Source organism: Manis pentadactyla, chromosome 9 (assembly GCF_030020395.1).
Source record: "Manis pentadactyla isolate mManPen7 chromosome 9, mManPen7.hap1, whole genome shotgun sequence".
NCBI classification, from domain to species: Eukaryota; Metazoa; Chordata; class Mammalia; order Pholidota; family Manidae; genus Manis; species Manis pentadactyla.
In genome coordinates this window covers 56,899,734-57,169,304 of record NC_080027.1, presented here as the reverse complement: position 1 = coordinate 57,169,304, position 269,571 = coordinate 56,899,734, and the positions used below count along the sequence as shown (strand labels likewise).

The following is a 269,571-nucleotide window of genomic DNA, read 5'->3' as shown; positions in this document are numbered from 1 at the left end:
GGGTTTATTTCTGAGCTTTCAATTCTGTTCCATTGATCGATATGTTATTTTATGTCAGTACCATGCTGCAAATTTGAGTGTATTCATCAAACCCACCTATAGATTGACAGGCAGAGTGTGGAGCCTGTGGATTTTGAGGTGTTTAAGCTTAACCTCTGTCCAGTTTATTGGCTGGCCATGAGCTAAGCTACCTTAAGTACCTCATTTAAGTGGAATCATATAATATTTTCCTTTGTGACTGGCTTATTTCACTTAGCATAATATCTTCAAGGTTCATCCATATGGTAGCATGTATTAGCATTTTCTTCCTTTTTAAGGTTGAATAATGGCTCACTGTGTGTATAAACATTTTTTATACATTCATTGTCAACGGACACTTGAGTTGCTTTTGCATTTTAGTTATTGTGAATAATGGTACTATAAACATGTGTGTACAAATAAATACCTGTGTGTGTTCATGATTTTGTCTTTGGAGTATATACCCAGGAGTGGAATTTCTGGATTCTGTGGTAATTCCATTTTTAATTTTTTAAGAAACTCTGATACCATAGTGGCTATACCATTTTACATGCCCACTAGCAGTGCACAAGGTTCAGGTTTCTCTGCATCCTCACCAACATTGGTTATTTTCATTGTTTGTTTGTTTTTTAATAACAGCCATCCTAATGAGTGTGAAGTGCTGTCTCATTTTGCTTTTGGTTTTAATTTCCCTAGTGATTAGTGATGTTGAGCATCTTTTCTTGTACTTATTGACCATTTGTATACCTTCTTTGGAGAAAAGTCTGTTTAGGTCCTTTGCCCTTTTAAAAATTGTATTGTTACTTTGTCATTGAGTTATAGGAGTTCTCTGTATATTCTGGACTCAGCCATTATTTCTTCAGAAACTTTTTTCTTTCCCTTCTATTTTTTTGGACCTTAAACTACATGGATTTTTTATCTCTTCATATTATTTTATAAGTCACTGAGGCTCTATTTGCTTTTTCAACCTTTTTTTCATGCTATGATTCATTTTGTATAGTTTCTTTTATACCTTCAAGTTCACTGATCTCCTCTTCTCAAGTCTTTAATCTGTTGTTAATCCTTTTTCATTTAAAGTTTGTGTTTTCATCTCCAGAACTTCCATGGTTTTATATCTTCCATTTCTTTCCTCACTATGTTCATATTTTTCTCTACATTCTTAAGCATATTTATAACTATTTTAAGAACTTTGTCTGCTAATATCAGCATTTTATCATTTCTATGTCTGTTTCTATTGACTGATTTTTTTTCCCTTGGTATGAGTCACATTTCCAGTTTCTTTGCTTCCCTAGTAAATTTTATTGTGCTCTGGACATTATTATTATTACATTGTTGAGTTCTGGATTTTTTTTCTTCTAAAGAATATTTAGACTTTGTTATGTCTTATAGTTAAGTTACTTGTGTATCAACATGGTCAATATGAGGCTTGTTTCAAAGCTTAATTAGGGCAAGTTTAGGGTAAGATTTACTCTAGGGCTAGTTTAGTCCTATTTTTAAGGTGTGACCCTTTCCCTGGGCTCAACTAAGTGCCCTGGATGTTCAGTGATGTCTCTCTACTCTGGCTGGTAAGAGTTTGAATGTCTCCCAGCCCTATATAAGCTCTTGGAGCTGTTCAGTTTACAATTACCCAATAGTTCTTTGCCCAGCCTTATGGATTTCTACCCTACACATGTGCACCTTAATCTATGCAAATTTGTGGGGCTTTTTTTCTCCATAGCTCCCTCTGCTGTAGTACTCTGCCACACAAATTCCAGTTGCCTTAGACTTTATGAATTTGATCTCTGTCTCTTCAACTCTCTGAGGCCACCGTGCTCTGCTGGGGCTTCCCCTTCTCTGTGCCTTGTCCCAGAAAATGCCCCTAGGCAGAAAATTGGAGGTTTCTAGTATAGCTCATTTCATTTGTTTCTCTTCTTGGAGAATCTCAGCCCTGTACTCCCTATTGTCCAATGTCTGGAAATGTATTTCATGTACTTTGTCCAGTTTTCTAGAAGTTTGTAATTGCAGGGTAGGTCTGCAATTGCAACGTACTCTGCTGTGAAGTCATCTATGTTTTTCATTTCTAAAAATTCTTTGTTTTCTGATCATGCTTTTATATATAAGCCTCCTATTTTATGCAAACTTAAATATCCTCATGAATCATCCTGGAATGTTACTTAGAATATTAGAATACTGTTCATGTCCTTTCTATTTCCTGAATTAATGGTATTTCATTGAAGGAAATTTCCCCTGCCATCTCAGCTTGGACACCATTTTGAGGTTTTTCCATTATTTTCAAATAGCTAGTGAGTTTCAGCTGACTGATAATATTTATAATAAAAGTCTAGATTAATTGGGGGGGGTTAATCTGTGGGGTTCCTGAGCCACTATGCAGGTGGGTGGCTGATGGAGACATGTCAGAACCATTCACGCATTGGTGATACTGGTTCCTTTGATGGTGGGATCACAAGGATGTTTCCGACACATGGTCTTATCAAATCTTCACATAATTCTTACAACTATCATAATAGGGTTCAGAATCATTCAGTAACTTGCCAAGGTCACAGAATTAGTGAGGGACACAACCAGGATTAGAACCCAGATGGTCTAACCAACCTATACACAATGCTGCCTCCCATTTGCTTTACAGCTTCCAGAAATGCATATCCAGCCAATTAATAGAGCTGTTTCATGTTTTTCATTACAAGTACAGATATTTTCTGGCTTTCAATTTTCCTTTGTCATTTCTTATGGCTTTTTTGAGTATTTTGAGACTATTCACGACATTAGTTTTTTTAAATCTTGAAGCTAGCTCACAACATTTTCCCATATTCTAAATTATTTAAGTTAAAGTCTTCTTTAAGTTAAAGACCTCAGTTGGAACTACTGAGACAAAGAAATAGACATTTTGGAGGGACTTCATAAAATAAAATTTTCACAGATTTTACCAAGACACTGCCATCAAGCAGTGCTTATGAATGCCAGCTACTCTGTGGAATGGGTTTTAATGGATGTCTTTGGAAGACCTACCATTTCTAAGATGTGTAATGGTGGACTCTGAGGCACAGTGACAAATGGGTGGAGGAGATATTTTTGGGATTAGTCCCTTCTTTGTACCTCCCCAATCCCTCACAGATCCCCTTTCTCCTCCAGTGGCCCCTCCGGCACATGTTGAGGGCAGGGCCTGGGCTGGGGGCACCTCTGCCAGGATCCTGCTGATCTATGTTCTTGCATGACACTCAGCAGCTGTCATGGAGGCGTGGGCTGCAGGCGCTGTTCCCCATGGGCCGTGTGCAGGCTGCAGGCCGGGGATCCTTTCCCGCCTAATCCCAGCGGCACTGGCAGTGGGGAGGGAGACAGCTGGGTGTAACCGATCTGCAAAGGAATGGAATGGTGCAGGCCTCCCAGTGCTGGGTTGGGCCTTCTGCAAGCTGCCCCTCCAGCTGCCGAGCCTTTAACCCTTAACTTTCTACTTCCCTCTCCCCTCCATTCTGGCCAACTCAGCCAAGTCCTAAACACTTTCCCAGCTAGGTCTGAACCCCTTGCAGAGGACCCAGCCTTGTAACAGTTACTTTTGGGGAAGCTAGGGCAGGGGCAAGGGGCTCAAGAAGGAGACAGAGCTCTTGGAAGCTCAGCTCTTGAAGATTCAGACAGTGGAGGTTGTGAGGTTAGAGCAGAGCAGTCCAGCCAGGGTTAAGGCTCATGGAAGACTACCTGGAGGAGGTGGTGGAGGGAGTACTGGGTTTGGAGTCTGGTACTGCCATTGCTCACTTTGCAGTAAGCCCTTGGGTAAGTCACTGTCTCTCTTGGATCAGTTCCCTGCTCCTGAAAATATGGAATTTGAAGAAGATCTTTAAGGTTCTGTCCATAGTGGTAACAATAGCCCCATTCATTAAAGGCCAGGGGCTTTACCTGTAAGCATTCTCACCATCACTTTGCCAGGTTCTCATTCCCATTTTAGCAATGAAGAAACTGAGCTTTGGAGAGGATAAATGACACAGCTGCTCAAATAGAGAGCCTGACCCCATAACCCAGGCTCTTCCACTGCATGTTGCACCCTCATCAGCTCCAACAATCTATAAATGGTGATTTAGTTCAGGTAGAACAGAGGGAGGATGCACAGCTGGCTGGGGCACAGCAGAGGCAAAGGTTTAGCAGTGAGCCCCAGAGCTTCTGGGTGAAGGGTGCATTGGGGTTGGTTGGGCGCTTTGCTCCTGCTTTTATCCTGCCCTGCACTTGGCCGGGTTGGGATCCCCTGGCCCAGCCAGGCAGCTTCACACATGGCCACAGCCTCTGCAATTGTCCAGCCTGTTCCCATCCATGATCTCACCTGACACTCATGCCAACCCGCAGATGCAGAACCTGTTGCCCCTCCTCACAGCGGGGGACTGAGGCTTGACATTTGCCAACTCTCCTGTTAACTGGCCAAAGAGACTAGAACCATCTTCCCACTGCCCCTTCTGGCTTCCCAGAGGAAGGGTCCTGGAATACTAGCCAGCACGCACCTGCAGTCCTCTACATGACCTTCCTTGGTTAAGAAGTAAAGTGTGAGCGTGGGCTCTGGAGTTAAACAAGTGTGGGGTAAGTGCTAACTCCCCCACTCTCCAGCTGTGCAGTCACTTAACCTCTCTGAGTTTGGGCATCCTTATCTGCTGTGAACAAAGTATGGATGAATAATGACTGAATGCTGGAGCTGGGCCTGCATCCCCCTTCCCTGAGCACAGCATAGATACAGGCTGGCAAGTGGCACCCCAGACAAGCAGAACCTAGGACTGTGGGGGGCTAGTGGCCAAATGGAAGGATTCTGCAGGCTGGGGTCTTGCCGTGAGGAGGGACACAGATGGGTCTGAAGGCTGGGCAGGAGCTGCCTGGGGTGAGGCAGGACAAGGGTGTTCCAGGTGAGGCAAAGGCCACAGGCAAGGGCACAGAGGCAGGAATAGACACGGTTGGGGGGTGCGGGGACAGACTTTGGATTTAGCTGGCTTGGGAAGACAATGGCCCTGAGGGGGGGGGGTCTTGATGGCAGGTGGGGGCTGCATAACAAGCCTAGAGAATGGCTCAGTTCTGGAGAAGGAGCTCTCCAAGGGTGCAGAGGCTGCACCCATTACCCACTGTGCTGCTCACCTATCTCCCCCGGAATCTCTGGGCTGCCAGGACCTCTGGGCAAAGGGCTGGGTGGTGGTGCAGTCCCAACTTGGGAGAGACAGCTGTGCGGGCCTCCTGCCTGCCGCAGGGGATTAACTGGCACTGCCACAGTATTGGGGGGGCACCTGGCTCCTCAGCTCTGCCCACTCCTATATCCTTTAACTTCTTGCTGCCTGGGTTCCTCACTTTCACATCACCAGGTACATTCGTACTCATTTCTCTGTGCCCTGTGTTAGACACTGGCACACAGGGATGAATAAAAGTCTGGGGTCTACTCAGCCAGTGGTGCCTCTTTCCACCACTGTCCCTCTTCATGCCTGCTACAGGCCCTCAGAGACCCTTGATCTCTCTCACAGCACAACCCTTCTCTGTCCACTGGCTCCTTCTAGGATACATGGTCAAGTCACTGCCTTCTTCAAACCATTAAACAACCTTCCCTTGACCTCACAGCCTATCTCTCTTTTGTCCTTCTTAGCCGTACTGCTCAGAGTTGTCTGCACTATCTCCACCTCCTCACAGAGGGGATGCTGTTCAGCAGACGGGTCTCTTCCTCTTGGGCACCTAGATGGACTACATTTCCCAGCCTGCCTTGCAGTTAGGTGTGTCCACATACTCCAGTTCTGGCCAGGGGTATGTGAGTCCAAGAGAGCAAGCCACTTTCAGTGCTCCCCCAAGCCTCCAGCACATGCTCCCTGTATGCCTCCTGGGGCCGGCTTGAAGCAGATGAGACTTAAGAAGGCACAGGCTGAGATGGTAAGACCTTCCAGACAGAAGGGTCAGGGTCTCTGAATCATTTTAGATGCAAGGTTCCAGCTACTCAGAACCCCAGTTTAATTGTTTTGTTGGATTTTTTTGTATAGGTGGAGAAAATAAACCTCTATCATGTTTGAGCCACAAAAAAGATCTGACTTGCTGTGTATATTTTAAAAATTAGGAATTTGGTTCCCCTTCTCATCTCCTCATGTGAAAGCAGGGAAGGGGAAGAGGGGGTCTGGAACTCTGACAGGAGGGGTGGAAAGGAGAAATGCTGAGCTTGGGGGAGATTTCCTGGGTCAGGATATGGCCGATGAACTTATGCAAGTAGCATTTGACCTTCAACTTGAAGTTGTTGGTGTTTGGTTTGGTGCTGTGATTGCCATCTGCCTTCTCCAAACCACCATGACAAGTGTGTGAGGCTCTGAGGCCTGTGTGGTCAGACCTTAGGGAGATGTAAAAGGCAGGGTGACCACGTGGGTGAAAAGGCCCTGGGGACCTAGCCCAGGGAGTGGCAGCTAAGGCAGGGCAGGTGCTGGCGCAGCTGGTGGGAGAGGCCAGGAAAGGGTTAAGGGGTCTGTGAGCAGGACTGGCTCTCCTCTCAGTGAGGGCAGTAAAATCAGCATGTCGCCTTCAATTTGCTCTGGCCTGACCTTGAACGTGAATCATTCTATCACAATGTCCTTATTGATTTCCACAGGAAGAGGATTAAGCCCAGAAAATCGGGGCGGGAACTTGAGCCTGAAGCACGGAAAATGGGATGGTTCTGGGGCTCAAAACCCCTCGTGTTTGCAAATACGTCACTGGGGGCTGCAGGCTGGGCAGCCACCCAGCTCTGCTGCCAGCTCTCTGAGTGGCTGGGGCCTGTGCCTCTGTTTCCTTTCCTGTTTTGTGTGTGGCCTCTGGGGTTCCTTCAGGTTCAAGTCACATGAGGAAATAAGGAATGGGGGAGATGCTATAGACACCCCTTGAGCCTTGAGTCTATCCTGGCATGATGGCGTCAATCTCTGGCACACAGTGACAGCTCTTGGGACTTTCAGAACCAAACAGGCTCCTCCTAGACCAACACCACCACTGAACCAGCCAGCTCAAACAGCCAGGAGGGACCCTCCCCAGTCCTGAAAACTCCCCAGTGGAATGAGATGGATGTGTGTGTGTGTGTGTGTGTGTGTGTGTGTGTCCCCACATGGGTGCATAAAGGAGGTGGGTCATTCTGTGGTAGCTGACACACAATTTCCTTTTTTCATTTAACATATCCTGGAAAGCCCACCATATCAGTGTACAAAAGGCTATATAATATTCTATGGTGTGGCTGTACCAGATTATCTATCATCAGTCCCTTTCGATAGACACTTAAAATTGTTACCATTTTTTTAAACCCAAGAAGATACAGCAATAGCCTAAGACAAATAGCCTAAGACAATAGCTTGAGACAATCTTGGCCTACACCTCTTTGTATGAATTATTTCCTTAGATGCTGTATTAGTTTCCATTGTTGCTGTAACAAATTGCACAAGCTCAATGGCTTAAAACCACACAAATGTATTCTCTTCTAGTTCTGGAGGTCATAAATCTTAAATCAGTTTCACTGGGGTAAAATCAAGCTGCAGCAGGCCTGTGCTCTGTCTGGAGGCTCAGGGGAGAATCCATTCTTTGCCTTTTCCAGCTTCCAGAGGCTACCTTTGTTCCTTGGCCAGTGGCCCCTTCCTCCAGCTTCAAAGTGCATCATTCTAACCTCAGCATCTGTCATAACATCTCCTCTCCCTGACTGATCTCCCCACCTCCCTCTTATAAGGACTCTTGTGATTCACTGGGGCCACCTGGATAACTCAGGACTATCTTCCACCTCAAGATCCTTAACTTAATCACATCTGCAAAGTCCCTTTCATCATGTAAGGTAACATATTCAGAGGTTCCTGGCACAGTACAGGGACATGTTATTCAGCCCACCATAACTGCCTAGGAATAGGATGGCTTAGTCAAAGGGTACATGTATTTTTAATGTAAATCAACCTATCCAGATTGTGTCAGTGAACACCCATATCAGCACTACCTGGTATTGAGTTTTTTAGGGCAATTGAACAACCTTGATTGAGGCTTAAGATCCCCACCCCCTCCTGTCTTCTCCACAGTGCAGAGCAAGGTATCCTGCTGGTTAGTGATTTGCTTCTTGTTAATCTTTCACTAAAGGGCCTTAACCTGAAAGAGTTGGTTTCCTAGGAGGGAGCTGGGGGAAAAGGACTGGAATTTTGGTCAAAGGACTGGGGTGGGAGGTTGGCTTCCAGCAGGAGCAAGTTGGAGGGTGTCCCTGGATCAGGTGAAGGTGAGGTCGGGGATGAAAAGCCAGGAGCACTGTGATGCCAGTGATGGGGTGTGAGCAGAAGCTATGGCCATCTGGGAGTATATGGTGGGGATGAGGCTGCTGCCAACTGGAGGCAAAGAGGGCCAAGTTAGCAACACTGTGGCACCAGCAACAGCATATGAGGAACAGGCATCTGAAAGCCCGAGGCCACCCTTCCAAACCGAGGCTGCAGAAAGGTGGTTAGGCCAGGGCTGGCTGGCTTGACCTTGTGCCTTCTGCCTGTTTACACAACAGCTGATTATGAGTGGCCCTGTTCAAAAGCTGCCTGCTGGTACATGGACTTAAACAGAAGAGTGGCAGTGAGGTGAGGGATGAGCAGCCAGGAGCACTGAAATTCCGACAATGACTAAAGAACCACCCTATGTCTTAATCTAAACATCTTGCTGTTTAATAGAATCTGTATTTTAAATCAGTTCTCTTTAAAGGTATGTTTAAAGTCAATTTCTGTTGAGCTCAGAGTTTGAAACACTCTCTGAAAGCTATTGATATGTAATCTAGGGAGTGTGTTATACTGAGAAAATGACTGATTGCAAGTCTTTGATCATCAATGATGGAGAAGTGTGGAAGCCCTGTCCTGTTTACTTCTGGCTATAATGATAGGAAATTTAAAAGTATGAAACATTTAAGACTATAAATGTCCTTCTTAGTACTGATTTAGTTGCATCTCACAAGCTTAATGTGCCATAATTTCATGATCATGCAGATCATAATGTTGCCTAATTTCTACTCTGATTTCTTTTGTGATCCATTGCTTATTTATAGTGCTTCTTAAGGGTTGTTAAGCTCTCTTTATTAGGAAAAGTTAGCAGGTCAGCAGATAGATAAAGCATGGATACACTTATTAAATTTTTAAAAAAGCCTTCCAAGTGTTAACTTCAAAGGAGATGCTCCACCCCTGCAAGTGGAGTGGAGCTCTTATACCCTAGGCAATGACTCATACCCTAGCAGTTTCTCCCCCTTGCAGGCAGGTGCTTCCTCAGGCCTCATGTGGGACAACACAGCAAAGCATTCTCCCACTTGCCCCTTAGATGTGCCATTGGTCCTTTAAAGTTGAAGGGTCACCAAAAACCTGTTCCCCAGATTCTTCTTAACTCTAGTGCAGTCAACAATGGCTGCAAAAACTTAATTTGATGCAAGAACAACAGGGAAATAAATATAGAAATGTTGAGAGGTCCAACATGAAACCTACTCTCGGCCTGCTCTGCCCACATCTTCTGTGAGATGCCTCTGTCCCCAGCCCCATAGAACTGGGGCTGCTCTTCGGGCTCCCCACCTGGGTGCCAGCCCCCCAGCCCCCAATATCCTCTTCCTTCTTCCCACTCCTTCCCCTAGGATCCAGTGTCTATCAGTTCAGTTCCAACCAGCAGATGCTCTGCTGCTCTGAGTGGGGCACACCGCTGGACACAGGTAAGGCATAAGTCAGGGCGACCTCCAGGGCCATAAAATAGGGTTTTCTCCTCACAGCTGAAACTCCTTCAGATTCAAAGCAAACCTGACATCCTCAGAGATGATCAGAGGCTTGATGTCTTTAATGGTTTATTGGATATATACACAAAATACAGATATAGGAACAAAGAAGCTGTAGGGACAGCTGGGGACCACCCTGGAACTTAGCCCTAACACCAACCCTAGGGGCACTAGAGCAGCTACACATATCTGGGCATACAGGGCAGTACCAGGGCCTGAGCAACCTCAGGTTCGTGTCCTTTGGACCTTGTAGCGCAAAGTGGCACCAGGGAGAAGGCACCTGCTGAGTGAGGTATGGAGGGACGCCTAGCCCTGGCTTTAAGAAGGACATTGGTTCAGAGACAGGTTGCCTGCATTTTTTATGGAAAGCTGCTGTCCTGCTAAATAGTCCCATGAAGCAGAGAGCTGGGAATTAGCTGAGCCACAGAATTCACACTCAGGCCCCTCCGGAGACCAGCTGTTATATCCTGGAGAAAAGTCATATGGCAAAGCCAGGAGCTGCCCTCATAGGCTGAAGGTCCTGTTAAACAACCTTGCACCCTAGGAGGGTGGGCTGGCCACCAACACTGAGATGAGTTGTGCTGTACCTTCAAGGAAGAAGTCACTCCCTCCCACCGTCGCCTCACAAGAACCAGCTCACTGGCCAGGAAGGCTGGCTTTGGGGCTGGGGATTTGAGGGTGGGTATGGAGCAGGCATAGGCCTGCTCATCTAAGTCCTTTCATGAATTACAACATCAGAAACAGAATACCAGAGGACCTGGGCCTGAGAACCCATCCCTTTCCTTCTGGGAAGTCCTCTTGGGAGTTAGATGCAGGCCTGCATGTTGCAGTTAAGCCCACTTTCCTTAAACTGTGTCTGTGGTTCTCCTGTGGTCAAAAAGGCCAAGAAAGAAAGTGAGCCACCCTATCCTGGCCTGGTCCAACTCTGGTCCCGGCCTCTCAGGAAGGCTCTCACCCCCTTCACCAAAGCCCTGCAGCCAGCGTCCGATGCATGGAGGCTGTGGCCCTGATTTAGGGCCTGTTCCAGACTAGAGCCAGGGACAGAGCTACATCCCTGAGCCCTCAGCTGTGGCACTTCCCCATGGGTTGAGTAGCGAAGCTCAGAGAGGGAGTCAGGACAGACAGGGGTCCCGTTCTGGTCACTCTCTGTGCCTCTGCCTGCCATTCCATGCTCAGCATGAACCAGCTCTCCACACTTATAGTACCTCCCCTGGACCCCCCACAACACACACATGCACACTGGGCCACCTGGATGCAGAAAGTGGGGGCAGCAGAGGTGGTCCAGCCCTGGCCCCAGGCCTCAGGACCACTGGCAGGCACAGTCGGTGGGCTCCTGCACCGTGTAAGGCACCCAGGTGGCATTGCTGGCACAGAAGAGCTGCACGGAGCGCCGCTGCAGGCCCACCTCACGGCAGCACTTGCAGAAGCGAGCATAGGTGTTGATGTTGTAGTTGTAGATGCTGGCGGATGGACATCTCCCATCACAGGACACTAGGTTCACCTGGAGATGGGCCAGCCGGTGAGGTAGCCTGTGTAGCTCCCGCCCCACAGCCCCTGCAGCCCCGCCTCCGGCTGTCCCCTCCCACCCCCGCAGCGCACGCACAGGGGTGTTGCTCCTGCATTCGTTCTTGCGGATGGTCATGCGGATGGTCACCTTCTTGCAGGAGCGCCCATCCTCTTTACCTGGGGGGACAGGGAGGGCAAGGCGGCCGTGGCTGGGAAGCGTTGCTGGGGCAGCAGGACACGCAAACTGGGGCAGTGTCATGTGGAGCGTCCCTCTTCCAGGGTTAGTGCCTGTGCATTAGAGCCACTTCCCCAAAGAAGAAAGTCTTTTAACTCAGTGCCCTGAAAGGAGGTGGAGGCAGGGAAGATGGGGAAGCAGAGGAGGATGGCTGGATGACCTCAGGGGCTCTGAGCTAGGAAAGAGCAGGATTTGTGGACAAGGCAGGCCCCCCCAGCCCCACCCTCGATGCCTGCCTTTAACCCCTGCTGGTGACCTTGGACGTGTCCTCACCCCTCTTTGAGCTTCAGCTTTCCTATTCTGAAAGGGCTTTGTGCATTAAGATGCTGCAATTTCCAGATGATTGGAAACCCCAGGTCCTAGCACATGCTTACACACAGCAACTTCACTCTGTTTCCACATCTATCACACAGGGCCAGGGAGTTTGCCTCACCTCAGCTGTTGCAGGGATGGACATTGATAAACTCCGTGTTTCCTCTGCTTGCACCACGCCTCCCACAGACAACCAGCCCCAAGGCTAGTTCACACCCTCACCTGCTCAACTATGTCCTCATCCAGGACTCTCCCGATCTCACTTGAAACTGCAACTCCCTCCCTCCACCCAGTCCTCCCTCACTGACTGCTCCCATGCCTTCTTTCTCTCCAGGGCACTTCACCATTCTATCAGAGACATATTTCTAATTATATTGTTAAAACAAACTTTAGGGCCTCCTTTTGCCTAATTTGTTGTGAGTTCTTTTCTCACTCTAAATAAATACTCACTTTCACATCTCAGTATGGATTGATACATCTGTGTTCTTTCTCTTAACAAGGCCCCCCAAACTGCACAACTTTCAGTCCCCAGAAAACCAGAGGCATCCATCTTGTTATATATTTTGCTTGTTATTCTGTTTTTCCCACAAAAATGTCAGCTTCATGAGTAAGGCCTTGCTTATGCTGTGTCTACGGTGCCTAGAACACAGCCTGGTGTACTGGTGCTCAATAAATATTTACTGGGTGCACGGACTCCCTCTGTGACCCCAGGGTACCTGCCAAAAATTGGGTGAAACCCTTTCTTCTGGCCTCTGGGCCTCCCCACAGCAGGTTTTCTACCACACTGGCTGGAGGACTCCTGGCCAGACCTAAGCTCCCTTCCCCCCTCTCTCCCTGCCATGGGGCAGGGGAACTGAGGGCTGTCCTGGCCATGGCCCTCAGGGTCCTGGACCAAGAGTGACCAGCAGTAGCAAAGCAGCGGTGGCATGTGGCATGTGTGAGCGCCAGGAGAGTGGGCACTGCTGAAGCATCCCATGCAAGCCCAGGGGATGCAGCTCACTACCCAGCATGCACTGTTGGCTGAATGCCTCTGCCAGAGGCAGGGAGCAGGGGCACCATCCTCCCCTCCCCCAACCCAGAGCTCATGGCCACCTAGCGGAAGGGACATTGTTGGATATAGCAACACAGCTGCATGCCTCCAGTCCCGTGGGCTTCCAAGAGAAGTACCTGGGTGACAGTGGACACTAACCCGTGGAGGAGAGGCAGGGCTAACGGGGACCACTGGAAGCAGGGTCCCCGGGGAACCTGGGGAGAGGGACATGGGTCACGGTTCACATGGAAGCACATGGGATATGCAGGGAACATGAGTTGTGGGTTAGAGATCAGCCACTGAGGTACTGAGCTCAGCTTCCTTGTAGCATGTGAGGTGGACATAGAAAGGTCCCAGATTCTACATCCCTGCAAGGAAGGGTTTGACGTCCCAGGGGGAGGGGAGACAAGGGGGGCAAAGGCCCTAAGGCTGATTGGAATGTACATGCATTCGTGGTTGGGAGGCTCAGGTTCCTGGTGCTGTGCCTGAGGACAGGTGCACAGAGCTCCCATTCAAACTCAGTCAGGGACCCCCTGGGCCTGAATCCCATCCAGCAGGTACCTGCAAGACAGGGCTTCTAACCTCAGGGACAATTCATGTGGGGGGCATCGGGCTGGTGGTCTTGGCAGGAGCAGGGGGAAATAGAGTGGCTCGTGAGTTTCTGACCTCCTGGACCCAATATCCCAATGTCCCTTATCTCCAGAGGCCTTTATTTGGGACAGGGACATGAGCACAGCCTCTGCCCACCTGCACAGCTGTGCTAGTGCCATGAGCCTCACCTACTCACCCCTGAGGAGCCTCCACTGGAGGTGCCAGGAGCATGGCCCTCTGAGCCCCGACATGACACCCTGTCCCCCCACCCGCGCCCCTCATCCCTGGGCCTCCACCACGCTCACTCACATGTCCTGCAGCATCCTTCCAAGGAAGGTACCACTGAGCCCCCAACCTAGAGGGAGAGGAGGGGAGGCGGGTAGGAGACCCTGTCCCAGGCCAAGAGCCAGGATCCTGGCAGAGGGCAAAAAGAGCACAGGAGTTGAGGCACCTTTCCTCCCATGATGCCCAGGGCAGCAGCTCCAGGCCCTGCTGTAATTCAGGCCACGGCCAGAGGAACAAGGGGACCCCAGGATGGCCACAGGAGAGCCGCCGGGGCTACCCTGACAGGGCGGGACACTGGCACAATGGCTGCCATGGCTGCCAGGGTGGCTGCAGGCCAGAATAAGATGGTGCAGAGCCTCCTGTCTTCCTGGTGGGCTGTTCTCCTCATGCCCTGCCCCCCCATTAGTGCATCCCGTACACAAGGTCAGGGAAGGGAGAGGCTCGGGGCTGACCCAGCTGGGTCCCCAGACTGGGCGCTAACTCAGCCCTGAGTAAGTCACCTCTGCTCTGGGCTTGGTTTTCCCATCTCCAAAATGGCAATTGTCCCTTAGAGCCCTCCTCCTCTATTGTGAAATAGATAAAACAGTGAATGTAACAAGTCTTTACTAGTAAGTGTAAGGATGGGTCTCAGTATGTGTGTGATTTTGTGAGCATATATGTGTGTGATTTGGCATGTGTGAGTGTGTGCATGAAGAGATGTATATGTATTTTGTTTTCTAGGTAAGAGCAGAAGTCTTTAATGTCCACTATTAATCACAGGAATTTTAATAATTGAACGATAATCACACACCCTCCAGGAACCCTCCTCCTTGAGGCGTGCCCATAGTGACAGCCGTCCGTGCTAGTGCTGGACACCCACTCACCCGCCACAGGACTGAACTGGGTGTCCATGTGGTGTGTGTGCTGAGGCGTCCATGTCTCTGTGGAGTGTGTGGTGTGTGTAAGGGGCCAAGTGCCCGTGCTGGTATATATGTGAAGGTGCCTGGAACAGGCGATGGGGTGATCTGCCCACATCTGTGTGAGGCCATGCCCCGTGTGAGGATGTGGGGTGTCATGTGGTCAGAGCAAACGTGCACAGAGAGGTGGTGTAAAGCTCGGGTGGCAGGGCACACACAGGCTCCCGGGAGCCCCTCCTCCCCCACCCCACCACCAGGGAGACAGCGATGCCCCTGGCCTCAGGCCACGCTGCGGGGGGAGGAGGCTGGTACTGACCTTGGCACACTCGGTCTCATTGAGGGGCGGGCAGCTGATGGGCGAGCGCACAAGCACAGCACCCAGGGGGGTGGTGCTGCAGTGATGGCGGGTGCAGTCTGCAATCCAGGATGCCCCAGGCTGGAGGACACGGACGTTGGGTGATGGGGACGTGTGGCCAGATGACTGAGTGAACCCATAGGGCACGGCTCTGAACAGGGCAGCCCAGGACCCCATCTGTACCCACCCTTGGGCCCTGGTCCTAGGCGGCGCCTCCTCGGACACCTTCCCAGGTGGGCAGTTAAGAGGCTGCATACCAAGAACAGAGAGGTGGTGCCATTGGGGAAAGTGAAGAGACAGGACACATTCCTGCAGGACCCGCAGCAGGCAGCCAGGTCCCTCGGATGCTCGTACTCTTGGTTCTGCAGGGCAGGGTGGGACGCGAGCCTCAGCCACCCACCCCCTCCATCCTCCTGCCTCTCCCACTGCCTGCTTGTCTCTGAGCCCAGAGCCTGGAGAAGGGCCACCTGTAGGGGCTCAGTGGGGGAGCCCCCAGCCTCCTCCTACCTCAGACTTGAAGGACACTTCCTATGTCTACTGCAAGCCTCCTTTATAGTGCTTCCCAGACGTAGCCCAGTGGACAAAGGGCTTTTCCACCCTTTCAGGGATAGTCTGGCTAGTGAGTAAGGGTGCCACTTGTGATTCCAGGGAGACCTCAATTTGAGTCCCTTCCCTGCAGGAATTTTTACAAATGACAGGCCTCCCTGAAACCGTTTTGTCATCTGAAAAATTGGAATAATTCCAAACTTTATTCAAGTAATATTTATTTAGCCTTTACTAGAAGTCACTGTACTAGTACCCGGCATATAGTCAGGCTCAACAGATGGGAGCAACACAAACAACCCAAAAGGGCGGAGAATGTGCTAGGCATAGGTAGGTGCTTAATAACCGTGTGTTCTCTCTGGCAAATACCCACCCTTGCCAGGCCTTCGCTCTTGCTGTTCCTGGCCTCTCCCAGCCTAGCCCCATTCTCAGCACTGTTCACAAGGGTCCCTGAGGGACCCCTGATGCCTAGTCTCTCGACTAGAGCACCTAGGATCTGCCAGGCCAGCCCTCCTGGCCACGAGCTGCACCCTACCGCCTCGCAGTGGACGTCGCACAGCACAGAGGTGGTGTTGATCTGGTAGAAGCTGGTGAGGGGGTCGAGTGCATCAGTGCAGTGGGAGGTGTGGCACACGCCGTCTGCAGAGAGCTCCACCACCATCTGCCCGGGCTGCATCACACCCAGCTCACGGCTCAGACACACGGGGGCCTTCACTGGACGGGCGTGCAGGGTGGCAGCAGTCACCAGGAGCCCAGCACACATGCACGCCCCAGGCTTGCTGGCCCACCAGTGGCTCCCCCACCCTCGCTCTGCCCTATAGGCTTTACTCCCTGCACTCACCGCACTCGTATTTGGCACAGCCACACACGTTCTCCGCACTGTGCATGAACTCCTCATCCAGCTGGGACTTCTCCCACTAGGTGGGGCAGAAGCGGTCAGCACTACCACCCTCAGGGACCGTCTGCCACCTGGGCCCCTCTCGCTTTTGCTCACCTCCTTACAGCAGGTGGGGAGGAGGCTAGCAAGCCTGGGGCCCTTGGCACCCTGGCAGCTCAGTACCCCTCCCACCCAGAGAGAAACTCCCAGTGTGGCTCCCCACTGAGGAGCACTGCTCAGTGTCCTGCCCCGGGCCCTCAGGCCTCTGCTGTCGTCCTGAGTACCCCCTGGCCACGTCAACTAGGGGCCCTTGCGTGGCGGCCCGCCAAGAGCACCACTTGGCTCATACCGTTTGCCTTCCTCCATCGCTAGTTGAAGGGAGAAGAGGAGGGTTGGGACTAGGGACAAAATGAGAGGAAATGTGTGCTGGGGGTTGGGGGTTAGGGGAATACATATAATTCAGAAAATGGTGGGGAAACATAGCTTTTAATATAATAAATATAATATATATTATAAATAAATATGTATATTATAAATAAATATAACTTTAAATATAACATAAATACTTTATGTTTCTTAAAGTAGTTTCATTTATCCCATTGTTTGTGCAGCCTGGTGGTTAAGCGCATGGTTTCTGGAACTCAGATTTCCTGGGTTCCAATCCTGACTCTGATTTACTAGCTTCATGATCTTAAGCTTAGTTTCCTTGTTTGTTTAACTGAGATAATCACAGAATCGACCTCACTGGGTTTTCATGAGAACTAATTATATGATGTACATAAAGGCCTAGGAAAGCTCCTGGCATATAGTGAGCTCTCATGCACATTAGCTACCATCATGAGCATCCTCTCCACCGTCTCCACCATTCTCGCCGTCTTTACACTAACCCACCCTCCTTCCCCATTCCGCCACCACCACCACCACCACCACTGTCACTGTGATTGTGCCTAAGCCTCCCCACAGCTCTGAAGCATGATCACGCCCACTTTGCAAATGTGCTCAGGAGGCAGAGCTTGGGGCAAGAATGCTGACTTGCAGTCCAAGGCTCCTGGCACTAGGTTAAAAGAATGGGGTTTCCAGGGGAAGGGATAAGAGGAAAGGAGAAGGGGAGGCCGACCAGGGAGAGCGGGCAGGAGCCGGGTTTCCATACCAGATGGCACCGGGGCACTGGGATTGTGTCGCAGTCACACTCTGAAAAACAGGAGGGGCCAGGACCACCTCACCAGAGGTGTCCAGGTGGGGGTGGAAGTTCCCTGGGCTCCCACACCTGGGTGGGAGCTGGGGGGAAGGAACAGAAATCTCAGCCTCCCTCCATCCCTGCATGGGGGCTGCAGCTGCCCCAGCAGGAGCCGGGGCCCAAAGCTGATGGGTCCTAAGGCGGAGCTTCACACCAGTTATGGGGTGACGATAAGCAGGCAGACGGGCCCATCACAGGTTCCCTTGAGTTGTCCGGGCTTCATCCCTCCCCGGCCTCTGGAGAGCCTGTTCTAGAGTAAATGTGGGGCTTCTCCAGGAACGGACACAGCAAGGGTGGAACTTCTGACCATCTGTATTGCCCAAATATATGTTCCAGCAAGCTCAGTCCTACTGCTCCAGGCCTTTGCTTGAAGGAGGGCCGGCTTGGAGCTGCAAAGGGCCAAGTGCTGAGGCACCACTAGCAAACTTGAGGGCTACACCGTCTCTAGGTTCAGAGTGAGGACAACTCAAGGTCAGGGTGTCTGGGAAACACCCTTCTGGGTCACTCACTCATGCAGCAAAAGTTTTAAGCACTTGCTATATGCTGAGCTTTCCCTGTGCTCTGGGGACAAAGAGCAACAAATATAACAGACTAAAATCTCTGCCCTTATGACATTTACATTCTAGGCCTGGAAGAAGAGAAGCGAAAAATCCAGATGCAAAATAGAGTTTTCTTAACTCTTTTTAAATAACATTTTTATATAAAGCTCATTGGTGTTCATTATTGCTTACTGAACCCCCACCTATTTTTATAAGGGTTTAAGGTGAATTTTAACAAAAATCAGTTTACTATCAGATAGTTGCTAAAAGACTTTTAAAGATGAAAACCTCTTTGGAACAGAGAACTTGCTTTTTTCTCTTCTTTTATCTTGGGGAGAAAAAGATGTAGCAATGCTGGGCAGTCAGAGAGCAGATGCAGGGGGAAGGAATTTTGCTGGCTTCCCTCTGGTGACCCTGGAGGGATAGAATCTGAGCAGGAGGACAGTGGTGGACCCCGTTCCTCCCCTCCCCTCCCTCTTCACAGGGGCCCTGGACCTCTGCCTTTGGGAGGGGTGTCCCTGTCCGGGGACTCACCACAGGACTTGTAGGGGCAGCAGCGGTCCGGGCCCCACACCTCCACCAGGGCTGTCCCCAGGCTGCACTGCACTTGAGGACAGCGGAAGCTCTCACACACTGCGAGGGAGGGGAGTTAGGGGCCACATCAGCCATAGACCCCTGTGGCACAACTGCCCAGAGAGGCAACATCAGCTGAGGAGGAGTTACCTCCTGGCTCCTCCTTAGGTCCCCCACAGCACCTTCTGTGGCTGGAGTCCAGGGAAGAAGTCTCCCTGTAGAACTACTTGAGGAGGCCCTACTTCTGAAGCAATGAGGCATTAGCAATGTGGCAATGTGAGAACCTTTAAGTCACTCAACTGGGCCTTCCCTCCCCTGGATTCTATGTCACCCTGAGAGTGGCAGTCAGATGGGGACAGTGACAGGGGTGAGCCCCACTGACAGGAATGGTTCTCTCTATGGGAGAACACAACTCTCCCGTCCACCTGCAGCCCCGCTGAGCCTGCTCTGCTCCCACCTGCGCTATTCCCTGCGGCTCAGGCTTGCCTTCTCCCTACTCTTCAGGCAGTCCCCTCTTAGTTCCGGGTTCCTGGGCCATCCTCACGTACTGAGGGACAAGGCAAGGACGGAGGGAATCCCTGGGCACACGTTTTTGGTGAGGAGGAGAGGTACAAGGGTCAGTGCTAAAGGGGTTAAGACTTATTTGTTAACTGTTAAGACTTATTTGATTGACTGAAAGATTATTGGCACAGCTAAGGATTATCAATTGATGTTCCATAAAATTATGAGGTGGAAGGGGAGAAGGACATTTGTACAGGGTCAAAGTAGTGGGTGACTTTGTGGCTGAAAATCGTAAATGTAAGATGGAGGGATCTGACCGTCACCACCCTGATCCAGGGCCAAGGTTAGCCTCAGTTACAGTGGCTCAGCCAGAGAGCATGTGTCTCCTCATGGGATGGACTATGAAGCTCATTAACCATCTAGCCCAAAATTTGTAACTTAAATCCACCGAGTCTTAGACCTAACTTCCAGCATCCAGGAAGCACAGAGGATAGGGGAGCAAGGTGAACAGTTCCTAGAGGAAGCAACTGAATAAATACAGAAGTTGGATTCTGAAGGACCACAGCCCCAAATCCATAATTTAGTATCATGCAGAAAAAGGCACCTGTGCTAGATTAAAGGATATTTAAGAGACACACTGTTAATGTGTGGTCCTGGATTGGACAAACCGGGAGAATCATAGACTGAGAATGATATACCTTGAAAATGTATCAACATGGAAAGGTAAAGATCATTAACTGAAAATAGCTGGTTAAAAACATGTACAACATGACCTCATCTTGACAGAAGCACATTTATATAGAGGCACAGAGAATATCTGGGAGGATTGTGCTAAAGTGCCGATGGGAAAATATCTAGGTAATAAGAAGACAGTATTTTAATTTTCTTGTATTCACTTGGATTCTAGGCTTTGTGCAAGGCATACATGGCGCTTTTGTGATAAGAGTATAATGAAGACTGGGAGAAGGGACTGCATCAATAGTCTCCCTTTATTGAGCTCCTACTGGAGGCTAAGGCCCATTAGTTACTTTATCTGTGTTATCTCTAATTTTCTCAACAGCTCATCAAGACACATAATCTTATCACCATTTTACAAATGAGAAACCTTGGCTCAAAGAGTTAGTAACTAGCCACAGGCCACACAGCTAGTAAATGGCAAGACCGGGCCTCTAAGCCATGACTGACTGACTGTGCGTGTGCTCATCCCACCTTACCAGACCGCCTCCTGAGAAAGCCTGGGCACAGAGAAGGAGGCTACAGAGGCCAGAGGAAAAGACAAATAGAAGGAGGAGAGAGAAGGGGGGAACAGGGAGGATGCTGACCCACTGCTCAGTGACCTCTGAGGCCCCAGGTGGAGCCTGTTGGTCAGGTGTCACCCGGTCATGTGGGATCTCTCCATGGAAGCCTACATTTTTTCAAAAGTTGGTTCTTGACATTGAAACAATCAGGGCTGCCTTTGGGGTGCCCTGGCGGAGGGTCCTCACCTACACTGCTCTGTGCAAGTGAACTTCACTCACATTTTTCCTACAGTCAGTGTGCATTTAAGTCATATTTAACTTTAACCATTTTTAAAATCTTCGCCCGTTAAGTTGGCTTCAAGTTCACCATACTAGGCTGTACTTAATAGATGCTATTGCTTAATAGGTACTATTAAGGTACTATGTGTAGACCATAGTAAGGTACCATGTTCTGTGAAAATATTAGTAAGGGCCCGTTCTATTTGCCATTGTGAAATAAAAGAGATTCAGAGGCTTCAAGCCACAGGGCTATGGCTTGGTACAGAAAGGCTGTAGGGGCTCATTGGGCACCAGGCCTAGGTCAGACCCCAGGCAGGGTGAAGAGGGAGCTCAGAGCATCATCAGTGCTTCAGCACAGAGGGCCAAGGGGCTGGGTGTCTTTGCCTCCTTCCTCTAGGTCAGAGTCAGCAAGGCGCAGCCCACAGCCCAAATCTGGCCTGCTGCCTGATTTTGCAAACAGTCTTACCAGAACACAGCCACGCCCATCATTTACCTATTGCATCTGGCTGCTTTGGTGTTACAGAACTGCAGCCTCCCTGTGCTGGCACTATGGTAACACAGCAGCGAAAGGGGCCCCAAAGCAGGGCCCTTAGTCAGAAAGAGAATGAGGACTGAGAATCAGTGCTCGGGAGATAGGGGTGGCCCAAGTGTCTGTCCCTTAACCCAGGCCTCCGCGTTACCCTTGGGGCCTCCATGGGCCTCTCATTATGCCTCAGAGCCAACTGTGTAACAGTCTGGGCTCCCATGGTCTGGCCCAGCTTCCTGAGGGCAGGCAGGGGGTGGAGTGGAGTGTGGAGAGGGTAGGGGTGGGTTGGGGAGGTCCTTCATCCTGGCTTAGGCTGCTCCACACTTTGGCGCTCATGACCTGGGGGCTCCCTGTTGAACTCGCCCTGCTTCTGAGGTGAGGACTTTGTGAAGGGGTCCCCTGGCACGTAAAGGTCCCCAATCCCCTTCCGGCCATGGCCCCCATGTCCAGCTGGGACTCACCGCACTGGTAGAGAGGGCAGCACAGCCCTGTGGTGTTCCTGTCCACAGTGAGCGCCTCCCCTTCCTGGCACTCCGGGATCAGATCTGGACAGTCGCCACAGGCTGAGGGGGAGAGGGGCCGTGGCTATCACAGCAGTCCCCCTCACTGGGGCTTGGTACAGAGCAGGTTGCTTAGTGGCAGTGGAGGGGGGGCACCTAAAACTGAAGTGCGGTGGGAGCTGGCCTAACAGCAGTATTCACGGTCCCATGTGACCTGTCCTGGGGTCAGAATGTTAAGTTCTTCCTCATGTCCACCTGAAGTCTTACATGAACAAGCACCAATTTCCTCGTGCCCAGTAATCTATGGGATGAAGCCAGGCCAGTTTCCTCTTCCTCCTATACTTCTTTCTGGACAGAGAGCTCACCCTTCTCTGTGTGCCCACCCCACTTGAAGACCCCCACCCTTTCCTCCAGCACCCCAAGGGGGCAGGGGTGGGGCAGGGGGTGGCTGCAGCCCAGGTGTGCATGCTGACATCTGACGGCATGTCCACCTACCGCAGAAGTAGGAGGTGCAGCACGAATCCCCCAGGCGGCCTGCGATCAGGATCTGGTCCTGGCGGCAGCTGGGGACCAGCTGTGCCTCACACAGGTCTGGGTCGCACTCTGGGGAAGAGACAGAATTGGGTGCTGGTGGCAGGCCCCGTCTGGCCACACCCGAGCCCCCACCCTGGCTCTGCCCTAATCTCCAGCCAGAAGCCAGTCCCTAGAGCTGTCCTTGCTCCCCTGGCCCAGCTGCAGGGCTCCCCCAGCCCCGGGGGTAGCTATCCCACTCTCCCTGCCCTGGGCCTCTCACCACAGCTGTAGCTGGGGCAGCAGGAGTCCTCCTGGAAGTGGGTGAGGAGTCGGTGGCCTGGACGGCAGGTGGGGGCGAGGCCTTCACACAGAGTCTGGTTACACACTGGCCCGGGGGCACAGGGCCTGTAACCTGGAGCCTGGGGCCCCAAGCCTCCAGCCCTGCCCAGCCCTTGGACAGCTTGTCCCCATTACTCCCCTCAGCCTCCAGGTTCCTGGAAGGGACCTCTGAGGGTCACAAAGAAGGTCCAGGACTCAGAAAGAAGAGCATTAAAAGTTAATGTTCATTGAAATGGGCCATGTGCCAGCTACTCTTCTAGATTAGCATTAACTTGTATAATTCTTGCAACAACCCAGAAGGTGGGTGCTATTGTCAGCCTCATGTTACAGGAGAATCATTGAAGGTACAGAGGGTGCTCAGTGACCTTCCAAGGTCACAAAGCTGCAGGGCGGTGGAGGACGCCCACCAGGCTGCCTGACCCCGCAGCCTGAGCCTCTCAGCCCAACCCCATACTGACTTACAGGGTGCGGTTCCTGCCCCCAGGCCAGGTGCTCCACTCCCCCAAGTGCACCCCCGCAAGACTCTTTCACTCTCCTGGGCCTTGTCCTTTCCATCGAAGTCAGTAGGCAGAGCTGGAGCCTTTTGGCCATCGTACAGTTGAGGTCCAGGGAAGTGAAGGGTGGGACTCACCACAAACAGTCCCCAGGCAGCAGGGATCCTCGGTGGGCAGGAGCAGGGCCACCTCTCCAAAACGGGGGCAGCTCTCAGGACGGGGGCCTGGGCAGTCCGGGTCCAGGGGGACAATGGTGTCCAGAGCTTGGCACTGCTGCTGGCAGCAGCCGCTGAGGGAGCTGTTCCAGGTCTCCCCCAGGGCCCGAGGCACCCCTGTGCTGTCGGTGCAGGCTGTAACAGGGTGCATGGTGGGGCACAGGGGACTGAGGAGGCTGGGGAACCCCAGGCTGTACTGACTACACCCTCCCTGGGACAGTGAGCAGCCCCCCCAAAGCAAACCTGGAGAGATGAGGTGGGCCTCCTAAAGGGCAGCAGAAGCACAAAGGAGACCAGGGTAAGGCCAGCTTTGGAGGGCGCCAGCTGGGGAGGGGAGGAACCTACCACACTTTTCCTCAGGGACACAGAGTGCTGAGTGGCGCCGGTGCAAGATGGTGCCCTCAGAGCAGACACAGCCCTCGCCCAGCACCTGGCACTGCTCTGGGTCCAGTGGACCCAGCATCCCATCCTGGCAAGTCTCAGGGGGCTCACAGGCCGCTACACACGCCTGGTATACGGAGTCACTGGAGCACAGGAAGGCTGTAGGAACAGAACAGGCACCAGGCCTAGGTCAGACCCCAGGCAGGGTGAGGAGGGGCCTCAGAGCATCATCTGTGCCTCTGCCAAGAGGGCAAAGGGGCTGGGTGTCATCGCCTCCTTCGTCTAGATCAGAGTCAGCAAGGCGCAGCCCACAGCCCAAATCCGGCCTGCTTCCTGATTTTGCAAATAAAGTTTCATTGAAACCCAGCTACACCCATTCATTTACCTATTGTATCTGGCTGTTTCTGTATTATAAAGGTAAAAATTTTGAGTAACTGTGACAGAGATCATATGGCCCCAAAAGCCACAAATATTTACCTTGCGGTCCTTTACAGAATACCTTTGCCAACCCCTTCCTCTAGATCAGTGTTTTCAAACTTTCTTGACTTTAAAGAGTAGATTTTACATTGTGGTCCCATACACACATGCATGTAGAACAGTGATCTTCAAACCCAACTGCAGAAGATTCACTTGGGAGCTTTTGAAATACCATCGCCAGGATCCTACCTCAGACTAACTGAACCGTAATCTGATTGTAGAATCCAAACATTAATAATTTTTTAAATTTCCTGGGGGATTTCAAAAGGTAGTGGGATTGAGAGTTACTGTTATGTAATGAAATAATACTTAATCTTTCTAGGTAGAGTATGCACACTGTGTATTACTATTCTATTGCATTTTTCTAATGCTGGTTCTGATGGCTAAAGTTGATTTCATACCCACTGAGTTGGGATCCACAGTTTGAAAAACTATTCTCGATTTTGCCTTTTCATCTACTATTTGTCAGAGTATAGGTGTGGTCTTCTTGTGGGCTCTTTCCAGCCTTCTGGATGTGTTCACATTTGTCAGACTACTCCAGGCCAGTCTACCCCTGCCTGCCTCACTAATGCAAACCTGATCAGGGTAGGGACAAGGCGAAGCTCACTTCCATCCTCAAGGAAGGAGGGGAGAGACCAAAAAAGAGAAAGATACGCAAACATTAAGAGGGTGGAGCTACTGTTGACTGGATGGTAATCTGCACACATTATCTCATGCATTCTTCAACACAACCTTAGAGGGAGCTTAATTTTAATAGTGTCCCCATTTCACAGATGAGGTAAGGAGACTCAAAGAAATTAAATAATGAACAAATAATATTCATTTGACTTATAATTGTAATAAAAGTTTTGTTAACTTACTAATATATTTATAGATTAATCTATAAAATATTTATGAATTTATTGATTAAAATGAATGAATAAATGAATGAATGAACGACTATTTAGACCTGGGGACGCCAAGACATGGACTCAGGTCTGTGAGCCCTTTGCGCACTCAGACAGTGGGTGGGGGCAACAGAAGCAACATTCCGCCATCCGGCTGCCCCTGCCCTGCAACTCACGACAGTAGTCAGAGCGCCGCCACTCGATGCACACGTGGAACTTGTGGCACATAGCCACGTACACAGTCAGTGCCACGCAGGGCTGCTGCACATACTTGGTGTCTCGGATCCACAGCTCACAGAACGATGCTGGGGAAACCTGGGAACGTGCATGAGACAGTGCTGCCTACCCGATTCCCCATGTCGCAGGGCATGCCGCCTCCCAGCCCTGCCCAGGGGCTTCTGTGGAGTCCCAGTGCCATCCCAAGCGCAACACCTCCTCTGGGGTGCGGGTGGTAGACGTTGCCACTCCCAGCCCGGGAGGTCCCCCCCATGCTGGGCTGGGTGACACATACAAAGCGGTGGCAGGCGCTGAAGGTGCGGTTAGACACCATACGAAGGCAGGGCGAGCAGTCGGCCGTGGCACAGCTCTCTGGGCGGAAGCGGGTCTGGCCCACTGAGGTCAGGGAGCTGGGCACCTGCCAGCTGTCCAGGAAGGGAGCAGGGTCCTCATCCCCACCCACCACAGAACCATCCTCCAGGGTGAGGTCATTGGCTGCATCTCCATCACAGATGCCTAAAAGGGGTGGAAGTATCCCAGTAAACACCATCATCACCACTCCCAGGTTCCCAGCGGTCACTTGGCATATTCCTCACTATTTTTTGAGGCCAGTATTACTATTATCTTCATTTTATAGATGAGAGAAACAAGGCACAAAGAAACAAAGAAACCTGCTGTATAAGAAAACATCTTTGTTTAGAGGAAATACATACCTAAGTATTTAGGGATAAAGGGTTACAATGTCTCAAACATACTTTCAGATGATTAAGAAAGATGCACATATAAATTGCAAATACATAGAAAAGTGCATATATGTAAGGGCCAGGCTGGAGTTTATCTGTCACAGATTCTCACATGACCTTAACTTCCAACTTCATCTCTCATTCTAGGCTCCACACACACACGTCCCTGCCCTTGACTTTGCTTATGCTGTTCCCTCCACTTAAAGCACTTTCTCAGACAGGCCCACCTGTGGCCATCCCTGGTCTGTAGACAGGTCTGCTTTGCCCCCGCCTTGCTCCCTGAGTGCAAGACTCGTTTTCCTCTACAGAGTCTCACTCTCTTGATATTCCTCCATGTTGCCTAGCAGGGTGCCCAGGATCCCAAATAGAGATAAATTTGCTGACTTTTGCTCTGACACCTCCAGACACCAGTGTTGTGAATATAAAGCATGATTAAACAACCCCCTCAGATTGTATCAATGGTCCCAGTGGTCATAGTTTTGGTTTTGGATTTGAGTTACCAAAGGGTCTCCCAAATGTGTCCTAGGGAGAAGCTGACCCTCCAGACAACTGCTGGCCATAGCGCTCCTTGCCAGGCATGAATACTAGGAGGAAGAAATGGTAAGAAAGGGTGGCGGAGGTGGGAGTGGTGAGGTGTGTGTAAGGAGAGCCGTCAGCGAGAGCGGGAGCTTCACAAGACAGGGATTTTGTCTGTTTTGCCTAGTGTTCCATCCCCAGGGATTGGAACATGGTAAATATGTGTGACACAAATGAAAGAATGAGCGTGGAGCAGACCTACCTGTGTCAGCTCATGCATAGAGAGCATTTTGAATACAGGAACATGAGTGTGAACGAACAAAGTGGGTGAAGATTCATGACTGGAGGGAACACAAATATGTGCGTTTCTGTAAGTATTCCTATGTCGTCCATCATCATAACCAGTGCGGTCTGTCATGGAGTGCCTTACAAGGACCCATGTCCTTCTGCCCCTGCAAAGGGCAGCAGTCTACACACGAATTCCTCCTGTACCCCTTTTTTTAATCAAAGTACACTGGTCCTTTAGAGCATGCTCTCTGCAATGATGTTGTGGTCTGCAGAGCACTAGTTCAATGTGCTCTGGCAGCTCAGCTGTGTGACCTTCAGCAAGCCACTTAACCTCTCTGAGCCCCCTTTCTTCTTTAGCTCAATGGCCGTCTCTCAGAGCTATTGTGTGGATGACTTGGTATAAGTGAGATCAGAGTGTGGAAGTGCTTTGTAAAGTGCCCAGGCATATGCAGACAGGAAGGATTATCTGGTATTAGGAAACTATCAAGGAAGCTGACAGACTACCCTGGCTGAAGTGACAACTGGCTGAGGCCAGATCCCTGAGCCATCTCCCTGCTGGCAGCTTCAGCCCCAGAACACCAGACATTGGGCCTGCCTACCCTGGCAGATCTGCTGCTCCCATCTCTGGCCTGGCACTCTGTCCCACCTTTCACTGGTCCAGGGGAACTCGTGTGTGGGGACAGAGGTGGGCCCAGGAAGCATGGCTCTCCCCCCAGCTGGGGCCCTCCTCACCGCACAGGCCATGGCCCTGGGTCTCGCTGGTTTTGCTGGCCTCCAGGGTCATGAGTCCTGAGCTGTGGAGCCACTGGATCTGGATGTGTGATGGCGTCCGGATCACGTACATGTGGCCTGTGTCCTCAATTCTGAACCCATGCCTGCTCACAGGGGGGCCCACAAACTGTGAGTCCACAGTCACCTTGGTGGGGGAGAGCATTCAATGTGAGCACAGCTTGTCCATCTGTCATTCCATCCACCCACCCATTTATCCAACACACAGTTATTAAGAACCTGCTATATGAAAGGCTCTGTTTTAGGCACATGTGGATAAAACATAGTCCAAGGTAGCATAGAAGGATTCTGAAAACATTTTTGTGAGCACAAAACAGTAAAACAAGAAATGCACCAGCTGGGGGCAGGCTGCCTCTCTATGCACAAATAAACACAAATCCTCAGCCCTTCTAATCACTCTCTTCTTTCTTGAGTCTATTCAGACCTTTTCTTCTAGGAGATTTTCCCTAATCCCAGCCTCTAGGTTGAGCACCCCTTCTGTGCGGTCTCCTCACCTGTGTACTGACCACTAGAACAGAATCAAGGCCCTCAACAGACCATGAGTTTCTTAAGGACAGAAGCTATGTGTGATTCACATTTGAATCCTCAGCACCTCCTGCCTTTGAGCCTGACATAAATTGGGGCTCAATTCATGTTTGTTAAATATGCAACACACCCTAATTCTTTCAAACACTTTAAATGCAAAGCAACCTCTGCTACATATTGGCAAGGTTAAATTGTATGTATTATGGATTACTAGTTTTACTCTATAGAAAAGGGAGATGAAAAGATTCGGATTTTAAAATATTTATGGTGACTTCAGACCTCCTCCCACACCAGGAATTACTGTTTTATTAATCACTTTGCAAATTATCCAGTACATGAACTACTGTGTTGAGTAGAGGGCCGCCAAGCCCAACAGTCAAAAAAACACTTTGACCTTGGGAAAGGCCCCCACAGCCTGAGCCTTCCTAGCTGCACAGACAGCAGCTTGGGCTCCATGATCCTGGACTGTTGTCCCCGTTCAGGGTGTGACACTCATTTCTGAAGCCTAGGCATTCTCATCTGTGTTCACAAGACTCCAAGTCCAAGTAAGGACAAAAGACAAAAGTTTCAAAACGAAGGACTTGGGCTTCTGCTTCTGAGCAAGATGGAGTAATAAGGAATGGATATACCCTCTTGTCTTAAACAACCAAAAAGCCTGACAAAATATATAAAACAATAGTCTCCAGGCTTTGAACAGTTGTGATGCCTGAGAAAGGTGAAATAAACGAGGTGAGCCTTATGACTGCCCAAGGTTATTGCTTCCAGGCCACAGCTGAGGAAGGCGGAGGCCAGGCCCAGCCTGGTGGGCTCCCCGAATTTATGAGACAAGAGTTGGGAGTTCACAGAGGCCAAGATAACCAGAGTTTGCAGAGCACAATACCGAAGAGAAGAGGGCCGGGGAGAGGTGAGAGCGGGAAACAGAGACAGAGAGAAGGAGAGAATGAGCTCAGAAGCTCTACAGCGCCCCCCTCTGACCCTGTCCTTAACCCACACCTCATACCATTTATAAATACCAACTTAAAATGCAACATACATCTAAAAGTAATACCTAAAACTATAAAACTTCTAGAAGAAAATGTAAGAGCAAATCTTTGTGACCTTGGGCTAGGCAAAGGTTTATCAGATAAAACACCAAAATCATGATCCATTACAAAAATTGATAAATTGGACTCCATCAAAATTAAAAACTCCTGCCTTTTGAAAGACACTTACAGGTGAATGCAAAAAACATGCTACCAACTGGGAGATAATATTTATACCTAAGAAAGGACCTATACCCAAAATATATAAAGAATTCTTAAAACCCAATAAAACAGACAACCTCATCTTTAAAACGTGCTAAAGATTGGAACAGACACTTCACCAAAGAGGATACACCATGGAAGATAAACCCATCAAAAGACACTCAACATTATCAGCAACTAGGGAAATGCAAATTAAAATCACAATGAGATCTTCCTTCATATCTGTGAGAATGACTTAAAAAACAAAACAACTCATGCTCCCAAGTACCAGCAAGGCTGTGAAGCACCTGGAGCTCTCAGACACTGTTGGTAGGAATGTTAAATGCTCACCTTAGAAAGAAATCTAGCTAGTAATTGTGAAGTTAAACATGCCCTTACAAAACAACCCAGCAATCCACTCCAGGGGACTTTATCTGTACAAAACCTTTATGTGAATATTTACAGCAGCTTTATTTGTTATCATGCCAAACTGGAAACAGCCCAGGTGTCTTTCAGCTGGCAAATGGACACTGTGGTACATCCATACAGTGGAATAGTACTCAACAACCAAAAGCAACAAACTAAGGATACATGCAACAATAGGGATGAATCTCACTCTAGACTCTGGTTTCACTTACATGACCTTCTGGAAAAGGCAAAACCACAGGGACAGAAGGCAGTGGTTGTCAGGAGGTGGGAGAAGAGTTGATAACAAAGTGGCATGGGTCAGAGTTTGGGGTGGTGAACTATTCTACACTGTGATTGTGGTCATGGGTGTTTGTTAAAACATAGAATTATACACTGACAGGGGTGAATTCTACTGTTCATAAGTTACAGCTCATTTTCTCTAATGGAAAAAATTTAAAACTTAAGGGATGAAAACAGGGAAATTTTGCTTAAGCTTCCATCTCACAGAGCCCCATTTCTGAGAACCCCCAGGGTGTGATGGCCCCCATGGCTGGTGTTCAAAGGAAGTTTCCAACAGGAGGGCTTCAGGTCTTGACCCAGAAATGGGTGGGAGAGTCAGGACTTGGGGACCTGAGGAGATGAATCAGCCCCTCTCACCCACCTTTTGGGAGGAGTAAATGCAGGCCCTTGGGGAAGGAACCACACAAGTATGGGCTGCAGCTGGCCACTGGCCTCCTTGACAGAGGTGGGCTTAGGGTGAAGCTAATGAAGCTTAAATTCAAGGCCCCTCACTTTTACATTTCCTTTCTGGAAGGGAGCCTAGTAATGTGCTTACATGGCCAAATATTTTTTAAAACATTGCAGAATCACAATGACCACAATCACATAAGGCTACACTTTTGCTTGCCATTCTAACTTTCTCTCCGTACAATATTCCTCCTGGTACACTCTCCCCTGACATTAATGTGGCCACAAATATTCTAATGAAAATCACTTCCACATATACCGAGTTTTGCATTGTTTTTCTTTAGGAAGGTCCCTCCCCACCCTTGCCCCCAGTCATGAATAAGCCTCAAGGCCTCTCCACCTTGGACACACTGCCCCTCAGCTGACTACCGCCCTGCCCTAGGAGGACAGCTCTTTGAGGCACTCACCTTCCTGTTGAAGCGGTCAATGGTGACCTGATGGGGCTGATGAGTCAGATTCAGCATCACCACACAGAAGGGGGGCCAGTTCAGGTGGCCCTGCAGAAAAAGCCCAGCCCTCACCAACCTGGGGCCCGGCCCTCGCACCTCCTCCTGGTGAGCCCCTGGGAGCACATTCTCCACACTGTCTGCTCGCAGGGGAACTTATCGGAACTGTGCAGTGGTGCACAGAATCCTAGCTCTTCTGTTCCACTTTGACTTTACTCACGACCGATCCCCCACAGAATAATAGCTGCCTTCTTCCTGGTTCATGGAGGGACCCTAGGAGATGATTCCTTGCAGCCGGCACCCTTCACCACAGGTCACATCCTTGGAGGGGCATCTTAGCCCCTCCGCACTTCAGGGCCTCCCACGGGACGGGGCCCAGGCAGCTGGGTCAAGCTGGGAAGGGTGCAGGCTCCAGGAAGGGCCAGGAGGTGGCGCTCTCTGCTCACCCTTTCCCCAAGACCCATTCTGGGAGACCCCTGCAGAGGGAGCGGCTGTTAGGGCCTCCACATCCTTGCTTCTGACACCCCTCAAAACCCAACTCACTGCTCAGTCTCCCCTCCAGAAAGGGAAGTAGGGGACAGTCACCAGGTTGGCGCTTTTGCAGTCGAGGACATGGACAGCGACCATTTCTCCGGGGCTCTGGGTGAGGATATAGATGGCCTCTTTGAACAGGGCTGCGTGGCTCCCATCAAACGTCACAAAGCTCAGATCAGGGAAGATTGAGCATCGGCCTGGGGTAGGGATGAGAATAATACACAGATGCCCCCGGGCCAAGGCCACCCAGAAATACTGGGCAGGCACCTGGGCGTTTTCCTGGGTGAGTCAGATGCCCTGGGGGCTGGAGGTCTCTCAGAGCAGGCAGCACAGAGGTCAGAGGCCACAGGGTAGGAAATCTGCCAGGTCAGGGGTCATGCTGAGGTGAGAGGTCCCCAGGGAGGTCACTTTCAGGTCAGGGTTACCCTGAGGCCAGGGACACATGCCCGGGGTGGAGGTCACACTGGGGTAGGGGTACGAGGAGGCCTGGGGAGGCCCTGGTGGACCCCAGGACTCACAGGCACACTCCCAGAGCGGGCAGCAGCGGTCCCCGCCCACCCTCACAGGGAGGCCCAGGACCCCACACCGAGGGTGGGCCGTGCCCTGGGGACAGTGTTGCGACTGGTTCACACGAATCAGCTGGCCCTCCAGGCAGATGTGGCGGATGCAGTCCTGCTCAGCAATCGGCTGGGGAACAAGGTGGAGGGACAGTGGGTGCCGACCTTAGGGGTCACAGTTACACACGCTCCCGTCCCACCCATCCCCCAAGCCTTGAGGGCTCAAATCCTTTCCAAGGTAGGTTACAGCAAGGCAGGGGACCCAGAGCTAAAATTACTAGGGAATGGTGTCCTTACCCTCCACCCACTCAACACCCGGCGGGGGGCCTGGAGCCGGGCTGTGTGAGGTTGGAAGCCAGGGGACTGACTGAGCCCTGTCCTGACCAAACACCTCTGTCTATCTACCTATCCATGCAGAGAGCTCCAAGTATACAGGCATGCAGACATGCCAGCTGAGTCATAGAAACCCAGCACACTCATGGGTGGGTGAGTGTGCACACACACACTCATACACACTATCTTGATCTCTATTTCTTACAAATGCACAGATACACTGTCTTGCAACACCATGTATGACACACACACAAGCATACATACAGATATATGAGAGTGCTCACACTGAGTTTCACACCTGCAAGCACAAACGTGCACACACTGTCCTGTGTGGATACACAGACAGGAACATGCTCACACTGGCACAATCGTGTTGTCACATTCTGGGTGTCACACTAAGCTGTCCAATCATCCCGGGGCCCAGATGGGGCATGGTGGGACTCTGCTGTGACATCAGGGGCCCAGAGGAGCCTGAGAATTTTCAGGCTCCTGGAACTTGGGGCAGGAGTGAGGATGGTAAGTACACTCCCATCGTGCAGCCTGGCAGCTGGTTAAGGAGAAGCTGCCACAGGTCTTGAGGAATGTGAGAGCATCATGGTGTCCGAGTGGCACAGGAGGAGGAGAGGCACGGAGGCTGCCTGTACAGGCAGCAGAACCCTGACAAGTCACTCACAGCACAGGAGGCCGACATATTGGCCTCAGTGGCGGCTGCTGAGGCCTTGGTCAAACCCTCTGAGATGCTCTGGGCTGGGGCCGAGTGCCCAGACTGCTTGGTGGTGGCCTCTCTCGCTGGCCCTGCTGCCGGCTGAGGTCCTGCCGAGGTTCCATGGGCCTCAGCCAGCTGAGGGAGCAGAACCAGTGAGCTTTCCTGGGAGGCAGTCCTGGCAGAGACAGGGCTCAGGGGGTAGGATGTGGGCACCAGGGGCACTGAGCTGGCCCAGGGTGCCTCGGCCTCAGACACCAAGGGAGTAAGAGTGTGGACCACAGCAGGCGTGAATGCTGTGGGCCCGCCCTGGGTGGAGCCATATATCCCGGTGGGCAGTGACACTTGCTTGGAAGAGATGGCCATCTTCTCCATGGTGCTCTTTTGTGGGGCAACAGATACCGTGGAGGCCGTCCCCTGGGCCATGGCCATCACTCCAGAGGTTGGCAGTGTGGCTCCCAGAAGCGGGCCTGGAGCTGTGCCTGTTGCCTGAGACACTGTGTGACTGGGTGGGTGTGCCTGGGCCACAACAGCTGGGGTGAGAGGCGGTTCTGGGCTGAGTATCCAAGTGGGTGGAGTTGTGGCAATGGCAGGAGATGTGGCCTGTTGCTGGAGTGGAGAGGTGATGACAGAGCCCTTGGGGCCAGGCGTGGCCACTGGGACAGACGTGCCCACCTTGGCCAGGGGCAGGCTGGTGTCAGGAGGCAGGCTAGAGAGGAGCTGGGGTGGCCCAGTTGACTTCAGAGACACAAAGGGTGTGGCCCCCAGCCCATGAGCAACTGGCTGGCTGGCAGCAGCTGGAGTTCCTGGGGGAACAGCTGGTGGCCTGGTGGCTGGGGTGGTGTGCTGGGCAGTGGGGAATGGGCTTGGAAGTAGGGATGCTGGTAGGCCCATGGGCTGGCCAGGCTCAGCTTGGAGCTGCTCTGTGGATGGTACCATCTCTACTCTCCTGGTCACTGGGAGACTGACAGAAACCTGTTCTGCTGCTGTTCTAGCCTCAGCTGGGAGGCTGCTGGGACTGGAAATGCTCTGGGGGACCCCTGTCCTGTTCACGACCTTCGTTATTGCAGGTGTCAGCAAAGCTTGATAGGATCCTGAGGAAGTAGGGGGCCTGGAGGTCACTGCCTGGGAAGCCTCAGGCCTGGAGGAGGGGCTTGCAGGCAACCCCAGGCTCGGGAAGGACTGGAGGGGTGTCATCTTAACAGGCAAGGAGCCAGGGCCTGGGACTGTCACGGCTTTGGTCATGACAGGGAAGCGAGGTACAGGGGGAGACCGGGAGGAGACTATGATGTTGGGGCTCCCTGCAAAGGTCATAGTAACCCTGGCTGTCTCCATGGCACCTGGCCCCATGCCAGGTGTGGGTGTCTGCTGAGAAAGAGGGAGGGATGCAGACTCTGGGACATGGGGTGTGGCCAAGTGGCCAGCCAGGGCCTGTGTGGGGTGGGCAGGGAGGTCAGATGCAGTGCCCCCCAGTGGCTGCTGCAGAGTGGCCTGGGTGGGGCCTAGGGACAGCGCAGGTCCCTCAGTGGGTCCCGTGGGGGGGTTCAGGGCCGTGGTGACTCGGGCAGCTGGGGTGAGTGCTGGCCTGGGGAAGGCAGCCCCCAGAGCCTCCTGTGGAAACTGCAGCTCCTTGTCACTCGGGGTGGGCAGCTCTTGAGTGGGAGGCAGGGTCTCATTGCCAAGGGCCTCTGTGGGACCCAAAACTGCAGGCTCCACACCTGGGCAGATGAGAGAAGCAGCTCAGACAGTGGCTGTCCAGGGGGCCATCACTGAGAAGGGCTATGATGTGGGGCTCTCTAGGTGAGCGGGGGAAGCTTCCAATGGCTGGTCAGTCTGCATGAACAACCTGGAGCCTCTGTCAAGTGGTGCAGATGACTCAGAGGAGTCAGTAGGTCTGGATTCTGCCCCGTACCTCAACTCTGAGCCCAGAGCCTGAAGACCTTAGCTCTAAGTCTGGCTGCACCATGTTCTCACCACATGACCCCAAGCCAGCCCCTTCCCATCCTGTGCCTCATTTTTTCTCTGTGAACTGAGGAGAATGTATCCAATGAGATCCTTGCCTGCTCTACAGCACTCTCTTTCTGGAGGCCCCTCTGCTGACCCTGCTGACCCTGCATCTCCAGGGACCTGGCAGGTCAGGGTATGACTGGGCAATGAGACCCTGGGGATTTACAGGAAATCCTAGGTGGGAAAGAAGGCCTTGCCACTCACAGTCCTCCAAGTAGACGCATCTCTGTGTGACTTCATCCAGGACCTTGGGGGTGGGGCACACAGGCACACAGCCTTCTACCCTGAGGACAGAGCAGGGAGCCAGTTAGCAGTCTTGAATACAGGGACAGTCACCTCTTTTCACCTGGACTAAGCACAGGCCTTATCCTTTCTTATGACACACACACACATGTGTGTGTGTGTGCTTATCATGTGCACACTCACGTGAACTTCCATGGAGACACTGTACATGTACAGGACATATACAGGAGCACCCCCCCCCCCCCGCACATGCATGGCCTCTCAGATGGAGAGGGAAACATGAACCAGCTCTGGTTCTGCACACACTGTGTACCTGTTCACACATGCTCATGTATGTCTCTACTTAGGCACATTCTCACATACCTTCTCCACACTTGCAAGATTCAAAAATCTTCACAAGTACATAAACGTTCACACAGATGGCCAAAACATCAGTGTAGACACTCTCATGTGCACACACAGTTGTACCAACTCCCAAATACCTGCAGCTCATACACATGTAAAAGTGCACAGCTGTGTATAGACCACACACACTTGTAAACCCCTGCAAACACACACAGAGCTCAGCTATATGCACACCATGCACAAATCAATATTCACATATGCCTGGATGAGGCAGTTCACTCTGGTACACACATTTCCGTACACCCAGCACACAGAACATGCACAGGTATATGGGAGTGCACACACACATCCCTCAGCACATGCTCAGGCCTATGCCCACAGCCCATTCAGACACATGTACACTCAAACACACTGATATACACACCTCGACTCCATGCCACCTCACCTGGGCACGTCCCTGCAGCTGGCTGCCTGCGGGTCCCGGCAGGTTTGGAAGCAGGGGCTGGCACAGGCATCATAGCGCCACTCACAGATGGGGTACCCAGCCCCTGAGGGCTTGGCATCTGGAAAAGTGACCCACCCAGAGTCCTGAGACTGAGAGAGACTGGGTGCCAGCTCCAGAGCACAGAGGTAATCCCAGGTCAGCCCGTCACCCCTCTGCCCCATGGAAGAAACAAATGTCCTCATGCAGGAAAAGTGAATAAAATAAAATAAAAGTCAACCTAAGGGGAAACTGTATTCCTGAGAGTTGGGGTTGGTGCCTAGGGGACCCTCGGGAGAGGGCCCTGGGAACATGGTATGGGGGGAAGTACAGAACAGTCAGGTGGCAGTGGGCTTTGCAGTGTGGCCAGAGAGGAGGCTGGGGCTTCTGTTTCCCCATAAGATGGTGGCCTCATCACCCGCCACTCTGGGACCTTGGTGGCTAATATTAACAACAATAGCCAACGCTTAAATAGCACCAAGCACACATTCACAATTTCACAAGTAATTCATTCATTAATCCTCGCCATAATCCTATAAAGAACATTTATCATCTCCATTTTGTAAATGAGGAAACTGAGACATACAAGCAGCTGTGAAAATTAAACTTTCCCAGGGGATATTTCCTGAAAAAAGTCCCTGTGGCCAGTGCCTGGATGGATGAGGGGTCCTCAGGGATGCCTGCAGCCTATGGTGAGCTTCAAAGCAGACCAACCCCAGCCCACCTGGGCACAAACAACTGGTCTCTGACCGAGGCCAGAGCAGGGGTGTGTGGGCAGGCTCTGCTGCAGGCATCCCCACTGCACAAGGTGAAGAAACAGAGTCAGGAGGAAGGCTCTCCTCTAAGTGCCAAGGACCGCAGTCGGGATTCAAACTCAAGCTGTCTGGTTTCAAAGCCTTGGGCTCATTCCATTCTTGTCTTCCAGAAAGGGACACAAATTCTGCTATCATAGTCAGGATGGATCTGTCCTGAGGTGGGGTTCACTGACAGACTTCCTAGATGACCACTGAATGTACAAATGAGCTGGCCCAGCCCTGGTTTTGGAGAGATGGAAATGAAGAGGCTGGCTGGAGATAATGATTTCATGTAAGTGGGTCCATTCGTGCAGCACAAGGCACCCTTACAGGCACAAACATACATGTGCATATGCATCCCAGAGGGCCGGCCTGGAGTGGTAAAGAAATTGTGATCACTTCCTCCAGGGGTTAAGCAGAGAGCAAACACTTGGGGGCAGACCACCCTGGCAGGGGGATGGCAAAGCTCTGGAACCCGTTGGCCTCAGCTGCAAAAAGAGTGGAGCTGCCCCATCACTGCCCAGGGTCCTGAGCCTCCCGTGGGGGACAGGGGAGGCTGCTGGCTCCTCAGCCTGGTGGCCCAGTGGGTGGTCTTTGAACTCACGGGGCAGGCATGTGGTCCCATCAGCAAGAAACCTGAACCAGTGAGGCCAGGCAAGCTGCAGCCATAAGCACTTCTCAATTCGCTTCTGCAAAGGCCGCCCTATTTTTAGACTGTGTAATTGGCCTGTGGGAGTAAGCAGGACCCAGGAAGCTGGCTCAGCCCCAAACCACACTGCCTGCAGCTCCCTAGGCCACCAACGTGGAGGCTGGGCAACCTCGCATCTCAGGAGGGACACCAGTGGGGCCTCCCTGGGCCAGGAAACTGAGGATGCTCTCTGAGGGGCAATTGGAATGCTGGAAGGAAGAGGGCAAAAAGGCAGCTGAGTGAAGGGCTGAGGGCAAGGGCAAGGGCAAGGGCAAGGGCGGACACCTACCCACAAGGCGGAAGAGTGTGCCCCGGCGGAACGCCTCCACATGCTCATGTGGCCGCAGGGCCACGGCAGAGCCTGATACATAAAGAAAGGACCCGGGCTCTGCCAGGGACTCCAGGGCCACCAGGCCTGCCCGCCATGTCCCCTGGTGCAGCAAGAAAGAGGCACGGAGGTGGAAGGCATCACTGCCCTGCCACTTAGCTAGCTCCAGAGACCCATTGGCTGTGACGTGGAGGAAGAAGTTGGGTCTGTCTGCTGCCTCCAGGGACACCGCATCAGGGTCTGCAAAGAGCCACGTGGGGAAGGTCAGCACAGAGAACAATCCAGATGAAGGCGTAGAACAACCTGGGCATGTGTCTGTGCTCTGAGTGGCTAGCTGGGCCTGCCCCTGCCTGCCTGCCCTGTCTCCCCTCAGCCCACCTCCTGCTGCTGCTGGTTGCCCCCTGCACCCACCACCACCAAGGGAAATGGCCGCTCAGGGAAGCTGCCACTTGCCAAGCCTTGGGGAGGTGACCTTTCTTCCCTCCCTCCTTCCCTCCTTCCCCTTGTTTGCTTCCTTCCTCTGTCCCTTTTCCCCTCCTTCCTTCCTTTCTTCCTCCTGCAAACATTTTTGAGTACCTCTGCATGCCAGGTGAAATTCTAGATGCCAGGGATATAGCAGCGAACAGCACAGACAGAAACGGCTGCCCTGGCAGAGTTCTGCTCCAGTGGGCAGACTGGACAAGCTGAGGTTTGGTGATTCTGTCTTTCAGTGACCCCAGCATGGTGCTACTCCACAGAATCCCAGAGGGTCAGACCTGGCAGACCTAGGGGATGCTGAGTCCAACCCACAGATGGGAAAACAGTGTCCCAGAGAGGGCAGGGTGCTTGCCCAGAGCCCTAGAGCTGGCGCCCACTCTCTTCTGTCTCTACAAAGGCCCATTTCTAGAAAGTGGTGCTCACTGCTGGGTGGATAACTCCCAGCACAGGGCCCTGTAGGTCTCTTCAGTCCCCAGATCCACAAGCTGGCATACAGGAGTCCTGGCCCACCACAGCTGGCTGTGGGCAAGTGAATTAATGCCTCTAAGCCATTGTGAGGGACAAACAATATGACATATGTGAAAGGCCTAACATGGAGCTTGGTGTGTCTGCCTTTCCCACCTATGCGGTCTGGGTCTCATGGGCAGCTGGGGGCGAGGCCAAGTGAGGACCCAGGCTCCCACCCTCACCCCATACTGTGCTTCTTCCCTTGTGCCCAGAGTCCTGGACAGCAGCAGGAAAAAATAGTGCATTCCAGGAGCAACCTGGGCAGCTATGTGGAGGAGGCGTCCCCTGCATTGGGCCTTGATAGGAAGAAATGCAGAACAGAAAAGGTCACAGAGGGAAGGGTTCAGTAGTCATTAGGCCTGAGACTCTCACCAGGCACTACTGCCCCCCTCAGGCACTACTGAACTCTGAAAGAGGACCGTGCCCACCAACCTAAGCCCTTTGGGTCTACAGGCAGTGTGACCCAGGAGGCTGTGGCTGGTTCCAGGTATGCCCCAGTCTCTGTAACCCACCAGCCCCGAATGAATTCAGGATCATAACCTGAACAGATGAGAGCCGGCTCCTCCATTCACGGGAGAAGGGCCTGCCCAGTCAGAGCACAGCCAGCTCCCCTCTGGGGGTTACAAATGGAGGGACAAGGAGAAGGAAGTGCAGGTGGGGAAGGAGGAGAGAGTAAGAAAGAGAGAGTGATGGGGAGAGGCAGCAGCAGCTGGTGTAAAGCAAAGTACAAAGGTACATGTGGATCTTCGTCTCCCTCGTTTGTGTGTTTGTTTCAGAGAGAAGATGGGAGTCATTTCTTCAGAGAGGCTAAGAGGCTGACCTCGAGCCCAGGGGGAAAAGGGCGCCTGTTGGAGTCCACACTTCTCCAGCGCCTGCAGACAGCATAGGGCCTCAGCACCCTCCCCTCCTCCAGAAGCTGCCTCCCTCCACCAAGGGCAGAAGTGGGGCTGGAGGTGGGCCTTACCGTGGGCCTTGGCCTTGAACAGTGCAGCCGTCATTAGGAAGTTCACAATGTCCCCTGGTGCCACATTCTTTGCGCTCACGAGGACTGTGGCACTGCCTGCCTCCTCCATGGCCACCAGGGCTCTGCCGGCCGCCCAGCTGACCAGCTGGTAGGGGCCCTTACCTAAACCTGGAGAGAAGGGGCCCAGTCATAAGCCCTGCCTCCCGGGGCCTTTGCCCACCTACCATCCCTCCCTGCTCATCCTGCCGGACGTGGGGAAGAGACGGGACCAAAGGGCTCCTCTTGGTCTCTTCCCTCACCCAGGCCTCAGGGACCTTGATTTCCATGAGAAGGAAGACTGGAACCCCAGGCTCTCAGCCCCTGATGGGAACTGATCCACTGCCCAGTGCCTGACTCATTTCATGGAACTGGGAACAAGGCACCCATGGGGGCCTCTGGGGCCCCCAGATGTCTCTCCATGGACCTGTCCCACTGCCTGAGGCTACCATTCCAGCCGCTGATTTATTCAGGGTTGCCTCTGGGAGAAGACATCAGCCCTGGTCTCTGCCTACCCGAGGCCTGAGAGATAAAGGCTGGGAAGGTTCGGACTCAGCCTTGCTGTTCGTCTTCTCATTTCGAACATGTGTCATTTTTGTGTCTCTTGGGTTCCTGCAGTTGTCAGCATAGGTTGGAGAGAGGCATAGGTCGCCTAGACAATTGCAACAGCCTTATAACTAACCTCCCTGCCTCTGGGGTGTCCTCCACCCGCTATGCCTCCTCCTCACAGGTGCCTGAGCCACCTTTCTAGCTACACTCTTCAATCGCTCCCCATTGCGCTCAGAATAGAATCCAAGAGCCCACCTTGAATTCAGGGACCCTTCCTGCCCCAGCCCTGCCTGTCTCTTCACCACCCCACACCTTTGCCCCTGCCTCACCAAACTTCTCTTGCTCTTCCTTAAAAGAGCTGGACTGCGCCCCACTGTGTTTCCACTCACGCTGTCCCACCCACTCAGAGGAGTGCTCCCTGTTTTGTGCCTGGCAAACGCTTATGGAATCTCCGGGGCCTAGCTCAAATGTCACCTCCCTGTGAAGCTGTCCCTGCACCCTCTCCTGTCACACACAAATGTCATCCCTTCTCTCTGTTCCACCAGTTCTTGGATCATGGCACCCACGGGTCACAGCTCGTATGATAAGGATCTTGACTGGGGGTTCCACATCTGTCTCCTTCACTGGCTGGGAGAGAAGCAGTGCTGTGCTGGTGAGCAGGTAACAATCAGCTCTCAAAAAAATAACAAAACCTCAGTTTGTCGTGTTTGCTGATTTCCATAGTGTAAATACTCCCACCAGTGGTCAGTTTCAAACTACCAACTGAATGTGGAGTTAGAAACATAGCTGATCCAAGACAGCCAGGGTGGGCGGGCTCCAGTGCCCCACTGTGGCAGGTCCCACTGTCCACTGATTCCCCAGCACCAAGCAAGGGCCTGGACAAGAAAATGCTGGTAGAAGAGCAGAGCAAGGAAAGGACGGGTAGGTGGGTGGGTGGGTGGGTAGGTGGAGATGCTAGAAACAGCTCATCCTTTGCCAGTTACTGCCACCCAAAATGCCACTGAAGGGAGAAAACTGCTCAGAGCTGTCTTGCTGAAATGTCACGCCTGATGGCAGACAGACCTTGCCTGTCCCAGCAACTGCAATTCTTCCATTACAGATTCATTCCTTTAGGAGTTAAAGGTTTTTGGCCATCAGGAGCCCCTAGGGGTTCTAACATTTTGGCAGGACAGCAGCCACTGAATTATCATGCTACACCCTGGTCCAGCTCTCACCCTGAAGCCCTCCTAATGGTATCCTTGTCTCCAGTATGTGTCTCTCCGGTTCACCCACTGTTCTCAAACCAAAACCTAATAATGCAGGTAACTGCAGACAAGGCCTTGGATAGGCCTGCTTCTGGAAGGACTAGAAGTGGTAAGGAAGGCTTGGAAGTCAAAGGTGAATGGCACCAGGGACCTGATGAGCATCTAACTCTGCCAAAGTCCACATTTGGCCCAAATGGACAGAGATCATTGCCGAAAACTATCCCTGGGCAGCCCTGCCTCACCCCTGCCCCTGACCCCAGTGATTCAATGGAATAATTAGCTCTAATGCTAGACATTAACCCTCCTTGAGTCTTTAGTCATGACCTGTGCTTTCACTCTAGTTAATGCAGAAGTTGGAGCCTATCCTGGTACCCTGCAGTGCTGGCCAAATTTGAAGATGAATCCGACAGGCTGAGCCAGGCTATATAGGTTTTGCCCCATCCATCAAAGGAATGAGCAGTTTGCATTTGCCTTTGCCAACTCGAAACTTCCAAGAAACCCAAGATGATGCTCCATGGGCCTGGTGAGCTACATTGCTGCTGGGTGGTACCAATGGGGTGGTGCAAATGGGGTTTCTACTTCCTGATAAAGCTGCCCTGGATGGTACCAACCCCAGAAGATGGCCTGGTCTTGGCTGTGGACAGGGGCTGCAGGAGCTTTTGGGGAGGGAATTCTGGGGCATCTGCCAGGATTTTCTCTGCATAATGAGGTCCCTCCCTGCCTTGTGTTGCAGCTCTTCCCTTTCAAGCCAGCAGGGCCTCAGTGTGGCTGATTCTGTTGTGGTAAACAGGGCAGGTCTGGCCTGGCCCCCAATGCTCCACTTGGGGAGGATGGACTTACCTTTGTTAAAGAAGTCACAGTCATACGCTGAAAAAGAGAAAACAGAGACTGCCTGAGAAGCCTGGAATAGATGGATGGAGCCAAGCAAGGTCCCTAAAATCCCAGCTGTCCTTCCTTCCCCAAGGGCCTGACCTGGCCTGCCTCCCAGACCCCAAGATTTAGGGATGGTCATTGGATTCAAATGTCTTAAGGTGTAGAAAGTAAAATGGCTCCTCTCTGTGTCCCCAGCACAAAGCTCAAAGTCTGGCTCAGAGTAAGCACGCAGATGTATTTAATTAATTAATGCTTTAATGTTAGACAGTAAGGGTGTGTTTTGTGTGGCCCCAAAGGGCAAGATTAGATTCAAGGAGTGGAAGCTTTAACCAGAAATGTTTCAGGAGGTCCTGGAGGAATGCAAGCATAAGACAGAAGTGTCTTCCAAGGGCCTTGGGTGGTTAGGGGCCAGGGGCCTCCAGGACCCACAGCCTTTTCAGGCCCCTAGGTGCAGTTTCCAGCAGCAGGGGTTGACAAGCTCCTCCAAGCGTGTGTTTGGTGCGCCCTCTAGTGGCCCAGTTAAGAAGAACCACAGCCTGTTCCCCTGCCTTTTCAGACACTGATTCCTCAGTCCATTGGGGTAAACTCGGAACCTTGCAGGGGGCACCCAAAGCCAGGAACAAGGCCACCAGGAGCCAGTTGCGTAGACCTTGGATAAAACCTGAGGAGGAGCCTCCCTCACTCATGGGCATGGTCTGAAGAGAGCCACTAACTCCACCCCAACCCAAACCCTATGATCAACACTACTCTTTTCCATTTTGGCATCGCCCTCTGGGAAGAACACTAGGAGTCAGGAGATTGACCCACCATGTGGTTATGGACAGGTACCTGTTTTTACTCACTTGTGAGCTCAGAAGATTGACCTAGAAAGTTAGAAGATCTCTGAATCTCTGGTTTCAAGTGTGAACCAGGTCAATGGGAGGTAGCCTGCAAGAGCGGCCAAGAGCTAACTATCTAGAGTCAGCCCTGGGTTCAAATCCCATGTTTCTTACTCATCAGCTGTGCATCCTGGGACAAGTTACTCAATCTCTCTGAAATTCAGTGTCCTCCTATATAAGATGGGACCACCTCTAGTATCTGCCCCATACATTCATGAGGACTGAACTAGGGTAAAGCAAGTGTTCACCTTGGGTGCAAAACTTAAGGAGCAATCAAGATACAGAATATTTTCATACAATATTTTTTAATTTTAAAATTAATGCAAAATAACCATCATGAACAAAATATCAGAAATTTAAAAATAAAGACAGAATGGGTGATAGAGCCTCACCAAGCCACATGAGAGTCTGAGGCAAAAGGAAAAATCAATAATATTCATCCTGTTGTTACTTAAAACTGACAATTTGTTCATCAAAGATATTTTTGCATTAATTTTTATGTTTAAGAAATCTTATCTTAAAATATGATTTATCTTGATTACTGAGTTTTGTGTCTCCTTAATGTTGTGCTCAAGAAGCACTTTCCTTGCCTCACCCTAGTCTGGAGTATTTATCGAGCTAATACGCAGAAGGCACAGGCCTGACATGCCGTGGATCCTCAGCAAAGTGTTCCTTTCTCTGTCCTGAAGGATTTTTATCAGAGAAGTAGAGGAAGAAGCCAATTGCATGAAGACCACAGAGCATCTGTGGTGAAAAATGGGCAGAGAAAAGAGGCCAAAGGCAGATTCTACTCCTCTTCCTTCCTGAGGTCATATTGTCTGGGACCCTCAGCACTCAGGACATGTCAGCACCCACGTCCCCATGAAAAATGACAGCCATCTCACCAATAGCATAGAGCACTGAGCCAAGCGCTTTACATGTGCTATCTCATTTAATTCTCACAGCACCCTGAAGGGAGGCACAGTTCTCTTAACCCTCGATGACACCTCAGAGTGTAAGGAATGTGCCCCAGGTCAGCCTGCCTAGAACTTGGCCCTGAACCTAGACAGTGTAGCCATAGAGCCTGTGTAATAGGCATTGTACCCCAAAGTGGGGTGCACTTGCACCAGGAAGGACCATGGTGTGCAAGAGGAAATAACAAATAATCAATTGATTAGTAATTTAAATTTCTATGTTTTATTTCATCTTCTAAATATTTACTTTTGTATCTGTTTTATGATATGCATTTACACTACCAATAGTATATATATGTACATGTATCTATGCAGGCATATGTATGTGAGCTCGAAATAGTTTTACCTGATAGGAATGTACAAACAAAAACATTTGCAGATCACCAGAGCTTGTGCTGCCTCTGATGAAGCCCACATGTCTCAGCTGACAAGGGCTTTTACGTTCACTATCCCATTTGATCTTCATTATAAACTTGGTGGGACAGGTCTATTCCTATTTTTCAGATGAGAAAATTAAGCCCCAGAGAGGATGGGTAACTTGTTTGAGGTCACACAGTACAAATGGCAGCTCTGGGTCTGGAACTCAGGGCTCCTGACTCCTCAAACAAAGTGGTTAAGAGCTCAGGTTTATAGCCAGGCTGTCTGGAGGTAAGCCCTGGCTCCACCCCTAACCTGTGTGACCTCCACGCCTGTTGCTTTCTCCCTCTCTAACCTGTTTCTCCAGCTGTAAAATAGGAACCAACTGTCCTGCTTCATGGAGGTAGTTGTAAGAATTCAATCAGTGATACACACAAACCAGCTGGTACCTGGCACATAGTAGGTACTCAATAAATACTAGCCAGAGAAATGATGGGACCCCACAAGATGTTCACAGAGGGGGCCCACTTTCTCCCTCAGATGACTGGTCTGAACACTCACGGCAGAGGCGCGGTGTCCTCCAGTCAATGGCCACACCGTGCTGGCAGCACTGGTGGGCATAGGCAGCCACGCTGGCACAGAAACACTCACAGTCACCACCCCGGCTGCATCCGCATGTGTCTGTCAGGCAGTTTGAGTAAAACCAAGTGACATCAACCTGGAGAAGGTCAGACAGAGGTCAGAGGACAGCTCCTGAATGTTAGTCCTACAGCCTCTCCCCTGATGCTGCCCAGCCTCAGGGAGCAGCATGAACAGGAAGGGACCGCAGGATGGGGTGAGCTGCCTGGGTGGGGTGGGGGCAGAAAGGTGGCCAGCTCAGAGGCAAACAGTAGCTCCATGGCCCAGGCAGACCCCACTTTTAAGAACTAATCTCACTCCTTCCCCAGGCCCAGGCTGTTGGATGCAGGGGCTAAGGTGTGGCTGAGAAACGAGGATGTGGGGTATGAACTCCCAGCCAAGGCCAGTCTGACAGCAGCCCTCAAGGCCATGGAGGCTGCCAGGAGGGGCTTAGTGTGGCTCTCCTGTCTCCACTAAGGGCAGAAACATCAGAAGGCTGAAGCCACGGCCTAAGAGGTTTGTGTTCACTATTCAGGTCCCCCTGACTGGGAGGGTCAGCCAGATTGAGATAGGCCTGCAAAGGGCACAGGTGTTGTTTGTCTGGCTGTCTGTCCCAAGTTGTCTGGGGAAACAGTACAGACTCATCTGAGCAGGCGAGAGGCCGGGGAATGGCAGGGGTGGGTGTCCCCTCTAGGCCTGAGGTGTGAGGGGGTCTGAGAGCAGAAGCAGTCCCAGGAGGTGGCAAGGGAGTTCAGGAGTGGCTGAGGCAGGGGTTCACTCACCACAGGGTGGCACGTCTCAAACACCTCGCTGAGCAGGATGCCACACTCCTTTTTGGCAAATGGTTCTCGGAGAGGATTCAGGATGCATGTGTCCCAAGGGTCAAGGGTGTCTGGGCACTGAGGGGTAAAGGCAGGGTATTGATCTCCCTACCTCACAGACACCTGATGCCTGATGTGGTGGATAGGCTCTTATAGTCGCCCCCCTGATCCTACCTCCAGGTGTTCATGTCCTTGTATAATCTCCTCCCCTTGAGTGTGGTAGAGACCTATGACTTGTTTCAAGACAGCAAAGATGATGAGTGGACATGGTGATGTGTGTGTGATTGCATCACTGTGTTATATGACTATAGAGCCCATCTTGCTGGAGTCTCTCCCTTCCAGGTTATTGGGAACCTGGCAGGAATGATGGATGGTCTCTAGGAACTGAGGGTCACTTCTGGCAAAAAATCTGAAGCTCTCAGTTGCACGATTGCAAGGAACTGAATGCAGCCAACAACCATGCCAGCAGGCAGGGATGCAGATCCCTCCCCAGTCAAACCTCCAGATGAGAGCCCAGCCCTGGCTGACACCTTGATTGTAGCCTGTGATACCCTAAGCCAAGAACTGAGTCAAGCCATGCCCTGACTCCTGACTACAGAAACTAGGAAATAGTACATGTGCGTGATTGAATGCTGCTTAGTCTGTAGTAATGTGTTGCACAGCTATATATAACTGATAAAGGTTCCCCCAATGTCTGCTGAACCTCCTCCCTCTGGCCTACATTTTCACTGGTCTCCCAGGGTATGCCAAGAGGATTATCAGGAGAGAAATAACAGCAGGGGATGAGAGAAGAGGAGCAATGAAGGCTAGTTACCCACTCAGCTTCTCTAAGGTGGGGATGGACTAGAACACACTTTTCTGAGGCTGTGAGAATAGTTTTGTCCCACCTGAGGATTACACTGAACTCCAGGCCATGACTAATTATTCTCCCCTGATCCCATTATACTTAGGCTCATCTCTTTCTAGTCCCCAAAAGACTTAAGATCACTCAGTTCAGGAAAGACAATTATGTAACCCTTATATCACCATTCTCCACTGCTACACCCATGGCAGACATGACTAATCAATCACAGCTCTCCTTCCACTGAGCCAGATACAAGCCTTATGTATTTCTCAGCACAGCTTCCTAGGCAGCCTCTTATGACTGATAAGAATTGTCACATGAGGTGAAATCTATTCAATATCTTTTTCCTAGCATAGCCCCTTCACTTCACAGATGACCGCAGAGGAGATAAGATCTAATGGTCACCCATAAAGTTACTGGATGATCCAAGACAAGAACCCAGACCTCCTGTTCTCAGTTCAGTTCTGTTCCCTACCCCCGATCCCACCCCACCATAGCTCACAGCTTGGCAGCCTCAGTCAGAGACACCCTCAGAGACAACCCCTCATTTCTGCCTCTGTTAATGTTCTCCCTCTCAGAGGCCTTCTCTTTGAAAGATTTATCCTTCTAAGTATGGCCTATCCTTTAATACCACACCAGCTTCACCTCCTCCAGGAAGCTTTCTCTGATTGCCTCAACCCACAGGGGTCTCTCTTGGTATCTCTCCTCTGTGTCAGATCTAGTGGCGGGCCTGGGGCATAGAGGTGGGTAAAATGGTCATGCTTCACCAAGCTCCATCTCCCCTATGAGGTGAGGCAGTCCTCTCTCCTGGGACAGAGGCTTTGCCTCCTTTGCTGCCCACACCCACCAAGGCTTGGTCCAGGGCAGATGTGAGGCCCGATTTATGAGACAGGATAGTGCATGTCCTCAAGCCATAGGACAGGGTCTAGGGCTGGGGATGCCGGGCCAGAGGCCAAGAGCAGTGGTAGGGCAGCCTTACACCAATGTCCTTCTTCCCTGACCCAGGGCCAGTTTCCTTCAGTGCTGGCCAGGTCTCATCTGTGAAAGAATGAGCCAGCTTGGGGAGTCTTTACCTCAACTGCAGTCCAGCTGCTGCCAAACTCCTGGGGATTAGTTAACTCTAAGTTTTCAGGGGTCCTCATCTCATTGACAGTTTTTAAATCAAAATTTCCACAGAGTCCCGCCAGCTGACCCTGAAAGAAGAAAGGACACCACAGTTAGGTGCAGGGACACCAGGGGTGAGCTATGGGTGGAGGGATTGCTATGAGCTCAGGAGCCATGCACCCAGAAGCAACTACCAGGGTCACAGTGTGAAAAGGGATTGGAGAGGTCAGAGGAGAAGAGGCACTGGGTGGGGTGGGGGCAGATGGGAGAGAGGAGAAGGCATGATGCTCAGACACCCCAGTGCGGGTGCAGCTCATGCAAGGATGCCCAGTGACTTGGCTCAGCCCCAGGGCCCATGAGGATCACTGATCACACAACTACCTGCCACTGTGGCCCAGCCTGGATGTGCACTGTAGTTCTTTGGTCCCATAAGAGGGTGATGTGCTCCCGTGGGAAATGCACCAGTGTGAAAAACCCTGCTTGCCACGTATGGACCTCCTGTTTCTCATCCAGAAAGCTCTCAGGACTCTATGGGGACAGAGATGGTCATTCATGAGGTCTAAATGCCCCCCAACACATGGGTCAGTTAGGCCTGGCTACAAGTCACTGCCCAGGCCAAGAAGCTCACCAATTAACTCTGCCTCCCTTGTGTCCTAACATTGACCTCTGTGTTCCTGACCCTGGCCCAGGAATTCAGTCTGGGCTGCTGAATCCATGGTTCTAAGAGAAACTGCTGTGGTAAGGAAACCAGTCCTTAGCCCTCTTCTGCCCCAGACCTGCAAACTGTCTATACGACCTTCACCTGCACCAGGCCTTACGGGATTTCCTGAGTCGTCACCAAAGATGATGAGTGAGTTCCCAACGTTGATGGAAATAAATTTCCTGCAGATGATGCCAGAGCTGTAGCAGTTTACATTTTCTACAATCACAGAGAAGCTGAAATCTGATGTACTCTGAGAAGAAAAGAAGCTAGTTCAATAACCCCAGGAAAAGAAGAGATCCTTCTGAGATGCACAGAGATAGAGAGACATGGACTCTGAGGTAGTTTTCCATCCACTTCTACTTCGCATTAGCTGTGTGACTCTGGGCAACTTATTTCAATTCTCCGAGCTCGGTTTTGGTTTTGGGTGCCTAGCACACTGCTTGGCATGTAGCGGCTCTCCAAAAAGTGTCTGATGAACAAGTGAACGAGTGAACATATAATAGAGATGATTGGTGCTAGCAGGGGTATGGAGGAAGGGGTGCTGTCTTACATACACTGATGATGGTGGCGTAAGGCTTTTTGGAGGGCAATTTGAGGGCACCGAACGACATTTTACAGGAACATAATTTTTTATAGCAATTCTAAGAGTCAAGCAATACATCCACAAAAGTATTCACTGAGCGTTCAAGTATTGGCACAACCTAAATGGTCATTCATGGAGGAATAATATACTAGAGCATATACTTTCAGTAGAATTCTACAGAAAGGAGAAAGAAAAAAGTATGTATTAACTACATGAGATAATGCCAAGGTATATTATTAAGTGAGAAAAGCAAATTTCAGAATTCTATCCATAGTAAACTAGTGTGTGTGTGTATGTGTGTTGTGTGTCTCCCTGTATGTCTCATGCAAAATGATCTTGCAGGATTCACACCTGACTATTATGAGCAGTGAATGGGAATAGAGGAGATGTACAGAAGAATATTTTTTAATACATGCTTCCATATTGCTTTAAATGCTAGTGAAGAGCATGCATTACCTTTGAAATTTAAAATATAAAATAAAATGCAGTCAATTATCTCTGTCTTGTGGAGATACTGAAATTATATGAAAGACCCCAGTACAGTGCCTGCCCCATAGATAGGACTCATACCATAAAAGGTTTGTCATTATTATTATTATTATTTTGACTATTGTATAATGAGATAGAAAGGCCCTTGGCAAAACCCACGTACCCTGGGTGTGTCTCTGGCACTCTCTCACCCACCCTGTTGGTTCCCTAGGCCCAAGCTGCTATCCCCAAATATGGAGTCAATAAGCTCTACCTCATAGGGCTCCTCTGAGAGTAAGCAAAGTAATCTACCAGAATGGCTCAGTAGACCACCAGGCAGGTAATAAAAGCTCAAAAAGCAACAGCTCTAATCACAGATTTTAAAAAAATCATTGAGACCCAATGTGGCAAGGTTATTCTAACAAGTGGAGAGGCAGTGGGGTATTTTATGCCTCCTGAGCTGGGCCCAGCCCTGAGCTCACTCCCCAGCATCTTCTTCAGTCTACAGATAGCTACACCGCAGGGCTTAGATCCCCCACCCCACCCCACTGTGCATCAGACTGGAGTCTAGAACACCACCATGTCCTGAATGACACCAGGTCCTCAGCCTCAGCTGCTCTGGGTCCCCACAGAGCCACCGGGCAGACACATCCAGGAGCTCACCTTGATCAGGTGCACTTTGCATGCCCCCACAAAGTCAAACGGGAGTCCGTCAAACGTGCGGTAGTGCCGGTCACCATACGCCGTGCAGGTGGAAGCGCAGGGGTGGAGCGCGCATTGAAAGGAGCCCTGCTGGCACACGCTGAAACACACACACAGAGCCGCCCGCAGGTCCCACCCACCCCACTCTGAATATCATGGATGCTTTGCCTCTCTAGTGCCCACTGTGTGCCCCGGAGCCAGGGTGTTGGCAAACACCGACCTTCAACAGAATCCTTGAGGGTGGGATTGTGGGTCCCTGTTTTTTATGCAGGAGACACCAGGGCTTGGAGAGGTTGAGGAATACACAACCCATAAATAAAGGAGCTGAGACCGAACCCAGATCTATTCCATTCCAAAGTCCACATTCTCTTTACCGCTCCAATTGTTCATTCATTCATTCATTCAACAAATATTAAATGCCTACTATATCTCAGGCATAATTCCAGGACTCTGAGATATATCAGTGAACAAAGCAGAAAAAAACCTCTGCCTTTGTGAAGCTAATATTCTAGAGAAAGAAGATACAACACTAAATAATAAAAAATTAGTTAGCATGAGTAAGGAATATCATGTGTCAGAAGGCAGTGAGTGTTACGGGAGGAAGAGGTAGGATAGAGGGGTCAGGAGGGGGTACGGAGTGGGCTGCAAGTTAAATTGGGAGGTCAGAGGGCCGTTTGAGTGGAGACCTAAAGGAGGTGAGAAAACTAACTGTATGGACATCGGAAAGAACATTCTGGGCAGAGGGGGCAGCCTCTGCACAGGCCCTGGGGAACATTCAGGAGGAAAACATGGTTAAAATGGAGAGTGGAGGAGTAGAGGAGGAATTCAGGGAGGGAACAGAGGGCCAGACCCCAGAGGTCCGAGACGGCCATTCTGAGAGCAGCATCTTTTGCTGGCGTGAGAGAGTGTTTGGAGGATTTGATGATGGGAATGATACAATCTGACTTATGTCCCACTCTGGCTGCTGCACTGAATCTATGCTGAAGGGCCCGAGGGTGAAAGTAGGAAGACTAGTTGGGAGGCTATTACAGTAACTCTGGGATGAAGTGATGGTGACTTGGAGCTGGCAAACAGCAATGGAAGGAGTAAGTAGTCAGATCCTGGATCTATTTTGAAGATACAACCAAAAGTATTTTCAGACAGTTTGGATGTAGGTAGTGACAGAGAAGACTTAAGGATGACTTCAGGAATTTTGGCCTGAGCAACTGGAAGAATAGAGTCTTCATTAACCCAGATAGGGAGGGCTGACGGAGAAGCAGGTCTGAGGGGAAAGAGCAAGTGTTCAGTTGGGACACACTGCGCTCGAGACGTCCATTAGACATACAGGTGGGGATGTAAAGCAGATGTTGGATGTGTGAGTCTGGAGCTCAGGAGTGAGATGTGGATTACAGGTAGGAATCTGGGAGTCATCTGCATATGGATGGGCCTTACTGTCATGAGACCCGGTAAGTTCACCAAGGGAGTGAGTGTAAATCAGAGAAGAGATGTCACAGTTCCAAATCCTAAAATAATCCCAGCCCTTTGGCCCTGCTTCTGATTTTCCCTCCACCATTTGACAACAAAGTGCTCACAGGAGAAGATTCAACATAGCATGGGCATCCCCCTGCTTGAGACTGGGGGTGCCAGTGTGGTGGCTGGTGTCCAGTAAAATGACAAAGCACCCCTGGGTGAATGTGGGCTGGTGAGCCTGTGCCTCACCACAGTGCGCCTGGCACCCAGTCTCACCTCTGGCCCACCACTGTCACAACACCCCACAAACAGTGCGACATGCAGTCTGCACAGAACTCCATGCCCTGATATTATACCTGGGACTTCTGTGGTCAGACGGCCAAAGCTTTGACCCTGTGAAAACACCAGGGGAAACCAGCCCTGGGAAGATGGGCCTCACTGTGATTCTGCTGCTGACATAGGACTAAATGCCACAGCCATCCCCCGGACCAGAGAAACAGGACAGTTTCAACTCGAGCATGGGACAGGAACTGAGGACTGTGCTCTAGCTAATTGGATGGGTCTCCTGGCACCAGTGCTGGATGCTTCCAGCCCACACCAGGCTGCCCCTGGCTGGTTCCCAATGTTGGCACAGTGACCAAGTTTGTTCCCCAACATCAGGGCACTAGTTTATCGTTACTCACTGCCCCCCACCCCAGAGCTTTCTCTGTCCCCCATTGCCCATGGCCCTGAGACCAAATAAGGCTGCCTCTCCATACTCCACACCACTATCTTCACAAAGATCTGAATGTCCCCAAGATGGGAAGGACCCAAGCATCTGCTTGAGCTCAGTGCGGCTATGACAGGAGCGGGGACACCAGAGGACCTGCTCATCCCTTTGCCACACCTGGGACTCCTCCATCCAGCCAGCTGGAGCTCACGTGCCTATGCACACTCACATGTGTACACACTCACTAAGGCAAGAGGAATTCATAAGTCTAGGAGACCTTCCCGGGCCTACAACAGTCATAGGAACTTGGCTGCGTGGCTGTGAAGGGTTAGTACAGAACACACCCATCTTTGAAACACCAGACCATGAGCCAGTACACCAAGGCTGACCTAAAGCTATTTCACACAGGATCTTGCATCCAGCCTGACTTCTTTGGACAGTCATTTGAATGTGATATGTGACCAAGACAGGAAGTGGGTTCCCCTGGGTGCAGGGTTCCATTGGAATGAGCTGAGCAGACCTTTCTGAGGGGTCCTGGCCTGTCTCCTTCCCCTCCCCACCCAGAAAGATGTAGCCCCATGATTCTGGCTGATACGCTTTGATCACTGTCCAGGGAATGGGGGGACCTGGGGCTCAGGGACCTGCAGGACGTGGCCGCCTGGGGCAGTGTGCAGACAAATCCAGGGGTGAAGGAGCCTGGGCACTCTCAGAGCCCTGGGGAGCCCAGGCTGGGCCTCTGCAGGGGTGTGAGGCCACAGGGGAATGGCAGGGGGCTCCATGTGCCCTTTGGAGAGGCTTCCTGGGCCAGGAACCTCTGAGAGCACCTGGCAAAGGAGGCCGCAGTGGGAGCCACCAGGCTGGGGGATGCAGGTTAAGAGGGCTCATCAGTTGCTGGGTAGTTGTAAGGCTTTGGAAGGGTCATTGGGGGAATTTCAACATTTACATGATTTACAGGGTGGCAGAGACCCTCAGTTCTCTCAGAAGCAGAGTACAGGTGGAGAGTGGGAAAATAAATTGACTTAAAAGGAATCACACAGACCTCTTCAGAAGTAAAGGCTTTGTAGGCAGTTAATGTGAGTTAAGCTCAACAGTAGTGGAGGCCTGTGGGGCTACTTTAAGAGGTTGAGTCTCTATCCACTTTCAACAGAATTGGCCCCCAAGTCTATTTCCACAGAACCCAATCCAGGTGCACACACACACATACACACACACACATATACTTGTATTAATATAGATATGGTGTGCAAATATAGTCACATACTTTCGTACTTAGGCATGCACATACTCATAGGAAAACACAAATGAACATTTACAGATACATGTCCATTCACATGTAAATATGTATGCCCAGTGCAAGCATACATTCACATACTTTGCACACATATGTCCCCACATACTAACTAGATGCATATAAACACAGATGTATATAAACACATGTGTATAAATACACACATTCATAATTGTATGTATTCATGAACATATTCAGGTTTATGCATGCCCATTAATTGTGTATATGCAATTAGGTTCACATATGCAATCAGTGCATTTTGGATTTGTACCCACACTTATTCATGCACATAAATATGTAAACATATCATCATGGCTACAAATATGCATGTACACACATTCATATATATGTCCGAACAAATTCACATTCATGTAAATACAAAAACACCCCAAAATTTCCTTCTATGCATATGCTAGTATATATACGCAAACCCCTATGTAACATACAAGCACACAATGTGAGTGTGAAATGGTGGAAGGGGAAATGCTAGACCGTGGTCATGATCATGCATCCCATATCCATCCTCACTCCCAACAAAAAGCAGAGCCTGGATGGGGCCCTCACTTACCAGGTGTAACAGGGAGACTCGACCTGGTCCCCAGGGTAATATTCCTTTCCCTTCCAAGTGCACGGGCATTCCTCTGGCGGGAAACAAGCATCCCCATGTCTGAGTAGGCTGTAGGGACACAGCAAGCACATGTTCAGGAAAGCACCCTTCCCATATCTACCACCTGTGCAAAACCCTGCACCCATGTGGGTACACTGGGGTGCCTCTCAGAAATTATTCTAGAAGAGACTGGTCATGGTTCCTACATCCTGCTGCTGCCCAGTGGAGTTCAGAGGTACCTTGGAAAAGCCAGAGACAGACTTGACCCAACTTGGAAGTCTGCCATCAGGAAGCAAGGCTCAGCTCTACCAGCCATATTCCCCTGGCCAGGCTGGATGCCAGTGCCCAGGTGTCCAGTAGGCACTAGCTGTATATGAATGAACAGACTATGAGTGGCCTTTGACCTGTCTACTCAGGCTGCTCATTGAGCAACCAGTACACCTGAACTAAAAGAAATGTTAAAGGGAGTTTTTTAGGAAGATGGAAACTCAGATCCACATGAAGGAATGAAGAGCTCCCAAAATGGAAAATATGTTGGTAAATACTTTTCAAAATTATTTTTTAATTTCTCTAAGAGATAATTAAGCATTTAGAGCATGATTAACAATGAATTGTGGGGTTTATAATACATGTAGAAGTAAAATGCATGACAATAATAGTACAAGGGACAAGAAGAAAGTAAATGAAAGTGTACTGTTATAATTACTCATTCTACTAATTCATAAGTGAAACAAAAAGTTATGAAACATACTGTCATAAGTGAAAGACACAGTGTAATATCTAGAGAAACTGCAAAAAAATAAAAATGCCAAGATATATATTTTAAATGAAATACAGGAGATAAAATAAAATGCTAAAAATACTTAACCCAGAAGGACAGAAAAGAAGGGGAGGAAAGGACAAACATAACAAATAACAAGACGGTAGCTTTAAATCGAATCCAATTCCATTAAATCCAAATGTATAAATTCTCTAATTAAAAGGGAGAATCTGTAACATTGGCTAAAAAAGCAAGACCCAACTAGATTCTGCTTACAGATGACACAATTGAAATATAAAGGCACAGATAAGTTAAAAGTAAAATGGTGAGGAAAAATACCAGGCAAACACCAGTTGAAGGAAAGATGGAGTGGCTATATTAACATCAGACAAAGAAGACTTCAAGACAAATAGCATTAGCAGTGATAAGGAGGGATGTTTCATGATAATAGAAGGGTCAATCTATTAAGAGACCATAACAATCCTAAATGGGCATGCACCAATAACAGAGCTTCAAAAAAACAATCGAAAACTCACAGAACTAAAAGGAGGAAGAAACACTCCACTCTATTAATGATTGAACAAACAGGCAAAAAATCATCATACATGCAGAAGATGTGAACAACTCTAACAATGCTCTTGCCCTAACTGACAATTAAAGAACCCTCTATTCAATAATAGCAGACTGCACAATATTTTCAAGCATTCATGGAATGTTCACCAAAACAACTACACTTTGGACCATAAAGAAGTCAAATTTAAAACTTAAAATCATACAAAGTACATTATTGTCTGACCTCAGTGAAACTAAATTAGAAATAAGGAAAGTCTCCAAATATTTCAAAATTTAGTAACATTTCTAAATAACCCATGGATCAGTAAAGAAATCACAAAGGAAATTTAAAAATATTACAAGAAAAATAATGAAAATACAGTCTTACAAAATTTGTAGAGAGCAACTATTCTTACAGGGAAATTTATAGCTTTAAATGTTTATATTAGAAAATAATAAAGGATTATGATAAAAGATCTAAACTAGAAATATAAGAGCAAATTAAATCCAAAGTAAGTAGAAAGAAAAAATAAATTAAGATAGCAGGAATCAGTGAAATAGAAAACAGAAAAATAACAGAGAAAATCAATGAAACCGAGTTGGTTCTTTGAAAAGATCAATAAAATGACAAACCCCTGGCTAGACTGAATAGTAAAAAAAAGAACCAAATTACCAATATCAAGAGCAAAGAGACATCATTTCACATCCTACAGATATTAAGGGGAAAATAAGGGAATAATTTTACAATGTAAGCTAAGAAATTTGACAACTTAGATGGCATGGTCAACAAAAACATCAAATACCTAGGAACAAATTCAATGACAAATGTGCATATCCTCTACATGAGAACTATGAAATATTGCTGAGAGAAGTTGACAAAGACCCAGTAAACAGAGAGATACTATCACATTTGTGCACTGGAAGACTCACCAGTGGGAAGATGTCAGTTCTCCCCAAATTGATCTACAGATTCAACACAAAGCCTATAAAAATCCAAAAGGCTTTTTTGTAGAAGTTGACAAGCTAATCCTAAATTTACATGGAAATGCAAAGGCTTAGAAGTATAAAAAGCTTTGAAAAATAACAAAGTTGGAACACCATTACTTACTTCAAGACTTTCTAGAAAACTTCAGAAATCAAAACTGTGATATTGGCCTAAAGAGAGACAAATAGATCAACGGAACAGAATAGAGTCCTGAAAGAGATGCACATTTATACAGTCAACTGATTTTTTACAAAGTTGCCAAAGCAGTTCAATAGGGAGAGGAAAATCTTCTATTAAAATTAGGCTGGAACCTCTAGATAGCTATCAGGAAAAAAACAGTATGAAACTTGACTTCCTTTTACAACATACACAAAACATAATAATTTTAGATAGGTTATAGACCCAAATATAAAAACTAAAATTGTAAAGCCCCTAGAAGAAAAAAAGGATTATCTCTGCAACCTTGGAGTTAACAAAGGTTTCTTAGAGCACAGAGAGCACTAGTCATAAAGAAAAAATAAATTAGACATGATAAAAATCTCATTAGACGATTTTAGACATATTAAGACACATTAAGTAAATAAACAGGCAAAGCACATATTGGGGGAAAATATTTACAATACATATATTTGGCAAAAGAAAGAACTTCTACAACTCAATGACAATAAAATCAACCAAATAAAAAATGGGCAAAAGACTTGAGTGGACACTTCATGAAGGAAGATGTACAAATGGCCAAAAAAAACATGAAAAAGTATTCATTGGGATTAGGGAAATACAAGTTAAAACAATAATGAGATCCGACAAACAATGAGTATTTTTTTTATAGGTGGCTTACACAAGGATATAACTTTGTCAGAGCTTAGCAAACTATACACATAGAACCTACACATTTTACTGTATGTAAATTATGCCTCACTTTAAAAAAGTATAAAAGGGAAAAAAGAACAGTGTGGCACCAAAAGTTGTTTGGAAGCTCCATATTTAAGAGGAACTCACGTATTTTGGGGAACCCCCAAAATGTCAGTGTCTGTGGTTTTTTTCTCTTGGCCCAGCCAATTTTCAGGAGAAGAATCCTCTTTATCTCCAGCCTGCAAGGCAAAAGCTCTGATGCCACCATCCTGGGAGCCAAACAGGGGAAGAGGACTGGGGTCCCACTAGGCTTTCACTTACATCTCCCTGTTTTCACTCCGTGTCTTACCCCTGCTGGTGCCCCTGAAATCAAAGGCTCTGATACGGCTTCTCTAGAAACTCTTAACACCTTTCTCCTGCTGGAGGGGGCTAGGGCACCTGCCAGGGAGGCAGGGGGAGGTGGGGGCTGTGGAGGGTGGATCCTGGGGTCTTAGCTGCTCCTTAAACAGACCTGCAACTCATCCTCCTGTCTCCCTCCACCACCTCACTTTTTGAGATATCTGGAGCCTTCTGTTCCTGAAGCTGTCAACATGACACAGGTTCTTTATCCTTGACCTTCTCTTCTGTAAACAGTAGCCATTAACCTGTGCTCTGCAAGGTCAGCTTCTACACATCCACCCTCATTCCTTCTTCAAAAACTACTGACCCATAGCGTGCCCCTGGAAGTCCTACTACTGTATTCTTTGTCCCTGGGGACTTATACTTTTCTTACTCCATTACCAACATTTCATTGCGGTTGTGGGAGGAAGCAGAAAAAAAAAGTACGTACTTAATCCACTATGTTTTCCCTGGAGCCACTTAATCTTTCCAAGCCTCTGTTTTTCATGCGTACATTGGAGATAATGAGGCCTTTCCCCCAAGGTCATTATGAGAATTTAATTATAGCCCTGGGCACACAGCCTAGCTCCTAGTAGATACAATAAATATTGGTTTCTTGTCCCTCCTTTCCTCATAACTGCATTAGACATCAGCGATAGGCCGGCTCACCACCTCCTACCTTCAGCTACAGGCCCTGTCCCTCCCCATTTCCTGAGGGGTCTTCCCTGCTGCCCACCATCTGCCACTCCCTCCTGGCCCTTTGCAGACCCGCCTGCATCCCCTGAGCACCTGCTGTGTGCCCACCACAGAGAGGAGCATGCAGAGAGGAGTTCTGGCCTCTGGCCTCCAGGTGCCCTCAATCTGCGGAGTGCCTTCCTCACCAGTTAAAGAATCTTCTCATTTCAGGGTCCCCTCAGGGGCCACTGGCAAATGAATGGCATCCAAATGAAGGAAGATGACGCTGTCTGCTCACACAGAGTGCTCACTCCATGCCATTTTACAGAGGAGGAAACCAAGCCTCGGGGAAGTTAACTCACCCAGTAAGTGGCAGAATCGGGATTCAAGCCTGACTCCAAAGTCTATGCTCATAACCACAGTGCACACTGCTAGTAGGCCCAGGGCCCCTGCCTCGCACCCAGCTGCAAACAAAGTAGGAGTGACACAGAAAACACCAGTGGCCCTGGAGGGGCCCATGGTCCTTGGAGCAATATGCAGCACCCATATTCTTAGAAACACTATGGAGACGGGCATGAGGCCCAGGGGCCCCGGGGGTTCTGGGCAGGGGTTCTTACGATGGTATGTGGACATCTTTGGGAGATAGTGGATGGTAGTGGATGCCTGTCCTTCCCTTACCAGTTGAGACTCAGATAATTTCCTTTTACAAGCCCCTGTGGAATATGTGTAAGCGCCTCATGAGGCATTTGATACAGAGCATCAGCCACTAGGATAAATTCCCCAAGAGGTGATGGGGGCTCAGCCCTAAGAAAGGGAAGGGAAGAAGTTTTCACGGAGCATTTCCTACACAGGGCTGCGCTCCTTGCAGTCACTGTCTCATTTAATTCTCATCAGAACCCTGCAAAGTACATTATTATCCCCAATTCAATGATGAGCAAACCCAGGCTTAGAAAAATTGAGTGATTTGTCTGATGTCACATAGCTAGCAACAAACCTTAAGGTGACTGGCCTGCCCCATCCCCCGCAGCCTGACTGTGGAAGTCCCTGGCATAGCAGCAGGACCAGGCTCAAACTTTGAAAGGCCTGGATTAGAGGCAGAGGATTTGGGTACTGCCTGCTCAGACTGGTCCTGCAGACAGCCAGCAGCACCTTATAGGTAAGAAAACTGAAAATGAAAACCAAGTGGCCACGTAACTTGCCAAAGGTCACCCAGCCGTTAGGAATCTTCACGTGGCATCCTGCCCTTTGAAGCCTGGGGACTGAAAAGGGAAGCCCACACTGGCTTTGAGATCTTCTGAGTTAAACTAATCCTTAATGTCAGATGGTGTTTTAGAACCTGGCTATGGAAAGTGTGGTCCCAACAGCATCGGTGTCTCCTGGGAGCTGGTTAGACACGCTGAGTCCCAGGTTCTGCCCAGGGCCCTGAATCAGGGTACGCTTCCGCAGCACCCCTGGAGATCCATGCGCACAGCCTTTGAGGAGCACAGACTTAGAGACCACAGAGCCCGTTCCTGAGCGGGATCTCCGGGAATCCCTCACTCCCCAGTGCCCCCACCCGGGGGAGGGAGCCATCAGCCCTCATTTTACAGATGAAGATGTGTTTGGAGAGGTCAGGTGACTAGTCGCTGGTGGGACTGAGCCCAGCCCTCCAGTCCCACCTTGCCTCCGTGGCTCTGCCACCATGCCTGGCAGTGAGTGGCCCTCGGTTCCTGACCCCAAAGGCCTGGGCTCTCCTCATCCTCAGGCTTAGAGGCAGGCTTGTACCCGCAAGGATGGGGACACAAGAGGCCTTCAAGGACTGACATTCCTCACAAGCTCCTCTGGGGCCTAAGTGGCAGCAGGTAGTGTCTGCATCCTGAGAGCTGGACTTAGGATCCTGGGTGGGCTCTTGAGACCTCACAGGGGTCTCTTGTGGGTGCCCGTGCCTGGTGAGGGTTGGACTCACACCGTCATTATGACCTCTGTGCAGGCCTCATGGAGCTGACATGCTCTGGCCAAAGAGCAGGGTTTGGAGGAAGCAGACCTGGGCTTGAGTCATGGCTCCTTGGGCAGACCACTTCCCCCGACCCTGCCCCTGGCCTCAGTTCCTTCATCTGTAAAATGGGAATAATGATCTTCCCCTTCTTTCTCCCAGGGAGGCTCTGAGATTGAAGGAATGATAGCATCAAGGTGTTCTATAAACAAAAAAGCTCTGAATGACTATTCCCTCCCCATCTCACCTTAAAAACACCTGTCCCCTCTCACCTGGCCTGGCTGCCAGGCCTGGGCCAGGACTCCGAGCTGACCACTGTACAGGCTGAACACACAGCCCTGGGCTGCCGAGTCATGGGATGAGTTGCCCAGCTGTTGCCTTAGCCCAGACCCGTAGTAAGACCAGAGTCAGGAATGAGAACTGGCAGAGCGGGGTGCCAGGCCCTGCAGCCACGTCAGTATACAGAGCACCCCTGAGGCATGCCCACGAAATGCAGCTTATGCGGGTCTCACAGCTTTAATGGCAAGAGTCTCAGCACCTGGGAGGGAGACTTTTTCCGCTGGATAGAGCCTTTCTTTTTAAAGTATAAGAGGAACACCAGCCTCCACCTGAGGGCTGAGGTCAGACCTTTGCAGGGAAAGAGGCTGAAAGCTGAAATACGTTTCCTTTCCTGGGCTTCAACCCATCGAATCTCTAGAACATGCCACCCACCCACTCAGTGCCTCCACTTTGGTACCTCATTTAATCCTCACAACAACCTGTTGAGATGGTAGGTATTGTTATTATTATTCTCATTTTGCAGATCAAAAACAGAGGTTAGGCCCCTCCCTTATCCAAGGTCACACATCAGTAAGAAGTCCAGCCAGGTAGAAACCACTGCAGTTTGGACCCCCACGCTTCTGCTCTTTCTCAGACTCCCCACGGGCCGTTACACTGTCATTGGCCAGCCCTGGGCTAATGCCTCCCTGCAAGGCTGGGTGAGGTTTCCCTGCCCCTCACTCCACCTCGTGGTCCCTGGTTCCCTCAAGAGTGGGAGACCATGGTGACATGGGTACACACCCTTGGGGACAGGCGCAGCCTGACAGGCAGGGGCCACGGGCTGGCACACTCAGGTTCAGCAGCTGCTGCTCACATGTCCTCTCTCTGTTCAGCTCAGGGTCAGTGTGCCGGTCACTGCAGTTCACAAAGATCTGGCCCACTGGGCAGGCAGCAGCTGGAAGAGAGGAGGGTGGGTGCTGGAAAGAGCTTGGACACTCAGCAGGACACTCAGAATAGCTGAGCCTCGGGGGTGGGCGCCTGGATGGCAGGGGTGGACAGGGAGACCTAGGGACCCAGCATCTGGAGGATGCGGGAAGAGCTGGGGCTCTGATGCCCCTTGTGCCCTGGCTGCTCCCGAGGCAGTCCTGGGGTTCCCAGATGCACATCACAGAGGAAGGGAGAGATGTGGGCAATCACGCAGTGGGACAAACACTGCCACTAGCACTACCACCACCACCAGTACCATGTCCTCTCCAGGTACCATTCCAGGCACATTCTTATTTAATGCATTTTCTTATTTAATCTTGCAACAACTCTGTGAGGTATTATTATCCCCCATTTTCCCACATAATGGAGAGAAGTCACTTCTGCTTTCAAAGGCATAATAAAGTGAGAGCAAATACCCCAGAGGGACCAGAAAGAGAAGGGACCAGGAGAAGAGCCAGAAAGGAGAGCCACGCAGTGTGGCAGGGTGGGCAGAGGACTTGTAACAACAGGGAGGTCACCTCCCCATCACCTATACCTCTGTGACATAACCTCACTCTCTTCTGGAGCCTTCAGTCAGGTCACCATGCACACTTACACCTAGTGTGAGGGATCTTATTTAGGGAAACCAGTAAAAGGGAGCTGAGTTCCATGCCCAGCCTAGTGAAACTAGGCATGGAGCAGAGTGAAAGAAATAACCCTAGGAGATGAGATAAAAGCCCTAAAGAGGCAGAACTCTAAAGCCAGAGCAACAAAAACACTTTCAGGAATATACACAGAACAGGGAGAGAATGCAGCATTCTAGGTTATATACAAAAGAGGAAGTGAAGACTCAGAGAGGTGGAATGAGTTACCCAGGGTTGTAAGCTAGCAAGCACTGGGCACGATTTGAACCCAGGGCTGCCTGACTCTGGAGGCCTTGCTCTTTGCCACCTGCCATACCATTATTCTCCAGGCCCTCTGTGCTAATCCCCATCCTTAGCGACTTCCTCTGCCCCATGAGGCCCTCCATGAAGGCTCCAGCTTCCTGCTCTACCACTTCCAAGTCCCTCCCAGGCCGGCCCACCACCATGCCACCCTACCACCCTCGTTATTGCCTTGGCGAATCTCAAAGGCCCGGGATATCTTCCCCATCTCTGTGACATACTCCTTTCCCCCTGCCCCATCCGGCATTCAGCTGGGCAGAGTCAGCCTCAGTAGGGCCATGACAGCACACACCTCGGAAATCCAGAAGGACAAGGGACTGTCTAGACCCCCCAGCTGGTTGCCTCTGAGGAAGGCAGAGGCTCGGCCTCTCCTTGAGGATCGGGAGGGGCAGCCACTAGGTGGGGCTGGGACTGGGACAGGATTTTCGGATGCCACCCTCCAAGCTGGGGCCTTTCCCGGGAGGCAAGGGATTCTGAAGGCTCAGTGTGGGGTAAGACCTGGGGTGGGCTCTCCCTGTCCTGATCTGTCCTCGAGCTCCCCACTCTTTTGTCCATAACCCCACTACCATGTGGGACCCCTGAGAAGAGCCCCCATCCTTCCAATCACCCTTACCTGAGGCTCTGCTGTCACAGCTCATGACTCCATCTTCACAGTGACTACAGAGAGAGAGAGGGCAGGAACACTGGGGTTAGCTGACTGCAGAGTCCAGACACGGAGCCCCCCGCCACCACAGGACCCAGGGACCTGAGTCGCTGTACTCAGGTCCTCGCAGGGTTCAGAGAGCTATTCCCACCCTGTCCCCGGCTCCCTGCACAGAGCGGGAGGGTGGCTGCTGTTTCATGGAAAATTCTACTCAGCTGCATTTCTTCACTTAGCAGCTTCTGTTTAAAGGGAGGACAATAACGCTGCTACCAAGGGAGCTCACCAGTGGCCCAGAGATGGAATGTCACTGTCTCCAGGGGGATAGTCCACTCCTCGGAAGTGGCAGGAGCATTGGTTCCTACAAAACCCAGGAGCAGAGAAAAGTGAGTGGACTCAGGACCCGGGGCTGGGACTGCCATGGACAGAGACCCACCCCTCAGCCAGCCAGGCGCATAAGGACACAGAGAAGAGTAATGGCATCTCCTGTGACATGTGACAGGCAGTGGGGAAGCCAGCCTGGCACCAGGGACAGAGACACTCCCTGAGCCTATGCGGATGTTCTTGCATATCATTCATACCCTGCATCTGTTGGGATTGCTCAGTGCCTACAGCACACCAATTGCTAAATATTTTGAACACCTGGCTAGGTCCCCCAAACGTGCCATCTCATCTACTCCTCACAAGGTCCTGTAGGTTGGGGATCGTCATGCTGTCTTTTGGCTTCTCTTTGTAGCTTATCTGAAGACAAAGACTGCATTTCTTCCTCACACACCTCCCACAGCACCTGCCAGTTGTGGCCAAGTGCAGGCCCTGGAGCAGAGCAGTGAGGGCTGGAAGGGACATCTGAACTCATTCAGTCCCTCCCCACACAGTCCTCGGAGGTTCCCCTCGCTTGCAACACTCAGCCTCAAGGGGTGGGGCAGGCACACAGCTGGATCTCAGGGGAGGATTCTGTAGTTTGAAAAGGCCTCTGAGTGATTCCAGTATACCCCCAAAGGGGCCTCTGTCCCACCCACACCACTCAGCCCATGTGACACCATTTTACAGATGGAGAAACAGGCCTGGAGGGGACCAAGGGCCCTGCCAGTCAGCCGTGGGGTCCTGGGAGGTCCACCCCCACCTCTTGCTCTTCCCTCCAGCCACACTGACATCACTCCACAACTGGGCCTCAGGGCATCCCTGCATCCCCTGGTCCCCTCTGCCTCGGGCACTCTGCCCTCACTTCCTTCAGGCCTCTGCTCAAATATCACCTTAGCAGAAAGGCCTTCCTTCCATGCTCACCTCATGCGACATAACAGCAGCCCTTTCCCCACCCCAGGACACCCTGTTCTCATTCTTCATATAAAGCTTTATTTGGCTTTATAGCTCATTACCCCCAGACCCTCTAAGTGTCTGTTTGTTTATTATCTGTCTTGCCACCTAGAACATGAACTCCATGAGGGCAGGATTCTGGTTGGTTTGTTGCTGAATTCCCAGAGCCTAGAAATGTCTGGAACATGTGAGAAGGTCAAAAAGTATTTGTGGAAGGAGAGATGAAGGGGGAGACTGTCTTGGCTCTGTGGAGTTGTTCTGTCTTGTAGGGAAGCTGGGCTAGAGTGACTTAAAGAGCCAGAGTTGAGGAAAGAGGCCTGGGAAAGGGGTCCAGAGGAGGGAGCCCACTCACCTTACCCGCCTTAACCACCAAGGTCTGCCCTGTGGCTGTGAGGTGAAGCGGGAAGTAAGAGACCCAGTCAGGGCCCCAGTCTCAGTTGCCCTGGGGACCCCCAGCCTCCTCCCCCTCCTGACACAGAGGTCGAGCCAGTCCACTTGCCTGGGGACACAGAGGTCAGTCTGGGTGTCCAGATAGGTGTCTGGTGGGCAGGCACAGCCCTCTACACACTCGTCCCTGCTGAGGTCACTGCCACCATCAATCCCACAGGCCTCAGGTCTGGCAAGGTCCTGGCAGGTTTGTCCACATGGAGCCACACAGGGGCTATACTCCTTGGTGGCCTCACAGGACAGTGCTGTGGTGAGAAATGAAACTATGTCTCCCTTGTCCCCACAACTATGGGGATGAGGTTGTCATCCTGATGAGGCAAACTGGAGCCAGATAAGTTAAGACACTTGCCCAAGGTCACACAGCAGGCCAAGGTCAGAGTTGGCATTTGAACCAGGCCTACCTCCAGAGTCCCACTGCCTCCCACCACACCACAATGGCAGAGTGGCAGGGATGGGCCCCACCTCCCAAGTTCAGCCTGTACCCTGCCTGCGTGTCTTTCTCTGCAAGGCATTCCTCTTAGGTAGTGATATTGGGGGAGTATGGAAGTCACCATCCTCATCAGCCCTACACCCACCTTATCACTCACACAGACACATGCACAGGTGTGCCTTACACACACACTCCCTCCCCCTCACTTCCAGGGCTAAGAAGATCAATTGCACCTTCTCTTGGAGCCTCTGGGCCTCTGTCCGAAGACTCAGGGCTGCCCTTTCCTCATCTGGCCACCATCCCACTCTGATAAGGGTCTTCCACATCCTATCAGAGCCAGGACCTCCCCCACAACTGCCAAACTCAGTTTTTCTCAGCCAGGCTGAACATTAAAGCCATCTGGGAAGCTTTTAAAAATGCTGGTGCCCAGCTCCCAGTGCCAGATCATTGATACTGGGTGTGGCCCAGAGATGTGTGTTCTTTAAAAGGTCCTGTGGTGAATCTAATGGGCAGCCAGGGTTCAGAACCACTGGTTCTCTGAAGAAGCTTTGACTCAGAGAGGGACGGGGTCTTGCCAAGGACACACGACAGTTCCCAGAGGAACTCAGGCCTCCTGACTCCCAGTACCATGGTTTTTCCATTTATTCAACATTTGCTAAAAGCTTACCAGAAATGGGTCCCTGTGCTGGGGAGGGGGCACAGAGACAGCTAAGATCCAGGGAGGAGTGTGGCCCGGGTCTGGGCGAGGTGGGTAGGGGCCAGCTCATGCCCATGAGCCACCCATGAACCTGAGGGGCACAGGAGCCAGTGATCTTTAGAAAGCTCACTCTGGCTGCAATGAAAAGAGGCTGCAGGGAAGCCTGTTAGGTGGTTCCAGCTGAGGTGGTGGCAATGAAGGTGGTGTGAGGAGGTGCCCTGGGGACCAAAGGACTGGAAGTGGACTGGAGGTGAGGATAAGAGAGAAGCAGTCAGGTGTCATATGTCCCAGGTATCAGGCCTGGGTGATCAAGGGGATGGGGGCCCATGGCAGAGATGGAGAGCACAGGGGGAGAAGCAGACTCCCACCCCAGTGAGGTGGGGTGTCAGGAGATGCGGGGCTTCCTAGCAGAGAGTTTAGGGGGGCAGGTGGACACAGGCTGGAGCTCAAGCTCCTTCAGCCCCCCTTGCACAGGAGCCCAGGTGCAAGGCACTCACCACAGGCTGGCAGGTGGGCACGGAAGTCAACGGGGAGCCCGTGGCGCCAGCACAGGTGGGCGTAGTGGGCCAGCGTGGCACACAGGCAGGGCTGCCCGCAGCGGCAGGCATCCCGGCGGCACTGCTCAAAGTAGGGCACAGGGCTCAAGTCGGCAGAGCAGGGTGCAAACAGCTCGCCCATGAGCACGCTGCAGGCCTGCACAGCATAGGAGGCTGGAGACGGAAGAATGGGCCAGGGGCCAGGGGCCTCATTTGCCTGGTGCCCCAGGCCCAGCCTCTCCCTTCATCATCTCAGTTCAGGGTACTGTGTGCGTGAGAGAGAGAGTGTGTGTGCGCATGTGTATGTGTGTGTACAGAGAGCAGGTGCCTGAGTACAGTGCTGTAGGAATGGGTAGGTCTAGTACATCTGCATGCGAATATATGACTGGCCACAGGCCTGTGTACATGCATTTGTGCAATGCATTCCACCTTGTGCCAGGCATGAATCCATATGCTAGAAGGAGACACAGGAATGAACAAAACAGGTAAAAATCCCTGTCCTTGTGGAGCTTACAGCCTGCTTTGGGGGAGACTAAACAATTTGCACAGAGAAGTAGAAGGTGGAGGCATTAGGAGAGAGAGAAAGCTGGGGAGCAGGATAGGGAGTGCAGGGTGGCCAGGGGGCACCTGCGATTTTAAGTCACTCAGGAAGGCCTCAGGGGAAGGTACAGTTTGAGCTCAAACCTGAGAGAGGTGGGGAAGGAAGGCAGGGGTTTACTGAGGGAAGAGCATCCCAGGAGGAGGGGAGAGCAAGGGCAAAGGCCTGGAGAGAAGAGCAGCCCAGGCTGGGTAGGAAGATCAGTGAGGAGGCCAGCGTGGCCGGAGCAGAGCAGAGGGGAGGGAGAGAAGTGAGATGCAGGCCCGGCAGATGGTAGGGCCTGGCTGGGCCCCTGCCAGGGCTCAGACCTTTGCCCTGATATGGGGGAGCCAGTACAAAGGGGCGTACCTGTGACAGCGGAAGATGTAGACGCTTTCAGTCTGCCTAACCCTTAGCAGGCAGAGACTCCAGGCCCTTCCCACAGCTCCTCCTTTTCTTATCACAACCCCCCATTTGACCAGCATCCTCAGGCCCAGGGTTCCCACCCCATCTCTCTCAAACCAATCTCCCTGACCCCATTTCCTCTCTCCCCGGCTCTCCCACTCACCGGCTTGCAGGTGCACATCACAGGGGTCCAGTGTGGAGCCAGAGGCCAGCGGAGAGCAGGCAGACAGTGTTTTCCAAGAATTGCCAAACAGTTGTGGGGTGCTCTCAGGCACACCCACAGGGGACCTGCAGCCATGGCAGAGCCACATTCACGCACTTGCCCATGTGGACGCCGATGAACACCCGGCATACACCCAGGTAAGCACCCGCTTCCTACTCGTGTGTATACACACACACACACACTCAGAGGCACATATGTACCCACCCAAATGTGTAACCCACCCAAATGTGTAACATGTATAGGCCATAATACATCACTTGCATGCACCCTCAACACACACACACACACAGCACAAATTTAAGCCAGACATGCAAACAGCCAGGGGGATCTACAGAGGCACATTCAACCACATACAATTATGGAAATTATGATTGCATACATCATGTTTAACAGACTCTAAAGGGGCTCAAACTGGGCTTGGGACCACACACTGCCCCACCTTCACCACCCATATCAGAAAGAGAGAAACAGGGACACTATGAAGCAAACTCCACTGAGTTAAGGCTGCCCCCTACTTCTCCATGAGCAGTTCCTGAAAATGTCCTTGCCCTCCCTTTCTCTCTAGGTAGGAAACAGTCATACAAGAGGCAGTAAAGGGAGGAAGGGGAAGAAGAGTGTTTCCTAGACAACTTCCAAGAGTCAGCAAACCCAGGTATAGATGGTAGAATGGAGAGCACAGCCCCCACAGGGGGCAGGTGGCGCCGAGCACCCGCATCACTGCTCCAGAGCAGTGAGCACTCCAAGCTACACAGAGCAGTATTTCCACCCAGAGTTCACATTTAGGAAGGTGGCAAGCAGCCCACACTCGAAACTGTCTGCCCACAGCATTCTGGCTGGCTGCCCTAACATCAGCTCCACCAGGCAAAACAGCATAGAACGCTACATGTTTCAATGTACATGCTTTCAATTGAAAGCTCTGGATTTTTCTTGTTCTTGCCTTTTGAAACAAATCTGAATTCTCATTTCTGGCTACAGAGAGCCTCCCATGGCTCCTTTTGCATACCAAATGCATGTAACTTGAAGGGCTGGCCTTAGAATTGCCTTTGTTCTCCTTTCTCAAAGGTCTGATCTTGTCTTCTCCCAAGGTCCCAAATTGTGTCCATGCCCAGACAGTCTTTTCCTCTCAACTCTCTGTCAGTCCATGGGAAATAGCCTTCCCCTGAATACAGGGAGACTCACAGGCTCAAACCTCAAGCACCAGGTAGGAAAAGTGTATGAGTCAGATGGGCCTGGTGGGATAGAAAGCAGGCATTTGGGCATCCTTGGCTCACTGGGGGCTTACACTCATCTCAAGGTGCTCACAGTCAACTAAAATAAACAAAACCATGAGCCAAATCAAACCTAGACTGAGGTCCTCCAATTTTAAGACCACACTATAAAACAGTATTTCTCATGATGTGGATCATAGACCTCATATACTAGAATTACAGTGGTGCTTATTAAAAATGAGATTCTTGGGCTCCAACCTAAATTAGGTTCTTGAGGAATGGGGCCAGGAATCTGCATTTTAACAAGCTCTGCAGGTGAGTCTTTTGCATAGAGAAGGTGAACCCATGCGTTAGAGAGACATACTTAAATTGAAAGGTAGAGGAATGAATGAATCATCAGTGGAGCATGTCAGACACAGTGAGAGCCCATGGGAATTTGAGAGAGGTTTTCAGGCAGTGCCTCTGGATACTCAGCCCTAAAAGGCCCCCACCCCTCTCTTCCTCCAGGGCAGGGGCACCTACAGGAAATCGTCCTGTGTGTTGCCGTTAAAGGTGCCACAGAGGCCCACAGTGTCCTCCACCCATCGCGGGTCCACCTGCAGGTAGAGCCGCAGTCCTTCGCGGTCGTAGAGCAGCCGCACACCCACGTTGGTCCTCACCCACAGGAACACGGAGGACAGCCTCCGGATCTCAAAGGCATCTGAGCGCAGAACCAGAAGGGGGTGTGGGAAGCTCAGCCAACACACACCCCACCCCACCCACCCCTGCCACCTGCGTTGCGCACTCCCACCCTCATACCCAGCCCAGTCTTCACACACAGTGAAGCCCTGCCTGGGGGACATCCTGCTCAGTGATGGGATCAGGACCCAGGGACAGTGTATTGTGGCAGCTCTGATTGTGGGAGCTCCTTTAGCATAAAGTGCCTTTACAGGAACTTGCCTCCCTAAGCAACTGACCTGTTTCTTTCTTTAGCAAAGGAGAATTCTGTGACTACCCTTTCCATTCACAATGGCCACCAGGAAGCTCACAATAGAACTTTAGATTAGATTGTAGCAACTTAAAATTTTATATTCAATTGTAGTGAATTTTACACCCTTTGTGCTTCGCATTTCTTTGGCTTCTTTATACCCCCCACCTTGTATCCCTACTCCTCTCAATCTTGAGCCCCCTTTTATTCTTTTCAATTTTCTCTGGTGCTATTTCATTTTTTAATAGTTTGCCTTTTTTTTTTTTTTTAGATGTGCTTCCTATAAGCTACCACAAATCTCTTGTGGAATCAGATAGGATAATAAGTAATTAATAAACAAATAGTGCAAATAAGGGTGGCAAACAGCTCTATTCATATCCTAGTATTAGGATAAGTCTATCACATCTACTATCATGTGGGGTGGGGACACCCCCCGGCCTGATTTGCCCAGTACTAGAACGTGAGCTCCTGCCCACACAGCAGTGCCCTCGGTCAGGGGAGCCTGGAAGAAGAGGCCTGGGAAGCCAACTCCCAGTGAGCTCTTGTCCACCAAAGCCGTACCGTCTGTGTAGGGTGGGGTGACCTTGTACTGGTCGAACAGAAGGACATCCCCCGCTTGTGTCAGGGTCACCTGCCTCCGAGGGTCCTGATGCAGGATCACTGACACGGACTGGACACAGACCCCATCCAGGTTCTGGAGAGAGAGGAAGGCCAATGGGAAGAGTTCGTCTGTCCCACTGTTCCCAACTGAACCCTCCAGGAACAGGGATTCTAGTGCAGTTTGAGGCCAGGGGCAGTCTCCTCACAGTGGCAGAGCCCCAAAGGACATTAGGGGTCCTTATCTGGAGAAGAAGGAGAGGCTCTAACTGGAGAAGGTTAGTGGTAGAGCCAGGACAATACAAATAAAAATGATAGACAATTCTCAGGCTGTGTATGACCCAGAGCAGAGATGTGGATGGCCTAGAGTCTAGCCTCAGGAACACTGGCTTCCACTTAACTGCAATTCTGGGCCTTTAATTTCATCCGTTTATGGGTGTATTATAGCTGTTTACATGTGTCACATTCTGCAGAGTATCAAACTCTACTCATAGGCAGGCAGGAAATGAACTAAAAGTCTCTGGGCCTCAGGTTCTCATCTCTGAAATGGGTACTATGCCCTGGGCCCATTCATATCTCCCTTCCACAGGCAAACATCTACAGAATCATACAGTGATGAATATGACAGATACAGTTTCTTCCCTCATGGAGAATACATATTTGTGTGGGACACAGACATTAAATAAGTAATTACAAAGGTGGCTATTTAATTATTATTGTGATCAGTGCTGTGCACAGGTGTAGGGTGCTAGGAGAGTAGCTGGTAAAGGAACCAGACTTAGTTTGCAGAGGTAGGGAAAGCCATCCTAGGGAAAGATATAATAATGTAAAAAAAAAAAACCGTAACAATACAACTCTCAATAATACTATAATTTATTATAATAATAACAATAACAGCTAACCTTTTTATAAGAGTTCCTATGTTCAGACACAGTTCTAGTCTTTTTATATATATTACTCAATCCCTAAGGCAATCCTTTCAGTAAGTACTACTGTCAACCCCATCTTGTAAATCAGAAAACTGAGGCACAGGGGAAAGGTGACACTTAAGCTGAGATCTGAAGAATGCATAGATGCTCGCTGGGCAGAGAGAAGGGGAAGATCCAGGCAGAGGGAACAGCCTGTACAAAATTCCCTGACACAGGAAGGCATCTAATGCATTCAAGGACATAAAAGAAGAGGAAGGGGGCAGAGCCCACTGGGCAAAGTGTTTTAAGATAAGGTTCAAGAGGTAGGCAGGGGTCAACTTAGGCAGAGCTTTGTAATATTTTCAGATTTTACCATAAATCCAAAGACAGCCAGAGAAGGTGTAACCAGAAAGTGATACAATCAAGCATGAAATGAGGAATGATCAGGGTTTGAAACTTCTCAGGCATTGTGCAACAAGCTACAACCTTCCTTCCAAATTCCTGCCCATGGGGACAGAAAATCCCTACAACTGCTCCAAACCATTCTGTCTAAACCATCACCTTCTTTGTCAAATCCTCTCATCCTCTGGTCCCCTCTGGACATGTCACTGGTGCAGGAAGAAAGACTACATCCTTTCATCAAAGTCTTAGGTTCAAGTCTTGATGTCACTGAAAACTGAGACCTTAAAGACCTCTCATAATTTATCCAGACCTCAGTTTTCTCCTTGTAAAACAGAGATACAACAATACTTGGGTGGTCCTGCCTGGTTTGATGCAGATAAGAAAGTGTGCATGGAATACTTTGTCAGTTGAATCTGCCAAAGCCCAGAGAATTTACAGCAAAGAGTGAACCCTAAAGTATTCAATTAAAAAAACATCATGTAGGAAGGAGGTCAGGGAATCCTGGGGCATAGTGCAGGCTGTGAGTTACTGATGATGAGGACCAGCATCTGATTCATCTGTGTAACTCTAACCATGCCCAGCACCCAGCACAGTGCTGGCACAAAGCTGACCCTCCACCAGTTCATTGGTGCAGAGGAAGTCACAAGAATGAGACCTGGCTCCCAGCAAAAAGGAATGTGCTATCAGGACGCACTGTCCAGCAGAAAAGCTGTCCAGCAGGGAAGTTTACCCTGGCTGAGGCTGGCCAGCCACCTTAAGGGATGTGGTAGGGAGCGGGTTGAGTAAGGGGCCCCTGGCGTCCCACAGCCCTCAGGTGGTATTCTAAGACTCTAGAACTCTGTAAGTGGGAAGGAGCACAGCTGGGCTGTGTCTGTCTTCTTTGCCACTCTTAGGATGATGGGAGTGACCTGACTTTTGAGGACAAGTATTCTACTGACTCAGAGAGCAGCCGAGGGCAAGGCCAGGCTCTTCTCTGGCAGAGAGAGGGGAGGGGCCACTGAGGCCTAAAGAGGAAGAAAGCTCAACCTGGGTCCCCAGGGCCAGGGAGGGGCACCTCCAGCTGATGTCCGCTCACACTCAGGACCCTCCTCAGTACTGGGAGCTGGAGAAGGCTAGTAGAGGGTGGGATGAGGGGGCAGCGCCCTGGCAATGGGTGTGAACCCCTGCTCTATTTCAGGGAGAGCTGGAGTGCAGCCCAAACCAGGGCTTGTGGGGTTGGCTGCACACAGTCAGCTCAGAGGCAATGCAGTCACCACAGAGGGACAAACAAACTCACATCTAGAACATAGCTCAGGGTCACCTCTTCTAGGAAGGCTTTCCTGATCCACCCCCTCCTCCCACCTGAGCCCCTGGAAGAAAGAAGGAAATGTTCCTTCATGGAGATCTACCATGTGCTCTCCATGTTGTCACAGCTTCTAAAATATAGTGGGTTATGGGGTCATGTCTGCCCTACCCACCAAACTGTAAGGCCCAGGAGGGCAAAGGCAGATCTAATTCAACCCAGTCTCTAAGATCCAACATAGCTTCTGGCACAAATAGATGTTTGGTATTTGCTGAATGAGTGAATGAATACAGAGATATTGAAGGTACAATCCAAGGAAGCAGAGAAGATCAAGTTGAATTAGACTCATCAAAGATTTTTTTTAAAGCACTGAGGCCCAGGAAAGGGAAATGACTCTCAGCGAATGTTCTAGAGCCAGAACCCAGCCTTCTGCCCTGGGCTCTGCCCAGAAAGAAGAGAAAGCAGGGTGAGTGGTCTGTGGAAAGACCTGGGGCCCTGCCCTAAATCCCCAAGCCTCTCTAGGAGGCAGACAGCAGGGTTGGCTGGCTGGATTGGACCTGGGGTCTCCAGCCCTTACCAGGCCACATGGGGCATTCTGCAGTGTCACTGTGAAGGTGCCTGAAGAGCGGCTTTTGGCCAGGATGTACTGGCACGTGGCAGGAAACGTGTACCGGCGGCCATCAAAGGTTGTGAAGTGGATGTCACCAGTTACAGAACACTCAGCTGGGGGCAGAGAAAGATGGCTGACCCATGAGGTCTGCCCCCCAGGCGCTGCCTCTGCCCTGCAGGCTCGAGCATGGGGAGACGGCACCCTGCCTCAGGAATCAGGGCAGTGTTTGGGCCCTGGCCGTCTCTTTGAAAGCCATGGTCACTGGGGAGGCACAGCCCTGCCCTGGGCACCTCCCTCTGATAGACCAGTGTCCGTCCCAACCCCCCAAGCACAGGAAGGTCCTTAGATATTCAGGACCCCATGAAAACCCTTCCTGACAGGGGCTGGAGCCATCCCCTAATTTGGCAAAGTGGCTCTGAAGAAACAAAGGGGTAGGCGGAGCCAATGAAACTGAGTGACCACCCCCGCCCCACCAGCAGGCATGGCCCCAGAGCTTCCCTGACCAAAAGTTGTGAGGCAAGAGGACCCGGCGGGTAGTCCAAGGAGGAGGTCAGACAGACGTACCTGGGCAGACAGATGTGCTGCACACCCACCTGCCTGCAGCACACGTGCTGGAACACAGACCAAGGGGTGGGCTTGGGATGGACGCTGGGGGAGATGCTGGAGGGCTGCAGGGCCCACCGAGCTCCGGCCCCCAGTCCTCAGTCTCTCCATCTCTAAAATGGGTGGTGGAAAGTCTCCCCACAGATTGTACCTAATGATCCTGTGACTCACAGATGCTGAGTGAGCGCCCCCATTGTGTCAGGGCTCCCAGACCCCAGATGGACAGCCCTGATGGAAAGCCCTGGAAGTCACCTCCCCCAACCCCCCAGCAGTGGACACAGACCAGGCATTGCAGTCTTCTTTCACTACAGAGCCAGTCGGGTACAGGATCCCATGGAACTCACAGGGACACTCAGCCGGTGCCACGCAGCCTCCGCCCTCAAAGATCAGCCCTAGGGTGACAGCACAGTCCCACTTAACTCACCTCCACTCCCATCCACAGGCCTCCATGGCTCCCGGGGGCCCATGATAAAGATCACCTCCTCCAAACTCTTTCACTACTGAGCCCATTTTCAAACTTTCTCCTGTATAACTCCTTGGCTCAGGCCACAACTGAATCCCCTCTGAGCAAATAATCCTGCCTCCCAAACCTTTGCGTAGAGAAAGACCCACCCCAAACAACGTGCATACGGACTAGCTCCTCCTCTCAGAAGCCTGTCTCTGCATCTAGAGCCAGCTAAGGTACCATCACCTCCAGGAAGCCTTCCCTGACAATCTCTCCCCCCACTGAATTCCTCTATCTCTTCTTGTCTGGCCCCTGAGATGGTCCTCACTACATTATGCCTTAGACTGGAGTCATATGTCTAAGTGTCATCACTGCCAGACTCTGATCCCTAAAGTCAATGACTGTACCTTTGTGTTTTGTTATCCCAACTTCCACCCTAGCTGTACACCATAGATGTGCTGTGAATTTTCACTGTAAAAAACAGTGTGTGAGTAAATGTTTAAAGAAACTCATGCGTGATAAATGAATACATGAATTAATGAATTATATTACCTCATCTGCACAGCTTAAGAAGCTCAGTCCTGGAGAAATTTAATACCCTGATGAGCCTCTCAAGAACCACACTCGCCTCTCAAGAGTCCCCACGATCCCCTCAAGACATTCATTCATTTATTTACTTAGTTGTTTGCTCGTTCCTTCCTGCATTCCACAAACAGGCATCCTCTGAGCCCTTGCTTCCTGCTCATCAGCACCAGACCAGGAGGATGCTGCTGAGCACCCACTCGGGCCCTAGCATACCATCAGGGCAGTAGCAGCCATCCACGCAGGCGATCTCACTGTCCACGCAGGACGCCCGGGGCTGGCAGGAGGGGGGGCAGCAGGCGATGCACTCGTTGTAGGTAAAGGCCTTCTCCTTGCAGTGCACAGCTTAAGGGGAAAGCAGCCGTATGGCCAGTCAGCTCCCTACTGGCCCCAGATCTGCCAGGACCAGCCAAGGCCCTAGCTAAGTCCTACAGTGGGGGGTGGGAGGACTTTGATTTTCCTGATCCCCTAGTCCCAACGGGAACACGGGTGACAAGGAGGTCCCTCCTGCTCGGAACCTCAGTTTCCCCATCTGTCACATAAGGACAGGATCTCAGGGCATAAAGCTCTGACAACCCTGGTTCTGAGCAGGACAGGATGTTGAGCTGAGGCCTGAGAATGCCACTCACAGCCCCAGAACAGAGCTGTCTGAACCCTTCCCTGCCCACCACGAGGCTGCACTTACTGCATTGCCAGAGCTGAGTCCTCCAGCCCTGTAAGGGCCGCCCTGCCTGGGCACACGCCCGAGCATACTCCGCCAGCGCCCGACACCAGGTGACTTCATCGCCCGCTGATCTGTGCAGGACAACCGAGGATCCCACTGGTGCAAGGCCCAACTGCCACCAGCCCTCCAGCACCCTATACAGCCTGCCAGGGTTCAGGGCTCTGCTCCTTTCCACACAGCTGGGAAACGGAGCCAGGGAAAGCATCCAGGTACACAGATAGAGGCAGGGAATCTGGGTTCTAGTCCCAGCATTGTCACTGACTTGTACGACTCTAAGGGACTTGGGAATGGGGAGGCTTGTCCATCTATGCAGGTAAGCACCTCACAGCTTTGGGAAGCACACCTGCCAGTGCCTGGGGTTATCAGGCTCAGTGGTTCATGTGCTGTACCCCCACCCCCATACTGGGAGAGGTCTCCCCACAACCCTGCACCAGCCCCACTCCTGCTGCCACTCACTGGCAGAGATCACTGGTACAGCTGGCTGTGAAGGGCAGAGGGCTGACGTAGGCATGGCAGGCATCAAAGGGGGGCCGCAGCAGCACCTCACACTTGTTGTACACACCCTGGGACAAGGGCCAGGAGACGGAGCTGGGAGCTGGCAGGGCCTGCACAGCCTTCTGACTTTGCTGGCCCCACACGGAACCCCAATTTGGGCTCAAGGGAGAGAAAGAGGAGGTGGAGAGAAGAGGAAAGGTGCAATGGGCACAAATATCCTGGACTCCTGCAGCCAGAGTGGAGGGTAAGGGGCAGGGGCGAGGGCATTCTCCCCAGGGTCCAGACCTGCATGGCTCCCAGGCTCTGCTGCAGGCATGGCGGGCGAGGCAGGGAGGACGTTATGGGCCCTGGAGGCTGGTTGGGGGCCTGTTCCTGCCAACTGTGCACAAACTCAGCCACGTCTTCTGTCAGCTTCCCTGTGTGGGGGGCTAGTGTGACCACGGGTGGGGACATAGGGGCTTGAGCGAAGGCAGGTGGGGCCAGAAAGATGCCAAGAGGTAGGCAAGGAGTTGAAGAATCCAGCCTCCTGAGCTCCCGTCCCAATCTGCATTTCCCAAAGGAGCCACTTCCTGAAAAATCTGTTTGGTGGTAATAGCCAAGGATGCTTAAGAGCCTGGAATGGCTCCCACTGCTCCAAAGGTAGAGAAGACAACACCATGCAATCAAAAGAGGACCGGTCTGGGAGCCGGGACAAGCTCCGGCGGCTCTCGGAGCTTCAGTTTCCCCACATGGGAAATAGGGCAATAATCTCCCCATGAGATTATGCAAGCACTGTAAGGATCATGCATGTGAAGTATTCAGGATGTTGTGGGTACTGACAGGTGTCACCTCCCTCCTTCAGGCCAGAGTCACCATGATTTGGCCCTGCAACCTTCACTCCTCCCTCTTGCCACTCCTCGGCGGGTATCTTCAGCCCCAGCCAGGCCATTTCTCCTCCTGGCTCCCTCAGGCTCTCTGCTCCCCACCCCCAACACACACACACACACATGTTGCAGGGTCAGTTCCACCTAACAAAGTACTCAGTAGATCCTCACACAACCTGAGCAGCAATTCTCATTGTGACTATTTTACAGATGAGGAGACTGAGGTCAAACAGTTAAGAATATGCCTGAGGCCACACACTTAGTAGGAAGGAGCTCTGGTCTCCCTCTGGGTCTTTAGTCCCATGACTCCATGGATTGTACCCCAAGGCCTCTCCCTCCTGCCTGACCTACCCCCAACCTCACCGAAGCCCCCTGGAGGCCACCTGCCCTGCACCTCACCATAGCTGGTCACCAGGTCATCCTGAGGGTCGGCATTGTTGTTCCCACACAGCCCATGGGTCCAGCCCAGGAACTCTGGGCTCATCTTGATATAGACGGCTGAAGCACCATCCCAGGCCAATGTGAAGGCTGACTGGTGCCGCACGAGGATGTAGCCAGCAAGCTGCTGCAGATGAATGCTCCCCATCACGTGTGGCAGCTGGACCCTGCGGGCACAGCCCAGAGCCTCAGGCCGATCACACCACCTCCACTAGCCCAGTCCCTTCACCAGAGGAACCACCTACCCACAGGACCCAGTATGTACACAGCACCTGCCTCATCCACGCAGATGCTGGTACCATGGGATCTGAGGCCCCCAACCCCTCACCCTGACTTCTTGGGTGGCTAAAAACCTATGATTAGAGAAGGATTCTTTTGTCTTCAGAGTTAAAAAAATTTTTTTAATTGCAATTTCCCTGGCAGGGATAAATCTCAGAGTGACTGAATTTGCCAGCGTCTTTCTCCTAGACAGGAAAGACGGTATAAGCAGACATCTACTTTTCTAGTTTTTTGGTGGGGAGCAAGAAAGGAGTGGGAAGAGAAAAAGCCAAGAGAAGGAAAGCAGAGTGAAAGAAAAGACAGGCCTACAGCAATCTTGACCACCTGCCCAGTTTTACTGGTGCTAGGAAAAGCCAATCTGGAATTAGGCAACTTTCAATCTACCAGAAAATCAGAAAAGGAAAGGAAAGGAAGTGTCTAACTAGCCAAAACCAGTACCAAAAGATCCCTATACCAACACCTTATGCACAGGAGAAACCCTTGGCTTCAATTTTACACTCCAGAAAGCTTGGTTACCCAGTTTCCAGACCTGAAGCAGGAAATGAGAAAGGGTAGAAGGATCATTGTAGGAAGGCTCTCCTATGCCAACAGCAACAGAAAATGACAGCAGACGGCAAGAGAAGGAAAGGACAGTGAAGAGGAGATGCAAGAAAGATTCCAGAAAGAAAAGGTCAGGCCATTTAGTGTGGGGCAGTCCTCATTCTCAGATGGCCCCTCAGGCATCCCTGTTGTCCCAACCAGATAAGTGACATTCATCAGAAAAGGGTGATGGTGTGCTCAGTATCTGTTCTGAGGAGGCTTGAGCTATGTATGATGCATTCAAGAAGATTTCCTTCCAACTGTGAAAGAAAAAACTAAGCATACTTAGAGTGGTGCACTCTCGGTTACCTGGAAATCTCCACTATTTGTCTGAAGAGCCACTATCTGGACACCCACAGGGCCTGAGAATTCCAGAACATCATGAGGGACTCATGTTTCTGCAAACCCAGCTGACTAGAAACGTAGCAGGCCTAATGGTATGCTCCTGCCCTAATTTTGGAAACTACTGTCTGTCCCAGGAAAACAATTTCCTCTAGGCTTGAGAGCGGTGGGTGCTCACCCTTCGCCCACCACAAGTGTGGGGGTTAGGAGAGCCCAGGGCAGGTGCTGTAATTACCTCATGCCTCCGAGGGTTACCTCCTTGGCCAGGCGGATCTCCTGCTCACCCGCAAAGAAGAGGCTGATGGACCTGGAGCAGGTGTAGGGGGAGGAGCCACACTGCGGGTCATTGTGCACCTGAGTGGGGGTTCAGAGGCCAGTGTGCAGGGTGCCTGCCCCAGACCTAGCCCTGAGCCTCAGCCCTGGGGCCGCTGGCACCCTGTTGAGCTCCCGCTAATGATGATGGCTGCACCGTGTGTGCCAAGCTTCTTTCTTCTGTGATCTCTCCCAGTCCCCGCACCACCACAGAGAGGGTGGCCCAGCCCTCAGAGCCTAGTGGAGCCTTCCTGGGCAGGCAGGACAGGGGAAGCCTCACCTGCACTGAGAAGGTCTGCCCCTTGGGTTCACGGCGCCCCACCAGCATGTAGCTGCCCTTCCCAGAGAGGTAGTAGTAAAGGCCATCAAATGTCTCCACATGGTGCTGTCCCCAAGCCCGGCAGATGCTGTCCCGCTCAGGGCCAGCATTGTACACTGAGCCAAGGAAAAGAGAACCTCTCTGTGTGGCTGCAGGGGCCACCACACCAGAAGCTTGGTTATCCCTGTAGCCCAACAGCCCAGAACCCCCAGGACTCAGACCCACAGCTTTCCCTGCACCCATGGCCCATCTCAGGGGTGGGATGGAGCTCAGACCCACCCATCTGGCAGCGCGGCCCAGTGGCATTGAAGCGTCTGCAGTCACAGAAGGCTGGGTGCACACATTCACCCCCATTGAAGCAGGAGAACAAATCTGCAAAGAGACACAGGAGGCACCTCTCCACCAAGCTGAGAACAGCAGAACGCAGCAAAGCAGCACCTCCCTCCTGTGGGCGCAACCAGGCCCTGCCCTCCCCTCCCACCTGCAGGCAGGTGGGGAGGGATCTCTGAAAGGGATAGAGGGCATAGATGAAAGAAGAAGAGGGGATGCGAACTCAGCAGTTCAAGCAGGTTTATTGCTGAGCCTGAGAGGGACCCCCTTTGTTCTGGCCAGCAGAACAAAGGAAAAAAAGGGTTTCTAACAGGTCAAGAGGGTTTATATGGCCAGGGTTTTTGGCGGGCTCTTTGAGGGGAGGGGTCAGGGAAAAGGTGGGCTTGTGGCTTGCTGACGCTTCCTCTGGAGAATGCTTGTAGCCTAAGGAAGATGATACCTGGGTCTCTCTGTGATGGTGGGTGGGCTTATTAGAAAGGTGGTACTCAGGTCCAGATTCTATCAATCTCAGGGTACCAGCCTTCAGTCTGTGCCAAGTGGCCCCCAGGCAGCCCAGCTGGGCCTTCATTTCTCTAAGCTAAGAGTTCCTGGCAGGCAGGCAAGGCAGGAAGAACTAAGAATATGGAGCATGGTGGGTGAGCAGGGAGACTGCCTGGAGATCAGGTACTGCTCTTCCTCCCCACTCCACAGGCTCGGGGAGGAGGCCAAGGCATAAACAAGGGGAGTCGGGGAGGCCACACACTGGGAACACAGCAGAGAGAAAGCCCCCAGAGGATGAGAAGACAAAGCAGAGCCCAGCGTGGTGAGGGATGGAGCCACATAAGAGAGGGCCCTCGGACACAGGACAGGGAGAGGCAGAGGCCACGGACACAGGAAGGTATGAACGACAATGCCACAGAACATAGCAAGAGGCCACAGAAAGAGAGTGAAGTGGAAGGGGAAACACCCACCCAACCAGGAAGCACAAATCCCTGCAGTCAGGCAGTGTGAGGGGGGAAAGCTACAGGGCCGGGGTCATAAGAACATGATGCTGGAGAATTAGTTCTCCGCCAGGAAGTAGAAAGCAGAGTGGAGTTTGAGGCCTGGGCTGGGGAAGCTGGAAAGACACCCCATGCAGGAAAGAGGTCACAGGATGCCCGAGGCCTGCCCTCACAGGCCTCCCTGCAGGTCAGGGCCTTCCAGCACGCAGCCCAAGGGCCACAGGGAGGGGCCACTTACAAGACGGAGCACATTTGGCCCGATGGAGCCGCCTTTCCCAGGAAGACATGGCCAAGGAGTCCAGGGCCTCAGCCTCCTGTCAAAGATAGAAGAGAGGGAATGCGATCAAAGGCTGACCTCAAGGAAAGCAGCCTTCCTGGAGGTCACAGCCCTCCTTGTCCATCGCCTGGAGGGAGGGAGGCCCAATGCAGCCCCCAACCCTGGTGCTCCAGCCACTCCACCCACCAGGCCCACCTCTTGAGAAGCAGGGAAGGGAGCATTTTTCAGGCCTGCACTAAGCCAGAAAAGAGAGGGCTGGTTTTTACCCTCCAGCGTGGCATCTTCGTGGCCTGAACACATTCTCTCTTCTCCATGCTCCCATACCCCCCAGCCACACCTCCCTCTCTAGAAAATCTTTGTGCCCACAGGCCAGCACAAAACCCCCTTGCCTAGGGAACAAACACAGGCCCTTCTCAAGGCAGAATCCGCATGACTCAGAGCCAAGAAACAAAGGCAGCCCCTCAACCTGGGGCAGGGGGATGTCTCACCTTACCCTCACCTAACCTTCCCTTTGCACTCTTCCAACAACAGCAAAAACAGTGCCTCACAGATTACCACCCACACCTCAGAACTCAGCTCCCTGACACCACAAATCCGAGGAGGACACAGGCAAAGCACACCTAAGAAATTTCTTTTTCCAGACCAGAAATCTCAACACTTGGTCTCTCAATATATAAACCATCTGAAATTAGGACTGTGTGTTCAGTCACCACACAGTTAGCTGACTTGGATGCCTGACCGCTTGGAACTCCAGCCTAAGATGTCTACTGTCCACTGGGAATGGGACCCTGGGCACAGCAGCCTCCTTCCCTTGGAGGGCCTCAGTCTCCTTTGTATGGCTTTCCAGAGCCATGGGCTCACCCCCAGGCCAGGCACCGTGAACTGAACAGGCCTTGGCCTCATGGAGCTCGTGTTCCTGTGCACAGGGCCCGCTGGGCATACACCACACTGTGGGTATTGGCCTCATGGGTCTTCCTCCCTCGCTGTCATCTCTGCATCTTCAGGCAAAATTCCCAGCCTCCAGCAAAGGACTTAGAACATGGAAAAGTATTCTGAGCCCCTGGTCCCTGGAGCCAACCCCAGCCCTTTGTCCCTCCTTGACCCGCCGAGCCTCTCCACCCCATCTCTGGCCACTCATCCCTGCCCTCTTCATTGTCCTGCTGACCCCTAGGAGGCCACTGGTCCCTCCGTGGCCACGTTTTCGTGTTCACTTCCCACATTGGCCCCTGGTGTCTAGGTCCTCCCTGGCTCTCCTGACTCTGCAGACCCAGGAATCAGGCTTCCCTCCCTGGTTGAAATTGATCTCACAGGGCCTCAGAGACCAAGGGAAATGGGAGTGAGCAGCCCGGAAAACAATCACCACCACAGTCCTACAGGCCCCGAAGAGCTTTTAATTAGACTTAGTCTTTGTGTCTCTCCACTCTTCACCCCCACCTCAGATACAGCCTAAAAGATTGGTTCTGAGGCTAAGACAGCTTGTGCTGCAGGGGCAAGGCCATCTTGGGGAGAAATTTTAAATCCCGTCCAGATTGTTGCCTTCAGTTTAGATCAGGAGTTCTTAAACACTTTGATGCCATGAACCCTTATAATCTAGTGAAGCCTATGGACTCCCTCTCAGGATAATGTTTATAAATATAAGAAAACGTAAGATTACAAAGGACATCAGTTATATTACAATATAGTTATGAAAATATTTCCTAAAAATATATGATTGAGTAATATTTGTGTTTCTTTATTAACACATTAAATAACAATTTCTAACAGTAGGTCTTATCATCACCAGAATTTTGAAGTAATGGCATAAATGAGATCTAGAGATACATTGACATGAAACTGCCTGTGATTTCTATTGGTGACAATCACAGACACTGCTAATACTCTTGTGGTTTGGAGTCTATAGTAATAATTGAAGGGAATGCTAAGTTTCCTGTAAATAAAAGCATTTTTTTCCCCATCCAAGTTTATGGCCCCCTGGTCTACACCACCAACTCTCAGAATGGCTGAGCTCTATAGGAGTGAGGCAGAACTGAAATGAAGGTTCTTGGCCGCTTTCCTTGGACCCCCTTCCATCCTCATGAAGGGTATTCCAGGCAGAAGCCCTTGAAGGGTCCCCAGGTTCACTTTCTAGTTAATGGCCTCATTCCCCAGACCCCACCTCCAGTCACCTTAAAGGAGGGCCATTCCAGCCCCTTCTTTACTCTAAGAATAAGGTGAAAAACCTACTGGGGTTGTCTGGTCCAGATGCTTCCCCAAGGAAAAGTGGGATGGGGGGCCTACCATGGAATCCAGCAAGGAAGGAAGGGGAATGAGGTGCTTGGGTTAGGATCACTTCCCCCACTAAAATACAGGGACTCCTGAAGTCCCACAGGGCATTTGTGGTATGGGGAACAGGCCCGCTCCACCAGGAGACCTTAATCCACCTGCTCCCTGTGGGCCCCCGGCAAGTCATCCGCCTGCCCTGATCACCCCATCTATAAAAAAACAACAACATTATCTTTCCAGTCAAACTGTACCTGACTGTGATTCTAAAACTTGGGGCCTGGAAAAGTGAACAAACAAATTAAAGAACTCAGATAATCCACATGTTAGAGAGTAAGTGTGCCCCTTTAGGTCTTGATATCTATTTCCAAAGGGCAGGTATTCAAGACACATTGTTTTGTATTATGTTTTATATATATATATGTAAAATTTTTAAAATAATGTCTCCAACCTGCTGGCACAGTAACTACCCAGAAGTGATCTCTAGGGTCAAGGTGCATAAGTTGAGGCTCAAGATGCTCTGGGAGACCTGGCTGTGGATGGGCTAGATTTATAACATGTCTGTGGTTGTTGAAAGGAGACAAATGCAGGACAGGATTGGAAAGAGAACCTGAACCACCTGATCCAGAAGCCAAAGAAATTTGGCAAAGAGAAAAACAAACCATAATGTCTCCTGAAAGCCCAGAGGTCCCTAGCGGGGTGGGCAATAGGGAATGGTCAAGACTCAGAGGAAAGTAGTTCAGACTCTGCTTCTTAACCAGCCCCTCCTTGCAAACCCCACCAGGAGGCCCAGTTTTTGTGCTGGGGCACTGACAGGGGCCTCAGACAGGGTTTGTGAACTTTGCAGGCTAGACAGGGAAAAAACCTCTCCTAACCTCTCCTTGCACCAGCTGTCTCCTGATTGTGCCTTGGTGTCATCCTCCCCTAAAAAAACCATACCAAACCAAACACCATGCTGGCAACAGGACCCCAAGAGATTAGGAGGGTGGGAACAGAGTGTCTTAGGAATTTGCATATTTCAGGCACAGGTAGGAACTTTGTTGCCTTTGGAATAGCTGCAGAGACAGGCTTCCTGCAACCTACAGAGATCCCTGCTAGCCTCAGACCCACAGAAATAAGCCCCTGTCCAGTGAATCCCCCTTCCCTGGGCCTCCCCTTACCTGGGCTCCCATCACTGTTGCAGCATTCCCCATGGCAAGGGTCACCTCCTGATGGTTGCGGCTAAATGAAAAACAACCCAACGTGGGTAAGGGGATAAGAATGGGCTATGCCTCCCCACCAGCCCCAGGCCCACCCCACCCTCTGTGCTAAATCCCAGGGATCACCCACAACAGGAGTAAAGGTGGGATCATTGGGTGGGGCAGCCGCAAGCTCGCACCTACTCACCTGGTATGTTGGGCTGGCTCGAGCTGCAGCTCTGCGTGGCCCGGGGGTCCGAGTGCTGCCGCTGGGGGGGATTACTCTCCGCTCAAGTTCTGCCTGCCTTTGTTGGGCCTCCCATCGCCCTTCCCCACCACGGTGGGGGGCCTCTCCCACATCCCTGGCATTCCCCTCCCCAGTCTCTCTCCCGGGAACCCTCTCCAACCCTTCCAACCCCTCCCCGGCGAGTCTTCTCCAGCAAGGGTCTCCCACTCGCTGTGCCCCAGTCTCTCCAGTTCCCCACCGTGGATCTCCTCCACCCTGCTAGGCTTGGGACCCATTCCCCTGGCTGCCGCAGTCCTCCCCCTCCTTCTGAGCTCCTTCTCCCCCTGACCCTCTTCCAGGCTGCCCCCCACCCCTTCTCTTTTTCCTCCCTCCCTCGAACCTGCTCAGGCCCATTCCCCTCAGCTTCCCCGCAGCCCCGGCCACCCCTCGTCCACACGCGTCTCACGGAGAGACCGCACGCGCAGGGACACCCCGGCCGGCTCACCACGGGGCAGCCCAACGCAGGCGAGCAGCAGGCACAGAGCCCGCGTGGAGGCGCACGGGTCCGGAGCCCCCATCGGGGCGCGCGGGGACTGGGAGAACTGAATGCAGAGCTGGGGTCCCGAGTGCCTCTCCCGGCGAAGGCACGTCACACCTCCACTCGGCGGCCGCCGTCCCTCTCCCTCTCTGGCCCCGGGGTTCCCTCGGCCCCTCCTTCCAGGCATTTGGCTCCTCCCTGAGCTGCAATGACAGGACCGCCCAGCTCATCACCATAATTTAGGCGCCTGGAGACTGTCCAGCCTTTGCCTTTCTTGGCCGGTGGCTGCTCTTCCCCAGCAGAGGCTGGATTCAGATCTCTCAGCTCTAGGTCTCCTGGGGGAGCAGCGGCAGCCTGGGCAGGCTCCCACATCCCTCACTGCTCAGAGATCCCTGGCTCCAGACCCTGGGTCCTGGAACGCCCAAGGTGCTGCTATGAGTCTGGTCTCCTGCTCTGCTTTTACAGAGGTCCTGCGACGTGCAACTCCGTGGTGAGAGGTCACAAGCAGAACCAGGCCTCAGGCCTGCAGAGTCCTAGCCTGTGCTCCCACCACTCCCTACTACAGCTTCCTGGGTCCCGGGTCCCCACCCCATCCTCAGTTTTGAGCACCCCTGGGAAATAGATCATGCCTCAGTCCTCCCTGTATGTCCAGCACTAGCTTAGGCTCTGCCTCAAAAAATGTTGACTGGGTGAAAGAAGTGCCTCACGCTCCCATATCATTGTTCCCATCAAGACCAGATTTTGGGGAAAAAAAGCTTTTATTTTGTGAACAAGATACACTCTTTGTGCAAGAGGAATTTTTAAATGGCGGATGTGTGTGCCTGAGAGCCTTGGGGACCTGTGCACCATTCATTTGTTCACCTACGTGTTGAAACACCAGCCAAATGCAGGCCTTGCAGATGATGATGATTGATGATGATGCTTATGGCCCCAGCAGACGCCCCAGGCAAGGATATAGATTTAGGATGCATTTGTTCATTCATCCATTCAACAGATTTGTTGGACATCTATTTCTCACGTACACTGATCTGGGAATATAGTGGTAAATGAGGTTCACATAGCCACCCCCACATAGGGTATTTGCAGCCATGGGCATAAACGGAAAGATGAAGAGGACAGCGCCAAGGATGGAGACTTAAAGAGCCATGGTTAGGGAATGGTTGAAGGCAGGTTGGCTCAGAGAAGCTTGAAAGGAACATTTATGGGAGAGGAGAACCAGGGCTCCATGTTGTCTTCAAAACCAAGGAGAGAGTCTGTGGGAGTGGTGGTCATGGAAAACAAGGGTTGGCATGGTCAGGGGCCCACTTTCCCACTCATAGGGGCACTTGCCACCTTGCCTGGATTCTAAATATGAAATAAACAGCCATATGACACAGTTAAGAAGTGTAGAGAATCAACCAAGTAAGTTGGAAGAGATTGTATTTTGTATGTCTTTCCTGGACCTTTGAAAATCCCACAAATCTTTCCTTTTTATCCAATCTAACAAGTCAATACTAAGAACACATAATATTTTAAGGGTCTTCTCCCAGGGATTTACATCTTAAACAAGATAATAATTTAACCCAAATAAAACTAGTCTGCTGGCAAAACTTCAATATTGGTTATAGGAGGCAGAGGAGATTGGGGATCTCTAGGTATCCCCGAAGTTACAGTTGCAAGGGTTCATGGATTTGGGCTGCTGTCCATCTCCCTGTCCCCTGCCCCCTGACTGGGTACAAACAGGCCAGGCCCCACCCTGGGTTAAGTACAGGCTCAAGTTCCACAATTAAAAGTCCCCACTGTCCCCCATTCACACCTGTTTTTGTCACCCCTCTCCTGAGCTCCTCTTTCCCCTCAGTCTGTCCCTGGCTTGGTTCATCATTGTCTTACATCCTAGCCCTGGACCCAGGCGTTCAGCAAACTTCGGTTGAATTGAATCAAATGAACCAGATAGGGTCTGGGCCCTGGGTAAAGGTCGTCTGTAAATGAGGATGTCACCGCCAGGCTCTTCCATGCTTCAGTGAGTGTGGTGTGCGTTCCTGTGGATGGGGGCGGGCTAGGTAGGTGGGAGAGGAAGTCGGTTGAGGATGAGCATTGCCACCCGCTGGTTCAGGCCCCTCTGGGCCCAGTAAGACCCAGCCCCAAGGAATTCACTGATCAAAGACTTATTTCCCAGTGGGAAAAGCCCGTGGACTTTTATGAAATGTACCTGAAGGTGAGATGTGTGGCAGGGAGTGAATGTCTTGGGAAGGCGGGTGGGTCTCTATTTGTGTATCCAGAGAAAACTGACTAGATTTCCCATTCCCTAACCACCGATGTGAGAGATTCAGAATCTCCACAGAAAAGTATTCCGACCCCGACGAAGTCACAAACCTCCTCCCCATGCCCCCCGAGATTCGCTTGCGTTTGGGGACTATTCCGATAGGAGCGCCAACCTCGAGTCCAACCACCGCCGCCGCCACCACATATATAACCCAGCCCGTTTGCTCCCTGGGCGTCAGGGCGGCACCACGAGGTTCAGGACACACGTCTCTGCCCTCCCAGAGGCCTCGCCCCGCCCCGCCCCCCACTACTCCCAGGCCCCGCCCCCTGCTCCCAGGCCCCGCGATCGCCGTAGCTGCCCTTGCGGGCTCCTGGCACCCAGGCACCCGAGCCAGCGAGTAACGCAGCAACGCGGCGCGATCTGGCCCAGTCATGGACCGGAAAGTGGCCCGAGAATTTCGGCACAAGGTAAGAGCTGCTAGGGGCCCCTAAGTCGCCCGAGTGGGTGTAAGAATGGATAAACTGATTTCCAGAAAGTGTCCTTTCTCCTTCTACCCTCCACGGGCTGGGACTTCTCTGGGGTTGGAATTCCTTTCATCCTTGGCCTGAGACAGGTCATTTCTCTGAGATGCCCCATAGTGGGCAAATCCCCCAGCTCCTAGAACAGTCCCCCCTCCCCCCACGGTTGGAACAGGTGGAGAGAGTGTGGGACAGCGTCTGAGCAGTGAGCATTGGTGGGAAGGGAAACTGGTTGCCTCTGTTCTTTGACCTCAAAACACAGGAGCACTTCAGGGAGCCCCCCACCTCCCCCCCCCCACCCCTACTCCCGCCTAAGAGCATTTCTTAGGGCCTGAGAAGCAGCTGAGGAATGGTGCTGGCCAAGGGGCAGTGGGAGGAAAGGAGGAGGAACAGAGTCAGCCAGATCCTTCAGACGGAGCCACATCTCCCCTTCCTGGTGAGGGACCTCACTGGCAGTCTGGGATCCGCAGAGACCATCGGTGAAAGCTGCTGGATTTCACTCAGGGTATTTCCACAACTTTTCCCAGGGCTGAGGCCCTGAGGCAGAGAGGACCATTTGAGGAAAGCCAGTGGGCCTCCACATCAGGCCCAAGGGTGGAGCCAGGGGTGTCTGGATTTACCTACAGACCCTGGCTGAGGGATGGGCCTCTGTGAGCCCTGAGAGCCCTCCCAGAGCCCGAGGGGTAGTGTCTTTAGACCAAGCCGATGTTCTTCCCAGGCCTGAGGGGGTAGAGCTCAGGAAGGCCCCGTTAGGGTGCTTAACCCCTCCCTCTCCACAGAGATGCCCAGGGGAGTCTGAGAAGCCAGCCAGCGTGGGGCTACTGGGGCTAAGGGCCAGGGGCTAGGGGCTGGTGGTCAGTCACTCACTTCCTAAACATATTTTGGAGTACCCACTCTGTGGTACACTCAGACTGTGCCCTCAAATTGGTGGTTGTGTGGATGGGAGGCAGATCCTACTCTAATAATTATCCATGGCTAGGTGCTGAGTGTTGGAATCAAGTTTTGGTGGGGGCACAAATGGGGCAGCTCATACTGGCAGAAGTCCCCTAAAAATGAGGCCTTGGTGATCCCAGGTGTGAGAAAGATCTGGAAATACAGCAGGAGTTCGGGGTCTTGGCAAATAGCCAGGGGAGCATGAGACAGTGTTCACCAGCATATCCTGTTGCAAAGGGACATGAGGGGAGAAATTTCAGCCACTGAGGACATTGGTGAGTATAGATTTCAGGCAACCCACTTTGAAGGAACACAACCTCCCATCCCCAACCCCAAGACTTAGGTTTGAATTTCACTTTCTTACCCCTGAGCTGAAAGTAATGTTGGATACCCTTTTGCCTTCTCCCTGTAGGGTACTATTCTTTGCCTCTTCTAAGATTACCTCTGGGGCCTCTGGTGTCTGACTAGGCCCCTGGGTCAGCCCTTGCTCCTCTTCCCCAGGCTCCAAAGGGCCTCGGGCCCCTGTGTTTCCACTGCCCTGTTCTTTCTCCTCGTAAGAGTCATTACCTATTAATGCCCTTGTGTGTACAGGCAGGGCAGGCGCCATGCGGGGCAAGGCCTGGACTGGACTTTGTGCCTTGCTGCTCCAGAGACAGCAGCAGCCATCCCCTCCCAGGTTGTAGATCAGCTAGAACTAGGGAGAGAGGATGAAGCAAGAGAGGACAGAGATGGGGGAACACAGGTGTACCAGGTGAAATTTACAGCTTGCTCTTGATGGCTTTCTAGATGTCCCTTAATATTTTAGAGCAAATTTACCTCTTGGAAATGGTTCATAATCCAAATCCTTAGCTGTTAAAGTAGTATTAAAGGTAGTGTATTGTCATGGGAAATGCTGTGTGACCTTGAGCAAGCTACTTAACTCTCTGTGCCTCGGTTCTCTAATTTGTTAAATGAGGATAACAATAGTATTTACCTGGTAAATTTACTGTGAATGTTGGATAAGATCTACATGTGTGTAGGGAGCTTAAATATTTCCTTGCACATAGTGAGTCCTCAGCAAATATCCACTGTTGTTTGTTATCTGGAGTTAGGCAGAACTGGGGTCAAACCTCAACCCTGTCACTCATTGCCAGTGAGACCATGGACAAACCACTTAATCTCTCTAAGCTCTAGTTTCCTCAGCCATGTGTTGAGGCTCATAGTGCTTACCTCACAGGACAGTTAGGATTAAATAGAAATTCAAGTATTGGCTACTCTGAGCCCATAGTAACCATTTGGTCCATGGGCCACACTGTTCCCAGTTGGTGCCTGCAAAGCATCCTATTGGATGAGCTAATAGGCTCCAGGCCTTTGAGTATAGAGTCTATTCCTTTGGGCTTCTGTGGTTTCCTCAAGGACATGAGCAGAACTTGCATGCCTTTCCCACTCACAGCCTTGGGCCCAAATACCAAGGGGAGGGCAGGGGTGCATCAGAAACCAAAGCTTCTTCCCCAGAGGACCAGCTTTTCAAAAGAAGGCTGCTCCAAGGATCTGAATAGACATTTTTCTGAAGAAGACAGAGGTGGCTAACAGACACATGAAAAGATACTCAACATCACTGATCATCAGGGACATGCAAATCAAAGCCACCATGAGATGTCACCTCATGCCTGTCAGAATGGCTAATAGCAACAAGATAAGAAATAACAAGCTGTTGGTAAGGATGTGAAACCCTTGTGCACTGTTGGTGGGAATGTAAAATGATACAGCCACTATGAAAAACAGTATGGAGTTTCCTCAAAAAATTAAAAATAGATCTATCATACGATGTAGAAATTCTATTTCTGGGTATTTACCCAAGGAAAACAAAAACACTAATTTGAAAAGACATATGCACCCTTATGTTTATTACCACATTATTTGCAATAGCCAAGATACAGAAGCAACCTAAATGTCCATCAATAGATGAATGGATAAAGAAGATGTGCTACATACACACAGTCGAAATCACTCAGCTGTAAAAAGGAATGAAATCTCCATAACAATATGGATGGATCTAGAGGGTATTATTATTATTAGACAGAGAAAAACAAATACCATATGATTTGTACTTATATGTGGAATCTAAAAAAAATAAAATGAACAAAAAACAAAACAGAAACAGACTCATAAATACAAACAAAAAACTGGTGGGTGCCATAAGGGAGGGGAGTGGGGGGATGGTCAAATTAGATGAAGGGGATAAAGAGGTACAAATTTCCAATTAAAAAATTTGTGAATTACAGGGATGAAAAATACAGCATAGGGAATATAGCCAATAATATTGTAGTATCTTTGTATGGTGACAGGTGACAGATGGTAACTATATTTATCCTGGTGAGCATTTCATAATGTATACAATTGTCAAATCATTATGTTGTACTCCTGAAATGAATATGTTGTATATTAACCATACTTCAATTAAAAAAACAACAACAACAAACAGAAGAGCATAATGAAATCCACTACCCAGACAACTGGGGATGTTCTATTTAAAAATTTTTTTCAGTATAATATAATTCCATACATGGAAATATATAAAAAACACATATGACTAAAAGGTAATTTAAATGAAAGCCTATTTTTAATAGGCAAAGACTGTGTCCAAACAACAAGGCAACTAAGTAAAGAGCTCAGGTGTTATTCTTGATGGCCCCAGATAAAACTAGATTACCATACATTGATAATACAGAAGTTGAAGAAATAATTAAACATCATTAACCAGAATTAATTTAGCAATGATTAGAGAAACACCATGAGGAAGAAAAAGAAAACCTGTCATAGCAACAAGTGGAAAAAACATAAAGAGAAAAACAAGTAAGATCATGTCCTCAGTGCCACTATCAGAGGCAGATGCAGCAGGACTGCATGCTTAGGAAGCAGAGAGAGGAACAGTCCCAAGAGACAATGAGAAACTGTCTTAAGTTAGGAAGCAGAAGGAGTGAGTAAAGGCAATTCAGTTAGAGGAAAGGGTGGGAGAGACTGAAATGCTGCCCAGGCCCCCTTGATGGGATTATCCAGTGTCTATGTATAAGAATTGTAGGTATTTGATTATAATGTGATTTTTTTAAATTATTCTTTTTACATGGCTGGTACAGAAAGTTTTATTTTTCTTTCAATGTCAGATTTCAATATGTGCACAAGAAATTGAAAATTTCTTTTGAAAACATTAAAAAACAAGAACAGAACAAAAGAAGGCTTCCCCTCTGCTCACTGCACCTGCATGCTGCAGGAACTTGGTTACTCATTTGCTCAAAAAGTTTATTGCCTCTTCAGCAATCATGTATTTATGGTGTCTACAGTGTACCCTGCTCAAGCCTAGGCATCTGGGGAAAGGGAAATAAATAAATCAGAAAGAGCCCCTGCCTTCTAGGGATTTGCTAATCATTCATGCACGCATGCATGCAATAAATATGGACTGAGCTCCAAATATATTCCAAACAGTACTCTGACCATTGAAAAACAAAGGTCCCTGCCTCTAGAGAGCACATTCTAGTGAGGAAGACAGAGTTAACAAGTAACTCTGGTTGTTATGATATGATACTATATAAAGGTATCATATAATGCAAAGAAGTGATAAATGCTATGACAAGAAACAAACTTTTTTTTTTTAATTTAGAGAGTAACCAGTTGAAACTTTATATAGGGATAGTCAGGAAGCCCTATCTGAAGAGGTGATATTTGAGCAGAGACCTGGAAGAAATGAGGGAAGGAGCCATGGGGATATAAGTGGAAGAGCATTTCCGAGAAGAGGGAACAGCATGTGCAAAGGCCCTGAGGCAAGCACATGATTGCCTTCTTTAGAAACCCAAGTAGGTCAGTGTTTCTGAGAGGAATTATGGATTGAAGAGTAGTGGGAGATGGATTAGAGGAGTGGTGGGGGCCTGGTAGGCCAAGGTGGGAACTCTAGGTTTTGTAGTAAGTGTGATGAGAAGCCAGCAGGGGAATGATTTACATTTAAAAGGGATCGCTCTGACTGCTGGTAGAGAGCAGACTGAGGAGACCAAGCGTGGACGGGTGAACCCATTTAAGAGGCTCCTGCAGCAGCCCAGGCCAGAAGTGGAGGCTTGGACTAGGACAAGGAGTGGTCAGACCCAGAATACCTGTTGAAGGTAGATCTGACCGACTTTGCTGTTGGATTGGCTGTGGCTATGGTGAGAGACATCAAGGGCAAGTCTACATTTTGCAAGGAGCAGGTTGGTGGGGACTAGTGGGAGGTGGTGGAAACCAAGAGTTCCATTTGAATGTTTGAAGTTTGAGACGCCTCTTTAGGCCTGTGAGTAGAGAGGCGGCTGAGAAGGCTGGTAGCTGTCGGCGTCTGAAGATTGAGGGAGAGGTCTATGCTGGAGATAAGCCACTGAGAGTTCTTGGGGAATAAATTGTAGTTCAACCCCTAAGACTGATAAGGTCACTTAGGGAGATAGTGCTGATAAGAGAAGACTTGGGACAGAGCTGGGGCTCCCCAGCCTTTAGAGGAGAGGAAGGGTAGTAGGAAGAGCAAAGGGAGCAGAAGAAGTAGGGTAAGGAGGGCGTGACCAGCTGTTCCAAGCACTGGATCAAATGCTAACAAGTATCTGGCAAGACATGAGCTTTTGAAAAGGTGACAGATACTGAAACAAGAGTCAAACATACCCAGTACTCTCAGAGATGCATGCTGTGGAAGCCTGGGAAGGAGTGTGGTGGGATCCATTCATCCCACCAACATTTACTGAGGGCACACTCTCTGCCAGCTGTTGAGAATATAGAATCTGCACTCATTTATCCCTACTCAGTTCTATTTAATAGATACTTAGAACTCACTATTTGCCAGGCCCTGTTAAATAGGCATTTAGCTATTATTAACTCAATGAATAATACAAATCAATGGTTAATCCCTCACGGAAGGATGAAATCCTATGAAATAAGTACTTTACTTCCCATTTTACAGATGAGGAAACTGAAGCACAGAGAAGGGCAGACCCAGCTGGGGAAGGACTTGCTGGTCTCACTCTCCACACCCCCCAAGGCCTGTGTCTGGGCCACACACTGATTGGTGGGGAGACAGGCAGGTGAAGAGGGAAAGTATAACACAACCTGGGGAGCCCCATAGTAAGGGCAGGAGCAAAGTGCAGTCGTGTGCACTAAGAATGACAGGACAGGTTTTGGGGGTGAGGAGAGGAAAGGCTTGCCATGGAGAGCTGATGTTTGTAGCTTCTTAAAGGTGGAGGAGAGCTCACCAAGAGGAAATGCGACCAGCACCACTGCCACTAATGGCTAACATTTCACACTAGCCAAGGTCACTGCAGGAAGCAGGTGGCTTATCCAAACAGGAAACTGGAGAGTTTTATGAAGGGCCTGGACTGTGAACCCACAAGGAGTGGTAACATGGCCGGGGAGTAGCAGCAAGAAGCCAGTGCTCCTGATGGGGCAAGGTTAGGGGGATCCTCGCCCCAGAAGAAAGCCAGGGCTGCAGAGAAAGGCTGAGGTCTGCCACGTGATGATCCAGCAAGGGGTGGGGGGCTCATGGGGGAGAGCCAGGAATCAAAACCCCTTTCCCTTTCTCCTCAGGCCCTCTCACCGACTAGCTGAACACAGTGGGAAGCAAAGGGCAGGGAATCCAGGGAAAGCTTCCTGGGACACAGAGCAGGGTGGAGAAGGCTGGAGAGTAGGCCTGGGGGAACAGAAGAAGAGATCCAGCACACATTTTGGAGCCCCTAAAATTTTGGAGCCCTGGGCACTGTCTTAAGTACTTTACATATATTCACTTATTTAATCCCCACAATAGCCCAAGGAGGGCAGATGTTCATCCAGAGGAATAACATGTATTATTGAGTTTGTTCTTTCTCTTTCTCCCTTTTTGGCTGGATGCACATGTGGAGTTGAATTTGCATGAGCTCGATGTTGCTTGATCCTGTGCAGCTGTCCCAAAAGGCCAGTCCACGGGGAGGAATGCCACGAGATGTGGTTGGAAAGGGTCCAAGAGCAAGCCCAGAATTTGCCTCCAGTGCCTCAGACAAGGGGCCTGAACCACCACCACACCCCCCACTGCTGCTTACCAGCCAAGAGCACAGAGCCAGTAGAGCATCAGCCAGAGAATGCTGATACTGGGTGGAGGGGCCAGGCCCAAGGTGGGCGGTAATCGGGGAATTGATGTGATGAAGAGACAAGCACCCCCCACAGTTATTTGTAGATGCTGGGCTCCTTTAGGGTGTCTCTGCCCATTTCAAGAGGGGTCCAAGAAAAGGAAAAGCTTTCTACCTCTAGTTGGACAAAAAAAAAAAAAGGCATGGTGTTTTGTACGCAGTAGGTGTTCAGTAAATCTGTATTAGACAAATGCATACAAAAAAGTTGTATCTGGTAAGTGGATACCATGTGGTGGTTTGAAAAAAAAGCAGGAGTTTTGGAGCCAGGAGGCATAAGTTGGAGTCTCAACTTTGCCACTTCTCTGAGCTTCTTATTTCCTCAGCTGTGAAATGGGAATAATAATATCCATCTCTCTCAGAGGTTTGTTGGGACGTTAAAGATAATACACATCAAGTTTCTCAGATGTGGTGGCCATCAGTAAGCAGAATTTAGCTGGAATTAGTGAGCAAGGATCAGTCCAAGGCTCAGTTTTGGGGAGCCCCTGCTCCAGGGCACTTTGTACCACTCTTCTGATACTTGTACTCAGTGTAAAGCCCGTGGCATCCATCCAGTAGGTCTTGGACAGCACCATGCTGTGCAGAGAGGCACACAGTGCTCAGTGGTGTCTGCCGAATGATGAGTGAACCCAGTGCTCTAGTCCAGAGCCTGCCTTCCACCCTCTTGGCCCAACCCTGAGTCTCCACCTTCCCGTCAATCCACATTACACATCTGTCATAGCCTCCTGGATCTGTCTCCTCTTAGCTCAGTTCCAGCTCTTCACAAAAGCATAAGTCTCAGGCCCACACAAGATGGACTGCCCCCACCACGTGAAACCTGCCTCCTCACCCGCCCCTAGCCTAAGGCCCCTCCTGCCCTCTTACTCTGTCTTGGGCTGAAGAGAGAGCTAAGGGTACAGTGTGTAGAGATTCACACTGAGCTGTCCCAGGGAGTAGAATTTGGGGCTTCTGACCCACCAGTTCCCCTGGGATTGAGGTGCTAAAGAAACAGCTCCTGACCCTGACCTTGGAGCTCCAGCCATTGACGTCAGCAAAGTAGAAATGATGTAACTTGACTCTCTCCCTGAGAAGGGGTGTGCAGGGACCTGGGGAGGGAAAGGAGTGGCCAGGAAGCTGACCAGGGGACAGAAGTCAGGGCCAGCCCAGCTTAGGCCAGGACAGGAGAGGGAGGAGTTGCCCCTGGCATTGATAACACAGAAGAACCGGCGGCAGGGTGCTTCTGGAGGGTGGGATGTGCTATCTGAGCGAATGGCCCAAATCCTTTCTGAATGCAGTTCTCCAGCACTACAGCCACCAGCAGGTAAGACGATGGGCTTCCTCCAAACCAGAAGGCTAACACTAGCACTGCCACCCTGGATGCTGGTGACATAGCCGTGGGGGTGAGCAGCACCCCAGCTGTTACAGGGTGCATTGCTGTCACATGGGGGTTCACATGTGTGCATATGTGATGTGCGTGCATCCACTGGGGGACCTGTAGAGGTACTCCCGAGGCCACGGTGGGGTGGTCAGCATTGGTCTGCGGTGTTAGGGTCAGAGAGTCAGCCTGGTCTCTGGCTTCCCTTCTCCCCCCAAACTCCAGCCCTGTGGAGATGCTGAGGAGGACCCCAGCAGTGGCCACCCCCTCCCTGAGGTCTGCTATGGGAGTGCTGGGCCCGGAGCTGTAATTCTGCCCTTGGGTTTTCCAGGTGGACTTTTTGATTGAAAATGATGCAGAGAAGGACTATCTCTATGACGTCCTGCGGATGTACCATCAGTAAGTGCACTGGGTCCAGCTCCCGTGGACCACTCTATGTACCTCTGTCTTCAGGGAGCCCTGGGATGGGTAGTTCTGAGACAAGAAGACCTCCCCCTCCCAACCTGGGGAGCTCAGGGAGGCAGATGCTCAGTGTCTGTGGGAATCAAATAGACACACCATTCACTTGTCTTAGCAAAAATTCAGACAAACACTGTGTGTGTGGTTCTGTGCTAAGGGCTACGAGTACATGTGTGAGTGAGACAGACAGATTGCTGCCCTCAGGTTGCTCATAATCCAATGGGAGAGGCTGTCAAGTAGCCAGATAGGTTCAATAGAGTGTGATTTCTGGGATAGGACATTGCCATCTGGCCCCACCCCAGCATCAGATGTTCTTCATCACCCACCTGGTTTTTTATTCATTCAGCATACATTTATAGGCTCTAGCCACTTGCGGGGAAACATGCAGAATCTGGAAATAGACAAGATCTATTTAGTTTTCCTCAAGTAATTCATGGCCTAGTGGGGTAATAGACCAGACACTACAAACACAAAGAACTCCAATATAAGTTACAGTAAAAACAATTGCTAAGGTGAAGTAAAAGCAAGATGTGAAGAAAGTTTTTCACTTCTAATCATGGTGGAAAGGACCAAGATGGCTTGAGCTAGTCTTTGAAGGACAACAAGGATTTTGACAGATGGAAATATCAGAGTAGGACATTCCAGGATGAGGAATCAACATTAGCAAAGGTGTGGGGATGTGAAAGCACCGGGTGTGAATGGGAAGTGACAAGTAATCTGGGGGAGTGGAGCTTGGGGCACACAGCCGCAAGCCTGGAGCTGTTCCATGGAGACAGGTCATGGAGGCCCTGAGCCTGCCAAAGAGAATGGACTGTGTTCTCTGGGCAGTAGGGAGCCACTGAAGGGTTTTGAGGAGGGGAGTGACTTTAAGAAAAGATTAGATGAGAGTGACCAGGTTGGCAGACATCTGAGGAGGTGCAGCCAGAGATACTGAGGGTCTGAATGGTGTGAGGAGAGAGATAGTGAGAGTACAGTTTACAGGGCCTAGCTGCAGATCAGAAGCGGGAGACCAGGGTGTGAGAGGGTCACCACCATCTCACACAGGGTTTCCTGTCTGGAAAGATCCCAGGCAGAACTGAGTCTGAATCTTGACTTGATTTCATCTGCAAAATGGGCTGACAAACCCTGCCCCACCAGTTCCCTTGTCATACCTACTCGAGAGAACAAAGCTCTTCTGAGGCCCCTGGCCCACAGTTAGAGGCTCTGGCTTTCAGGAGAGTGCGCCTCGGCTCCCAGGCTTGGACCCGGTGGGTGGGGACCTAGCCTGGGACTGGCTCCTCTGGGAATCCTTGGGTCTCAGAGGTCACAGCCTTGGGTGAGACCCTAGGTATCCCCACACCTCCTCAGGACCATGGATGTGGCCGTGCTTGTGGGAGACCTGAAGCTGGTGATCAATGAGCCCAGCCGTCTGCCACTGTTCGATGCCATCAGGCCCCTGATCCCGCTGAAGCACCAGGTGGAGTACGACCAACTGACCCCCCGGCGCTCCAGGTGTGGAGCGAGCTGCCCGACTAGAAGCAGGGGGTGGGAGAGGTCACCCTGGGACGGGCAGCATCACTCACTAGCGGATGGGAGAGCATTGGCAGTCAGGCAGAGCTGGGCCATCACCGACCTCTCCCATGGCAGGAAGCTAAAGGAGGTGCGTCTGGACCGTCTGCACCCTGAGGGCCTCGGCCTCAGCGTACGTGGTGGCCTCGAGTTCAGCTGTGGGCTCTTCATCTCCCACCTCATCAAAGGTGGTCAAGCAGACAGTGTAGGGCTCCAGGTGAGTGAACACTGGGGAGTGGGGGTCCAGAACCTCAGCCTCATGCCTCCCCACCATTCACTCAGCTATAATGATCTCACCTTTCTGAGGCTTTGGGAGAGGAAGAGGGTAATGCAGCCTGACATTTTCCTCAGGACTGTAGAAATCAGGCTGTAGGCAGTTGCCTGTTTTCTTCAGTCAAACTGGGAACCTGGCTCACAGCAGCTGCCACTACCCTTCACCCCACCTCCCCTACTTCCAAAGGAGGAGTGTAATTATGTCCTGGCACCTGAAGCTTTGGCCTATAGCATTTTACTGGAAAGGAAAAGAAAATCCCAGTGTAGTGTGGTGCCTAAGAGCATAGACTCGGGAGCCAGATTGCCTTTGATATTCATTAGCTATGGGACTTTGATGAAGTTATGTAACCCCATGCCTCAGTTCCCTTATCTGTAAACTGGGGAAAATGATAATACTTCCTTACCTTGTCAGGTTGTTATGAGGAATGAATGAATTCATACTATAAAGTACTTAAAAGAGTGCCTGGTGCATAATTAGTGTTTGTTAAATAAATAGATTTAATAAACACCTTTATGTGCCAGGTAACATGCACAAAACCAGTTCTCACTATATGCCTTGGCTGTATCTTTCTCATTTTACAGAGTTGATAGCAACTCAGAGACTTTAGTCACAGTCAGGAAGTGGCAGAGGCAGGATTTGATCCCAGGTCCCCTGACTGCCGAGTCCAGGGATCTCTCTTCAGCACCCAGGTGCCTCTCCCTTGGGGTCCCCACACCTCAGTGTCTCAGCAGAGATGATGGGCAGACCTCCAGGTCTTGCTCCTGCCAGAGCCTGGAGCTGCATTTTAGTGTGTCTGGGTATGAGAGGCCCTCCCCACACCCCCAGGGCTTCCAGCATGTTTGTTATCAACATCCCATCCAGGCTGCCAAGTCAGGGGCTTCAGGGGCCTCCAGGGCTAATGGCACAAGACACCGTGGGGAGGGTGGTGGAAACCGGGAGCTGACAGACATTGCTTTGTTCCAAATCCCTGTCTCATGGCTCACTGGTGGCATCTGAAATTTCAGCTGCTTCATTATTATTCTCCTATGTGGCACATTTTCCAGCCCAGAAGTACAGCCAGAGAAAACACATAATGAGCTCCTCTCTTGGCGTCAGCTGAGGCCCTCCTTTTTCCAGGGTGAGCTCTCCTCCTGGGACAAGCATTTCTTAACGGTGCTGCCATGATTTGGGGGCATTTTAATGAAGCTTAGAGTTTTACCTTCCTGCCTGTTTCTCAGGTTTATGAATTATCAACCCTTTCTTAGGCTGACAAGCTCATCTCTCCTTTGTTCTGCAGTCCCTCAGATGGTCATTTCATTGTGGCTCTTGCACAAAGGGCTTTTTGCAGGGTTCAGCACAGGGGCAAGAGAGAGAGGAAAGCGGATCCTGCAACCTGAGCTGGGGGCTGCGTGGGAATCATTCTGCCTGGAGTCCTGGGCAGGTTCCCTGTAGGAATAAGACAGGGAGCTTCACTCAGAGGAGCTTGCAGAAAATGTCTGCATCCATTCACTTGTCTGTGGTTCAGGTTTCTGGGGAGAGCTCCTGTCTGAGGGTAATTGGGAGAAGATTCTGAAAGGCAGGGGAGGGGCACATTCAGAAGCAGCCTGGCTGGACGGAAGGCCCTACTGATTTACCTGAGGCTTGGCCGTGGGTAGGGGGCTTCCACCCACCAATAGGACCCACCCCTGGGACTCCATCTCTCTGCTCTTACCTCCCTGCTGGAGATACTTGAGATTTTTTTTTTCAAGGGTATACTGTCTGAACCTACACCCTGTGCCCTGCACAGAGAGGCCTGTCCTGCACAGCTTGCTGTGTAGTCCAGCACTGGAGAATGATTCTGTGTACCTTGGTTGTCCCAGCTATAAAATGGGCAGAGTCATCTCTTCCTTTCCTATGGCCTTGAGGTCACCTCTGACAGGTGGCAAAGGCCCAGAGAGGGCAGGATGCAGGAAGCTCCAATCAGGCTTGGCCAGGTGCCCTTCTTTTCTGCTTCCAGATGCCCAAGAGACAATGCTTGTTATCAGTCAGGGAGACCTGGCTGCAGATCCCAGCAACACTGTTTACTAGTTGGTGACCTTGAGCAAGTCACTCTACTCTCTAAGCCTCAGTTTCCTCATCTGATTTACAGAAATTCAGAGTTGTTGTAATAAATGGATGCAAGAAGCTAGTCCCGCTTTTCTCTTCTCCTTTCATGAGATGTCTCCAGAATCCTAGAGAGTTCTCTAGGGAGCCCTTCCCTATGGCAACTTTCTGAGCCCCTTTCTTGACACTCCTGTCAGGCCCCCTGAGAAGACTGCTGTCTGTGTCCAGGTGTGGAAGGAAAGTGTGCAGATGGCAATAGTGAGAAGGTAACTCTGTGAGGCGTTGTAGAGGGTAGGAGTTGACCCTCTAAGAGGACCCCTCAGAGGCAGTGTGCCCACCCAGCCCCCAGACCCTAAGAGTCAAGCTCTGTCCCTGGCATGTACCAACAAGTCTCTGGAGGGTCAGCACATGCAGTGTGAATACAGCCCCCAGATGACCTGTGCTGGCCTTAGGCTGGAGAGGGACATCTAAGATCCAGTCCCTGTTTTGCAGCTAATGGCTGTGTGACCTTGGACAAAACATCACCTACCTGGGCCTCAGTTTCAACTGATGTCTGAGGGTCCTTCCAGCCCTGCAGTTACTAAGCGAGGAACTTCAGGATTGATCCCCAGGGCCATGGTGCTTGGAGGAGCCTGCAGCAGTGTTCAGCGGGGGTGGTCTCACCGTGGATCTGTATCCAGGGCTGGCCCTGCAGGCTCCTAAGCCCCCACCTCTCCCTATCTAATGAGTCCCAAGGCCTGAGGAGAAGGATCTGAAGACAGTGTGGTGTGCCGGGCACTGGCTGGCTTTACATGTACACGGTCACTTAATTCTCACAGCAACCACAGTATTTCCCCATTTTGCAGGTGAGGGAAACTGAAGGTTCAGAAAGTTCAAGAGACTTGCCCAAGGTCATACAGTCAATAAGAAGAAAAGCAGGGGTTTGAACCCAAGACATCTGATACCAAAGCCTTATGTTTGTTCACTGTTATTTGACTTCTCCCGGGAAAAGAATTTCTCCCAGAAAAGGTCAGGGACGTGGCAGAGTTAAAGGGTCCACTGACTTCCTTTAGAGTGAAAAAAGAGACTGTGTGTGTCAGTGAAGTGAACTTGAGTCAGGAGTCATGGAAGTTCCCCACCCCGACTCAGTTATGGCATTGCAGTGGTTAACAAAGAGAGAAGAGCCTGCTCCTAGGGGAGGGGTGGGACAAGGTGTGGGTGGGGGGAGCTGCTCGAATCTGTGGGAAGGATCACCCTTTGCATGGATTCCAGAACCTGATGGTGCCTGTACTCTCTTTGTACCCCTCCTCCCACATCTTGGTTCCTCCATCTATAGAATCAAGCAGAAAGTGCCAGTTGCCCTGAGATACCTACGACTGATGGAGGGTGGGTTGGTTGTGACAAGGCGCTAGGGCACATATCAAGGTCTCTCGTGAGGGCAGGCCTGGCTGTCATCCCTTCTTGGAGAGCAGCCCTGGAGCATCTGGCAGTGAACCTGCCCAGCTGCCTGACGCTCCCTCAAACTGGCGCTGTTCCCTCTGTCTGTGGCCAAGGTAGGGGACGAGATTGTCCGGATCAATGGATATTCTATCTCCTCCTGCACCCACGAAGAGATCATCAACCTCATCCGCACCAAGAAGACTGTGTCCATCAAAGTGAGACGTAAGTGAGGCCAAAGGACAGGGGGTTGCCGATGATGGGGTGGGGGTGGGCTAGACAGCAGAGCACCCAGATCCTGGGGAGGCAGGGGGAACAGAAGAGCCATCCTAACCCCCAGGCCTTTCTCCCACAGACATTGGCCTGATCCCTGTGAAGAGGTGAGCAGGACCCTCCCTGTGGGCAGCCAGACTCTTCCCTGTGGGCTCAGGGTCCTGGGATAGGTCCTGGATCTGGCTTCTCCCAGGCCAGCACTGCTCCTGGGCAACGGTGGCTGGAGGATCCAGGTGGGGCAGATCTGGGTTTGGAGCCTGGCTCCTCAAACATCTCTCCCGAATGACCCCTTTCTACTTTCCCTTCCCACCAGCTCTCCTGACGAGCCCCTCAAATGGCAGTATGTGGACCAATTTGTGTCAGAATCTGGGGTAAGGGCCAGGACCGCCAGTGATGGGTCTGCATGGGGTGGTCTTCAAGGAGGGCAGCAAGTCCAGAAGGATGGGCTCGCTCTAGGGATGTGCCTTCAGGAGCTTCACACAGGCCCCCAGGGCACCCAGAGTGTCCCTATGGGCTGCAGGCCTTCAGCCAGACCCAGCTGGTGCAGACACCCTGCCCCCACCAAGACAGAATGGCCATCAAGCTCATGTGGGGACAGCAATGCTTGCTGTAAAGGGCTTTTGAGCTCAAGAAGCCATTTGCACACATGTGGACACCCAGTGACCCTTATTCTATCCCTCCTCCAGGGTGGGCGGAGCAGTCTGGGATCCCCCGGAAATCGGGAAAACAAGGAGAAGAAGGTTTTCATCAGCCTGGTGGGCTCCCGGGGCCTTGGCTGCAGGTGGGTCACAGGCATGCCTTGGGGCTCACTAGTGGCCAGTAGACCCCAGTAGGCCCCTAATGCCTCTCCCCTTTCTCACTGCTACTTCTGAGGAGACTTTTGTCCACTGAGGATGACACTTCCTGGTACCTGATTGCCTCTCTGAGCTTCACGGCAGCCCTATAAAGGGAGAGTTCTAATAGGCCCATTTTACAGATGAAGAAACTGAGGCCCAAAGGTAGAGCCATGTTCCTTTGGTGAGCCCTCAAGTCACTGTAAAAGAGCCTGTCCAGCCGGTCATCTCTGTCACAGTTCCCTTGTCACTTGTTACCTGTGGAATTCCTTAAGAGGCAACCAGGAAATTGAAAGTAGGTATCAGGCCACACAGGGCATTCTTGTTAAGCACACAGGAACTACAATCATAGATCTAGGTTCCAGACCCTGCTCTGCCACCTGTGAGCCTAGAACCTTGGATGAGTCACTTAACCACTCTGAGCCTCAGTTTTTCCCTCTATGAATTGGGTTGTTGTGAGGAGGGCTAAGATGACTGAGGTACTGAACTTGGTGTTTGGTACCTAGAAAGCCGCTGGCAGATAGTAGCTGTTATTATTTAACTTATTCTTACAATTTCCGTTTATTCAATACTTTTCTACCAATGTAAGTGATAAAAAGCCCTTCCTTTCGAAGAGATTAATATAGAGCCTCACACAGAAGTCAGCTACATACATAGTTAAAGCACAGAGTAACAAGGACTCTGATGGAGCTGCCTTCTGGGTTGAGGATGGCAAATAGGTTTCTTGTCCTGCATTATCTGTGGTTAATTAGTGGTGGCTTCCTGGAGTACTATTTTGAAAAGAACTCTTAAGGCTGTATCTAGGCGTGGTGGGAAAGAGTGCTGTGATCTGCCACAGAGTCATATCTGCCAAAGATCTGGGATAGGAGAATAATAGTGCAAGTGCCATCCTTGCTGTAGGTGTTTTAGGAGCACTGTGAAGGGAACAGCTAAGTTAGTTTTGGAATAGCAGGAGGTGGGTGAAAACCTTATAGAGGAGATAGCATTTGAATCTTAAGGAATGAATAGGGAAATGCTAGAAAGAGAGGAGAAACGCATATGCAACACATCAGGTGAGGGGTTGGGTAGGGGGGCCGTAATTTTCCATGACTCTGCCACAAGGAAATAAAGCTGGACAGGTAGACAACAGAGGGCCTTGGGTGCTGAGCTCACAGATGACCTGCATCCTGAGGGGCAGGAGCACGAGATACACAGGCGTAGGGGGCAGGACACTGGGAATGAGCAGGTGCTGCAGGGGATGAATGCAGCCTCACTGCCTTTCTCATGTCTTCCACAGCATCTCCAGTGGGCCCACCCAGAAACCTGGCATCTTCGTCAGCCACGTGAAGCCTGGCTCCCTGTCTGCAGAGGTGGGGTTGGAGGTGAGTGGCCCTGGGCTAGCCCTAGTGGGGCCCCCATGGGGTGCGGGTCAGCGCGATCACACAATGATGGAGGCATGTGCCTTTGCACACAGCCCTCCCTCAGCAGTCACTGGCTGACGATTCCCACCCACCTCTCAAGGGAAGGCTTCCTAGAGGGGGTGACATTTGACCCTTTCTACAGTCCTCTCCAGCTCTGAGAGCCTTTGGACCTGAGCTTGGGAATGCAGTAATAATAAAGTAAGAGTTGACATTCATTGAGTGTCTACTGGATCAAACATGGTTCTAAGCCCTTTAAAATGTATAAAAACTCTGAGAGTTAGGTGCTATCATTATACTCATTTTACAGATGAAGAAACTGAGATCTAGAGAAACCTGTGATTTTCCAAGATTATGTATGTAGTATGATAGGGCCAGGATGCACACCTAGGTGGTCTGATGCAAAAGCCAGAACTCTTAGCCTCTACTTTGAACAAATTACTTCCTGTTTCTTTCCTGCAATTTCCTGTCCTGTAAAATGGGGGTTATAGCCTTCTATGGTCATTGTGTGGATTGAATGAATTAATACATATGCTGAAAACTGTGCCTGGCACATAGAAAGGGATTGATGAATATTAGCTATTATACCAATTATTACTGTAACTTAACACAGTTTCTGCTATATGTGGAACCCAAAGGCTCCTATATCTATGAACTGAGTTTTTAAAGCAAATGTCATAAATTCAGCTAAAGGAATGAACCTCTAATGATACAATATTCAACAGCTGATAAAAGAGATATGAGGTGGAGGGGCCCTGTAAGAACCCCTTCAGAGCTTTCCAACTGCTCTGTTCATTGGGAAGAGTTGAGATGCAGTCACCTGAAGACCTAATGTGTGATCCTGGCCTCCAGAGAAAGCCCTTCCTGCAGATGGGTGAGTGTACAGATAGTGCAAACATGCTGATCCCTCTCCATTCCTCCACCAGACAGGGGACCAGATTGTTGAAGTCAATGGCATCGACTTTTCCAACCTGGACCATAAGGAGGTGAGGTGTGAGGTCTCTACCTGCTGGTGTGGCCATGTCTGTGCTACATGTCCCATGCCCCTTCCCCTGCATGGGGGAAGAGACCTGTGCTCCCCAGAGATCCTGATTGCCCTCTTCTTTTGGGCCACATCTGACTGTCTGCTTGTCCCCACAGGCTGTGAATGTGCTGAGGAGTAGCCGCAGCCTGACCATCTCCATTGCAGCTGGAGCTGTAAGTCCAGAATGAGCTGGTGGGGGCCCCTGACCCCCAGTCCCAGCAGCTCAGATGCCTGATCTCTGCCACACACTCCTGGGAAGGTACAAGGGGTCTCCCTCCCTGAAGCTCTGACAGAGCAAAGGGAGAACGTGTCTGCCTAGCCAGGGGAAGTTTGACAGGTCAGAGAGCAGGAGCCCCAGTGCCTGACATTAGGGACCATGGCAATAAGAAGACAGCCCGCATCTTGGCCCCCAGGGCTGTGGCAATGGATGCCCAGGTCCCCTGAAGGACTGAGCACCGGGCCTCTTTTCTCCCACAAGGGCCGGGAGCTGTTCATGACAGACCGGGAGCGGCTGGAGGAAATGCGGCAGCGCGAGCTGCAGCGGCAGGAGCTTCTGATGCAGAAGCAGCTGGCGATGGAGTCCAATAAGATCCTCCAGGAGCAGGAGAAGATGGAGCGGCAGTGAGTGTGACTGGCCAGGATGCCCCTCCCCACCCTCCCAGACCCTATAACCCCACCTGCCTTGCTTCCTGACCACTGCATCCAGGGCCAGCTTCATCCTCTCCCTGAGGCCTGTCCTCAGAACAGAGGGGTTCAGTGGTGGTCGGCAAGTCCTTCCCCTGCCTCCAGACCACTGGGCCTTTCCCTCATTGTCAAGGAGAACCCTCAATTTCCAAGACCCGATAATATGGAAAATAAGGATGCTACTAGCATAGCCAGAGCCAGGATTCACTGAGTACCAGCCCTGTGGTTGGCATTGTATTAGGGCTTTGTTTATGTTACTTAATTTTATTCCCATAATACCTCTGGGAGATAGGTGGTATTAACCCATTTAACAGGTAAGGAGACTGAGACTCAGAAAAGTTAAGCCACTTGTGTAAAAGTCAGGGGGGTAAATGGTATTAACCCATCTGACAAGTGAGGAGACAGACTCAGGAAAGTTAAGCCACTTGTGGACAAAGTCACATGTGGCTGAGCTGGGAGTCACACCTGTCTACGGTGATGAGAACCATCCTCACTGGGGTGGGCTGAAATGGTGGACTGAGAGAATAAATGGGGTGAGCAATTCATAAATCTGAATCAGGTACATTCGAGGACATAATAACAATTTGGGAAAAGAGATACCACCATTGCAAATATGGTAGCTCTGCCCTGGCCTTCGTTAGCTGTCCTGGCCACAGGACCAGGGTCTTACCTGGCCTGGAGGCCTAGGGCCCTCCTCTGGGAGGACCTCACTCAGGCTGGGCCCTGCTTCCCATGTCACTTTATCAGGTGGTTGCAGGTAGTCACAGAGCGCGGCCCACATTGACCTGCCTCCCAGCTCCAGCAGCAGGGAATCTCTGCTCGGCAGTGCCAAACCAAACCACAGGAGAGCATGGGGCCCAGCTTTGTTGGACCCTGTCCTCAGCATCCAGATCTGGTCCAGACATCCTTGGAAGGGAGCCTAGAAGAAATATTTTGAATTTCTCTCAAGTCAAGAGTTAACCACAAGGAAGAGTTAATGTCTGTTGCATAGACTCCAACGTGCCAACCTGCATTTGTGTTTCAGAAGAAAAAAGGAAATTGCCCAGAAGGCAGCAGAGGAAAATGAAAGATATCGGAAGGAGATGGAACAGTGAGTGCCCTGGCTCCACGGGTCTGCACGCGCACGTCTGTGTGTGGACGTGTGTGCACTCTTGGGACTGCGGCAGTCAGAGGCCACCTCCAGGCCCCGTTTGCCTGGCCTTCTTGCCCCCTGGTGGATCCTCCTTTATTTGTAGCTATTCCATAGTCCTAACAGAGCCCCTTGTGTTAGGGTAACTAGAACACAGCCTCACAATTGGCAGGGTGGCATTCACACTCTATTGAGAACACCAGTGCCAGGAACTTTGTTTTCTTCACCACAACTGGAACCATCCAGCCTCTTCCCAGGCTGGTTGGGGTTCCCAGATAGGCAGAGGTGGGCCTTTGGAAGTTCTGGCTCCATTCATAGGCATGGGGGTCTTATTTCAGGATTGTGGAGGAGGAAGAGAAGTTTAAGAGGCAGTGGGAGGAAGACTGGGGCTCAAAGGAACAGCTGCTGACGCCTAAAACCATCACCACTGAGGTGCACCCACTACCCCTTCACAAGCCAAAGGGTATGTATCATGTGCTGGGGAGAGGGGCTTCCTTCAGGGCCTGGGGCCTGGTGGAGGGGGTCTAGACAGAGATGCTGGTCTCCCTCCACTCACACCACCTCCCCAGGTGAATAGGGCTCTCTGAGCTGCGTTTCCTTCATGGAGGGGCAGCTGTGTGCCAGGGCCCTGGGGCAGGTGGGATCTGTCTGCTCTCCTTGCCCTGGGGGCCTGCTGCCAGGTCTTCCCCACAACCTAGGGTCAGGCATGCAGACCCCTCCTATGCTCTTGAGCTGCTGAAGAGGGAATGGAGAGCTGGAGTGACAGTGAACTGCTCATGGGATCATCATCTTTGTTGGCTGTCGTGTTCTCCTTGCCTGGTTCCGAATCAGTGCTGGGCAAAACAGCAGCAAGAAAGAGGGGCAGGGGCTCATGTTAGAGAGACTCTGGTAGTCTGATGCTGATGGGTGACTGTGGGAAGAAGTTACCCAGAATGCCACCTGCATCCTTGTTCGTAGATTGTAGCCACTCCCTCCAAGGATGGAGTCAGGCTGAGGACTGTGAGGCCCTCCCAGGCACCAAAGTGCAGCCGCCCTAGGGCCTCAGCTCCCTCTGCCCTTCCCATCTCCTTTCTTCACCTGTCCCAGTTTCTCATGTCCATTCCAGCCCAGGCCTTCACCAGCTGCTCGCCTGTCCACCTTCTCTCGGTCCCAACTCCAAGGATGTCTTTTCAAGGGGCAGCTCACACTACCAGGGCCAAGTGCAGCATGGGGGCCTCAGTCTCAGTGCTTCCTCCAGGAGCTAGTGGTGGGAAGCCAGGAGCAAGGCGCTTGGGGGCCATGGCAGTCACAAGTCCCGGATTCCAGGTTGGGTCTGACTCTCACTTTACATCTATTTCCACTTGTACTTGACGTGGGGCAGGTTCTACTCCAGCTGACTGTGCTCAGCTGGCCTGGGAACCTCCAGGTATGGGGTGAATCTACACCCGAGAACACAGATTCCCCGTCTCTGCTGCATGGCAGCCACTTGGTCCTGTAAGGGGTCCGGACTCCTCTAGCCCCAACCTTGGATCACACCCGAGCCGCAGAGGGACATCAGCTTGCCCACACAGGCCCGCTGGGTCAATGGAGAGGCATGGGGCATCTGGATAATTCCATTTCAACCTTCCCTGGTGCAGGTCAAAACAGCTCCCAGCACATTCCTTCCTGGCCGCAGAGCGTGGTGTCATCTCAGTGTCCTCCTGGAAGGACAAAGAGGCTCTCATCAGCCTCCCCCATGACATTCGGTATTAGTTGAAGATGTGGCCAAATCTAAATTCCCAGTGAATGATCTGTGTTTTAGACAGGGAGCTAATTTGCTTTTATGAGTGAAATAGGAGCTTGAGAAGGAGAGAAATCAATTTTAATTGCTTTTCATGAAAATAATCCTAGTCAATTTAGTACCTTCCTAGAAATTGGGCCTTGGCTTCAGAGCAAACACACCCTCTCAGGAACAATAGAAAATAAAAACCCTTTCTCTAGCTAACTATTTATTTAGTGCTTTTAAACCAAATCAAGTTCCTTAAATAAAAGGAGCAAGAATGCTCCCTTTGCTCAAGATATACACGGGAACGCCATTAGGCCTCGGATTGGTGACTAAAGTTGGCTGGCGTGAGCTGGGGCAGCTGCTGCCTCCGTCCACCTCCATATGCACCAGCAATTTAATTCTAATTTGGACGTAGGTCAGGAAATACAGGAAGGCCTCTGAGCCAGCTCCGTTCCTGCCTCTCCCCCAGTTCCTGGGAGGCTAGAATGGTCTTGCTCATTTGGGGCCCTGGTCACTCTTCAATTCTGGGGCCCTGTTAGCTGACAAGTTATGCCTGGCTCTAGTGTCTGTGCCTGGGAGGAGTGGACCCCATATTTTTGAATAGTGTTGAGTGTGGAGCATCTCTTAGCTGGAAAATAAAGCCACTCATTCTAAAGATGTGGGTAGGACTGACTTTCTCCTCTCCACAACCTGTCCCAAGGGCTCTGCCTATCTACCTGTGGCTGACCCAGCAGGGCCCCAGCACCCTGCTGAGCTCCACTTCCAGGACACACTGTCACAGAGGCCCTCAGAAGGGCTTTCCTTAGCTAAAGCAATGAAGGGGGTAGATTTTTACTAAGGATCCCAGAGCTGGAAGAAGCCTTAAGAGGTGAAGTTTAAACAAGAGATTTCTAGCTTTTTCTCCCTCTCAAGGACTCCGTCAGCTAGCCCTCAACCCCCATAGACACCACGGTTTGGAAATCAAGGATTTTTTCCTGCCAAGCTATTAAGTAACCATTTGTGTTCCTGTTGTATTAAGTAGCCATTCTCGTTAGCAAGAAAGCATCAGTGTTCCACAGTGGAGTAAACATAAATCAAGCCAAAAGCCAAGGAATTTAATGTACAGCCTTTTCATAGGTTAATGGGTAAGTTCTTCGAGTTAATATTTGAAATATTAATAAACAGCTCCAGCAGACTCATACACTCCCTTCCATAGCCCCAGGGAGGCCAGAGTCCAGGTTAGAAACCACTTGAATGGATGGTTTGTTGTTCTCCACATTATGTCAAAATTCATGTCTTTTAACCACATTGTGCCCTTTTACCCTTTGGAATCTCCTCAATTCCTTATGCTCCCAACCCACCCATGCATCTCTGACACCCTCCAGGGCCCCAGAACTCCAAAGGTGGGGAGGAGAAGCTGAGGAAGATCTGTTCTCCCATTGCAAGCCCTAGGCACCAAAAGGTTTCAACACTCAGATATTCCCATCCTCTATACCATACCTCCCAAGACTCAACTGAATACCCTGCAAAACAGTTCTCACTCTGCTGTCAGACTAGAGGCCCCTGTCGTTAGCCCATTTTACAGACAGAGAAAGTAAAGCTACCAAAGTTAAAAGCACTTTATGTGCTATCCCAGAGCAATAAAGCTTTGCTCTGGGCTCCTGAGTCCCGGTCTGGCTCTTGACCTCACAGCTTCCATAGAGGAAGCTGGTCACATGTCCCCAGGCTCCTGGGAAGCACCTCTGGTCTCTTGGTCTACTGAGTCCTTCTTGGTTCACCAGCTTCCTCCTCTTTTCCTGGGTAGATGATCAGGGAGTGGAGCCTGAACTTGAGCTGGCAGACAACCCGGACGGAGGCACGAAGGAGCAGGGAGAGCAGGTTTGCGGTCCCCGCTTTGCTCCCTGGCCTTGCTGCTTGCCTGTCCATTTCATCCTGCTAGCCCTACAGACACCCAACTCCAAGGGATCAGCAGGTGGTGGGGACCACTGGGATCTTGGACCAGCTTGGGCCAAGCACTTCACAAAACACCTAGAGGACAGGACTCATGGCCAGTCTGAAATGTCCACTGCTGCACATCAGTGCAACCAAACCACTGGTTCAAATATTTAAGTATTGCTCAAGCCCAAGTCTGTCCTCAGCTACTCTGCCTTATCTCCCAGGACACACTAGGTCTCCCCAAGATGGAGCAACTAAGGGGGTGGTGCTTGATCCAGCAGGGGGCTTTCAAGATCCTGTTCCAGAACTCAGGCTGGTCAGGGCGGGTCATTATTTAAACCATCACTGCTGGCCTAGGGAGGCTCAGGTTTGAGGTATTATCCCATCACACTGCTGTCTTGGGAAGGCAGGGGCTGGCGCTTTGGATCCTTGGCCTGGATGGGGATATGCTTTTCTGGGGGCAGATCACCTGCCTGCTGTTCCCTGAGCTGTGTTTCCCAGAGCTGATCCCAGTCATTGCCTTCTCTCAAGGCTGAAAGTGGAGGACATGGCCTGCACTATGAGACAAGACACTTCTGTTCTGTCTGGCAGCAATTCTAGGCAGACACCCAGGCTCCCTTTTGTCTCAAGCCCTTTCTTGGATGGAAGGCCCAGATGTCGGTCAAGAGAGGCCTGGTTCTCCTTGAGCAGGGCTCTGTGTTTACAGACTGTGGCTGTGATTTGGAAAAGCTCAGGCTCCCACAAGGGCTTTCTCTGTGATTTTCTGGCACTGACTTCTGCAGCCAGTGTTCTGGGGAGAGGCAGTGACAGGGGCCCAGGAGCTGGGAATCAGGGCTTTTCCCAGGCAGTCTTGGCCTGCTTTAGAGCCCAGGTGAGGCCAGGTAAGTGGATCAGACGGTACTGCTGTGCTGTCGGACCTGCCCGAGCTGCTCTTTCTCACAAAGCCACATGTTCTTTGACTCAGCTGTGGCCACCCTGCTGAACTTTGTCTCATCTCTTTGTTCCTTGTGTTCTTATAGCGTTTGGGTGGTTCTATCGTTACGATGGCAAATTCCCAACCATCCGGAAGGTAGGACAGGATGCGTGCTGTGCCATTTGCTGCTGAGTTTGCTGTGGGTTTTGACTTTCTCCAAACATTGTGTCTATTTCTGTCAACTCTAAACAGTGTGACCCGGCCTGTTCCCTGGAAGGGCAAACCCCGTCAGTCCCTCTGTCCAGCTGACATCAAGTGACAGGGTGTGGGGGGCATTGTCAGGGGAAATTATTCATGGGTGAGACCTGCCCAAGTACCATCAGGCATCTCCTGCCTCTGCTTTAGTCCCACAGGGCCGTGGTAGGAAGCTTCCATTTTGTTCTTCTGTCAAGTAGAATTCTGGAAGCTGAAGTCAGACAGAGTGAAGTACCAGGTTGGGCGCACACGGCAAAGGTTATGAGACCAACTGTGCCAGGCCCAGACTGGCTGCCGAGGTGGGGGTTTGTTGCCTCGGGCTGGGACAAAGAGCCACACCAATCAAAATGCTCTCCTAGAAATATCTCTGCACATTCCCAGGATAATGCATTTTTCTGGTTTCTGAGGCCTTAAATTTTCTCTCCAAATCTTATTACTGTATCTCCAGGCTCCATAAAACTCTCATCCTTTTTCCTTCTAAATCACTTTGGCATTTGATTACAAAAACACTGCTGTTAATATCTGTGGATTGGACGTTCAAGATGACTTGGTATTTGGAAACCAGGCATCACATAAATCTGGATGAACTAATTTAGGTGTTATCACTCGACCAGCTCTTCCTGGCAGGATGTGGGTCCCCCAGAAACCAAAGCACTGACAGCTGGGTGACCTTGATGATATCTAATTTCTGCCTGCCTATAAAATGGGAATATCTAATGTGCCAGAAACATCTGCCCCCTTCCTTCAACACAATCTACTAAGATAATAGACAGCAATATTCCTGACAGAGGGGAACTTTAGCTAGGAGCACAGGTCATGGTCTAAATTTAGGAGAATCCTTACCACCCTGCCATGGTCTCAGAAAGGACTTGATCTCTTAAGACTGACTCCTTCTTCATTTTATAGGCCGACTCTATGGTTTAGGCTGGCTCACTGGGTTAGCTTCTAATTCTCTACATACTGTCTCTACTAGAACTCAACTAGAGAGGATAACACACATACAGGATTTTATTTGAGAAAGTGATAAAAGGGATGGATAGGTAAACACTTTTCCAGGTGCTAATAACTAGGTAAATGTAAAAAAAGAAGTAGAGTCTCCTCTACACACACAACTCCCATCAGAACTCGTGTCACTTGAGAATTGCTGTTGGTAACAAGTCAACCTGTTTCCCCCTGTTTATTAGTTGAGTCAACAGCTGGTGTTCTGGATTTCATTTCATTTGCAAAAGAGAGGAAAAATTGCTTCTAGGTAGAATCCACCCCATCTCCTCTCAGTCTGCACCTAAAGGAACATTTACAGTGAGTTTAACAGCAGCTAAAAGAACAACAGAACCATGTCCCTCGTGCTGGCTCTGAAAACCCACCATCATTTTCTCTAGAGCATGTGAGATACTTTGTCTCACCAGATGGAACATCAATTCCCCAGGTGATACAAGTGGCTAGCTATGGCCATGAACATCAACCTGCAAAATTCATTTTATTTGAACAGATAAAGATTTTATGTCTTCTACTCTTAACCTGGCAATAAGTCCATCTGGGGCATGAGGCCCTCATATCTGGGCCCCACAAAGTCCATTCTGGGACCTGAAGAATTCTGACTAAACCCTTTCACCAGAGCTGCTCGAGTAAATCACACACACCAGCCCTGCCTGCAGGAGCCCACCATATGGCAGGGGAGGCATATTTACCATTCAGCTAAGCTGTATGGAAGGGGCTGGTGTGAGACCAGTAGACAATGCTATGGGGCAACTTGCTCTTCTGTACTGGTAAACAGGAACTGCTTTCTTGGACACAGGACAGAAACTGTGACATCTGTCTGCCCCACGAGGCTCTAAAAATCTTAGCATTGGTGGGTTTTGGAAACAGAATGGCTATTGCTATTGTGGTGGTCCCTGTGGGAGGCCAAACCCTTATTCTAGCAAGTTACCATTAGGCAAAATGTTTCCGGCTCCTCTTAGGGATTTGCTGTCTAAATCTATAACATGATGGCAGGGATTTATCTATCAACTGAGCCAAGAGTTTGTGAACAGGGTAGGCATGGGACCAAGCAGGACTCTGAAGCAATGGAAACCGTTTTCTCAAGTGGCTCATAGACTGCTCTGGGGATGGATCCCATCACTCAAATGAGGGTGCGTCTCCAAAGCACATTACCTGCACATGGAGGTGGGGGTTGTCTTTGGGAGGGGAGGAAGGGTGACTCAGTCATAGGTGACCCGCTGGCCCCCTCCATCTGTGGATGAAGTGTGTCCCTTGCTGGGAAATTCAATTCCTCATCCTAGCCTTAGATGCTAGAATGATTCAGGAATTCTGAAAGCAGGTCCCAGAAGAGCTTGTTGAGAGTGGGGATGAGCTCAGTTTACAGGCGAGTTTCCTCCTTTCCCCCGAAACCCCCCAGAATGTTGACCCTCTCTGCTGTTTCTTCCTCCTGTGTTCTAGCTCTGTCCTCCATGCTGTGTGCGAAGGTCCTAAAGCTCCAAACTGCCATGCTCCCTTGCCCCCAGCTCATTGGGCACAGTAGAAAATATGGCTTAGGTCCAAATCCTGGCACGCTTACTTACTAGATGTTTGACATTGGGCAAGGGACTTCACCTCTCTGAGCCTGGGCTCTTTCATCAAGAGAACGGGGATAACACCTGCATATGAGTTGATCAATGTAAATGCCTTGGCACATAGGCAGTCTATAAATTAATTCTCTCCATTCCTCTTTCTGGGCTTCCCTGCAACCCATGACAGAAGCAGCCAGGAATGTAGGCTTTGTGGGTCCAATTTCAATAGGAAAAATAAGGATTCTGTTTGTCCTGCATCTCCTTTCCCAAATCCTCTTAAAACCCGACAGCCAGGGAAAAGCAGCTAGGTTATCTTCTCTCTGCACACTCTTCTCCCAGTTCTGTAGTTTCTGGCCAATCCTCAGTTCAGGGGCATAGTTCAGAGGGAACGGTGCACTCTCCAGGATGAAATAGTCTGGAGCTTAAGCATCAGGGCAAAATCTGATGTTCTGGCTCTGGGCTCCGAGGTCTGAGGCCGGATCCCACCTCCTCTAGTTTAGGATGGATGACCTCTGCCAAATGATGCCAGTTCTCCCTGATTTTCTGTAGAATCTCCCAGGATGCATCTGTCATATCTGGACATGAGACATCTTTCTCTCCAGATGGAGAAGGCATGTGCCCAAATACTAGGAAATAAATACAGTGCCTCTTATTTGTACAGTCCTTTGATGTTTACAAAGCTCTTTTATAGATGTTATTTTATTGACTCTGAATGGCAAGCCTATGGGGCAGATATTTCTCGCATTTTGGAGACGAAGTGAATCAGACCCAGAGAGGTTAAGGAACTTAGCCAAGATCACACATCTAGTTAGTGACCTTAAAAGTCAGTTCTTCCTACTGGTAAAGGGCATGGGTAGCAGTGGCCTGCCTGTCCTAAACCTGAGGTCTAGTGCCCAGTCTGAAGGGGCACAGCAGGGGAGGGGCTCACCGTGGGGTGGTTGCCTGGTGTTTGAGGACTGAGTGCCCTGTTTGCTGTGCTGTGCCAGTGTCAACACTACCTTGTAACCCTTGTCATGAAAACAATGCCATATCTCAGAAAGGAAAGGATAAGAAGAAAGCCAAGTATGACAGCCTGCAGGAATTGAGAAAAAATAAGAAGGAACTAGAGTTTGAGCAAAAGCTTTACAAAGAGAAAGAGGAAATGCTGGAAAAGGAAAAGCAACTGAAGATCAACAGGCTGGCCCAGGAGGTAGGTCCGACTCCTAGACCCACCCCTGGGACACAGTGTGCTTGTTCCCTGCCATGCTGCCAGAGAACCAGCTGGAGTTGTTCTCTCCAAATGGAGAGCAAGGATGGAGTGAGCCCTACCCCACTCCTCAGTCTGGAGAGTGAGATCATCCCCCCTGCTCTAGCTTCTGATTCAGGTGTGTTTGGGATAAAACTAGCCTCCTGGGTCTGAAGCTAGGCTCTCTGCTCAGATTGTAGGGCCTAGGTTAGCCCTCTGCACATCTGGCTAGAGGTCTGAGTTTGTCCCCTCCACCACCACTTGACAACCAAATTATGAGTCCATGACTAGGCCTCTCCACCCTAGGTGTGGCTATGAGACCTGTCTCCCTACTCAGGGTGTGAGTCCAAGGCTAACCCCTCTGCCTAGATTGTAGACCTGTAGTTAGCCTTCCACCTTCCTGTCATTAGGTTGGAGTCAGTTTGGTCCCCTCTTACTCAGATCCTGAGTTCAAACCTAGGTTTCCCCAACCTGCCTTGGCTTTGAGGATATGGGTCTGAGGCTAACCCTTTGTGCAGTTAGGGCATCTGAGGCTAGCCTTCACTTAATCAGGCTATGAGTCTGAGGCTGCTCCCATCAACATAGGATGTGTCTAAGGCTAGAACTGCCATCCAGGAATATATCTAAGTCTGTCCCCTTCAAGACATGCCAAAAGCAGTCCTCTAGCATGGGTAACACCTATTTCCTAGGTAAGGTGAGTGATCTTAACTCCTTAGCTATGGGAGATATTGGTTCTGCTTCTCTTTAATGCTTCCATGAATCAGAATGCCAAGCTAATTAGATTGCAAAACCAGACAAGTCTTGGAAAATGCAAAGTGCATTAAGTCTGACATTAAGGACAAATTAGCTACAAAATTAAAAATAAAACCGAACTTGTACTTCTGAGGACAAGGCAGCCTAGAGGGGGGAAAAAAGAGTAAAGTTAAACTCTTGGAATATGCTGGGATCCTGCAAAAGGACCATTCTTGAAGAATCATGAACCTCAGGGTTTGTGGGGACCCTGGGAGCCAGCCAACCCCATGAGTGCATGAACCCTTCTCTGATTTTGCCTAAAAGTGACAGTCAACCTGACTGTCTCTCCCTCGTTTCCACTCCTCTGTGGCCAGGTGGAATATGCCCGGGTCTTTTTCTAGATAGTTAATACACTCAGTAGTACTCTGGATTGAAGTGCTTCCATGCTACTGATTTGAGTGTGCCCTTTGTCCTCTCCTTTTTGCGATGGCCTTGGGTCCCAGGTGTCCGAGACAGAGCGGGAAGACCTTGAGGAGTCGGAAAAGATTCAGTATTGGGTGGAAAGGCTCTGTCAGACGCGCCTTGAGCAGATTTCCTCTGCTGATACTGAGATTTCAGAGGTAACAGAAACTTCTTTCCACAGAGCCTCCTGCTGCCTTCAGAATGGCCCACCCTGGGAACAGTGGGAAGCCTTGTGGCCAATGGCAAGCTCCACCATCCAGGGCTGCCCCTACCAGGCCAATCCCCCTGGCTTTCTTGAGGGGATAGAGCTGTATTTCTGGGCTATTCTCCAGAGTGACCACTAAGTCCCAGCTAATGTGAAATGGTCCCTGTTGGCCTGTTGGCCTGGTATAATTAGTAAGAGTGCCCCTTTCACTATCAAGTGTATTCCAGTTTAAATAATAAATTGTATGGTCACCTTAGTTATCACCTACAGATGGCATAACTTGAGGTCCTGCTGCATTTGGACACTCTGCATTGGCCACCTGGTATGAGCTCAGGTGGCACAGAAGTGACACCCATGGTTCTGGTTTGAGGGTGGTGGGTCTCTGGTGGCAAGAGATTAGAAGAGCATTCTGCTAGGTGTATTATGAAGTGGCACACTAGTCAGATGATTACAGAACTTCTTTGCAACCCTCCAGATGACCACAGGGCCCCCGCCTCCCCTGCCTTCTGTGTCTCCCCTGGCCCCACCCCTGAGACGCTTTGCAGGAGGACTGCACCTCCACACCACTGACCTGGATGACATCCCCTTGGACATGTTCCACTATCCCCACAAGACTCCCTCTGCCTTGCCTGTGATGCCCCTCCCTCCACTCTCCAGTCCTCCCCCCAAGGCCCCCGCACCTCCTGTCCTCCCCTCATCGGGCCATGTGTGTGCCTCACCCTCACCCTGGGTGCCACACACTCCACCCCCTATTCCCATTCCTCCCCCGCCATCTATCCCCACCCAAGACCTCACTCCTACCCGCCTGCTGCCCTCAGCCCTGGAAGAGGCACTGGGCAATCACCCCTTCCGCACTGGGGACACAGGCAATCCAACAGAGGACTGGGAAGCAAAAAACCACAGTGGGAAGCCCACCAGCTCCCCTGTCCCTGAATGGAGTTTCCCATCCACTCCAAAGGTACTACCTCTGTTTTGCTTGCTATACTGGGAAGTGGGAAGAGTGGGGAGGGCTGCTGTTTCCCACAACCTGTACTGCTCCTGTGATGGAGGCAGGAAGAAACATCACCCCACCCCATTTCCAGGAATGAGCTCCCCAGCCTGCATGTTGTGGTCATCCTGCTCACTTACAGTGATTTTGAAGTACTGTATTGCATGGTGAATTGCCCGTGATATGCTATCAATGTTCATTGCCTTCTCTCTGCTCTCTTGGCTAGTATGGGCTGACAACATTCAGTATAGTACTTGTAAGGCCATGTTATGAATAGCCGAAGCTCGATGTCACAGTCATCTTTTGATATTGGCCAGAAAGCCTTGATATGGGAAATGAGTCCCCAGTTTAACAGGGGGAAAGCAGAGTAGCAGTACTAGGCTCGTAAAAGATGTTACAGTGCAGTATTAGGACATTACAGGGACATTTTCTATGGCACACGCCAACTAAATTGGGTTGAAGTATAACACCCAGAAATTTCTGGCCAACTTCCAGCTACAGAAAAAATGAAGATGGAAAGTTCTTAGATATCCAAATTTACTATTAAAACACTAGGATCTTTTTCCTGGATGTCAGGAAGCTGAACAGTGATCTTTGTCTAAAAGACATATTTCTTATTAATTTTCCTGAAGCCAAAGACTATTTTGGAAAAGGCAATCCCCAAGGAAGGCCGGGAGCTTTGACCACATGGAGGGTAAAACAAACTCTGCTCCAGCAGCTGTGAGGCCAGGCTGGGGTCAGAACTGAAGCAGCTTGTGTCCGCCGAGGGTGGGAGCTTTAGGTGAGGGCAGGCAGAAGTACCTCATCAGTGGTTTTATTAACCTTCCCTGCATGGGTTTGAGTCCCTGCATGAAGAGCAGCCTAAGCATCTCAGAGCATTCAGGAGAGCTTGGGGGAGGGAAGGTGGGTGTAAAGAAAGCCCCAGATGCCAGCCAGGCTCAGCTTCTGAAAAGGGACTCAAAGGGACTTCCTCTGGACCTCGGATGGGGACCTGAGCCCAGAAGCTCTGGTAGAATTCCGTCTGTTCCAGGGATGTCTTGCCCCAGAGCCCAGCCAGGAGCAGGTTGGCAAGTGGTTGAGTTAGCCTGGCACAGGCATCATCCTTAGTGTGAGCAGCTCCTGCTAAGACGGGCTGCAGCTTTTCCTCAACAAATTGGATCCAGCAATCATACTGCCTGAGCGCAGCCTGTGGCAGGGAACGGGGGCAGTGCTGAAGGGGACACAGGAGACCGGCTTGCTTGTGCTCTCAGGGACTTCACCATCTTGAAGAACGAGCAGCTGACCAGGCAGGATTCAGCTGTAAGATCCACCCAGGCCGGTGCGTGGGAGGGATTCATTTTAGTGGGAAGTCGAAGGCACCTCTGTGAAGGGCTTAGGAGCTGAGCCTTGAGGGATGGCGGTGCATGGAGGATGGGGGAAGGGCAGTGCAGGCGCAGGGAGCAAGAAGATGGCAAGGAGGAATCCTGGCTTCGCCACTGGCTGTATGACTTTGGGCGTGAGTTATTTCATCTGCCTGCACCTGGGGATTCTCATCTGAAATGGAAATGCTATTGGCACCTACCTGTTATGAGGATCAAACGAGTTAATATATGAACTCATTCTAAGTTAATACTTAGGAGAGTGGCAGGCATGAAATAGGTGCTCAGTAGGCACTAGCTATTAACAGTGACAGATCAGCTGTTACTCTGATCGCACAGAGCCATCCGTGCTAATTGCAAACATGAGATTAGAGGTAAACCGCAAACTTTTGAGTCAGGGTCATGATTTAAAACAGAGTTCAGCTTTCTTGGATTCTTTCAGGAATCATGAATTTCCCACTTTTAGTTCCCAGTCAGAGCGCAGGGAATGTGAAAAGCTCCCCAACACAAGGACCCTCTGAAGAACTGGACCCTACATGTTTTAGGTGACCCCAAATACAGGGTTGTCCCTGACCCAAAGGCCAGAGGTTGCTTTTTGGTTAGCTTCATGCTGCCTGCATCAGCACTTGGGCGCATGCACCACCTCCCCTGCCCCATGTGCTCCCCGTGTGCTCCCCACGAGCTGTTATCAGTGCTGCAGAATGAAGTGTGGGTAAGCGCACATCTGCACAGTCAGCCTGGCCACCAGCACGCCTCAAGTGGTGGAGACCCACACCTGTGTCAGCTTGGCACCTGTGCCTGCCACACCAGCACCTGCCAGAGAAAGGTTTTCAGGACCACATCTCCCCCTAGCGCTGTCCCTGTGGCCACCATACTATTGAATGATGCATTTATTCATTCAGCATATTTCATGAGCACCTACTATATGCCAGACACTATGTGAGGCACTGAAGAACCAATACATGCGTGGGGGTGGAGAGGGAAAGCTCATGGAATGCTTCCTGAGGGCAGTGGCACCCCAGCTAAGAACTGGGCAGATGAAGCAGAAGGAAGGAAGAGCATGAACAGAAATCTAGGCAAGAAAGTCTAGCACTTTAGAAGCTAAAATTAGGCAGTGTGAGGAAGGTGACAAGTAAGGGATGAGGCTTCAAAGGAAGGTAGAGAAGCTATGAAGGACCCTGGGAGTTAAATAAAGGAGCTCAGCTGTCAGTGGGGACCCAAGAAGGGTTCAGACAGGGTTATGAGCCAATCTGATTCATCTTGCCCATGATCAAGTGGGTGACAGCAAAGCAGACAGGTTGCATCTGCTCTCCTGGATGCTGCTCATTCTGGGCCTCGCCCCTGTCCTCAGGAGACTCTGTTCCACCTGCCAGGAGCAGCAGGTGCCTTGTGTGCAGTCCAGGTTCTGAAACTGTGGCCAAAAGAGATAACCCCGAGGGAGAGAGGAGGCTGGACGGCACTGTGGCCCCGGAGAAAGCCTTGGAAGTGCATCCTCTGGGTAACATTGGCTGCTGGTGCCCCATAACCGGGCTCTGGCTCAGGTCTCGGATTCCCTAGAGCCACCCAGTAGTTTCTGTGGCCTCCGAGCACACTGTGGCCAACAGATTTCTCGTCTCTTTGCTGAAGATCATAGCCCTAGGACCTCCTGCAGGGTGAACAGAACAGGCAGGATCAGCGTGTGCATGGTGTGAATTTGCATGGGTGTCAAAGTGCCATTGTTGGCCTAGGTCAGCCTCACATGGGTGTCTCTTAAACTAACCCCTGTAGACATTTTGCCCAAGCCCACAGCCTCCACGAGGCCCCGGCGTGTCCACAATCTCCAAACCTGTCATGGTCCACCAGGAGTCCAACTTCATCTACAGGCCAGCTGTGAAATCCGAGGTCCTGGTAAGCCCCTGGGCCCACTCCAGGGCACATCCAGAGGAGCAGACAAGAGCTGTCCCCTCTTGGGTTCTGCTGTCTCTGGAGGGAGAGTGAATAGGGATACGAATTCACATCAGCTGCCATCTCATGACCTCAGAGATGATTGCCAAGAGATGAATCCACATTGCTATAAGCAATTCCTGACACGACCAGTGGAATTCCTGTTCCTCACTTGACCAAACAGCCTGCAGCTCCATCTAGAAGTAATAATAATAACAGCTCAGACCATGTGTCAGACTGTGCAGTGTTTCATTTAACCCAGTGAGATGGTTCCTGTTCTCAGCCCTCTTTAACACTGGGGGGCTAAGTTGGTTACCCAAGACAGAGCCAGGACTTACTACTTTCTCCCGAATCATTCAGACTCCAAAGCCCAAGCTGTTACCTACATTGCCATCTTGCCAAAACCTACAGCCATTCCAGTTGCCTGGCCTCTGCCCTGAGGTGTGGTGTGGCGTGGAGCACCCTCAGATGGAGGACTGGCCAGCTCGGAGCTACTCCCTTTCCCCATTTCTCTTCTCATGCCTCACTGGGACTGGGAGTGTGAGATGTGGCCCTGGGGGAGTGGAAGGGTCTGCACCCCCATCACCTACAGCTGAGGGGGCTGGGACTCACGTGCAAACCCCCCATCCCAGGGGCACCGGCCACTGACTGGCCTCCCACCCACAGTGGGAGGCAACATATCCAAACGTCAGGGTAGGAAACCCTAGCCAAACATCAGGGCAGGACAGCTCAGATACTTACTTTGAGCTTTGGCTATTCTGTCGGCTCCCCAAAGAGCAAGGTGGGTACTCCTGTGACAGCCTGCTCATGCATCCGCTTCACATTCTCCGGCCAATGACAAGGGTAGTGTCTGCTTGACTAGAACTAAGTAGTTGCTGCATCTGGGGGCATCCCACAGACCCCTAACATAAATCAGGCTGTGTCTGGGGAAGGATGTTGGCAGGGCAGCCCGAGGCTGCCAAGCCCGGGTTCTGGCACCAGGGGGCAGATGGAAGCTATTGTTAACTTCTAGCTTGGAACTGTTTTTTTTTTCTGGCAGCCACAGGAGATGCTGAAGAGGATGGTGGTTTATCAGACAGCGTTCAGACAAGTAAAAGGATACCTGTCGTGTGTCTGTGATTTGCCCCACCACTCCCTGTCCTTCCCACTCTGACTTCTCTGGAGTGCCTGTTGGCTCTGAGGTGGCCCCAAGCACATCTGCCGGAGCCCCAGGCCAGAATCTGTGTCCCAGATTCCCTGCAGCCAGGGGGCGGGAGGGTCTCCATCAGGTGGGGACTCTGGGCTTGTTACATCCAGCGCCCCAGCTCAGAATGCAGCAGGATCCCTGGGAGTATGGCTCGTCTGCTGCTATCTGTTACAGAGGAGGAGGCCCAGGGATCCTCAGATGTCAGAAAGACCAGATGAGCGCTTGCTCCAGCCTTAAGAGAGAGGAGGGGGCTGCCTGAGGTGTGTCCCTGCCCCTTCCCCTGTCTTGTCTTTTCAAGGTAGTTGCAGCAAACCTACCTGAAATTGAACCAGCACAGGGAGGAAGTGGTGGCCCCATCCTCCAGGGACTGCGAGGGACATGGCAATCTTTGGGGGTCCATGAGTAGTATCAGGCAGGCAGCCACTGACCCTCCCACCTCCTGGGGCTTACATCCACAGGGCCAGCCACTGGATTGGCTGTCTCCCTGCCTATGAAAGAGACAGAACGATGGAGATCTTAGAACCAGCCTCCTCACCAATAACACCACCTGACCACAGGCTGACTTGACTACAGACAGGGGGCAAAGATGGGGTTTCAGCTTAACAGTGAGACATGGGGATCTGCAAAGAAGGCTGCTCCCAGCCCGACTGCACAGTGACAGGAGACAGCTAACACTTAGAAGGCGTGTTGTGTCAAGCACTGGTTCTAAATATTTTATGTATATTAACTCATTTAATTTTACAACCCTTGGGTAAGTGCTATTATCAACCCCATTTTGTTAGTGAGAAACTGAAGCAGAGTGATGAGGAAACATGCCTCCCACAGCACAGCTAGTGTCAGGCCATGGATTTGAATCCAGGAGGTCGGCCTCCATAATCAGGCTCCTAAATGCTCTGCCATTAGCCTCTCAAAGCACCGCAAATGACATAGACATTTAAAGGCCTTGCTGTTAGGGACACAGACAGCCCTCAAAGGGAGAGGGCTGAAAGGGGAGGGGTCCAAGGGCCCAGGAGTCAGACCCTCGCTTCACTGCCCACTGACTGGGTGACCTTGGTCATGAATGTCACCTCTCTGGGCCTCAGTTTCTACATCTGTTGGATGAAAGGTTGAGCTCCCTCTTCAAGGGCTGACCAGTTGTAATGACTTACAGGTTGCTGATCTAAATTCACACAAGACACAACTACTTGCCATGTGGCCCATTTCTGAGAGTACATTCTCAGGGGAAAAGAGAGAAGGAGGACCTTGGCAAGCACTGTCCAGTTTTCCAGAAGGAACAGGCAGGGGCAGGCAAGGCCCTCTCACTGAAAGAGAACTGACTCCATATCCTGCCTAATACCCCTCTTGCCCTGGATTTGCTGCATCCCTTACTCTGTCTGCTGCTCTGACACCCACAGACTGGCTTAGAGGTGGCCTCAAAGCTGGGCCTGGCTTGAGACTCCCAGGCTCTTTGGAATTGAGCCCGGGCGATGATGACTAGTGAGGAGGGACAGCCAGCAGAGGCCCAGGGGTCCATATGCTGCTATTTGGCCCTCTTCTTGTGCCCAGAGCCCTGTCACAGATGGGGCTATGGCCTCCCCATGACACTGGCCCCAGGCCCAGGGAACTTGTGACACTTGATGTGGCCTAGGGAACTGTGGGCTGGGGGTGTGGCTCTACACCAGTCAAGCAAGGCCTGAGCAGGTCCCTGCCACAGGGCCTCTCCTCTGCTCTCACCTTCTCCGGGGACTAACTGAGGCTTTGTTGCTCTTGGGCTTGGTGTGCCCGGCCCCTGTCTGTGGAGCCTTGGCCCACTGTCTGTGTGACCCCTGGGAAGGTGGTGCGCTCCGGCTCTGCTCCCTTCCTTCTCGTAGCCTTGTTTCTACATCTTGGGGATGTTACTCCCACAGCTCCCACCAAGCCAGGTCCTCTGAGCAGTGTGTGCTCCCTCCTCCTCCTGGCTAATGTTCTGGGGAGCCTCTTGCCCCCTAGATAAGCATTACATTAAGAATAGTGCCAGGCAGTGGGCAAGCGCAGACACCCCACCTTTCCTACTGTCCCTTCCCCCTGTCATCCTGTGGCTTATTTCCCCAGAGAGAGCAGTTTCCTAAGCAGTGCTGGTCCTTCTCTGGGGTCAGAGCACTGGGTGCAGAAAAGCTGGGCTTCATCCCTATAGCCTGGCCCTGGCCTCACATGGGCACTTAGAACTCAGGTGGGGCCTCAAAGACCTGAGGCTGTGGGCAGATGAGATCTGCAAGGCTGGCACTGCCGGCCTGGCATCAGTGTGTGCCCCGCTAGTCACACATGCCTGCTGGCCTGGCACAGGGCAGGGTCAGGACCTTTAAAAGGCTCCCACAGCTCCCCGCCGCTCCCCTGACAGTGGGGCTCTGGCTGCTGGAGCGGCGGGCCTCCTGGCCACATCCCCTCTCTGGGCCACAGCTGGCTGCCCCCTCTCCCCCGTTCACACAGTCTTCCTCTGCCCTCTGCTTGTTCCCTGCAGTGACCCTCAGGGGCCTCTGCTCAGTGGCCCTAACACTCCCCCTTTGCTTCCAGGATTTCCGGAAATACGAGGAAGGCTTTGACCCCTACTCTATGGTGAGAGACAACTCCCCTCCCCCAGGATAATCCCAGGAATAGGGGGCAGGGGATTACGGTGTGTTTGGTGGCGGTGAATTCTGGGCCCTGGGAGTCCTGGGGAGGAAGTGGAGCACATGAGGAGCCCAGGGAGGCCCTGACTGCTCTTCCGTGTCAAGGCTCCTCTCAAACAGCATTCCAGAGTGTGTGTGTGTGTGTGTGTGTGTGTTTTCATTGTTACACTTGCTGAGAACTAACTATGTAGTGTGTGTGTGTGTGTGTGTGTGTTGTCATTGTTACACTTGCTGAGAACTATGTACCAGGCACTGTGCTGTGTGTTTATAAATCATGGTCTTGCCCAGTCTTCAAAATATTCCCAGGAAGCAGGATCTGGGATTTGTGTGGCCACCTCTGCGTGTGTGTGTCCATGTGGTCCCCATGGGGCCCAGGACCCTCAGTTAAAGACTGATGGGGACGGAACTGGAAAAGTTCCCTTTGTCCATGTGCTCCAGTGTCCCACAGGTGCCTGGCTCCCCTTCCACCTTTGCCCCCCATCCTCAGCAGCTCAAACTCCCCACTGTCTTTTCCCTCCAGTTCACCCCAGAACAGATCATAGGGAAGGATGTCCGGCTCCTGCGCATTAAGAAGGTACCTGGGCACGTGAAGGCCGGGTGGGTGGCTACCCTTTGACCCTGTCCCCTCCCATCTCTGTATCCTGCTTCTACTCTCAAGGTGACTCCTGGACAACCCCTCAGATCCCCACTCTCCTCTTCTCTCCCCCTGACGATGCCCCCTCCTGTGGTGGGACTGCACACCCAGGCCTTGCTTAGTGTCCATGTCTCCTTTTCTCCCTGATGGCAAGGCCATTAACTCCATGGCTTCTGCTGCCCTCTCTGTGGCCCATCAAGACATTCCTGGGTGCCCAGGTACCCACTGGATGCTGTCTCCTCGGCTCCCTAAAGACGTTTTTTTCTCTAACCAGGAGGGGTCCTTAGATCTGGCCCTGGAAGGTGGTGTGGACTCCCCTATTGGGAAGGTGGTCGTCTCAGCTGTTTATGAGGGGGGAGCCGCTGAGCGGCATGGTGAGTAGGGATCAGCCATGACCCAGTTTGGTGAGGGTACGGTAATTATACAGGGCCCTCCAGGAAAGCAGACAGCTGCCCACCTGGAGTGGGCTGGAAGTTGCTCAGGAATCCCCCTTCCCCTCAACCTGGGTTGGTCCATCCAGTCCCACATATTGCCCTTGAGCATACAATGGTGCCCAGATGGTAGGCACACAGCCAACCAGATTCCACCCTGCCCGGAGGGGCTCCCCACCCAGTGGTGAAAACACGCTGAGCACATTGCCGGGTACTGACTATAGCGGTGCCATCTGCTAAGGGCTGGGAGAACTGAGTGGGTGAGCGAGCTGCGGGAACCCTCAGGGGCCCTAACCCACCAAGGGGAAGGGGGCTGCTGGGAAGGCTCCCGACACTGGCGATGCCTGAACTGAGCCTTAAAAGGTAAGCTGATGTCAGCCTTGTGAACATGGGAAAGAGCTTTCCAGGAGGAGGGGACAGCACATGTAAAGGCGGGAGAGAAACCATCAAAACCTTACCTGTCCTTTTAAAAATGATGAGAGCCAGGGTCTATCAGGAGCTAACCATGTGCCAGATGCTGTTCTGAGTACCTGCACATACCCTGTGTCTAAGGAGTCCAAGTGTATTCACTCGTTTAATCCTTACAACAACCCCCAGAGTAGATGCTGTTATTGCTCTCATTTTATAGCTTGGGAAACTGAGGCACGAAAAGGCTAAATACTTGTTCAAGGACCCACAGCCAGTAAGCAGAGGAGGCAGGATTTGAACTCAAGAAGTTTTGCTTTCTTGCTCGAGTGCCACCTCTGCCTGGGGTCTTCCACAGCCCTGCCCTCTCCCAGAGGGGCAGGTGCCCTCTCCCACCCTGTGTCTCCCTTGGGGCCTGATCTTCTGCTTTGCTTTGATCCTCTTACCAAGGAAAACACCTCTGCTGGTGAAGGAAGACTCCAAGGGCCCCAGGCACAGACGATCAACCCACTCGCCTGTCAGGCAGTGTCTAGAACTCCACTATTAGTGACTTCCTCTTCCGAGACCAGGAGCCCTTTCAGGACTCCCAAGTGTTTTGTGAAGGAATAGGTGTCCCTGAAAGAGTTGCCCCAGGCCAGAGCTGGGAATCCCAGGATCAGATCCCTTCTGGGAAGTGCTGGGCTGGAGGCAGGCTCTCCCACAAGCCCAGAGGGATAGAATGGAGGGTGGATAACGGCCTGAGGCAGGAGATGGAGTGATGGGAAGTCACCTAATTGCTGGCAGCCATGCTGCTGTGGGTTACTAAGGCGAGTCCAGCTCTGCCGCCCATGGATCTGGCGACCTTGGGCCCCTCACAGCTGTACTCTAAACTTTCTTTTCAGCTAAAGGGGGCTCAGCTAGGCAGCTGCCATGGCCCACAGCTGCCTGCCCAGCCCATATCCTCCTCCTCTGTCCTGTTTCTGTACCAGTCAAGGGCAGGGGCAGTTCTGTCTACCATGTCTAACAGGGAAAGGCCAGGGTGGATGGCTGACTTTTCCTGGCCCCCCACCTTATGAAGCCCCAGCCCAACCATGTCTTGTTGCCCTTGAGGTTCCACCATGGGTTGGTACAAAAGGAAAAGGAGAATGTCACCTCTTCCCAGGCCCACTGTCCAGGGGCAACAGTTTGGGCCCACACTGCTTTGGATATACAGACAGCAGGTGGAAGTTTCTCCAGGAACATGTGTGTTCTAAGCCATCACAGTACCATCTTTATTAACACACACACCGTGTCCCTGTGGCCCTCATGCCCACAAGCCTTCTGGGTATCTATTTCAGTGTAACTTGGAGAATGTTCTCTGGACACCAGGACTGGGAGAAATTCCTCAAAAAAAAGGTTCTGAAGTTGAAGATGTGTGGGAAACCACACACAATCTATCCACTTCTTGGAGAGCCACAATGCCTATTAGCATATTCAAGGCTCTGAGAAGTCCTCCAGTGAGTCATTGTGTTTAGCTTATAAATCAGTTTTTCCTAAACTTATTAGATCACAGGTCATCTTATCCAGGAACACCTATAACATCATTTATTCAAGAAATACCTATTGCGTTCCTGTTTTGTGCTAGGTATTATGTTAAGTGCTGGAGATATAGCAGTGAACCAAAAAGACAGTCCCTGCCCTCAGGGAGCTGACAGTCTAGTGGGAGAGACCATCAGTCAACCAGACATATAGGATTAAAATTGTGAAAAATGGTAGGCAGGAAAAGCCCAGGATGCTCTGAGAGAACAGGGAAGATCCACTTGGGACTGAATGCGGGTTAGCGAAGCCCTCTCTGAGGAAGAGACATCACCAGACCTAGGAGAAGAGAAGATGGAGCGGGATGGGGGTGGAAGGTGTTCCAGATGGAACAGCATGTGAAGGCGCTGAGGCAGGAAAGAACTCAGCCTGCCCAGGGACCTGAAACAGACGGCCAGGGCTGGAGCACAGAGAGGGATGGCTCGCAGAACTAGCTCATGTTTCTAAGAACTTCACGGGAAGTGCAGGTTAGCCTCCCTCTGTAATAGAGTGGCTGTACCAAGCTGGGGTGGCAATGCTCCTCACCAGTGTCCCAATTCTCCTGAGCTGGAGTGAGGGTGTGTGGACTGGGTAGGAACCTTCGAGTCACCTGGTAGATTATTTCCCTGTGGACTTTCTAAGCCCATGTGAGCTTTCAGAATCCAGGAGTCAGGCTCCTTCTGTGGCCTGACCATGACTCCCCTTTGCCAAGCCCTGGGCCAGGCATGTGTCTCATACCAGTTGACCAACCAGCCTTGTCTTCCTGCAGGTGGCATCGTGAAAGGAGATGAGGTCATGGCAATCAATGGCAAGATTGTGACAGACTACACCCTGGCTGAGGCTGAGGCCACCCTGCAGAAGGCCTGGAGTCAGGGGGTAAGAAAACACCACCTCCCTGCCTCCTTCCCTCACCTGCCTGCCCCAAACCCTGGCCTCTGTAGCCAGGCCTTGTCATTGGGGTGCCCCAGGGTGGGCATCCAGGGTCCAGGCAACTCTTGGGTGACACTCACATACCCCATTCAGCCAGTTGTTACAATCTGACAAGATGGGATTCAGAAAAATAAATCTTAGTTCCTGACCCTGAGGCCAAAAAGCAAGTGGCACAAATGCAGACTCCAGAAGACTAAGTGTGACAATCTACCTAAGAAAAAGACTGGAGGTCTTCTATATGTGCACACTGAACAGGAATCAAGAATGCTTGGGGCTACTAGAAAGCATTAACAAAAGTAGAGACCCCAGAGTGGAGTTGGGGATGGCGATAGTCCACATTGTGTTCATTAGACATCCACCCAGGACGTCATGGCCACCACACAAGAGGTCTCCCAGGCTGTACACTGCACAATCTGAGGGGGTGCCCTCCTATGGACTCTAGTGTGAATGGTGCCCACTCATGTTGTGCAATGCACAACCTGTGCAACTGTATGCAGGCAGCCAAGCCTGAGGTATTAAGTTCAGTGCCGAGGAAGCTGACCAGATGGGCCTGGGACCCACATGAAGGGATATGGAGAAGAGAAGACACACGGGTAACATGATGACTGTCTTTGATTATCTAAAGGGTTGCATTAGTTAAAGGGAGCAGATGTATTCTCTGTGACTCTTGAGGGCAGAACTGGAGTGGATGGAGGGAGGTCCTGGGGACATTTCAGTTCCATATTAAGAGCTAGCACATGGTAGAAGGGCCCAGTAATACTTCACATACTTTCCATTGGCTACACCCAAGCTGAGAATGGGTAATGATGACTCAGCCAAGGATGGCAGTGATGCCATTTAGGGGATTCAAGTGTTAAGGTCAGAAATCTAGACTTGAAGCTTTCCAATTGGCTGTATGTCAGAATGACCTAGGGAGATTGTTAAAAATACTGTTTTCCAGGGCCTACTCTGGATTTCCAGGGCCAAGTCCATGCGTCTAGAGTTTTAAGAAATTCACCAAGTGATCTGAAGCTGCTGCCTGGCCCTGGTCCACAGATCAGCATTTAGGAACTTAGTGTCATTCAAAGGCCTGGAAACCCTGGCCTCTATGGTTCTGAAGCCTTAGAAACTAGAAACTTCCCCAGACCATGGGACTGCACAGGAGGCCCATCCCCACCAGGAGGACCTCCAGTCCCACCTGGGCCCACCTCCCCAGAGGAAGAAGACCCCAGCCAGCTGACCCTGGGTCACAGTACCCAGGCATGGGAATAGAGAGTCAGGGGTAGACATGCTGTCACCCCCTGAGCATGCTCCAGAGTCACACGGCGTTTTCCCACAGGACTGGATTGACCTTGTCATTGCTGTCTGTCCACCCAAGGAGTACGACGATGAGCTGTGAGTGTGTGCAGGCACCGGGCCCACTGCCTCCTCTCCCGCCTCCTCCAGAACCTTAGGCACCTTCTCCCAGTCCACCCCAGCCTTCTTCCAGCCCGAGGGTTGGCCCAAGCACGCAGCTTCTAATAGTAATCCATCCTAGAATGTTCCCAGTCTAGAGAAACCTAGAACTAAGTCACTGTCCTCTAGTATTACCAGAGCTGCCTTATGAAAAACTGAGACCCAGAGATGGTCAAGGTCTCAGATCAAACAAATGATGAAGTTGAGACAAGACTCAGGATTTCTGATTCCCTACTTGGAACTTCATCCCCTGTACCATAATTATCTAGTTTAAAGATTTCTGTCTTTTACTGTCGGGAAGTCCTTCCTTGTAGGTAACTCATTCCCTCTTGCTGCATCTCTAAGTGGTCAGGCCCACAGGCTTTGGCCCTACTTTGCAGGATCTCTAGGGAGCCTTGGCCCAGTCTTACTCTTGCTCCGCGATTCCCTATGTGTCTGTCTCTTTCTGTATCTGTTTCATTCCTGTCTCTGTATCTGTGTGGGTCTCATCTCAATGTCTCTGTCTCTATATCTCTGTCTCTCTCCTGCATCCTTCCTGTGAATCTCTCTCTTCCATCTCTCCCTTTTCCCTTCACCTCTCTTCCCGTCTCCCTTATGCTCTCCTTTTCTTGTCTTTCTCCATCCCTGACTGGAGTCCCTCCTTCTCCATCTGTCACTCTGTATCCATTTCTCTCTCTCTGCCGCTGGCTGCCTTCATCTGGCCTCCATCCTCATCACCTCCCCATCCCCCACCCCACCGCCCATACACTTATTCCTCAGCCCCCTGCTTACCTGTCATGGCCACACTTGCTCCTCTTCCCAGGGGAGCCTGAGTTCTGTGTACATCTTGGAGAAATCAAAGTGTTGTAGCAACTAATTCTAGGAACCCTGGGCCTAGGCAAGACCCAAGGCAGGAGCCAAGCGAAGGTCTGGCAGAGCTCTGCCCAGGAATAATGGAGCCTGTTTTGTGTTTCCTGCTCTGCTCTGCATCTGTAGCTCTTCTCTTCCCTCCTCTGCAGCCGAAAGCTCTCAGCCAGCCTGAAAGCTCCTTGAAGACGGTGCTCCCGTGCATAGACACGGGTTCCTCCTGCAGCTGGAGCCTAGCAGCCCCCATGGTGAATAGGCAGGGGGGCTGCAGGGCGGGCCCCGTCTGTCCATGCTGCATGTAGTGGCTGTCTGTTGCCAAAGCTGGCAGGTTCTTTGGACTGGTATCTGGAAGGGTGTACAAGGCGCCATCACTGCTATTGGCCACACTGGAATTCTGTTGGACTCAAAGGCCTTCCTGCTCAGAGGAGCCAAGCAGAGACTGTAGCATGCCTGGAACATGAGCATTCTGACTCATCACAGCTCTTGGGACCTGCCATGGGTCCCATACAGCACCCAAATGAGCATGATGGAGCAGTGAGCACCATTCTCGGCTGGGCACAGACAATGCCTTGAATCAGACATGATGGGTTGGGTGAGCCCAAAGGAAACACAGCTCAGCTTTTCCCCCAGAGATGTCCTCAGACATATATGCCTCCCTTCCCTGGAAATGCCACCCTCTAGGAGCTCCTGCTCCACTGGGCCTCCACAATTAAGCCAGGACAATTAAGAGGCAATTAAGTCTTGTCCAAAGAACCAGGGTTGGCCTATCAGGGTTGTTCATGCCCTGTGTGACCTGCTGTGGCCTGAGCCCTGCTTGGACCAAATGGTCCTCTGTGCCTTCCCTCTCCCTTGGCTCCAGACTGTATCTGTGGGACACTGTGGAACCCAGCTTTGGGATATGTTTCCCACCCTGTTCATGGAGATAGTTGGCAGGCAGCCATGAAACTGGTGTTTGGCATGGCCTAAAGCCCACAGCTGGCAGTATCTGGGGCAGACCCAAGCCTGGACTTGTTGACTTTTCTGTTATAAGTTTCTCAAAACACTAGGGCCTCATGCTCCCAAGACAGTTGGCCTGCTATGCCCTGGCCTCTGGGATGGCTTCAGTGGCCCTATGTTTTCTGTAACTTATCATCTCTTTGCAAGGGACCCCAGGCCCTCTGGCCCCCTTCTGCCTCATCCCAGGTATCCCCTTACTTTCTCCCTGGCCCCCTGCGTGCTGTGTCTGTGGCTGGTGTGTAGCTGCTATGAGCCTGCAGGGCCCTGTGCTGCCTGGGCGGGTGCTCCTGTTGTCAGGCCTGGCCCCGGGCTAAGTGTGCAGCCGGAGGCCAGCACCACCTGGTCTGCTTCCTCTTCCCTACAGGACCTTCTTCTGAAGTCCAGAAGGAGAAACCAAATTCACCCCTGGAAGCCAGTGAGCTCTGGACCCACCCTCCTGAGCACAGAGCCTGGAACCAGCCTTGAGAGATGCCAGCCTGCCTGCATCTTGGAAACCCGCAGCCAACATCAGGGATGCATGCTCCCCCTGGCCCTGAAGTAGGCCTGCATAAGGGCCACTCTGCAGGCCCACATGGAGGGAGAGAGCAGCCAGCCATTCTGAAGAGGGCCCCTGCAATCCAGACTCTCGTTTCTTTCTTCTGGTTCTGTGAATTTGGTTGCTCCCAGGCCTGGGAGACTCCTCCCTTGAACTCTGATAGGACCTGACTCCTGGGTCTCTCTCTCTCTATTCCCTCCTCTCCCTCCTGCTGTAATTACTGCTAAGGTCACTACCACACACCTTATTCTGAACTTGTTAATAAAATTAACACATTTCTTTTCCAGCTTGTGGGAGTGAGTATGGATTTAGGCAGCACATCCAAGACTGTCAAATAAAAACCCATAAGATTTTGGCCCTTTTCAGTGAAAAACAGAACCAGTCTGACATGAAGGACATGATCAAGTGGCTCAGAGCAGGGGGCTGGGACAGCAGAAAATGGGCTGGACTGGGCTTCAGTGTCTTCCAGCAGAGAGATGGCAGTAAAGGAAGCCATGTGGCAGAGACTTTGCTAGATTCCAGAAAGCACAGCTGAAGGCAGAAGCCCCAGAGGGTTACCTCAAAGCATGGGTTGCCTCAGCTTCTCACATAAACAACACGGCCACAGCTGCTGCTCTTGAGGTCACCAAGCCACGAGGTGCAGGGGCTCCACTCCATCTGTAAAATTACATCCAGAGGAACCTCAAGGAAAGAGGAAAAGGCTTGAGGCAGGAGGGTGTGACTCTAAGGGGCTGGCAGGGGTAAGCTGAGGCCTTCCTAGTCGCAGGGCCCAGGGATGCTCTCAGGCTAGCTCCAGGAAGAGAGGGCTTTTGTCTGTGTAGGCATCTCATGAAAACCTGAGGTGAGGAGGCAGGGTCCCTGGGCCTCCTGAGAAGTGGAAGTGGGAGGTGGTTCTTACTTAAGGTGTCCCAGAGGAGCAGCTCTCTCCATTTAAGCCTCCTGTCTCATCTGCATCCTCAGAGCTCAGCCTGAACATGACCTTCCTAACCTTCTGCCTAACTCTCGGTGACCTTTCAGCGGTATCTCCGACGCCACAGCCTGGCTCAGTCTCCTTTTCCCAACTCCAAATTCCTGAGGCAGAATCTGATTGGGCCAATTCCCCTGAGTGTGCGGCCCTGGGGTCAGGAGCAAATCACAGGTCCAATCATCTGTGGCTGAGTAAGTAGGGTCATTTCCCACCCACAAGGGCAAAATGTCATGATCAGTGGGGGCACAGAGAGAGAAAGAGAGAAGCTGGTCTTCTGATCTCAGAGACAAAGTAAAATGACCTTATAACATCTGGCTGTTCAGTGATGGTTACCTACTCTTGTGACCTAAAAGTACCACTGCTGAGGCCTTCAGCTTGTCAAATAAAGCCTGGAATCTCGCCATTTGAAATTCATCTTCAGCTATTCTTAGTTATTGGCACCTCAGAGTAAATGAGTTTATCAGTACTTATCAAGACTTGGTGAGTGAGACAATAAAGAGGGCTTTGACTCCCCAGTTGGAGGAGAAGGGCAGAGGTGTACCACCAGGCAGGGCAGGAAGAGGGAATGAGTGGAGGCTGGGGACATGGGTGACAAGAGACCTAAGTCAGAAGTTCACCTAGAGCTGGCAGGGTGTGTGGGCTACAAGGGGCTTCAGTTTTCTTTTTTATGAGGCCTGACTCCCTCTTCACCATTATCAGGGAAATCAAGTCTCATGTATTGGAAAGTTGTTCAATGTTGAAACCAAAGTACACAGGTCTCTCCAGCAGACAGTGGCATTAACCAGGTAAGCAATAGAAAGGTCCAGAGCACATGCATAGATGTGGGGGCCTAAAGCAGTCCTAACCTGCAGGGGCCATGGGGGGCACCACTGAGGCCAGAGTCTACTAGGGGAATGGGCCAGACATAGGAACCCACTTCAGTGTCAAGACTGAGCATTCAGGACTAACACCCATACAGGCCAGGGATGGCATACATCACTACTTCAATCCCAGCGCTCTCTCCAACCAGCCAACTGGGTGGCCACTAACAGCTCATGGAATCTGGCCTATATGGTGCCTACTTGCCGCTTTTGAATCTAATCCCTATTATTGGGTATTCAGGAAAACTGAGGCCAAGGAGGGAATGACTTGTCCAGGGTCCCCCTACATTCGTGGCAGAGCTGCCATTTCTACCACTGTACCACACAGTGGAAACAAAACCTAAAAAGGCTGGGAATTCAAGGATGCCTTTTGACTCTGAACTTGTAGCATTTTACCCATCTCATTGAAGTTGCTTCCCACAGCTGGTCCCCAGGGTTTGCTGGGCTGGCTTGAAGTCTCTCACTTCTGTATCTGGAAGTCGGAGTAGACGGGCTGAGTTTATAGCCTCAGTGCTTCTGAGACACCTGCTTTGGGCCTGTGTAGGGCTGGGAAGCTGATTTTCAGCTGATTCCAGTCTAATTCCCAAGCTTGATTTGGATAAGGATCTGTTTCCAGAGCTGAAAGCCCGTTTTTCTTCCTGTCCCTGGAGTGACCCTTCCTGGCTCCCTGGGGCCCAGCCTGGCCATGCCTCTGTGAGAACTGGAGGGGGCAGGAGTGGCCCCTGGGAAAGGCAGGTGGGGCTGGTGTGGGGACAGGGCAGAGGGCTCTGACTGTCATAGCTGCCTTCCTGGGGCCTGGGGTTTGCAGCCAGAAGCCCACACACTGGCCCTGTCAGGATTAAGACTGCTTCTTCTCCTAGGTGTACAGTGGGTCAAGCAATGTGCTGAGCCCTAAACATGTAGTGACATTTACTTATTACAAGACATTACTGAGAGGTAGATGATGACATTATCTTCCCTGAGGAAACGGAGGCACTAAGACTTAAGAAGGATGCCTGAGGTCAGACAGTAAGTGGCAGAGCCAGGATGTAGTCCCGGGGCAGGCTGGCTCCAGGAGTCTGTGTCATTAAGGCTGGGCTATACTACTTCAGGTAGATGAGAAAGTAATGACATGTAGAATATGATTTCAGGGGCACCAGGAAAAATGCTAGCCATGAAGTGATTCCTTTCTTCTTCTATCTCCTGTGAGCTTCACTGTGTCCTTCACACTGCAGAGTGAGTCAGCAAACCCGGTTCTCCCAAAACTTCTTCAACAGCTTCTATGCTGTCTTCAGGACAAAGGCCAAACCCCTCAGCCTAGCTTTCAAAGTCCTGCATCGCCTGGCCCCTGACAGCTTCTCCAGCCCCATCTCTTGCCAATCACTTCAGCCACATGGAACTGTCTGGTTCCCGGGCTTGCTGCAGCCCGATCACCTCTCTGTGTAGCTACACATATTCAACGTACTCTGTTTTCCTCATGCCCATGTGAATGTCTATGCAGCCTTCAAGGCCCAGGTCAGTTGCCAAAGGGGAACACTGGGCCTGACATGGAATCTGAGCTCAGTGAGCTCCCTCCTGAGATGGACCCTTCAGGTTGTGAGTGACAGAAACCTAATTTGAGGTGACCACTTAGGTGCAAAATCCAGTAGTACTTCATGTCGGATCAGGCTGGATCCAAGTGTTAAAACAATGACATCAGGAATCTGTTCTGGCCATCTGTAATTGCCAGGGATCTCCAGAGAGACAGAGAGAGAGAAGTGAGAGAGGCAGAGGGAAAGGTTTTAATGAATTGGCTTGCATGATTGTGGGGGCTTGGGATACCCAGACTCTGCAGGGTGGGCCAGCCGACTGGAGACCAACGGAACAGGCCATGTTGCAGCTCAAGTCACGGTGACATTCACAATGGCAGTCTAGAGACAGAATTCCCTCTTCCTCAAGAGACATCAGTCTTTTTTCTGTTCAGGCCTTCAGCTGATTGGATAAGCCCCATCCACATTATGGAGGATTGTCTTCTTTACTGGAAGTCTATCAATGTAGATGTTAATTTCATCTATAAAATACCTTCACAGCAACATCCAGACGTGTTTGACCAAACATAAGGGTGCTCTGGCCTGGCCACTAGACACATAAACCACCCGTCACACCATCTCTTGTCTCTGCCCTCTTCTGGTTGGCTTCATTCTCATAGAGGCTCAGCCCATGGGATGGTGAGATGCCCTCCAGGATTCAAAACACATTCCACCACGCGGTGCAACCCTAGGGGGAAAAGCACACCTCTATCCTGATAGCTCAGGCTAAATCCCAGAGATTCACTCTGATTGGCCTGACTTGGGAAAAGGCCTTCCCTGGATGACCAGGCCTGGGTCACACATCCACCCATGCAACCCCACCAGCTCCCCCTGGGCTGAGTGAAGGATAGGGTGTCTTCCAAAACCAAAGTGGGGTGCTGTTGCAGAGGAAGGGGAAATAAATCTGAGCAGGCACACAGCAGTGTCCACTAAGGACCTCAGTTCCCCAAAGCTCCCTCCCTCCCTCGTTTGCCTCTGTTCTTCCCTTTAGCTCCCCCTGTTACTGTGTGAGGAACCCGTGGCTCTCGGGGCCAGGGGCTAACCCCTTGGTGTGTGGAGCCCTCACACAATCCCAGCTGCCAGGGCTAGGTGCTCAGCCGCCATGTGGGGACAAGAAGCGGTGAGATGAGAGGTCCGTGCTGACCACTGAATTCTGAGAGCTGGGGTACAGGGGTTCCAACACGTGTTCCCCAGATGTCCTGAGAAATGAGAACTGAACTCTGACCTTGGGCACATTACTTAATCTCTATTGCCATTTCTTCAACTTTACATAAAAGGGTTATAAATAGTACCTACTTCATAGAATTATGAGAATCAAAAGGAATATAGAAAAAGTTCTTAGAAACAGTTCTTAGAAAAAGTACTTATAAAACAGATCTCAAACTAATGTTAACTTTTAAAAAAATCTGGGAAAGATGCTACAGGAAGAGAAGCTTGGGGTCCTCTACTTCCCATAGCTGGAGTCTGAGGTAGAGTTGTTCTCTATATCCTGTCTCTGTGCCCCCCACACTTATGACAACTGTGGGGAGCCGTCACCCCTCTTAGCATGTTAAGTGCAGAAAGTCCTCCATGCACCTTCCCTTTCTAGGGAAGTAGTACTTGCTCCCCCAACAGGCCACCAGCTGTGTATGTGTGTATGTGTGTGTGTGTGTATACATGTTAGGTTTTTAATATTCTTCATTAATTTTATCGTGAATGTGCACATGAGGCATTCCAGAACAGAGACCGATTTCTTGTCAAGTACCTTGCAGTAATGACATGTATGTTATCCCCTCTCCCCCTATTGCTCCAGACCTTACCCCAGGGTGATGCATCAAAAACCAGATGGAAAAATCTACATGAGTGGTGGCACACTCCATAGGGAGGGATTTTCTCCATTTATATACAGGAGAGAGACAGCTGTGCCCCTGCCCTCCCAGAAAGGGGAAGAAAAAACAATTTTGCCTCTTTGAGAAGGGATGGAAAAGACTGTGGATTCTCCCCCTACACTTCTGGCCCTTGCACACCCAGAGAGACAGTGCTCTCGTCTTCCTGGCACCTTAGGGGCTTGACCTAGGGACCTGCACTTGGGCCCTTTTGGGGGTGATAACAGAAGTTTTACTGTCCTTTTTCAAAAAAAATTGTAGTACAGTACACATAACAAAATTTGCCATCTTAATCACTTTAAGTGCACAGTTCAGTGGTATTCAGTACATTCACATTATTGTGCAAACAGCACCACCATCCATCTCCAGAACTCTTCATCTTGCAGAACTGAAACTCTGCACCCATTAAACAGTGACTCCTCATTCCCCCATTCCCTCAGCCCTGGGCAACCACCCTTCTATCTTCTGTCTCTATGATTTTGACTACTCTAGGTATCTCATATAAGTAGACTCATACGGCATTTGTATTTTTGTGACTGGCTTATTTTACTTAGCATAATGTCCTGAAGGTTCCTCCACGTCGTAACATGTGTCTGAATGCCCTTCCTTTTTATGGATGATAATATTCTATTGTATGGATATACCACCTTTTTCTTATCCATTCATCTACTGATCGACACTTGAGTTGCTTCCACCTTTGAATACTATGAATAATGCTGCTGTGCACATAGGTGTACAAATATCTCTTCAAGACTCTGCTTTAAATTATTTGGGGCCTGTTTCCACAAGAGGATTTGCTGGATATGTTGTGTTATCCTTTTGGAACACAGCAATTATCTAGACAAATGGCTATTGGTCTAATTCTCATGGCACATGAAGGGCAGAACACTTCTAGGGAAAGTGAAAGGAAAAATGGCTGAGCTTTCTATCTCACACATTTCCCAGTCTCAGGAGGCTAGGGCTCCTTACAGGAGCAGGGCCAGAAGCAGCTCTAAACCCTCAACACAGCCAACAGACATCCACCCGGCAGCCGCCTGAGGCCCGCACTTCCTGGTGGATGGATTTAGTGGGGGTTTAGAACCCCAGCATTTGAATTTCCTTTCAGGGAAATGGTCCAAAGCCTTCATGAGATTTTCAAAAGTCTCTCTGACCCAAAAGAGGTTAAATCCACTCTCACAAAAGAGTGACGACTAGGATAAAACACAAAAACCTTAATAATGAGGCCTTAGGAAATCCCAAAAGGTTAAACAGTAAACTCCCTCAGTGCAGGCCCTGGATTCACTGCTCCATCTCCAGCACTTAGTAAGGGCCTAGCACATAATATGTGCTCAATAAAGATAGGCCAGGAAATGAATGAACAATCTGTCAAAAATGGACAAAGAAACTGCCTCTCAGTGGTATAACTAATCAATGAGAAAGGTGAATCCAATTTATAGATATCAGATTTTCACTGAGCTGAGCAAGCACACAGCTGTTACATCCATGGGTGAACATTGTCACTGATTGATTCATTCACTCATTCATCCACTCATTCATTCATTTTTTTTATTAAGGTACTATTGATATACACTCTTATGAAGGTTTCACATGAAAAAACAATGTGGTTACTACATTCACCCATGTTATCGTGTCCCCCTCATACCCCATTGCAGTCACTGCCCATCAGTGTAGTAAGATGCCACAGAGTCACCATTTGCCTTCTCTGTGCTACACTGTCTTCCTCCGACCACCCCTTTACCATGTGTGCCAGTCATAATACCCTCAATCCCCTTTCCCTCCCTCCCCACCCACCCCTCCCCTTTGGTGACCACTAGTCCCTTCTTGGAGTCTGTGAGTCTGCTGCTGTTTTGTTCCTTCAGTTTTGCTTCGCTGTTATACTCCACAAATGAGGGAAATCATTTGGTACTTGTCTTTCTCCACCTTCATTCATTCATTTAACAAATATCTACTGACATTGAGCACCTATTCTGTGCCAGCACCAAAGCTACAGAATACTCCATTTCAATGCTGAAGCTGCTCCCAGCCCAGGGGAGCAGACAGACCCCCAAATGAATCATCACAATCCTGGTGGTCATGGCAATGACGGGCTGCACAAAGGGCTGCGAGAGCCCAGAGAGGAGCCTGTTAGTGTCCAGCCTTATGGGAGGGTCAGAGAAGGCTTCATGGAGGGGTGACATTTGAGCCCAGTGTGGAAAGCTGAGTAGCAGGTAGGTAGTCAGTGGGTGAGGGAGACTGTTTTTAGCTTCCATTGCCCAGTGCTGGACACACACAACAGGCACTTCCTAAATGTGAACTGTCATGTGAACAGTAGCCATCTGTAGGAAGCAGAATCCATGTGGGGACCCCCTTAGCTGGAAATTCCAGAGCACCAGCAATCCAGCCCCCCAGTATTTCCCCCAACTCCTCTCAACATGCCTCAACCCAGCCAGACTCACTGGGTCACTCACTGCATCTGGAAAGCCTTGCTCCAGCTTCCCCGCCTTAACACACACCGATACCCCTCCCCATCTGGACGGTCTTCCCCTTACTGACCTGTATGGAATGGGGCATCCCCCAAGGCCACCTTTTTTTCCTAATGTTTCCAGCAGGCTGCCTCTCCAAGCCTAATCACCTTTTTAAAAAAATTTTTTAAATAAATGCATGTTCATCTTGTTTTCCCAAGGACACCATAAGCCCCTAAGGGCAGGGACAACCAGATATAATTCCTTATCAGAAGACAATGTGGTAAAAAGTGATGGTTCTCAAACACCCTGTGAATCAGAATCACCTGGAGGACTTGTTAAAATAGATTTCTGGACTCTAACCCCACACCACCAACTTTCAGACTGAGGAGATCTGGCGCTGGCCAGAGCATCTGCATTTCTAATAAATCCCCCAGGGATGCTGCAGGGACCACACTTTGAGAACCACTGGCAGAGAAAGCACAGGGTTCCAGACCAGCTGCACCTGGGTTTCCATCTAGGCTGTGCGTCTCTCTGGCTGTGTGAGTTAGGGCAAGTCTCTTGGTAACAGGACTGGAATGTATATTTGAAAGTAGTTAAGAGAGTAGATTTTAAAAATTCACATCACAAGCAAAGAGAAAACTATGTGAGGTGATGGATGTTAACTAAACTTATTACTGTAATCCTCTCCCTCTCTCTGTATATATATGTGTGTATGTAGATATATATATCAAATCATTACATTGTACATCTTAAATTCTTATGCAGTGTTATATGTCATTTATATCTCAAGGAACTGTGGGGGTGGGATGGGGAGCAATGACTTGGGATTTGGGGCAAGAAGGTCCCAACCGATCTAAAAATGGAAAAGCTTAACATGAGGTCTCTTGTGTGCCAGGCTGTCTCACACCCATGACCCATGAGGGAGGGATTATCCTTTTACTTGCCTAAGATCACACAGCTGGCCAGGGATAGAGCGGGGATCTGAACTGCCCGGGCATAGAGTTTGGGTCCAGGAGCCTCTGCTCAGGGGACAGGAGCTGAGGTTCCTCTGGCGGTGGGGAGAGGACACTGAGCGGAAGACAGGTTGTTGAGCAGCAGCTCCCTCACTGGGCCTCAGCCCCAGCTCTGGCAGGGCCTTCCAAGCCCAGACAGCTGAGGCTGTGCTGTGCCTGCCAGAGGTGCCTGTCAGGGGCCAGGCTGTGCCAGAGAGAGGCAGCCTCTTTTGCTGAACCCACATGAGGTTCTGCTGCAGTGTGGCCTCGGGTGGAGAGAGGGCAGGCCAGTACACCTTATGGGATCCCTGGGCAGCTCACATACAGTCATTCCACCCCATCCCACCCCCCCACCCCCATCACTCATGGAAATTGTCTCCAGAGCAAATCACCAGGAGGTCATTTGTGTGCCTGTTTCACCCACAGAGTGAGGCCCCACCCAGGGGGGCCCCTTACACTCCAGTCCCCTCATCTGGCCCCTGACTGATGGCAGTGACTAATGCCATGGCTGGGCGGTTCCTTTAGAGCAAAGGTTCCAGAGCAAAGGCCCAATGCTGAGATGTGCAGGTTTCCCCAAAGCTCGGTTCTTTGGGGCCTGCATGCCCTCTTAAGTTGATGAAGTCTCAGGAGCAGAAAAACCCTCAGGACCCTCAGCATCCCTTTGGGAAGTGGTTAACAACACAGGCTTTGAAGACAGGTCTAACTGGTTTGGCTCTGTTCTCTACCAATTCCCAGCTGTGTGATCTTCAGAAAAGGGCTTAACTCCTCTAAGCCTCTGCTTTCTCTGAGAACAGTAACTACTAGGCAGTTGCTCTGAGATATAAAACAGGTAAAGTGTGTGGCATATACTAAGCACTCAACCAATGTTGGAGCAACAAAAAGGAGAAAATCTTATTCTCTCCCTCTCTCCCCCATTAATCTGTCCAGGAAGAGAGCAGATTTGAGAATGGTCAGCAGTTGGGAAAGGAAACAGGCTTGCTTCAGAGCCCCTGAATGGGTATGTAACCTGAAGGCAAATGCTGAATTGCTCTGGGGAATGAGGGGCATGTTTTAAAAAGAGGCTGTGTGTAAGAAAGAAAGAGGGGACATACAATAACACACCAGGGAAAAGACCTTGAGGTAGAGAAATGGGAGGTTTCATTAAGTTCTGCTGTGAAGCATGGGAATCGTGCCTTCCCACCTACCCGTGAAGAGTTCAGGAAAGCCTCCATTTTTAATTGATGCACTGGGGAGTTGGATCCCGTGCAGGATGCAATGAGAGGCTGAGTTTGACCTCAGAGAGCTTCAAGAGTGGAGAGCAACTAGACCATGTATGGAGTTGCCCTTCTGCATCATGTGATTCTAGTGAGGGTGATCTTGGACCAAAAGTTTGGCAAGAATAAGAACTTTCTTTAATTTCTATGTCAAGCCCTTTTTCCACCAGGCTGGCAGAAAATGTAAACATTGGGCTTTCTTAGAGTTCCTTCCCTGCCATTCTAGTTCTGCAGTTCCAAGAGAGTGGGGAGGGTCCATCCTGTTTGTGCATCACCCACCGCACAATTATGGCTGAGGGTCCCCTGCTTCTGTCAGTCTGGTGACTCTGCCCTGGCAGGAACCAGCCCTTAGATAGATTTTCTGGCACAATCCACATACAACCTTTCCCTTGCTGCGTGACTATTCCCCACCACCCCCTCCCTCCCACACAGCAGGCAGGCAGGGAGACTGCGCACAGGTCCTACTCTCAAGAACTTGTGCTCTCTTCCTTCCTCCTGACAGAGGACAGGCTGGGCGTGGAAGAGAATGACTTTTCCCTCCCAGGTCCCAGCCATGACATTTGGTCTAAAACTCAATCCTCTCTTCTAGTGATTGAGTGTCTTAGATTGCAGCCTTCTAAATTGCCCTGTGGACACAGGCTTGTACACCAATTGTCTGCTTTCTATCTGGCTACAGCTTCACAGTCATCTGCCTGAAGGGGAGCAGAGTAGAGACATCTTCCCAAGTCCACAGAAATGTCCCTACTGTATTCTCTAAACTTGTTGCACACTATAGATAATACCATGATTTTTGTTTTCTATTTGCTTTTAACCAGCTCTCTATTGACTGGGATTATTGAAAGGGTCAATTTCCTAAAATAACACCCCACTCTGTTGTGTCACCATTATCATCCTGATGATGCCCCCTGCCATGGTCATTGCCCCACCTGGTCAGCCAGATAGACAGGGCACTAAAGCCTGAGCAACATCAGAGCTGGAAGAGACTTATTTTGAAGCTTTGTGCCAACTCTTCACCTGCCAGAGGCAAGAAGCCTGCTTGAGCCCCACCCACCCAGTGGAACAGGGAGCCGCAAGAATCCAGGTCCCTGAAATCTACCCCAGGTTTTCCATTCTGCAGGGAAGAAGGCTGAGAATTCACACGGGGAGTGCTGCACCTGGAGCAAGTTCTTTTGTGCCTTCACTCCTCCAACCTCCGACTTCAGAAGCAACCTCCCCATAGAGACAAGTGTATCTCCTTGTCTGTTTCTGTTGTAGAAATAAATGGTTTCTGGCCACACAGGCTGTTCTACATCTATGCCTTGGACATCTTTCCGTGTCAGTATATATATAAAACATAACCTTATTCTTTGTACTTACCTCACAATATGGATAATACCCTATTTTTTGTTTGTTTTTAATATGCCTTCTATTGTAGAACACTTGAGGTTTTTCCAAGATTCCGATCCACGATAAGTCCTTTCATGCTTCTTTATGCACCTGACTCCACACTTTCAAAATGACTCTGGTACCCACATGGTGGGCAGTGGGATGGGTACCCTCACTGTAAAGTAGGTAAGGGTGGAATTCATGAACAGACACACTGCAGGTTTTGCTAGAGATGTCAAATACAGTGCCTCCCTCCAGCCTCCAGCCCTAACACTCTCTTAGTCCCACATGATGATCCCTGAATAGTCCTTTACACTTGGGTCCAGCTTGGGTTAGACTATAATTTAAAATTTTACCATTTTTAAAAATTGTAAATGGCCCAGAAGAGGCAAGTGTGTGGGCTGTACCAGGCACTATGTGCTGAGTGCCAAGGAAGGGAAAGCCCACTGGATAACCTTCACTGACTGAGGAGGTCCTCTGCGTGGGCCCCCTAAGGATGAAGCAGCCTGGACCATCTTCCCAACTTAGAAAGCAGATTTACACCCCCAATCTCATCTTAATCTCTTGGGGTTTGTATTATCATCTTCCCCATTTAGAAAGGAGGAAATTGAAGCACAGAATGATGACTTGTCCAACATCACATAGTGGTGGAGCCAGGCCTGGGGACTTACTCTTCGAAACTACATGTATTATTACTACCAGAAGAGAAAACAGCATTGCTGAAAGTGTGAAAACTGAACTGTACCTACAAAAACAAATGGCAACATTGCAGGGAGTTTGAAAACATCTTGGAACCAAATTAAATAAACAAAAGTTTTGTTAGGTGACCAAAGGCACATCATTTTACCTCTCTGATCCTAAGTTGTCTCCTTCTACAGAAAGAGAATGGTGATAAAAATAATAGTAATCACAGCAATGGTAACTAATATATATAGCACACCACCCCAACCCTACAGCCATTTCAAAGCCTGACCTTCCCCTGCAGGCTTGCATTTAGACATACATATTTAATATGGCTGTAATCATAGGAAACACACAATTTATTTCCTCATTTTTCATCTGACATTATCTTGTAAGCTCTTCCCATTTGGCTATGTGGACTCAGCAATCACCTTTTCAGCAGATGCTTTCACCTAGATTAATTAACTCTTGCGGCTGGTGCTGGCCGTTTGCTGCCACCATGTTTTCACTACTGATGGTACAGAAAACATATTTCAGCTCAGAAAGATTCCTGAAACTCAGAGACTATCTGAGCCCTTCAGACCCTGAGCTCCTGCCCTCCCCAGTCTGTTCATCCAACTCCACCAGCCCTCTGCCCTGGTGCCTGGTTCTGCCCTGGCCTTTCCCAGGAGCTGAGATGGAGCTGAGGCCTTGCCTGACAGAGTCCTATAAAGGCAAGTCTCAAAGCAGGATCAGAACAGCGTCAGAGAAGCTTGTAGGGAAAAGAGCTGAAGAGGACCTCCTTTGGTGTACATACGCATTTATGCTCCATATCCCTAACTCAGGAAATTCTTCTAAAATAGAACCTAAAATCCCACTTTCTCTTTTCTCCTTCGTAGGACATATACTTTATTGACCTCAGACCTGTAAGAATCTCCCCAAAGTGTAGGAAGGCGTAACATGTCTCTACAATTTCACCAGGTCCTTGAACTCCTTAAGCCTGTCTGTGTCCGGTTAAGAATACAGCCTAGAGTGATAGTGTCTCTTTCCAGCCCTCCTGGCTGCCTCCCATTGCTGTCATTGGATACCATTCCACAACCCTCTTTTTCAGCCATGGGCCAGGATGTATGCTACCCACTTACCTGCAGTTGCTGGGAGGTTTCTGTGCATTAGATGCATGCCTGAGGATGATGGGTGTGGGGTGGGAGTGGGAGTCTGAGGAGCAGAGTTCAAGTTATGCTTCCCCACTTGCTGGCGATGAGACCTTGGGTCAGTGTTGTAACCTCCCTGAGCCTCAGTTCCCTCATCAGAAAAATAAGAGGAATTATAACCTGTATTTAGCAGGAGCATTGGGAGATCCAGTTTGTGAGAGCTCTGGATATGCTTTGAGCGCCCTGGGCTGGGACCACTTTTGCAAATATTCTAAGTGCTCCCCAAGGGGCACTTAGTTCCTCACTGCTTTTCTTATCCAAAAGGGTTGAGAGCTTGTTCCACTCTGCAGACCAGGACTCTCCCATCTAACTACATCCACCCATGCCATGCGTTGGTGAGCCCACATCTCAGACCCTGGGCAGGGAGCTCACTCTCAGGACCCGCACAGTGCCAGTTCCAGACCCCCAAGGACACTCTTCCTCTCTTCCACAACCCCACACTCCCACCCAGACTGGAGGGTACCCACCCCCGCGCCTGCCTTCCCCCTTTCAGCGCACGCGCGAATCGAGGGACTCACAAAGCGTCCCCTAGCACCTCTGGGCACGTGGGAAGCCGCAGCTGGAAGGCGGGTCCCAGCGCGGCCCGGCCCAGTGCGTTCCCCGCCGCCCCCGGGGCCCCGCAGGTGCAAAGGGGGACAGGGTGGGGGAAGCGGGAGCGCCGGCGGGGCGGGGCGGGGCCCGCGGGGGGGGCGGGCGGGGGTGCGGCTGACCGCCCGCCCGGCGGCGGAGAGCGAGGGACAGAGGCGAGAGAGGCGCGTGGAGCCGGCTGCAGCCGCAGCCGGAGCGCGAGCCCGCGCCGCCATGCCCTTGGCCTTCTGCGGCAGCGAGAACCACTCAGCCGCCTACCGGGTGGACCAGGGCGTCCTCAACAACGGCTGCTTCGTGGACGCGCTCAACGTGGTGCCGCACGTCTTCCTGCTCTTCATCACCTTCCCCATCCTCTTCATCGGTGAGCGCGCGCCGGGAGCGGCGGCGGAGGGCCGGGCGGAGGCGCGGGGAAGGAGGGGAGGCGCTGCCCGCCGCACCGCTCCGCGGCCCCTGCCTACCCCGCAACTCCGCTCGTCTCCCTCCCGGGGTCCCCTGCCCGGTGTTCTACCCCGCGGTCCCCTCGCTCGCACACCCGCACATCGCCTCACTCCCCCGGGTGCCCCTGAACCCGCACCAAACACAGCGGAACCCCCAAGTTTTGCCGCCACTGGGCCAGAGCTGGGATGAAGAAAGGGGAAAGCGGAGGTTTCTGAACGCACTGTAAAGGTGGGCGAGGGTGTCAGGCTGCACCCTTGGTGGTGCCGCGTAGGGAGCTGGGTCACCCCAACCCCAAGGCGCCCTCGGGTCAGCCGCAGCTAGGCCTAGGGAGGAGTGCAGCCTCAGCCTCGGAGGTCGGGATCGAGGCCCAGGGAACTCCTGTGCCTCCCCGGACAAATTCAGACGGTGGTCAGTAGCCCCCTACAGTCCCAGGGCGGCACTCTCCCAGGGCGAGGAGAGGCAGGAGCTAGGGACTTGGATCTCCTGGCCCGGCTACCCCACTCCAGAGCGTAACTCCTGAGTGCAACTTCTTATGCTCTGTGGGGAGCAGCCCCCACTGGCAGAGACCCCCCAGAGGCCCCCAACGCCCCTGATTGAAAGCACTCTGCAAAGTTGGGCGCCACTAGTGCCTGGATAATCCTGTGTGCTTTTTCACTCAAGTCCCCTTCATTTCTCATCAAGACCTTGAGTTTCCCAAGCTGAGTAGCCCTGTCAACTCATAGGGGGTCCCCTGCCTCCCCAAAACATGTTCACTCACTCTAAGAAAAAAAGCAAATTTAAAATTCATATGCAGCTTTTGGGAAGAAAGGAAGGATTGTCACAAAATTAAAAAGAGGATGCTGCAGAAGCAGAGCTGCTAGTTACTGACAATGGCAATTAGGCAGGGATAGAAAGGAAACATAAGCAAGCTACTCGTGTGTGTATCAAAAATTGTACCAGTATTTACACATACGCTTTTAACCAAGTGGTTTATCTACATGATAATTAGTCATATGAGAAGTCAGCATATAAAATTGGGTACCTGCATAGGTGCACCTCCACAGGTCCAGGGTTCATGCTCGGACATTTAGTTCTCACGTTCCAGACTCAGGCATTCTCATGCACAGGTGTACAAAGGGTACGTTCCTCACTCTCACCATGGACCCGATGCTTTAGCACCCTACTGAGGGACAGGCACCCTCCTCCTGGTGAGCCAGCCTTCCCACCTCTTTGGGTCTCTCCTTGCAGGATGGGGCAGTCAGAGCTCCAAGGTACACATCCACCACAGCACATGGCTCCACTTCCCAGGGCACAACCTCCGCTGGATCCTGACCTTCATGCTGCTCTTTGTCCTGGTGTGTGAGATCGCAGAGGGCATCCTGTCTGATGGGTGAGTGACTCTTGGAGGACTCAGGAGAGTGGAGCTACTTCAGAGTGCTCCCCTCAAAGCCAGGGAGACCCCAGCTCACCTGTATTCTGTGAGCCAGCAACACTTGCTAGTAAACCCAATGACTGTTAACCCAGCCTCTCCTATGTGCAGACTCACTGGCCACAGGTGAGACCCAGGCCCTGTCCCTAGTACAGTAGGGTAGAGGGAACGCAGATCTGCATGCCAAGACCAGTAAATCATCCTAGAGCCTATGAGAGTGCCCCAACTCCTGGGGAAATGCCCAGCATCTTCCACAAGCAGCTGGAGTTACCTTCTCAGGAAAAATTTAAATCTCTCTTACTCAAGACCTGTCCTTGGTTCCTAGTTGTTTGTTTACAAGGTCCCAGTCCTCAGTCTGACATCTGGGGTCCTCATAGCCCCCTCCACTGTCTCTAGCCTCCTTCCCAAGGACTTCTCCCCACACCCACCTTTCCTCTGGGTCTCACACACTCTCCTCACACCTCTGCCACAGCAGAGATCATACTGTAAAGTTCCCATCTATTTGTATAACTTCTTCCAATGGGTGGGAAAAGCCACAGAGTTGGAATCTGGGTTTTATTCATGTCTGTAGTCCTGGTGCAAGGACGTGGTAAAGCTCCATGAACATTTGTCCACTCCTTTAGAGAATAAATGAAACAATGTTACAAGTAAGTACTCTGGGAGTAGAGAGGAAGGCAGGGTTGGGCAAGCTTCATGGTTGAGGGGGCTTCTGAGCTGAGCCTGGAAGGATGACTAGGGTTCTGGCAGCAGAGGAGTTCCCAAGGGAGGGCCAGTGGGGCTGGAGGGAGGAGAAGCAAAGCACCACTGGAACGAAGGTGAGGGTGGGAGCAACGGGGCTGAAGCATGAAGCATGCAGCAGAGTAAGGAAGACAGGGCTTGGAAATCCGGTTGGGCGCATCTCCAGATGGGCTGCAATGCGAGGCTGAGAGTTTGGGCTGGAATTTTGTCAGCGGTTTGAAACAGAAGAGAGATGTAATCATCACAGCATATTTAGGCAAGAGCCCAAGGGGGTATCCAGGGCAGGTTGTAGGCAGAGAGAGGCTGGAGGCCATTACAGTAGTCTAGGTGACAAATAACTGCAGCTGGAAATGATGTGTCAGCAACTGAGGGGTGCAGAAGAGGAGGAGGTGAAGCAGCCATCTCACTGAAGAAAAATCAAAGAATTAACAAGGCTCAGTGACTGCCTTGGGTGAGGGGATGGTGGAGCGTGGAGGGCATTTGGCTAAAATATCTGAGGTCCAACCCCTCTGAGCTGTTATCAGACTATGCCCAGACTCCACCCCTGCCAGCCAGCCCTGGCTCCTGCCGCTGGACAGCAGGGGGATGGAATCCTCCCCAGCCACTCCCTGCCACTCCCTCCCCCTCCCACCCGCAATGTCCCTGCATCCTGGCTTCAGCAGTAATCATCGGTTGCTCCTGGATACTAAAGTCCCCCAAATTAGCAAGAAGACCAGAGTGTATGCTGCCACATAGCCAGAAGGTGACAAGTTCTGCTCTCACCCCCAACTCCCTTCCAAAGCGGCATAAATGCTAGAGAGAGCAGGAGTGCCCTGTGAGCCCTCAGGCCAGAAATACTCAGTGGACTATAATTCGTGGGGTGACAGGAAAGCACCATGCCTGAGGACAAGGCAGCCCTGGGTCTTTCGTGGGTGCTTCTCTAAATACCTGCTGCAAGGATAAGCCACTCACCTTCTCTTCCGGTGAAAAACGAGCACCATAATCCTGCCTTGCTTGATTCACAGGGACATGAGGATGAAATTAGAGCACAGACAGGGCAGAGCATGGAGGGGCAGAGCCCAGGGCAGATGGCACACTCCCAGCACTGGGGAGACTGGAATAAATCAGGTTAGGGACTCCTTCCCACTGGCTGTCAGGCAGCCCCTCCTGCATCTGGTTGCATTTATATCCTAAATCTCTCCAGCTCGGTGCAAATTACTGTTTCTTCCACAGCAGGCAGGTCAGCTCTTAAACTGAACATTTACCACCTGGTCTTTGCTGGCTGCCATCTGTGGGCCCGACCCCTGGGCAGCCCAGCATGAAGGAATGACATGGGAAGGGAGCAGGCAGGAGAAGAAGCCCCAGACCCTGCCTTGCGGGACTCCCTGCCTGAGTTTGCAGACCTGCCTGGAAATCTAGGGGGCAAGTGGGAGTGGGGGCTGGTTAAAGAGCCGTCTGAAAACTTGAGTTTAGTTTAGGGTAAGCCTCATTTAGTGATTAATTAAGGCACTTTAAACCTGCAGGATTTCCTCTGTTCCCTTGAATGTTATTTTTGTATGCTCTGAATTCACAGCAACCAAAACTGTATAGATTAGTGAGGAAACATTTTGTAAAACTATGTAACTAAAATATTTTCCCAGATGACTATATACTGGAACTTTTACCTACTTTCTTAACTAATCCAATGTATATTATTCAATAAAGCAGCTAAAATCTATTAAGTCATGTCATGAAATGTTTCTTTCAATTATTGTTATTCTTCATCTTATTTTATTTTATAAAATGTTTATCATTTCTACTCCTATTGCAAAAAATGAATTTATTTAAACTTAATTATATAACATTTTAGATGTCATTTAAAAAATGTGTGAGGGAGTACAGAGTTTTTCAAAGTTATTTCAAGGAGTACAAAGACTAGAGTTTTGAAGACCACTGGGCAGCGTGTTGATGGTTCCCTGGGTCCCCACTAGTGACTGATCACCTTGTACCTCCTGTATCATCAGTCTTTTGCTGAGAATATCTACTAATCAAGGCTTAAGTAATATTACAGTCACATTTAACAAGAAGTCTGGCAGTTGCCTTTCCTAGTTGGTTTGGCAGCTTTGTGTTGCCATCAGGGACCTATCTTTCCCCATCATGCTCTGTATGTCCACCATATCTTCCCCCAGGGTCACAGGATGACTACCCAACTCTGGATATTACTTAGCAAGGAAGTGTGAATGGCAAAGGGTGCATGTCTCCTGTGTGCCTCTTCCTTGTGCAGGAGACCATCCTCTGAAGACTTGCCTTTACATCTCATTGGCCAGAATGGGGTTATATGGTCACCCTTAGACTAGTCACTGGTAAAGAAGGGTGGAATTGCTTGGCTGCTTGAGTGATTCACCATCCATTCCTTGGGCTGGGCATATTGCTGCTGGAGCAAACTTGAGGTTCTTTTAGCAAAGAAGAAGGGGAACATGTTACTTGGTGAGCAGCCCACACTGCCTCCACATCTCCACCCTAGTCCCACCAGACTGCTTGGGTTCCCCACATGGCTCTTCTCATTTTCTTTCTCGTTCTCCGCTGAACTCCTGCTTATCCTTCAAAGCCCAGCCTGGTGCCACCTCCTCTGTGAAGCTTTGCCTGATTACTCACCCAGTCTTCTGTGCTCTTAGTCTTCTGGCCACCTGCAGTATCGCTTCCCCAGACTGCCTGTCAGGCACTTTGCTCTGAGCATGGTTGACCCCTTCCTACCATGAGCTTCCTGAGGGCAGAGACCCTTAGCCACTGGGTAAAGGGAGCAGTGCAAGCATGGGCAGTGCTGGGGTGGGAGACTGGAGGAGGCCTAAGGCAATGGAGGGAGTCCTGAAATGGATTCAGCAGAAAGAGCAGGCTAGACAGTCCTGGAAAAGTGGCTTGAGGCCACATCACAGGGATCCTTGGTGCCAGGCTGAGGAGTGTGGGCTTTGCTTTCTGTAGGAGGGAGCCGTGGAAGGGCATGATCAGGGCTAAGTAAGGTGAGCTTCCTCACCAGTCATGCGGAGCCTGAGATCTGGGCGAGAGCTCTGGCTCCTACCGGTCTTACCACCAGATCAGAGTCCACCTACCACAGAGGCCTCTGTGAGTTAAAGCAGGGAGTGGATGGACAGTAACCTTGGGCACATTACTTAGCCTCTCTGTGCCTCAGTTTCTTCAATTGTAAAATGAAGAGACTAAGTGTACTGACTTCATGGGGTCTTATCAAGACCTGGTGAGTTCATATAACATCAAGGGCTTAGAACAGTACCTGGCACACAGTGAATGTTCAGTAAATATTAACTATCAGTGTTGTTATTACACCTGCCAGGAAGGCATGTGCTGATTTATGCTCTCCATGTTAAATGGGGCTGTGTCTAAGAGACTTGTGGTGTTCAGGCCCCTGTACTGTCCCAGGGACCTCAGACACAGGGACCTGGCTGTGATCCCTCCCGGAGAAGTGGTTCCAGGCCAGAGGCTTTATGGCTGTGACTGCCAAGGCCGGCCTCCCTATGTCAGATTCCATGAGCAGGAGCCCAGGCAGAGAAAGCTTGGACTCCAAAGCCTAAACATGGAGCCACCCTAGCATGACTGTGTGGATTCCTGGGGCCATCAGCGAACAGGTGTGTTTTGGGTATGGGCTGGGCAGAGCTGCCAGTATATGTTGTGGAGCTGTGCACGTGACCTGGAGGCGCTGCTGTGTGCTGGGCCCTAAGCACGAGGCCTGAGCTGCTCTGTTGGGATACTCAGCACATCCACATCATGTCTCTCTCTCTCTCTCTCACTCCATCTCAGGGTGACCGAATCCCGCCATCTCCACCTGTATATGCCAGCAGGGATGGCGTTCCTGGCTGCTGTCACCTCCGTCGTCTACTATCACAACATCGAGACCTCCAACTTCCCCAAGCTGCTGATGGGTAGGGAGCGGAAGGGGTGGGAGAGGGGTAGTAACTTCATTCATTCCTTCAGTTTATGTGACTGAGGGTGTACTATGTGCCAGGCACTGTTCTAGGTGCTAGAGGTTCAGAAGGGGAGAAGAAAAAAGGCCTGCTTTTGTGGAGTTTGCAGTCTTGTGGAAGGAGACAGACAGTGAATGCATAAACAAACAAATAGGTAGTGATGGTGCTATGAAGAAAAGCTGGGTAAGGGGTAGAGTGATGGCAATGTTGCTGTCTATGTAGGGTAGTCAGGAAAGATCTCTGAGGGTGAGCATGCAGATATTGGGGTGGGGAGAAGACTGTCCCATGTGGATGGAACAGCCAGTATGAAGGCCTTCAGATAGAAAAAAAAACTCAGCAAAGGTCCAGTGTGGGCAAAGCCAAATAAGCAAGGGGAAGAATGGTAGGAGATGAAGTTGGGGGCCAGTAGAGGAGCAAGGAAGACTTCTAGGCTTCAGGTTTGAGCACCTGGGCAAATGGTGGCAAATTAATAACTGACATGGCAAAAAAGCAGCAGCTAGGGGTATTTGGGGCATGTTGAGAATGAGGCACCAACTCAAGTGTCAGATGGGCAATCAGATAAATGAGTTGGGCATTCGGGGCAGGTCAGACTTGGAGATACACATTCGGCAGTCATGGGCTTGTAGGCATCTAAAGCTTGAGCCCAGATGAGACCACCTGAAGAGGCAAAAAGGAGGCCCCAGGACTGGAGCCTGCGGTTGTTAACATTCAGAGAGGCTCAGGGAGGAGTTCTTGCTTAGGCCTCTGGCACTGTGTGGCACGGCTCCCAGGCAGAAATGACACTATGATTCCTGGCAATTACTAAGCATGTCCTGCATGCCAGGCTTGGTGCTAAGCCCCTTACGTGTATTAGCTCACTTAATTCCCACACGCTCCCTGTTGGTACCGTCACTAGCCCTATTTTACAGGTGTGGTTGCTGAAACTCAGAGAGGTTACAAGCAATAACAACAAACATCCATTTAGCACTGAGGTGTGTTAGGCATGATTCTAAACATTTTACATATATGAACTCATTTAATCCTTATACCAATGCTTTCATATCGGCACCATTATTATTTCCCCTTTACAGATCAAACTGAGGCTCAGAGGTTAATGAATTGCACTAGTCTGCCCAGCTAGCAAGGGGCAGCCCAGCTAGCTGGGTTTAGATCCCTGGAGTCTGGCGCCTAAGTAGGCTCTTAACAATTTCTGAGACTATGTGTCTAAGGGTCCTCAGACTGTGCTTGGACTGAAGGTGTGAATCCTCAGTTCTGCCTCTGTGTAGGCTTGGTCCGCACGTCCAAGGCAGGGGCCATACGTCTGGCCATTAGGCTGTGGCCAGATTGCATGTCATTTAGTCAGATGTGATTTTTAGGAGTTGCAGCATCTAACTGAAATATGGAATCTGGAAAACTCTGTGCAAAGCCAGAGACAGTGCAATGTCACAAGGGGCAGAGGGTATTCCCTGAGCTAATAGGTCTGCCTTCCCGAGTAGGGTGGGAGCTGGGCTCCATCAAGATCATCCAGGTGACCCCTCCTACCCCAAGGGACCCCATGAGAGTATGCTTGGGGATCTAGGGGATAGCAGGTTGAGAGAGAGACGTTAAGTACAGGCTCCCCATTTTGGAGAGCCTCCCACTGTCCTGAAGTTTCTGAAGCAGCAACTCATGCACAGAGACCCCCCTAATTAACCCCAGGTCCCAGCTGACTGGTACCCCTGGGAGCCCTGTCTAGGCATCTGGCGAGTTCATTTTCTCATTCCCCAGAGAGTGCATCATGTTCTCTCCTTAAAGCATAAATTATCACCCACAGATGGACCAGTCCTTCTCAAAGAACAAAGACTAACTCCCTCTATTCCCCTTCTTTAGAGTTTTCCTCTCCACAGAGCCAGAAATTCTAGAACAGGGAACAGTGGAGAGGATGCACCCCATGAGCTGCAGGGATTTAGGGCAACGAGTATTGGGGCAATAGCTGGCACTCTGAGGAGGCCACTGTCTGGTCACAGGTCTGGAGTCCTGTGGAAATGGGAACCACCATGTGGCTTACATTGTCTCACAAAAATAACCTTGATTCTGAGGCCTCAGGTGATATCAGTGTTCCTTGAGAAAGTCACATTTAAGCTGAGAACTCAAGGATAGGTAGGAACTAACTGGGAGAAGGGAGAAGGGAGTACTTCATGCCAAGGAACAGCATGAGCAAAGGCCCTATGGCAGGAGAAGCAAAGGGCATTAGGAAATCTGAAAGAAAAACAGTGGCTGGAGTACAGAGAGAGAAGGGAGCTGAACTATGAAGGCTGGAGTGGCAAGTGGGACCCGCACCCATCAGGGCCTTGAAAGCCACACCACAGGCATTGGTCTTCATCCCAGGGGCAGTGAGGATTGGTGTGTATGTGTGTATATGGTAATTTATATATAACGAACCATTTACTATTTTAACTACTTTTAAGTGCACAGTTCAGAGCATTAAGTGCATTCACTTTGTTGTGCAGCCATTACCACCACCCATCTCCAAAACTTTTTCATCTTCCCAAACTGAAACTCTCTATGATGATTCCCCTTTACAGAGCATTAAACAATGACTTTCCATTCTCCCTTGCCCCCTCAGGCCCTCAAAACCACCATTCTCCTTTCTGTTTCTAGGAATCTGACTACTCGGGGTACCTCATTTAAATGGAATCATATATTTTGTCATTTTGTAAATGGCTCACTTAACATAATATCCTCAAGGTTCACCTGTGTTACAGCATGTGTCAGAATTTCCTTCCTTTTTAAGGTTCAATAATATTCCACTGTATGGATATGCCACCTTTTGTTTATCCAGTCATCTATCAATAGACAGTTGGGTTGCTTCTACCTTTTGGTGCTATTATGAATGATGCTGCTATGAACATGGGCGCATTGAGATCATATTTAATCATATTTATTGCTTTATGGAGGCTAGATTGGAGGTGGACAGGAGGGAAAGTGGGGAAACCATGAGAAGGCTCTCACAGGAGGCCAGGGGAGAAATGATGGCACCCTGGTCCCAGGAGGCCATTGGGATGGGAAGAAGTGAGTGGACCCCAGATACTTAGGAGGTAAAATAGACAGAACTTGGTAATAGGTGGAAGGTGGGGAAGAAGCGGGGGTGATGGGAATTGAGAGCTTCCCCCCAGCAGCAGCCCTGTGTATCCCCCTTTCTTTCCTTTCTCCTTCTGTCTCAGTCAGCACCAAGCTTTTGCTGAGCGCCGCTGTGTCTGGCGACAGGCTGAGGGCTCAGCACTGTAGGATGGGACTGTGGAAGCAACCCCTGGGCTTAGTCCTGGGTCCACTAACTCTCTGTGTGGCTTTTGGACAGGACATTTGGGGTTTCTGAGCCTCAGTTTCCCCATATGGACAGGAACAGTAAGTCCCTGCCTAAGTCATAGGGATGTTATTAAAATCAAATCAGACCATATCTGTTATGTGTTAGAGACGAGTGTGAGGCATATTTTCAAGGACTGGCCCTGTAGGTGACCCTCACAAAGAGCTAAAGAGGTTCTGATGCTTGGGGTAGGGTCTGTCTGGGAGAGTGTAGGTGTGGAGGCAGGGGGATGGCCTCAGCTGTGGGATCCTATGACCTGGAGACCAAATTAAGCTTAGGGGACATCATCCCAGTCCTGAGGGCTGGGACCAGAAAACATGCTTCTGTCCTCTATCCCAATGCTTTCAGACAGGGACCTGAGGTAAATGGCATTTGCCTCCTCCCTGGCAACCTGGTTGTCAACCCAGAACTGGGCTGGGACAGACCCCAGATTTTGTCCTCAAGAGATGCCCTGGCATTCATTCATGTCCAAGAGATGTCCACACCTCCTGGTGTGGAGGGCAGGGCAAAGGTCTCTTCCTCTCTGTGGTCCAGCTAGAGAGGAGCCCTAGGGGATTTGGGCCGGCCTTGTCTGCATATGGCTCTAGGAGTGAGGGGAAAGGGGCTCTGCTGAAACATCCCTTGATGGGGACTTAGTTACTGCCGGTTTTTGTTATTGCCAGCTGACTGGTTTATTGGCAGGTGGTGGTGGTGGTAATTTAAGGGATAGAATCCACTGATAGCTTCATGTTTATGGTCCCAGGTCTGAAATCTAGAGATCATAGAAAGATTAACAGCTGAGGTCCAAAGAGCACCCACTGCATGCCAAGCTCACTGTGCTAAGTGCTTTCCATGCATGGCTCACATCAGCCTTTCAGGCAGTACTATTATTATCCTGGTTAATGGAGAGGAAACTGAGGCCTAGATGGGTTAAATGACTTACTCAAGGTTACATAGCTCTTAGGCCCTAGGATCTGTGTCCAGGCTGCAGGGCCCGCTCTAACCATTATACACACTGTCTCCTAGACTTTGGCTCACTTTTTGTGTCCTCCCACTCCCCCAGGCTCCCTGAGGAGCACCGTCATGCTCTCATGGGCTCTAGATGGGGGCCAGGGAACTAGGCCCTTACCCTCTCTCTGTTGCTAGCTTGCGATGAGCTTGGGGAGGTCACCTTCTCTCTGGGTCTCAGTTTCCTCATCAGCAAAATGGAAGGGCTGGACTGAAGGACCTTTGAGATCTTCCCAACTTGGAAATTCCACAAGGAAGCCAGTGCAGAGTGGAGCTCCAGCATTAGGCAAGCCCAACTGCACCACTTGATGCATCAGTTACCTAACTCTGAGCCTCGATTCCTTGTCTGTTAAATAAGGGTGACAGCAATATTTCCGTCACAAAGTTATGTAAGGAATAAATTAGATAATATGTTTAAAGTGCTTACTTGGCACAGTGCTTATACTAAATATACAGCCTTAGTTTAATTCAAGAAATACTTTCCCTATTTTTCTTATTTATTGTAAAGGGAAATTTGGCTGACCAGCTTGACTTATAAGATTATGAATCTTGTGCACATGCCTATATGAATGCTTTAATGTATGCACATCATCTCAAAAGTATACACGCACATCCCTTTACTTGGAAATGTGCACACACACTCATAACACTTGCTTGTGCACACATACTCCCTCCCTGACACACTGTTCTGTCTTTGGCTTCCACACATTTGCACACACGTGAGTGCACACACACATGAATGCATGCACACACATCTTCCATGCTCTGCCACCTCTCCTCGGCAGCCCTACTAGTCTACTGGACCCTGGCCTTCATCACCAAGACCATCAAGTTCGTCAAGTTTTACGACCACGCCATTGGCTTCTCGCAGCTGCGCTTCTGCCTCACAGGGCTGCTGGTGATCCTCTATGGGACGCTGCTCCTGGTGGAGATCAATGTCATCAGGGTGCGGGTAAGCAGGCTATTCTGGGCTGCCCCTCACCCCAACACCCACCCAAGGACACGCCTGGGCCAGGGAGGGGGCTTCTGACCAGTGCCCAGCACCTGGGTGCTTTGTTGCCAAGCTCTGGAAGGAGTCAGCCTGTTTTCCTGGCTCCCAAAAGGGAACTGAAGCCAGTAGGAGAAAGTTCCGGGGGAACATTCCATCTGGCCCAGCTGCCCTCTACCCAAGTCTGAGGTATCAGAGTGCATTACCTGAGGTTGAAGGATTCTGGGTTTAATCCCATAGAGGGGGGAAAAAGCTTCAGGTCCTGGCTTCTCTGAGCTATGTTTGTTTGTTTTTGGTGGGGGTGGGCTTGTCTTTATTTTAATGTGTTCATATGCACTTGCATATACATGCGTGAACACATTAAATCTAAAAAGCATGTTCTTTCCTTCTGTCCCCATCCTCCCCCCTCCCCCTACCTTCCCCTTCTCAGGTAATCTAGATGAACAACCCAGTACATGTTCCATTCTTGGTCATTAATGAAATAGCATATACTTGTATCTATTCAGGATTCTTTTTTCTTAAGACATGCAAGTATGTGGTTTTTCTTCTCAATATTCATTTTATAAAAATAGGATCATATTATACACAGTTTTCTGCATTTTGCTTTTCTCAGCCAACAGGTATGGCTAATTTAGTTTTCTTAATGGCTGCATAGCATTCTATCATGTGGATGAGCCCTTATTTATTCAGCCATTATCCTATTGATGGACTTTCACTCTGTTGCTAAGTTTTTGCCTTCACAGCTAATGGTGTATTAAACATACTTATTTCTGTATCTTTAATGCTGCTTTCATTTTTGTGGGAGAGAGTCCAAGGAGTAGAGATGCAGGCTCAAAGGGTCTTTGTATTTTAGATTGTAACTGATGTTGCAGATCACCTCCCAGAGAGGCTGTAATCTACCAGCAATGAATATGAAAGCCCTTTCTCTGCCTCCAATGAGCAACTGGGGGTGGGGGGGAATAGCCATTTCTAACATAGGCCAGCCTGATGAGTGCCAAGTGCTACTTGAATTTGCATTTCTCTGACTCCTCTGCTTTTAGTTGGTGATTTGCAGAGTACAGAGGCCTACTATATTCCCTGCCTCCACTGACCCTCTGTGATGCACCCAAGTGATGCAAGGAAATATTTTAGATAAGATTTGGCCAAAGACACCTTGCTAGTAAGTGGAAGAGGTAGTATTCTAACCCAGGTCTGCATGGCTGCACATTCTGCAAACCCAACATGAAACATGTTAGTGTCCTCAGATCTGTGAAGATGATGTGTGGAAGATTCCTTCTCTTCCCCAAACCAACTTAAACCCAACCCAGCTATGGGGATTCAGAGTAGGCCTTGGGGAAGAGTGACAAGTCAGGAGGCCCTGGCATTGGTGGCAAAGAGGTGAGGCCAGGCCCTGCTGTGAACAGGCTCTCTGCCACTCTGACCTGACCATGGGTCTCTCTGGGCAGCAGAAGGGCTCACAGAACGCATAGGGCACCCGGGCCATCTGGCAGGCGCTCTGCTGTGCCTTCGGGAGACGCCTGGTCCTCAGCAGCACTTTCCACATCTTGGCTGACCTGCTGGGCTTTGCCGGGCCACTGTGCATCTTCGGGATTGTGCACCACCTGCGGAAGGATTTCCCTGGGAAATCCTCTCCCTAGGAATAGGAAAGAGATGGCCCCATCTGTTAGAGGTCAAAGGTGGGCTGCCACAGCCCCAGATCTTTGCTAGGGCAAAGTGGAGAGTGGTGAGAAGTTGCACTTACCCATCCTTGATGGTCCATGTGCCCCACAGAGATATATCTTCTTCAAGATGCCACGGGAAGTGAAGCCCCCTGAAGACCTACAGGACTTGGGGGTGCGCTTCCTGCAGCCCTTCGTGAACCTGCTGTCCAAAGGCACCTACTGGTGGATGAATGCCTTCATCAAGACTGCTCACAAGAAGCCCATTGATCTCCGAGCCATTGGGAAGCTGCCCATTGCCATGAGGGCCCTCACCAACTACCAGCGGCTCTGCGAGGCCTTTGAGGCCCAGGCGGTCAGTGGGGGCACAGCCACACCATCCATACCCCACCTTCTGGCTTAGAGTCACAGATGGGAACCCCAGAGGGTGTCAGGTCAAACCCCTGGTGGGACAGGTGGGGAAACCAAGACCCAGTAAGGGAAAGAGGCTTGCCCTAAGTGTGATGCAGTGAACCAGGGACAAGTCTAGAACTAAAGATTCATAGGACAGCCACATCTGGAACCGCCCTTAAAGTTTAGGTCATTTGATCTAATACCCTCATTATCCAGATGGGGAAACTGAGGCCCTGGGAAAGGAAGTGTCCCCTTGAATTTCCCCATGCCCTGTGTTCTTCCTTCTAGAGTTCCATGGCTGAAAAGGTAGGAATTTTCACCCATTGTAGAGCAGGGGTTTTAGTGACTGATCCTTACAATAACTCTATGAGATGGGCCAGGCAGGGACCTCCTGAGAAAGGCCGTGACCTGCCTAGAGCTGGCGCACGCTGATAAGAGGCAAAGCTGGTCTCCCAACTCCCAGTCCAACTCCCAGGCTGCCTCAACCCTAGCATGGCAGGGGGAGACACTGAGGCAGACACAGTGGCACATGTCAGTCATTACAGTGCTGTGCTCATCACAGTCCCCAACCAGTGTGTGACCCTGCTCAGTCATCGTGCCTCAGTTCCCATCTGGACTGTGTTGGCATTGATAGGCCCACAACCGTGCCCTGGTGGCCCCCTGATTTCTTCCTGGGGTTCACTTGTTTGCAGTATTTGTGACCACTGGGTCTCCCCAGGCAGCAGGACCCAGGGGCTTCCTGGGAGGCCAGGCCCTGCTGTGAACAGGCTCTTGGCCACTCTGACCTGACCATGGGTCTCTCTGGACAGCAGAAGGACTCACAGAACGCACAGGGCGCCCGGGCCATCTGGCAGGCGCTCTGCCATGCCTTCGGGAGACGCCTGGTCCTCAGCAGCACTTTCCGCATCTTGGCTGACCTGCTGGGCTTTGCCGGGCCACTGTGCATCTTCGGGATTGTGGACCACCTGCGGAAGGAGAACCGAGTCTTCCAGCCCAAGGTAGGCCTCCCCAGGGATAGAGCAAGGCACTCTTTGGAAGGTTTTCACTCGTGCATGAGACCGTGAAAGAGGCTAATGTGTATGCCCTGTGGCTACACTAGGGCAACTCACACGTGCAAAAGCCCTTGGCAATGTCTCCCCTAGGAGTGCCAGCCAACAGAAATGCCGGGAGGCAAGCTTGTACCTGGGGAGAGTAACGGTGCCCTGCCCTCCTCACCACTCTGCTGCCGTAACACCTCCCCCAGTTACTTGTCATTCAGGAAGTTGTGGGAAGGACCCTTGTTCGCCCGTGTGCAGGGCTGCCGTGACTTGTTGGATGTGTTTGGCTTTTAGTTCACGTCCTTTTCATAGATTCTAAATGACTTCATGGATCTGTCTTCTTCGGCCTGTATGTCCACAGTGCTCAAGGCTGTGCAGGGGCGTCTTGGGGCTGAGGGGAGAGGGATCCCTCTGAGGGTAGGGCTTTCCTCCTTCCTCTCCAAATTCCATTCAGAGCTGCCCCACTTGCATTAATATTTTGGACTTTCCCATGAAAAATTCTTTTAAAAAAAAGGGTTCCTTGTGTTAAAAACAGCTGAAACCATACCCAGTGGTCTTTCTAGCTTAAGTATGCTACAAATTGAGGTTCGTTGGATAAAACAGGCAGAGAATCTTTCTGGGGGATTATTTTCCCTGCTTGGGGCAGTAGCACCCACTCCAGGGATGGGAGTGGGGTACTTAATTCTTCCACCTGTTTCTTTGCTACCACTAAGGTTTAGGTGGTTGCAAAATGGAAAACTTGTCACCTCTAATAAGACTCAGAGCTTTATTTCCCCAGCAAGAACATCACTATTACCTTTTAGCCATAGACAGTCCAAAAATGATGCAAAGAATTACTAATTAGGGATCTTAATAATTTATGACACTCCCCTGTGTAGTACTATTCATCTCAGGGGCTCCAAAATCAGAGAGAGCATTTAATTTTCAGAAGGTTTATATTAATTTTTTCTAGAGATATGATTAATCAGCTGATTGCTTTTGGTCAGGAATATGAGACACTCCTCACCTGTTTGTCTGGCTTATTCAGCAGACATTTATTGAACCCTACTCTGTGCCAGACCTGGATGGGCTATGGGAATACCGAGACAATGGCTGGGATGAAGACTGTTTACAATAATAACAACCACTTATCCACCACTTAATACATGGCTGGCTGCATGTAGGAGTTACCACGTGTTATCTTATTTAATCCCTAATGCAACCTTGTAGGGTGTTTTTATGCAACATTATTGCAATGTCATTCACATACCATTCAACTTCAGAGGTAGATATTTTTTAACCCTATTTTACAGATGTGGAACTTTAGGCTCAGAGAGGTTAAGTAACTTTCCCTAGGGTCTCTCAGAGAGTGAGTGACAGAATCAGAATTTGAACCCAATCCTCTCTCACTCCATAGTCTGGGCACTTAGAATCATGATGCTAAATTGACTGTTATTATTATCAAGCTAACAACCTCTGGTTCTGAAGATTGTGAAGTCCAATAGAGAGAAATCTAAATAAAATATTTTTATACTGTGTTAAATACTACCATTAGGGAGCATATACAGGGAACCATGGGAAGAGGGAGTGACTAACTTAGCCACTAGTCGTGGGCAGCTTCATAGAGATGTGGGTATTTGCATGGGGCCTTAACAGATGAGTATGAGTTGACCGGGCTACAATGGGCAGATTTCTTTTTCAATAAGAATGTAAGGACTCTTTTTGCTTATTTAAATGTCAGTGACGTTTAAGGGCTTTTGAGCCTCTGAACTTGGCCCAAAAAGAGAGAGGGAAGGACAGCTTCTCATCCATAGGAGTATCACCTTCAGTTTTGGTCTGACCATAGGCAAGCTCAGGACGCTCTGCATTGATAATCCCACAGCAACACGGAGCCAGTTGTTAGTATCAGGGGGAAGTGACACAGGCCAGAGCCCATATCAGTTTGTCCCCATTGTCGTCCTCTTCCTGTGTTTCCCAAAACTTTTAAGGAATTCTCCTAAGGCAAGAGCTCTGGGGCAGGATGTCCCAAAGAGATGGTGAGAACAATAGTTAGATATTTGATTCTTCTGGACATTAGCTTTGCCATCTCTTTTCTTTTTATTTATATACAGACCCTGGGATTTACTGCCCTCTCATTGAAATGCTCTTGTCCCGGTTACTTGTCCACACATAAATCCCTGAGACAGATGGCCCTGCCTCAGTGGCAGCAGGCCTTATCAGATTTAATATTTGTTCCCTGAAGCCCAATTACAGTCAACAAATTACAGACATAGAAATGAGAGTTGAAAGTAAATATGGTCTCCAGTGTCAGCAACAAAGAACCAATCATGTGGTTGCCTGGGATATGGCTTAATTCTCAACTGGGCCCAGAAAATGGGGAAGGGGTCATTGATTGAGGTCATTTGATTTATCCCCCACCTCCCAGCAGCTCCAAACCAGAGAGACAGGTGCTATACTGGCCTTCGTGAACCTACAAAGAAAGGAAGCTCTCCACCTACATGTGGCAGTGTTTAACCACCCTCCCTGAGAACACTTTTCTTCCTGCTCATCCTGAATCCATTCCACTGCAGCCCGCGCAGCCAGGCACCATTGTTGACTTCATTGTCACTGGCTGTCCTGTCCTCTCTTCCCTTTCCAGGACACTCCATTTGGCAAGCATCACACTGCCCTTGGCATCCATGGGGACAAGCATTCCTTATTTCTTCTTTAATTCTGGAAGTATCTTATGGCCTGCTAGATCTTTGATGCTCCTGTCCCTACTACAGTCCCCAGGGAAGTCTGGGACCCAGGCTGGGGGCAGCCTATGATCTGTTTCCAACCCCCTCTTCCACCCAACCCTCCTTCCCCCACGCACAATCTGTCACCTGCCACGGATGCCACCGATCTGGCTGGAGGGCAAAGGAATTGGAATCATAAGGAACTGCTGACATCTACAGCCTGCCAGCACTGCTCTAGTCTATCAGCTGAGCAGGGAAAGAGAACAGTGTGTATTTGATCTCAGGCCAAACCTGTTCGGCCTCTAGACCTCAGTGTAGGTTTGTGAGTGTGTATGTGTTTGTTTCTGAATGAGTTCTCCTGGGAGGTGCTTATGACCCTGTATGTGTGTCCTTCTGTGGGTCCTGTGTTTCTTGGAATGTCTTTTTCCATGAGTGTCTGTGTCCTCATTTGGATATGCATTTGTGGCTATCACAATGGATGGCTTTGTGAACTCACATAACATTTCTGTGGTGTCAGTGTGTGGATTCGTCTTTCATGATGATGCTCATGTAGCTGCCCTGGCCTGGTATGCCTCTCCACCTCACTAACTCCTTCTCAGCCACTAAGATTCAGCTCAGATGTCACCTCCTCCGGGAAGCCTTCCTCTGGGTGAATTAGATGCCCCTCCTCTCTGCTCCCATGACATCTTATGCATGCGCCATCAAAGCACCCCTTGTCTCTTTCCCCAGCTTGACCCTGAGTCCCCTAAGACATGAATTGCATTGTCTGACTGCTGTGTGCCCAGCACCTAGCTCCGTGTCTGACATTCAGGGGGCACACGAGAAATGATTCTTCAGCAAGTAGTGCAGAAGTTACCTTATATTGAGTGCACGGTTACATTGAATTTTTATACCTCTTAATGGTCTCATTTTAGGTGAGGAAACTGAGGCTCAGAGAGGTTGAGGAAGTTACCTAAGGACACAGTGGCTAGTATATAACGATTCAGGACTCAAACTCAGATATGGCTAACCTCAAAGTCCAGGGTCTAAACCACCATGTCAATGGTTGTGGATGGATGGGTGGGTGCATTGGTCCTTCACTGTTCTTTTTTTTACTCAGGGCCTTCCAGGGCTGGAACCTACAGGCAATTCACCTTTTGTTCACTGCCAAAATAAGAAGCAAAGCCCATGTGACCCTCCAGAGAGCAAGGATAGGGAGCCTGTCCAGCCGTATCTCTGGTCAGGCAGGGAAATGAGGTTCAGAACTGCAGAGTCAAGGGTCTATGATCTTTAGCAATTACTTACTTTCTGCAGGCCTCAGTTGGCTCAGCTGCAAAATGGGGAAATGTGTAATCACTCTATAGAAAGTCAAGGGATATGAAGATCATATGCATTGATTAATTTTAAAACTATTTATTGAACAATACTGGGGAAACCTCTGGAAACAAACACAATTTCTTCCCTGAGAACTTATGAAAATGTGAGACTGAGGCCCCTGATCCTCCAAAGCATTTACTGCCCACCAAATGTCAAGCTGTAGGTCCTTGGCCTTTTCTCTAGGCCCTGAAAGGTGCTGGGCCATGCCACCCATGAAAGCTTCCCAGGGCCTGCCTGCCTTGGGCAGCGCCCCAGGCCTCTCTGGCTAGTGTATATCTACTTCTTCATCAAAATTTAGCTGTTCTGGGCTCCAGGCCTTTTAAGCTGTCTCTTTGAAGAGAGATCAAATAATGACTTAATGACTTATCCCTGCAAGGAAATTTTCATTTTAACAGGTCAGGAAATTGTCAATCCAAAGAAATATAGTTACTGACTCTACAGTGTGTGTGCTGGTGGGGGGGAAGGGTCAAGGCTTTTTGCCTTTAGTGCTGCAAAAAGAGAATTTGTTGTTTTGTTAAAGATGTACAAATGTTGATGAGTGCGTTTACAAATACCACCCATAGCCTAACCAGCATATGTGATCATTTGGGTTTTCTAGCCCTCATCCTCCAGCCTATGTGTTTCCCTCATTGTGACACAAAACATGTGTGGCATTCCACGCTGCTCAGAGAGCTTTCACGAGGGTCGGTGTTTCTGGGTTCGGAGTGTTCCCATGAGTGTCATAATCTGCCTAACCAATCGCTATGGTTGGACATTGACATGGACTTTCACACTCTCCCTGTTATAATCCAGAGAGAGAACATCTTTGTCCTTATGTTAAATTATTTCCTTTGGGATAAATTCCCATAATGTACTTTGTTACTTTAAAATAATGGACTCCGCTTTCCAGAGCTAGGTCTCTGCAGAGCATGGCTGAACAGAAGAGTTCAAGGCCTGTTAAACAGAACCAGGTTTTCCTAAGCCTGCAGGCTTTCATTTTTTTATCCAGAACCAGCCAAGTGGGCAATGTTTCTGTCCCCACAGGTTAGAAGCTTGTAGCTGACAGTAGGGCACTCAAGGTCAAACGGCTGGGTGAGGCTTAGGTAGATGACCTGTGGTAATGTTTTTGGCCTCACACAGGTTCATGCTCACATATTCTCCCATAGCAGCCTGTGACCTTGGGCCAGCCACTTAAACATGTTGAAACTACATCTCCCCTTGTATAAACTGGGCTAATAGTGGTTCTCTCATGCTTAGGATAACGTAAGGATGGAATTCTGCGCTAGAGTAATTCTATGTCCTGCCCCTTGCTCCTCTGTAAGATCAGGTCGCACCCGCTGCAGCCTAGTTTTGAGATGCATTTTGCTGCTTCCAGCCCACCCCGACTCTCTCCCTTCTCCCTTCTCCCTTCTCCTCTGCCTTTCTCTCTGGTACTTTGACGCAAGAGACACAGCCGGGCTTCAGGCCTCTGTAGGGCCCTCCTCCAAGAGACCTTCCTCCAAGAGACCTCAGTGATCTCCCTGCGTCTACTTCCTGCTGTTCCACAGAGCAAGGGACAGATAGCTGTAAGCAGGACCAGCTCCACAGAGCAGTGAGAGCTGGTTTAGAAGGCCCTGTTGAACTGAGAGGCAAGATCTTTTCTACTATGAGGAAGCCCTGTATCCAGGATCCCAGAATTTCTGACACTAGGAAAAGGACTCCATTTAGAATGCTGACCCTTTCAGCCTGATCCTTGTCAGGGGCATGCCTTCAGGCTCCTCATTACTTTGTTCCCACCACTCTTTACCCTGTAGCAGTTCCCACATCCTTTCGAATAGCTCTCTCAGAGTTCAGGGCAGAGTCCCAGAATGGGGAGGGTTCTGTCTTCATGGAAACATTGATGCACTCTGCTGGTGGGCAATGGACCTAATCAAGATCAAAGTTTTCCTAGGAGCTGTTGATGCTGAATTTGGGAACTGACATGCTCTTGTTCCTGGGTATCTTTAGCAATAAGCCAAAACATTAATTTTTTTCCACTGCTTGTTATCTGAGATTTTGCTGGAGGTGCAGCCAAAGAATCTTACATTTAAAAGGAAGTCCCAGGAACCCTCAGAGTTGAGCAGCTAGGGTCCAAGGTCTTTTCGGTCTCATAAGTGATGAGTTTCCATCTCTGCCTGAAAGCACTACCATGCCATGTTTCCCACTGGTCTTTTCTCCCCAGAAATTCCTACAGGGCTGTTGGTAAGTGTGGGACAAGGCCTCAGCTGATTCCATTTTTGTAGCAGAGAACACACATTGTGGGATTTGTTCTAGCAGTTCTGATTTTAGCTGCTCTGTGATCTGCTCTATTTATTCTTGTTCTACTCAGAGTGAGTTCCCCTGGGCCTAGTGACCACAAAGCATATTTATGTGCGTGATGTTAAAACTGGGCTACATTGTGCTCCCCGAAGTGGGTGATGAAGGGGGCATAGGCAACCCTCCTGTAGCTAGAAGGATGTTTAGTTGGATTTATCAGTTTGATATTTCACTCTCAAGCAATTGCACAAGGCTCTGCAAGTATGAAGGGTCCCCTAATAATGGTCACTACAGTATAGTAACAGGTACTGATACTGGTCATTTTGCTGGCAGTGACAGCCACCTCTGAACTGCTCTTTCCAACAGACTCAGTTTCTCGGGGTTTACTTTGTCTCGTCCCAAGAGTTCCTTGCCAATGCCTACGTCTTGGCTGTGCTTCTGTTCCTTGCCCTCCTCCTGCAAAGGACGTTTCTGCAGGCATCCTACTATGTCGCCATTGAAACAGGAATTAACTTGAGAGGAGCCATTCAGGTAATTGAATGACTATTTTTTCACTTCACAAGAACCTCACTATTCATCTTCACGGACATTCAAAGATAATGCTGCCATGCATTCATTTTTTTGTTGCCCTTTAACAGTGCTTTGAAACAGTAACCATGACCAGACAGTGTGTGTAGTGGAACGTGCCTTGGACTAGACTTGGGAAATGTGGTCATTCTAGCTCTAATTGCCTTGGACTACATCAAACTTGAAGGGGACAGACATCACTAATTGATCAAGGCACTCTTTCTTGCTGAATGTAAAGCAAATGCAGCCTCAGAATCTTCCAGATACTATTCCAGGGGTCTGCTACCAGACAGTCTTCTTTGGGTGCAAAAAAAAAGAAACATGTTTGACATACCAGGACTAAATAACCTCTAAGATCTACTTGAGTTCTTAAGTCCTGGGTCATAATGAGAGAGACTTAGCCTGATAGGTCTTAGGTCTAGGTTCTTGCTCTTGCCTCCTGTGGCCTCCTTCTCAGAACTGGTTGTAAGGATGGTCAAAGTCAGGAAGGATTCAGGGCCCCTATATGCCAGGTGGTGATGAGAGTCATTTAGCCCCAGTGTTTTCATTAGAATTTTGGTTCAGCTGTTGGAATGGAGAGACCCAGTATGAGAGCGGTTTAAATAGGAGTAAAGTTTGTTTTCCCATGAAGTCAGGGCTGGTATGGCAGCTACACCACAATCATCAGAGACCTTGGCCCCTTCTGTAATGTTGCTCTGCCAGCCCTCTCATGTGACTTTTGGCTCATGGTTAGGACAACTACTGAAATTGCCACTATCATGTCCACTATATTTAAGCCAGCAGGAAGAAAGATGGGACAATAGGAGGAAATGCTGCCTTCCTTTAAAATGAGGATTCAGAAGCTGCACATATCCTCTCCCATCCCACTAGTAAGAACTGGCCACATGGCCATACCTAGAAAGCGTATCTTTATTCTTGACAGACACATATGCACTGCTAGCAGTTCTTCTGTGAAAAGGAGAGAATGGATATTGGGGGACAACTAGCAGATTCTACTATACCCAGCAATTTCCATGATGTCAGAACACTAGGAAGTTGTGGCTAAATCCCAAAGCTACCTCATGCTTCAGAAATGTTCCTCAAAATCATTAACACTGACTGGTCTTCTGGGAGCCAGTGTCAGACTTTGCAGAAAAGGAACTAAGAGTAAAAGGGTATAGCCTGGGCTGGGGACAATGTTAGGGTCCAAATCTGGTCCAAAGCTGTGTGAATGGCCACCCCTGGAGTTGTGTGGTGCGCACCCTGTGAAACAGTACATGACAACACTTCCCATCCCCAGTAATTTTTCATTGAGAAAGCAAACCATTTTGTCAGGAATGTCATCATATGAGAATAGTGGAAAGAGCCCCCAGAAAATTCAAGACTCATAGCGGCTCAGAGTTAGGAGGAACCAAGCTATTGCTCAGTTCAGAAAACCTCTCTGAAAATCCCAGCCTCTGCCCACACCCCTCTAGTGACAGGCACGTACCACCACAGACAACAGCCAGTTTTTTAGTTGAACAGTTTTGTAATTAAATCTCCTTTCTATTTGTATGTCATAAATCACACACCGGCTAGATATTTTCCAATTACACTAAAAGAGCCAAAAATGGGTTTTTTAATGTATTCGAGTGTAATTGTTTTTTCAAACTGTCTGAAAATTTGCATTAATAAAGGAGATTAATTCATATGCCACAGAAAGGAAATTCAGACATTAATTATGGAAACAAATTAGGAAAAAAACCTGCTTTCAGAGATTTACAGAAAATTATATATAAGGATCTATATCTTCATGAGTTTGAGAATAACCATAGTTGCTTACATGAAAAGTTAATAAACAAAATTCTTGTATTACATATAATTTTTTGGCATATGCCAGTTATTAGTTGTTTGTGTATTTCTGTGTATCTTGGTCTTTACGTAACACTTTATTTGACAGATTACTCTATGTTCCTACTTCACTGAAACTAGATTTATTATTATTCTTTGAAGACTGATTTCACAAACCCAGGATGTGCAAAGATCTGTCAAAAAAGGCCATTGCCATGATTTTAAACCTTATCCATGGTGTATATAAACACACAAAAAGACATAGAATAGGTTCATTCTTTAGACAAACCTGACCCACAAAAAAGCCTTGTTTATACAAAAGATGAGTTAAGGGGTGGGAATCCACCTTACAACAGAATTGTATTCAAGAACAAGCATCCCTAGGACATTTAAAACAGGAAAGCATTTTTTCCTTGTTCAAGAGCACACAGCCTGAAAATTGACATCTATCTGGGAGGCATGGTCACTTTGCATGTAGAGCTTTTGGGTTCAGAGCTCAGAGAAAACTATTGCCATGGCTGCTCCCATCTGCCCTGGGGAGGCAGAACAAGATTCTCGGGGCATGCCGGACTCTGGTCAGTGGGGGATTGATCGGCACTCGAATGTCATGTCTCATGTGTCACATAAAACCTTCCCAGGCCAAACCCTTGTTTTGTTTCAAGCCTCAATTAAGACAGGACTTGGCTCCAGAGCATACCTCCTCCCTCAGTTAGAGACAGCCTCATTACAACAGACGGCGGCCCCACTTCATCATTTTTATGGCCCTGAAGTGTGTTCTCCGCTGGCTTCTGGTAAATCAAGAATACAACTGGACATGAAGATCTGCTTTTAAGATTTAAGAGCTAATTAAGTCTTGTCCCCAAGGGAGAGGTCCTGCTTGCAGGGGAAGCTTGCCAGGCTGGCACAGATTCCTCACTTAAATGCTGCCTCTCTGACTTGCTTGATCTGTAATCAAAGCCCTTTACCTCTCTGAGCCTTAGTTGCCTCAGTTGTAAATCCAGTACCCCCTTACAGAGCTGCTCTGGGGCCCCATGGGGGAATGTCTGAGAAGGCCCTGGCATGTCGCAGACACGCGGCATCTGGAGTGGTGATTCAGATGATGATGATGACAAATGTGAAACACTCTGTTCTCATTTCTAGACCAAGATTTACAATAAAATTATGCACCTGTCCACCTCCAATCTATCCATGGGGGAAATGACTGCCGGGCAGATCTGTAACCTGGTTGCCATTGACACCAACCAGCTCATGTGGTTTTTCTTCTTATGCCCAAACCTCTGGGCTATGCCAGTACAGGTAAGGAAGGTGTCCTTTGGAGGGGTGGGGGGAGTGTGGAGAGACACAGAACCAGAATCTCCTGGTACATGCCCGCCCAGTGACTAGAAGCTCATCTTCCAGTCCATGTTTGCTATACCTTGCACCCGCCTTGGGGTCTGCCTGGGCTGTACCCCTGGGTCTCTGCACTGTCTCACACTCTGTAAGTGGTTTAGCCATCTCTCTTGAAGATCAGAAAAGGCATTGTCATTAAGACTCTAAAAAATGCAAAGAACCTTTAAAAAAATTTATAGGATAATCATACATAGAACATTTTTTGCTGACATTAAAAGTTATGTTATAGCAAAGCACTTAATTACATTGAAGTATCATGAAGTGTTATTGATGTATCTTTAAGCAAAAAAAAAAAAAGTTACACAGTGGTATATGCAGTGAGCTTCCTACTAAATTGATCTATATGTAGGTATACATTTGCACAGATTCACACAGAAAAAAGAACCAGCAGGCCCCACTGTGGGATTTTCTCTTTTCTTTATGCATTTCTAAATTCTCCAACAAGCATGCATTATTTTTGAAAATAAAAAACGTGAGTGTTTTTAAAGCCAAATGACTTCTGGAGCTGAATCTGAAGGAGGCTCATTCTCTCCTAATGGTGGTAGGAGAGTCTCAGGCCTGGTTTACCTGTCTCCTGGCCCCGTCTGCTCCCTCTCCATCTGGAGCCCTCCATGACAGAGCCTGTGATTCCTGTCCTGTGTCTGGAAATGAATCCTCTCTCTGGTGCTCAGGCCAGAAGTGGGAATCCCAGACCGGTTCCCAGAGGCCCTGAAGGCCCCATAGGGGCTGCCTGGTACACAGAAAAAGTGTCTGGACTTGGGTGATACAGGTTGATTCAAATATTTAACTTCTCTGAGCCTCCGTTTCCTCATCTATGAAATGGGAATGATTCCTACCCTCTGGAGTTGCTATGACAATTCAATTAGCTAATGTAAGTACAGCATCAAGCAGAGTGCTGGGCATAGAGTAGCCACTCAGTAAATATCAGATCCCTTGCACACTTTGGTGTGAGTGAAAAACTTACCAGTCCAGAATCCATTGCTTCTTGGGATGCAGAGTCCGTAAACCTTAACCTCAAGTACTTTTCATTGGTCCTCCTTACCTATAAAGCTTATATTTAAAAGCTCTTAAAGGAAAAGGAGGAGAGACTTGTACAGGGAGGCAGCTAAACAAGATGGGGACATAGAGCAGGGAATCTGAAGGTCCTTTTTACAGCCCTGTATGTTATCCCCCATTACTGCTTACCCATCCCCAGACCCCAGTGCCCCCTCCACTCTACCGAGGAGGGCCGGTAACTATGGAAGTTATAGAAGGGCCTAGAGAGCTCATCTCATATAGTCACCAGCCTTCTATCCACAAGAACCTTTTCTGCTCTGTCCCCTTGAATAGCCTGTTTTGAAAAATTTTGTTGTTGGTATTAGCTGCTGCATTGTTACTGGTATTATCATTCATAATGTTCCTTGCACATGCATCATTGCCAATTATACTAATAGTAGTAGCTAATAACCCCTGCCCCAACCTCGCTCACTTGTGTAACTAACCCTCACAACACTGTGGGGAGGGGGGCAGGGTAGGAATTATTATCTCCATTAATTACTTGCCTCTGCTTACTTATCAGAAAGTATCATTTGGTTTTCTACTTTTAATTCTTCAAAGATTGGGCTTTGCCACTTCTAGCCTTGACCAGCCCCCGAGACCCAGTGTTACCACCCAAAGCTGATACAATCCCTTCCACCCACTCAGGACTCTGTGTGCAGCCTGGAAGGCTTTTGATAATATTGAAATTAGCTCAAGAGCCCCATTCCTTTGTCCCCATGGGCTCTCCCTGGTTTGCAATCTCTTTTTGGTCACTGTACTTTCTTTTCATAAGAGCTTTATTGAGATATAATTCACCCAGTTAAAGTACAAAAATTCAGTGGGGTTTAGCATCTTTGCAGAGTTGTGCAAATATATTCACAATTTTAGAACATTTTCAACACCCCAAAAAGAAACCCAAACCCTTGGGCAGTCACTCCTCATCCTTCCCCCAACCCTAAGAAACCACCAATCTACATACACTTTTAAAAATCCAATGAAACCTTCTCAGAAAAACAAATGTGTATTCAAATAATTTGCCTACTATTTCAGCTGATTGTAGCTAATGGGCTCAGTGTTAAGGAACTAGAGTGGGCACTTCCTTGATTTCTCACCCCATGGGCATCAGAGGCCTGGAGAGGGCAGGGGCCTTACTCCAGGCCCCAGAGTGGGTTGATAGCAGCACCACACTCATGGATCATCTTTCTGTGGTTCCCTAGTGACAGGGCATAAGACCTGTTTATTTGTTTGTTTTTACGAAGGAGAGTCAGCCACCTTGCATGTATCTCTAACTATGTGCCAGGCACTATTCTAGGTGCTTATCATATATGTTCATTTAATTTTCACAGCAGTCTTGCTAAGTGGGCATTGAAATCGCCATTTGAAAGATAAAGAAGCTGACAGTTAGGGAAGTTAAGTAACTTGCCCAAGATGCACAGCAGTAAGTGCTGGAACTTCATTCAAAGTCAGGGCTGCAGACCCTGGGGACTGTGATCTCCCACTATTACCCAAGATTGCTCTCCTAACTTATAAATGGGGGACAAAATAGCCCTTTTATTCCCCACACTTGCTTCGCACACTCAGAATCCCTGATTTCTAGTATGTTTTCCTGTGGGGTCCACTCAGACCCCTGCAGAAGAGAGGAGTGGACAGAAGGGTCTTGGCGGGGGGTTTGGGGCGCACTGCAAGGGGTGGCAGAGCATGAGGGGGAGCCTGGCAGCACTTGGAGGTGATGGAGGTACAAGCACCCACCCCAGCAGGTGCCCTGACGGGGACTCTGGGAATGCTCTGGAGCTTCCTTGGTGTCTGACTCTACCTAAGCTGCTAAAAGAAGCCCTGCTTGCCTCCATATAAGAACAATTAGTGAAAAGACTGAATGCCAGAGATAATTTTCCAGGAGAGTAATAGGAGTGGCCCCCGGCAGGAGCAGGAGTTTGTTCTTCTCTTAATGTGCTTCTCTGCCCATCCATGCCAGCATTTAACATCAGTTAAACACTGGGAGGCGGGTGGCGAAGGCGCCACTTACCAGCTGCTAAGAATTTGCTAATACAGGAGGCATTCTGCAATTAGCAGAAATTACACACTCTTCTGCCTGTCCACTCTTCTGCCCTTGAGGTGGTGCAAGGAACCTACTGCCCTTTTGGTGTAGGGCTCAGGGATTGTAGGGTCAACCCAACCAGACATTTTTGTTTTCAATTAAGGAAGACAGTGCATCTGTTCCTCTAGAATAAGCCCTGAATTTTGAGGTGCCTGCCTTTGAAGCCAAGCTGAGAAATTGTCACCTTGATGCTTTGGGTGCTGGCAAGAGCATTTACACTTATCATAAATATTCAGAAGCAGGCAGTCATTTACATAACACTAGCAGCAGAATGAATTCTCTATTCAGAGGATACTTGCCAGGTTCACTAAAAATTAAAGACACTGGGAGCATAAGAATGAAAAGTAAACTCTGGGACCCTGGACTGGTTTTGTCTGGCATGGATGCAGCCATGTCCCTTTGCTCATGTGTCACTTTTTTCCAATGAGAGGGAAACATCAGCCTTGAGAGCCAGCAAACAGAAAAGGTGCTGTCACACGCATTGTGCAACCTCAGCTCTGAGGCTTCCATCTGGAAAGAGACTTGGAGAGAGTCAGCAGGCTTGCAGATAAATGCAGTTAGTTACCAGCCCAGAAACTCTCTGCTTGTGTGAGAGCCCATCATGATAATCCCTCTTTCTGAAATTGCTTTGTCACACCTCATCCTCTACCTCCCAAGGCAATTTGGAAACCTGGGCACCAAGGCATGTCCCTCACTAGGGAACTGGGGAAAGGGGCACTTTGCCAACACCCCCTGGTGGGGCAGCCACCAAGTCGAAGGGAACTCATCCCATGACCTCCCTCAGATCATCGTGGGTGTGATTCTCCTGTACTACATCCTTGGAGTCAGTGCCTTAATTGGAGCAGCCGTCATCATTCTGCTGGCCCCTGTCCAGTACTTTGTGGCCACCAAGCTGTCCCAGGCCCAACGGAGCACGCTGGTGAGTGCCCCCAGGTGTGCACATGTCCTTTTTCCCCATCTGTCTCCCCTGTGCTTGCTTACTCCATCTCCCCTCACACCAGCAGGTCTCCTCACTCTTCCCCAGATGCCACCAAACAGCCATCCATACACATCCACACTATCACTGGCCTTGAGCAGGTCACTCCATCTCTCCAGGCCTCAGTTTCTTTGTCTGTGAGATGGGATTAATGGAGAAGGTGGGGAGCATCCCTGCAGGGGCAGGAGCTGGGCATGGACCTGGCTCCTTCCTCTTGGGTGGGACAGGGTCAGAGGAAACTTCTCTGACTCAGTCACCCCTTGCAGGAATACTCCAATGAGAGGCTGAAGCAGACCAATGAAATGCTTCGCGGCATCAAGCTGCTCAAGCTGTACGCCTGGGAGAACATCTTCCGCACACGGGTGGAGATCACCCGCAGGAAGGAGATGACCAGTCTCAGAGCCTTCGCCGTCTACACCTCCATCTCCAGTGAGTCCATCCCAGGCAGCCAGCCCTGAGTAGGACAGGGCATCAGGGCTTGGGTGACGGGACGGGGGTGGTAGAAGTGGGAGGCTTAGAGATCATTCAATCGAGGCAAGTATTAAACTGTTTCTGGGGACAGAGCCCCCAGAAATCAGTGTTCTTCAGTCGTTTATCCAGCAAATATGTACAGAGAGCCTGTTATGTGTGGGACCCTATCCTGGCCCTCAAGATACAGTGATGAGAAAGACAGATGAGTCTTTTATATGCTGTTGAACCGGTGTGTTTTTGAGAGGCAGCAGTAAAAGAATAAATAACAATTTTGAATTCTCCGAAGTGTGAGGACTTGTTTGCAGTAAGGCAGACTGAGTTTCCACTGTCCTGAGGAAGGGAGCTTCCTTCCACCTGGGGCTACAAGAAGGAGGAAGGCTCTCTTTAAAAAACAGAAGTTCAAGCTTGAGGTACTCCCAGGTATAGGGACTCAATTTACACTAACAAGGTGGTGTAGGAACCCCAAGCCCAGGATATATAGAGGGGACAAAAGACCAAAACTGGTAAAACTCCTACGGTCCCAGGAGACACGCATATTAAAACCACTTTCCAGAGACTCCAGTGGCAAACACTTCTGTTGAACAATGAGCTAATAATAAGGAAAGAAAAATCCACCAGAGAAAAATATACCACCAGAGAAAGAGTCAGCAAATGGAAAAATGGGGGAATTAGTCCCTCAATACCTGGAAATGATAGAAGAATCTGAAAGAGATACTAAAATAAGTATGTTTAAAAAAATTAAAGAGCTAAGGGGAGGTATAAAACCCACGAGACAAAACAGAAAAGTATTGGGGGGAAAGAGAACCAAAAGAAGTTCTAGAAGGTGACCATGTAGTCATGTGGACAGTAGTGCCAGGTCAGAGTCCGAGCTGATGGCGGGCGGCCATCAGTGGAGCCCCCACCCAGCTTATCCGGCAGTTGGTCTAGTGGCTCCATGGCCCCATGGCAGCTCCTGCCCACCTGCATAATTGGATGTAGATATTTAGCAGCCTGCAGACCTCACACTGGTTCCCTGACCTGTCCAGTTAAGAGCCTTTCTGGTAGGAAGGGCCACGCGGAAACCCCCAGAGAGAAAAAACGAAAAGGAAACAGAAAACAACTCAGTGTGCAGGTTGAAGAATTAACGTGGTTGAAGGGAAAAAAATGCGTGAATTGTAAGACAGATGTGGAAATCACACAGAATGTGGCAAGGAGAGATAAATGGGAAGTTCTCTGCAAGTTGGGAGAACCATTTTGAAGATGGGAAATTGAGGCCAGAGGGTGGGGGTGTCTTCCTGAGGTCATTCCTGAGGTTAATAGCAGGGCTTAGACTAGAGTCTCTTAACTCCTGGCCTCATGCTGTTTTCCACATAAGGAAATAGCTGGGAACCCATGTGGGTGGAGTAAAGAAAACTTAGTGGGGCACCATTTTCAGGCTATTTCCTTTGGGTAGAAGAAAAATAAGCTAGAATGTGCTCTGATGGGTATGGGAAATAGCGGAGAAAATTAGGACAGACAAACACTCCTGACCACATTCCTCGGCTGAAGTTGCCAGGAAGAAACGCCCTGTGGTAGGCGGCAGGTCGGGGGTGGCAGTGGAGGGTGCACTGGCTGTGCCTCCCAGTTAGGCTCAGGGAGACTGAGGCGCTCACTCAGGTCATGTGTGCTCCTGCTTCCTGGAGAGGGTCAGGCAGGGCTGGGTGGCCAACACCCAACATGAAGGCCTTCACAGGGTGGGGCCTTGCTCTGAGCACCCGGAGTGTCCTACCTCCCTGTGTCCAGCCAGACCACAGTGCCCTGTGCCTCAGGTGGGGGCCCAGGTCCAGTCAGCAGTGGCCAGGCCACCCACCGTCCATGGCACCAGTCATGCTGTCTTTCTGCAGAAAGTCCTGCCAGGATCTGATTTTCTCAGAATGGAGCTGGGCACATGGCAGGCAGCCATTTCTCCCAGGATTCCTTACCAAGGCACTCCAGGTTCCTGGTCTCTCCCTTTTACCTTCAGCCCTGACCCTGTGATGCTCCAGGCCTCTGAGCACTCCATAGGACAGGAGACATTGGAAAGGACTATCAGGGGAGCTCAGAGAGACCAGAGTCCATAGCCCTCGGCCCTCTTCATCCTCCTCTCTGCCAGCTCTGCCTGCCCCTGGGCCCGCTTGTGGTAACAGTAACCCCACAGGGGGTGTGCACAGCCCCCTGAGTTAAGGCACCTGCCTTCCAAACATGCCATCAGTGAAAACAGCTGCTGAGCTGGGGGAGGGCTTCCCCCTACAGCCAGGGGCCTTCCTCTTCCAGCAGTAACATGGCAGCTCACCGGGGCTGCCATGGGAGAGAGGGACAGGGCGCAGTGGGGAAACTGGGGGCCCTGGGACCTAAGATTCCTGGGGGTAAAGTAGGAGCACCTTGGGTCATGCTTCCAGGAAATGAATGCTCATTTCCTGCTTTCTAAACTGCAACTTGGGATGTGTTTTCCTATGTAAACAATATCATAAGATGCCTAGGTTCCCAGGCTAGCCCACTGAAGCCCATCTAGGTGCTCTTTGTCTCAGAGGACACTCAGAAGACAAGCCATGGCTTTGTGAAGGGCTGGGGACCAGCAGGGCATGGGGAAAGGAGAGTCCAGGCTGCCAGAGGCTGAGATGAGGGGAAGGAGTGAGGGGCTCTGCAGCCAAGCAGGGGTCTTCCCAGGGCCCCTCACCTTTCCAGGACTCAGTGGCCTAGTAATATAAACAGAGAAGCCCAAGCTGGTCCCTGGAAGGGGGCAGTGGGGAGGGAAAGGGAAGCACCGTTGAGGAGAGCTTTGAAAGCCAAGTGCTGTTTGCTCAGTGTTCACTCTTCCTGGGATGGGTTTATGGGCTGTGGAGTGGGAAAGGTGGGAGCACCCGGCTGCAGGTGTATGCCTTGAGTGCGTTTACTGCCTCCCGGACTTCCTGCCTTCTGCTCTCTGTCACCAGGGATCAGGACACGGGCCATTAAGCTTGAGGTAATGGGGCATCTTTCATGCTCGCGCCTGGTGCCACCATGGGGTCCTGGCACTGCAGAGGAGGCCCGAGAGTCATGTTCCTGGGTGGGGCCCATCCTGGTGCTGCCTCCCGGGCTTTCAGTGCAAGCGAGCTTCGAATGCCAGGCATTCAGCCTGGTGGGCCGATCAGGTTACACGACACTCCATCTGATGGTCTCCCCAGCGGCACCACTGAGAACTCCTGTGTGTGGAGCCCTCAGCTAGTGCACGGCAGGGCCACCCGGGGTTTTGAGAAAGCAATGGGTTCAGTTTCCCCACCATCAAAATCCAGCATCTGCATTTCCTCTGAAAGGAAAACAGATGTAAGTTACCGGGTGGGACTGAGTGAGTGCGGCACTGTGCATCATGCATCAAGATGAATGAGAGACAATAAGATATCCTTCCTATTCTCAAGGAGTTTGTGCTCTGCTGAGATGTCAGAGCTAACATACATGAGACAGTATGGTAGGGAGCTCTAACCTTTGTAGACCTGCTTTGTGCTGGCTGCCTAGCAAGCCTGACGTCACTTAATCCTCATAACTCTCTTGTGAGCTGTGTGGCTCTATTGTCCCAGTTTACAGCAGAGAAGACTGAGGCTCAATGAGTGAAATGACTCACTTAGGCCCTTAGCCAGAAAATGACAGAGAACAGAGAAGAAGGAAACCCTTGTGGGCTGCGAGTTCACAGAGCTTCATGCAAGAGGAGGCCTAAGCTAGGCAGGATTTCAGTGATTAGAAGGTGAAATAGAAAAAAGCTGGTGGAAGTGCTGTAGCCACTCCCCTTAGAAGTCAGTTTAATCTTTATTTCCTTGCAGAAGCAGCATAGGTCTGGGTGTTTGAAGACAAGCTTTGCAGAAGTGATCCAGGAGTCCTAGGCCCCAGCAGTCAACCAGCCAACATGCTGCAGTTGCTTCTGTCGTTCCAGCAGAGCCCACTCCTGAGCCTTCTCGGTGCCAGACTCTGCTGAGGCTCTGGACTTGACAGAGGAGTCAGGCATGGTGCTCACCCTCAGGCTTGTTGGAGACCAGTCCGTGGACAGTGGCTGTGCGTGTGGTCAGAGCCACAGTGTCTGGTCCAATGCCCTGCTTTCTTTTTTGTGATACTCACCTGGCCTTGGCCTCTTTTGTTTCTCTCATTCGCTTATCTAATAAATGTTCACCTACTATGTGCCAGGCCCTGCACGAAGAATGGGGCATGTGATGGTCCCTGCCTGCAGGTTTAAAGTCTCATAGAGAGCCACACATGCAACTGTGTGATGAGTGACAGGAGCAGAAAGGGGTCTGGGCTCCCATAAAAGTTGTATTCAATCCAGTCTTAGGGACAATGAGTCAAGGAAGCACAGTGAAGGCTTGTGATGCTGAAGGATGACTACAGGTTAGCCAGGTTAGGGGGCAGATGTTCCAGGCACTAGAGCTGAGAAGGATGGGAGTATGTTCAAGACTCGAACATAATTCAGCAAGAGAGGTAACAGCAAGCGCAGACCAGGCAGGACCCCGTGTGCTGTGTTCAGGCTCCTGGGTTTTCTCCTGAGGCAGGGCGGCCATTGAAAGGGTCTAAGTAAAGAAAGGATGTGTTTGCCCTCTCTTCCTGTGTTCTGTAGTCAGGGGTCTTCCCTCTTCCTAATGGGGTCTGAATCACAATAAGGTGGGTGAGTGTGACTGGCCTATTACTGCGTGCTCAAAACACAAAGCAAAGCCGGAACCCAACTGTGCCATGGGTAAGGCTGAGGGGTGGGCCGGATGGTGCGGATGACCCCATTCGCAAGGCGCTCAGCACCTGCCCCTCTCCACAGCCGGGGCCCAGCTCTTCTTGGCAAGTCTTACGCTTCCTCTCTCCTCCTTGGTGGAGGCCCTGACTCAGAACAGCATCAGGGGACAAGGTTACCTCCAGACCGGGTCCCCCTTCTTTCTCCAGTTTCTCTGAACTTCTTCACTGTCTGCCCTCCCCTCTGCCAGCTGGTGCAGCCACAGGCATTACTGATGCATATCCTGGCCTGCTTGGGCAGAGAGGTGGCTCAGACAGAGCGGGGAGGTTCATCAGTTAAGGGGCAGAAATCAGGGTGACTGCAGGCCTCTCACCATGCTCCCTCTGCTGCCAGCAGCAGACACACCATTAACCCCTTCCCTTCCCCCTCTGTTGCCTTGGCTATCCGACTGAATGGGAAATGGCCCTGTGTACTTCCAAGCACACTGCCCCTCCCTGCAGGTGCTCCCTGAGGGGTAGGCCCAGGCAGTGAGCCTGCAGCTTCTCCCCTGGCCTTTTATGCGGACAAAGCTGAAGTTGGCCAGAAGCACCTATGGCTGGCTGTGCCTCCCTGACACCCGGCTTCTGAAATATTTATTGGTGCTTTGTAAATGAAAAGCTGGTATTGAGGAGCCAGGCCAGCTTCCACAAGGCCAGGCAGCATTCCTTGGGCAGAGCCAGGGTGAGCAGTGACCTGAGCTCTGGATTTCAGCTGATGTGTTATTTTGTTTTGTTTTGGGGTGCTTAGGAAAAGCTGGCATAATCGTTCACTACTATGCCCCCAGAATCCGGAACAATGTTGGGAACAGGGGAGACCCTCAGAAAAGATTTTTGAATGAATGACTCTTCAAGGCTATTGGGGTGGGGGTGTTAAGCCATACCTATGAATATCCCTGCACCGTCACAGGAAGACTTTCAGTTTGGGAGGTGGCCTTCAGGCTGGCCCGCATGCACCTGAACTCCCGTCGTGGCCTCATGCTCACACGTGTTGTGGCCTGCTGCTTCCGTTTAGTGCTCTTCAATAGTATTTTTTGCCCCCTAACGTTCAAGATTTGAGCACTGTCATGTTCTTTCTTTCTTTTTTTTTTTTTTTTTGGTAGATCAAGTCAGAGTGAGTCAGCCTACCCCAAAGTTCCAAAGTTGAAGTGAAATCTATTTTTGGTCATATTTCCCACTCCTCCACCACCTTTAAGGTCTTATTGGGCCTTATGCTGTTCAAGAGAATGGCCGAGGCCACAGATCCTCAACCCATGACCGATGGGATACCCAGCTCCCTTTCCCTCACCTTCTGTAGGATTTCGGGGTGTCTGCTGAGCTCAAAGAGGTGCCAGAGCCTCTAGCATCCCAGGCCTCCCTGACTCTGGTCCTGACATCCCCACGTCTACCCCAGGGTCCAATGGGCTAATCTTCAGAGAGGGCTTTAAAGCACAAGCAACTGGTGATTCCATTTCCCCAACCCCCACCTCAAAGGGGACCCAGAGCTTCCTGAGCAAAGGGCAGCCTTCCAGGGGAGGATGAGGGAAATGGAAAATTACATTTTCATTCTTTAGCATCTCCAAACAAGAGCCAGAATAAGGCAGAAATAAATTATATCATATGCATTCTCATGTTGCTGCATAAGCTTCAGAATGCTCATTTTAAAATTTATTTATAGGTTGTCTCATTCCTCAAGGGAGTTCAGGCAGCTACAAGAATAAAGTTAACAAAACAGAAAAAATTTAAATTGAAAAAAATCGCACCCAGGAAAAACATGCAGTAGAACAAGATGTCAATTATCACACATTTTCTGCCTGCAAACTCCCCCTAGAGTTGACATGCTACAGATACAAAAACAGCCCCTCCTGTTGGATATTGCGTTTATTTCGTTTCGTAGTTTTTTGCTGTGGTTGTGGTTTGGTTTTGCTGTGACAGATACTGCAGCTGACACCATCTTGCTGAGGGCTTTGTGCTTCCCTTGAACGATAATTCAAGAGAAATTCTCAGGAGAGGGGTTATAGGATCAGAAGGCCTGAACTTCTGTGTGGCTCTAGCTACAAGGCACCAGATTTCTTTCCAAGCACAACTGCGCTGATTTACAGTCTACCTGGGAGCCAATTCTTTAGCTGGGAGTTGAGCCCCAGAATGTGTCTGAAAGTCTTGGCCTGGGGCAGGGGTTGAGGGGTGGTGCACAGGTGCCTTCTTTCACTTGAGCCCCCTCTCTTCCGTAATTGATGGGAATGCGCAGGAGAGGAACTGGAGGCCCCTACCCTGAGGGAGCTCCCTGGAACGACTGGCCCTGGAGGGTGGGGGCCAGGCTGCCTCCTCTTCAGTGCTGTATGTTTGGTGAGGGTCAAGGGGCCTGGGCCCCATGCACGTCCTCCTTCCCCTCCTCCTCTCCAGCCAGTGATCACTGTAGTGTGTCTTATGTCTCAGGTCTAGGTCCCTTAGACTGTAGGAAAATCAATAGTGTTTACACTGCCTGCTGCCAGAGACTACAAGGGAGGGCTGTGGCATTGTGCTGGGCACCTAGAGACCATGAAGCCTTCCTCAGGAAAGCAGCTAAGGCCTAGTGTTGTGTGATACTGGTGTTGATGAAAATCTCTGTGGTCAGAGAGATTGGCAGTGCCCCAACAGCTCCACCGGTATCTCCTCCATGAGACTGGAGCTGTCCAATGGCAGGGGCTGTGTCTCCTTCATCAGAGGAGGAATTCCCCAAAAATGGGCACAATGTCTTTCTTATCTGCTTGGGAACTCCCTGGGGGCATGTTCTGCAACCCCATCAGCTCAGGGGCTTTCTGAGAGCATAGTTCTGTCTCCTTCCTCAAACTAGGACCTCCCTGAGGGCAGGAGCCATATCCATCCACCTGCTTGGGGTTCCACACCACACACTGTGTACACGGGGTGGTGCTGGACTTGTGGAGTAAGTGGACAGTCAGCTTCTTGGAATGGTGTTGACCACCTGATACTTCAGAATGTCAGAGACTTCACTGTTCATTAGACAGGGACACATGCATAGGCTGAGCCCTTGGCCTCTGGCTCCTTCTGCTTCAGTTTGGCTGATTACAGAACCAGACTCTTTTCTGGGCTGGCCTGGAAGAGGCTTCTGGAAGGAAAAAGGATGAGATGGGAAAGTGGCAGTGAGGACAGTCATCTCTTACTTTAGGAGGACTGCTCTCTCTGGAAGTTCAGGACCCCATGCCCAGACCTTGAGCATCTCACACCTTGGGCCAGAGGAGCAGTGACCTTTGGAGCAGGGTGCAGCTAGTCACCCATGCAATGTGATATTCAGGCAGCACCTAGGGCTCACAGAGCCTGGGCCCTGTATCATCTTCTCTCACCTTGGAGAGAAGCGGAGTAGTATGTGAACCAGTAAGTACAAGTTTACAAAAATCAGGTGAAGAAACTGAGGCATAGGGAAGGTAAGTGACTTGCCCATGGTTACAAAGCTTATACCTACAGGAACTTCACCCTTCTGTGACTTTTAGGTCCAGCTCTCTTTGCTCTCTGGGGTTCCTACTGAAGAGTCTGAGGGTCCACTAAGCAGATAAGGAGGAGACCTCTGTTGTAGCAAACCAATTGCCCCATGTAGGTAGGGACTCTAAGCCTTAAAGCTAAGGAAGTACCTATTTTAAGCTGTCCTTAGTCACTATACCTCAGTGTGAATGCATTTGAAGATTAGGAAGCCTGTAAGCCTCAGAGAGAGCCTGGCTTGGGAGGATGCAGGGACCAAAGGCAAAAAAGAGTAGCAGTTGGTGCCCCAGAAACTCATGCTATCCCTTCTCCCACCACATTCTCCAGGGCTTCTTTTACACTGTCCCATAGAGCAGAAGAAGAATGTTTAAGCCTTTATTCAAAAGCTGAAGTCTCAGAACTGGGACAAGGGTCCTGAGGAAAACAAAATAAGGAGCTGGAGGTGCTGTAGGGCTAGAGTTCTGCCGCTGCCCTACCCCAGTGCTAGCCCACGGGCGGGGCAAAAGATCCCATAGGCTGCCCCACAGCCAGCCTACCCTGGACAGCTTCATTTTCAGCTCTCATCTCTCCCACTAAACCTCCCTTTGTGCTTCCTCTGCAGTTTTCATGAATACGGCCATTCCCATCGCAGCTGTCCTCATCGTAAGTGGGGTCCTGTCTCCATCTCCTGGCAGGGAGGGGGGAAGGAGTCTTTAGTGAGAGGCTGTCCAGGCTCTGCCTTCCTGTGCAGGAACTTCGGAAGATGGGCTCAGCGGTTGGGGCTGAAATTAAGGCAATGGGTTGAGAGTCTGTATACAGAGTGGGTCCCTCTCCCCGACTCCAGACAGGCAGGGACTTTTGCCTCTGGGCCTGGAAGACCTGAGGGTTAGTCTTTAAAGAAATTAAGCTTTATTTTTAAAATAGCTATCAAACTTTTTAATTATAAAAGTGAAATATGTTTATTATAGAAATGTTGGGCAATTCAAAAAGGAAATGTCTAAGAGAATTTAAATCTCCCATAATCCCACTGGAAGCATCTTTAATGTATTTCTTTCCAGTCTTTTCTTTAGGCACATAATATGACACTTTTACAAAAATAGGACTGTGCTGCTCATGCAGTTTTGCAACCTCCTTTTTTTAAGAATTCAAAAATATGGCACAAACAGTTCTCCACGTTGTTAAGTATTACAGTTTAGGTTTCTAAAGCGATTTTGACCAAAGCTGTGTAAGTTCAGCAGTGGGGGCCCAGAGTGTACCCCTCCAGAAAGGTCTGGGCCCCCACAGGCCCACAACCCCTTCACCCAGGGCTCCCATCCCTGGCTGCTGTGAAGGCCACAGTTCTTTAAAAAGATGCCTCTGTTTCCCCCGGGACTGGTGTCCCTGAGCTGTGCTGGTGCACAGCCTATCAGGCTCACTTGGGGATTCACTTCCGACATGATTTATTGGGCTGGTTCTGGCGTGGCTCCTTGAGGAACTCTGGATAACAGAGGCTGCTGAGCCAGCCCGGTTGTGGGGCAGCCACAGATTGGAGGGGGTTTGTGATGATCGTGTTTACATATCCCCCCCCTGAGGACTGCTGTCTGAGGAGAAGGCAGGACTGGCCTAACCTAATCCTCTCTGGTCATTCCTGGCAAGGATGGGGCAGGACAGGGAGGGAGTGGCCCCAGCCCCCCAGCTTGGAGTCCTGAACTTTTTGGGGACATTTCCATGGGATGACCAGGACGATGAAGGTGTCCCTAGCCAAAAGTTCCCCCTGGGTGTCCTGTTCCAGCCCTCTCCTCTCTTCCCACGGGCTGAGGGCTACCACTGTGGGAGGGGCTCACACTCAGAGTCACCCCATCTCACTCGTGCCTCTGTCCACAGACTTTCGTGGGCCACGTCAGCTTTTTCAAAGAGGCTGACTTCTCCCCCTCCGTGGCCTTTGCCTCCCTCTCCCTCTTCCACATCTTGGTCACACCGCTGTTCCTGCTGTCCAGTGTGGTCCGGTCTACAGTCAAAGCTCTAGTCAGGTGAGAGGAGGATGCAGCAAGGGCCCTGGATGGGCAGCCCATGGAGCAGCCCCGGGGCTGGCTCCGGGCACCACTGCGAGCTCAGCTCTTTGGTCCAGGACACACTTCTTCATTGATCTGCACCTTGCTGAAGCTGATCTTGCTGATGTCACCTCCAAGACAACATGCTAAAAAAAATTCATTGTGGAGCAAGATTGGTATATCCTCATGAATTCTATCCATTGGTCCTAGTTCTGCCCTCCAGAGACACACAGAATGAGCGCCATACCTCCCCTCAGACTGTAAAATGTTTGTCTTCCTAAGGCTGAATGTAGGTCCCAAAGCCTTCCCAGCCCTGAACAGCGAGGCAGCTTCCCCCACATGCCTGTGCATCCCATCTCCAGTTGGCCTGCAGCTCTGCCAGGCCCCCACTTCCGAGCTCTAAAGCCCAGAGGGGACTCTGCCACTCTCTCAGAGGCGTCACCCTCTTGGGAATGAAAGCCTGAAGGTAGAGGGCTCAGGCTTTGCCTGGAATATGAAGAACTCCTCGGGCCTCTGAAGTAGCTCCTTGAAGGCAAGGGCTCGTCATGTGTCTGGAGAGAGCTCGCTCTGTCCTTTCCTGTTGCCAGAGGGAGCAGACAGAAACAAATGTCCTCCGTACCCCAGTCCCTTCAGCCTTGAGGAAAGGGATGCCCCGAGGCAGCTGGTAGGGAGGATCAGCTGTTGGAATGAAGTGGCGGATGGAAGGAGCAGCTAACGCGAGGAAGCTCTGCAGAGGTTGAAGGATGGAAGGGGGCAGCACTCAGCAGAATTGGGGTCAAAGGAGTTTCTAACCAGGGAGGAACAGGCTGGGAAAAATAACTCCCGTTTCCAGGGTTGGCTATGCTGACTCAGCTTCGTTGCCCATGGTTCTGTGACTTCTCATGATCACCTCTTCTCCCCAGTCTCCCTCCAGCTTTGTGATTCTCTATAAACCGCAGGTTCAAGGATGCTGCACCTGCTGGAAATCCCTTGCACTGATCCAGAAGCAATTCCATATGCAGTCACTTCTAATCTGTCACCAGAATAGCTGAGACCTTGTCCTCCATGAGTTGGGAATAATGACACCTCCCCTGTTCCCCTCTCCCCCAGCAAGATTAAATTATGTGTTTAAAAAGCATTTAACACAGTGTCTGCATATAGTATATGCTCCATAAATATTAGCTATTGTTAATAACCAGTCCTAATCCTAACTAACCTTAACACTGACCAGCCTTTACTCTAACAGTAACTGATAAAGCCCAAACCAACCATCCTTCTGTCTAACCAACTTTATCAATAACCCTAAACCTAACCAGTCCTGCCCTAATCCAGACCCTAAACCACTCCATCTGACAGGTCCACCCTAACAAATCCTGGTAGCACCTATTCCCCCACAGCGGATGCCCACTGGTCTGTCCCCCGCCAGTGTGGGCTTCATGAGACCATGCCTCAGGACCCAGAATCTTCTTGGAGCGGCTTTCTCAGGTTGCCCCCTCCTCCCTCTTCCCTCCCCTCTGCCCCGGCAGGGGTGAGGGGTGTCTCTGTGCTTCCTCTGCAGCGTGCAAAAGCTGAGTGAGTTCCTGTCCAGTGCAGAGATCTGCGAGGAACAGTGTGCTCCCCGGGAGCCGGTGCCCCAGGGCCAAGCCAGCAAGTACCAGGCGATGGTGAGTGCCCAGGCCTGCCCTTGCCACTCCCAGTGTTGTTCCCTAATGCCTGCAGCTTCTGCCATGCTACTTCCTGCCGCAGCCTTTCCTTAAGGAAGGCGGCTCCCTTCCCTGCACAGCTCCCAGCCCCAGGAGCCCTCACCTCCTCCTAACCACTCCCAGCCCCTCAAGGTTGTGAACCGCAAGCGTCCAGCCCGAGAGGATTGTCGGAGCCTCACTGGCCCACTGCAGAGGCTGGCCCCCAGTCCAGATGGGAATACTGACAGCTGCTGTGTCCAGGTGAGTCCTAGGCCTGCCTCCCCACTCCTGTCCCCCCAGTGCCAGCTTCAGGAAGACCAGAGACCTGTGTGCAGAGTCCCTTGCCCCAGAGGTCACCCTGCCTGCCCATAAGGTCCCTAAGAGTCCTGAGACCAGGGACAAGTCTTCCATCTCTACCGAGGGGGAGAGTTCTCTCACAGGGGGGTGCCTAGGGCAGTGGTTGGCATGTGAAGGCTATTCCCCCCACCCTGACCCTGTCCTGGAAGTCAGCCAAGGACTGAATCAGGGGTTTTTGGCTTTCATTGGGGGAGGGAGGCAAGAGACTATTCGCTGAGAACCCAGCTGCCTTTCTGTTCTCTCCCGGGGGGTGGGGTGCCGCCGATGAAGATCATTGGAGGCTTCTTCACATGGACCCCCGATGGAATCCCCACACTGTCCAACGTCACCATCCACATCCCCCGAGGTACAGCCCTGCTCACCTCTCCCTCGTGGGCTGGGGGCATCCTCCTCAGTCATGTCTGAGGTCCCACTGAAGGACATGGAGAGTAAAAGAAAAATCAGCACCTACTGAGTGCTCTGTGTGCCCTCTTGAGTACTCTGGTGGGGCTGTGGCACATGAACACTAGAGGGGATGGACTGCACCTGGAGGAGTTCTTGTGCTGGGTAGGAGGGCAGTGCAGGGACCCGCATGACAGCAGGGCCTGGATGTCAAACCGTCTGTTGCAGACAGTTGGGTGCTTTGCAAAAAAGAAGAATAGACTGGAGCAACCAGAGAAGTCGTAGAAGAGGTGGGGTTTCTGAGAATGAGCAGGATCCCTCTGGCCGCGTGGCAGGGCAGATGTTCTGGCAGAGCAGCCACACGAGCAAAGCACAGAAGTAGGATGGAGATAGGACACAGGTGGCCTTTGTGGGGACCACGAGGAGCTGGGTTCATGCTGGGGAGCTCTGGAACAGAGAAGGGAGGGTTTGGGAAGGGCCAGTGGAGGAAACACCTGGGGAACCAGAAGGAAGTTTTAGATTTCCAGGACAGGCTCGATGGGGAAGGACTTCCTGGGCACTGTAGGAAGGAGGAAAATAAATGTGGGCCCGAGGGTTTGGTCTGTCTGTCTGTGTGTCTTTCTGGGTGGTGGTTATTCAGACTCCCATCTGCCTCCATCCTCCTGCAGGCCAGCTGACCATGATCGTTGGGCAGGTGGGCTGTGGCAAGTCATCGCTCCTCCTAGCCACCCTGGGGGAGATGCAGAAGATCTCAGGAGCTGTCTTCTGGAACAGGTACTAAATGCATGCTCAGGGCTCAGTTAGTTGGGGGAGACTAACAGTGAGCAGGTGGGCACCCTTCTTTCAACCATCCTTCTCAGCTGAGGATGCAGCATGTATTTATTGAGCACCTACTGTATTCAGTGAGTACTCAACAAAGGCAGTTCATCATCATTCTCATGATCATCTTTAGTATTTATTAAACCCTTCCTATGTGCCAGGTACTTTGCTAAGTCCTCTGCACACATTATTTCATTTAATCCTTATAATTAAATAAGCCAGCAAGGTAAATTCTGTTAACAGTTCTCATTTTATAGAGGAGGGTTAAACTCTTTGTCCTAATCCACACAGCTAATAGGTGGCAGAGCTGGAATTTTAACCCAATTCTGTTTGACTCCAAACCCCACGCTCACTCAGCTGCACATCTGCCCAGTGTGGGGAACTGCACCACAAATCTCGGTTTCCGGCTTGCTCACCAGCAAAGCTGACACAGACCACTCTGCGGGTGTTTTCAGGAGCCAGAGGAACCCAGGCAAATGTGGGCTTCTGGACAATGATTACTATCTTAATTAAAGAGCCAGAACCCCAAGCTGATTCAATCATGCATCTATTATTTATACTTACCTGCTTCCAAAAAGCACTTGAAAGTAGATGATAAAAGATACATATAAAATGGAAGTTTTTTAAAAAAATAAGAAAAGAAGAGCAGAGAAACGCAGAGGTTGGAAAAGGTGTTCAGGAACCTGGCCAGAGGACAGCTATTGCAGTCACACGTGACCTGGTTCAGAGCCCCTCAGCAGTCAAGGGAAAGAGGGGACTGATAAAGGTTTGTAGAGTTGTTCAGGAGTAAAGGTTGTAGCCAGTTCAGCAGAGGGCAAGCTGCCCCTAGCAATCCTTTTAGGGAGAAATTATCAGACACGATGTCAGGTTTTTCATAAGCAGGAGCACAGAACTGAGCAGAGAGAAAGACCTTGTGCCCTATGTCTGGATACCCACATGCACCCCCACTTTCCTGCTTTTCTAGAATGTTCCTGAATTGTACAGCCAACAGGTGGGAAGTTTCCTTCCTCAGTGGGGCTGTGTGCTAGCAGACAAGCCCCTTGGGTTTCCCATAACCTCAGTCTCTAGAGCCTTAATTCCACCGGTGACCATGGTGGAGACAGAAGGGTCTCTGCCTCCATTCCCCATCTTATTTGGGAATTTCTCACAGCCTGACTGGGAAGGTCCAGGCATTGGGTTTAGGATCACTTTGCCTTAAACTTTCCCTGGTACTGATGTCCTCCAGGCCTTTGGAGTGAGGAGCTCTTGCCTGTTGGCTGACATTATATATCTGTGACGGGAAGACAGGAGCCCCCAGTGAACTGTGAATGAAAGAAAGCACCCAGTATTTATCGGGCATCTGCTATGGGCCAGGCCCTTTACTAAACTCATAGTAAGCAGTACGGTTAACAGTTAATTCTCCCAGTAAGCCTCCCACTGGGTTTTATCACCCCATTTCACAGATGTAGGGACCGAGAGCAAAGAGACTGGGTGACTTACTCATCAGCATGGAGCAGGGATCCAAACCCCGGCTCTTTCCTCAAGCCTGCCCTCTGCCGCAGGCTGGGATCCCCTGGGCCCCAGTTCCCTGTAGAGGGCAAGCTGGATCCAGGCCCTCTGAGGCAGGCCTTTTCCAGATGGGATTACAGAGCCGAAACTGGGGCTGCCCCAGATTCCCTTGTCTGTGCTCCACTTGGCATGAGTCAAACTCCCTCCGAGTCTGGTCCCTTTGCCCCACTTACTTCCTCCCTTCCCCTCCGCCTCACCCTCGGGTGCCCTCACACCAGCGTCAGCACCTCTCTGTCCTCCGCAGAGGCAGCAGGCCTGCTTGGCGCAGCTAAGCCCTGTCCTGCTTCCCCCCACCCTCCTCTCTGAGTTGTCAAGCTCAGGGTCTGACTGCTGCCATCTCCTTCAGAACCTCAGCTTCAGACTGCAGAATATGAGGGACCTCGTTAGGGCAGCTAGCACTGGGCACCTCCTATGTGCCAGGCACTGCGCAAGACACTTTATTTACTTCTGTGTCTCAGTCACTCTTCACCAACCAATGTGAGGTGGGTATTACCGTTATCAGCACTTAACAAATGAGGAAACTGAGGTGAAGCTAGCTGCCCAGGGCCACCCAGCTCTTAAATGGCAGAAGTGAGATTTGCATGGAGGTGCTCAAGTGCACGGGCTTACCCTATGCCTGAGAGAAGGGGCTCAAGAGCAACACGAAAAATAGCTGGCCTGACAGACCAAAGGCTGGCAGCCTCTGTCACCATGACACCCTGTCCCCCACCCCCTGCCTCCTCACAAGGGTGCTCACAGCTCTGTCCTCCTTGACACCCTCTCAACAGGCAGCCAGGCCCCAGCTCCTGGAGGCTGGGGAGGGTGGGGGGCAGTGGTGAAAAGGGGCTCATTTCTCCAGGATCCACTTTGCCCTCCTCCACAGTGCAGCTTCCTCCCGAGCATAGTCAGGCACATCAGGGTAGCTTGCAGCCAACCCCAGGAAGCTGGGAGGACTTGTTTGTGAGTCAGCTCATGCTCCAGACACTCTCCATTGAGGCACTCACTCACCCCATATTTATGGAGCTCCTACTGTGTGCCAGACCCTGGGCACAGCACTAAGAATGCAAAGATGACTGGCATGATCTCTGCTCTTAAGGGAGGTGAAAGGAGATCATAATGAAGTGCAGAGGAACAAAGACTTCTGCAGTCAAGAAGAGGAGGCCCATGTGGATGTGGCATTTGAGCCTTGAGAGATGAGTGTGATTTCATCAGATGGAAAAAGCAGAGGTGTGAGAGGGAGGCGTTCCGGGCAGGGGTGCCAGCATGGCCAAAGGCTTGCTGATGTGGAAGAGCATGGTTCCAGTACTGGAGCACTGGGTGTGCAGAGTCCCGTGGAGGAATACAGGGGCAAGAAGCAGCCTAGGTCAGACACCCCTACGTACCAAGCCCAGGAAAGAAGATTTAGGCTGAATGCTGTGGAGCAATCGTGCTGGGAGTAAAGGATGAGGGGTGAGAGAGAGAGACTGAAGGAAAGGAGACCAGCTTAGGTCATTACAGTGGCTGGGAGATCTGGGCAGAGGAGGAGTCAGAGCAGACATGACTCAGTTGGTTTCTTCAGCTGTTTGCCTCTCAAAAGCCTAGACACATTCAAGGTCTGTCCAGCCCACCTATCCTGGACAATGAGTTGAGTATGGGGGGCTGTGTGCTGAAGGCCCCCCACCATTACTTGTAGGAGCTCCATGCCTCAGACTTGCAAACTGAGCCAAGAGCAAAATAGCATTTGACCCAGCAGCCACTCCCGAGAATCTGCCTCTCTGCACCCAGAGGCAAGGGCAATGCCGGGCTGCTCCAATGTTTTTTACCCATACCAGGGTCAAAGCTTGGGGACCAGGCAGCCAGAAAGTTCCAGGAGGCACAAGGCAGAGAGTTGAGGGAGTGGGAGGTGCAGAATTGGAGAATGCTCTGGGGAGATTGGTTTGTTTGTACAACTGTTCATTTATTCCTTCAATGAGTGAATGAACAGGATGGCTGAGCAGGGAGAGCAAAAGCTCTGGAGCCAGGCTGCCTGGGTTCAAATCTGGGCTCTGTGCTTTGGGAAATTCTGTGACCTTTCTGACCTTATTACCCAAGGGGTTGGTGTGAGGCTTAACCCAGCACGTAGTAAGTGCCCTATAAATATTATTCTTTGACAATACTTCTATGCCAGGAACAAAATTCCCCTCTTGCTCTTTAATTTCACTCCAGCCTGTCTCCCAGGAGAGACTGTAGGGAGCCCTGGGGACAGAGACTGTATCTTATTTGTCTCTCTGTATTCACAGTGTCTTTGCTAAATGAATGAACCAGGGACAACTATGACCCTCAAAAGACTGCCATTATAAATGAATGTGTACATGTCTCTCTTTCCCACATGCTTTTGCCCAAGCTGTTCCCTTAACCCAGAATACCTCTGCCCAACTTCCTCATCATCAATGGATATGACTGCACACCTTATTGCATTGTGATTATCTGCTGATGTGTCTGTCTTCCCCATGACACTGATAACTGAGGATGGGGCTGAAGGATTATTCCATGTTATAGGCCAGTACTCAGCTCAGGGTGTATGTTTTGTGAACTGCTCTGTGCAGTTTACAAAGGAGAAGGTGTAGCCTCTGCCTTCAGGGAGCTCCCCAGTCCTGGGTGGACAGAGGCACGCGGACAGAGCCCAGAGTGGGCACAGAGGGTGATAGGAGAGGCCCTGCATTCTGGGCTGGAGAGTTACTGCAGCAGCCCTGAGCAGATCCTGTATGTCAGCCACCCGGCTCCCGGGCTCAGGGAGAACCATGCAGCTCCCAAATATTGCCTTTAATATTTAATAAAGCCGGCCCCTACCTGACTTTCTGCTACAGTGCCCTGTTAACCTGGGGATTTGTAAGTTATTTCCTTAATCTTTAAGAAGAAAACGTTTTGATAAAAAGTCACTATTAGCAGATACATTCAAGTGAGATTCTTTTTCTGGCAAGAAAGAATTAATGCCTGCAATAGAATGACTTCAAACCTCCCCTGGGAGCCCACAGGAAGCAGGGCCCTGAGAAAAGCTTGGAGGTGGGAGGAAGGCCCCCTCCCGAGGAGGAACTGCAGCTAAGCCTCACAGCAGGTCCCTGCTGCCCTGCCCCCACACCCTGCTGAGGCTTCCACACCTGAACTACCTGTTATTTCCATCTGTGCCCGCTCAGGAGGCCTGGGCCCTGCTTGCCCTGGACTGCCTCAGAACACTGCTGCCTTGCAGTGGCTGGCGTAAAGGCTGCCTGCTGAGACCCCTGATTCTCCAGGAAGTGAGAAAAAAGCTCCTCTCGGGTCTGCCCTGGGTCCAGTCTGCCCATGAAGTTCCCGGAGCCCTTGGGGAGTTGGGGTGAGGGGTTCAGGTGTGCTTCCGGTTTCCTGGAGGAGGCAGGTGTGATGACATGGGAGGCAGTCAGGACAAGGGGCAGCAGGGTGTGTAGGTGACAAGCCAGACTTGGGAACCAGAGGGCCTTTGGTTGTAGTCCTGGCTTGGCCGCTCACTAGCTGTATGACCTTCGGCAGGTTACTTCACCTCTCTGAGATGTAGTTTCCTCACCAGAATGAGAAAAACCCTTTCCTCTCCTGGAGATTTGGTGTTAGGACCCAATGACGTCAATTGGAGGGGGCACTGTGGGCGAAGGCGACATTTCAGGGCAGCGACAGGCCTGTCTGCAGCAGGATAAAGGGTCCATGGGGACCTGTGAGTCTCCTTCCAACCTCAGTTTCCAGCTCTTCCCTTTGTACTGTTTGCTGTGGTCTTAAATGAGAGCTGGGGCTGTTCTCCGGGGCCTCCACCTGCACCTCTGGGACCGAGCCCTGAGCCAAAAGGATGAACCCCAGGTCTCCGATCCCACGCCCTCCCTCCTACCTGCTACAAACTCTATTTATAATATCTTTTCCCAATGTTACTGTGACGTTTGTAACATGACCCTAAATTTTACATAAGAAAACAGAGGCTTCCCTAAATAAAGGGGAAGACTTCACAATACTCATAATCAGTGAGTAGAGGAGCCCCTTGGATACAAACTTTAGCGTTCATATTCTTTCCTCCTCTCCACACGGCCTGCCCTCAGGTGCTGCCTCTTCCTCCAGCCTAGACTTCCTCCCTCCATCTCCACTGTCTAAATCCTTCCCGCTTCAAGGTTCAGCTCAGCAGTAACTTCTCTGAGCATTTCCTCACTGTTTCATATGTCTTCCTCTAAGCTACTTTTAAAATTTACATTTTTCTCTGACTCTAGAAGAATGTACATTAAATTAGAAAAAATACACAAGTATAAAAGATTAAAACCACCTAGTATCCTGTCACCTAGAAGTTTCCAGTCTTTTCTCTGTGTATTTGCATATGTGTTTGTGGGTACTCTTCCCCTAAATTTCTATGATACTTCCTTTCTCCAACTTTTCTTTTGGCCCTTATAACTTTCTGACTTCTGTACTTGTCTGATTCTCTCTACCAGACTATGAGCCCCTTGAGGGTAGGCTCTGTGCCTTGAGTCAGGATGGCTTGCACACAAACACTCAGCTCAAACCTGGCTGGAGGACAGGACATGGGGTCGGAGAGCTGGGGGAGTTGTTCTTTCAGCTCAGTGTTTGGTCTCCCAGAAGTGCAGGCAGAGGAGGAATGGAATGGCCCCAATACTCATTTAAGACCCTAGAATGCCACATGTACCACTTTTTATTTTTCAGATTAAAATGCATATACACAAGGCTTATTCTGGGATAGGAAGGCTGGGGTTTAGCTGGGGAAAGGAGAAGATGAACCTGGATTCACACCCATCTTCCCCTCTTCCTAATTATGTAACATTGAGCACATTATGCAAACTCTAAGCATCAGGTTCCCCATCTGTAAAATGTGGATACACCTCTTTAGAGGGTTGTTGTGAGAATGAAGTGGTGCATACAAACAACTGCACACAGTGTTGGCATGATGGCCCACATCCTGCGCTGGTCCCCCACCCCTCCCACTTCTCAAGTGATTAATATGTCAGCTAACAACCTCCATTTAATACAGATTGTCATGTGCTAAGCACTGTGGAGGCCGAAAAAGATGCTCTTCCTTCCTTAAAATCCTGCTGGGGATAAAAGACTTACACAGGAGCTGATTAGAGAGGAAGGTAGTCGATTATACCGGCTAATTGAGCCGCCCAGACAGTGATGCAAACTGAGTTAGGGCTGAGAGAGCTCCTTGTGTGCTGGGCTTCTCAGTGAGACTGCAGATAATGCTTTCCTCCAGATAAATAGCAATCTTTGCAACTCTGGAAGCAGTCAAGGCAGGAAGACTCCGAGATAAGCTTATCTGGGCTGTGGCCACAGAGCTGGAAGATAAAAGCTTCACTTTTTCATCTGTCTCACACTACCAGCTTGTCCATAAACTACAGCAATCTGGTGGGTAGGGAACATGGGGTTAGGTTGGGTCGAGAGAATGAAATGAGACCACAAAGATCAGAGACCAGAATGAAAGGCAACTGGTGATTACATATCCATCAGGGTCTCCATTCAGTTCTGCCATCAGCAAGGGGTAGGTAGGAATTTCATCAGGCTTTTTTCCATGTCTGTTTTTGTCCACCCTGGTTTTCCTGACAAGAAGGCATTTCTCAGAGCTATGGCATCGGAAATCACAGTGAAGTAATGTAGCATGGTCATTAGGAGCATGAAGCTTTGGAGTCAGACAGATCTATTTTCTCTTCTACTTGCTGGCTGTATAGCTTTGGGAAATTACTTAGCCTATCTGACACTTGCTTTCTTTGTCTATAAAGAGGAGACAATAAAATAAACCTCCTTCATATGGTTATTTTAAGCTTTAAAAGAGAGAGAGAACACTATTACAGTGCTTATCACAATACTTACAAAAGTTCAATAAATGTTAACTGGTTTTAGTATGATTTAAGTAAGCTCTGTATGAAAATAGAGCAGGTTGTTTTTCTCCTAATGTGTGCGTCAGAAGTACACTTCCATTGGCAGGAGGCTGCTTCTGGAAGGTTGGGAAATGGTCAGGGAGAAGAGAAAGAGCACTGGTAAAGTTGGCACTGAAATTCAGGTCCTTTCACCCAGTTTTGCAAAAAATTTTTGCTATAATCTACAGTATGAAAGGCATTTCACATCACAGTCCAGAATATTCATACACTGGTAGATAAGAGAAAAAATTTCACACACAAAAATACACCTTTTGACCCCATACCATGCATACTGATTTTTTTCTTTTCTTTTTTTAGTTTTTAATTGCAGTTGCAATTCATTTATTTCAGACCCAATTTTGGGGTCCTAATCCACAGTTTGAAAATATTTTTTGAAATGATCATGACCTTGGAAAAGTCACTTTCCCTCTCTGAGCTTTAGCTTTCCCAACAATAAAACAATCATGACTCCCAGCCAGCTTCACTGCTGCTCTGAGTCAGTATCCAGGTTCTGCGGGAGGGACAGAGGTTGAGAAGAGCAGTTTCTGTCTCCCCATTTGAAGACATGGGAGATGGGTGGGAAGGCTGAGGATTGTGGAGACTGCTTCTCCCCTAAGACCCAGTGTGATGGACAGAAATGCAACAGAATGAGAAATAATTGATGTTGGTTTTTCCATTTGTGCCCTGGCAGCCTTCCTGACAGCAAGACGGGAGAGGACCCCAGGTACAGCCTTGGAACTGCTTTGGATGTGGGTCCCAACAAAGGGAAGGGGCTGGGGCAGGGGGGCTTTGCAGGGGATACTGAGTATAGAATCAGGGGTGTGTAGCCTACATAATTTCAAAGGTATGGGGCTTTATAGTAAGACACATGTTGTCAACGAGGGCAAAACCTGGTTCTTGAGGAGAGAAAAAACTTAGACATTGTAATGGTCTGTGGCCCTCCAAAGTGCCATAGCATATAAACAGCTGTACAGTATGTCCGGTAGTCAAACTTCATGGTGGATAGAGTCAGAAAGTAGGTTGGTACTTGCTGTGGGCTGGCGGGGAGGAAGCAAGGGCATGACTGCTTCCGGGTATGGGGTTTCCTTTGAGGGTGAAGAAAATGTTCTGGAATTAGACAGTGGTGATGGTTGAACAACCTTGTGAATATAATAGAAACCACCCAAATGGAAAAGAAATGTGGCAGGGAAAGGACAATTAGAAAAAATATGTCTAAAAAAGGCTTAGGAGGAACCATTAAAAAAAAATTCAGAAACATGACCGTAAGGATAGGAGGTGGGCTTCCCCAGGCTAGGCAGAAATCTAGTCTTATTGCTTTATGGTCAATGTGCAGGCCTGAGAGGTCCAAGTGAAACAGATTAATGAGGCTCTGAGGCCCTCAAAACCCTCCCTAACCTCACCTCTTCCAAGTACATTTGAAACACACTGGAGACGGTGTGGAGTCAGGACTGGGAAGGTTGACTCAACTTTGTAAATACGGTTAAGCTTCTGGCCTTTGCTTTCCAACACCAGAGATTTTACTTCCCTGTATTTTATCTGCCCTTTCTCCCACCTTGTCCCCAAGTGCTAGGATATGATGACAGGCCCAGCCTCCCCAGCCATAGTGAATGTAGTTCTTGAGCAAAAATTAAGATCCCATGGTATGTGACAGCTATGAACGTGTGGTTGAGAATGACTGGACAGGATATTTGACACTGGAGCATTTTGGGGCAGTCCAAGGTACATGGGCCCTGCAGTTCTCTGGAAGATCCTCCCGATTCCACAGATGTCTTCTGACGGGGTCACATGGGGCTGCAAATCCTGTCTGGAGCCCTTCTTGGCTCTCTAGCTGTGCCCCCCGTGAGTTCTACTGGCTGTAGGCTCCCACCCACAAGCTGCATGTGCAGATGTCAGCCTGCCCACCCTGGCCCGGTTGGCGCCAGAGCACCCTCCTTGCTCCAGCTGTTTTCTTGCAGCCGAGTCAGTCTGAGCATTTGAGCCCCAGTGCAGAGGCTGGGTCTGCGGGAGCCATATGTTTGGCTTCATGCTTCTCTGACAGAGGTTTCCCCACACAAGCTCCCAATGGTACCCTTCCCCCATCCTCCCTCCTAACTCAGTCAGGGCCCCCAGGCTCTCCTGTCCCCCCCCGCACCCATATTGCAGATGGTACACAGCCCTCCGTGCAGCAGTTGTGGGTCACAGGGATCATAAAGGCACACTCATGCTGGGGTTGAGGGAGCTCAAATGTCTATGGAGAACTCAGTCTACTCACGTGAACTCTGAAGGTACCTCTTTCCTCCCCGGCTGCAGCCCAGAGCGGGAGACAGCGGCCGACCTGGACATCAGGTACTGTGTCCTCAGAGCAACTGCCCTTCAGGGCAGGCTTCCTCAGAAGGGCTCACAGGCCCAAGGGAGCCACTGAGCTCTGGAAGGCAGACCCCCCAGGTCCCATCCCAGGAGAAGAGGCCAGGGAGTGCTCTGTGCTCCATCAGGTGGCTTAGAAGCCACCACCACTCCTGTGCATCAAGCTGCTCCCTTCACAGCAGATCCTTTTGGTCTAGTGGTTTTCTTTTACGGCTTTTTGTTCTGCAGAAACCACATCACTAAGTGTGGTTTGGTTGACTCTGCTTTTCAAAAAGTTCCATTTGCAGAGTTAGCTGCTAACATCAAAGTCAAGTGGTTTGAGGGTTACTCAAGGAAGGAGGAAATCAGGGGTCAAGCTCTCATAGTTTGGTTACGCTTTGGGCTCCTCTTGGCTCTGGGTAGAGACTCACTCAGCAAGAACAGACCGCAGGGGTGAGGTAGGCTGGATGTAGGGCAGGGAGGAGTCGAGCTCCCATCCCCCCTAATCAGCTAAACCCCAGGCCCTCAAACCTGCCTCAGGCCCAGGAGAAACAGAGGCCACCAGGGACCACACAAAGCAGATTTCTGTCAACTGCAACTCCCCATCTTAGGGCTGCACCAGCCTAGGCCACCAGCCTCACAGCTGCCTCTGAAAATGAGCCCCTGAGAATGCCTCCCCTACTCCTGCCCTGCTTTTTCCAGGAAGAGACACCCCGTGGCCTATGCTTCTCAGAAACCATGGCTGCTGAACGCCACTGTGGAGGAGAACATCACCTTTGAGAGTCCCTACAACAAACAACGGTAAAAGCCCCTTAGAAGGAGCTGGGCTGGGTGAGGAGAGAAATTGGTCATGAGCAGCACTAGCCTGCCTGCTCCAAAGCCCCAGCCAGCTGTCCTGCCCCTCCATTGGTCACCCACACCCAGCCCGTGTGCCCTCAAGGATGCTTATCTGGATTCCAGCCTGTTCCATATGGTCCATCTGGAAATGATCCAGATGTGCCCAGACATCAGGGCAGTCCAACCCCTGTGGGTGAGGGGGCAGGAGCAGGGAGGTGCAGGAGCCCTGTTGCCTTCTCTTGAGGCTGGTGGGCAGGCTGACCCAGCTCTCCACAACTCTCCCTCCTCAGGTTCCCTACCCCCAGCTGCGCAGCTCATGCGCTGTTTTCCCTCCAATGGTAGTAATAACCACTAACATTGATTGAGCTCTTACCAGGCACTGAGCTCAGTGTCAAGCTCTTTGTGCATGTGATTTCCTCTCATGCTCAACGATTCCAGTAGGCAGGTACTGTTATTATCCCCATTTTACAAATGAGGATACCAAGGCTCAGAAAGGTTAGGCAATTGGCACGCACAAGGCCACGCAGCCAGTGACAGAAATGGGTCTCAAATCCAAGGCTGCCTGACACCTGAGTACATGTCACCAAGATACCCTGAAGTCTTCATGCACCCTGGCTGGCACCTATCCAGGCTAAGAGCTGGACGGGGAAGTATGAGAGGAGCAGGCTGGGCAAATATTTGAGCAGCAATCATCATTGCCACCCAAACCAAGCAGCAGTGATTTGCCCTGGCAGTGTGAGCTCTGGCTGTGGCTTTTCTCACTGTACAGGGCCCAGGGGCCCCCTCTTGTCCCTTATGTAGCATATTTGCTGCCAACCAATTTCATCCTTCAAATATTTAACTGACCCCAAGACTGCATGAGGTGCTGCCCTCAGCTCTTTTCAGGCACATGTGGTGTTTGCTTACCCCAGGGCACAAAGCCCATTAAAGCCATTGCTCACTCTGGGCACAGCTGCCCAGAGGCCACTGACACTCTGAAAGTGCTCAGGCCCAACACTGGCTGGGCTAATAGCTGTGTCCCTCTACCCCACCCCACCCCACCCCCCGCCACCATCACTCCAGGTACAAAATGGTCATCGAAGCCTGCTCCCTGCAGCCGGACATCGACATCCTGCCCCATGGAGACCAGACTCAGATTGGGGAACGGGTTAGTAGTAGCCTCCAACTGGGGCTTTTTCAAAGCTGGGGCCCTCAAGCTCCCCTGCTCCCCACCCACCCTGAGACCCTTCTCAGGGAGAGCAGGTAACTGGGAAATGAGAGGGTAAGAGCTGCCTGTAGTAGGGTCAGAATGGGCTGCTCGTCATCCTTGGCATGTTCTCAGCCCTGCTTGGTGTGAAGGTCAGCCTAGCACCTTCACAGGCTGCGGAATGCTCGACATCTCCTTTGTTCGTGCCCCAAGGGTCTATTAAGAGCCCACATGGCACTCCACTAGGCCCAGGGTCACTCCACAGCTGAGGCCCCGCCTGCAGAAATTCAGACTTAAGGGGGAATAGGATTCTCCCATGACTGTCCTCCTTGCATATAATGTAAATCCCCCTTTCTCTGTCTTGGTTTTCACTGGTCAGAGGGTCCCTACATGATGAATCTTCAAAGACTTGGGGATTATGCTCCCCACTTCTGAAGGAATTCAATAATCACGTACAAGTTCCTTCCCTCTGCAAGGTGAGGAGACAGCAGAGAGATGGATAAAGCCAGCCTCTATCCCAAAGAGCTCACAGTCAAATAGGGACTAGGGTAGTCTCTCCTGAAGGGCTAAGAGGCCGTAACCTTTCCTCCTCTTTGATGACAGGGCATCAACCTCTCTGGTGGTCAGCGCCAGCGAATCAGCGTGGCCCGAGCCCTCTACCAGCATACCAACGTCGTCTTTCTGGTGAGTGCATCAGCTGGTACCTCCCTTAGGGCTCTCATCTCTGGCTGCACCCCCAGCTTACCACCTACACACACACGCACACACACACATATGCACACACACACACCCAGCACCCAGCAACCTCCCGTTCTAGGAGTAAACTTCTCTTCTGCCAGAGATAGTGCTTACTCATCTTATTGATGGGGAAACTGAGGCAAGGATAGTGCAAATGAGTCACTGTGGAATTTACACTGAATTCTGTGGTAGACACGAGGGGAGGTGAGTAGTAGTTACAGGCCACCTCGCAGCAGGACAGCCCTAACCTACAACACTTACTTAGCTCAATGCTAAGACTAGTGGATACAAGAAATGTGTGCTGCCACTTCCCATCGCATTTCCAGAGCAGACATTGCTAACTGATCACAGCACTAATAAGAGAAACTTCAGTATCATCAATGAATGCAATTTTGTGAAACCCCACATTAACAAACTAGTATGTTTCCCATGGAAACTGAACTTGGCCTCAGAATCTTTCTCAACACAGCTCTCCAAGTAACCACTAGGAATTAAACATGAGATAAAACTTTTTAGCTGTCCGTGTCCTACTTCATGCCAGGTTCTATGTTAGATGCCTCAGTTGATACTGAAGAATTCTAAGACCCAGTCGTTGGCCTCAAATATTTAGAGTCCGATTAGGGAAATAGAGCTCACTGACCCTCAAGAGCCCTAGCCCAGTTGGAAGCCAAACTGTGTGACATTGACTGAGGGGCCTTGTCCAGGGAGATAACCATGAGGGCTAAAGTAGTAAGGCAGGACTTCCTGTAGGAAGGCCTTGAAGAATGAGTCAGTTAAACAGAAGGAAAGAAGGGGGGTCGTTTGGACAGGGCATTGGAAGGAAGAACATCAGGTCTCTGATTACAGCTTTATTCTCTCCGCCACAACAAACACTTCCTACTGAACACACTTCAAAATGTAAAGGTTCACAGTCTTTGTTCCCATCTGACATATGCATAGCACTTTACAAAGTACTAGTATTCATTCATGATCCCATGTGAGCTTTAAACAACCTTGTTAGAGAGAACTAGATATCTTAATTTATTTCAGGAAACTTTTATTATGCTCCTACTCTGTATGAGGCACAGGCGCAAGAGGTATCTATTCTTGAGGGCCTCACAGTCAGGAGTGGACAAATATTTATTGAGTCTGACTTTGTGTAGAGTATCACTGGAACAGAGAGGAGGGAAGGCTAGACAGAAGGGTCAGAAAAGGACACAGGAGAGCTAGTGCTTAGACGGAGCACTGAAGGATGAGTAGGAGTTCACCAGGCAGACAAAAGGCAAAATGGCACTCCAGGCAGAGGGAGAGCTTAGGCGAAAGCCTGGAATGGCAAGTTCTCTGGAGTGTAGGGAACTTGGACAAGACAGTTGAGAAGTGAGGCCGGAATTGACTTAGCAGGTTATAAAGGGCCTGGATTGCCATGGTTAGAAATTCAGACATAGACAATGGGGAACCACTGAAAGTTCAGGAGTCAAGAAGTATGTGTGATTAGATCTATCTGAGAGTGATAACTGATAACAGCCCATTTGAAGATGAGGCAACTGAAGCCCAGAGAGGTTAGGTCCATTGTCTTAAGGCCACACAGCTAACTAGTGTCAGTCACTAGACCAGAGCTAACATAACTCTGGTGGTTTTTATGCTCAGTGTTACCTCCTTCCCACATACGTGCCCCTGTCTTCTCCCCTCTGCCCAGGATGATCCCTTCTCAGCTCTGGATGTTCATCTGAGTGACCACCTGATGCAGGCTGGGATCCTTGAGCTACTCCGGGATGACAAGAGGACAGTGGTCCTAGTGACCCACAAGCTACAGTATCTGCCACATGCAGACTGGGTGAGGGGCCACAGGGGACCAAGCTATGGAGGGCTGAGGTGAGAGAGGCATTTGGACATCGTCAGAGCAGTCCATCAGCGTCTCAGTAGTAACTGCCGAGAACCACGGGGCCTGAGAGATGCACACGGGATGGCTCCGTGAAGGCTGGGCAGTGCAGGGAAACCTAGGCCAAGGCTTCGGTCTCACCCAGAGCTGCAGACATTCCCGTCCCTGCCTGGGGTCCCTGTGGATACACACGAGGCAGGCACCAGGAAGTCCCAGGAAAAAGCACATTCAGTTCCGACTTTCTGTCTCCTGCCCAGTCTGATGACTCATCCCCCTGGCCTGCGGGAGCCCCTGTTTGAACGGGAGAGTTATCTTCCTGCCGTCTGACCCACCGGGGTTTGGATATATTCAGGTTAAGATGAGATGGAAAATAAGGAAACAAACAATAGCAGGAGTAATAGAAAAGCCAATATTATCAATAAAATGCAATTTTGTGAAACTCCACTTCAACGAAATTCCCACACTCTTCAATATGTAGACAATAGTTACTTTTCAATCATCGGAAACATTTAATTTTTAAGATGAAGTTATTTGGTTTTTGAAATCTGGACTTTTCTGACTCCCATATAAATTTGCCCCTGAAAACTGAGGGCTTCCCTTAGCCTCAGGCCTATGCTAACTGACCCTCAGTCTTCCTTCTGCATGTGGTGAGAACCTCCCTCCACTATGAAAAAGAAAAAAGAAAATCCAGATTTTTGAAAAAGCTATTAAAACAAGTGCAGAGGTTTGTGTCTGAGTCCCTGTGGTAACCCTGATGGGGCAATTGAGAGTAATCTTTAGTCCAATGAAGGCAGACAGAGAGGTGTCCAGTTCCTTGAAGTATCCGTGAACAGGACTCCGGGTCACCCTCCCTAAACCCCTGCATGGGGGTGGGGGTGAGAGGGCCAGGGGTGGGTCTCCAAACTAATGATGAGTCTACATAAGTGTGAAACATTTATTTAGAATAAAATCAGTTTCATTGGTTTCAAAGAAGTACGGCCTCACATACTTAGACCAACAGGTGCTTTGCCAACCACTGGTGGAGCCGACCACACCTGCTGTCAGGAGGAGCTAAGAGTAGTGTGCAATTAGTCCATCAAGTGTAGGAGCACAGCTGCCACTGATGGAGTCCTTGCAGGTAACCAGACAACTTGACCAGGATGTGCTAATTTGCTCTACAAACCTTCTTATTAACCAGGGGGCAACCCTGGAGAATTACCCCGTGGATGTACTAAATCCTGGGGGTGGTGGTGAGGGTAGGTAATCACTCCTGGCTCACTACAGTGGGCAGGTCAGAGGCCATTTGTGGAAGTGTGCATATTCATCTCAGACTCCTGCTCAGCCCAGGGTATGACCACCACTCCCCTACGCCGAACAGCCCCTGAGCCGGGTCTGTTTCTGCCTTTCCAGATCATTGCTATGAAGGATGGCACCATCCAGAGGGAAGGCACGCTCAAGGACTTCCAGAGGTCTGAGTGCCAGCTCTTTGAGCACTGGAAGACCCTCATGAACCGGCAGGACCAAGAGCTGGAGAAGGTGGGTGTATCCTGAGGACCAGGCAGACACACCCGAGGAGGAGGCTCTGTTAGAACCTGAATGCATACAGGCCTTCCTGCCCTCATTGCCCTGGGAAGCCCCCCAAAGGACAGAGGTGGGAGCAAGGGCATGGGCTTCCTTCTACCAGGGGAAAGCCAGTACCTGGGCCAGCTACCCAGGGCAGGATCAGGTGGACCCCTTCCCCTTATCCTGAGATAGCTGCACCGAGGTAGCAGTGAGGGCCAACGGTGGCCTCAGGCTTACGTTCTCCCTGCTCAATGGTTCTGACAGGAAGAGAGTGCCTGTGTAGCAGAAGTCCCAGGGCTGCCTCTCGCTGGTCCAGCTGGGTCATGTGCCCACCCCAGACAAATCACCAAGGCTGGGGATGGGAATGTGAGGACTGGCCAGTCCGGGTCTCATGTGCACCCTTGGAGCCAGGGAGACTGGGCAGCCCACCTGAGTCACAGAGGCTAGAACTGGGGAGAGATGGTCCCCCACAGGGATATTGGGGTGCTGGTAGCTGATAAAGGGGAAGGAGTAAATCCTGGCAAGACAAACACATGCCCTCCTGGACCCCCCAAAACCAGGACAACTTGGAAACCTGACCTGGTCATCACCAAGGTGGCTGTGCCTTCTCTTCCTTTTCCCCTCTGCACACCCTGAGGACTTTGCCAGGCCCTGTGTGTCTTTCAGGAGACTGTCATGGAGAGAAAAGTCACAGAGCCAGCCCAGGGTCTGCCGCGGGCCATGTCATCAAGAGACGGTCTCCTGCAGGATGAGGAAGAGGAGGAAGGTACAGACAGTGGGACTAAGAGTGAAATCATGGCCTGAGGTCTGATCAACCACTAAGGGAGACTAACGTTTGGGGCTTTGTGGGTGAGGAGATAGTGTGCTTTTGATTAAATCCCTCCCCCTGTGGGTGCCTCAGTTTTCCCACGTGTAAGCGAGATTACACACCGCCTGGTTCGCCCTCAGAGGAATGTGAAATGTGAAGACACGGGGTGGGTTCTTGTGGCCTGTAGAGGAGGCAGCCGAGAGTGAGGACGAGGACAGCCTGTCGTTGGTGCTGCACCAGCGCGCCAAGATCCCGTGGCGAGCCTGCGCCACGTATCTGTCATCCGCCGGTGTCCTGCTCCTGTCACTGCTTATCTTCTCCCAGCTGCTCAAGCACATGGTCTTGGTGGCCATTGATTACTGGCTGGCCAAGTGGACCGACAGTGCCCTGACTCTGAGCCCTGTGGCCGGGAACTGCTCGCTCAGCCAGGTGTGGCCAGCAGCCCCAGGGCCTGGGGCTGGGGAGTGGGGGGACTGTTGCAAGGACAGCCCTGGGACTCCGCCTCACTCTCTGCCCCACCCAGGAGTGCTCCCTGGGCCAGACTGCCTATGCCATGGTGTTCACAGTGCTCTGCAGCCTAGGCATCGTGCTCTGCCTCGCCACAGCTGTCACAGTGGAGTGGACAGGGCTAAAGGTGGCCAAGAGGCTGCATCGCAGCCTGCTGAACCAGATCATTCTGGCTCCCATGAGGTACCTCTCTCCGTTCGCTGTGCTGGGGCTGTGGGCAAGTCACTGTTCTCTGGGTCTCAGTTCTCCCATCTATAAAATAGGGTTATATGACCTCTGTCACAGACTTCTGGGGAGACTCAAGGAGACAGTGTATGTAATCAGTGCAGAAAGCAGAGGGAAACTGGCATGTGCTCAGCCAGACTGGTGCTAGGCATTTTGCATGGTTAGCTCATCTTATTGTCACAACAGCCCTTCAAAGTGAGCAGCTGCAGGCTCCACAGAAATGTTTGTTTCCCATCCCTAGGCAGGTACCACCTGCCCCTCTCTACCCACAGGTTCAGCTCTCCGGCCCCCCTTCTCTCTCTTCCCTCTGCCAGACTGCAGGTTCTGACACTGGGGACATGGGTAGCTGTTTTACTTTCCTGTAATGGGATGGGTAAAAACCCTGAAGGCTGCTTTGTGTGACAGAGGTTTAAAGTTGTCACTGCCCAATTGGCTGGCTGACTCAGTTTTAAAACACAGCAGTCAAACCAGGTATCTAGTCCCTTGTCAATGCCAGACCTCACCATCTGACTACACTTTTTACCTCCAGTCTCATTAGCTGTCTGCAGCCCACAGACATGGCCTCAATGTTTATTTACCCTCTATTTGTCCCAGTTCTGTGGTTCTGAAATTCTCTGGTTGGGGTTGGGCAACTCTGAGTCACAGCCAAAGTGATGACAGATTGGCCTCACAGGGTCAGCCGGCTGACAGGCTGTCCCCCCAGGGCTCTGTTCCCCCTGGAAGAGTGTCCCTCTGGAGAGGACTCTGTGACCCCAGGAGGACATCTGCCGCATGAGTCAGGCTGAGTGAGGAGCTGAGAAGGGTGGCCGTGGTCACACATGGGCTTGAGAGTCAGAGATGGTAGCCAAGGGCCAGCACCTCGTTGGGTAAGTGCAGGAATCCTCAAGGACACAGGCCAATACCTACAGACTTGCAAGGGCAGCCGCCCATGGAAGCCAGACCCAGGGATGACTCAGAGACACTAAATGAAATAACTACCCTCATTCAATAAACAGGAAGGAAATCAATAAACAAATGAGTAATTGTTCTTCTGGTTGCCTCATAGGTTTTTTGAGACCACGCCCCTTGGAAGCATCCTGAATAGATTTTCATCTGACTGTAACACCATTGACCAGGTGCACAGGACTACCACCCATTTCCCCAGCTCAGAGAAGCCAGGCCCCTAGGAGCTTTTCCCCTCTGGTGCTTGCTTCCCCAGACCAGTGATCAGAGCCCTGTGGGTGGAACCTAGTGGGCTCCTATCTGATTAAAATGCTGCCTCAGGGCTTGGGGCTTCCCCTGTGAGGTCTTCATAATAAAGCTGAAGGAAACCACATCCCTTTGGCCTCATCCAAGACCCCCTGGCTCACTCCAGGTAACAGCATATTCTGAAGCAAGGTGACCGATTTTGTGAAGAATTTCATTTTGATTCAGTCTGTGTTCTTTATTTACCACCATCTAGATGGTGAGAAAACAAAGTCCTGATTTTTACTCTTAGGGAGCCCATAGTGCTAGCTGGAGCGATGAAATCTGAACCTGTAATAACGTGAAAGAGCAAAATATGGCAGCAGGTGACACACTGAAGATAATCAAATACAAAAACTCACCCTCTCTCACCATCCCTCCCTCAGCATATCCCATCCACCCTGGAGTGTCTGAGCCGCTCTACCCTGCTCTGCGTCTCAGCCCTGGCCGTCATCTCCTATGTCACACCTGTGTTCCTCGTGGCACTCTTGCCCCTGGCCGTCATATGCTACTTCATCCAGAAGTACTTTCGGGTGGCATCCAGGTGATGACAGCAGTTGTCAGCCTTGGGGGGTGAGGATGGGAGGTACTTTGCAATGGGCAGTTTGGCACTCCCATTGAAGTCATCATCATAAACACAGTGGAGTCACATTCCCCACAAAGAGAAGAACAGAAGTAAAGGAAATAGAAACATTCATATCTCACTACCCTCATATAACCATCTGTCAGTGCACACACACACACACACACACACACACACACACACACACACTGCAGTTAGTACCTGAACTGTTTCTGTGGGAGACAGGGTCAGGAAAGGAATTGCTAGGTCAGAATGTATGTGCACACTTATGCCCGTCATTCATTTTGCCAAAATGCTGCTCAGGAGGGTTGTGTGGGTCCAGTGACTGGGCTGATTGTTGCTGTGTGGAATCAGAGGGCACCTGATATGAGGGGTGTTATGGCAACAATTCCCCCCAGCCCATGTGGTTCAGAGCAAGGCTGGAAATCTCTGCTTGAGGGAGCCATGCACAGCCATTCTCACTGATCACATTTGCCCTCATGTACTTTGGGGCCATGCATGCCTCTTTCCTATCAAAATTTTCTAAGAACATTCACAGGAAAGTCCTATCTGGGAGTGAATCTGTTAAGCTTGTAGATTTAGAGAACTGTAGCAAAATTTTTGAAGAACTGCAAGGCCAGTGTTTCTCAAACTGGCCTTCACAAAATCACAATTACAACCTATCGGTGGGTCATGAAATCAATATCATGGACCACAACCAGCATTTTTAAACAATGAAGTAGAACAGAAAATATCTGACTGTATTCACATAGAAACAGTAAGTTTTGCTTCATGAAACCTCTGTTTGGGTCATGAGGGGTGTGTGTGTGTGTGTGTGTGTACTGATTTGTGATATAAAATGAATTTCTTACTGTGCGTTGTGGTCAGAAAGGTTGAGTATCTTTTCCAAGTGCACACATTTGGTTAGAAACTGGAGTAAGAATGCCCATTAGCAATAATAACAATTAAATTTAGATACATTTGGCCACATTTACCTTGCCCACAAGGTTCAAGGTTTGTATAAATGCCTTTTTGCCTGGATGATCCAGAATCACCTGGTACCCGTGAGGAGCATAGCATGTTAATATTCACAAAATCACAGTGACTTTTTAAACACAGTACAGGCTGTTCTACAAAGTTCATTTCTTCTGCCAGAGAAACCACCCTGTTCCCCTGGCACCCACTGTACCTTGGAGATGGTCTCTCCTACTCTAATGCACTTGTCAAAGTGTAGCTGTGGGGGGCCAGGGCATCTGCTGCCATAGAAACCTCTGGCATTTCCCCCTCAAGGAGCCCTTTAGAACCTGGCCTGTGATGTGCTGAAACCTGCTGTGGCTACTGGGGAGGGGCTGCAAGCTTCCAGTGTGGTCTTTCTGTTCCTTTGACTGGCTCTCAAGGTTCAGGGTGTCCACCTGTGACAGGGAACTAACGCTGCCTGCCCAGCCTTGCTGCAGAGCAAGGCTGTGTGGCAGAAGAGCAGGGAGATACAGGTGTTAGGCAGACGATGCCCAGGATAGCAGTAATGGGGCCAGCACACTCTGTGTAGGCATTTTACATAAACAAGCTCCTCATCCAGTCCTCAGAGCAGCTTGGTGGTGGTACTGTTGATTTTCCTCTTGGTTGGTGAGAAACCAAGACCCAGGGAGGTGAAGCTGATTGCCTGCACAGTAGCAGGGGGCGGAGCTGGGACTCGGCCAGGCTGAGCCCTGAGCCTGCCGCCTTGACCATTCTGCTCTGCTTCCCCCGCCCAGGGACCTGCAGCAGCTTGATGACACCACCCAGCTCCCACTGCTCTCACACTTTGCTGAAACCGTGGAAGGCCTCACCACCATCCGGGCCTTCAGGTACCAGACTCACCCCGGGGTGGGGATGTGTAGGGGTGGGGCCAGAGTCACAGGTTGTGAGATTCAGTTCTCAGGGCTCCACTTCAGAAAACCCAGGACACGCATCTCCCAGAATGATGTCCACATTTACCAGAGGGTCAGGCCAGATGGGTTCCCCTGCATGATCCAGAGAAGAAAACCTCAGCCCTGAAGCCAAGCCCTAAGGCAGAATGTGAAAAGAAACAAGGCTGGGACAAGTCCTCACATATCCATTCTAGAAAGGCCCTTCCATCATGTGGGCCAGCTGTGAGGCCATCTGTTACGGAGGATCCCCTATGAGCCAGACACTATGCTGAGGCCTTAGCATGCTAATCTCATTCATTCTGCACTGCAGTCCAAGGTGGAAAGCATGATTGTTCCCTTTTCTCAGATGGGGACAGTGAGGCTCAGAGAGGTTATGTTATATAACTACTCTGTGTAAGGTTCCACAAAGCCCAGACTTGAACCTGCTCTTCCATTAAACAAATATTTACCGAGTGTTCACCATGTGCTAAGCCCCATGCCAGACACTAAAAAGACAGAGATGAATCAGACAAGTCCCCCTGCTGGAAGCATTTAGTCCAGTCTTTGAGCAGGTCAAGACAACCCCACGTTACAGGCTCTCTGGAAGAAAGGGGGCATAGGCTGCAGGAACATTGAAGGGAGGCAGTCACAGAAGGCCTCACTGAGGAGATGTTATCGGGACCAGGGCTCAAAGTGCGGGTAAGAGTTCATCAGGCTGGAGAGGGTGTCTGAAAACGTCAGTGCCCCTGCCATCCAATTGCCCCCCTGAGTTGTAATGTTGGGCTGGTCAGGAGCATCCGAGGATACCTGGGGAGTGGGTGGATTGTTGCTCCCCACCCCACGTCTCCATCTACGTTAGGGCATCTCTCCACTGGCCACACAGGCCAGACCTCTGACCCACACAGTTGGGCTTTGGTCTCTAAGCCTCACCCAGAGAGACAATCCAGGTTATTTTTAGGATGGCACAGCTGCTTGGGGTGTGACAGTAACCACGCAACATGAAGCCCCGTGTCCAGGAGTAACCCTAGGGCTCAAGGACCAGCTGAGAGGGTCCAGGGAAGCCTGCATCTCCTCCCTTGAACCCCCAAAGTCCAGCTGCAGCTCTGGCAGAGGTGCCCAGGCCCCTGGTGCAGCCCTGCTGCCCCATTCACTTCCTGGGGCAGCTGGGGCTGGTGGGGCTGGTGGGAGGGCTGCTTAGGGTCCTGTCTGAGTAAAGCTTAGGGTCCTGTCTGAGTAAAGCTAAGCAAACCAGAGCTGTGCCCTGGCCGTGGCTCTGCTCCTTGGACACCCTCTGCCCTTGGACAAGCCTGTGCTGCCTTCCACACAGAGGCCCCTTGGAGCCCGACGTGACTCGAGAGCCCCTCCCAGCCCCTTCTCACCTCGAGCCTGAGCTCTCCCGGCATCTCCCACTCCCACACTCCTCTGTGCTCGGGGGCCTGGCCTCCACTCATAGTTTTGCTGATGCTCCTCTTATAATCGGTGTCCTGGAAGCTTTCAGACTGGGCCTGGGGCAGAGAGACTGTGACTTTTCCTAGGGTGGGCCAGACCCTCTCAGTGGGCTCTGAGTAGATCCCAGCATCCAGAGCCTCAGTGCAAGCCTGTGGTCAGCCAGAGGAAGAGCTGCCCTATGAGTCCCCCACACTCTGTGCTGATGCAGCGCATGATTTTTAAATTTGGGAGACTTTTAATCATCTCAGGATGTGTTTAATTCATTGACTTTTGCCCAGCAGCCTGCCCTGTTAAGGGCTAACTGGCATGTATTGATCCTACAGTTAACAACATGTTCTTGGCATCGGGCTAAATGCCACGTGTGTGTTGTTGCATTTAATCCTCGCAAGAGCCCCATGACAGGTATGAGTGGCCACTTCTATAGGTTGAGTAACCAGCCGAGGTCACACAGACAGTGAGAGCTGGTGCTGGGCTTGGAACCCAGGCCTGTCTGGCCTTGGTTTTCCTGGGAGGCCCTGCTTTTCCCCAAAAAGTTTCAAGAGTACCCAGCACTGGGCTCAGTGTTGGGCTCAGAGATTGTTTCAGTCCACGTAGGGACTATTACTATCCCTCTTTTACAGTGATATGAGGAAGGTGAGTCTCAGTGCTGACACACAGCCAGCCAGTAACAAAGCTCAGACTCTGCCTGGATCTGCATGGCCCCCAAGGCAGGGATTCTTCCCACAGCCTCACATGGCCACACTCCTCTCAGAGGCTCTCTTCTCACACACACCGTCCCGAACACCCTCCCTCAGACTCTCCTGTCACGCACACATGCACATGCATCTTCCGCGGACCTTAACTGAACTCCTGAGTTGTGTGGTTTCACCTCAGGCACACCCCTGTCCGCACAGCTCCACCCCCGGTGTGCAGTTGCACGCTCTCTCCCACCTCAGAGGCTCCCTTTGCTCTCCAGACTCATGCTTCAGACACAGGCCCTCCACCCAGAAACCACCAAAGCAGAGCAAACACCCAACAAGATTTGTCTTGAGTCCCCTCAGTTTTTCCCGGAATCCGGGGCTGAGATGGGTTCCATCCGTTCCTTCCTGCATCACCAAACAAGTGCTCCTGGCCCCTCATCGGTGCCTGGCCCAAGCCAGCCAGGTCTAAGGGGATAGCCAGGGAGAGCGACACCAGGAGCCCTGGCTCATCAGAGAGAAAAGGCAGATCCATATGTAGTAACACAGGGGAGGATGTGGTGAGGGCATGAGGGTGGAAAATAAGCCTCCAGAATTCTTAGTACAGAGAGAGCTTATCTACCTTAGAGGCTAAGAGAAGGTTCCATTCAGTCATTCAACAAATATTTATTGACAGCGCCAGATGCTGGGAATACATTAGTGAACAAAATAGACATGGTCTCCATCCTCATGGAGTTTATAATTAGTGAGGGAGCTCGATCATAAACAGTAGAGAAATAAATATATAAGCAGAGACTAAGAAAGCAACAGGCTACAGAGGTGGAGAACAACAGGCCAGGAAAGACCACTCTGAGGAGGTGCCATTTAAATTAAAGACTGAAGGTTGAAAGGAATCAACCTTGTAAAGAGTAGAGAAGAAAGCATTCCAGGCAGAGGGAACAGTATGTACAAAGGCCCTGGGGTGGCGAAGAACTTGGCATTGTCACAAAACTGAGAAAGGCAAACTAAAGTAACAAATGACTTTATTATAATTTCTGTGGCTGTTAGACAGTGAGCAAGGGAATTTGTGGCATGGAAGGAGGCTGCTGGGTTGGCAGGGCAGGCTCACACAGGCTTCTGGCAAGAAGGTGGTTCTTTATCCTAAAAGCCATTTATATCCTAAGCAGGGGAGAGATAGGATACAATTTAATAAGAAAGATTATGCTGTCTGCTGTGTGGAGAGTGATGGTAGGAGATAGCAGGCAGATCTGTTAGGGAGCTGATGCAATAGTCCAGGTGAGTCTGTGATGGGCAGGAAGTGGGAGAAAGGCAGGCAGAGGCAAGGGCTATTTTGGAGGTAGAAATCAGACGACTTGCTGAGGGACTGAATGTGAACCCAGAGGATTCCTGTGTTTTTGGCCCTAGTGCCTGGGGTGGGGCAGGGTGGGGTGGCCTTGATTGTAATAGGGAAGTCCTGGAGAGAAGAACATGTCTTAGGGTGAAAACAAGAGTTTGAAGAAGGACCTCTGACAGGTTTGAGTAAGTGGAAAGTTACTGGAAGGGCATTCCAGAGAGGAGCGGCATACGTTAGGTGGCAGAGGGGACATGTCTGGGGGCCACTGAGGCCCAGGCAGTCCCTCCTACAGGCAAACAGAGTCCTGGGGCTACATGGACCAAAATGATTCCCTCAGAGCCTCTCAACCCCTCCAGATACGAGGCCCGGTTCCAGCAGAAGCTCCTTGAGTACACAGACTCCAACAACATTGCCTCTCTCTTCCTCACGGCTGCCAACAGATGGCTAGAAGTCCGCATGGCAAGTGCCACCCACCCCACCCTTGGGGGTTCTGATAGGAGATGGGCAGGAATGGAGACCCCCAAAGCCCCTCACCTTTCTTGCTGGAACAAGGGCCGAGCACAGAGCAGAGGGTGGGAAGAGAGGCTGGAATACCAGCTCATGTGTAAACAGGGTGGGCACCAGGCCTCCTGCTTCTCCCAGCCCCGGGTGGTCCCCCCTGTGTCTGAGCTGACCCCCTCCCTGCCACATCACTGCCTGGGGCCTTGTGTATCTGAGCCCTGTGCCAGCAACGGGAAGAGTTATGTGTTTAACTGTGACAAGTGTGTGCCTGCAGTGGTCAGATGATGTGCAGGCTAGCTGGTGAGGCATCCATGTTTGGGCACATACAGGTGGCTTGGGAGTGGTGTAGTGTGAGCCGTGTGCACACACTGTCCCCTGGCCTTCAGCCCTCACAGGCCTCCTGTGTGTCTGATGATGTGCCACGTGTGTGACAGGGTTGGGGCTGCATCTCAGCTGAGCTGCTCTGCTCTGAAGGGAGTCAGGTGGGTGGGGGGCTCTGGGGCTTCCACGTCTGGGGGCCCAGGCCAGATCCCCTCCCTCGGCAGGAGTACATTGGTGCATGCGTGGTCCTCATCGCGGCCGTGACCTCCATCTCCAGCTCCCTGCACAGGGAACTCTCTGCCGGCCTGGTGGGCCTGGGCCTCACCTATGCCCTAATGGTGAGTGGCAGCAGACTGGGCCACGGGCAGCATCAGACACCAGCACTCAGGGAATCCCCGGGCACCTTCCCCAGCAGAGACATCCCAGGCCTTACTCGAAGCTACTTCGAGTCTGATGCCAGAGGGACTGTGTGTGCAGGAGGGGTAACTGCAGGTCCCTGCCTGTCTCGCCAGGGCCACACAGATGGTGAGTGAGGATCCATAACCCTCCCATGCCACCAGGGAGGGCCACCCTGAACAGCAGCAAAAAGCACTAGTGCTGGGGAGGGGGGTGCCCTGGCCCCTCCTCAGCGGTAAGGAGCCATCTGGTAGCCTGGGAAAGGACCAAGGTATCACTGACAGTGACGGGCTTACTCTCCACAGGTCTCCAACTACCTCAACTGGATGGTGAGGAACCTCGCAGACATGGAGATCCAGCTGGGGGCCGTGAGACGTGTGCACGGGCTCCTGAGAACCGAGGCGGAGAGCTACGAGGGGCTGCTGGGTGAGGGCTGGGAGGACCTGCCAGGGGAAGGCCCGGGGACGAGCGTGTCTGCGTTCAGGGGGCCACAAGGGGCACCTGGTGGCTGACCCCAGCCTGGCCCCCAGCCCCGTCGCTGATCCCAGAGAACTGGCCAGACCGAGGGGAGATCCGGATCCAGAACCTGAGCGTGCGCTACGACCGCGCCCTGCGGCCGGTGCTGAGGCACGTGGACGCCCTCATCTGCCCGGGGCAGAAGGTCAGCGGGCGGGGGGCCATCCCATGGGCGCCTCATGGCCCTCCAGGTCCCAGACCGGTTCAGACCCCGTTCTCTGGGCCCGGCCCCCACTCTGACAGCACTCATCCACCTCTCCCCCTCACCCTCCCGTCCCCCTTCCCCTCTGCTGTCCCCGCTCACCACCAAGGACACGGACACCCCAGACTCCCCTGGCCTAAAGGGGCTTTGTCAGGGCACGGCCTCCCAAGCCTCAGGGCAGAGAGCCAGGCCACCCCTGTCCTGGGGAGGGAGCCCCTGCTGGTGCTCTGACCCGACTTTGATGGGCTCCCTCCTCACCCCGCTGCTCTCTCTGACACCGCCCCTCTCCTCTGCCTCTCACTTGGTCACTGTCTCTGGTTGGCCATCTCACTGCCCCTCTGTCCCTGCCTCTGGCTCCTCATCCTTCTGTGCTACCATCTCCCTCTTTGTGTTGGTCCCTTATTGTCCTTTCTGTTGGTGCCCATGGGACAGGACGCTGTGGGGTCAGAGATGACCCCAGGGTCAGGCAGTACACCTCTTCCAATCTCCATGCCACCTGCCATGCCCTCCTGCCCCACCCATGCACATAGAGACACATCAGCACCCCCAGTTCCCCTGCAGCCACATACCAGGTACGGCCAGGCCCAGGCAAATGGATGTCTATACCCTGTACTTGCTTGTGGGTCCCTGTGGGAGCCCCTTCTGGACCCACTGCAGGAAACAAGCCCAAACCCAGGCCCAGCTCTGGCCAATAAGAAGCTGATTGGAGGGCCAGGCCAAGAAGAGATGCCGTAACCTCCCACACCTGCCCCTCAAGCTAGCACTAGAGGTTCCCGGACACTCCCGGGCACCTCCAGCATTCTTGCTTCTCTCCCCAGATTGGGATCTGTGGGCGCACAGGCAGTGGGAAGTCCTCCTTCTCTCTTGCCTTCTTCCGTATGGTGGACATGTTCGAAGGTAAATTGTATGTTTGGCACCCCACACATACCCACATCCACCAGATGGTGTATGGCCAGACATCACAGAAGGCCCTGCTTTGGGACTCATGTCCCTGGCTGAACCTGTGCCCAGCAGCACTATCTCCCCCACTCCTTGGTGCCCCACCTGTGACATCCCCACGCAGGGCGCATCATCATCGACGGCATCGACATCGCCAAGCTGCCACTGCACACTCTGCGCTCACGCCTCTCCATCATCCTGCAGGACCCTGTCCTCTTCAGTGGCACCATCCGGTGAGTCTCACCTCCCCTCCAGGCCTACCCCACCCCAGGCTGGGCACGACTCCCTTAGGTCTGGAGCATAAAGAGGAGGGGGTGGGCAAGGCCAGGAGTGCTCAGCTGGGTACCCACCTCCCTGGGCAAGCAGCCCTGCTCACACCCTGGGCACTATGGGCTGGTGCTGGTTTTTCACAGTTTTACCCTCATGCCTATCTCCTTTCCACTTGACCTAGGCAGGCGTTGGTAGGGGGTGTCCCAAGCCTCAGGTCTGGGATCTTTCCTCCACCCACTGCCGCCACCTTGCTGCCCCCTCCCAGCCAGGCCCCCAAGTCAATCAGTTCTCACTCATTGCTCCCTTTACCAGCCTTGAACCCTGTAAGTCCCCTGCAGGTGGACCAAGACCCCGCTCCCCTCCCTAAGGGGGCTTTCTGTGCACCCTCCAGATTTAACCTGGACCCAGAGAAGAAGTGCCCCGACAGCACACTGTGGGAGGCCCTGGAGATAGCCCAGCTGAAGCTGGTGGTGAAGGCACTGCCAGGAGGCCTCGGTAACTACTCCTGGCTGAGCAGCTGGTTGGGCCCTGAAGGTTGCCTGTAAAGGCTGGGGAGGAAAATTCACACCCATGTCATAGTTTGCCCAGAGTTTAGAGTCGAGAATCTGGCAACACCCCAGACCGCTTAGTCCCACATCTCATCTTACAGGAGCTCAGAGAGGTCAAGAGACTTGTTCCAGGTCATACACGTGGTCAGTTCAGGGTCTGGCCCCTCCTGCAGGGTATAGGGGGGACAGTAGGGGTCCCTATGAAACAGCCTGCAAGGCCCCACTACCATGGTAGTGTATTCAGCCTGCCCTTCCTGCCCACCTGCCTGCCCAGTTCTGCCTTGAGGGAAGAGGAAAGACTGGGAAATCACTGGCACAGACCTCTCACCAAGGGTACTAGGAAGACTCTGAACCCCACCCCAGCAGTCAGCAGATCCTTGGTATTTGCTGCAGCTCCTGGACCAAATGGGGACCAGTGGGGGCTGGCCAAGCCTTGGCTTCAGAGGCCCCCCAGCAAGGTGCACACACCCCCTCCCAGAACTGCCCAGGGCCACAGCAGCACACAACTCCAGAGGGTGCTCTTCTCTGTAATTCATGCACGTGGCACTGATGTTGTCATGTAAGTGGCAGCAGTCCTGCACATGCCTGTACTCACGACACACACTGACGTATTTGCCCCTGTGCACACATTTCCTGACATGCCTCAAGCCATGCCATCTACTAAACTCACAATGCAGAATTAACTCAGCCCTGCTGTCCCTGCGGTTTCAGATGCCATCATCACAGAAGGTGGGGAGAATTTCAGCCAGGGCCAGAGGCAGCTGTTCTGCCTGGCTCGGGCCTTTGTGAGGAAGACCAGCATCTTCATAATGGATGAAGCCACAGCTTCCATCGACATGGCCACGGTCGGTCCTGGACACATCCATGGGGTCAGGGACTTGGAGAGGGTTTTCATGGGGTGTTGGGGAAATTTGCACAAAGTAGCACTGAAGCTCAAGTTGCCTTGAGCATCAAGGGCCATTTGTGGCAGAAAAGGGGACCCTGACTCAAGCTAGTGTTAGGGAACATTTATGACACACACACAAGCTGCGCACAGATCCACAGAGACTTCACAGCCACCACCCGCACACGGCACACCCAGGCATGCTCCGCACACATACAAGCACAGCTGAGCTCCCAACGGGCTGTCCTACCTCTGAATGCCGGCAACCCGGTTGGTCCTATAGGAACTTCTGCCAGACGGAGGGAGGGGGTGGGGCTAGGGTTGGGTCAGATGGGAGTGGGGACACAGACCTGGGCCCCACATCCCTGAGCCAGGACAGACCCCATCCACTGGGCAGCTGAGCCAACAACTGTTTTTCCCACCTGGCAGGAAAACATCCTCCAGAAGGTGGTGATGACGGCCTTCGCAGACCGCACCGTGGTCACCATTGCGGTAAGGGGCCCATCACTGGGGCGCAGGTGATACCCAGAGAAAAGGCTGGCCTCCCTAGGTTGGTGAGCAGCCCCTGGGCTGACCTGGGCCTAGTAGCCAAGAGCGGGCCCCAGAGTGGTGCAGAGCAAGGAGTCTGCAGGGCTTGCCGAGAGCCTGGAGCGCCGGATTCTGGGGCTGTATTCGCACCTGCATTTCTCCCAGACCTCCCCTCTTTTTCTCCAGGTTCCAAGGCCTGCCCGTGCAAGCTAGGCTAGGGTTCCTTCTCTGGGAGAAGTGAGGGATGGGAGGCTCGGGGAGATTTCTGAGCCGTGAAGCTTAGAGGTGAGGCCAGAGCTGACTTGATCAGAGGAGACGGTGTTACTAGTGGTGTAAGGGCTTGGAGTCACAGCCACCCCAGGAAAGGGCAGTCACCACAGAGATAGGACATTCTGGTCATAGGCTCCCTCCTCCAAGCTGCAGGATCCCCTCAGGTGCCCCACCCCTTCCCCCTGACCCTGACCAGCCCCCTCCTGCCCTGCTCAGCACCGCGTGCACACCATCCTGAGTGCAGACCTGGTGATTGTCCTGAAGCGCGGCGCCATCCTTGAGTTCGACAAGCCCGAGAAGCTGCTCAGCCAGAAGGACAGTGTCTTTGCCTCCTTTGTCCGTGCAGACAAGTGACCTGCCAGAGCCCAAGTGCCATCCTAAATGCCCCCTGCCCCCACCCCCTGCCTGGGTTTTCTAACTGTAAATCACCTGTAAATAAAGAGATCGGCTGTTTCCTATTGGAGGCCTTCAGTCTGGCAGGCAGGGCAGGGGGTGTCTGTGGGTTCAGTGGAGCCAGCCTGACTTTGGCCCCAGGCAGACCTGAACTTGAAGTTGCATTAATGGGGAAACGTGTGTTTCCTTATCTGTGAAATAGGAGATGTATTAGTTTGCTAAGGGTGCCGTAACAAAATCCCACAGACTGGGTGGCTGAAACAAGAGAAGTTATTTCTGACAGTTCTGGAGGCTGGAAGTCCAGGATCAAGGTATCACAGGTTTGGGGGTTTTCTCCTGAGGCCTCTCTGCTTGGTTGCGGACAGCCACCTTCTAGCTGTGACCTCATATGGCCTTTCCTCTGTGCTCACATCCCTAGTGTCACTCTCTTATTAGGATACCAGTCGTATTGGATGAGGCCCCACCCCTATGACCTCATAAATTACCTCTTCACATGCCTTACCTCCAAATACTGTCATGCCGGGGGGCTTCGTCATATGAATTTAGGGCTTCAACAAATGGATCGGGGGAGGACACAAATCAATCCATAACAAGTTGTACCATTTTTGTGATTATTGTATCTTAGATTAAAATCGTAAGGTATCCTTGATTAACACTATTTCTATTACAAATGACAGGAACACAATTCTAAGTGGCTTACACAAAAACTGAAATTTATTGTTCTGTGTGACTAAGAAGGCCAGGGTCGTACCTCAAGCATGGCTGGATTCAGGTGTTTGACGTGCAGAATGTGTCTCTACTTCCATCTTCCTCTCCTTCCCCAATGGCAGATGGCCACTAGCACCTCCAACTTACATCCTACTCCTCTGAAAAAGGCCATTCCCAATAGTTCCAGCAAAAATCTTGGGAGCAAACTTCAATGGACCAGCATAGGTTACACCCCACGGCCCCTCATTCACTGTGGTAGCAAGTCTGGAATACACTGACTGATTAGGCCTGGATCACACGTCCCTATCTCTGTCCCCCATGTAAGGGCATTCAGAAGGGTGGTCTTTCAGAGGGAAAGCACAGTGCATAAACCACAAGTCAGCCAGGTGTTTACTGGGAGATGCCACTGGGGAGACCAAACAACAGCTATCAGACTCCATTTGCAGCAAGAACAGGAGCGCACACCTCTCAGCCAAGAAATGGAAGGCGCTCGTTTACATATCCTTTACATTTACATATTGGCTTCAGTCTTAGGCCCTGGCGTGCAAACCCAGGAGTCTTGGGCCTGTGTCCCTCTTGGTTGCAAGGGGGTCAGAGTAATGTACCAAAAACCTACCAGTCACTGGAGAGGGGTCCAACACAAACCCTTTTGGATATTCCAGGAACCAGAGGAGCTCAGGAAGTGAGAGCTCTGTGAAGCATGGCAGGCCACCTGGAAGAAGCAAGATGCAAGTTGGGCATGAGAGGGTAGCAGTTGGATAGGTAGAGAGAGAAAAGGGCACATTGGGGGGCGGGTGGATGCATAAGAACAGAGAGCTTTGAATGCCAGGACAAGGAGGCTGGATAAGCCTATGAACAAAAGGGAAGTAGAGAAGATTTTTGAGTGAGAAAGGGACATGACAAGTGTAGTGTTTGGGGGAGATAAGTATAAGAGACGTAGGATGGAGTAGGGCAAGAGGCTGAGCCCTTTGGGTAAGGGGCTCAGCCTCCTGGTAAGTGTGGAGTAGGGAATAGGTGAGGCCTCAGGGCCACACTGTGAGGCAGGGCCTGGCCTTTCTGGCTCTGAGATGCCTCTGGGGGCTCAACAGCTCCCTCCACTGTGGGGTCTCCCAGGAGCAAAGTCTGGGGAGGGGGAAGAGGATTCCCACCACCCCTATGCCCACCACATCCCAAGGGATTGAACAGAAGTAGCAGGGGCAGGGCAGGGTCCACACTGAAGTCTTGCAAGGATGCCCAAGGCCACTGTGGCCCAAAACCCTCTGTAACATCCCTGATTGTGTGCCAGCTTTGACCTGGGTACCCCACAGATGTCATTGCTGGTTGTTAGCACTGACTTTTCAATATGTGAAATCAAAGGCTGCCTCTGTTCCACTCAGTATATGTACTGGTTCTATACTTTGGGTCGCACAAAACTTTAATCCATCCTCCTTGGATTCCACAGGTTTCTGCAATAGTGCCCAAACTCCCTGGGGAGCCCTCCAAGGTTCCTTTTCTGGGGGTTGAATAACTGGAGCTGCCTCAGAGATTTTCTGTATAACCCTGTCTCCTTGAGCTCCCCATTCTACTCATCCTGTTTTCCCCTCCCCACCCTAGGTACTGCAGCTCTGTTAATAGAGCCCCAGATCACACTTAACCTGAGTAGCAGTGTTCACTCTGCCTGCAGGTAGGTATAGGAGAGAAGGGAAAACTCAGTATGAAAGCTACATTCTGCCCTACTGTGGCCCACACCTCCACTGTTGCCACCATTCCAGCCCCTGCCTCAAGCCACATGTCCAAAAAATGGACTCAGTGGGTCAGCGCTCCATACGATCTGAGCTGCAGAGGGAATGGAGCCATGACTGTCCTAACAAGGAGAAGCAGTAGGCATTCCCTCCCAGCTGGGAACTGGGGGCCTGCACCTAAGGCCCAAGCCACATGGTAACCATAGGCTGGTGCCTGCAGTAGAAGTACCACTCGTGTCCAGGTCAAGAGCTCAGTCTCCCAGTCACCAAGACAACCCTAATATACAGCCCCTCCCAATACCTAAGTTTAAGAAACCAAGCTGTGAGTGTAAGGAGGTGCAAAGCAAATTCCAGTAACTGAATCCCTCTTTAAAATGCAAGGAGGTGGAGCTGGGGGAAGCAGGTTGTAGTCATGACTGAGAAGATGCATCCTCCCAGGCTTCTGGGCTGCAGCATCCAGCATCCCCTGTAGTGTGAAACTGGGTTGTTACATCTTCAAAGGTACATCTTTTTCCTGGGGAGGGAGTCTGTGGTTTTCATCAGCTTCTCAAAGGATCCATGATTCAGAAAAGATTAAGAGTGCCCCAAAGAAAAGAAGCGGTCAGAGAAGACCTCGGGCCCCCTAATTTCCCCTAGTGGGTAACGCAGTCCTTCCTTGCCTCCTTTAGCTGGGAACCCGCAAAGCCCAGTGCTGCACAAGAGGCACTAGGTAATGGGAAAACTGGGGGAGGGGAGGCAAAGAGACAGAAGCTGCGGTCCTCAGTCTGGGACGGCAGGTCAAGACTCTTTCACTGGCCCCCGCCCCCAGCCCTAATTTCGTAGACCGTGGGCAGGTGGAATCCGTTTTGGTCCACTATTGGGCAAACCGCCAAGGCCAGAATGTGCGTCGGCATTAGGAAGGCAGGAGAGGTGAATGGCGAGGGGCGGGGCCTGGTGATGGGCGGGGCCTGCCCCTGTGCCCGCCCCACCTCCAGCTCAGGAGTAGGTCGGGCTCCCCCTGGCGGCCCCGGCCCCCATTCCACTCCGAGGGCGCCCCCACCCTCAATCTTCTACCCCCACCTAGCACAGGTCGGTCTCCGCGGACCAGCAGACCCCCAGACGCGGGAACCGGAGGACGGCCGCCGCGAGCGCCCGGGTGGCAGGAGGGGGTGGGGAGGCGACGGCTGCAGCTTGAGGAGCAGGAGCAGGTGCGGCGGCGACGAGAGGGCGGGGCAGGGACGGAGCGCCGGCTGGGGCGCGGCGTCTGCCTGCGTGCGGCCGGGAGCCTGGAGGCCAGAACTCAGAGTGAGCTGGGCCAGGTCTCTCTGGGGGCGAGGGTTATCCGGTGAGCCGGGTGCGGTGGTGACTCCGGAGGGCGCAGGATCCCAAGGAGACAAAAAGGACAGGAGCTGGAGGGGAATCCGACAGCGGCCAGGGCGCTACGGGGTGGGGTGGAAAAGAGGGGGCATACTTGGAGGTAAGGCTGGGGATGGGGGTGGTCAGAATATGAAACTGGAGCTTGGAAGGGATCTGGGAGCAGAAATGGTGAGGTGGGAGCAGCGGCAGGGGTTGTGTGCGGTCGGGTTCCTTGGTAAGATCCTGAGGTATTAAGTTCCAAGGTAGACGTAGGTAGAGAAGGAAGGCTGGGTGGGGAAAAGGGGGGCGAGGGGGAGGCTACAGGGGGCTCAACAGCGGAGGGGAGTTGAGCTGGGAATTATGGCCAGGTGAGGAGCAGGCCTGGCTGGAGGGCTCACTAGGCAATTAGCAGACAGGCTGAGGTGTGAGGCTGGTATAAAGAGAAGCAGGGGTCAGGTGGAGGGGAGGATGACTCTGGTTGGGGAGGCAGCTCAGAAGTGAGGCCAGCACAAGTGAGGGTGGTCCCAGAGTGGAAGGGTGCCCAGGGAGGGAACGGCACCGTGAGACTCTAGGCTTGGTCAGGGGGTGCCCCCCATGGGGGAAGCCTCTTCCTGGTGGTCTCTGGAGCTATGCTGTCCCGCAAGGGCATCATCCCTGAGGAGTATGTGCTGACGCGGCTAGCAGAGGACCCTGCGGAGCCCAGGTACCGAGCTCGCGAGCGGAAGGCCCGCTTTGTGTCCAAGAACGGCAACTGCAACGTGGCCCACAAGAACATCCGGGAGCAGGGCCGCTTCCTGCAGGACGTATTCACCACTCTGGTGGACCTCAAGTGGCCACACACACTGCTCATCTTCACCATGTCCTTCTTGTGCAGCTGGCTGCTCTTTGCCATGGTCTGGTGGCTCATTGCTTTTGCCCACGGTGACCTTGCCCCTGGTGAGGGCACTGCTGTGCCCTGCATCACCAGCATCCGCTCTTTTTCATCTGCCTTCCTTTTCTCTATTGAGGTCCAGGTGACCATTGGTTTTGGTGGGCGCATGGTGACTGAGGAGTGCCCGTTGGCTATCCTGATCCTCATTGTGCAGAACATTGTAGGGCTCATGATCAATGCCATCATGCTGGGCTGCATCTTCATGAAGACTGCCCAGGCCCACCGGCGAGCGGAAACGCTCATCTTCAGCAAGCATGCTGTCATCGCTGTGCGCCAGGGCCGCCTCTGCTTCATGCTGCGCGTGGGCGACCTCCGCAAGAGCATGATTATCAGTGCCACCATCCACATGCAGGTGGTGCGCAAGACCACCAGCCCTGAGGGCGAAGTGGTGCCTCTCCACCAGGTGGACATCCCCATGGAGAATGGTGTGGGTGGCAACAGCATCTTCCTGGTGGCTCCCCTCATCATCTACCACGTCATTGATGCCAACAGTCCGCTCTATGACTTGGCTCCCAGCGACCTGCACCATCACCAGGACCTCGAGATCATCGTCATCCTGGAAGGCGTGGTGGAAACCACAGGCATCACCACCCAGGCCCGCACCTCCTACCTGGCTGACGAGATCCTGTGGGGCCAGCGCTTTGTACCCATCGTGGCTGAGGAGGATGGCCGATACTCCGTGGATTACTCTAAGTTTGGCAACACCATCAAAGTGCCCACCCCACTCTGCACAGCCCGCCAGCTAGATGAGGACCATAGCCTGCTGGACGCCCTGACCCTTGCGTCGGCCCGTGGCCCCCTGCGCAAGCGCAGCATGGCTGTGGCCAAGGCCAAGCCCAAGTTTAGCATCTCTCCAGATTCCCTGTCCTGAGCCATGGGCCCCTGGGCTCCCACACCACCACACGGGCAGCGTGGAATGCATGCAGAGTGGATGTGGTGTGGGCTCCTCGGCCAGGCCAGGACCTGGTGTGAGGCTGGCCCCTCCTCAGCTCAGCCTCCCTGCCTGCTGCGCACCCAGGGTGTTGCAAGACACTTGTCACTATGCTATTTCTGGCCTCAGCAGGAGCCTGTACTGGGTTATTTTTGTCTCAGCTCCTCCCAACCCCAGCTCAGGACTGGATGTCCCCCTCCCCCTGCCCCAGGCTGGGGAAGCCATGGGAAGTGTTGAGCCATAAAGCAGAGTCTCTGGCCAGTCCTGGGCCCCCATGATCGATTGGGCAGGTGGCTGAGGAAGAACAGTCCCTAGTTTGGGGGTCTGCTGCTCTGTTTCTGTGGCCCCAAGAGATGCCTGTGGTCAGGCCTCAGCCTCCTGGGGTCTCTGAAAAAGTAATGGGCTAATGGGTGGGCCCTGCTACCTAGGGAGGGCAGTGAATGACCAGGTGCATTCCAAGTGGAAGACTGGAGGGGTGGAGCCTTCACAGACAGAGCAGGTGGAGGCTGACAGGGCTTCCCTCTCCAGGGTAGGCTCAGACAGCAAGGATGTGGCACGAACCTTAGCAGGCACAGGGAAGAGGAAATGGGCCCCATGCCCCAACACCGAGGCTTCTACAGGGAGGGCTCCATGGGCTGGGGCTGCCTGCTCCCACTCTGTCCCCCGCCCTAGGAGGCTGCAGTGGGATGGAGCAGACGCTGGTATGCCATGCAGAAAGAGGCTGACCAAGCTGGTCCTGGTTTCCCACCAGTGGCTGCCACTCACTTGGTCCAGCGGGTGGCTGTGGAGGGTCTCTGGGTTGTTAGAAAAGGAAATGTTGGAATGCTCAGGGTGGTGGGGGTGAGTGAGGTCCCTGAGGCAAAGAAGCCCTTGGTCCTGAAGGGTTTGACCCCATGCTGGACTGTTGGATCAGTGCTGTGTGTCCTTGCCCTGAATCCTGCCTTCTCCTTTGTCAATAAAGCCTCTCCCTTCATGACCTGAACTCTGGGCTGTTCTTGCTGGGGAAGCAGGGGATATGCTGGTAGACAGCTGCCAGCCCATATTCTATAAGTGAGACTGGGGAACTGGGAACTGGGGCTGGCACTCTTCCCCCAGTTCAGAGAGATTCTTTCCCTTCTGCCTCAAGCCCAGCCCTGCCAGCCTGTCTGGCTGTCTCAACCTTTGTGCACCCCCCAGGCTTATAGCCCTGGGCCCTGCCTCCACTCCCAGGGATCTGGATGGCTGGGGTGCTCAGGAAGAGAGGCCAGAATGTCACATGCATTAATGTAGTGACTGGAGCATAAGCTCTCAAGCCTGGGTTCAAATCCTGCCTCTACCTCTTAAGACCTTAGTCAAGTAACTTACCTTCTCTGTGCCTCATTTGCCTCATCTGTACAGTGGGGATGCTAATAGCACCTACCTCATAGAACTGTTATGGGAGTAAATGAAAAACATGTAAAATACTTAAGTGCTTCATCCATAGTAAGTACTCAACAAATATAAGCTGTTATGATTGTTGCTGAATCAGCCACATGATGAGACAACTGACCAAGTAAATGTTGAGAGAAGATGCTATTATATTTCCCCTGGTGATGAGTTTCTCTACCTGTCTTATTGTCTGCACGCAGCTGCCTCCCAGCACAGACCCACACGCCAGGGGTTGTGGCAGAGCCCAGGACCTAGTCTTCTTGTTTCCATCTCACCTTCTGCGCATCTGCTAAGCAACCACCAGTGGTCTTATTAAAAGAGTTGTGATCACTCCCTTCAACATCATGTACCTTCAGTTGTTGCTCATTGCCTTCTCAGTCAAGGCTAGACCCATAGCCAGCACTTCAGGCTTTGCCTGCTTCCCAGCCTTCCAGTTCACTGGTCCCTTGCCAGGACCCTGTGCAACCACCCATCCCCCTGGCAGCCTGACTACCCCCTCCTTGCATATAAATTGAGCTTCCTACCTCTGAGCTTTGGCTTATGTTATTCCCTTTGCCTGTATTGCCCACATCTCATCTCTGCCTGTTGAAATCCATAAAAGTCCAGGCCAAATGATGCCTCATGGAAGCCTTTCCTGATTCCTCTGGAAAGAGAGGGTCCCTTCCCTTTCTGTGTGTTTGTGGGCACCTTACTTTTCCTGTGTTTATGGGTCTGTCTCCCCAGCCCCAAGTCCACGGCTCCTTGAGTCAGTGACTGTGCCTGACTCAGCACTGAGCCTGGCACTAAGTGCCGAATGAATGAGTGAATGAATCTGTTATGGATAGTTTACTGAACAAGCCAGTTTGAGGCCAGCACAGGGCTTTAGTTAGATCAGTGAGTTTAGTTTGGTCCCAGGCTACTCCAGAGACAGGTCTGAGGGGCCAGCAAACTGCTGCTATTGGTCCAAGCTTTAAGCTGCCCGCTCCCTGCACCTATACAGTCCCCCACATTGATTCCCTTCCTTGCTGAGCTAACCCATTTCTGGTTTAGAAAGAGGGATGAGAAACTTCTCCGAGTCAGTCCAGAGTTCTGGGGACAGTGCCTGCCTTCTTGGGACTTGGCTGTCCTTTAGGCCAGGAGAGGGGCCAGACTCACTAATGAAAAGCTCCTAAGCAGCACCATCCTTGGGGCCCCACCCAGAATAACCATTCTCCACCTGCTCATGCACCTTAAGCAGCTGGTGACAGTAAACTGGCAGAATTAAGGGCTCAGTGCCACCTGCTGGCCACAGAGAGAAGACCCATTTGATTAAAAAATCCGGGCCATTGGTCCTAGGCTTTCCCCTTTAAGAAAGATCCCCTAGCCTTACAGCTTAGCTCAGGGAGGAACTGGAAAGTTCCATGCACAGAGAAAGCAACTGGGCCAACCCTTCCTTGCACCCCACCCTGGGTGTTCTTACCCCATGGATGGTGGGTGTTCTTACCCCATGGATGGTTCTTCCTCCACCTGGGGCACCCCCTCTTTAAGGTACTGGCCTAAACTGCACAGAGAACCTCCCCTGAGCCCCACTCAGCCCAGCAGGAACTTCTGTGAGAATTTTGTTTCTGATATGCTGCTTCCAGGCCAGCTTTGGGCATCACGTGAGAGCAAACAGAGCTGTCCAAGCTAGTTCACCTCCTGTCTGCAGAACTGGCTCCCCTCCAGGTGCCCTGGTAAGGGGAGGGAAATACCCCTTGTCAGTGCGGTCCAGTGCTGAGGGTAGCAATGTTCTGCTCTGAGTTTGCAGATGAGGAAGCAGAATCAGACATGGTGTTAACTTGCTGGGGTATTACAACTAGTAAGTGGCAGACCCAAGATTTGGACCTGAGTCTGTCTCATGACAATGCCCTGCCCTTTTCCTCTTACCACTCAGTCCCAGTGCCTTGAGCTCCAGATTTTATAAGGGTGCCGCCTTGCTCTCAGTGTCAAATCCATCACAGGGAGACAGATGTTTCTAGACCAAAAGGGAAAGTATAACTTAGGAAGCCCCCTGAGGTCCTAGATGTGAGACTACAAGTTCAGCTGTGGTATGTGACAGCCTAAATCATGTCCAAAACACCAAGCAAGTCAGAGGGACCTCACCAGCTCTCTCTCTCACCCTTGAGTATGGTGAACCCTCCATCTTCCCCTTCTTGTAAAAGAACTGGGGTCCCTACCTTCCAGGCTACCCTCTCCCCAGCCAGTCAGGTGGCAGTGTAGACTGAGGGGGCACATCTACCACTCCTGTCTTTCCCCAGCCCGGTGTGACATTGCAAATAACATGCAATGTGTGGCTTGTGTCTGCGGCCTCAGTCCTGAGCTCACCAGACTAGGGAAGCCAAGCCACACTCTTCCCATGACACAGAATTGCTGGAGAAACTAGCCCACTAGCCATGCTGGAAACCTGTCCAGGCCTACACCTATGGATTTGACACTGCCAGCCAGTCACCGTGAGGCTTACTAAGGTGGCTCTCTGGCCCTTTCCTGGAGAGGACTCACCCAGCTTCTACAGGACCCACTGACCTCCCCAGCTGGCACCCTTCCAGCCCTGCCCTGCCCTGGACCTCTTCCCCACACCCTTTCCTAGGGAGCTTTCTGTAAGCGGCCCTGGCTCCCCGTAGTTCTCTGTGCTCACCTCTGAGGTCTCCCCACTTGAAGGTATCAGACACCCTATGTTGTATGAAGATAGGCAGAGACTTTGGGGAAGAAGACATGAATTCTTCACATCAAAGTTTTCACCATCCCACCCTGCTCAAAGACTGGGGCAGGTTTGAAGAACAGACCTGTTACAGCTTGAAAGGGCCTGGGGGAAGTCAGAATTGGGTTCCAGAGAGTGGGTGTGTTGCACTAAAATCTAAATGACTGGTGTCCTCTCTGCCAGGCTCACCTGCCTGGGGCATTGTATATCTTCAGGGAAAGGGAAGCAGGTGCTAACTACACCTACCCTATTTCCACTCTGGGCAGGCTGCAATCTGGAGGGATGTGAAAGACTGGCCAACTTCCGGTACATGAGTGCAGACTTTCCCCTGACCTGGGGTCCTCCAGGCACCAATGCCAATGTGTGGAACAGGTGATACAAAGTGTATGTGCAACCACATGATTTATTTCCTTCACTGGGAGAAGTGGTGTACAGAAGTATGGCTCAGGTCAGCAGTACCCAGAGCTCTCCTCAGCTCGCCTTCATGAAAGGGTATCACTCACTCTCTGTAGCACACTACGTCCCGAACTCCTCCTCCTCCCCAGACCATCAGCACCCAAGGTGAAGCGAACCAGACTCAGGGCAGCCCTGCCTCCAGGTACTGTTTACTTCACTCGGTCAATACCCATTTTTCTCACAATGCCATTATTATAGGGGAAGGGAACTTACTCCAGGGTAACCCAGAAAGAAGTAAATGCAATACTTTTAGTATTTAAGTTCCAACTGAGACTTCTTTTGTTAAATTCCTACCGTGTCCTTGGTTTCCCATCCATCATAGAAATAGAAGGATGAACATTATCCCCTAATTCTGCCTCTTTTTTGCCTTGCGTCAGGCCTCTCAGGGTCTGACCAGCATGCTTATTTCTGAGCTTAGCAACTCCTTAATGCCTTTTCTTTTTTCTACATCATAGGTTTCCTTCTGATCAATAATGTCCATTCAGCAATCCCGCACACTTTACATCTAACTTTTTCTCATTTGTGATTCTCCCATCTATTTCCTTCTTTCTCTTGTATTACTTTACTACTCTATTGCATTCTCTACAAAATTACTATCATTTGTTTTACTAAATTTATAAAACTTCATTTCTACTTTTTTCCAAAGAGTGTCATTCTTTCCACCACTGTAGACATCTTTGGACTGCTTCAATCTGTCACACAGTTCCGACTATTGCCACGTTCCTCCTTCCAGTTTACTGTGTGAGATTTCTTGCCTTCTCTAATTAGTCTTGCAATGGGCACCAACCACACTGGTGCCGCAATACCCGCGTGCGGCCACTAGAGGCCACTCTAAATCACCCTCCGATAGGAGCTCCGCTAAAAGAGTCAGTTCAATTAACCCCTCTTAAGCCAAGAGACTTCCAGGTCAAGTTATGCCCATATGCTCACTGTGCCCCTCCCAAGCAATGGAAGAGCTGTGTTTAGGATCATTACTCCATAACTTCTGGTAGAGATGTGAACAGGGCTTCTCTGCCCCACAAATGTCCTGAGATACAACTGCGCATCCCTGATAATTGCTTTCAACTGCACTGTATCTTACCCATGACCAACACCTAGCATGAGACTCTCCACAGCCATGTCAGCCTCTCTCCTGGATGAGGTACTTATGCTTAATTAGGAGTAGCACCAATCACCTTGATTCTGTTACAGAAAATAAGACAATGGTCAAACACACCAATCAACAGGTCCTCCCCTAAGTACAGTCTAGAACTGTTCACAGTGAGCCTCTCCTCTAGACCTAAAGATACAGCTCATCCTTCACAGCCCAGCCTGAACTTCCTTGGTATATGGCACACTGATTAAAACTCCAAGCTACACCCTTTACTCATTATGAGATCCTGACAAGTCGCTTATTTTCTATCAAAGAATAACTCAGAGATGATAAATTAAAAGTGCAGTTGAATAGCATTATTCATATGCTATCAGGTAGATTGGTCGCACTGAACGAAGAAGTAGAATTTGAAATAGAAATGGACCAGTCTTGAAATATAGAAATATAAGTATTCTTTTTTAAAAATATTGAGTCATAATAGACATTTAACATGTTTCAGGTATACATGATTCAATATTCATATATTCATACAATGATCACCACAATAAGTCAACATCCACCACCATGTATAGTCACAAAATTATTTTTCTCATGATGAGAACTTGTTTTACTCAGTAACTTTCAAATTAACCCCTCTTATTAATTTGCTATACAATTGGCTATTATAAATAATGCTTCAGTGAACATGGGATGCAGGTATCTTTTTAAGTTAGTGCTTTCATTTTCTTTGGATAAATACCCAGAAGTGATATAGCTAGAACATATGGTAGCTGTATTTTTAATTTTTTGAGGAACTTCCATATTGTTTTCCATAGTGCCTGCACCAATTTATATTCCTGTCAAAACCAATTTATATTCCCATCAATGCATGAGGGTTCCCTTTTCTCCATATTCTCACCAACGATTATTTCTTCTCTTTTTGATGACAGCCATTCTAACCACAGTAAGGTAATATCTCACTGGTTTTGCAAATCCCTGATGATTAGTGATACTGAGCACCTTTTCATGTATGTATTTCTCATCTGCATGTCTTCTTTATAAAGTGTTACTTTTGTTCCCTTGAATAAGATAACTGGCAGAAGGCTATCAAGGAGGGCAGCTTAAACAATCTGCTGTTGAGCAAGCTGTCTGGGTCATCATGAAAAGTAATTTCAGTTACTGACACAATCTCTTGAGAAACCTTGTGACCTCTGCTGTCTGTCTCTGTAAATGGCCAATGTCATTCTACCAGTTCCTCCACTTGAATAAGCCAGGAATGTAGCATGATGAAAGCAGCCCCTCCTTGTGTCAGTTTGGGTCTTCTGTGAGGCAGCTTTCAAGATGGAGTTACAAAAAAGTTATTAGGGGTACTGTCTGTGAAAGATAAAGGGGAAAGTGAACACAGATTAAAGATGGTGGCGTGAGAGGAGAGACAGAGGCTTCCTCCTATAACTGGATACAATTAGAAAATATAGTTGGCGCAACTAATCCTGAGAGAGCAACAGGAAAGAGGATGGCGTCAGACTGCACACACCTGCAGAAAAGAGCAGACCTCACCAAACGGGGTAGCGTACCAGAGCTATGGCTCCGCGGGACCAGAGCCCTTCCCCCACTCCAGCTCACGGTGGGAGGAAGAGAAACAGAGCAGGGAGGGAGTGGAGGTCTGGGACTGCTGAATACCTAGCTCCGGAGATCTGCTCTGGGAGCACAAACCTACATTTCATGGTGCTTTCATGAGACTCGCATGACTATTGGGTTGGAAAGTTAATACAGGCAGAGTTCCTGGGGAGACTGGAATTCCAGCCGCTTGTGGAAATCAGGGATCCATATCTGGCTACTCTGGGACAAAAACTTATACCTGTGTGCTTGGCCCACTGGTTCAGGCAGTGGGGACAGGCACAGCAGCCGGGAAGCAGGGAACAGCTATTTCCTCCCCCGAGGCACCAAAACCACTCCCCTGTGACTCCCAACATCACTTCAGGGGCTCAGCAGCTCCAGAGACTAGAGCTTCTGGGCACTAGAGGGCGCCATATACAATCATGAAACGCCAAAGGAACCTTGTCCAGAGTAAAATTATTAATACAACTCCAGAGAAAGATTTAAATGATATGGACCTCGTGACTCTTCCTGAAAGGGAGTTCAAAATAAAAATCATCAACAGTTTAATGGAGGTACGGAAAGACATTCAAGAACTCAGGAATGAATTCAGGTCAGAGATCCAATCATTGAAGAGCATGATGGAGGGTATTAAAAGCAGGTTGGATATGGTGGAGGAGACAATAAATGAAATAGAAACTAGAGAAGAGGAATACAAAGAAGCTGAGGTGCAGAGAGAAAAAAGGATCTCTAAGAAAGAAAGAATATTGAGAGAACTGTGTGACCAATCCAAGCGGAACAATATTGGCATTATAGGGATACCAGAAGAAGAGAGAGAGAAAGAGACGGAAAGTGTCTCTGAGGAGGTAGTTGCTGAAAACTTCCCCAATCTGGGGAAGGAGATAGTCTCTCAGGCCATGGAGATCCACAGATCCTCCTACAAAAGGGACCCAAGGAAGACAACACCAAGACACATAGTAATTAAAATGGGAAAGATCAAGGACAAGGATAGACTGTTAAAAGCAGCCAGAGGCAGAAATAAGATCACATACAAAGGAAAGCCCATCAGACTAACAACAGACTTCTCAGCAGAAACCTTACAGGCCAGAAGGGAGTTGCATGATGTATTTAATGCCATGAAGCAGAAGGGCCTGGAACCAAGATTACTTTATCCGGCGAGATTATCATTTACATTTGAAGGAGGGATTAAACAATTTCCAGATAAGCAAAAGCTGAGAGAGTTTACCTCCCACAAATCATCTCTGCAGTCTATTTTGGAGGGACTGCTATAGATGGAAGTCTTCCTAAGGTTTAATAGCTGTCACCAGAGGTAATAAAACCACAGTAAAGAAAGTAGAACAGCTAATTATGAAGCAAATGCAAAATTAAATTAACTACCCCCAAAGTCAATGAAGGGATAGACAAAAAGCACAGAATTTGATACCTAATATATAAAGAATGAAGGAGGAAGAAAAAGGAGGAGAAATAGAAAAGAACCTTTAGATTGTATTTGTAACAGCATACTAAGTGAGTTAAGTTAGACTCTTAGATAGTAAGGAAAGTAACCTGGAACCTTTGGTAACCATGAATTTAAAGCCTAAAATGGCAATAAGTACATACCTATTGAAAATCACCCTAAATGTAAATGGACTGAATGCACCAATGAAAAGACATAGAGTAACTGAATGGATAAAAAAGCAAGACCCATCTATATGCTGCTTACAAGAGACTCACCTCAAACCCAAAGACGTGGACAAACTAAAAGTCAAGAGATGGAAAAAGATATTTCATGCAAACAACAGGGAGAAAAAAGCAGGTGCTGCAGTACTTGTATCAGACAAAATAGACTTCAAAACAAAGAAAGTGACAAGAGATAAAGAAGGACATTACATAATGACAAAGGGCTCAGTCCAACAAGAGGATATAACCATTATAAATATATATGCACCCAACACAGTAGCACCAGCATATGTGAAACAAATACTAACAGAACTGAAGGAGGAAATAGAATGCAATGCATTCATTTTAGGAGACTTCAACACACCATTCACTCCAAAGGACAGATCCACCAGACAGAAAATAAGGACACAGAGGCTCTGAACAACACACTAGAACAGATGGACCTAATAGACATCTACAGAACTCTACACCCAAAAGCAACAGGATACACATTCTTCTCAAGTGCACATGGAACATTCTCTAGAATAGACCACATACGAGGCCGCAAAAAGAGCCTCAGTAAATTCAAAAAGACTGAAATTCTACCTACCAGCTTTTCAGTCCACAAAGGTATAAAATTAGAAATAAATTGTACAAAGAAAGCGAAAAGGCTCACAAATACATGGAGGCTTAACAACATGCTCCTAAATAATCAATGGATCAATGACCAAATTAAAATGGAGATTCAGCAATATATGGAAATAAATGACAACAACAACACAAAGCCCCAACTACTGTGGGATACAGCAAAAGCAGTCTTAAGAGGAAAGTATATAGCAATCCAGGCATATTTAAAGAAGAAAGAACAAACCCAGTTGAATAGTCTAACGTCACAATTATCAAAATTGGAAAAAGAAGAACAAATGAGGCCTAAAGTCAGCAGAAGGAGGGACATAATAAAGATCAGAGAAGAAATAAATAAAATTGAGAAGAATAAAACAATAGAAAAAAATCAATGAAACCAAGAGCTGGTTCTTTGAGAAAATAAACAAAATAGATAAGCCTCTAGCCAGACTTATTAAGAGGAAAAGAGAATCAACACACATCAACAGAATTAGAAACGAGAAAGGAAACATCATGACGGACCCCACAGAAATACAAAGAATTATTAGAGACTACTATGAAAACCTATATGCTAAGCTGGAAAACCTAGAAGAAATGGACAACTTCCTAGAAAAATACAACCTTCCAAGACTGACCAAGGAAGAAACACAAAATCTAAACAAACCAATTACCAACAAAGAAATTGAAGCAGTAATCAAAAAACTACCAAAGAACAAAACCCCCGGGCCAGATGGATTTACCTCGGAATTTTATCAGACATACAGAGAAGATATAATACCCATTCTCCTTAAAGTTTTCCAAAAAATAGAAGAGGAGGGAATACTCCCAAACTCATTCTATGAAGCCAACATCACCTAATACCAAAACCAGGCAAAGACCCCATCAAAAAAGAAAATTACAGACCAATATCCCTGATGAATGTAGATGCAAAAATATTCAACAAAATATTAGCAAACCAAATTCAAAAATACATCAAAAGGATCATACAGCATGACCAAGTGGGATTCATCCCAGGGATGCAAGGATGGTACAACATCTGAAAATCCATCAACATCATCTACCACATAAACAAAAAGAAAGACAAAAACCACATGATTATCTCCATAGATGCTGAAAAAGCATTCAACAAAATTCAACATCCATTCGTGATAAAAACTCTCAACAAAATGGGTATAGAGGGCAGGTACCTCAACATAATAAAGGCCATATATGATAAACCCACAGCCAACATCATACTGAACAGTAAGAAGCTGAAACCTTTTCTTCTGAGATCGGGAACAAGACAGGGATGCCCACTCTCCCCACTGTTATTCAACATAGTACTGGAGGTCCTAGCCACGGCAATTAGACAAAACAAAGAAATACAAGGAATCCAGATTGGTAAAGAAGAAGTTAAACTGTCACTATTTGCAGGTGACATGATATTGTACATAAAAAACCCTAAAGACTCCACTCCGAAACTACTAGAACTGATATCGGAATACAGCAAAGTTGCAGGATACAAAATTAACACACAGAAATCTGTGGCTTTCCTATACACTAACAATGAACTAATAGAAAGAGAAATCAGGAAAACAATTCCATTCACAATTGCATCAAAAAGAATAAAATACCTAGGAATAAACCTTACCAAGGAAGTGAAAGACCTATACCCTGAAAACTATAAGACACTCTTAAGAGAAATTAAAGAAGACACTAACAAATGGAAACTCATCCCATGCTCTTGGCTAGGAAGAATTAATATTGTCAAAATGGCCATCCCGCCCAAAGCAACATACAGATTTGATGCAATCCCTATCAAATTACCAACAACATTCTTCAACGAGTTAGAACAAATAGTTCAAAAATTCATATGGAAACACCAAAGACCCCGAATAGCCAAAGCAATCCTGAGAAGGAAGAATAAAGTGGGGGGGATCTCGCTCCCCAACTTCAAGCTCTACTACAAAGCCACAGTAATCAAGACAGTTTGATACTGGCACAAGAACAGAGCCACAGACCAGTGGAACAGAATAGAGACCCCAGACATTAACCCAAACATATATGGTCAATTAATATATGATAAAGGAGCCATGGACATACAATGGGGAAATGACAGTCTCTTCAACAGATGGTGCTGGCAAAACTGGACAGCTACATGTAAGAGAATGAAACCGGATCACTGTCTAACCCCATACACAAAAGTAAATTCGAAATTGATCAAAGACCTGAATGTAAGTCATGAAAATAAACCTCTTAGAAATAAACATGAGCAACTTCTTCATGAACATATCTCCCCAGGCAAGGGAAACAAAAGCAAAAATGAACAAGTGGGACTATATCAAGCTGAAAAGCTTCTGTACAGCAAAGGACACCATCAATAGAACAAAAAGGTACCCTACAGTATGGGAGAATATATTCATAAATGACATACCGATAAAAGGTTGACATCCAAAATATATAAAGAGCTCACACACCTCAGCAAACGAAAAGTAAATAATCCAATTAAAAAATGGACAGAGGAGCTGAACAGACATTTCTCCAGAAGAAATTCAGATGGCCAACAGACACATGAAAAGATGCTCCACATCGCTTGTCATCAGAGAAAAGCAAATTAAAACCACAATGAGATATCAACTCACATCAGTAAGGATGGCTACCATCCAAAAAACAAACAACAACAAATGTTGGCAAGGTTGCAGAGAAAAGGGAACCCTCCTACACTGCTGGTGGGAATGCAAATTAGTTCAACCATTGTGGAACGCAGTATGGAGGTTCCTCAAAAAGCTCAAAATAGAAATACCATTTGACCCAGGAATTCCACTTCTAGGAATTAACCCTAAGAATGCAGCAGCCCAGTTTGAAAAAGACAGATGCACCCCTATGTTTATCGCAACACTATTTACAATAGCCAAGAAATGGAAGCAACCTAAGTGTCCATCAATAGACGAATGGATAAAGAAGATGTGGTACATATACACAATGGAATATTATTCGGCCATAAGACGAAAACAAATCCTACCATTTGCAACAACATGGATGGAGCTAGAGGCTTTATGCTCAGTGAAATAAGCCAGGTGGAGAAAGACAAGTATCAAATGATTTCATTCATATGTGGAGTATAAGAACAAAGAAAAACTGAAGGAAAAAAACAGCAGCAATATCAAAGAACCCAAGAATGGACTAACAGTTACCAAAGGGAAAGGGACTGGGCAGGAGGGGTGGGAAGGGAGGGATAAGGGCAGGGAAAAAGAATGGGGGCCTTACAATTAGCATGTATAACGTGGGGGGTGTGGCTGTGCAACACAGAGAAGACAAGTAGTGAGTCTACAGCATCTTACTACGCTGATGGACAGTGACTGTAATGGGGTTTGTGGGGGGGACTTGGTGAAGGGGGGAGTCTAGTAACCATAATGTTCTTCATGTAATTGTAGATTAATGATAATAAAATGAATTTAAAAAAAGATAAAGGGGATAGTGCACAGGAGTAGGTGGAAAAAGCCTTCATACCATTATGCAGGTCTAATATCTGTGCTGAGATGAAGACGAAAAAACTGGATAGCAAAAGCCTCAGACTATAGTACAACTCTGAGAAAGATTCTGTCAACCCAACAGAGAGCCCCAAAGACTTCTGCCTTTCTCAGCTATTTTCTGGAGTTGTCTAAGGAAAGCATGGAATAACCTTGAATACTGCAGCAGATCCCTGAGATGCAACAGGTGGAGCATGTTGGCTGAATACATTCTTCATAGCAGGTGTGAGTTGTCTCTCTCTCTTTCAGAGGGTCTGAGCAGTCTCATCTCCATGGCAACCATACTTTTTGGTCAAAACTCACCTTCCTGAGATTTATCAGTTCTTTTTGCTGTGCAACAAGTCAGTTTAAAAATCAGCAGCTTTGAAAAAATAAATATTTATTTCTCATATATTTGAGAGTTGGCTCTGTTGGCACTGATGCCTTCAGCTAGATTTGTTCACATATTTGAGAGGTGGGTGGCTGTTGTCTGATCTAGACTGGTCTCCGTTAGAGCAACTAGCTCTAGCTTCTGGTGTCTCTCGTCCTCCAGCAGGCTAGCGTGGATGTGTCCTTCTCTCACAATGTCAGAAGCACAAAAGAAAGCAAATGGAATACACAAGGCCTCTTGAGGGCTAGGCTTAGAACAGTATTCTTTCACTTCTGCCCCACTGTATTGGCCAAATCAAGTCACAAGGTTAAGCCCAATTAAGTGGCAGCCCATCACTGGATGGCACTGCAAAGTTATATGGTAAAGACCATGGACACAGGGAAGAGTGAAGGAATGAAGCCATACTTGCAAACCACCACATAATCCAGGCTGATCATGAAGACTTAGTCTCTCTTTTCAATAGATAGCACAGCCAAATTTCAGGTAATAATGTCAGCACCTGGAAATAAGAAACCACAAGGCAATAAGTATAATGATATTGAAAAATATCTTATGAAATACTTGAAAATGATTTTATATCCAGTTGTCTCAGCGGTCTAGATGCAATCAGGAGAATAAGTCCCATGAATCAGTTGGCCAACTTTAGATAAACAGCCTTTTTTCTTAAGTGATTATTCTAACTTTCCTAAAGCATTTATAATGAAATGTATTAGCTATTGCACAGATTCTGTCTTAGCAGGCCCATAAATAATTGAGGGCAATTTTATTACCTAGAATCATTTTAACTAATGCATTTACATTTGTCTCTTGGGCCTCTACAGCTTGAGTTTATTTTCTATTTGGCTGTAATCAGGGATAAGCATGTTTGGAAACATGAGGGTTAGAATTCTTGGTTAAACCAGTGAGATCTGGTGGTAAGTTATGCCATTGAGCTATTAACAAAATATGAGTACCTGGGGGAAGGAATTACCCTACGCCATGGTCTCTAGGTGGGAGAACAACAATGTAGTCCACACATAGTTCAAAGGCCTAGTCTGAACTAATGAAGTCAGGTTTGATTCACAGAGATTTGTGTATTATGAAAAGGCAGAGGGGCTTTACAGTGCATCTCCCCAGAGTCACAGGGCACCACAGAGATCAGGTGAGAAAATTCTTCCCCAACGTGACATTGAAAACAGCCACATACCACACACACGACCACCCTTAGAAAACCCCAGTTCTGACAGCATCAATCCTGAGACTTCCAACACCACCCACAGGTTACAGTCCCCAAACTCAGAGAGCCAACTCCAAAACACAGACCTGGACTTCCTTTTGCGCCCCTTACCTTTTCTGAAGAAACCGAAATAAAATTAATAAAAGCAGTCCAATTGGCAAGACAGATCCAATAACGGAAAGAATGATGTACAAAACAGTTGTATGCTCTGAATCTGCATAGAGAAAGAGAAGGAGAACATTAAGAAACCTACTCACAGGGGCCTAAGAGACCACACAACTTCTGCTAGGATCTGTGTGGGTGTATGTCGTTTTTCCCATCAGAAATGTAACTACTGACCCTCTGTCACACATCTTGGCATCTTCCATGCCCATCATGTTCACCTCCACATATCATATCAGTGTGTTCAGCACTTGCCAGAAATACACTGCAGTGTCAAACACCACATACCATATACACATGCCATGCCCTGTTCATACTACTACACCACCCGATGTCATTTATATACTGCTACAGACTGAAGGTCTGTGTCCCCACCCAAAGTCCCAAGTTGAAATCCTATTGCCGGATGTGATGGTGTTAGGTGGTGGGGCTCGTGAAATGGATTAGTGCCCTTATAAAAGAGGCCCTGGATAGATCCCTCAGCCCTTCCACCATATGAGGATACAATGAGAAGTCTGCAACCTGGAAGAGGGCCCTCACCCAAACTATGCTGGCACACTGATCTTAGACTTTCAGCCCTCCAGAACTAAAAGAAATTAAATGCTGTTGTTTATAAGCCACCCAGTCTGTGGCAGTTTGTTATAGCAGCCCAAATAGACCAAGACATATGTATCACCCAGACCAACCCCTTACACCACACATATAAAGCATAGCTCCATTTCATACTCCCTATGCCCTATACATACCCAACACACATACACACACACACACACACACACACACACACACACACACACAATCACTAGCCCTTACTTCCAGGAACAACTCCTCTCTCTCTACAGGACCATCCCAGTCCCCATCTGGCAGACCCAGACCACATCCCTGGTGGCCTCCAGTCAGCCCCTGTCCTCCTTACCTCTCTCAGTGCCCACTAGATGCATTTAACCAGGAGGATCATCCTACCCAGGACCAGAGCCATGACATGGCCAGAAGCCAGGATATGAGCTCAATGAACCTCATCCCACCAACAGAAAGGGCTCTATAGCGAGCTGTGTTATCTTAAGCTAAGGATCCAGTGTGCCTGGGGAAAGCCCTGGGTATGTGCAGGACTATCCTACTATGGCCTCCCCATCTTGGGCACAAACCATAAGACAGAACCACTGATTCAGCCTCTACCAACCAACAGTTTGCAGTGGACCTGGACCTTGACCAGAATTGTGGCTGGCAGGGCTGGGTTCCTGGCCCCCGACAGACCCTTATCCTTAGAAGACACGGACAGGATTTTGTCCCTTGTCTCGTAGCAGCTGGCCATATAGACCACTGAGATCATTAAAACTGCCATGAGCTAAGCTAACAGGTAGCTCTGTTTCCACCTGAGAACCATCGTCACCACTCTTCAGCCATTAGACTGTCTGCCCCAGCTTAGCGACCTAGTCTAGACTGCTGACTCTGGGGCTGAGCTAGACCTGACCAAGCTTTCTCTCCTTCCCCATTGGCTCCCATCTTCCCCTTGACCACCAGGGAACCACTTTTGTTACACCTCCTCAAGATGAAGAGTGGGGGGATGTCCAGGAGGATGCTTACCTATCATAGTCAGAGTGAAGTTTAGCCTCTGGGAGGCATGCAAGGATATATGCCATATCTCACACTGGTAGATGGTCACATTATCTTCCAGAGAGGGGTTCAGGCTCAAGAAGCTAGTGATATTAAATGTACCATCCTCATTCTTCACGGCAGGAGTAGTGTTGACACCCTCAGAAAACTCCAGATACTGGGGTTTCTTCCAGGTCCATTTTTTCCACGTTATATTAATGTCCTTTGGGTAAAACCCACTTGATGTACATGAAATGTGTTTCTTTTGATTTTCTTTCATCATGGCTTGGTCTAGGAATAAGCGGCTGACCGGGTAAGCTGCCGGGGAGAGAAGTCATACCTTGAGAATAGGAAGTTAATAGCTTATTATCAGTCCAAAGACGGGCCGACAGCAAACCTTCAGGAAAGGTGAGTAAACTGAATGGAATTCCTCTTAGGCTGAATATCCTGGCTAGGCTGGTCCCGGTTCCAGCAGGGTGCTAATACCATCACCCCTACTCTCAGAACAGTTTTATAAAACAGAGCTTTGTGTTTTTTAATAAAAAAGCTACTTTGTGTCAAAGACACCCCTGAGAATCTGAGGAAAGCCTTGGAACACTGTTGTAGAGATGGCTGATTGCTGCCAATTTAGATTTTTCAGTGACACATCCACATTGAAGTTACACCTCCCGGCCTCCACTGCAGCTGGGTATAGGCATGGGAGCCGACGGTCTAGTGGTTTGGATGTAATCAGAAGTGGCGAGAGCAACTTCCAGGAGGTATCCCTAAATGACAGGGGTATTTGAAAGGAAAGGACTTGTCCTTCTCTCCCTCTCCCATTCCTCCTTCCTACAGAATGACTGGAATACCAGGTGATGGCTAGAGATGGAGAAGCCACTCCCTAACATCAGGTGGAAGCTACATGTAGAGGACAGCAAAGTGACAAGATAAAAGGATCCTACATCCCAGATAATCACAGAACTGCCATACCTGCCCTGGGCTGGCTATATTTGTGTAAAAGAAAAATAAACTACCTCTTTAAAAGCCCCTGCTGACTTCTAGTTTCCCCTCTGACAGGTAAAGATCCTCAAAGTTGTCACATCTAGCCTCATAACAAAAAAAAAAAAAAAAAAGCTGAACTGGACAAAGAGCAAATCCACAGCTTTCCTTTAATCCATCAGAGAGCTGAGGTGACAGGACAAACCAGCACCCTGAAAACTAGAAAGACAGGCAGACTGAGAGAATCACAACTGAGATTATATTACCTTATGCAGAAGCTGCTGGAGCCATAAACAGGTAGACACACTTCAGCAGGAACTCTGACAAAGTGTTAAAGGATGAGTGTGGACTAGCTTGAGAGCAAAAAAATTCCTGGGGTGTTAGGAGGGCCACCACACTTTCATGGCTTTTACCTCCAGGAACCCCACGAGGTTCTCTCAGAGAAGAGTCAAGAAAAATCACCTCCTCTTTTGGACAGGGGAAGGAAAAAGTAACCATTTAAAAATATACCTGGTGCATTCTCTATAACAAAGGATGCTCTCAAGGGACAAGACATTGCCGGAGACTTATGTGACCCGGGAGAAGGATGATTAGCCAGCCCCAGCCCCCACTAGCCTTTCTGTCTCACCTAGGAACACTTCTAAAGGTCACAGCCCAGGGGCTCAGGCCACTCAAAAAAATGAGATTTAATCATAAGATTACAGATTGCTTTCTCTCCTCAACACTCTCCCACCACATCAAAAGGCCTCCAGTATTAAAACAGTACATTACAACAGAGAACACTTCAAGACAGTGATTCTATTTAAGAACAAGTTCATAGGGAAACTCAAAGAAAATGGAAGGGGGAAAAGAGACACTAGAGGAAACTGAAGTCTTCAACATTAAGCAGAGCCCAAATCCTAACCAAGTTAACATAGGATCTCAGACTAAAAGCCTATTTACCTCAGTTCTTATTACCCAATATAAAATATCTGACTTTCAACAAAAATTTACAAAGCATGTTGAAAAGTATGAAAAGACAAAGCAAGCATTAGAACCAGACTCTGGTAATGACACCGATTTTGGAATTATCAGATAGGGAATTTCAAACACCCATGGTTAAAATGTTAAGCGCACCAATGGGAAAAGCAGCCAACACCCAGGAACATATGAATGATGTAAGCAGAGAGAAGGAAAACCTAAGAACCAAAAGAAATGCTAAAAATCAAAAACACTACGAAAGAAATGATGAATGCCTTTGATGGGACTCCCTGGTACACTGAACACTGTCAAGGGAAAAGCAGCTAGCCTGATTTTTGAAATTACATTTTGAAGAACTGAAACACAAAGAGAAAAAAAGAAGGTGGGGGGAAGCAGAATGGGAACAGAATATCCAAGAACTGTGGGACAATTGCAAAAGGTATAAACATAAATGTAATGTGAATACCAGAAGAAGAAAAGAGAAAGAAGCAGAAGAAATATTTTGAAAATTAATAGCTGAGAATTTTCCAGAAATAATGACAGACACCAAAGCATAGACCCAGAAATCTTGGAGAATACCAAGCAGGAAAAACACCAAAAAAATCTGTATCTAGGCATATTATATCCAAAAAGCAGAAAAACAAAAAAGAAAAATCTCGAAAGAAGCCATAGGGGGAAAAAAAACTGACTTATAGAAGAACAAGGATAAGAATGACACTGGACTCCTTAAATGGAAGCAAGAAGAGAGAATGAAACATCTGAACTATTTAAGGAAACAACAAATCTAGAATCCTGTGTCTGAAAAGTTATCCTCCAAAAGTAAAGGATAAATAAAGACTTCCTTGGACAAACAAAAACCAAGGGAATTTGTCACCAGTGAACCTGCCTTGTAAGCTGGTAAAAGTTCTTCAGGAAGAAGAAAAATGGTTAAAAGTCAGAAACTAGAACTACATAAAGAAAGGAAGAGTGTCAGAAAAGGAATATAAGAAGGTAAAATAAAACATTAATTTTCTTATGCTTAATTGATCTAATAGATCACCGTTCATTCAAAATAATAATAGCAACAATATACTGGGTGGTATAGCAGACAGATAAATGAAATGAATGACAGTAATGCTGTAAGAGAGGGAGGGCAGAATTGAGAATACACTGTTTTAAGGTGCCTGTACCACCCATGAAGTGTTATTTGAAAGTGGACTTAGAGTTACTGTAAATTTACACTGCAATCTCTGGGGCAATCACTAAGAAAAAATTTTTAAATAAGTATAAGGAATACAGAGAGGGGAGAACATGTAATCAGGTAAAATGTTCAATTAAAACCACAGAAGGCATTAAAAATACTTAGGTATAACTGTAACAAAATAGGTACTGGATCTACATGAAGAAAACTATAGAACTCTGATGAAAGATCTAAATAAATGAAGAGATAGTCTGTGTTCATGAATAAGAAGAATTAATATGGTTAAGATGTCAATTCTTTCCAACTGAATGTCAATTCTTTCCAATTTTGAATGATAGATTCAATGCAATCAAACTCCTAGGAAGTATTTTGTTGATATCAAGAAACTGATTCTGACGTTTATACAGAAAGGCAAAAGGCCCAGAATAGCTAACACAATACTGAAGAAGATCAGCAATAGTGGACTTCAAGACTTCTACACAAACAGACTTCAAGACTTCCTAGAAAGCTATAGTAGCCAGATAGTACAGTGTGGGAACTCAGTCCTATCTTTGCAATTTTTCTGTAAATCTAAAACTGTTCTAAAAAATAAAGTCTATTAATATTTTTAAAAACTTTTATTTTAGGCTGTCAGTTGCAAAGGAAATGAATCCTAATATATATCACCCCACCAAGTAAATCTGTACAAAACATCTTAAGTCTCAAGTACAAATTTAGAGAGCTATAGACACTGCCCCCCTTAATAGGCTGAGTTGTGACCCCTCAAATTTTATATGTCTGAAGTCTTAACCCTAGTCTCTCAGATTGTGACTGTACTTGGAGACAGGGTCTTTAATGAGGCAATTAAGTTTAAAATGAGGTAATTAAGTTGGGCCCTAATCTAATATGACTGATGTCTTTATAAGAAGAGATTAGGACACACATGCACAGAGGGAAGGACATGTGAAGACACAGGAAGAAGATGGCCACCCAACAAAAAGGCCTCAGGAAGAAATCAACCTGCTGATACCTTAATCTCAGACTTCTGGATTCCAGAATATATGAGAAAATAACTTTCTATTACTTAAGCCACCCCATCAGTGTTATGTTGTTAAGGCAGCCCTCGAAAACAAATACTCCCCCAAGTTCATCCACTTACCTCAGACCAGTTTATAATAGAAGAAAGGGGGTACAAAGAGGTGTTTGGGGGATATTGTTGTTTTAAGTCTTAGCTGAGTACCTACCTCAGAACAGCACTCAGCGAGGTATTTGCATACATTCTTATATGTAATCTTCAGAACACTAGGAGGTAGGTATGATTTAGCACCCAATTTTGTACATGGGAAAATTGAGGCCCAAAGATGTTAAATGGCTGGCTCGACCACCCAGTTTGGAAGGAGCAAAATGGGAACAGGACTCAGCTCTGTGGAGCCAGAGCCCAGCGTCTCTCTCCCAGCTACCTTTCAAACACCTCTTCAAGGAACACTGACTGTCCACACACTAGGTGAATTATATAAAAAGTGCTATAGCTTACTGAGCACTCACCCTGGGCCAAGCACTATACGAAGCATTCTACCTGCACTTCTGCATACTCTTCCCTATGTCAGTCCTCTCAGGTAAGTACTATCACATTTGTTTAGAGGGAAAAGCAGTGAGGTTCAGTGTGATTAATTACTTGCTCAAAGTTGTCTGTCTGCCTATGGAAGCCCAGGACCACGCCCATGTCTACCTGACTCCTAGGCCCATGCCCTAAACCTCCACTCCACTCAGCCCATCCACATACCCACCCCAGGCCTCAGCACCACAGGAACCACAGGGCGTTACCCTCAGGCACTCACCGACAACCTCCAGCCAGACTCTTCCCAGTGCCTTCTGAGGGGTGATTACCACCTCACATCGGTACTCTCCTGCTTCCCCCAGCTGGACTCGTGGCAGTTGCAATGAGGCGTCCCCCCTCGTCAGCCTCCGCGGCAACACTATGGCCCCAGATCGGAATGCCTCTTGATGGTTTCCAAAAAACTCAAATAGTTTCACCTCTCTTTCAGAGGCCTGACTCTTCCGAAACCAGGTGATACCCATAATCCTGATGTCCACGTGTGAGAAACAAGACACCTTGCAGAAAATGGTGGCATTGTCATTCAGGAATACTCTCTGAGTCGTCCCTGCCATCTCCACTTCCAGAGCACCTGTGGCAATAAGAGAACTCTGTTATGGGAAATCCTTGGGAAAAGCATAGGCATGGTACTCTCAAACACTTCCACAGTGTTCGAAACAAATTCCTTTTTTTCAGGGAGAGAGGGCAGATTCAGGTACAGAGGCCCTCTGTTCATGGTTCTTTTTTAATCCACATGAGATCCTCCAATTTTGTTCTCCTTTTTTCAAGATAGTTTTGGCTATTCTCTCCCTTGCAATTGCATAGGAATTTTAGAATCAGCTTATAAGTTTCTACAAAGTCAGCTGAGATTCTTGTAGGAACTGCACTGACTCTGTAGATCAATTTGTGGAGTGCTGCCACGTTAACAATGTTGTCTTCTGATCCATGAATGTGTTTTGGGGATGTGCTATGGATTGAATGTTTCTGTTTCCCCAAAATTCATATATTGAGGAGAGGACTAATCCCCAGCATGATGGCATATGAAGGTGGGGCCTGTGAGAGGTAATTAGGTCAGGAGGGTGGAGCCCTCATTAATGGTCTTAGAACAGACATGAGAGAGAGAATGTCTCTTTTTCACACATGAGGATACAGTAACATAGAGGATATTGATCTACAGGACAGGAAGAGGCGCCTCACTAGGAACCAAATCAGGCAGCACCTTGATCTTGGACTTCCCAGACTCCAGAACTGTAAGAAATAAATTTCTGCTTTTAAGCAGCTCAGTGTAAGGTATTTATTATGGCAGCCTGAGCAGACTAAGACACAATGTTTTTCTATTTCATTTATTTAATCTTCTTTAATTCCTTTCAATAGTTTTACAGTTTTCAGAGTGCAGGTTTTGTGCTGCTTTTGTTAAATTCCTAAGTATCTTCTTCTATTTGATAGTATCATAAGTAGAATTGATTTAATTTTACTTTTGGATTGCTCATTGCAAGTGTATAGAAATACTATTTATTCTTTTTTTATTTTTGTTTCCCTCCCCACTCAGGCAATCATTCTAAGATGTTTAACGTCTTAATTTTGTTCTCTTTTAAACTGTCGTTTTGTTTCTCAAACTTACAGAAGCGTCATTGAACTTGGTATTTCTTCTCTTAGCACTATTCTTTCAAGACCTTTCCACATGGCTATGTGTACAGCTAGTCCATTCCTTGAAGTTGCTGCCCAGTTCTCCAAGGTGAGCGTCCTTGTTTGGCTTATCTACAGCCCTAGGGATGGACACCTGCATGGTCTCCTAGGTGCCACATCCCCCACTACTTGGCATAAAGCAGCCAATCTGGGCCAGTCTAGTGTCACCCTACTGTTGTTTACACTGCTATTCTATGGTCAGTAATGTGTTTAAACATCTCTTCACATGCCTTTCAGCCCTTTGGTTTCCTGCTCGGTAATTAGACAGAAACATCCATCACTGTTCCCAAAGCAGTGAAAGGGAACGTTTGAGTGTCACCATGAGGTTAAAATATTCTGTAAGACTTTAGTAAAGTCAAGATGCCCCACCGATTCGCAGGTGGAGTGTTTTTCTTATTCACCCCATCCCCACTTTTCTTCTCCGTGCCTGCGCCCCGAAGGATGCAAGACGCGCTGTAAGAAATTAAAGTGGCAGCCAGTGCACAGAACCCAAGGAGGCGCTCAGTCTAGGCTCCCCCAAGTGCCGACTGAGCTCGACATTACGCGTCAGTATGGCGGGTGCAGTCCTGAATGCGTAAACGCAGCCAGCATTTCACAAAACGAGAGCTCAGAGTCGGCGCGCTTTAAGGTATAGCTCCAGGGAGCACCTGATACGGGGTGCGGCCCGAAGAGCCCAGCGACAGCCACCCCGCCCCCGCCTTCCCTCCCTCACCCCCCCCCCGCCTTTCCCATCACCACCACCCCCCGCCTTCCCCATCACCCACCACCCCACCCCCGCCTTCCCCATCACCCACCACCCACCCCCGCCTTCCCCATCACCCACCACCACCCCCCGCCATCCTCCCCTCCCCCGCCACCGCCTTCTCCTCTCCCCCCGCCTTCCCCGCCGCCGCCGCCGCGTCCTACCTGCAGTGGGCAGCGTGCGCCACAGACCCAGGACCAGGAGCTGCGCGAAGGCCCACCACGCGCGGCCGGCTGATCCCTCGGCCTTGTCCATAGCCTCGCGCAGCCGGCCGCAGCCGCTAGCCACGGGGGCGGAGCCGCAGTTCCCGTTCTGCGGCTGCGCGGCCGGCTGATCACACCCCGCGAAAGATGGAAGAAGTCCTGCGCTTCGGTCCGGATGAGACGCGGGGGGGCATTGCCACGTCCCAGGTTTTTTACCCCCTCGGCAGCTCTGCGAAGTCGTTTGGGTCACGCCGCTTACCCAGAAAGAAACTTGTGGCGCGCGGCTGGGGTCCGGGGACAGGTCAGCCGTCAAGTACACTTCGTTAACCGAGGCTAGACCCGATTCGCCCGGGCAGCGAAGGAAAATGCACCGGGGTTGGCGACCACGGTTAGTGGAAGCAATGTCCGAGCGCGGCGCACGCGCGGGGAGGTCACTTGTCGTACCACCCACGCGGAAACTCTTGACTTCGAGTGCCCTTCATCGCTGCCTAGCATTGAGAGAGACATGGTACTCAGATGCTGCTTAACATTAAGGTCATGTATGTAAGACACATTATGTCCACCTTGCTTTTGAAACATCACATACAATTCGGAACCATGTTAAAATATACGAAAACACCCAACAAGTCATCAGAATGGTAGGAGAAATACGTAGAAGATACATACAGGACAATATGGCAGAAGCTACCTTGTCAACCAATGTCTATCTTCCCCTTCTTCCTTAATAAAACCACCACTTTCTTTCCTGAGCGCAGGGATTTCCAAAATAAAAAATGACATTTCCAAGCCTAGCTTGGAGCTAATTGTGGCCACTGACCAAGTTCTGACCAAAGTAATATAAATGGAAATGTTATGTGTGACTTATGGGAAACGTCTTCAAAGGGATGGATGTGCTCTTTACCCCTTCCTTCTGCTGGTGGGAATGCAGGTGTAGTGGTTAGAGCTTGAGCAGACATCTTGGACCATAATAAAGCAACACATTAAGGACAAGGGACTGCAAAACAGAGTGGTGCAGGGTCCCTGATTGTAAGGTTGAAAGCACCATTGGGAGGGGTGAGCACATCATACACCGATGACATGCCAAAGTCCCCGGCTGCTGCCCCCTCCCAACCTGAAAAATGTGCCTTGGGCTAGCCAGTCCTCGCGCCGCTGTAAATCTAAGCTCTGCCTCCCCCTACCTTCTTTAAAAACTCGCTGCCTGTCTACTGACGTGGCTTCCCCAGCCTCCATTTCTGGGGACTGGGAAATCTCGCCCGGATATTGTGTTCGAATAAACTACCTGGCCCTTTGTTGTCTCTCTTCGCCTGCTTATTTTGGCTAGAATTTATCTTACATTTGGTGCCGAAAACCGGGAAGGACCATGAGCGTGGAGCCCCGACCGGCCATCGGCGGCCCTGCCCCCCTCCTTCCCTGACCCAGGACTTCAGCCTGCTCTCCACTGCGTGGACTATTTTCCGGTGAGTCCCTCAGTTTCCCCCAGTCTATTTCCCTTCCGAACTCTTTTTCACCTGGTCCGTCCGAAATCGTATATACATCCAGGTTTGGGCATCCAGCCCATCCGTTGCGGGTATCCAGGATACTCGCCCCTGGCCCTGCGGTGTGGGAGACATCCCTCACCCAGGCTCGCAGGCCGTCTCCCCTGACTTGGTGCGCTTGGGACGCTGGGCGCTCCTCTCAGCGGGATTAGTTGGGAAGTGGCACAGACATGGGGAACCAGCCCTCAAAAGTGAAGGCTCAGACCCCCTTGTGGTGTCTCGTTTCTAATTTGACTACTCTATATTTGTCCTGGGAAGTTTGCAAACAGAAGCTAGACTTTCTTTGCTCTGAGGCCGGGCCTCAGTATCCCTTGGACAATCAATCTTGCTGGCCCCCTGAAGGAACTTTCAATTTTGGCCTCCTCACCGACTTGACTATTATTGCCACCGGAATGGAGAGTAGGGTGAAATCCCATATGTGCAGGCCTTTTGGACATTGCGATCCTGCCCAGACCTTTACGTTAAGTGTTCAACGACCCAGGTTCTCCTGGCCTGATCTCCAGTTAAAGACTGTCAGCCTCTTACTCTGCCCAGTCCTTCTTCCTTTTCAGATCTGCTGGAGAACCTTGGTCTCCCAACTCTCCCAGATCACTACCCCCACCCCTCTCCACCACCATCTTTAAGTTCTTTGTCCTCCCACATGTTGCTGACATCTCAAAGTCCTACATTCTCAACCACGCCACCTTCCTGCTCCTCTCCGCTTCTGGTGGCTGCACCACCCCCCTCCCACTCTCCTTCCACCCTCACCGCCCTCTTCCCCCACCAGAACAGGCTCCTCCCACCCTCCGGTTCCGGAAGCCATAGACAAGACTCCTCCCAGCACAGACCTGCCTCCTTTCTCTCCTGACCCTACACCCCTACACCCGCCGTTTTGTAAGTAGTCTGGAGTGGTTGTTGAGAGTGAGTGAGCTGGGCGTGGCAGGTAAACATCTTATTGATTGTGTATTGCAGTGTGTGTGCCTGCCTGCAGCCTGAAAATTTTTGTAGTGACCTAGAATCTTAAAGTTTTGCTAAGTTAAGTAAACATATTTTGTGCTTAGAGATTATGCTGTAAAGCACATAGTGTCAGGAATTATAAAGAGTGTTCATGAATTTGTAATCTAAAGAATGCTAGTGCAATAGTTTACAATAGCCCACTTCTCAGTGTTCACTGAAAATTAAAGTTCCTAAGTTTTGAAGTCTAATTAAAGCTATTTAAAGAAGAAAACATCTCTACTTGCTAAAAAGATGTGTATTTTAGTAAAAGAAAGTATAAAGAATAGAAATTCATTTTGTTGAAAGTAAAAGAAAGTAATTGTTATAAAGTACAGCTATTTATTTAAGAAAGAGAACACTGAATGTAAAAAGAAAGTTGTAGAAAAATTTTATATATAGTCATGCTATATAAAATTCAAAGCAATAAGTCTCAGTATCAGTACACAGCAAAATTAGAATTTTGTTCTCAGTTAAAAAAAAAGTTTTCTTAACTGTTAATCTGCTCTTTCTGTTAAAAAATTGCAAAAGGTTCTCTAATTGTTTTATCAAAGCAGTTTCTCATGCTTAAAGTCTCAATGAATTGTCTGAGTATTTAAGAAAATGAGATCTTAATATTAAAGGATTAAAAGTTAAACTTTGCTAACAACTGTCTAAACTTCTGTATCTGACTTTAAAATATTTTGTTGTCATTCTGGTTAAATAGATAAGTATTGCTTCATGGCAACCTATAATCCTATTTAAGCAAGTGCCAAAAAAACTTTCTTCTGACAACTTCCCAAAATCAAATTCAAAAAAGTACTTTTATCTCTAATTAACTCTGATATTTTCCAGAATGCCCCTAGAACATGTCAGAGGAATTTTTTCTCATTAGAGAAAGTATTTAGCTAATTTAGCTTATTTATCTGATATATAATTACCTGCTTAATTACCTGAAAAGCACTGTCAAGGAAAATGTTAAACTTTGTTACTAAATGTTTTGTTACAGAAATATCTGAATTTCCTTGTGTCAACTGACTTACAGTAAGATCTCGTCAGATCTTTAATCATTATCATTTATAAGTCTTTTGTCATCTATACTCACTATTTTATTACTCCTAAACTAGTAAAAAACTAGATTTCAGCAGAACAGGTATTAGTTGCATAAGATTAAGTAAACTAAGGAAGATGCTTTTGTGGCTTTTTGTTTCAAATGTTGTTGATAAAGTGTTTTAAGCTTTTCCTCTTAAGCTGACAACAGTTTAGTAAATGACTGCCTTTATAAGCAGAATTGAAACTTTATCTTTCTACTTGATCCCTCCAGAATTTAAAAACTCTCAGTGACTATTTATATTTCATGGCAGTATATTTATTTGCACAAGTTCAATAAGAATCTGCTTTCCTTGTAAGAAGACCAATTAAAAACACTGGTTATATTACCAAGGCTTTGACTGGAACGTCATACCTGAGAAATACGTGTGTAAACTCGGATATAAACAGACAGCTTTAAGGAACTAAGATTGACTTTATAAAGCCAACAAAGCCCCTTAAAAACACTGGTCTAGTACCTTGCTTACAGAGTTCCGAGCAGCCTTACCAGGTGAGTAAAGAAGGTCACTTCCTGGCAAGTGCAGGAACCTCAGGAATGTCTTAGAAACCTCGAGAAGAATTCACCCAAATTTACAGGTACTGCAGGCACAACATGATGGCGAGTCTAGCTGAGCTTTCTAGCCTCAAGAGGCCTTTAAAAGTTCAATCTGAAATTCCTTACAAAAAATTCCAGCAAAGCACATTTTAAAAAGCCTATATAATCAATTGCTCTTCTTGCTGCACGTATGCAAATAATGAAGCCAAATGTTACTTATTTTCTTAACCTAGTTACTTCTAATAAAAATAAGGGTGATTTTGGAGAAAAGTATTGTTTCAATAATGCAGTCTTATCTATACTAAATCCTAATACTAGTCATTGAGATGTAAACTCAATCCAGAATTCTAGTTTCCCCATAATACCTGTCCATGATTCTCAATTAGACTCTTGATATTTCTACTTCTCATATTCAGCCATACATTCTTAATCTCATCAAGAATAGAAGTGCCGAAGGGGGCGGAAGATGGCGGCGTGAGTAGAGCAGCGGAAATCTCCTCCCAAAACAACATATATCTATGAAAATATAACAAAGACAACCCTTCCTAGAATAAAGACCAGAGGACACAGGACAATATCCAGACCACATCCACACCTGAGAGAACCCAGCGCCTCGCGAAGGGGGTAAGATACAAGCCCCGGCCCCGCGGGAGCCGAGCGCCCCTCCCCCCAGCTCCCGGCGGGAGAAGAGCAGGCAGAGCGGGAGGGAGACGGAGCCCAGGGCTGCCGAACACCCAGCCCCAGCCATCCGGGCCAGAGTGCAGGGCCCTCGATACTGGGAAAACAGGGCAGCAAGAACAGTGAGCAGGCACTGGAGGCTGGGCGACAGAGGACATAAGAAAAGCGCGCGACCATTTTTTTTTTTTGCTTTTTTGCTGCTTTGTTTTGGCGAGCGCTGTTTGGAAGTCTTAAAGGGACAGGGACCCCAATATTAGGGAAACAGGGCAGAAAGACCGGTGAGCAGAGGCCTGAGGCTGGCACCGGAGAATAAAGAAAAACGAACGACCACCTTTTTTTTTTTAATTAAAAAAATTTTTTTTCTTGTTTTTTTTTTGTGGTCGTTGTTTTGTTTTGGCGGGTGCTTTTTGGAAGTCTTAAAGGGGCAGGGCGGGCCACTTAATCCAGAGGTAGGGAATCCGGGACCTCTGGGCACCCTAACCCCTGGGCTGCAGGGAGCAGGGAGGCCCCTTACGGAGATAAATAGCCTCCCAGCAGCTCCTGCTCCAACGCGACTCCACCATTTTGGAGTAGCTGCCCGAGCCAGGCCACGCCCACAGCAACAGCAGAGATTAACTCCATAGCAGCCGGGCAGGAAGCAGAAACCCTGTCTGTGCGCAGCTGTGCAGCACAAACCACTAGAGGCCGCTGTTCTCCCAGGAGAGGAGGGCCACAAACCAACAAGAAAGGAAGTCCTTCCAGCCGTCACTCGTCCCAGTTCTGCAGACTATTCCTATCACCATGAAAAGGCAAAGCTACAGGCAGACAAAGATCACAGAGACAACACCAGAGAAGGAGACAGACCTAACCAGTCTTCCTGACAAAGAATTCAAAATAAGAATCATAAACATGCTGACAGAGATGCAGAGAAATACGCAAGAAAAATGGGATGAAGTCCGGAAAGAGATCACAGATGCCAGAAAGGAGATCGCAGAAATGAAACAAACTCTGGAAGGGTTTATAAGCAGAATGGATAGAATGCAAGAGGCCATTGATGGAATTGAAATCAGAGAACAGGAACGCATGGAAGCTGACATAGAGAGAGACAAAAGGATCTCCAGGAATGAAACAATATTAAGAGAACTGTGTGACCAATCTAAAAGGAGCAATATCCGTATTATAGGGGTCCCAGAAGAAGAAGAGAGAGGCAAAGAGATGGAAAGTATCTTAGAAGAAATAATTGCTGAAAACTTCCCCACACTGGGGGAGGAAGTAATCAAACAGACCACGGAAATACACAGAACCCCCAACAGAAAGGATCCAAGAAGGGCAACACCAAGACACATAATAATTAAAATAGCAAAGATCAAGGACAAGGAAAGAGTGTTAAAGGCAGCTAGAGAGAAAAAGGTCACCTATAAAGGGAAACCCATCAGGCTAACGTCAGATTTCTCAACAGAAACCCTACAGGCCAGAAGAGAATGGCATGATATATTTAATACAATGAAACAGAAGGGCCTTGAACCAAGGATACTGTATCCAGCACGACTATCATTCAAATATGACGGTGGGATTAAACAATTCCCAGACAAACAAAAGCTGAGGGAATTTGCTTTCCACAAACCACCTCTACAGAACATCTTACAGGGACTGCTCTAGATGGGAGCACTCCTAGAAAGAGCACAGCACAAGACACCCAACATATGAAGAATGGAGGAGGAGGAACAAGAAGGGAGAGAAGAAAAGAATCTCCAGACAGTGTATATAACAGCTCAATGAGCGAGCTAAGTTAGGCAGTAAGATACTAAAGAGGCTAACCTTGAACCTTTGGTAACCACGAATTTAAAGCCTGCAATGGCAATAAGTACATATCTTTCAATAGTCACCCTAAATGTTAATGGGTTGAATGCACCAATCAAAAGACACAGAGTAACAGAATGGATAAAAAAGCAAGACCCATCTATATGCTGCTTACAAGAAACTCACCTCAAACCCAAAGACATGTACAGACTAAAAGTCAAGGGATGGAAAAACATATTTCAAGCAAACCACAGTGAGAAGAAAGCAGGGGTTGCAGTACTAATATCAGACAAAATAGACTTCAAAACAAAGAAAGTAACAAGAGATAAAGAAGGACACTACATAATGATAAAGGGCTCAGTCAAACAAGAGGATATAACCATTCTAAATATATATGCACCCAACACAGGAGCACCAGCATATGTGAAACAAATACTAACAGAACTAAAGGGGGATATAGACTGCAATGCATTCATTCTAGGAGACTTCAACACACCACTCACCCCAAAGGATAGATCCACTGGGCAGAAAATAAGTAAGGACACGGAAGCGCTGAACAACACAGTAGAGCAGATGGACCTAATAGACATCTATAGAACTCTACATCCAAAAGCAGCGGGATATACATTCTTCTCAAGTGCACATGGAACATTCTCCAGAATAGACCACATACTAGGCCACAAAAAGAGCCTCAGAAAATTCCAAAAGATTGAAATCCTACCAACCAACTTTTCAGACCACAAAGGCATAAAACTAGAAATAAACTGTACAAAGAAAGCAAAGAGGCTCACGAACACATGGAGGCTTAACAACACGCTCCTAAATAATCAATGGATCAATGACCAAATCAAAATGGAGATACAGCAATATATGGAAACAAATGACAACAACAACACTAAGCCCCAACTTCTGTGGGACACAGCAAAAGCAGTCTTAAGAGGAAAGTATATAGCAATCCAAGCATATTTAAAAAAGGAAGAGCAATCCCAAATGAATGGTCTAATGTCACAATTAGCGAAATTGGAAAAAGAAGAGCAGATGAGGCCTAAGGTCAGCAGAAGGAGGGACATAATAAAGATCAGAGAAGAAATAAATAAAATTGAGAAGAATAAAACAATAGCAAAAATCAATGAAACCAAGAGCTGGTTCTTCGAGAAAATAAACAAAATAGATAAGCCTCTAGCCAGACTTATTAAGAAGAAAAGAGAGTCAACACAAATCAGCAGTATCAGAAACGAGAAAGGAAAAATCACGACGGACCCCACAGAAATGCAAAGAATTATTGGAGAATACTATGAAAACCTATATGCTAACAAGCTGGGAAACCTAGGAGAAATGGACAACTTCCTAGAAAAATATAACCTTCCAAGATTGACCCAGGAAGAAACAGAAAATCTAAACAGACCAATTACCAGCAATGAAATTGAAGAGGTAATCAAAAAACTACCAAAGAACAAAACCCCCGGGCCAGATGGATTTACCTCGGAATTTTATCAGACATACAGGGAAGACATAATACCCATTCTCCTTAAAGTCTTCCAAAAAATAGAGGAGGAGGGGATACTCCCAAACTCATTCTATGAAGCTAACATCACCCTAATACCAAAACCAGGCAAAGACCCCACCAAAAAAGAAAACTACAGACCAATATCCCTGATGAACGTAGATGCAAAAATACTCAACAAAATATTAGCAAACCGAATTCAAAAATACATCAAAAGGATCATACACCATGACCAAGTGGGATTCATTCCAGGGATGCAAGGATGGTACAACATTCGAAAGTCCATCAACATCATCCACCACATCAACAAAAAGAAAGACAAAAACCACATGATCATCTCCATAGATGCTGAAAAAGCATTTGACAAAGTTCAACATCCATTCATGTTAAAAACTCTCAGCAAAATGGGAATAGAGGGCAAGTACCTCAACATAATAAAGGCCATCTATGATAAACCCACAGCCAACATTATATTGAACAGCGAGAAGCTGAAAGCATTTCCTCTGAGATCGGGAACTAGACAGGGATGCCCACTCTCTCCACTGTTGTTTAACATAGTGCTGGAGGTCCTAGCCACGGCAATCAGACAGAATAAAGAAATACAAGGAATCCAGATTGGTAAAGAAGAAGTTAAACTGTCACTATTTGCAGATGACATGATACTGTACATAAAAAACCCTAAAGACTCCACCCCAAAACTACTAGAACTGATATCGGAATACAGCAAAGTTGCAGGATACAAAATCAACACACAGAAATCTGTGGCTTTCCTATATACTAACAATGAACCAACAGAGAGAGAAATCAGGAAAACAACTCCATTCACAATTGCATCAAAAAAAATAAAATACCTAGGAATAAACCTAACCAAGGAAGTGAAAGACTTATACTCTGAAAACTACAAGTCACTCTTAAGAGAAATTAAAGGGGACACTAACAGATGGAAACTCATCCCATGCTCGTGGCTAGGAAGAATTAATATCGTTAAAATGGCCATCCTGCCCAAAGCAATATACAGATTTGATGCAATCCCTATGAAACTACCAGCAACATTCTTCAATGAACTGGAACAAATAATTCAAAAATTCATATGGAAACACCAAAGACCCCGAATAGCCAAAGCAATCCTGAGAAAGAAGAATAAAGTAGGGGGGATCTCACTCCCCAACTTCAAGCTCTACTATAAAGCCATAGTAATCAAGACAATTTGGTACTGGCACAAGAGCAGAGCCACAGACCAATGGAACAGACTAGAGAATCCAGACATTAACCCAGACATATATGGTCAATTAATATTTGATAAAGGAGCCATGGACATACAATGGCGAAATGACAGTCTCTTCAACAGGTGGTGCTGGCAAAACTGGACAGCTACATGTAGGAGAATGAAACTGGACCATTGTCTAACCCCATATACAAAAGTAAACTCAAAATGGATCAAAGACCTGAATGTAAGCCATGAAACCATTAAACTCCTGGAAGAAAACATAGGCGAAAACCTCTTAGACATAAACATGAGTGACCTCTTCTTGAACATATCTCCCCGGGCAAGGAAAACAACAGCAAAAATGAGTAAGTGGGACTATATTAAGCTGAAAAGCTTCTGTACAGCAAAAGACACCATCAATAGAACAAGAAGGATCCCTACAGTATGGGAGAATATATTTGAAAATGACACATCCGATAAAGGCTTGACGTCCAGAATATATAAGGAGCTCACACGCCTCAACAAACAAAAAACAAATAACCCAATTAAAAAATGGGCAGAGGAACTGAACAGACAGTTCTCCAAAAAAGAAATACAGATGGCCAACAGACACATGAAAAGATGCTCCACATCGCTAATTATCAGAGAAATGCAAATTAAAACTACAATGAGGTATCACCTCACACCAGTAAGGATGGCTGCCATCCAAAAGACAAACAACAACAAATGTTGGCGAGGCTGTGGAGAAAGGGGAACCCTCCTACACTGCTGGTGGGAATGTAAGTTAGTTCAACCATTGTGGAAAGCAGTATGGAGGTACATCAAAATGCTCAAAACAGACTTACCATTTGACCCAGGAATTGCACTCCTAGGAATTTACCCTAAGAATGCAGCAATCAAGTTTGAGAAAGACAGATGCACCCCTATGTTTATTGCAGCACTATTTACAATAGCCAAGAATTGGAAGCAACCTAAATGTCCATCAATAGATGAATGGATAAAGAAGATGTGGTACATATACACAATGGAATACTACTCAGCTATAAGAAAAGGGCAAATCCAATCATTTGCAGCAACATGGATGGAGCTGGAGGGTATTATGCTCAGTGAAACAAGCCAAGCGGAGAAAGAGAAATACCAAATGATTTCACTTATCTGTGGAATATAAGAACAAAGGAAAAACTGAAGGAACAAAACAGCAGCAGAATCACAGAACTCAAGAATGGACTAACAGGTACCAAAGGGAAAGGGACTGGGGAGGATGGGTGGGTAGGGAGGGATAAGGGGGGGAGAAGTAGGGGGGTATTAAGATCAGCATGCATGGGGGGGTAGGAGAAAAGGGAGGGCTGTACAACACAGAGAAGGCAAGTAGTGATTCTACAACATTTTGCTATGCTGATGGACAGTGACTGTAAAGGGGTTTATAGGGGAGACCTGGTATAGGGGAGAGCCTAGTAAACATAATATTCGTCATGTAAGTGTAGATTAGTGATAGAAAAAAAAAAAAAAAAGGGCAGTTCCTGTGTGGTGACCTCCAACGAGTTCTACACAAGGGTATAAAGGGCATATAAAAGTGTAGGCAAAGGGTCTGTTTGTGTTTATACAGAGGATCAAAGCCTAATTGGGCTACCCCGAAAATGAACTAAGATACGATATGAAAAAGAACTTCCAACATCTGCACCCTCTGGAAGACTCATGCCAGAAGATGATCATCAAAAAACCCCAACAAAGATCCACGCACTGCTACAGCTGTAGATGCACTCATCCCACCAGTTCCTGTACCTGCCATGGGAATGAGGAAGGAGATATCGAAGCTGGCCTGTGCATACAGTAAAACAACAAAATTGGACTGGATCTATACTGTTGGAACTCAACCAAGAATTTGGAGAAGTGCAAATTGTAGCGCTCCAAAGTCTTACAACTACAAACTATTTATTGTTAAAAGAACATATGGCATGTGAACAGTCCCCAGGAATGGGTTGTTTTAATTTGTCTGATTTCTCTCAGACTGTTCAAGTTCATTTGGACAATATCCACCATATCATAGATAAGTTTTCACAAATGCCTAAGGTGCCTAACTGGTTTTCTTGGTTTCACTGCAGATGGCTGGTAATTACAGATATGCTTTGGTTATGTAACTATACTCCTATTATGTTAATGTGTGTGTGCAATTTAAGTAGTAGCTTAAAACCTATACATGCTGAAGTTACTCTACAAGAAGATATATCAAAGAAATAATCAATCTTCCCATGTTTTCTTCCGCCTGCTACTTCTATAGCTTTTCTTCTTCCTTCCTAATTACAACCCTTAAATAGAATTCGTGCCTCATATCAAATTTACCGAGTATCATAATTCTTCCAAGTGGTAAAGATACCTCAAGACAAATGCTGGGCATAGAAGCCACAGGGCATAAATATGCAAAGAAGTAAAAAGCTAACTTTTTCAAACAATAAGGCTTCTCTCTCACTTACCAACTTCACATTTCCCTGTATGGCCCCGGAAGATGACTGGTTAGCCAGAGACGGGTAAGATTCCTCAAGGGAGGAACAACCTAAGACAGGCACAGTCGCACGGGGGCCATCAGGTGAGAAATTGGGGATCAACAGAGGTGAGGCTTAGAACCTCACCCCCCCGTTCTGAGAGAAATCTTCTGCATACGTGGATGTTTTATTGCCCTGGTCTAGCTTGGATTAACACATAGTCTACAGGCACACACCTGATCATCTACATGTGCTCTCTTACAACACTAAACTATGTTTTCTACCTTTATCTTGTATCTACCTACCACTTCAGCATTTTATTAAAAATAATAATAATAAAGAGAGAAATGTGGTATCCACATATAAATCAAGTAGAAAAACCAAATGAGTATTCATATTTGAACTGACTGTTTATAGTTCATAATGCATGAGCAAAACCGAAAGTTTCTGTGATGACTGCCCTTGTACTGTTCACTATGTAACTTATTCATTATGTAAGAATTTGTTCTACATGTAAAAACTTGTTTGTTATGCCTCAGAAGATTGGAGACTGACAAAAATTAGGCTTGGGGTGGAATAATGATTGTGCATTGAGCATTGACTCCCCTATACAGAATTTTATTGTCGTTAACAACCATTTGATCAATAAATATGAGAGATGCCCTCACAAAAAAAAAAAAAAAAAAAAAAAAAAAGGACAGACTTCCAATGGTAAAATAAATTAGTAACCGGGATGTAATGTATAGCATAAGGAATATAGTCAAGATATTGTAACAGCCTGGTAGGGTGATAGCTGGAACCTAGAATTACGTATATAAATGTTCTACCACTGTGTTGTACACTTGAAACTCATGTAATGTAATACTGTGTGTCAACTACCCTTCAATAAAAAATAATTATTAAAAAAAAAAAAAAAAAGAATAGAAGTGCCAACCTTCCGAGGCCGTCTTAACTGACCAGTGATAGAACTTAGCTGCACCCTTTACTGTGCCCCCTCTCAGCATGAAGCAGCCAGAGCGGTCATCGCCCCTTTTCCCTAACAGCAGCTAGAGGCTCTATCTGTAGAAGAGAAAAATGAAACAGAGACTGTGGGCTTGGACAGAGTAGTGAGGGCCTCTAGAGAAAGCAGGGCAAAATATTTGCAGTCAGAACAATGTAACTACATGCTAAGAAACCCCCACACACACAACGCCCCATGTCAGCCAGAAGTAGCTAAATCTAATCAGCACCCATTATAACCAAATGGCTGGAATGTAAGGTTGAAAGCACCAGAGGGAGGGGTGAGCACGTCAGACACTGGTGACGTGCCGAAGTCCCCGGCTGCTGCCCCCTCCCAACCTGAAAAATGTGCCTTGGGCTAGCCAGTCCTCGCGCCGCTGTAAATCTAAGCTCTGCCTCCCCCTACCTTCTTTAAAAACTCGCTGCCTGTCTACTGACGCGTGGCTTCCCCAGCCTCCATTTCTGGGGACTGGGAAATCTCGCCTGGGTATTGCATTCAAATAAACTACCTGGCCCTTTGTTGTCTCTCTTTGCCTGATTATTTTGGCTAGAATTTATCTTACACTGATAACTTGGAAAACTTCCCTCCCAGCCCTAGAATGACACCTCCGAATTTGTAGAACAGAAGAAACAAAGTTAGTAAGCCGCTCTTATTTGAGGTGTTCTTATTTTCAGCAGAAATTAATCCTAATCATTACAAATGGTGAAAGGAACAGAGCCAGTTTTGCTTGGAGTAGACTGGGGGTTGAACACATGGTAACAATCTTAACATCTCTGAGAACTGAACACCTAAGTATCTGAGTAGATGTGCTATTTTTGAAGGCCGAAGTAAGGGTCCTATGTGAATTTTGTGGTAAGAGAGATCTTGACTCAGCATAAGAAAAGCTTTTCTAACAAAAATAATGGGCTATTTCAAGTCATCCTACAGCAACCATTTACTGAACTCTACCAGGTTCCGTCTAGGGGTAATGGATTCAGAGGTGAATAAAGCACAGCCCTTAGTCTAGACCAGTGCTGCTCAAAGTAGCAGTGATGAAGGATCTTTTTTAAAGAAACTGTCCAACCCATTCAGAACTGTTATTTTGTAAAATACAGGAAAAGTAAATTAGAAAAATGAAATCAAGAAAGTAAAAACATACAACCAATATAAAATTACTGTTAAATTGCTAGTAAGTTTCCAAAGGCATAAGTAATTTCAATTTCTGTGTTGACCCCCCTCACAGTTGGGTTACATTTATGTGTAGACCAGCATCAGTCACAGACCGTACTTGGAGAAATACTGGTCTAGATGCAAATTGAGGGCCATTGTATAAAATTAGCCTGTAACTCTTCAGAAATATCAATGTCGTGAAACACAAAGGCTGATATACTATTCCAGATGAAGGGAAATCAAAGACACATGACAACCAAAAGCAAAGCTGTATTCTGGGTTAAATCGTGGATCACAGAAAAAAATTAAAGGATAGTGTTGAGACAATTAGTGAAATTTGAATACAGACCACATGCTACATTAATGTAGTAACAATGTGAAATTTCCTGACTTTGATCACTATGATGATTATTACAAAAGACTGACCTTGTTTTTAGGAGATGCTCAGGCATGTATTTGGGTTAAAGGATCACAATGTCTGTAACGTAATTCTGAAAAACTTCAGTAAAAAGAATTATATGGAGAACTGCAGCACAAATGTGACAGGCTGCTTACAATAAATCTACAGGAAGGGCATATTAGAATGAGTTGTATTATTGTTGCAACTTTCTTCAATAAGTTTTCAAAGTTTACAGTTAAACACACACATATACACACAACTAAATGTAGTATGTGATCCCAGATTGGCTCTTAGCCTACAAAAAGTATAGAGTAGGATAATGGACAAAATTTGTAGACTAGTTAATAGAATTCTATCAATATTGATTTCCTGAGTTAATACTGACTTTGTAAGATGTTAACATTTGGGGAACCTAGGTGAAGAGCATATATGAATTTTTGTGCTATTTTTGCAAGTTTTTCCTATGTCTGAAACAATTTCAAAATGAAAAGTTAGAAAAAAGTTTAAACTCTCAGACTAGAACTTCTAGACTCTAAAAGTAAAAAATATTTATAGTTAGTGACAGCACCAGTGTTCTCACACCCAGTCTCCAGTACTTTCCACTGTATGATGATCATGGATTATCTGCCACTGTGATATCTTCCTATTGGATTTAAGTGCAAATATTTCCTACATATTACACAAGCTGGTGTGTGCCTGTATGTAGCTGTAAATCCTCTAAAGTGACATCTAAATGCTTATAGAATCTTCACAACCTCAGCCAGGTTTCCTCCTCAGTGTGGATTCCCTAATGTTGAAAAAGGTTAATGTGCTTTTCCATATGATTTACCAGCAGTTCCCAAACTTGTCTGCACATCAGAATAAACTGAAGATCTTTTAAAATTTCCAAAGACCAGACCACACTCCAGAAGAATGAAATCACAATCTCTGAAGATGGGACCCAGGCGTCAGTATTTTTAGAAGTTCTTAGTTGATTCCATTATGTACACAAGTCTGGAAAACCACTGTGATTTCTACTTCAATACTATCACTGGAAGCAGGGGCCAGATAAATCATCTACTAGGAAGTGCTGGAGAAGGGGTTCCTTCATTGGCAGATGAACCCTAAGACCCTGAGACTATGATTCCATAATAGCGTTTTTCAAACAGTCCACTCTTTCAACATTGAGAAATTTGTCTTTCTTCCCAGAAAATTATTTTTAAAATTACACATATTTTGATTTTACATTTAATATACTTAAATGTATATTTAATATACTTTAAAATGAACTTATACAAATGATGACTAGAATATTTTCCAACAAGTACTGCAGTGGAAGAATTTTTACAACATATAGTCAAAAAATACATTCAAATATAACAAGTTTGTATAAGGTCTCTGTGTTTTACTGATTATCAAATTAAAACCCAATTGTTTATTGGTAGTTTTAAAAATAGTCCACTTATGTAAATAAGCTAAGAAGAATTAAATCTAAGTACACTTCCAACTAATAAAATTTATTTCCAAAATTTAAAATTAACTGAACATTTTGGTGATATATTTTTAAAAGGTTACATTTTTAACTCAACACCCTGCGAAATAAAATAAAAGGCCTTTGAAATGGGAGGCATAAACCACCATTATTAAACGGTTTTTACAACACAATAAATACTGATAAAATATGGATTAGGCAGCATTGGTTTCCTTCATAAAAAGGAAAAGCAATGAGGAAAATAATTTTTTTTTCATGTTTAATTTCAGAAGACTTTTTCAGAAGATACATAATAATTAATGGTATTTCCTCCAGTCCTGTTTTAGGCACAAGCTTACGTATAAACACACACATGTTCCTACCAAAAATAAGATCTTTCAATCAGAGGCTATATAAATTGGTACATACTTTGAAAGCTGCAAGGGCTTACAACTTTCATGTGTGGTAACAGAGTCTGGATTAACAGCTTCAGAGAAAGAAGCACCCCCACTGAAAAAGGGCTCCTTCCTCCTTTTGTAGGCCCTGGATCTAGATAGTGTGGTGCAGACAGAATTATCTGGAAGTCACCAGAGCAATCACAAAAGAATGAAACAGTCATTCTGGACATAGACTGGCTTCAAATTAAAACACTTAGCTTAAAAATAAAATACTTAGCCTCTAATTTACCTTTTATATAAATCTTTTGGAAATTAATCCCACTTTAATAAAGTCACCTCTATGTCTTACTTAGTAATATGACTGACTCCCTTAGAGAAAAGATGAATACTTTGTGAGGGAAGGGGAGAACTCACTTAAGTCTGAAAGGCCTGAAAATAAGCGTGCAGGTAAGTCATAACTTTAAAATCATGCAGAAAATAATTACTCCATTCAAAATTCCATGGAGTGGCAAAATTGTAAGAATTATAAAACATTTTAACACTTTAATTACAATAATAATAATCCTGGAAAGTCTCAGGAAAATACTTATTACTAAGGATAAAACAAAGTAAGAAAATTTGCACAGCAAAAGTCAAATCTATTGCTTGCAATAGATTGTAAACAAATTATAAACAAAACTTGTTTACAGGCATGCATAGCTTTGAAGACAACCGGAAGGGTGAGTGTCTAAAGAAAAATACACTGTCCAGGGCTGGCTGACAGCCAAGCTAGTATGTGGCATTCATCATCCAGAACACAACTGACATCAATTACAATGTAAACTAAAAGCTTTATAGTGAAAATTGTAGACACCTATAAACATGAAATGTAAGTTTTTTTTCTACATAACTCTATAGGCAATATTTGAAAAAAATCTAAATTGCCTACAATTAAGTCCAAGGTTTTATCGGTTTTTGGTTTTGCTTTTGTCTCAACAAACAGGCTGGGAGTGCAGGTGTCTTCCCCACTTGCTGCGGCTGGTTGGTCGAGCTCAGGTCTTTGATTCTCTAACTGTTACTGGGCAACACCAAGGCACTACTGAGTCTGAGGGTGGAGCATTTTTTAAGGTCACCTGCACCTGGGAAAAGATGGTCCATGTCTTGAAAGGCGTGCTGATAGAACATAACCCTTCCAAGCAGCAGTTCTGCTGTAGCTGGCTGAGTCAAACAAATGCCCTAAGGAGGAAGTTTCATCACTCAAGACACTGGTGACACACTCGTGTCTTCGAAACAGCAGAGGCGGTTAATGTCCTCCAGGAGCAAGTGGGTGAATTGATGGACCAAAATGCTTTCTTTCTTACCCAGAAGTGAAAATATTAGATATTGACCTCTTAGGAATTCTAAGTAACAAATGTGAGAAACTTGAGAAACTATCACCATTCAGTATCCTATGTGACTAATTAGAGAGTTGCTTAGAAACATGCTACAGGAAAAACTGTGGTGTTATTTGTTCAGAAAAAAGCCCCTGCACTGATATTCCTGTTTCTCTTTTATCAATATGTGTACCCTAGAATTAAAAAAAAAATGCTTTAACAATGGCTGTAAGAAAGAAAGAAACCATTACTAATACATAGCTAACTGCTCATCTAAAAAATAAATTAGAACATGGATAGGGAGAGATTGGAATTCTGCTAATGATATTGTGTTTTAAAAAAAAAAGCTAGATCTTACTATGCTGATGGACAGTGACTGTAATGGGGTATATGGGGGGGACTTGATGATGGGGGGAGTCTAGTAAACATAATGTTGCTCATGTAATTGTAGATTAATGATACCAAAAAAACAAACTAGGAAAAGATCCAATTTCCTTCAAATCTCACACATTGAAAGCAAATTGTCATTAAGTCTTCCATGCTATCACCCACAAGAAAAAAAAAAGGTAAGCCTTTCATTTTACTTAATACACCTCAGTCTCTCGGTTCCAACAAAAACGAATGAAATATTAAGCTGAGGCACCAGTGGTCAAGGGTGAAGACGAACTTCTCCAGCAGCTTCTTCAGGAGAGAAAAATCTTGCATGAAATCATTGTCTAACTCTTTGTGATTTTCAATTTCTTCGTGATTGTACGGCACAACTATAAAACAAAGATTAAATTTTAGGCACTATCCAGAACTGGGCTTTTCAAAATTTCTCCCTAAAGAAAATACATTTCTCACTCCTTCTCTTATTAGCTAGGCTATCTTAAAAACCACATTATCACAAGACATTAAAATTTCTTTTACATTTTCCTCATGTGAAAACAGATTAGCATGTAAGCTTCTAGGTAATACAAATCTGTTCAATTAGCATAAAAAATAATGCTCTTGTAAACAAATATTGGTTAAAAAAGAAAGTAGAACGATGTCTCAAAAGATTTTTTACCAGTACTTATAAATGGCAGGTTGCAGTTTCTTTTGGTGAAAGTTAAATATTCTAGAGGACCATCATCTTTTGAAATACAACTTTAATTATATATACCTAAGCATACTACAAACTTTACGTACTTCATGAAAATTCATATGTGAAACAAAACCCCAAATTACTAATATATAATGCTAAGTTAGCTAAACCAAAGGCTGTTTAGTATCTAAAGTAGTATTAAGAACAATGGTATAAATTAAACATAGGACTAATACCTTCTAACAGTGTTGGAAAGAATACAAATCTTTAAGAAATAACATTCACTCATAAATGCCCAATAGTCATAAGTAATGGAATTCCTTAAGTCCATAAAAAATTTTAGGCTAACAATTCTTTTTTTAATAATATATATTATAATAATTTGCTGGAAACCGTAGGTATGTCTACATTAATATCCATCCATTATTTACTCATGCCAAAAAAAGCATTTTAAGAAACTTCTCTATGTTGTCCTCCAGTCACTTGCTTTTTGTATTTGACATATAACACTGTATAAATTT

General features: G+C 49.5%; 5 protein-coding genes and 1 pseudogene across 26 annotated transcripts; 4 read left to right on the top strand and 2 right to left on the bottom strand.

The window, feature by feature from the left end:
• Positions 1 to 9,783: 9,783 nt before the first annotated feature.
• OTOG (otogelin) lies at positions 9,784 to 86,182 on the bottom strand. 3 transcript variants are annotated; one of them, XM_036888142.2, is made up of 56 exons: positions 85,981 to 86,182; positions 85,497 to 85,557; positions 85,271 to 85,331; positions 81,813 to 81,888; positions 80,544 to 80,636; positions 80,226 to 80,380; positions 79,869 to 79,987; positions 78,395 to 78,600; positions 77,418 to 77,548; positions 77,094 to 77,200; positions 76,599 to 76,708; positions 76,130 to 76,258; positions 75,170 to 75,278; positions 74,848 to 74,894; positions 74,251 to 74,396; positions 71,046 to 71,178; positions 70,040 to 70,217; positions 68,250 to 68,374; positions 67,066 to 67,278; positions 65,494 to 65,686; positions 63,967 to 64,041; positions 63,654 to 63,697; positions 61,932 to 62,085; positions 54,660 to 54,767; positions 50,607 to 50,745; positions 49,008 to 49,142; positions 48,571 to 48,717; positions 48,159 to 48,278; positions 46,203 to 46,319; positions 45,364 to 45,520; positions 42,582 to 42,608; positions 39,913 to 40,080; positions 37,926 to 38,204; positions 36,119 to 36,236; positions 35,290 to 35,369; positions 33,049 to 34,796; positions 32,004 to 32,172; positions 31,537 to 31,682; positions 30,913 to 31,002; positions 27,546 to 27,729; positions 25,562 to 25,782; positions 25,227 to 25,365; positions 23,651 to 23,845; positions 23,228 to 23,440; positions 22,538 to 22,642; positions 22,240 to 22,347; positions 21,706 to 21,807; positions 18,662 to 18,760; positions 17,502 to 17,542; positions 16,316 to 16,391; positions 16,010 to 16,188; positions 15,189 to 15,293; positions 14,893 to 15,012; positions 13,705 to 13,750; positions 11,325 to 11,404; positions 9,784 to 11,222 (listed from the first exon to the last, which is right to left on the bottom strand). In XM_036888142.2, exons 1-56 carry the CDS (start codon positions 86,090 to 86,092, stop codon positions 11,022 to 11,024), a joined length of 8,739 nt encoding a protein of 2,912 aa, XP_036744037.2. In that variant the 5' UTR covers positions 86,093 to 86,182; the 3' UTR covers positions 9,784 to 11,021. The 3 variants fall into 3 exon arrangements, 2 of the variants coding, with proteins under 2 accessions (XP_036744037.2, XP_036744038.2); XM_036888143.2 differs by having other exon boundaries at positions 86,020 to 86,182; XR_005025373.2 differs by lacking the exons at positions 9,784 to 11,222; positions 11,325 to 11,404; positions 13,705 to 13,750; ... (1 more) ...; positions 15,189 to 15,293; positions 17,502 to 17,542 and having other exon boundaries at positions 16,049 to 16,188.
• Positions 86,183 to 88,622: 2,440 nt separating this feature from the next.
• USH1C (USH1 protein network component harmonin) lies at positions 88,623 to 134,443 on the top strand. 12 transcript variants are annotated; one of them, XM_057507438.1, is made up of 26 exons: positions 88,623 to 88,761; positions 97,568 to 97,635; positions 99,043 to 99,186; positions 99,322 to 99,460; positions 103,111 to 103,219; positions 103,350 to 103,374; positions 103,581 to 103,638; positions 103,954 to 104,048; positions 105,377 to 105,461; positions 106,424 to 106,483; positions 106,638 to 106,694; positions 107,000 to 107,142; positions 108,230 to 108,295; positions 108,673 to 108,797; positions 111,862 to 111,935; positions 118,167 to 118,283; positions 118,806 to 119,288; positions 122,444 to 122,563; positions 123,639 to 123,689; positions 126,315 to 126,356; positions 126,930 to 126,983; positions 127,318 to 127,417; positions 130,182 to 130,288; positions 131,661 to 131,716; positions 132,752 to 132,870; positions 133,983 to 134,443. In XM_057507438.1, the coding sequence occupies exons 1-25, from the start codon at positions 88,726 to 88,728 to the stop codon at positions 132,795 to 132,797; spliced, it is 2,460 nt and encodes an 819-aa protein (XP_057363421.1). In that variant the 5' UTR covers positions 88,623 to 88,725; the 3' UTR covers positions 132,798 to 132,870; positions 133,983 to 134,443. The 12 variants fall into 12 exon arrangements, with proteins under 12 accessions (XP_057363421.1, XP_057363424.1, XP_057363422.1 ...); XM_057507437.1 differs by lacking the exon at positions 132,752 to 132,870 and adding an exon at positions 91,240 to 91,441 and having other exon boundaries at positions 88,638 to 88,761; XM_057507441.1 differs by lacking the exons at positions 130,182 to 130,288; positions 131,661 to 131,716; positions 132,752 to 132,870; positions 133,983 to 134,443 and adding an exon at positions 91,240 to 91,441 and having other exon boundaries at positions 88,635 to 88,761; positions 122,458 to 122,563; positions 127,318 to 127,395.
• Positions 134,444 to 147,984: 13,541 nt separating this feature from the next.
• ABCC8 (ATP binding cassette subfamily C member 8) lies at positions 147,985 to 221,209 on the top strand. Of its 8 annotated transcripts, none has more exons than XM_036888133.2 (39): positions 147,986 to 148,266; positions 149,571 to 149,712; positions 154,258 to 154,379; positions 159,516 to 159,682; positions 161,489 to 161,731; positions 162,582 to 162,767; positions 169,478 to 169,642; positions 172,628 to 172,783; positions 176,773 to 176,907; positions 177,231 to 177,393; positions 186,206 to 186,246; positions 187,447 to 187,592; positions 189,151 to 189,256; positions 189,419 to 189,535; positions 189,902 to 189,977; positions 190,681 to 190,786; positions 198,920 to 198,952; positions 200,518 to 200,553; positions 201,253 to 201,351; positions 202,450 to 202,534; positions 203,177 to 203,257; positions 204,987 to 205,124; positions 206,559 to 206,684; positions 207,378 to 207,477; positions 207,707 to 207,948; positions 208,043 to 208,209; positions 209,297 to 209,366; positions 209,862 to 210,019; positions 211,789 to 211,881; positions 215,739 to 215,841; positions 216,429 to 216,542; positions 216,906 to 217,026; positions 217,131 to 217,261; positions 218,137 to 218,215; positions 218,382 to 218,490; positions 218,919 to 219,022; positions 219,787 to 219,920; positions 220,388 to 220,450; positions 220,973 to 221,209. In XM_036888133.2, exons 1-39 carry the CDS (start codon positions 148,119 to 148,121, stop codon positions 221,108 to 221,110), a joined length of 4,743 nt encoding a protein of 1,580 aa, XP_036744028.2. In that variant the 5' UTR covers positions 147,986 to 148,118; the 3' UTR covers positions 221,111 to 221,209. The 8 variants fall into 8 exon arrangements, 7 of the variants coding, with proteins under 7 accessions (XP_036744028.2, XP_036744027.2, XP_057363416.1 ...); XM_036888132.2 differs by having other exon boundaries at positions 162,579 to 162,767; XM_057507433.1 differs by lacking the exon at positions 216,429 to 216,542 and having other exon boundaries at positions 161,507 to 161,731; positions 162,579 to 162,767; positions 200,371 to 200,553.
• A 4,014-nt stretch (positions 221,210 to 225,223) lies between these two features.
• On the top strand, positions 225,224 to 227,751 carry KCNJ11 (potassium inwardly rectifying channel subfamily J member 11). The gene has a single exon (XM_036888134.2). The coding sequence runs from the start codon at positions 225,543 to 225,545 to the stop codon at positions 226,713 to 226,715; it is 1,173 nt and encodes a 390-aa protein (XP_036744029.1). The 5' UTR covers positions 225,224 to 225,542; the 3' UTR covers positions 226,716 to 227,751.
• Positions 227,752 to 232,838: 5,087 nt separating this feature from the next.
• Positions 232,839 to 250,934, bottom strand: NCR3LG1 (natural killer cell cytotoxicity receptor 3 ligand 1). Of its 2 annotated transcripts, XR_005025372.2 has the most exons (6): positions 250,418 to 250,689; positions 248,070 to 248,417; positions 243,126 to 243,452; positions 241,466 to 241,593; positions 239,946 to 240,662; positions 232,839 to 233,779 (listed from the first exon to the last, which is right to left on the bottom strand). XR_005025372.2 is itself a non-coding variant. In XM_057507436.1 (5 exons), exons 1-4 carry the CDS (start codon positions 250,506 to 250,508, stop codon positions 241,487 to 241,489), a joined length of 873 nt encoding a protein of 290 aa, XP_057363419.1. In that variant the 5' UTR covers positions 250,509 to 250,934; the 3' UTR covers positions 239,372 to 240,662; positions 241,466 to 241,486. The 2 variants fall into 2 exon arrangements, 1 of the variants encoding a protein (XP_057363419.1); XM_057507436.1 differs by lacking the exon at positions 232,839 to 233,779 and having other exon boundaries at positions 239,372 to 240,662; positions 250,418 to 250,934.
• A 16,826-nt stretch (positions 250,935 to 267,760) lies between these two features.
• LOC118913841 (general transcription factor IIH subunit 5-like) lies at positions 267,761 to 267,982 on the top strand (annotated as a pseudogene).
• Positions 267,983 to 269,571: the final 1,589 nt, after the last annotated feature.

Bases quoted from the DNA above. Each gene is read 5' to 3' on its own strand.
- USH1C (XM_057507437.1), top strand. From the start codon at position 91,322: ATGAAAAGATACTCAACATCACTGATCATCAGGGACATGCAAATCAAA. The intron at 127,418-130,181 runs GTGAGTAGGGAT...GTCTTCCTGCAG, and splicing joins GGGAGCCGCTGAGCGGCATG to GTGGCATCGTGAAAGGAGAT. The intron at 130,289-131,660 runs GTAAGAAAACAC...GTTTTCCCACAG, and splicing joins AGAAGGCCTGGAGTCAGGGG to GACTGGATTGACCTTGTCAT.
- KCNJ11 (XM_036888134.2), top strand. From the start codon at position 225,543: ATGCTGTCCCGCAAGGGCATCATCCCTGAGGAGTATGTGCTGACGCGG.
- NCR3LG1 (XM_057507436.1), bottom strand. From the start codon at position 250,508: ATGGACAAGGCCGAGGGATCAGCCGGCCGCGCGTGGTGGGCCTTCGCG. The intron at 243,453-248,069 runs GTGAGTGCCTGA...TCTCCCCGGCAG, and splicing joins AGTCTGGCTGGAGGTTGTCG to CTTACCCGGTCAGCCGCTTA. The intron at 241,594-243,125 runs GTAAGCATCCTC...TTCTCTATGCAG, and splicing joins CTTCACTCTGACTATGATAG to ATTCAGAGCATACAACTGTT.
- OTOG (XM_036888142.2), bottom strand. From the start codon at position 86,092: ATGGGGGCTCCGGACCCGTGCGCCTCCACGCGGGCTCTGTGCCTGCTG. The intron at 85,558-85,980 runs GTGAGACGCGTG...AATCCCCCCCAG, and splicing joins CCTGCGCGTGCGGTCTCTCC to CGGCAGCACTCGGACCCCCG. The intron at 76,709-77,093 runs GTGAGTGGCAGC...TGTCCTGCACAG, and splicing joins TGTACCAGTGATCTCTGCCA to ATCAGCGGGCGATGAAGTCA.
- ABCC8 (XM_057507431.1), top strand. From the start codon at position 148,119: ATGCCCTTGGCCTTCTGCGGCAGCGAGAACCACTCAGCCGCCTACCGG. The intron at 177,394-186,205 runs GTGAGTCCATCC...CTTCCTCTGCAG, and splicing joins CGTCTACACCTCCATCTCCA to TTTTCATGAATACGGCCATT. The intron at 220,451-220,972 runs GTAAGGGGCCCA...TGCCCTGCTCAG, and splicing joins GCACCGTGGTCACCATTGCG to CACCGCGTGCACACCATCCT.